Source organism: Hippocampus guttulatus, chromosome 3 (assembly GCF_054856545.1).
Source record: "Hippocampus guttulatus isolate MCC_2025c chromosome 3, RoL_Hgut_1.0, whole genome shotgun sequence".
Taxonomy (NCBI): Eukaryota; Metazoa; Chordata; class Actinopteri; order Syngnathiformes; family Syngnathidae; genus Hippocampus; species Hippocampus guttulatus.
The window spans coordinates 19733822-19965692 of record NC_141263.1 but is presented as its reverse complement, the minus strand read 5'-3'; the positions used below and the strand labels follow the sequence as shown (position 1 = coordinate 19965692).

The 231871-nt window shown below is 42.0% G+C and overlaps 11 protein-coding genes and 1 long non-coding RNA gene across 17 annotated transcripts; 4 read left to right on the top strand and 8 right to left on the bottom strand.

The window, feature by feature from the left end:
- Nucleotides 1-2030: 2030 nt before the first annotated feature.
- trpm7 (transient receptor potential cation channel, subfamily M, member 7) lies at nucleotides 2031-30427 on the bottom strand. The gene is given in 41 exon segments (XM_086107335.1): nucleotides 2031-2689; nucleotides 2692-2724; nucleotides 2987-3093; nucleotides 3990-4041; nucleotides 4143-4348; nucleotides 6196-6278; nucleotides 6367-6650; nucleotides 8718-8783; nucleotides 8921-8965; nucleotides 9122-9175; nucleotides 9612-9640; nucleotides 11538-11575; nucleotides 11871-11947; nucleotides 12038-12134; nucleotides 12217-12290; nucleotides 13148-13896; nucleotides 14124-14256; nucleotides 14473-14651; nucleotides 15033-15165; nucleotides 15869-16079; nucleotides 16200-16451; nucleotides 16529-16657; nucleotides 18279-18422; nucleotides 18506-18661; nucleotides 18910-19138; nucleotides 19475-19752; nucleotides 20205-20339; nucleotides 20433-20573; nucleotides 20659-20712; nucleotides 20788-20922; nucleotides 21305-21405; nucleotides 23148-23220; nucleotides 23667-23790; nucleotides 24428-24602; nucleotides 25200-25371; nucleotides 25444-25568; nucleotides 26137-26350; nucleotides 27064-27271; nucleotides 27955-27993; nucleotides 29150-29229; nucleotides 30201-30427. Coding segments are annotated over 41 exon segments (5727 nt in total). The 5' UTR covers nucleotides 30255-30427; the 3' UTR covers nucleotides 2031-2630.
- A 7693-nt stretch (nucleotides 30428-38120) lies between these two features.
- Nucleotides 38121-49503, bottom strand: sppl2a (signal peptide peptidase like 2A). Of its 2 annotated transcripts, none has more exons than XM_086107333.1 (17): nucleotides 49347-49503; nucleotides 47453-47563; nucleotides 46818-47000; nucleotides 46184-46273; nucleotides 45932-46065; nucleotides 45547-45698; nucleotides 45374-45470; nucleotides 45174-45275; nucleotides 44468-44549; nucleotides 44088-44162; nucleotides 43952-44008; nucleotides 42981-43034; nucleotides 41692-41791; nucleotides 41534-41614; nucleotides 41171-41382; nucleotides 40281-40314; nucleotides 38121-39484 (listed from the first exon to the last, which is right to left on the bottom strand). In XM_086107333.1, exons 1-17 carry the CDS (start codon nucleotides 49398-49400, stop codon nucleotides 39444-39446), a joined length of 1659 nt encoding a protein of 552 aa, XP_085963459.1. In that variant the 5' UTR covers nucleotides 49401-49503; the 3' UTR covers nucleotides 38121-39443. The 2 variants fall into 2 exon arrangements, with proteins under 2 accessions (XP_085963459.1, XP_085963460.1); XM_086107334.1 differs by having other exon boundaries at nucleotides 41222-41382.
- A 1399-nt stretch (nucleotides 49504-50902) lies between these two features.
- ddias (DNA damage-induced apoptosis suppressor) lies at nucleotides 50903-54828 on the bottom strand. 2 transcript variants are annotated; one of them, XM_086107983.1, is made up of 5 exons: nucleotides 54464-54828; nucleotides 53645-53806; nucleotides 53375-53483; nucleotides 52986-53290; nucleotides 50903-52401 (listed from the first exon to the last, which is right to left on the bottom strand). In XM_086107983.1, exons 1-5 carry the CDS (start codon nucleotides 54631-54633, stop codon nucleotides 51300-51302), a joined length of 1848 nt encoding a protein of 615 aa, XP_085964109.1. In that variant the 5' UTR covers nucleotides 54634-54828; the 3' UTR covers nucleotides 50903-51299. The 2 variants fall into 2 exon arrangements, with proteins under 2 accessions (XP_085964109.1, XP_085964110.1); XM_086107984.1 differs by lacking the exon at nucleotides 54464-54828 and adding an exon at nucleotides 53901-54444.
- Nucleotides 54829-59534: 4706 nt separating this feature from the next.
- Nucleotides 59535-64384, top strand: LOC147207803 (putative gonadotropin-releasing hormone II receptor). Its single transcript, XM_086107332.1, has 3 exons — nucleotides 59535-61139; nucleotides 62931-63135; nucleotides 63579-64384. The coding sequence occupies exons 1-3, from the start codon at nucleotides 60636-60638 to the stop codon at nucleotides 64079-64081; spliced, it is 1212 nt and encodes a 403-aa protein (XP_085963458.1). The 5' UTR covers nucleotides 59535-60635; the 3' UTR covers nucleotides 64082-64384.
- Nucleotides 64385-65730: 1346 nt separating this feature from the next.
- wdr93 (WD repeat domain 93) lies at nucleotides 65731-73895 on the bottom strand. Of its 2 annotated transcripts, XM_086107330.1 has the most exons (17): nucleotides 73756-73895; nucleotides 73638-73664; nucleotides 73446-73558; nucleotides 72258-72459; nucleotides 72058-72122; nucleotides 71896-71974; nucleotides 71730-71794; nucleotides 71170-71239; nucleotides 71020-71092; nucleotides 70890-70954; nucleotides 70074-70160; nucleotides 69846-69977; nucleotides 67935-68139; nucleotides 67221-67281; nucleotides 66976-67132; nucleotides 66502-66688; nucleotides 65731-66365 (listed from the first exon to the last, which is right to left on the bottom strand). In XM_086107330.1, exons 3-17 carry the CDS (start codon nucleotides 73548-73550, stop codon nucleotides 66290-66292), a joined length of 1629 nt encoding a protein of 542 aa, XP_085963456.1. In that variant the 5' UTR covers nucleotides 73551-73558; nucleotides 73638-73664; nucleotides 73756-73895; the 3' UTR covers nucleotides 65731-66289. The 2 variants fall into 2 exon arrangements, with proteins under 2 accessions (XP_085963456.1, XP_085963457.1); XM_086107331.1 differs by having other exon boundaries at nucleotides 71020-71089; nucleotides 73446-73876.
- Nucleotides 73896-74433: 538 nt separating this feature from the next.
- On the bottom strand, nucleotides 74434-99279 carry LOC147207801 (RNA polymerase II elongation factor ELL2). Its single transcript, XM_086107327.1, has 12 exons — nucleotides 99045-99279; nucleotides 98768-98815; nucleotides 85909-86036; nucleotides 83895-84058; nucleotides 82231-82475; nucleotides 81016-81140; nucleotides 80781-80898; nucleotides 80268-80712; nucleotides 79132-79183; nucleotides 78251-78422; nucleotides 78108-78152; nucleotides 74434-77049 (listed from the first exon to the last, which is right to left on the bottom strand). The coding sequence occupies exons 1-12, from the start codon at nucleotides 99201-99203 to the stop codon at nucleotides 76939-76941; spliced, it is 1812 nt and encodes a 603-aa protein (XP_085963453.1). The 5' UTR covers nucleotides 99204-99279; the 3' UTR covers nucleotides 74434-76938.
- Nucleotides 99280-102535: 3256 nt separating this feature from the next.
- On the bottom strand, nucleotides 102536-113280 carry LOC147207799 (uncharacterized). Of its 2 annotated transcripts, XR_015100470.1 has the most exons (4): nucleotides 112942-113280; nucleotides 104494-104881; nucleotides 102857-103712; nucleotides 102536-102696 (listed from the first exon to the last, which is right to left on the bottom strand). It is a non-coding gene; the product is annotated as an uncharacterized LOC147207799 (long non-coding RNA). The 2 variants fall into 2 exon arrangements; XR_015100469.1 differs by having other exon boundaries at nucleotides 102857-104881.
- serf2b (small EDRK-rich factor 2b) lies at nucleotides 109997-112045 on the top strand. Its single transcript, XM_086107329.1, has 3 exons — nucleotides 109997-110130; nucleotides 111453-111561; nucleotides 111651-112045. The coding sequence occupies exons 1-3, from the start codon at nucleotides 110124-110126 to the stop codon at nucleotides 111721-111723; spliced, it is 189 nt and encodes a 62-aa protein (XP_085963455.1). The 5' UTR covers nucleotides 109997-110123; the 3' UTR covers nucleotides 111724-112045.
- A 1419-nt stretch (nucleotides 113281-114699) lies between the features above and the next one.
- On the bottom strand, nucleotides 114700-165226 carry LOC147207798 (semaphorin-4B-like). Its single transcript, XM_086107326.1, has 15 exons — nucleotides 165078-165226; nucleotides 150032-150458; nucleotides 136141-136301; nucleotides 135722-135784; nucleotides 134405-134503; nucleotides 132536-132647; nucleotides 132100-132216; nucleotides 130921-131078; nucleotides 126354-126535; nucleotides 125344-125494; nucleotides 125062-125272; nucleotides 124493-124608; nucleotides 122906-123063; nucleotides 122473-122564; nucleotides 114700-121433 (listed from the first exon to the last, which is right to left on the bottom strand). Exons 2-15 carry the CDS (start codon nucleotides 150150-150152, stop codon nucleotides 120661-120663), a joined length of 2514 nt encoding a protein of 837 aa, XP_085963452.1. The 5' UTR covers nucleotides 150153-150458; nucleotides 165078-165226; the 3' UTR covers nucleotides 114700-120660.
- A 33123-nt stretch (nucleotides 165227-198349) lies between these two features.
- znf710b (zinc finger protein 710b) lies at nucleotides 198350-211818 on the top strand. 2 transcript variants are annotated; one of them, XM_086107325.1, is made up of 5 exons: nucleotides 198350-198464; nucleotides 206835-208394; nucleotides 209051-209242; nucleotides 209341-209512; nucleotides 209975-211818. In XM_086107325.1, exons 2-5 carry the CDS (start codon nucleotides 206877-206879, stop codon nucleotides 210154-210156), a joined length of 2064 nt encoding a protein of 687 aa, XP_085963451.1. In that variant the 5' UTR covers nucleotides 198350-198464; nucleotides 206835-206876; the 3' UTR covers nucleotides 210157-211818. The 2 variants fall into 2 exon arrangements, with proteins under 2 accessions (XP_085963451.1, XP_085963450.1); XM_086107324.1 differs by lacking the exon at nucleotides 198350-198464 and adding an exon at nucleotides 203123-205047.
- Nucleotides 211819-214834: 3016 nt separating this feature from the next.
- On the bottom strand, nucleotides 214835-218601 carry tmed3 (transmembrane p24 trafficking protein 3). The gene is made up of 3 exons (XM_086107323.1): nucleotides 218395-218601; nucleotides 217024-217269; nucleotides 214835-216531 (listed from the first exon to the last, which is right to left on the bottom strand). Exons 1-3 carry the CDS (start codon nucleotides 218539-218541, stop codon nucleotides 216298-216300), a joined length of 627 nt encoding a protein of 208 aa, XP_085963449.1. The 5' UTR covers nucleotides 218542-218601; the 3' UTR covers nucleotides 214835-216297.
- Nucleotides 218602-218815: 214 nt separating this feature from the next.
- Nucleotides 218816-223276, top strand: LOC147207795 (retinol dehydrogenase 13). The gene is made up of 7 exons (XM_086107322.1): nucleotides 218816-219245; nucleotides 219873-220013; nucleotides 220089-220280; nucleotides 220447-220608; nucleotides 221149-221265; nucleotides 221352-221553; nucleotides 221818-223276. Exons 1-7 carry the CDS (start codon nucleotides 219170-219172, stop codon nucleotides 221912-221914), a joined length of 987 nt encoding a protein of 328 aa, XP_085963448.1. The 5' UTR covers nucleotides 218816-219169; the 3' UTR covers nucleotides 221915-223276.
- Nucleotides 223277-231871: the final 8595 nt, after the last annotated feature.

The following is a 231871-nucleotide window of genomic DNA, read 5'->3' as shown; positions in this document are numbered from 1 at the left end:
AATATATGAAGCATTTGATTGACTTCCCAACACACTACATTTTCAATAAAAAGAACAATACAGAAATTACAACTATGTATTTAAAAAAATGGTAACAAGTAGTGGTGCGTTGTAATAAAAGTTTAATTTGTTCTGTGACCATGCTCACAACACAAAACTTTAAATAACCCTTCCCTGCTGAAATGAATGGAAATGGCATTAATCTGTTCTAGCACTCTATAATTTAGCATTTTTTTTAAAAAACATTTTTGATCAAAAAGTGTCTGAGTATTGTTATATTGTTTCTCTATTGTTGTGTTGTTGCTGCACCTTTTGTATTCAAATATGGATTGCTCAGATCTGTTGCGTGCCACGTATATACTATCTGGGCTAACGAATGTGAAAACTGCTGCTTCATGTCAAACGAGGTAAATTCACTGCCACTCTACTGTTCATGTCTCAGATTTAGCTTGCAAGTCAAAGCAAAAAAAATTTAAAAATCTGAATGACAGCTTGTATCTCTAAAAATTGAGTCCAATCACTCTCAAAGCACCACTGTGAGTTCTTTTTAAAGCCAGCAAAGTCAAAAATAAACAAATGAATAGATAAAAATGAAATACACAGAGGATAAGAAAATGGATGGATGGATGAAATATACTAAATGATTGGCTTGCTTGCAAGTAAAAATCTTCAATTTTGAATGAAAAAAAACATAAAAACAAACAAGTAACTCCCCAAAAAGAATTATAGATTGAGAAAAATCACAATACATGAGAGGTTTGATTGACGTGCAGCTGCACTTTTCAATAAAACATACATTAAAAATAAAAACAAGAATGAATAAAAAGCGGTGAAAATATCAAATCAATATTCTTGATTTACTTGCCCTAAAACTAAAAAAGGTATAAAATACAAGAATGATGAAAAAAAACCCAAGCAAAAAAAATTAATAAAGAAAACACAAATAAAAACAAAAAAGCAATAAAACTATCATTGGGAAAAAAAAGAAGCATCAATACAAACAAAATACTTGAAGAATGCGCTCAACTTGCCACGGCAACTTTGAATATTGTTTAATGAGACAAGTAGAACATCAGCTTTCTTCAATTGGAAAAAACAAAAAAGACTAGAAGCGAAAGAAAAATTATGCTGTGACCTGAATGAGGTGGCTCATCTTGAAAGTGAAACAAAGCCAAAGGCCCTTTCATCACTTTCACTGTCGTCATCCAGCACAAGACATTGGCCACAACATTAGGTACACCTCAGTTTGGGAAGAAAATTGCATCTTTTGTTCAGCAATTTATGCCAGCGACATATATTGACAGGAAGAACAATCAAGTGCTCTTCGGAAAGTACGATTTAACTGTGCATCCATTTTGGGGGCGATTTTTTGGGGTGGTATGCCATGAGATTTTTCTAATGTCAAATATATGAAAAGTGGTGAAGATTGCACGACTGTGTCCTATGTGTTGTGTTGTGTTATTTTGACTTCAAAATGCCGCCGCGAGAGTGGCTGCCTTTCCAGCAGCTCCTATATTTTGTTGTTCTACTTCTTCCTTTCATCACTTTGCTGCTGTGAATCGGGAATTTCTCCATTGCGAGACTAATAAAGGTTTTCTGTTCTTATATATGTACCTTGTTTGGGGAAAGTGTACATTGAACATCTTTTGTCGTCCCCCCCTCCCTCACACACACACACATCAATAAACGACTCAAGTGTAGTTCCTCGTACAAGCGAGAAAGTACTTTCATCAACAGACAGAAATATCCCAGTCACAAACAGAGGCAAAATTATTGAGCCGCCTCTTAATGATAGAAAAAACCACAGTGGTCACAGCAATAACTTCAATCTGACAAAATTAATAAATATGTAATTAAATGAAGCAATGAAATTCACATTGCTTTTGAGGTGTGGTTTAACTGAATTATATAATTAAAAAAGTAACAAGTCTGGGGTAAAAAAACAAATGATGGGAACCCTTGAAAGGACACACACAGAATACGAATTAAAATACAAAACACATCGTACTCTCTTAAAACCACGTGACACGTTAAACTTATTTGTGATTTTATTGGTTAAAAATGATGTCCAGTACAAAATGTACACTGTAATACCCCTTCAAGTGTACCCTGAATAAAAGATGACAAAGCTCATGCTCATGCAGAGAACAGTATCTATAAGATACACTAGATTTAATTCAGCTGCGCGTATTGATAGGTGATGACAAAGATATTGCAATTGTACCTTAGTAAAAAAAAAAAAAAAATATCAAGGGCGGACACACTTTTTTTTGTGATTAAAATGACCAACAATGTCGTGGAAAAGTTGCATTGCAATCTGCCCTTTAAAAAAAAACATGTTGTTTTCATAGATAAAAAGTTGGGATAAAAGATGTTTGGACATATAGAATAATAATGCGGTGTTGTAACAGATATACAATGCACTTTGATTTCTCTTTTTTTTGTAAATATATATATATATATATATATGTATATGTGAAAAGAAGGCAACATCAAGAAACATCAATAAATAATTCTTGTACCATGTATGCTCATGTATGCACATGCAAAACATTTCATTTTTTTGACACAGCGTATGGCCATTTCCATGGAAACACAAGCGGGATTCTTCCAGTTGATTGATTGATTCATCACAGCGTCATGACCCTCATTGATTGGTGCGGCTCCTTGGCTCCGTCCCCCGGGTAGACACCTGCTCAGGCGTGTACTCGTTCCTCTTCAGATCTAAACCACAACACCACGATTTAACTTCACGCTAGCACGAACACGCCATGCAGGGCGGACCTACAGAATACGACATGCTCCCTCTAATGCTACAGGAAAGAATCAATGAGTTAAACGTTCAGTGGATTAATATTATGAAAAAAATAAACAAAACAGTAGAAAACTCAAAAACATGCTAATCAAAATCTTCTCATAATAGACAATAATAAATGTTTTACGATGTGTGGTTCTCTGAGGACTGTCTAAAACGGGCCCAGCTCACCGGGAAGTTTTAACTTCCTGCAGCAGGAGTTACAGCGATGTTTCGCTCGAAAGTTCCTAATGGCTTCGTCACCCAGGTTGGCCGGTCCAAAGATCATGTCGTATGACCTGTGGGGGGGGGGAGCCATTAAAAAAAAAAAAAAAAAAAAAGTGATGCAAATGAAAAATGAATGAGAAACATGACTTATCAAAGATCAAAAGGCCTGCTCACAAAGCACCTAAATGCGCGGACGGCTAACCCATTCATTGCGTATGTGCTGCTGTGACGCAACAACGAAACCCATGGTGGTGTTTGCGACGGAAATATGCAACCTTTGCCCCATGGACCGGTTTAATGTCAGACAATATTTTCAGGGACCGGCCTTTCAGGTGTGGCGGATAAATACAATAAAATAATATATGACATGACCTGCATGAAAACTGTGGTAGTTTCTAAAGATAATAAACAAGAATTATAAAACGAGGAACGTCCAATTTGGCCGCAACGGTCTATGGTAACGTTTAAACGTGCCTTCCAAATAAGATACACCATAAATACAAAGTGCATGAAAAATACGGCTCACCATTGCCGCATATTATGGAGAGTGGGCTTGGTGAGTGCGAATCTCCCATTGGGACAAACCCGTATTTTAAGTAGGACTCCTGATACTGTCTATTAAATGTAGACTTCTTTTTCTTGAAAGTCATAGGCTCCTTTCCTGTCTCCTGGCAGGGCCTTTTCCCCGTCCCAAAGAGGTTTGTTTTTTACTCATTTTGCTAGCTCCAGGATTTCATTTTAGCCTGTAACCTATCATGTGACCGAGAAGCGCGACTTGACGCAGACGGATGTAGCTGAAAGTTTTAAAATAAAACATTCCAGATTCTGTGCGGCCCGGTACCAAATGAGTCATGGTCCGCGGCCCGGGGTTTGGGGACCACTGACATAGAAGACATTTATGGATGTTTAGGTCAACTTAATAGGACATATTGAAGTGGTGCTGATCATGTGACAGATGCGGGCATACCCCTTCTCGCCACTCTTTATTACAGACGGATCAGTCAGAATGTCTCCAACCCCTGAAGAGAAAGAGACAAACTGAAATGAGAGACCGCCACAGCAAAAAGAAAAAAACCCAAACAAAAACAAAACTGTCACGCGAGTAGAGCGTTGACGTTACCCTGCAGGTCGAGCACCAGCAGCTCGCCGCGCGTGTACTCGTAGGTCCAGTGGCTAAAAGCCAGCATGGTCTCCTCCAGGAGGTTGGTGGGAGCGATCTCATCGCCGTTGTTGTTGTTGAACTTGCGGAACTCGCCCGTGATGCACTCTTCGATGGCGAACCATTGGCCCGCAGAGTGACAGTAGAGAAGGAACACCTCGAGGAACCTGCATCGGCACAAAATGGTGGCAGGTCTAAAAACATGCATTCGGTTTTGTTTTTGTTTTGGTCAAAGAGGACTCATGTCTTGAACTTTTAGTCATTTAGGACTTTATGGATTGGGGTGTGTGGTCACATAGTGGTTAGCACGTCTACCTTCCACTTTTGAGGGTCATGGTTCAAATCTCGGGTCATGGCCTTGCCCGTTGTCACGGTGCTCGCGGATGATCTCCAGGTGCTCAGGAAACCAGAGTACCCGGAGAAAACCCACACAGGCCCGAGGAGAACATGAAAACTCCACACAGGAAAGTCGGAGCGGGGATCGAACCCACAACCTCTGCACTGTGAGGTTGACGCGCGAATCACTGGACTGCCTTTACATCACCATTTAAAGTATATTAAAACTGAGTGTTTGATTAAATTTATACACTAGTAGTAATAGTTGACGGCATACAGTGGTTAGCTTACTTGTTAGAATGCTAAAAAGTTACTGAAAAAATTACCTGTACAGTTAATAGATATTTTTTCATAGTAGTGACAGTTTCAGCTTGGAATGCATCCCATTTCCATGGCGACTGATTTGGAAAACTGTTTGCAAAATGGAAATAAATGATGTCAAATGATTATTCAATGCAAATCCGGGCTACTATTTTGTAATGTAGTCCTTTCAGAAATCAGATTTGGGGCAGTCTGTTAAATGATACTTATGTAGTGGCGCGTGACACACCTAATCGGCATGCTGGCAAAACAGGAATAAAGACGGTTGAAAGGGACGTTGGCTTTTGTTTCTGAAACCGGCAGGAGCAGCTCGGCAACAATGTGACATAAGCAAATGCATCGGCCGTGGCGACTTTTTTTGATTTGCATGCTGAGCAAACGCCTAGGGTGGAGCAGGCTCAAGAGGATGTTTAGTCCTCGCTTAAGAAAAACCTGCTACCATTAATGAGGGCGTCATAATTTTGAATGACAAAGCTCGCACAACAGGAGACATCGGCTTTTGTTATGGAAGCACAAATGGCACCGTCACTCATAAATACGAAGAAATGGTCATGTTCTGCGCAAAAGTCTATTGTGATACTCGTTTTAATTGTTTTGATAAGTGACTGCATCACATTGAGCATCTTGGGCAAAAGATGCATGCTTTTTTTTTTTTTTTTTTTAAAGCCTGATCCATCACACTGCTCAACAAATTTTGACTACATTTTTCAATCTTAGATGCAAGTTAACTTTTCTACATGGTGAAATTATTCAAAGTATGTCACTTTTTGGACATTTTACACTTTTGTCATCGTGGGGTGTGATGTGTAGAATGTTGATAAGTACAGGAATATTCTTTTTAGATAGAATATGGAGGAGAACAAAATAAAGCATGATGAATATTTTCCGAATGTACAGTAGACAGATGGACTTGCAGCGAGCAAGTTAAATATGGTCGATGCAATGACATTTGAGAAGATATTTAACGAGCCAGACAAAATAACCACAGGAACCTGTTAATCTAGTTGGTGGAGAAACTCATTTGTTGCACAGTCATCATGACACCTTGAGAACAAAAACAGTTTTTGAAATTTCCTCTGTTGTTGGCCGGGTTCTTTAAAGGAACACTGCAGGATGTGATACTTATAGCAGGAAATTATACTTACAATATCTGTCTTCAGCAAACTGGGAAAGGAGAAGAGTGTGGCTACTGTTGACATGTCTTGACATGCCGACCCGACATAACCAACTTCTGCAGGGAGCGAGCCAGGTTTGTGCGAGGGGCTAATGTTAACGTTCAACTTAGCAAACGTAACTGATCTACTTTTGTACCAAGTCCCTTCTCATTTATTTTTAAGCCCCGGGGTGCCGTGTTTACCTTGGTGAGTAAGGAATAGGCTTGGGTCGGATCTGGTTGAAGGCCACCGTCAGCTTCTGCGCAGCCCGCTGCTGTTGAATTTCCTGAAAACACAACACATCAATTCTGGAACAACAAGCGTACATTTACCTGTATGATGCAGTGCCTTTGTGTGCGATTGTGTTTCGGTACCCTGAGACAAAGGTGCAACACGGTATCATCCTTGTAGATGCTTTGCCAGGTCTCGACCACCTCGGGCAGGAAGGACTTCACTATATACAGGTGCCCAGGCTTGAGGATGTCATATTCGGACCAGGTGCAGAGGACTTTGAGGGCCCGTCGAAGGCCGCCGCCCATCTCCTCTTTGCTAAGAAACTCAATCTTGGCGCAGAGGCCACGCTGGGCCCAGGAAGACATGCTGTTGTTGATGGTGTTGGGCGAGCTCTCCTCCAGGCGGTACACCGTCACTGGCTCTCCTGATGTGTGAACACATATGTTGAAAAAGGCTCACTGTAAGTTCCCGAACATATCACACACTCCTAAATAATAGCCCCAAGCAAATCCAGCCTTAAAAAGCATTTTTCTTCTCTGCACTACTGTATAATATGGTGAATCGATTTACTGGCATCTTGTATCATTGGAGTGAGTGAGTAAAATGAATGAATAAAGATTCAAGACATACCAATTAAGAATACCTGTAATACTTTTAAATACAGGTTTAAAAACGATGCTCTTTTCCCAGACCAATGATTAAGGTTTCTCAAAGCAATAGATAGTCAACATGTTTTACGCAAATTTAAACAGTACATCGCAGCAAACTATTTTCTTCACTAGGAAAATTTTTGGGTTATCAGACGAAGTGACATCAGACGCACAGTAACAACTTGGCTGGTGAAACAGCACGTTTGAGTATCTCCAGTTGGTTACAAATTATTCCAGAGGTGGGCAAACTACGGCCCACGGGCCGAATCCGGCCCGTTGGTCTTTTTAATCCGGCCCGCCGAAGGTTGGTCCACAATTAACATTCGATGTGAATGATTGCATTCATTTCAATTGGACTTGTAATGACAGGCATTTCACCGCCAGGTGGCACATTGACTTGAAGTTGCAGAACACGGGGGGAGGGGGGGATCTTTTCGACCACCTAGGACCTCTGTATCGCTCGACTTCTACTGGTCTGATCACAACCCATCTGCAGCAATGCACAGGCTAAAATAGGTCATCAACAACACTGTTGTCATTTTAAAAAAGTATATTAATACAGTACTTTCATGCTTTTGTTCTGTTGATGTTTGATATGGACTGTCAACAAACGCAGTTTTTAAAATGTTTTAATGTACCATAGCTCGTGCTGACCTGGCCCTTCTGTCAAATTTTAAAAGTCAATGCGGCCCCCGAGCCAAAAAGTTTGCCCACCCCTGAATTATTCAGTAGGAACTGCAACTGTGTGAGACTGTCAGCATCAAAGTGTGCAGTCATTTTGGCCTATTTAATTGTCTTTAAAAAAAAAAAAGTCCAATATTCTTCCTTCGGAACCTTTTCCAGCCTATATCGGGCACTAATTTAGCATCTATCTGCTTACTACTACCCACTACTCTGAGAACAGGCAACGCATTCTATAGTACGACGTCTGCGCAGTTAAGATTTTATATATTTTTTAGCATTCTTAATTAGCAATTGAACATGATTTCAAGACTACGCCGTGTTGATGTTGGTGGCAACAGCTTGTGATGGCAATTTAAACTTAAATTGGACTTCAACTTCAAGTCAGGAAAACGAGCCGCTAACCACCATGTGCTGCCGTGAACAACTTCAAAATAAAAGCATTCTAAGGCACTGAAGTCCGTGTCTTGCTGTATTTGGAGAGATTTTATTTTGAAGTTTGTCTCACCATGTTGACTGCGTGTTCCATCATGTATAGCACGAACAATTGTTGCGGGTGGCTTGACTCGTCTTTCCGATGGTGGATTTTTTTTATTTACTTTTTTCCAAAACAAAACAAAACAAAAAATCTTCACGAAGTACGGCCAGCAGATCCAAACCCTGAACCTCAGACCTATAAGGCGGCTTGACACAGTGGACTGAGTGATGGTTATCTAGCTGAAAATGCATATTTGAAAAAATGTGTGAGCATGAAAACATTACACCAGTTAGCCTTTATGGCGCCACTTAACTCTTTTGACACACCCTGCCACTGTGGTTTCAAGTCCAAGAGTTTGTGATGCCAATGAAATGTGTGGACTGAAAAGATAGACTGAAAAGTTCACTACAATCACACACTAAACTTGATGTTGTTTTACTCACTGCTGTCCGTTTAGACATTCAGTGACTGCTGAATTTGTTTTCATTGGGACACAAATGAATACACAGTTCCTCAAATTTCCAAATTGAGCAAGCAGCGACAAGACAAAAAAAAACCCCCACACACATACTGAGGGTAAGATTGCAGAAACCAGTTGGTTTCATATTTCATCCTCATCAAGCTGTGAACAGTGCCGTGTTGTTTGTAACCTCAGATCATGTATCTGCATGCACACACTCACCTCTGGGAGGGACCGGTGTGAAGGGAATACTCTGTGACAGTCGCATCAGGTTGTTACGTTCAACAGCTGAAGAAAGAAAATTCTATGTATAAACTGCAAATTAGATCAGTTTGACATGAACATTTCTATTTTAGAGATACTTATTTTGGTTTAGGAATTTTAAAAAGGCCTTGATAATATCAGCGTTTCATTCAGAAGCCTACCTGAGTACTGGTAGTTCTCCATAGGCTTGAAAGGTGACCCAATGGCTGCAGAGGGAAGAAAAAAAAATTAGATTGATTTTTAATTGGAGAGTGTGTACAGTACTGGCATTTTAACATTTTTTAAAGTACTACCCCATTAAACAGTTTCCACAACACATAATTTCCCATGTAAACCAACTGGAAGTCTTGAAAGTTGCTCACAGTCCTTTCTGGGTCCAAGATGGGAGTGGCGAGGTGTGCAGAGAGAGACTGAAGCTACAAATAAAACAACAAATATGGAATGAAAACATGGCAAGTCCATATCTTTTTATTACCGGTATATTTTATTTATTTCCATACTGTGTATTTAAAAACAACCACAAGTAGGATTGGATGTGGTCTTACTTTTCTTCTTCAATGCATTGCAGAGGTATTGGATCAAGACTAATATCGGCAAATACCTAAAATCAAGTGACTTAAATTTGGGTGCAAAAAAAAAAAAAAAAAAAAAGGGATCGGGACATGCCTAACCACAAGGCAAGAAATGCAGTAAGACTATAGACATGTAAAATAAGTGACACTTAAATGTGCTTGGAACGCATGAGAGCACTTAAGGCAACAACGAGTCATTTGTATTGCAGCAGAACCAGCTAATCTAGACTGAACCCGATTGTCCACAACTGAAAAGACGGTTGATGAGTGAGACTCTTACCAGGTAATTTGTCCTCCCCAGGGGGTTGGCTGGAATAGAGAAACCAGTTAGGTGAGAAAGCATGAATAACTAACTAAATACACAAACAAACAAACAAACAAAGCTTGCATGTAAAGAATTGCAGTTTACATAGTTTGCCTGAATGAAATGCCTATTAACATTTCAAAGATGCTAAAACAATGGTATTTTTGCTTGGTCTGAAAATAACATACATAACTGTAGTGCCTTTGTCTTTTAAAACAGTGATCTTTGGATAATTGAAGTCCATGACATGAAAATTAAAGGAGAAAAAAAACATACATCCGTACACACACACACACACGCACACACACACACGCGCGCACAATACCAGTGCTTTTCAAATATTTTTTGTTACGCCTTACTAGGAAGAAGAACATTTTGTGCCCCCCCAACGATAAATAGTGTGATTTGCCTTTAAAATTGTTATAAAGACAACTTGTATCTTGTATCCTGAGTAACAAAAAAGAAAGAAGGAATAGATCAACTTGTAACAAATAATTGTATTAAAATGGCTTTTAATCTGTCAGAAAAGATTTGACTGACTGGGGGGGGAACGAATTAATAAACATGCGCGACACTGCCACCTAGTGGATTCGCTATTACAGTTAATTCTTGCAGACCCCCCAAAAACAAAAAAAAACAAAAACAAAAAAACTGCTTAACCTGGCATGCATCATGCCTACTACGTATTTGAGACGGACTGACATACATAAGGGGTGTTCACACGGCAAGATTTGGTCCGGTGCTACGCCGGGGCTGCCCCAGTAGAGCGTTCACACGTGCAAATTAGCTCCGGCGTAGCCCCGAAAAACAGCTTACACCGGACCAAATTTGATCCACCTCAGGGAGGTGGTTTAAAAATTTGCTCCAGAGCAAATGCTCGTTAGCGAAGCAGCACCGGTGTAAATCTGCACGTGTGAACGCAACTGGGTTAAATTTGCTCCAGAGCAAATGCTTGTGAAGAGTTTACGTACGGCGAGAATGCGTTGCTTTCGCGCTCTGTCGGACTTCCGCCATGTGTTTGTTTAATAACGACACAAGACTTGGCTGGTAACATCTTTCCTTTTGTAGAAGACTGGACTGTCTTGGAGTTGTTTGTGTAGTTTGTTCATTTGTTGTGTGTTCACAACCCCCCGCTCCCCATATAATTTATTTTGTGATTTCCTCTCTTGATTTTCTGTTTGGCGTATTACGTGTTTGCTTTTCTGAGTGTCATTGAAGTCATCGTTGATTTACGTTTTCGGGGGCGGTCACTCTCGAGCAGAAGGCATGGAGACCGAGAAGGAGAAGGACGTGCCTGTCCAGTAGTCGTTTGAGTTGTGTATACGTTTTAAAAAGAACCAACACGACAGCTCATTTGTTTTCTGTCGTTTTGCCCCGCTGCAGAAATTGCCGTGTGAACGCAAGAGGGGCTGCACCGACGCTGTGCCGGTGCAGACACGCTCAGCGGCTTTGTACGTGTGAACGCTCCATACAATTTGCTGCGGTGCAAAATATATCGCAACAAAATACATCGGTGCAGCGCTGGAGCAAATGTGTGCCGTGTGAACACCCCTATACATAGAGTAAAAAGACTATACTCGGGTTGAACATTTATGGAACTCACTCTAAATGCAATTTGAGGTTGTTTTTTTTTGTGTTTTGCAATTTCAAAACTTAATTCTGCCACACAGTTGCGGTGTAAACACAAGTACTGTATATAATGTAAAGGCATAAACTAACAAAATAAAGTGCAGATTTCAACAATAATGCAAACAAATCAGGAGCTTTACCACTTCCTACATATCACTTAATGAATGAAATATACATTGTTACCATGGACTGTGCTCCTTAAATCACACCCCCCCCCCCCTCACACACGCTTGCACACACACAGAGTATAAACATAAACAAGAGGATACATACAGGCTACTTGCTTGGGCTGATTTGACTTGGACTCTTTCCTGGGAGAGAGAATAAGAGTTAGCACGGAGAGTTGTCGGCTGTGGATGTGACATTTTTTATTCGAGCCGATTCGACATCAATGAAATAAATTATTTTGCACATCAGCATACGAATATATGGAAACAAGAAGGTACGCTCAGTTACTACTGTGCTTTCTGTATTTAATTTGACAGTTTTATATTTATGGGCAATAAATGTTTTTTTTATTTTGCAATTGAGCTGAGAGATCTTCACATGCTGATGTTTTCGTTAGTGTGTGTGTGTGTGTGGGGGGGGGGGGGGGGCACTTCATACCGGCACTGAAGCCTGGGGATCCTCGTGAATGAGGATGTCTTCAGCTGACACTCTGCTACGATCCCTCTTCCTCAAAGCTACAAACACACAGTCATCCATTATGATTTCACACTTGTTTAAAAAAAAAAAATCAAACTTATTTTGATACCTCTGCGATTTTAACCTACTTGAATCAGGATGGAGAAAAGCAGGACTCCTGTCAAACTCTGTGAAACCAGCATAGGAGTTAACTGCTCTAATTTGACCCTGACCTTCAGGCTGAACCTGGGAACAGATGACCAGACAAGGGTAAGAGGACATTCTTTTAAAAACTTTTTTTCATTGACGGGCAGACAGACAGACTGACCAGTTGTCTGCTGCGCTGGGGGCTGCAGGTCTCTTTGGGTGTTGAACGCTGGAGGTCAAAACAGTCTTTATGTCCTGAAAGCAAGACAACATTGAAAGCCATGTACAGTCAAATCTTGTTTGACTTTGTCAAACCTTGGCACCAAAATCAAACATGACATTCTTCAATTGAAAAGCTCTTCTCCATCAGGTCACGATGTTTATAGCGACACATTCAAAAATATTCTGATTTGTCAAGGGACAGAAAAAGAAGGGGAGAATCAAACCCATCACCACGCTTCATCATAACAGAGTGGCACGAGAACCCTAAACCCGCCTCCACCTGTCAAAAGGATCCTGAAAAGCTTCAGACTGGCAATCAATCGGTCATGCAAGCGGCCAAAACATGTCTGAAATCAAACGGACTCCACCGGAACCAGCGAGAGCAGACAAAGGAGCAAAAGGGAGGAAAAAGCTGCATGGCAGCCAATATGGAAGGGGATAGATTCCAGTACCCAGCAAATGCGACCCATAACTCAAACCTCTTGTTAGCACTTCCATATGTATCCTCTTGTCACAATTTTCACCCTCATAGCAGGACCCTGGTGGGAGAGAAGCATCGCAATATCCGCTCCCTCGTCTGCGGGGCCATTGGCCTGTCATGGCAGGGGCGGTGGCGGAACATCCGCTATATTCTTGGCTCCGAGTGTTTATTTGGCATCTACTTGGAGAGGCTGTCCGGCCCTCATCATCGCAAAAAGCCTCATTGATGTACCCCGATGCCCCATCCCCACCCTGTGCATTGCCAGGCTGCGCGTAGCAAGCAGGAGAGCAGGCAGGCTGAGCAGCGCCCGAAGTCTTAGATACAATGACCACAGTAGGATACACACACACACGGTTTTCATCGTCCTCGCTCCTCTTCGGAGCGACATCAGATTCTCTTTCATACTTACCGACAAACGCCCCAAACTCTACAACGGCGCTGTCAGGCGTCTGCTGGTAAAGGCCAGCCAGAGCAAGCTCTGGGTGGCTGGAGCCGCTCGGCTGGGAGGGGGTGCTGCTGATGTGGAAGTGCGCCACGCGCGAGGGCACGTTGGGCAGGCTGGATGGAGAGTCGGAATACTCCGGCTCGTGTGGACGGGTCAGTTTGCTGCGGGTGAGGGAGTGGCCCCGGTAATGCAGCTCCGGAGGGGAAATGGCACTTTGGACAAAGGCACCGGTGCCGGAGGAGCCAGCCTCAGCGGCGGAGTGCCCGAGCCCGAACACGCCCCTCCTCTCTGGACTCAGATTGGGATCCAGCCCAAGTCCTGTTAAGGGGCTCGGCCCATCTCTGCGACTACTATCAGTCCCGTAGCCCCCGGCACCAATCCCAAAAAGAGAGTCTGCGATGTTCGCTGAGCCGAGGTAGGCCCCCACACTCCGCTTCCCCATCACGGAGGATTTGGAATGGGGCCCAGTGTCTGCTGCAACAGGGACGATGCTGGGGACCACGTTCTTGGAGAGGCTGAGCTCACGGGTGATCTGATTGTGGACCTTGCTGGCCTCCGACGACCTCTGAGCCGTCAATGTCTTCAGGGTGTCCACGGTGAGAGCAGACAGGTCCTGCAGGTGACCGATCTGGGAATCTAACGTGTGCAAGGAGCGCTTGATGAAGTTGACCTTGTTGCCCACCTCCTTCAGCTGCATGCACATGGTCTCAACCCTGAAAAGTAGCACAAATAAACACCTATTTATGCCATATTTCCTCAAATGCCATCCCAGACAAACGATGCAAGCTAGCATCTGAAAATATGTCAGGTCTCGATGCTATTGTTCACAAAATGACAAATTGTTTAATGTAGTTGGAGAAATGACCGCTGCTACCTGCAGGAATACACTATTGTTAGTTAACATTATCTGCTGCTTATCTTCTGTGACTCGAGGTTGTACCTTTCAGAGGTGAGCCGTATGCGTTCCTCACTTCCTGTGTGAAACTGGTCGTCCTTTTCATGAAAGTACGTCTCCACACACTGCTCCTCAAAGTCATGAAGCTTCTTTTGATCTTCCTCTGTGAGAAACAATTCTGAAGGGAAGAGGAACAACATGATTGTTTTGTAACATGAAAAATGCCACAGAGGATAGAAGATTCTGAGCAACTTATTTCGCAAAATAGTATGGAAAAGAATCAGAAAAGGAAATAGTAGAGAACAATTTCTTTTGGTGCCCCCCCCACTGTTAATGAAACAAAAACCCCCAACAAAAATCAACTCTTGGGGGGGGGGGGGCAGGTCAGACATACTTGGCCCATAGGTGTGCTCCTTCTTTCTTTTTCTGCACATGCATAAGAGCGAGTAGATATGGCACAGGAGGATGAAGGGTGGAGGGAGGACCGGTTTCTCATGGTAGGCCATGATGAAGTGGTAGCGCTGATACTTCCACACCAGATTGGAGATGGACTTCACCTGGAGATACACGTTGCTGTAAAGAAGAACAGGGACGCCGTTACATTTAGGGCCACACACTGGTTTAGATCACTAGAAATGACTTTTTGGGAAAATTGGTCAGGTCAAGCCTCATTTTGTGGCTCGTGTCCTTTTTGTTGTTACCATTGTACACTGCATTGATTCATTGATTAGTGGAAGCCAACAGTAAAGTGTGGTAGTTAATTTGTAAAGCTGTCTTTCTCATTTGGGTGAGCTGGGGCCTCTCACCCCGCCTCAAATACAAGCGCTATAGAAAATGGACAGATGTTAGGGGATATAGTTGCTGTCTGAAAAATCAAGTTTTCCTGTGGAAAGTGCTTATTTTTTTATTCTGTCAATGTGTAAAAGGATTGTGTGAACAAATGTGTGAACCTACTTGAAAAAGGCAATGAGGAGGTTGACCATGAGGATGTACTGTACAAAGAGGTAGACTGCTTGTAGGAGAGGAGTCAGCCACACTCCTGCTGTGCACAGGCTCTTGACTGACGAGTCACTGTTGTTGGCACACACTGAAGAAAAAGCGGCTATCAGCGTATTTATACATTTTTCCACAAAACACATGCGTTAAACATGGTCAACTACATCTAACTACCCATGTTGTCCTAAACGGATGTGACTGCCTTTAAACGTTAGGGATGGTTATCATTAAGATTTTATTGATAATGCCTCTCAGTGATACTGCTTATCGATACGGTAATGATAGACTTATCGTCAATTTTTTTGTTTGGAAAACCCCTAAAACAAATATTACAATTTAAAATTGCTTTAAAAAAAACTAGCAATAAATTGTCATGCAACTGCAACAACTCCCATGTAAAATAAATAAATAAATAATGGACCGGGGAAACAAATGTTTTGAACAAATCACTACTAGTAGATGTATCAAGGGGTGATCGTCTCATTTCCCCCTACCATTTGTAGCTTCTCCCATCTCACTCCTGTCCGTCTCCTCGACCAGTACAACCAAGAATAACCGAATATTTACGTTAGCATAGCTACGAAGCTAACCTAACACAAAGGATACCATCTGGCCAGTTGAGTACTGGGGCTTGGTATCCAACCCTAATAATCAAAGTGAAAAAAACATTTGAAATGATCATGTTGGGTTTTGTGAACTGAGTCTTGACCGTTCCTGGTGTGGTTTTGATTTGTTGTGTCCTAAACTGACATTAGCCGCACTGCATGAGAAGCTTGGAGTAAAACTGTCCTTACCCTCGTAATCTCCCTTTCCATCCTCACCGTCCTTACCATCGATTTCATAAGCATACACTTCCCCATACATCATCCAGTATGGCTGGAACACCACATCTTTGGCCAGCGTCCAGCTTGGCTCTTCGTGCGGATATAAAATGGCCTTGCGGGGAACTCCGTAGCTTAGCAGGACGATGGCCATTATCACCACAATGTAAAACATGTTGGCCACCTGCAAAGGATGACGCAGAAAGGGAATGAAACGCATGCCTGTAAGGATATATTTTGTAGTTGGAAGTATGCGTAGCATCTCGGAGCGTGGTAGAAATTCTCAGTTGTGTTGGGAACTCACCATTTTGGCGATCATCATGACGTAGGGCCCAGCTTGCTGGTTGACGGCCAGGATATCGAGGAGTCGCACGTACCAGAAGATGATATTGAGACAATAAACTGTCCTGCCTGGGACAAAGGCTTTCCCTCCACCCAGCCTCAATCCAAAGCCAATGAAAAAGGACACAATGGCCAGGAAGTCTGAGACGTTGAAGTAGTCATCAAACCACACTTTTATCTTTTGACTTATTTTGCCTGCTTCTGACATAAACATCTGCAAATGGGGCAAACGTTTCGTTTTAGGCTCTTCATGAAAGGAAGGAACTAGTTTAAGTCTGTTGAATGAAATACCTCTCGAATCTTCTCAATGGCTGAGGTGAAGATGTAGAGAATGACGACCCACTCTTGAGGAGAAGGCCATTCGGGCATTTTTACTAGGACCACGTATGAGTAGAGCATCAAGAAACCCAAATAAAAGAGCTGGGGACACACAAGAAAACTAGCTGTGAAAAGCAATTGAAAGAAGGTAAGAAGGTGGGAAGGAAAGCAAGAGGATTGTGTCAGACCTCATTCACCACCAAGGCTTGCCTGTACAGCTAATAAAAGCGACATTTGGGGAAATTACAACAACTTGGCCGAGCAGCGTCACAGAACAGTTTATGCTCAAATTTGGAGGCTCTACAATACATGGTATTGCATATAAAAACAATAAGTAGTCATTTTATTTTAAAATATACCGTAATCTCAATTTTTTTAGACAGGTATACTGTTTCATTGACAGTTTCCAACAGTAGGGGGAGCCCAGTGAAGAAGCGGGGGGGGGGGGGGGGTATATTTTATGTACAATATAGAATTCAAGGTTAAATAATTGGACTGTGGGAAAGTAACACAATAGCCGAAAGAAAAAAAAATTTCAGTTGATACCAGATACAACCTGGGACAATATGATATGCAATAAGAATAGTTTGTCATTATATCTAAAATAATAAGGATAATAATATTTTTTTAAAAGAATGGTACACCGATTCATTTACATAAAAAAACATCAGCTTTTATTTCGTGTATAGAATTCAGGGTCAAATAATAGAACTGTGGGAAAGTATCATAATTAGCATACAGATTGTTTAAGGTTTCAGCTGATGTACCAGATACAACACGCACTAGGTGGACCTTTTAAAAAACACACGAAGCAAAACACTTAAGTACGTAGTTAAATGCTTGGAAAGCAAGCAATCATCTGACGTGTAAGTTTGGGCTGAGTGCTGCCATTGACGCTTGGGGGTCAGAATGCAAGAAGGCATCTGAGATATGCTAATGATCACTTTCATTGATGCTATCTGCTCATTATTATCCTTGTAAATAGAACCAAGCCGCAATTCCCGTTTATTTGAGAACCCGCCTCGGGCTAGCCTTAGTACAAAGCGGAGATGAGATAATGTCAAGCATGAGGGTGAATGTGATGATGAGGACTCAACAGCTGCAAGAATGCTGAGAAAGTCAAACATTCACACTACAGTTAATGTGCAACAACAACAAAAGAGAGCAACAGACATTTTATTTTATGCTATCTTATATGCGTTACTAACTACAAACAAATATGTATTGAAGACTAGGGCGGGCACAGTAATGGATTACACGTTTCTTAGAATATCTGCTAATTTTGTGGACTTGAATGTTGTTTAAGATAAGATAGATAAGATAAGATATCCTTTATTTGTCCCACACTGGGGGACATTTACAATTTACATTTGTCTTTAAGCATTTGGGGTCAAATGTGGTGTACTACCTAGCTTTACGGTAGTCATTAAGCGGTGAATATCCAAAGCGCAAGTGGTGTGTATCTGGTGTCCGATAAGACTGAGTGCACCTTGTCCCTTTCCCTTTTGTCATTATTGTTTACTGATGGTGTTTTATCTGCACAATAAGATTCAAATGAAGATTGATTCAACTTAAACTGCTCCTTTTCTTTCTACCGATTGTTGTAAATACTGTATGAAAATGATAAGCCTTGTGGAGACTCCGACACAGATTGAATATCATGAGAGGATCCAAGTTGTTCCAATCTTAATAGAACCTCTTAACTAAATACATGTAAGCATACCGTGTTGGCCCAGAACTTGACAATGGGAGCGTGGTAGAAAGCGTAGACTTTCCTGGTTAATGGCAGCTTTCTGGAGCGAACGTGTGTCTCCATGTCAGTCTTTGTATCCACAGGATCGTTGGATCTGGCCTCCTTGAAGACATCCTGCAAAGAAATCGAAACGAATAAGGGGAAACAAACACAAGGAACGGAGGGAATAGAGACATGAATCACTGAGTGTTTCAGACCATTTGGATGTCATCGGTAATATTTTGGAAGTTGTTTTCACTGTCCTCCATGGTAATCTGGTGGTCGTCCTGACTCTGAGGGATGTGTGCCATCTCGGCTTTGGACTTGTACTCCAAAAGCAGGATCGCAGGAGGCACTAAGATGCTCAGGATCACCTGGCGACAAACGCAGAGGCAAGTGGTGGGTTCTCATATTTTGCCCCCCTTGGCTGCAACCAAACTATTGGTTGGAAATTGGAAAATACACAACAACATACAATGTCAAGTCAAAAATTTCCCTTTCAATGTTACGACTCAGCTGCTTTCTGGGTTCGAGCCGCGATTGGCGAGACAGTTAAAAACCCACAAGGACAACTTCTCATGGCAAAATAAAACAGAATAAAAATCTAAGATGGAGCATGAACCTTGTACCAGGAGTTCTTGCGCATGTTTAGCCGCCCCATCCACATGTCGGACAGCAGCAGTTGGGTGCAGGTGTGTGCCACGAAGGGTCGCAGGTGTGAGGACACAGCCAGCTTTAGGCAGGTGGAGTTGCTCCAGTTCTTCAGCTCGTAGGTGAGAAGCTTCATGGCCATCGTCTCATCCTGCCTGAACGATTGCTCCAGCAGGTCCACCGCCAACGTGCCAAATTCACTGGAAAACACCCGCAATCTCCGTCAGGCTGGAATCCAAGCTATCGTTCCTCTATTTACAAATAGGGACCCCCCCCCCCTCTCCCAACAATGCACCACTTAATCAGAATAAAACACTCTCTATATATTACAATACTAGATTACATGATACCATCACGTAAAAAGGAGACGAGCCACAAAATGAAGCTTGACTCCCCATTTTAAAAAAAAAACTAAAAACATGCTCATTACTGTACAATTGCCGGAAGCTGAGAATGCCCGTTTTCATTAGCTTACAAAAGGCTTACAAACCACACAGTGAGATGTTGCTCACTCCGTCAAGTGACAGGAAACCTACTTTGAGTACTCCTTCAGCTCCTCCGATGTGTCGTCGACCACATCACTCTTCTTGGCCTCGTAGCCCATCGAACGGCAGAGCTTGCAGGCCACCAGGGCCTTGGCCATGTTTTCCTCGCCGTGCTGCCAGAAGAACAGCGACATTTTCTGCCGCTTCATGAGCACGGCCCACACCAGTAGCTCGTTGAAGGGGTAGGGAAAGCGCCGCGTTTCCGGATCGTCGATGTCCACAATCTCCTCCCTGTTGCGCTTCTTATTTTGCTCTTTGGTGGACTCCAACTGAGAGGAGGCCAGTTAGAGAAGCATAGTTGTCAAATTTGGATATATTTTAATGAAGCAAAACATGAGAACCCCAAAAGCAAAATTTTGAGGGGATAAAGTCACGCAAAAATTTGAGCTGCCATGCACATTGAAGTCAACAAATCTCGTGAGCTCTCAACTCAAAAAAGGATGAATTCTGTGTGCACCTTGTTTTATCTTTGTTATTTCTGTAGCTCCTATTCAAATAAGATGGACAGCTGTTATGCATGTAGGCGTGGGCCGATTATTCAATAATTGCTAGAACTGTCTGTCTGTCACCGGTAATAAGATTTTTTAATGGGCCTTTTTCAGCAGGCTGCATTATGATTGACTGCTTGCAGAGATGCGCATGATAGAACAAGGTATTCTTGACTGCCACATTGTAGTACCATTCAGCTGTAACCCCAAGAGGTTACAGATGTTTTTGTTACCTTGGGTTTGTAAGGCTGTGCAGTCTTGATGAAATGATTGTGCCTGGTCTTCTCCTTCTTATCGGCCTGCATGCTGAATGACTCGTGACTTTTCCTCAAATGAGAGCCCGGGCCCATCAGGTGGCGCCCAGACCTCTGTGCGCACATAGGGAAGAGCAACTTTCAAGTTGCATGCATTATGGAAAAGGAGAAAAAGATATCTGCTATACGGGATTGCCTGCCACTCACCCGACTGCTGCCATGGAGATTGTTGTAAATGATTCTAAAGCGTTTCCTAGTGTAGTTGCACCTGTAAGTTCCGCCCATCAGATACTCGATGACCAGGCCCACATCAATTAAGGTGATTTTATAGTTTGGAGGTAAGTTGCTCTATGAAAAGTCACAAAATCGACAAAACAATGCGTTTGAGATTGAATCGACTTGTACTCAGGAGGTGAAAATGATCTCTACTGACCTGCTTGACATCTCTAACCAGGTGGAGGAGAGTTGGATTGTTAGGTGGTTGTTTCTAAGATGGAAAAAAAAAAGTGTTACGCCATAATTTGCAAACTTCCTTGATCTCGTGTTTGTTTCATAACCATACAGTGTTGTAAAGCTCTTCGAGCCGACTGATTGTCAGGAAGCGGTGCATGCTGACACCATTTTCAATCAGCAGCTTGACAAAGTCCACTCGATCCATCACAAGTGCATCCAGCATGGCTTGTTCCAAGGAGCTCACCTGCACACAAAAATAAAAAAATAAAAAAAGACATACATGACTTTGAGTTTATGATAAAACTCATAAAAAATAAAAATAAAAAATAAAAAAATTGGGGAGAAGACAAAGTTCCATTTGACTGAAGTTCCCCAACAAAATCTAAATAAATGTGATGTAGAAGAGATTCCGGAATGCTAAAGTTTCAAAATAAACAGCGCCACTTAGGGAAGCTCACTGACCACTGTAATAAAAGTTCATATTACAAGCTGCTCATGGCCCCCAGGGCTCCTCAAACTACACCATTGCGGTCATTTGAGATTCCGGGGTCATTTTGTGCCAGTCCAAAGGTTTGGAGCCGAAGCTGAATTTAGCAAACACACGTACTGTACGTACACACACATACCAGAAGCTGCTGTCCGTACACAAACACATGATTCTTGGCAATGTCAACGCGGTCCCAGGCCAGCGTCAGGACCAACTGATCGAAGGCAGACGCATTTGTGCCTGAAACACACAGGTTCAATTTTTCATGAACACTCGCATAAGATAATTCACCGATACCCCTCACACAGTGAAATGCGCACACTACAATTATTTTTATGGGCACTACGGAAAAGCTCACACACACACACACACACACAAGCACACTTAATTTTTTATTTTTTTTTTGCTCACACAACTGAGGTGATCTAAAACACACTTTTCAAGAATGCTCTCACGCTGAAGATTTTTCCCCCACGTACCAGAGCATTTCAGTAGTGCGTGAGCATTTCAGTAATGTATGTGTGCTATAAAATTTCAGTTGAGTCTATGAAAGCGCTTCAGTGTTTGAGAGAGGTCATCCTGAATTATGTTGTGGACACATACTCTATTGTGACAGATACATTGCCAGGGAAGGTAATCCTTATGAACTAAATATGTCCTGTAAAATGGCTAACATGATTGGATTACAGATAATTAGTCCAGTCTATTACTCTGCTTTGGATAGAAGTATTGGGACAACTTGCTCTTACAACTACAGAAGGTGAAACTGGTTGAAAAAAAGAGGTGAGAAAGCATCTGATAGCACACATTCTCTAATCCAGTGCATCCAAATCATGTTAGATGGTGTTCTTCCACATCAAACTCATTCAAGCACGCCTTTATGCATCTTGCTTAGTGCACAGGGAACAGAAAAGTGTCTTCCGCAAACCGTTCCCACAAAGTTGGAAGCACACAATTGCGCAGAATGTCTTTAAAAGACTTAAAATTCTTGGGGGAATTAAAGGCTCCAGCTCAGTCCGATTGATTAATTAATTGCTTTGTTGTGTCCCAAATGTTTTGTCGTACAGTATTTCCTGGACTTTAAATGGATTGTGTGCGTAACGGCAATCTGACCCAAAATGATTTCTCGACAGCATTATTCCCACTTGCACAACATTTCTAGTTTCAGGGACAGTGATGATTTAACAACCCCCCTAAACTTCCCACGACACATCATGTCTGGTAAACACTGCCTGGCGCATCATAAATACCAAAAGTGGAAAGTGGAAAAGAGACTTTAACCCTTACTAGGGGGACTCCATTGAATTACAAATGTTTCCCCCTCAAACGTAAACCCGAATATTGTCATAGTACGTAACGTAACTTAAGCAATATTTTTTTCTAAACAATTAGTGTTACATTTTCAATAATCACAAAGGTCTACTGCTTTATAGTGAGGCAGATGGTGTCCATTTTGACGTCCTCACAACATGGCCGGTAAGCGTTACAAGCTCAGGGTCCTTTGGAGGATGAGTTACTGTTTCACCAGCAAGAACACACCTTGGGCTGACAAATATTTGTTTGTGTGGACATTTCAGTCAATACGATTGCTCACCTGCAGTCACCACAGGCATTCTTGTCTAAATATAAAGTGAGGGCAAGGAATTACTCAGTGGGTGGGTGGTAAGCTATTTGCATAACGTCTCGTAGAATTGATTTTGAGTCATTTGGATGTATTTTGGGACTCTGAATTGACTCTTTTAAGCAAGTTTCAAGAGACAGAATTGATGGAGAGACTGTGAATGCAAGGAACATGATCTCCCCAAAAGCAAACAGGACCAAACTGCTTTGAAGGCATATCAATAACAGAAGAAAAACACTGCACAGCCTTGAAATCTTAAGAGCCTTTGCCCCAGATGAACACTGAATCAACATGGCTTGCACTCTGGCAGAAAAGAATCTTTATTACTAGAAAAGTAAAGAGAGCGTATGGGAACTCCTACCTTGGAGTAAGGCTCTAAGAATGGCAACGTCAATGTCTTGGCTCTCTTCAGAACTGATGTGAAACACAGTAATCTGTTTTGAAGAAACACAATTCTCAGCATCAAGGAATCTTTACCAGGACTTGTTTAATTGTTATACTATGTGTGGACAACAATTTGACAGTTAAGGCAAATAATCTATTGGTCAACAGCCAATTTTAATCAGAGATGGCTTTATGTGTACCACAATGTTTCTTTTTTAAACCGATTTAAATAACGAGTTTTTTTCTAGCAAGTATACAGGTATATATACAGTATTTTATTTTTAAAAATTTTTTTACGGTTGACCTATAAAAGCCATAAAGTGCTAAAAGAAAAGACAGGAGCAGATTCAGAATTGGCGCACAAAATTCATGCAGAGAAGTTTGCAGGGAGTTAATTTTGGTTGCAGGGAGTTCATTTTGGGGGTTGGGGGTGGGGATCCCTCTTATGAAGTGTCCAGTGATATAAAAATAAAAAATATATTTCCCTATACTTTACCAATTCTTTCTTCTTCATACACTCCATCAGAGTCTGAAAAAGATGGATGGCGTCGCTCTGGCTGAAGTTGAAGGTTTTCTTGATGGTGGCAATGATGTCCGCCTCCACGCCATCAGGTAGGCCGCTGGCGTAAAAGAAAAAAAAAAGCAATTGACACTCCAATGCAGTGATTTCTTAACAGCGCAATAAGAAGTGAACATAAGCTGACTAAAATATGAACTGGCCGTCTGCTTTGATATTTCACTGGCTTCTATTGACAGGTTCTGATTAGACTGTATGCTGTTACTGTTTACTTGCCTTGAGTAAAGGGTTAAGTACATGAATAAAGTATGAAACATTGACAAATATCTTTAATTTAATGTATAATACATAGACACCGTTTTTTTTTGCCTGAGTTAATGAGTACTAGTTTTTTTTTATTATCCATTAATCAATCAAGGAGCTGTCTGTCAGTGTGTGTCTGTCGATCATGTTATTATACATACATCTGATGTGGTTCAGCAGCATTTGAAAATACATCAGTCAAGCATATTCATGAAAGGGGCAAAAATCAATCATTTCTAGGCAAAACGAGGTTACACTGGACATTTGTGGTCACACTGACATTAAAAACACAGAGTGTGGCTTGTGTGCAATTCTATGAGCAGATGTTTCACCTACTTTGAAATGAAAACCCTGTTTTGCGGTTGAAAATGATCCAAAATAGATCACAGACGACGTGTTAACATCTATGGCTCCGAATCTATGCACATATGCCTTACCCGCCTTCCTCAGTTTGCTTGTGAACGTAGGCCAGTATATCAGCTGCTCGGCCCGTTCCCTCACACACCACCACAGGGACGGGAGGGCTCTCTTGAAGATAATCAAGCACGGTCAAGATCACATTGGGACCACCCTCGAAGATGAGTGCCACCACAGGAACACCCTGACCAATGCCTGCGAGAAAGAGGAAGAATGCAAAGGACCAGCTCGACATACTACAGTTTTGCCTGCTATATCACAGTTCATCTACCACGGCCCTGCTACAGATTTTTTTTCCTACTTTCAATCTACATGTCCAGTGTGGAAATCCTCGCTATACTGTATAGTATTCTGTAATGCCCTGATAGGTGGTAAAGGACAGCCACATTTGCCCCTGCTCTTTTCAGCAGTTTATTGACCACCAAGAGAAAAGTCAAACACAATAAGCACACTCACGCAGAAGCTGCTGTCGGCCACAGCTCACACCCAGACACTCACACCGAGACTCGCCATTGCCTGATACAACCCACCAACCTCCCTCCTTCACTGACATCACATGCCACACCACCAGGCCCCACCTCTTAAAGGCAGGTATCTAACAAACAGAGTAAAAATATGTACAGTATTTACTACAAATCCCAATGTAATGAAACAGAACTACTGTATATATATATTTATACGGTCTCTCTTGAGCGTGGATTTTCATTTCTGCAGGTGAGTCTGGAACGCATCCACTGCAAACAAGGCAATCGGTGTATCCTCTATAGACCACCTCTGTTGCGTGGCTCTTACGTGCATGTATTCTTTGGAGGTTGATGTGCTTCTCCAGGTCCCGACGTAGTTGAACCTCCGCACCGTACTTGCCCACTGTGCCATCATCAACAAGGAGGAAATGTGAGTGGAGGTTATTGAGAACGTTGAGTTTGCTGAGAGGGTTGAGCAGTGTCTGATATGGAGCAATGATCTGTGGAGATAGCCCAAAATAAGGTGAACATTTAGTTTTGATGATGCAGTGCAATATGACGGTGCGTCTTACGTCTCTCCCGATGAGGTCGGTCCTGTTTTCGATGACTCCCCAGGATGCAATGCCAATAGTGCAAATCTTCTTTGATGATCTGGAGCAGTGCTCTTTGAGAGCGTCACCGACATGCTTTGCTACACCTTTGAGAAAGTGATGCAAATAACAGTCAGTGAAGACATGATGACTACTGACTGTAACTTTCATTTGCTCTGTAATCACTCATTTAAAAGCGAGCGCATCACTTCCCATGAAAGAAACAATATGCAAGAAGATGATCGTCAAATACCCGCTAACCATTTGGATTAAAACATCCTTGTATCCATAGAAAGAGAGAGACAAAGATAGCGAGAGGGAAATACTGTAAACAGATCGATAGAGAGATACAGGTCTGGATATGTGACCCTTGGAGTCACCACTGAACTCATTCACTCCCAAAGACGTTTTTAAACGTTTTTTCAGACTTGGTCCAGAATTGGCTGGTACTGAATGAGTTAAACACTGTGATCAGCCTGCACCAGCTTAATGCTGTCCAAACACATGACTAATGACACATTAAGAGCTTGGCATAATCGTCCGACATGGGCCCTATGTAATAGTTGTTAAGTTACAAAAGTTTGTTTTTGCTCATTATTTTAAGGCGGCCCAAGAACCTTGTGCAGTACACATCTGTCAAGAAAACATATGCCAGAAAGTGAAGTAACTCCAAACCTGTGTTGACCCCTCCGGTGAGGATCCAGGCACCCGTGGTGACAGCTGCCTTGATGAGGCCTTTGCCCACCACTTGCTTGATGCGAGGGTGGAGCTCAAAGTTTTGCACGCCCCCGTGGACAGAGATGAGGATCTTGGGCAACTCCATGTGCCACTCCTTGAGCATCAGCCGCAGGATGCTCTCCGGACGAGAGTCGTGGGACAAACGCACATACTAGACAGACATTTAATAAGCACGCACAACATACAAGCAAGACAAATAAACACGATCATCACAAATGTCAACCAAAAAGTTAGCATATATTTTTTCCTCAGGAGAAGTATGGAGATTATTATTTCCTCTTACTTTAAACAACATAATTGTATCTCTATCTACACACGTACACGAATAATACTTGTAATAAAATTGAATTTCAATAAATATTACAGAATAAAGCATTATTAGTTATTTTTGTATTAAAATAAAAACGGTTCCATTCATCTGACACTCATTATATTACCATTACTACGTAGAATGATTATCAGTAGCAGTGATTCTGTATGTTTTGTACACAAAAAACAAAACAAAACACCTTAAGATAATATGAAATAAAATTCATGTGATAAAAGCTAAACCACTGATATTGGCTCCTACAATAATTATAGCATTTAGAAATAAATATGTATAAACACCACAAAAGTGTATCCTGTAAACAGATATCTAACATACAATAAATTTGCTAATATTTACTAAGAAATTTTATTTGAATATTATAATTTCCTACTGCAGTCAGCTGTCAACTAAATTACTGTATGGTTTGTAAATTAGATTTGGTGTTTTGAGGATAGAGGTGACTTTTGGGTTTTTGTGTCACTATTTTCCCACCCACACTCTGTGCCTCATATGAATCACAAATATGACCTCCAACACAGAAGCATACTTCCTACCTTGGCTCTATAGGAGTGCGAACCTCCCTGGAAGTTAACGACACCATAGGCGTCAGTGGGGCTAGCCTCTGTGTGTTTTTCCACCGACCACTCCTCCAACTCCGGCGCGGGCCCGCCGGCGCTCTCAGCCGTCTTCACGTCCGAGTACTTGTTGGCCAGGCTGGCCGTGAAGCCAACATGCTGCCGCACCAGCCGCCCGCAGCAGCACCTGCAGCGGCAGCGCACACGCATGCGGTCACACACCAACCAAACATTTATTGTCGGGAGCAATTACTAGACAAAAAGAATACATTGACAATTTGAAAATACTTTCAAGCTTTTCCTAGCCTCTTGCCACTGTAGTAAATTGCTTCAGCATACTCAATTATCGAATTGTCAGTTGACTTTATTGTATGCTGCAAAGTGACCAGAGGGAAAAGAAATAAAAGAACAGAGCAAGTATTGTCGTGATGGGAGATTGTGTGTCATTTTTAAACCGACTTTCAACACTTAATTTGAAATATAAGCACTTTTAAGCCCTTCAAAATGCAACATGAATCAAAATTAAAGTAAGGCTAAAAATGCAGTGGAATCTTGCCAAACCTTTGCAGGAAAATTCAGACCTCAATTCAATGAGCAGTATAGGATTAAGTGTACACTTAAAAAAGTGACTACTGTATTTATCTTTTAATGAGCTCCTGGTCACGATCAAATGGGCAACATCAGGTTTTCCACTCGAATCATTAGCTTGAAGAAGAATTTGGTACATCACAAAGCCTGGAAGTTAATTACTTCCTGAGGTGGGTTTCTCCTCAATAGAATTACACTCTTTGCCTTCAGGCTGCTTCTGGGTAGCAGGCTAATCCTGCCTGACCAAAGAATGTAGGAAACAAAGACTGAGGCAGTACTCACCGAACTAGCTGTTGGCAAATCTGGCATCCTGGAAGGCATCTAAAAGGAATTTAAACACATGACATGAAGCATTCACAAGCTTGACTTCAAAACAGAGGCCACTGCGAAGCGCTCCCATGCAAGAATATCACCATGAGGGTCAACAAGATGATTTTCAACTGGGCTGTTGGAACTTTCACTCGGAGTTGTGCAACCTAATTAAGGAACTTTTATACAATGGGAGCTCTTAGAACGGCCTGGATATTTTAAGATGTTATTTTATTGATAACTTACGACGTAGGACATTAAGATATGATACACTGCTGTACTGATATTTTGTCCAATCATAAGGGCAGCCTAATATGTGGGCCATGACTCAAAGTTCACAAACCTAGCCATGAGTACTAACATGCGCCGGAGCTGGAGGAGAAAAGGCAAATTATTGATTAAAAAGAAAACACAAAGAAAAAGAATAACTGTGCCGGAAGGTAGACGAATGCATGTGAGTTGCAAAGAGTAACTAAAATCCAAGATCATTTATGACACAAAATGATTAAACAGCAAATTGCTCCAACGGTGGGAATCAACTATATCAAATAACTAGTAACTTTTTAAAGCATTTTTATACAAAATATGTATCGTAACAGTGATCTGTAACATGAATATTGTCCCAAAACATCACAATAGGATATTCCGCTTTGAAAAACCCCCCCAAACAAATTAGTTCCTTCACTAAGGACACCAAATCATAGAGTCCCGCTTCCTGGATATTCCTGAATTTTGTCAGAAACATTAAGATGCTATCAACTGAGACATTAAAGAAAGTGCTGGCAAATGCAGTTGGAAAGTGAACAAATTCCTGGCTGTTCGAGAATAAAAGTGAATCACCCCAGTTTTTTTGGGGGGGGGGGGGGATCATCTGATTAAAACAACAACAAAAAAACCCTGACATTTAACATAAGGTCCCTGGTAAAGACTAAATATGGCTGGCAAATAAAAAGAAAAAGTTGAATTCAGGGCTCACTAGAGTGAAGGACGATAAACATCGTCAACCTACAATTCCAGTCTGAGTCTTAAAAGCAAGGTTTGACACTGACTCATTTATCCACTGTGAGAGTGGTGGCTGAGGTTTGGGCCTCGTCTAACAGACAGCACACAATTACAACGTTTCCACGGCGACCACCACCAGTCTCCCTCCTGAAGTGCAAACACATACCTGTGGGGGTCTTTTGACACTGGAAGTATGTACACACATTCCCGCTTGGTGAAAGTGCTTTCTATCCAGGGTTTCTGGGACTGACAAGAGAAGAGAAGATGAATATTGTGAGTGAATGTGCCAATAAATCTGCAGCACTGAAACGGTTAAAAACGTAAATATGTTAAATATCAACAGCTGAGAAGCTGTACTGCATATGAGCTCAAAGTGTCAGCCAGTGACTGTAGATTTGAAAAGATAAATCACATTAGATGTTCCTTTTTTTTTTTTAATTTCCAAAACAAGGATTTACATTTGAGGAATGTTTAATTTATTTTTCAGCCAGTGCAGTTTGGGAGGTCCTCAAGAGGATTAATAGGTCTAATCCCTCCCAGAATACGCAAGGATTCCAATAAAGCACTTCAACTATTTCAAAGAGTTCGAAAACAGCCTAAAATGTCAAAATAGGAACTGAAGAGGCTGTTTTTTTTGTCGGAAGATTAAAATTTTGTGTGAGACCACATATGGATTCATTTTTTTATTTTGTCAAATCTGGTTCAGTAAATTGGATACGTTTTAAATAAATTCCCAATGATTGTGCAGAGTAAGAGGCTGTAAATTCAAACCAAGTCAAATACAGATTTGATCCAGTTTCCACATTTGGCTAGAAATGTGTTCAATTTTTTTTAAATAAAATAAATGGATATATACACACACACATATATATATATATATATATATATATATAAATCGATCATTGAGAGACTAAACTAATTCTAAAAATATTTGACGGTGAAAGCCTTAATCCACATCCAATCCAAATTGTGCATTCGGTTTGGCTGTGGTTTAAAATGATCATGGGGAAAATCCCATGAATGTACTGTAGCTCTTTTTTTCCCCCCACGATGACATTTGCAGAGTACTCAGCATCAGGAACTGTACGGTCAAATCAAGTTCCATTTGGATCTGACTCCAAATGCGCATTTGCAAGCTTCACTCCGAGGTCCTGCTGGTTTAGTAAACCCCGTAGCTTCTAAAGAGAATAAGATCAGTCAATCACTTGATAGCATACCTGACTGTCTTCTTCATCTTCATTTCTGTATTCAAGGGCTTGGTAGAAAAACATCCCAATGCACCTTCAAGCATCTCCTGGACCAAAGCCACAACTTCCCCAATCTGCCTTTAGCAACCGATCACCAGCATCAATATCACAACGGGGTCGTCCGCTTCACCAAGAGTATGAGCGCAATGTCCTGTGTTTAGCGCACCGATCTGGCCGAGAGTTAAATGCTGAGTGATCACCGAGATGTGGCCGCCTAACAATAACGCCACGGACAGTTAATGTGTAAGAAGCCTCTGTCGGGAGGCAGATGAATGTGTCTGAGAACAAGTAGATGTTAGACTAGAGTGAGAGAGGCCCAGATGAAGGTGGTGCAGGACAGGATTAGTGGATGGGCCGAGGCCTCAATGATAAACAACTATCTACTCACTGGAATACACCATCTACTGTGACGCACGCACAGTCTCTTAAAGAGTCATCCTTTATTTGTTGTTTTTGATTTGTGTCAGGTAGGACTGCGCTAGAGCCAAATATGCACCAATATACAAACTCTTTTATGCACCATGCAAGGCAGCACGGTGAGCAAATGGTCACCAATCTGCCTCAGACTTCTGAGGTTCGGGGATCGATAATTCGATCGATGATTCTGCCCATTCCCTCTCATCAAACATAGTTGCAGGTAATTCAGTTGGACCTGAAATCCGCCTTGCCCGGCGCAGTGTTAAAACCGGATTGAGCTGGGCTAACCTGTAACCATGGTACCTGAGAATGTCACCCAACAAAAGACTGGCGCTCTCTGGACGCCCTGCCAAAAACACACGCGTACACTTACTTATACTTTCTCACTCACTCACTCTTCCCGTCTGCATTTATTTTTAGGATCCTTTTTTTGTTGCCGCGTGAAATACAACTCAGCACCCCCAGTAAAAATTTCTTAGTAAAACTGCTTTCAGGAGGCAAATATTTCTAGTGCTCACGTACTGTCTCCATGCACACAAATAAGTCGGCGAAGCCATCATTCCTCCAGCCCTCTGTCACGTAGCAAGGTGGTGGTGGACCCCAAAAAGCAGGCAGGAGGGAGGAGCAGGGTGTATTTGAAGAATTGTATTTAAAACAAAGAAAACTAAATCCAAAACAAACAAAGTCCAAAGTATCAAACAAAACCCATGACTAAAGCCAAAACATAACAATCAACTAAACATGACAGAAGCCAAGAGCAAACAGCAACACGCATGACAGTAGCAAAAAAGCAAACAATGACCCGACACTGAATGTTCGGGTAGGAGTCCTTTTATACAACTAATTACCAAATAACCAACAGGTGTGCAGCTGCCGGGGGAGCCCTACAGTGCCACCTGTTGGTCCCTAAACCGAATCATGACACCCTCTTTGCATGACGAAAGACAATCTGATCCCCGCCCCGCCCATTAGAAAGGAGGCTATCGAGTCAGCCCCTCAACATGAACAGTGGCCAAAAATGTAGCCCTTAAAGGCAGACATGAGGCATGAGATGCATTCGCTGTTCTTGTTTCCTCACATTTTACCTCTGCAGCACAACCTGCTATTATGGCTCAGGGGAGATTCCATCCATTGTAATGCCGGATTGTTACATGTCTTGTCTGTATTGTACCAGTACAGTAATTCTTGCAGTCAATAATCAATTTGTGCTACTAATTTGTCAAACAGCACAAACGGGTGGATTTACACGACTAGTTTGGTGTCCCATCAGGCCACTGCAATTAGTTTAAAAAATATAATAAAAATAGTGGCTTCACATTAGGTAAGCAGCACAGGGGGGGAGATTATCACACATGGGAACAGTTTTAAGTTGTGTGTGTGGGTGGGGGGTTCCTTTACGGCATTCAGAATGCACTGTGTCATCTTGGTGTTGGCGTTTGTAGTCTTTTGAGCCTCACATAGTAGTTACGGTATTACAATTTTTAAAAAATCATCTTTATAAGTTCATACCTTTTCAGATAAGAAAACCTTTATTTGTCTCGATTGAGAAATTCCCAATTTACAGCAGCTGTATGGGGCTAATGGAGATAGCAAGAATGACCAGTCAACCAACCACTTGACTCGGGAGGGGTCAAATGGAAAAGCACTGACAGGATCTAAGGCATCCGACACGTGTCAGTGTGCTATGACTCTTCTCGAGACTTTTTCTTAATTTTCATTTTTTTATTGTAGCCTTTTCACCGTTGTCATAACTACAGTGGTACTGTGAAACCTTAAAAAAGGGGAGGACACATCGACTCCATATAGCAAGACCAGAGCCGAATTCTGAACCTAAAACCTCAGAACCGCTGAGGCAGATGTGATGACCCCATGTACAATGTGCTGCTGGGATTCACATTAGTGAAATACATCTTTAAACATTTCAAAAAAAAAGAGCAAAATGGATCGGGGGAATGAATCAAACAAAGCCTTTGGACGGGTTGCATGCACTGAGTCATGAGACTAAAGCGTGACAGCTCAAACACTTGTTCCCTGTGGCCATGGTTCAGCAGTGCACTGCCTGGTGAGGCACGCCATGCCTCGCTGCGATACCTTCAAGCAAGTGCGCATCCCGGCGATGCACAGCATGTGATGCCTTCTCTCTATAGCTGGAGCTCACCATTGTGTGGGCCAATGAGAGGCAGAGTTCACAAGCGCCGGCCTTCTTTAACTCATTCAGTACCAGCCAATTCTAGACCATGTCTGAAAAGATGTTTAAAAACGTCTTTGGGAGTGAATGAGTTAAAGAGCAGTGGCAAACATTTAATTAATCACAAGAGCCACTGCAAACGTCGACGATTATGCGCACGTGCCGTTGCCTTGCACTTATTGGACAAGCTCTCCGATATGAAGATTCAGTTGGCCGGGTATGCGAGAAAGCAGGAACTTCACTTCATTGCAGTGTGCTAATTGAAAAATGAACCAAGTGTGAGGCTGTGACCGAGTACGCTCTAAAGTCTGTTCAAGGCCAGTGGAAAGAACTTTATCAGGCATCTTCAAAATTGTGTGTGTGGGGTGTAAATGTATTAGCGCGTGAGATAAGACTGCTCAGAAACACACACACAGAGCAAGATTTTATCCAAGAGCGCAACAGTGTGATGCTGGATTAATTACTTGCAGATCAGAGGTTACTAAAGACGAAGCAGAGAGTAATGATGATAAAAAAAAAAAAAAAGCATCTTATGACATGCAAACGTGGGACCCGGAGATCTGTAAGTCATCTATTGGAGGCATTTATCTTCAAAGAGGAAACTTGTTTACTCAACTCCGCAAGCAGCCAATCATGTTGTGCCCTGCTTAGAAGGCCCCTCAAAACATAATTGATCATTACCAGGTCTGCCTATCCATAAATGCAGATCACTCACGGTGTGTAGGGCCTGATTGTTGGTATGGGAGGTTGGGGGGGGAGGGGGCAATTTAGCGTGAGGGCGCACGCATTGCGACATCATCAGTTAAGCGAGCCGCGCACGTCTGCATGCAACGCTCCAACGAGCACTTTACATGTCATTTGAAACTCTGTCCAGTGACCCTCATCCAGTTGCGGGGTAAGCCGTGGCATGTGACCGTCTCAGGCTTCCGCTGTGGAGAAATGATGAGTTTTCTTTTCTTGGCCATCATCATCTTTTGTCTTGACGCTCAATTTTCTGTGTGTTGTTTGTGATGTTAAACATTAGAAAAGCCCAGTGCTGTTGTGGTGTGATGTGATCAGTGGTCATGTGATTGACAGAACTTGGAAACTGGGTAATCAACTCAATACTTGATCAATGGCTCAGGGCCAAAAAAACGAGGTCACAACATCTCTCATATAACACTGACATAAGAAAGCATAGAAGAGGCTGTAATTCGAGAATAACTAGAGTTGCAGCTATCAAACATTTCCTTGGATCAAAATTGACGGTGCATTATGAAATGATAGTATTTTTGTCCACTTGGGAGTCTCCATCCTCACGATCTACTGTAGTATCTCTGACTTTGAGTGTGTGTGTGGATTTACAATGTGAAGCAAGCAGGGGACTTACAAGCGATGACAAGGTACATAAAATTTGCTAACATCAATACATTCGCGTTCGTTGGTGATCGTAGACGTGCTGTTGTGGTACACATTGCATTTTATCTTGCTCGTTACGGGTGAACCGATCCCATACTTTGGACATTTTATTTTTAAAATCTTTTATGGAGTCTTAGCTCCTGGCTCGCCGCCATGGCGCCTACTTATTTCTACACAAAATGGTGTATTAACATTCTAATGACAACCGTCAAAGCAGAGCTTTTGCCTCAAACTTTCCTCTTATGAAATGATACAATTTATTTGGTTAATTGTTGGAGCCGTACCGTTGTTAACTTCTTTCTCACCATTGAGCGACACTTAAGATGTTACAATCTCACAGCGACACTGACAGGTAAGGGTTACTTGAAACATCGCCGATACAGTTAATAAAGATTTATAGTTTGGAACCATCATTTGATGAATGATTAATCAATGAACAATTCAGCTCTTGGTGTACTTCACCACCATACGTGGTGGCTGCTCCCTTTATAACATGACATTACGAGGTCACGAATGGCCCGCAACAAACGAGTTTGCGCAGCGGTGTGAGTATACGTTATTAGAAAGCACGTTCATTTAAAACCTTTTCATATTTTTTATTTGGTTGTTTTCTAATGATGGAAATGTTTTTATGCGCATATTCATTGTAATTATAACTTGATACTGAATTTCATTTTCTTTTCTTTTTTTCTGAAAAAACACAAAAAATGTACTGAATAGATTATACATGGGTTAATAATAACGAGTTTGCATGATCCATTCAACTGCTATGTAGGCAATTTTAGAAGCGGTGACCGGCATCCTAAGGAGATTATTAAGATGGAAAAAAATGACATCAAAAAAATTACATTGCCCATTATTTTAGCAAGATGACAAAATTGAGGTTACATCCACTCCATAAGAATGAAGCTCCGATTTAAAACAAGGACCCCCAGCATAATACAATACATCCTGATTTATATAGCGCTTTCACAACAGCTGCAACTAAGCACTTAACAAAACAGTTAACATAAAGTAAAATAATAAACAACACATAACATAAAACACGGATAGTCATGCTATCCTGAACACTTTTCCACTCATACGCGTTGTTGTTAAAAGCAGTTTGAGATGAAAGAGGAGAGAATTAAAGTGTCCTTTCACCAGTGGATCAGAGACGTCATGCTCAAAATGTGCACACGCCGGCTACAATAATACAATTTTAAAGCTAATGGCTGTTGTATTACAACTGCATTAACTTGTAGGTTGCCAAGTAAAACAAGTGTCAATTTAACACACAGTAAAACCCTGCTAGAGGATGTGCAGGACATAAGACCCAAGCACTGACATGAATAGAGAAAAACGGCAAGTAATTGAAGCACCCCTAAAAATCTTAACTGCCTATATCAAGATTTGAAAATATAACTACACAGAAAACTATCATCCAAAAACACTTATCCTTTCAATGCCATCTTATAAAATTACCCTTAAAAAAGATATTTGATTTGGAAAACAAGTTTCTGGAAATGCAACTAAGAAACAGTTTACGAGCCCATTAAATGAGGCTCTTTTGTGTGCTTCAGTCAAGTGACTAGAAATGTTGGTGTTTTATTTCATGTTTCCATTATTTGTGAGTGGAAAATATGGGACCATATGTATATACACATTACATTGAGACTTAATTATGGTTCAAATGATGTGCTAAAACAAAAGCAACAAACAGGTATGACCCTAGTTTGGCAGATGTGTGCATGCCCGATGTTGCTCACCGTGGACAAGGAAGTTGGTCCAAGGCAGGGAGTTTGTATGAATGCTGAGACGCGTGGAAAATTAGTGGGAACATTGTGTTTAAGTGCATGTACTGTACGCCTGTAATTTCCTGTTAGCCAGGACTTTATTAGTGACATCTTGTGGAATCTTACGGGTTCAGAAAGAGCAGAGAAATGCAAATAGGTAAGTTTTTCTCTACCAAATAGCAAAAGATACGCTCGCATTAAAACGAACAAACATTTGTGTGAATTACGAATGTACTGTAGTTCAATTTCATATACGGACTACAAGCAAGCTAGTATACAAACTGATAGTTCTCTGACCTGGACAATCCTAACTGATTGTTCAATCTCTATAAAGGCATCATTCCCCCAAAATAAATGGAAAAGTTGAGAAAGAAAGAAGCGACTAAGTTCAGCTCAACACATGAAAACTGCCCAGAGGGAAGAGTACAAGGCGGGAGCGCATGGCTCCAACGGCGGTCTCAGCACCTCACGATCTCCGTGACTGAACAAGCTGTCCAAACGAGTCAGGTCTCTCCCGATCCCAGTGACGACGACTGCTCAGTGGTCATGACAACTTGTTTATCGACCACAAGTGAGTCGTTACGAATGTCAATATTTGTGGTCGAAATTCCGGGTTGACATCGTTATTGATACCGCCGCGAACATCGGGGTTGCTACTGTAAGCTAGTTTAGCATGTAACGTTATGAGCTAGCCACTTTGCGTGCTATGCGCACCGTGTGGGGGAGTAAGCGTGGGGCTTTTCATGCTGGAGCCTTTTCACTGCGTTAAAAGGCCACGGCGTGTTTGCCGGAGTGTCATTGCCAGCAAACACAAGCGATGTCCCTCTCGGGTCGAAGATGCAAACGTATGCACGGTTGGAAACTACAATCGCGATCCGGGTTGTTACGACGACCCACCGGCGCCAATTTGACAAGCCGACAAAAGCGCCTCAAAGGCGGGCTCTCAGATGAGGAGGGAGCGGCTACGTACCATTCTTGTCACCGTTGAGACTCAGAGGGAGCTGCGTCGTGGCTTGTAGCCATCTATCGGCGGTGCTCTGTGTTATTAGCTTCGGAGAGAAAGCCCGGTGGACGCTGGAGAGATCCGCTTCGGCTGCAGCTCCAACGGAAGGTTGCTTTTTCATAATTGTTCGACTCCAGACTGACTCGGCGTGACGGAGCGGCTGAGTCAGCCGGCCCAGCTCTCACTTGTCACATGGCCGGGGAGGAGCCTCTTACCACGTGGGCCTTTGTTTTACTCACGTCAGACTGGTCACCCACAAGCGTGTTGGCGTTTTGTGGGAGAAATTACGTTACAATGTCGGCTACTTACACGGAAAAAAGACAACTCTCTCTTTTACACTAAAATATAGAATAAGTCAAATAAAATATTTTCTTGGCAATATATTCTACGCGACCACACTCGTCTAAGCACTGTATTCTGATTAATATTGTGTTTGTGGCCTGTGAATTAAGCGTCAAAATCCACCCATTTTTAATCATCTCCGAGGGCGGCCATTATGCCGCTTGTTGTCAAATGAAAATGACATCAGAGTTGTTCATGGCTCAGTTTGCGAACGCCCTGACCAAACTCAGAAAACAGGTGAGCTGTGATTGGTCGTTACTTGCGCAACCGTGAAGTCATTTTCAGTCGACAGAAAGAGTCAAAATGGCCGCCTCCTGCGGGGTATGAAAATGGGTAGATTTTGCTGCTTAATTCATAATCCACAACCATTTTATATTAATCAGAATGACATGTTAAGACTCATGGGATCGCATATAACAGATTCTTGTAAAGTGGATGAGTATCCATTTTGAGTGGGAAATTTTTCATGAAGACTTCAAACTATTCTGAGCTAAACTTGACAATAGTTTTTTTTCCTTATTTGTGTCTTTAATCCATATTTGATTTTACTTTTATTGGACTGCAAAATTATTTTAATAATAGATTAATTTGTCAATTGTTCTGCCGATCAACTGATGAACAATAAACACGTTTTAATTTCCATCTCCATATTAAAAAACAGGACACTATTTTAAATTGACAGGACAGAAAATACAAATTCTTTTGCTTGTTTGATCTATAACAGGTCAGAAAATAGGCAAAAATGATGACCACAGTTTACACAGGTAAAAGATTATTGACATTTTTATTTTGAGTCAATATTTTACATAAATAATGGATAAGTCTGCTTTCATGAAGGTAGACAGAAATCTGAGAATTCTTACTGTTGAGAGACTGACATTCCAATTAGCAGTTTCAAATTAAACAAGGTCTAAACGATGAATAGATTATCAAAAATAAGTGATCAATTTGATAATTTATTGGTACAGTAGTTGAGTAATTAATTGTTGCACCTCTATGTTGCTCGTTTTCTTTTAAGTGTTTGTAGGGTGACTTATTTTTATACTTGTATGAAAGTTAATGTAATTTAAAAAGCTGTTTGCAGGGTTAATTCGGGTTTCTTGACAGCATCTATTTCCATGACTTCTTATGGGGCGAAAATGTTTCCCAAATACAAACACAAAGGAAAGTTGTTTAGGGTGTATGGAAGATATTTACAGCAAAACACATTACAACATACATGTTAATTTAATATGAGGCAACAAACAAATCACATCATAAAAACAACTAAAGCCTGGTTCACACTGCAAGATTTTAAAATTGTCGGCAGACTTGCGAAATCTGTGACCACCGACTCATGGCCGAAAAAAAATATCACAGATATAACAGGTTTGAATGTACAGCGTGTGGTGTGCAGCTACATGGCATAGCCAACACATCACACACAAACCACATTCGTGTCAGACGGGGGAATCTCACTAGACCTCTCACTATTAAACATAACACGAGAGTAAACAAACATGGTGGACAGAGAGGAAGCAGTGGCGATAGTTTGTGGATTGTTATTAGCAAAAAAAAAGCAACAAAAAGAAAAGGCATGGAAAAGTCCATGCAGTTTGAATACACTACACATGGCAGGAATATCTGATGTGATTATCTATGGAGTCATTATGATAATAGAAGTGTCCTCACAATTGTTGGGAGGGGATGTTCGGGGTTAAAAAGGGGCTAATTATCCTTATCATATGAACCAGGCCGAACACAGAAATCCAAAGTTATCAAAAAGGAACTTGTGGCTGTTTTTTTTCCTTGGTTCTCCCAGCCTACACTCATAATTCTTGTAAAGTGCTTTCTATTATTATGTGTTCAATCATTTCCAAGGCAGGATGTGTAGGCAAAGATGTGACCGATTTTTTTTCTTCCTGAAATCATGAGAGGCACTGAAAAAGCCTTTCCAACGCTACAAAAAACTCCCACACATAATGTGCTCTGCAAAGCAGTCAAAATTAATCCATATTGATCTAAGAATCTATTGATACATCACTGTCCCTTGCTTTGTCAATTTCATAGTAAAATATACAAATAAGAAATTCCAACAGTTGACTTGGAGGTCAGCACGGTTCTGCTTCTATTGGGTGGTCACTTCTTGCCTCTGTAAAGAGAATGGAGACATTAAAATCCATGTTGTTGTTTCCACGAAACAACGAGAGTGAGGGTGACAGACAACGCATCCATCAATCTATCAAACTCCATGCCGCAACAAGCCCACCCTGGTTAATAGCATGCGGATGACAACATGAATGCTAAACAGCATAGCGAGCGAAGGGGTGAGAGGGACAAAAGCCTGTGGGCCATAAACTAATACGCAAATGCCAGTAATATGCATTGTTCCATAGTTACCCTATCTCATTGTTTCAGAAATTTAGTTTGCTTCTCCGAGAACTTTAAAAAAAACATGTACTAGGGACACCAAAAGAGTACAGTCAACGGCGAGTTAGCATGTCTGCCTAGTCGAGAAGTCTTGAGTTCAAATGTCAAGGTTTTTTTTTTGTTTTGTTTTGTTTTCACCCTGTGCTTGTGTGGGCTTCCTCCCACATCAACCGAATGTTTGAATACGAGTGTGAATGTTTGTCTGTCTGTCTGTGCCGTACCATTAGCTGGCAACTCGTGAAAGGCGTACCCAAAATTTACTGAGACAGGCTCCAGCTCACCCCTGACCCTTATGAGGACAAGCACAATAGAAATTAGATGGATGCATAGGGACACCTAGTGGTGAATTAACGACAGAAGCGCCCATAGTTAAAATTTTCTTGATCACTACACGGAGGGGGGGACGAGTTAAAATGTTCAAAGAAACTGAAAGGGGGTTAAAAGAAGCTGAAAGGGGGTTAAAAGAAGCTGGCATGACACAAAAGAAGAGCTGTTGGGAGGGATAAGGAGGAGCACACCTGGCAACAAAGGTTCTTGTGAGGAATCCAACACCTGATGAAGACAAAGTCACATCACAATGTGATCTCCTACCAGCAAAAACACAAACCTACAACTTGACACTCTCTTGCTTTCATGCACGTATGTTACACAGGCAATTTCTCATGCCCACATTCTCTCAAAGTCACCCTCACAAACACGCAGAGTCCCTCACACAGTCTCTCAAGCTCTCATACAAACCACACATGGATTTTTCAAATCTTAAGTTCTATTTATTTATTTACGTGGCAGACTCCCCACATAAAGAAAATTAGTCATTTAACAGTTTTGGTCAATTGGTCATGTGGTTTGCTTCAATAATCTCAAAACAGAAAACATCACACAAATATTTTGTTTCACCACTAATCTTGATTCACAAACAGGAAGACGAGTCGTCACTTTTCGGATGCACACCCATGGTTGCCATGGGAGGCGGGAGCCTTGCAAGATGACAGTGTCAGCAAAACAAACCAAAAATAAAAGACTTACTTTGGAAAATAATTCCTGCCAGTTCTGTGGTTTTGTATGTTTTTTTTCACTGGGAGGGATTCATAGTCAGTCAGTCAGTACGCGTGTTGCTCAGGCCACGCTGCTCAAATGGCGGCATCGTGTCAGCAACAACCACACAGCTAAATAAAGGTTATTGTTGTTTTTAAAAAACACACACACGCACGCGGTGAAATTAAAAACAATGTGGGACAACAATATGTGTGCACACCACCTCATAGAATTCACACATTGTCCAATCTCTCGCTGACTCTCTCTCTCTCTCACACACACACACACACACACACACACACACACACACACACACACACACACACTAAACTGCTAGCAACAAATTGTCACTACAGAGAGTGAAAGCACTCACATCATTGTCAACATTGAAGAATGAAGATATGTGCACCATCACTCTGTTCACCTCATAGGAAGTCCCGTTCCAGAACTGCCTGATTTCTCCCCTGCAGGCCGCCACTGTCGCAGAGGTTATCAGGGTGAAGGGCACCAGGTAGAGCAAAGCTGGCTGGCCCATCCTTGACAGCAACATCACAGCAAACGTTGTTATCATTCCCAGCAGATAGGCTACACATCAGATGGGAGAGCAAGATAAAAACAAAGACGAAAATTAGGACGACACCTTCCAGTGAGCCGAGATACTCAATCGTGTTACATAACAGTGTAGAGAGGGTGAATGTCATGAAGGCTTGAAACACGCAGGTCATTTTGGAAGTACCTATACAGCAGCTGAAGAAATAGATCTTCTTGGTGCTGTTGATCCAAACATCAAACCTGCTGCAATAAGCCACCAAAAGGCCTGATGAATCAAAAGACATCATTAAATATCAGCATGCGCGTCTAATTATGAGTAGAGATGGAAGTGGGCACACTCACCTGGCACAATGATATCTCCGTAACCCAAAATGGAAAACTGCATCCCACACAAGTTCTGAGCCCGGGCTGAGAACCACGGGACACGCATCACGACAGGAAGCTGTAATGTAATTCTTTATATTATTTAATGTACAGAGGACATTAATTTACTCTACAAAATTGCTTCCTTAAGCTGTCCTACAGATGGATGCAGTTTTGCTAATGGATGACTTCATTATCATTCTAACATATTGAAAAGAAAAAAAACAGGACAAAGTGGCCTAAACTACATCCAGTAATTCATCTTTTGTCAAAATTGAACTTAAAGTTGCGCAACACAGTTTTTACCGTGTTGTAAGGTATAATATGAGGGTTCAGACCCCCCCCCCCACACACACACACATTTCTGAATCTAACCCATAATTCATAATATTCATTATATTATGAAAACCTCATGTGCAAGAGAAAAAACAAAGACAGATTCAGCATCAGTGAAAAAAAATCCTCTAAAAAAAGTTTACTTGCAACTCTTTTTAAAAAAATGTGTGAAATGTTGACCTGTGCTATTTTTGCTAGATTTTTAACTGTTTGAGCAATCTGACTTTTTTTTTTTAACATCTAAAACAATACGGATGTAACAAGATATTGTACTTGTCACCATGGTTATAAACCACAAATTCAACAGTCATCTAAGTAACAATGTTAGTAAGATAACATTAATTACACTGTAAATAAGCCACGGAGGACAAAGGTAAAATTAACATAGTGGGCATCGCCGGAGAGAAAGGTCCGTGTTACAATGATAACACGACATGGAGCTTGCCGCATAAATGGCTGTTGGTAGTATTGCTATTCATATATGAGGCACAAAATGCTTATTTTAACTTGCAAACAGATGCAAAACTGCTTTTCTGGAGTAGTTGCCCACCCATCAAGTCGAAAGCGTGTCTGTGAGTGAGTGCCATTCATTAGCAGTCTGATACAGAGATGTGAATGACCTGATACAAATGGTGACATGACCTCCAGATTGTCACCATTTGCATGACAATCCCGCCCCTCCCCAAAGTCACATTCTATATCATAAAATCTGATTACTGTATGGTGGGATAACTTACTAGTATTGTGAAATTTAGTGATGAGTAGTGTTTGAAATATAGGACCACTATTTGTTATTATTTATAAGGGAGGCATTTGTGTTGAGGGTCTCTAACTGAGGCATGGGATTGGAGGGAAAAGGAAACAAAAATACATCATCAACAATCAACTGCACATATGCTTCATGAAGAGATTCCAAAAATGGTTAGTCTTACTGTCTCAGTGGGAGTCTCTGGTTCAGCCGGCACCTCCACAACGTTACCTCGTCTCTGTGACAGAGCCCCGCCAAACCCCAGTGCACAGTTAAGTCGCCAACAGGCAGTGCAGATGTTAATCAAGCCACACATTGACACCAAGATTAGGTTGAAGCTTGTGAGCTAAAGAGGTTCGCTAACTATCGCATGCTGCTCTTTTGTACACGATGGCTCCGCCTAACAGCTTCATGGTCAGTCATTGTGAGGGCCACAGTGACTTGTTTTGCAAACTATATACACATCGAGAAATTTATAAATATTATTTATTTTATGTCTATTTCCATGAGAAATACCAGTTCAAGTAAACGCTCCTAACTCGCAAATTTGAGTTCTGTCTCTTCCTACCTGCGCTGTGACCGGCACACCATCGTGTTTACAGTTAGCCCCTTCCACAAACTAGCCCAGATTATGGCCTTGCTAACAGGAGACATTAGTCAGTAAACTCTTTATTGACAACAAAACACAGCTACTGTATGACCATAGCAGATGCCTGAACAAAAAATAACAATAAGTCATGAAGCGCAAACACACTTTTGTATCGCTTGCTAGTCTGTCATCTCCTTCTGGTAATAAAGAATACCAGCATTGGATGTTAAATAGTTTCTTCTAATTGTACCGTACAGTATATTTATTTGATAGATGTAGTGCTAATATGCTTGGTTCAGACTGGACACGTCCCCCCCCCCCACCCCTATTCACCAGTATTATCCAGTCAAACTATTTTCTACGGGAAAGCGTGTTTTCAAAATGGAGGTGTAGCAGTAGCCTGGAACATTCAATAATAAATGTTCTACTGTACTCAATAAATCCTGTGGGATAGTAGCAACTAATGTTAAATAATTAATGTGGCAAAAGAAAAGAAATGAGGGGAGAGCCACTTGGGTACATTTTGGCCTAAAAACGTAAGAAAAAAAAATACATGGAGGCTTTACCTTCTCCTCTGATGCACCCGGGCCCAAAGCCACCTGCACCATGATGCTAACGCCATCCTGTGAAAAGATGCCAAGCAGACATCTGATGATCATGTTTCCCTCCCAAATTTGCATAATGTACATGGACATGTGATACCTTGGTGAAGAAAGGCGTGATAAAAACAAAGAAGACGTCATAAACAAGCAGAAGGGTCAGGAGAATCACGCAGATCTGTCAGTGCAAGCAAAAAAAATACATTTTAAAAAAGGAAAGCCACACAATCATAAAATCTGGGTTCGTTTAGTCCTGCTCACGATTAACAAAGGGTCAAAGGTGATGAAAACAACATCCTTGGCAGACATAGTAGAGAATAACAGGAGTGATAATAATGTGGCTCTGAGGTACAGTGTTTCCCCATAGATTCACCTATTCAGGGATTAAAACATTTCCATTTGTTGTTTTATGCTCATACAAATACGCTGTCTAATATGAAATCTATTTGCTTTGGTTTCATCTACATGCGAAAAACATTCTACCTTGAAACTGGAGAGCGAGATGGTCCTTATGAAGTTGAGGCAGAAAGCAACGCCCAGAAGATCCTGCAAGATCCAGATCCACCTTCAGAAAACACAACATGCTCTTAACACTCATTGTTAAGGGTTTTTAAAAAAAAATAAATTGGTACAGTAGAATCTCTGAATTTGAATGGCTCTTTAATTAATATTGTACAGTGTACACAGCTCCTGTGAGACTGTCGTAAATCGTGTGTGCCTTATGCTACTTCTGCAAGGGTGTTTTGTTTTTTACTATGGCCGTGTTGTAATGCATTTACTGGAACACACTACGACAAAAAGTCAGTCTGTCGAGTACAATCTGAGCATTGCAATTTATAATTATCCATTTGAGACAAATTAAGTATACTACACTGATGCTGACGTATGGCGATGGAATTGCATTTGGAAAATGTACTTTTTAATTTAATTTATAGGGAGTGAGGGGATGGAAGTGATACTGTCAAATTAGCCAGGGGCGGTTGAACAGTCTGAAAGCAAAGGGCTCAGCATCACTTGCGATGAAAAGAGTCTTCAAAAGTCTTACGAAGTCTCCAACAACACCAAGTCACTTGTTGCAAGTCACTTTAAAAAAACTCGAGGGAGGAGTTGTAAAAGTGGTAAAATGTAACAACAAAGTCATTAAGTTGGCAACCCTGACTCGCCGTTCGCTTGGTTGCATACTAAGTACCTGTCTTCATTCCTGTAGACAGCCCAGACCACAGAGATGCTTATGCACACAGAGGCCAAAATGAGGGATCTCAATGAAAAGTTGGCATTGAAAACGGTGAAGCTGAAAAGGAAAACAAGGATTAAACAAAGGAAGCCTTCCATGACAATTTCACTTGTGCCACTCAGGGCTAGAAATGTCAGATATAAAGATGCAAATACTTTCCGTGGGCGCAGCCCAATTTCTCCAACACCGCATCGATGCAACTGAAGAGTGCGGTGGCAGACGCAATGCAGAATATGGCGATCATGACATAAACTGGGGCAAAGCAAAAAGTGTGTCAAAATAATTGCAATGTTTTGATTGAAAATTGTTCCTTTCATATCCCACCTACTTAGAATATTGTAGAAGTAATACATGAGGAAGAGCATGCCAAACATGAGGCCGACAAAGATAAACACTTTGCAAGGAGAGTAGAGGGCAATGTCTCCGCTCTCTGCTTTGTTGTCTCCGTTTTCTCCTCCTGCACCCGAATTCAAACGCTCCCTGCCACAAATACATTATTATATTTACAATAATAATAATAATAAGTGTTTTGTTACATTTAAACTACATTTTTCAATATATTGTAAACTGATAATTTATGTTACAAATTATAAACAGAATCCTGAACTTATAGAAAAAAATATTCCCATTAAATCAAGGGTCCCTAACCACTGATTTGCCGATTCGCGGAGAGGGGAAAAAAATTTTCAGCTCATCTTGCACTGAACTCTGACCTCTCACAGGCTCCGCTCCAGAAGCCGCCTAAGGCAACGGTAACAATGGAGATCAGCAGCATGATGCCGATGCTGCCGTCGATCCAAGAGGAGGGCGGCGCATAAAGCCTTGCCTGCATCTCATCACCGAAAACCTGATTGAAATGTGACATCATTTAGCAAGGGTCAAATTTTTTGCTGCTCAGTGACAACAGAAAAAATTAAAAATAAAACTTGAAGGCTGAAAAACTTCTGAGGAAAGGGGGGACTGACCCGTTGAGCTTCCATGAAGTCCCTGTACCTCATGAGGGCCAGAGGAATTTGGACCTTTGAGTACTCTGAGTCATTGGCCGATGGAGGGATCTGAAATGGTAAATTGATCAGATGACATTCAATACAGCTGCGACTTTGTTGTGTCAACTCCATTTCATGTACGCTACATTGACTAAACCTGTACATGCTGAGGCTGTGAACCTCTCTGATTTACTGCAGAATGACTTCTGCATCTTGTTGGATTTGTATGCTGACGCACATACAGAGCTATTCCAAAATGGAATTTCCCAAAAGTAGCAAGATTACGAGTTCATCAAGATGTTGGGGAAAATATGCCTGAAAGTTCACATCACATCACCTTTCTGTGGATTTTGGATTTTATTGTTTTTTTTTTTTAAGGGGGGGGGGGGCAATCCTCCTCTTTGTTTTTGCGTTTGCGCTGAGATCGAAGGCTTGTACAATACTTATATCGTGCTTTGGCACCCTCATGTGGAAGATTGGTGCCAAGGAACAATGTTGAAGTGATTGAGGAGATTCATGGAGGACTTTGCTGCTTTTTTTTTTTTTTTTTTGCGGCATTAATAGAAAGACAATTATAAACCTTCAGAGATGGGCTCTAAAACAAACAAATTACCAGGGTTATGTTGGATGCAATGAGCAATGTTGTGGCACCGAGGGACTGAGCAACCAGAGCCTTTTGACTGAAAGTACAGTCCCCCCTCATCACCACCACCGCGTTCCCCTTCACCACCTCTGGACTGACACCCGAGGGATCACACAGCATTGTGGATGTCAAGTTCACTACTGGGTATGGCACCTAAAACGACACAAGACAAAAATATGACATCATCACCTCACCTGCACAATCTAATAAGATAACATGGGAGGATTCTGAAAGAAAATATTAGCTTGGCATCACAGAATGGTACACAAACAATATTTAATGTTGCTCTTGTAGTTTTTTTTTAACCACACTGCATCATACTGGCGTGTATAATTTTGCTCTCCTAATGAAGCAGAACCAATAAGAGCATTTAACAAATGACATTCATCCATCAATCCATTTTCTATCTTGGTTGTCCTCATTGGGGCCAGGGCTAAAATGGAGCCTATTCCAGCAGACTAGTCCAAAGTGTCACAGGCCAAAATGTTCTTTTTCCGATCTCTTTTGTGTATCACTGAGATGAACATTAAATATGAGGTGTGCTCCAAATAAAACATATTTATTATTATTTGAGTAAGGATACTTTTTAAAGGCGACAAGCTTACAGTAGCATCAAGGCTTTCCGGGAGGGGGGTCCATGAGTGATTGTAAAGGATGCAAAATTCCTGTTCTGTGCTTGCGCTTGCAATGTGCAGGATAGCCTCTTGGCAATTTATCTGTGGGAGGGTGCAGAATGAGTATCCGTTTCACACAAAAATCACTATTCAAAGTACGTTATGAACAGTTCAATTGCATTTCATCCAAATGACAACTTGTTAGACATTGTTGTGGCCATGTGTAACAATATTGTGGCAAACACCAAAAGTTGTAATTCTGTGTCATTCCTTGAGAGAAAGAGCGAATTGACATAGCAAACACCACCAGCACGATAACTTTTCAGGAATAAAACCTATGACTCGTTTCTGATCAACACTTGGGCCTACTACTCTGCGATATTTTAACATTGGTCATGATGGTCGTACTTGGAGAACCAAATGTTGTTTGAGGTTGTACAATTTGTACTTGGTGTAAAGATTTGCGAACCACTGCTTTTGATCAGTCAGGTCAAGAGCTCCACATCATTTTAGGTGGACCGTGAAAGCATGAACAAAACTTCCTTGATTTTTGTTTCAAAACCTAGTTCCATTAGTCTTATCATAAAAAAAGGATCATGATAAAATGCAGCTGCAATTATGTAATGGTAGGACCAAGATCTATAGATTATATTGATGATAATTCTGTTATTGATTTGTTTTAAATATCTGTAAATTTACAGTACCTGTTTTCACAAGACATGCAGTATTCTTTCCTTGAACCAAACCCAAAACTTAGAACCAAGGTGCAGTGAGATGAAAAAGTATGTGTCCCTTCTAAATTGTTTTTTTTTCTTTTTTGCAGTTTTAAGATCACCGAACACATTTAAAGGTCAGACAAAGATAACCTATCTAAACATAAAACAGGATTTAAATGGAGATTTAATTTATTTTACGGAGGAAAAAATAACTATTCAATGCTACCTGACCTGTGTGGAAAAAATATGTCCCTCTTGTTAAAACCATAATTTTGTTGTGAATCACTTTTTCCAGTTCAGTTTCACTGGCCACACCCGAGCTTGCTAACATTCATACCTGTTCAATTAAGAAATCACCTAAATAAAACCTGTCTGACAAATAAGGTCAGTCAAAATATTTTTTTAAAAGCTGCAACAAAATACCACGAGCCAAAAGATTCAAGAACAGATGAGAAATAAAGTAATTGACAACTAATAGCCTGTAAATGTTTACAAAGTAATTAATTAAGCTTTCAGGACTCCCAACAAATCATAGCGAGGGTCTCTCTGGGGTGAAGTTGGGGGAGTGATGTATGCCACCCATAATTTGGGGCGTGCTTTCATAATTACAACCCTTGCAATTATGCATATATGTGATTCGACGACCTTTGTGCAACCATCAGTACGATGTACACCGTGAGGAAAACAAGTTTGATACTCTTGCTTTCGATTGAATGCAGACGTATGGTTCAGTTTACTGAGAAGCCTCTTTGCCAACGAGTCATGAAACAGACTAAAGTTTAATTGTCGACATGAATAAGGTGACACAATCACCCCCCCCACACACACACACACAAAAACCAGTTTCCCCCCCCCCCCCAAATATATTTTACCATTAAAAAAATCTCATTGTATTCACACATGCGCAATGAGGGTCAAGTAAAGAGAAAACAAAACTTGTCAGTAGTCTTTCTTCCCCTGCTTGACAATAAAGCATATATAACACCGTTCTAATTAATGTACAGTATGTACTTAACATAAATATCATAATGTGGGCCGTTTATCGCGTCTTCTTTAACGTTCCATGTACAACGCCTTCAATCACCGCCCGACTGTGATTTGACATAATTATGGAAGTGGTCATCAAATCCATTCGGCCCCCGCTTTTTTGTTCCCTCTCCCACACATACCTGCGAGGTCAGAAAGGTAACCGTCATGAAAACAAATATGACTGCTGTATCCATCTCTTCGACTGTAGAGTTCTCACATTGACAACTTTGTGAGGCTAGCGTCGTACCCTCGTATCGACGTTCGCTACGTTTCGCAGTCGCGAGCTATATGGCTACTTCCGCTATCGGTCGGGTGGCACGTGACTCGTCTGGCCAATTATTTGCCTGTCAGGACAACAACGACACAAGTAGCCCCCATAAGGACCATCGTGAAGAGTTGATGTTTTTCCAACGAATTCCTAATGCGAGAAGTCAACATTGACTGTCCCGTTGTGCACTTTCTAACAGTGCTTCCAGATGAATCACTTGTTCTTCTTTTTTTGGACACTAGTATTTGTGCTTGTCAGTTGCCACCTTTGACCAGGACCTGTTTTCCACATCTTCATATACGTATCCAAATGCAACCATGTGTTTTATCATCTTTGCAAACCCAATTCCAATGAAGTTGGGACGTTGTGTTGAGCATTCTTTCCCATTCTAATGTAGAGCGTCAGCTGTTCAACAGTGTGAAGTCTCTGCTGTCATATTTTTACGCTTCATAATGTGCCACACATTTTCAATGGGAGACAGGTCTGGACTGCAGGCGGATCAGTCTAGTACCCGGACTATTATACTACGAAGCTACTCTGTTGGAACACGTGTAGAATGTGGTTTGGCGATGACTTGCTTAAATAAGCAGGGGCATCCATGAAAAAGATGCTGCTTGGATGACAGCACGTTTCTCCAAATCCTCTTTGTACCGTTCACCATTAATGGTGCCTTTTGCCATGTTTTATCTTGCACTTAAGGATGCAGCGCCGAACTGTATTTACTGACATTGGTTTTCTGAAGTATTCCCGAGCCGATGTGGTGATATCCTTTACACATTTATGGTGTTTTTTTAATTTTTATACAGTTCCACCTGAAGCATCGAAGGTCATGGATATTCAATGTTGGTTTTCGGCCTTGCCGCTTACATGCAGTTATTTCTCCGGATTCTCCGATTTTTTTGATATTATGGACAGGAGATGAAATCCCTAAATTCCTAGCAATTAAACGTTGAGGATCATTGTCCTTAAACTGAGTATTTTCTCATGCAGTTGTTCACAAAGAGGTGATCCATGCCCCATCTTTGCTTGTGAATGACTCAGCAATTTAGGGAATCTCCTTTTATCGTGAATCATGGCACCGCCCTGTTCCCAGTTAGCAGGTTAACCTGTGGGTTGTTCCTAACAGGTGTATGATGAGCATTCCTCTTTTTAGCCACCTGTCCCAGCTTTTTTTGGAACGTCTTGCAGCCATAAAATTAAAATTTAATGATTTACTAAAAACAAAAAAGTGTATCGGTTTGAACATGCAATATCTTGTCATTGTCGTGTATTCGATTAAATGTAGGTAGAAAATGATTTGCAAATCATTGTATTCTGTTTTTATTTATGTTTAACACAACATCCTAAAGTCATTGGAATTGGGTTTGTACGTGAGGGTGATAATTTCAATTTAAAACACTAACAGCACCAACAAGTAAGACGCCTGTGTGGTTTCATACATTTATTTAATCTCTTCTGTTAAATTGCAATCATACAGGTTGCGAAACCCGCTGAAAAGAAACTGCTGCGGGAGAGTTTTACAAATAGAGGCAAAATGAACATCATCCTCTCTCTGGCTCTCCCTCTCTCTCTTTCACACACACACCACACACACACAGACACACTCTCTGAGTGAGCAGTTTCACTACCTTAAAAAAAACATGTCTACGCTGTATAGATCGAAAAGTGCACTGTGCATATAAATAAATACATCCATCTTCTCTAGCAGTGATTCCCAAACAGTATGCCGGGGCAAATTACTGTGCTGTGGGAAATTACCAAATTTCATTTACTTGTAATTGGTCAGCTCCATCATTTAAATAAAAGCAAGAGTGGACATAGGTTTTCAGACGGAGTCCGAGAAGAGATCTCTGGACCAATCATATGTTTGGTCTTTAAACAAGGAACCATGAGCTGCCATCTCATTGATTGTGTGATCCAACTGTGTGTTTCTATCCCATACTGCTGCATCATGGTGCTTTGGTTGCGCTGGATCTGATGGCGGATTTTCCTGAGAGCGACAATTTTCCACTTTGAGTTCAGCAGGAGTGGGCAGGACAATGACAAAGTTGTCCTCTGATTGGCTCTGAGGTGCATCACATTCACTTGCCAGCTTCCTGTTCAGAATCCCTCCCAGGATCGCAAGACTGTGCTTCCCGGATCGTCTTTTTGAAAAGTTTTTATGTCTAGTGGATGACAAAGGATATGAGGAGGAGGAGGAAGGACGCATTCTAACAATGGGAGTAGACTGAGATGATGGGATAAAGTCGAGACGTTGCGGATAATCCCGGTGGGTTGTCATGCCTCGAGAAGGTGTGTTATGAGCGGTGGCTCCTTTGACACAGTTTTGATGTCTCGGAGGCTGCACGTCTTCCTCGCGTGGATCCACTGAACTTAAACCAAACAGGTCCAGAGAACAATTGTAGATTTCTTCACCGTCTTCATTCAGAACACGAGTGTTAGCAACGTCCGCTGAAATCCGGGATTTACTTCCTGGCGGCTTTGTGTTATTGGTACATGTAGAAATGGATTCATTGGGCAAGTTTTTGTCTCTTATCATGGAGAAATATTTGTCTTCCTCATTCAAAAACGCTGTCAGACTCTCCGAAAAAGGCAAATCCTCCCACACTAATGAACACGACACCGGTGAATCATTCTGTTGTCTGGAGGCCTGACTCTCAGAGGCCAGTGGATAATTCACACGTGAAGGCTTGGGGGGCGTCACATGGTTCAAAATGGAGGAGTTGGCATTTTCGGCAGGCCAGCATAGAGAAAATGGCGGGGTGTCAAAAAAAGTGCTCCGTTCTTTTTCTTTGCCAGTTGATTGGCTGTCATCGCATGTGCAGCAGTCTTCCTCTTCTTCTTCCTGCTCGGCAGATGAAGTAACAAGTCCCAGTGATTGTTGCCATGGCGGCGTGGGAGTTAAGCTGCCATCGTGGTGCTGCGACCTGTGAGGCAGAACAAATGTGACTGGAGGTGACACTTCCATTTGCACGAGGCACCCGCGCTGGCTTTACCGCGCGCAAATCATCGTCGCTGAGGGGAAACGGAATGTCGTTCCGGGCTGAAAGTTTAGAGCGGTGTCAACTGTATGAGAGCATATGATGAAGACTCATGAGATTGTGCCGGTGGTAATATTCGGGCCAGAGAACAGATGCACTGTCGCATCAGACTTTAATCCAGCTCACTGAGAATTTACATTATCAAGAAGACTAATATTTCTTGCTTTAATACTGCATTCTTCTAATATTGGTTAATTAAAATATAATTATTCATTCATTTCTTTTAATTGATTTATGTAATTAAGTACTGAGTTATTGACTTGATGAATATAATGAAAACATTGTTCAACAATTTTACATTTAATAATTTTGTAACAGGTCATGGTCTGAATTCAATCACACTGTTTGTGCAAATAAAAGCCTGCCTCGTAATATACGACGACAACTCTCAAGACATTGCTTCCAATCTACTGTTCAATCACTATTTGCCTAAATGCTGCAGCTATATTCTTATAAAACACACACATTACCTTTGCAGGGCGTGGGAAAAAAGACGGGACAGAGTGATGTTATTGAAGCTGCCGACAGCAGAATCTTGAGGAATCTGTAGTAGCGGTGTTGTCAGGATCCCGCAGGTCTTGTTTGGATCAACAGACTCTCGCTGATGTTCTTCTGCTTTCTGAAGGAGTCGATAGTACCTAAGGACAGAGTGGCCTTCCAGGCCTGCGAATTTAGGGAAAATCAGCTGGGTGGCAGTAAACTGTGCCATGTCCTTGTGATCAAAGGCATCCGGATTATGATCTTTTGACCATGGGCAACTTTTTGAATCTGTCACCTGCAGAGCACACAGAGCGCCGGGGTCACAAACATACTGCAATTACATGACAGGCATTGTTTTAATACAAGACTTCCAACACACCTTTATTCCAAAAACAAGATTTCTGCCAACAAAACAGTCCTCGACGGCCCTTGCCAACACTTTGGATCTGGTTGATGCTTCAAATGGTCCATCCGACTTCTCCAATACCCTGTCAAAGCACAAATGAATGCCAGACTGATCAATACACTTGTATGGTAGTTGAGACTGTTAAAATGATCCTTCAAACATTGTCTGAACAGATAAATGTTCACTATATTTGCAGAAGTTGTTTAATCCTCTTCGACCGCAGCCTGAAGGATGCCCTCTCACCTTTGAAATTGAGTTGCGGGAATGCCAAAGAATGGGTTCAGGCAGCTGCCAAACACCGTAACTCCAAATATACTGGTGTCCCTGGTCACCAATAGTGAAAGACGATATCTGTACTCCAGATGATCTCTGACACAGCTGTAGGCACACTTGGAACAACTGGATCTTTGGTAGAATCACAAAAATGGGGAAACGTGAATAGAGGTACAAAATGGTCAACAAATTCATTAGCTCATTAAATTGACCGCAGGTGTCAAACCTAAGACAAGTCGCAGTACAGGACAAAATGGCAGCCTCCTGAGATGATTTTAACATGTGGAAATTTCTCCTTAATTGGGGCACATAGAACAAACCTGTATCATTGTTTTAAAAAAACGTTTTTGTCCAACCCTGCCATTAGTACAGTGCAGCTCAGTTTCTAGCTCGAGACATTTGGCAGAACATCACATGAACGAGAATATCAATATAGACTGTGTGTGTGTGTTGTGGGAGCACTGTACAAACACAACTTCTAAAAGCTTTTAACAAGCTTTTCAGTTAAAGCCAGAGCAATAACAAATAACATTGGTGTTTTGACAGAATGTAATAAATACTACGGTGACTTTAAAGCTCCTTGTTATTGTATTTGTTTAAAAATGTCAAGTGTTGATATCTCAATTTAAACGTCATTAAATGTGTTCCTATTAACTTAATTGTATGAGCCTGGTATCACTATACCGTTTTTGTTTGTTTGTTTGTTTAACAATTTAGAATGTCAATTTACGGTTAGGACTCACTCCTCTCAAGAGCAATCATGGTTAGTGTTGGTTTTGATACTTTTACCTCGTCGTGTCGTGCGACTCCACGTCCATTCTGCAAAAGCAGTTTTTACAGCATGGATAAAACACGCAGGGATCTTGTAGGGACAGCACGGTACAGTCCACCAGAGCTCGTTGAACAGACATTTTGTCCGCCAGCGGTTGAAGTTTACTGCAGAGTGGAGGAGAGAGCATCGGCTAGTAGCTAACATGCTGACGTCTTAGGGCGAACTCTCTAAACATTACGCTTTTCGGCAAGTTCACCACTGCCACGTATTATTTATATAGCCGCAGCCAAAAACGGGACGAACAATTGAAAATAAACTTGGCTAAAACTAACACAGTTTCGAAAATGTCAACCAATCATTTTCGTTTCTTTAAGTTTTCTTCTTCGCGTTCTCTGCGCATGCGGATGCCGGAGGTGTTTGCTCTCCTTTTGCCCCCTAATGGATTCTATCGGTGACGCACTAGTCCACTGTTAGATGTGCTCTGTATATTCTTCTAAATTACAATGTCTGTTGTCCTTTTTCTGTCGATTATTACAATCACCGACCACCCTTCTATCCATTTTCTAATCTGCTTATCCTCACGAGGGTCGTGGGCGTGCTGGAGCCTATTCCAGCTGTCTTCGGGTAGTAGGGAGGGTACACCCTGAACTTGTCAGGGTCACCAGGGAATGTGTGTGTGTGTGTGCGTGTGTGCGTGTGTGCATGTGCATAGGCATGCTTGTGGGGATATATATCTGTGTATGATGGGGGAGGGGTCATGTTTTTATGTTGTAATTGTGAAGTTTTAATTGCATAGCACTTTGGGTTGCATTTTTAGGTTTGAAAAGTGCTATATAAATAAAGTTTGATTGTAATAGTTACTTCTGATTAATTCATGAATAATAATAATATTAAAAATAAGGCGTAATTATTTTATTAAAATAAACAATTTGACATATCACTGCTGTTGGGTGGAATCATTGCATCTCCAAAAACATTACTTATCTGGAAACCCTAGTTGTTGAAAATTGTTGCATAAGAGGATATTAAAAATTGAATTATCTTCAAGCTATTTGGGCCTCTTATGGCTGTGGGATTTAACATGAGTCATTGTCATTATTTTAGCCCTATTCGGATACTAATGGCTACATTATTATCTTGTTTGTTTCAGATGGCAACTGCACAGACAACGCAGTGAAAAACACTGCTCCACATAATGATGATTTTTTTTTCTCCAAAACATGTCATCTTTACATTTGAAGAGCTTGTTTGTCAGGCTCCGCTCTCTTGTCAGCACTCCCTATCTCTCACTCCATTATTCATGCTGTACCTCTTGATCCTTTACTTCCGCCCGAGTGGTACTGCTAATGCAACATGAACCCAAAGATTAGGCGATGTGATGTCACACATGCCCCACCTCAATACCAATTAGCTAATGGCCTGTCCGTTGGCTCGGCCCCAGATGCTATCCGACCATCATCGATACAGCCATTTCATGTGAATTTGTCATAAAATAAGTGCTGATAAGAAGAAAAAAAGTGCCCAAGGATGAACTAATCATTAGGTACACACAGACAATTGCAACCTTCTCATAAAAACGGAGTAATAAAGTTTTCTTTCATTTAAAGAAATTATTATTGTCTTAGTCTTAATTTACACGCTGAAAAAAAACATCAAAATGCTCAATCTATCATGATCCCTTTGACTATCCCACCTCCCTTCCCCATGCAATGGACGATTTCATTTCTTATTTATGGCGTAAATAAATCCATCAATTCATCCATTTTCTAATCCACTTATCCTCACAAGGGCCTAGTTTAGGCATGCCGGAGCCTATCCCAGCTGACCTCGAGCAGTAGGTACACCGTGAACTGGTTGCCAGCCAATCGCAGGGCGAGACATACAGTACAACTATTAGTGCTCACAATCACACCTAGGGACAATTTAGTGTTCCATTAATTTGCCACGCATGCTTTTGGAATGTGGGAGGAAACCAGAGTACCTGGAGAAAACCCATGAGGATAACATGCAAATGTGCAGTTTTAAGTGAAAAAGTACAATACACATTATTATTGATAATAAATTATTTAGTTATGTATTAGATGGTCACCGCGAACCCTTGTGAGGAGAAAGCAGTTCAGAAAATGGATGGATGTATTATATCGTCATGAAAGAATTATGGAAAACGTATTATTAGAAAAAAATGTATTTGTACAAACAAAGGCAGCACCCTAATAAATACTTTATTCCTTGATTGATGCTGGTAAATCTCTTCAGTTGAGTAAATAAACACCTCTGGCCGTTTTGTCCATGTATGCGACAAATAAAAATGGAGTATAAGCAGAGTTATGCCATCAGATCATTTCTAACTATCATCTCATTTGATATTTTCAGTGATGTACTGTGCAGAATACCCTTTCTAATGAGAATGTTTAAATGTAGCATGTGAAAATGAGTGCCACCGCTTGAAAATGGCCCTTAAGGGAACAATTAAAAGAATGATAGTGTTATTGCCCTGCGGAGCTTTTTGGGTGAGTGAGAAAATGGAATCAACAGTATTCCAGCCTAATGGGCAAACGCGATGTAATGTGTATGATGACTGTGCCTGAGTCAGTGCGTACATCAGGAGAAGCAGGATGAAGATGTGATGCAAGACAAGATGTGAATGGCGGCGCTGCTCAAGTGCACTTAGAGGTTTCTTTTTTTTATATAAACACAGAATGTTTGAAGATTATTGCTGAAAGCGTGTGCAAAGACTGAGAAAACTATGTAGTAGTAATTTGTGGAAATAAAAGACCCTACACTAGGAGGCGGGTGCCCGTACGGCTTGCGTAAAAATGGGCGCATCTTCATTTTGGTGCTGGCGCGTTAGCGGCCGTGCTGCGGCTCTCTGGCCGTTTCGGCACACGGAGCCGCCTGGCCTGATAATGTGGTCACAGAAATTAGATTGCGTGTGGCGTAAACACATCTTAATTTCTGTTCAGTGACTAGTCTAGTTTAGTGATGCAGGTAATCACCCCCCACCCCCACACACTGTTACTGCCTCCTTATGCAAACATATCTATCGAACTGCGATACAAAGTAACCCTTTCCATCTGCATGAGCACATCATGTCCCTTCTTTCATGACCTTTTGCGAAACCACAATAGATGCTACAAGCGCCCTGCGTATCATGACAAGACGAACAGAACAGCTCAAACAGTATCAAATTTGGTAATTTGACACATCTTCTATTCAAAGGGAGGTGTGCTCACAAGATAATACATGTTTTGGGTCAGCGTGTTCCTTGACCATCTACCGTGAAAGCAACCAGGGAAATTAATCCAGCTAGACACATCCGGTGATAGCGCCCATTCATGCAACAAGATTATCGAATGATAGTCGCGGTGGTGTTCTTTGGTTTGATTTTTTTGACTGTTTGTGGATGCAGCTAGACTGCAACAATATAAGGGAATGCAATAGAAAACTATTGGGCGGAATGATTACCGTAATCAAATAAAATATCCAAATTATTGTAAGGGGAAAAACTCCATCATTTACCTTTCTGTGTGTATATAGACCAGGTGTCCTAATACTTTTGGTTAGTGTGTCATATGCTCTATGAATAAGCAGACAAGCAAGAAAAAGAATGTGAACCCTGCAGAATTACCTGAATTCCTGCATAAATTTGCCATAAGATGTTATCTGATCTTCGCATCACCACAAAAGAGCAGTATAATACAGTTCTCTTTTCATGTTTTTACGGAACACGACTTGTATACTGTACGTCGCAGTGTGAGTGGTGGAAAAAGTATGCTACTCCCACAGGCTAATTACCTCTAACATAATTGGAGTCCAATCATTGTGACAAAATTGGAGGTGTGGGCAAAGATGCTCTTTCCTGTAAGAAGTCTTGAGGTTTGATGACGCTTTTATCAAGAAGCAAGAAAAAAAATACACCCACTCACATCTAACGCGAAGACGTTTATGATTATATGTAATGCTAAACTTAACAGGCCCTATCCTCGTAGACTGGCACCCATGCGCTTGGTATTAAATACGGTTGCAACTTAATTTTTCGCACCGACGTGCTTGGCGCCGCTTTGCGGCTCTCTGAGCATTCTGGCGCACGGAGTTGCCTGCCCTTGACAATTTGATAACAGAAAGTGGTCTGCACTTGGCGTGAAAACAGGCACGTCGTCATTTTCGTTCCGAGGCAATGGTCTTGATCAGCGCGTTTGTGAATTTGGTCGACTACGACTCACTGTGCGTTCCCGCCGCCCCTCCCCAGCGCATCTGCAAATTTGGTTAAACTACGCTACGGCTTAACATGCAATAAGGACCGCGTAATACCCACATGACAACTAAGACATTTAAATTGCGAATGTTTAACATTTTTTTAAAAAATATTTACCGCGAGGATGGTTTACTAATCTAACAGTGGCGGTTTCTTGTATGTGGAATATGTCAGGCAATACAGGGTGTCAAACAGATTTACTTCGTCTTCATGACACGTAAATCAATGGCATTTGTATTGGGAAGCAAAAAGTACTTGTAATTTATTTATTTAAACGAGAAAAATAGTCTTCCGAATGTCTACTTTCTATTTGGAATTTAGTCTTATGTTTTGTGATATATGATGTCTGGCAGGCAGAACTGATGATGCCTGTTCACTAACAAGCAAACGTAAATCAATCATTTGCCATTCATCATTAGTAAGTTATTTTTCCATTTTACAGTAGTGCACCAAATGAAGTATATTTGGGCATGGTTAGAGGTGGGGCCACACCTTTGCTCTTCCCTCATTGGCACACAGGCTGCATGTGGAGGGGGCAGCATGTGTGTGTGCATGCATTCAAAGAGAAGCTCTTCATGCTGGACTGACTGTCTTATTTGAAGGCTGCGTATACATTGACAAAAGCTTCTTTTTCCCCCGCTCTCTCCCGGAGGGCTTTATTGCAATTATTACCAAGCATGCACGGAAGCACATTTCCACAAAGTGAGTAAGTACAATTTCTCGAAGATTTCCACTCAAGCTTAGAAATATATTTTGGATAAAATATTGGACCATCGTATCATTTGATTAATGCATGCAATTTACTTTACAGTACGTTTTGTGTGTGTGTGTGTGTATGTGTGTATTTAGTAGGACATAAGATGCCATTCATATAGTTTAAGTATATTTGTATGTGTGTGTAAAAATGTAGCATATAGTCCACATGCCCCGTTAGAAAATTAATTCCAATCTTATTTTTCTTTTGAATTGAATATTCATTATTTACAGCGGTAATAATAGAAAAACAAGATCAAGTGCAGTGTCACTGTTACAGTTTGAGACTGTGAGTGTAATAATTCATTCGTATTTGTAGTCAGTCTAAATAATTGATCACTAGATTAATTTAAAAGTTTGTCTTTTTTGTTGGGTGGCACAGTGGACGACTGGTTAGCACACCTGCCACACAGTATAAGTCAAGGATTCGAATCTGGGCTCTGGCCTCACTGTGAGGAGTTTGTATGTTCTCCCCGTGGCTGCGTGGGTTTTCTCCGGGTACTCCGATTTCCTCATGCATTCCAGAGACATGCATGGTCGGGTGAACGAGCAAACTTGTCTGTAGGCGTGACTGTGTGTGTGAATGATTGTTTGTCTATGTGTGCCCTGCGATTGGCTGGCAACCAATTCAGGGTGTACCCCCCTACTGCCCATAGATGGCTCCAGCACGCCCGCGAACCTCGTGAGGATAAGCAGCTTGGATAATGGATGGATGGATGGATGGAATGTTGAAAACAATCTTATATGACTCGCCCCTCATTCAAAATGAATCAGGTGTGATTAAACGGTGTAGTAAGGGTTTGCACGTCTGCTTCATCTCGCAGTGCATTTTTAACAGCGACATTCAAGAATAACAGTTATTTTAATTGCACTTTTAAAAATGGCGTTTCAGCTTTGTCAGCATCTGATGAATGTAACTAATAAAGTAAATTGTAATCAAACTTAAGTTACTTTTAAAATCAAGGAATAAGAAACTTAACCAAGTTACTTTTAAAGTCAAGTTATCAGTAAATTACTTTTATGGTATCCGTAGCAACACTGCACAGTGGTTGGGAATCACTCATCCATATGGCTTGAGGTGTTAGTTGTCCCCCCGTAAAAGGATTTGCATGTAGCACGCAGGCTGTGGCTCACCCATCGTTCTTTCTTCTGGTTGAGCAAAATGCATCCTCCTCAGGAAAATGGATGCTAGTATGTACCAGGTATCTGCCGAGCTCCAGCCCGCCAACGCCAGCTGCAATGTGTCGTCGCCGTGCCCGGAGTTGCCCACATTCAGCACTGCCGCCAAAGTCCGGGTGATTGTCACCTTCATCTTGTGCGGCGTGTCGGCGTTCAGCAACCTTGCCGTGCTTCGTGCGGCCTACGCGGACAGCAAGCGCAAATCCCATGTCCGCGTACTGATCATCAACCTGACGCTGGCCGACCTCCTGGTGACGTTCGTGGTGATGCCCGTGGATGCGGCGTGGAACATCACGGTGCAGTGGCTGGCTGGCGACTTCACCTGCCGGCTCCTGATGTTCCTCAAGCTCCTGGCCATGTACTCGGGCGCCTTCGTCACCGTGGTGATCAGTCTGGACCGCCAGTCGGCCATTCTCCATCCGCTGGCCATCAACGAGGCCCGGAAGAGGAACGGGTTCATGCTGGCGGTGGCGTGGACCATGAGTGTTTTGCTGTCAATCCCTCAGGTCAGCTCTCTTAAAATCAAATGAGACCGGCACTCCGTAGAAGGCCCACACGGCCCCCTGAATTGCGATCAAGGTTTCTCATACCGTGGCTTGCGTCTAAGATGCACCTATCCAGCAATCCGTCCATTTTCAACAGGGCTCGTTCACATTAGGGTTGCAGGTGAGCTGGAGACTATCCCACATTCCCAGCTGATATTGGGTGAAAGGCAGGCGATATGCCCTGGACTGGTCACCGGTCCACTGCAGGGCACACATAGACTAACAAATTTACACTCAATCACACTTATGGACAATTTAGAGTCTTCAATGAACCCCGATTTGCATGTTTTTGTGAGAAAATCAATACAAATGTGGACATCAAACCTAAGACTATTTATTGAGCCGCATGATACCAAGACAAACAAGAAGTGAAACAAGTTTACTGCACATGGACAAGTGCTTATGGATGCCTTCATCAGGGTCGCATACGGTATACTGTCCTACTTACCTATCCCAGTTGATTTTGGCTGAAGTGTGGCACACCTTGATTAATAGCCTGTCAATGACAGGACACATAGACAGAGACAATTATTCACACATAAATTTACCCCTCAATAAATCTAACATGCATGTTTTTGGAATGTAGGAGGGAGCCGCACTTCCTGGGGAAAACAAAACCCCACACACGCAACATGAAAATGCTACACAGGAAGGTCGGACCCTGGAAACGCTCCATACTTTTGTCACCAATGCATGTTGAATTAATTGAAGAGTGTCCTTAGTTGTGATTTTGAGTGTGGACGGTTGTTTGTTCAGCTGGGCCCTCTGATTGACTGGTGTAGCCTCCACTAAGATGCAACTCTTATGTGCACAAATGCTTGGAAAATTGATAAATGGATCCATCAGGCACATGATTTCATGGCAAAGGATTTTTGGATTCACGTTTGTTATGTACTATATGAAGATGGATGGGCTACATCATTCCTTAGAGATACACAACCTGGGACATAATCAGCATGTTTAAAATGTTTTCATGGAGTCACAGTGTTACGTTTTCAAAATGAATAACACCAATAGGGGGTCTTTATGTTTTAGGCCATACGACGTCTTGTGGCCTAAAACATTTAAAACATAAGCAGACCAAACATGGAATGGTACTCATTCAATCAGCAACTGCAGATCCTGCACAGTATGCCGTATAAATTATATATACTCAATTATATTAATCCGACATATAAATATAGAAGCACATGAGTTGAGATGAGGTATACACATATCCAACATACATAAACATACAAATACACTTAATATATAAAACTCGATTTAAAAGAACACAGAAATCAGGAAGGGGGGGAATACTATTTGAAAGCACGATATATTTATGTGAGCGTGTGTCTAAACTTTATAAAAGGACGTTGATGAGGAAAACGGCAGAAGATAACTAGAGATAAACAGGAGAACATAAGACATCCCAGTATCCAATACGAGAGTAAGATAAAATGCTGCACAACAAACGGCGAAGACCTAAGACTCGATCTGGTTCTCTTTTCGGAGTGGCCGCCGAGCTTAAGACGAATAATTTTCTCAGCGGTACATTTCGTATTTGCAAGTGTTTAATGTATTGTGCCAGATAGTGGCTTCAAATCACACCTCTACAAGTCTTACTAATCAGTCTTTCCGTCAGGTTTTTAGCCATGACTGTACTGTCAGGCCAAAGACGACTAATGTTGAAAGCTACATTTTAAATTGCAAAAAGGAGAGTGGCTGGCTAAGCTGAACAACAGCATGAAACTGTAAAATGTTCCGACTCAGATGTTCCTGTTCCACAACGTGACCATCAAGTATCCCAAGGACTTCACGCAGTGCACCACACGAGGAAGTTTCGGGAGACATTGGCATGAGACGGCATACAACATGTTCACCTTCTTCTGCCTGTTCCTGCTGCCCCTGGCCATCATGATCACATGCTACACCAGGATCTTCTTCGAGATCTCCAAGCGCCTGAAAAAGGACAATGGTGAGTTTTAACACATTTTCAATAGAGTAGGGCTGGTCAATACGGCCCTAAAATCAAAACTCTGTTTTCATAAAAATCTGATTTACAATTTCATCATGGATGGATGGATAAATTCTTCTTCTTTGCATTTAGAAAAAAAAAATGACGATCACAATCTGTATGTGACAAGTGTGTGTCTATCGTCGGCCACGTTGCAAAATTGCTGCAGTCAGTTTTCAATATATTTGGAAAACAAGAAAAGCCACGCGGCCCGTGGCCAATATGTTTAAAATTTTTCATTTTTCTTTGTTTCGAGAAAATATTAAAAAATGACATACGCAATTATGCTATGTGACCAATTATATATATATATATATATATATATATGTGTGTGTGTGTGTGTGTGTGTGTGTGTATACACAGTCCGTGGATCATCTTTTTTTTTTTTTTAACTCTTCTTGTAGTTTCCTCCACTGAAGTACATTTGCGCTGCTCCAAGAACAACATCCCCAGAGCTCGCATGAGGACTCTAAAAATGAGCGTCGTGATCGTGTTGTCCTTCATCATCTGCTGGACTCCCTACTACCTGTTGGGGCTCTGGTACTGGTTCTTCCCTGATGACCTGGAAGGGAAGGTCTCCCACTCGCTCACCCATCTCCTGTTCATCTTCGGCCTGGTCAACGCCTGCCTGGACCCGCTCATTTATGGCCTCTTCACCATCCGCTTCCGCAGGTTCCACCGCAGCTCGCGAGCTACCAGGGACACGGACGGCAACACGGTTATAACCGGATCTTCTTTTGCTGGCGTTGACAATCCCGTTCTGCTAAAACGGAAGGCCAGTCCCGGTAGGCACGACAGGTCCCCAATGTGCGGTGATAATGACAGCGGGCTGCCAGGAAGCCTCTTTCAGACAACATGCAACATTGCACAGAGACCTGTACAGGGAGAACCGGAGAGCATCATCTGAAGGGAATACAGATAGAACACTTTGGTTGCATGGCATTATGTATTTGTGTTTTCACACAAAAATTCACATATATGCTGTAGTGACTAATGTAACACACAAAGCAAAATTCATAAAGGCATGGTTGGTTGACTTTAGTGTAGAAGAAGCCCATCAAACACCTTTGGAGGATTCTGTATATTCTCAATGAATAGATAAAAATTGCATTTTCACTTCCTGTGTGAAAGCAAGACCTCCCAATACGTTTGCATTGTATTATATCTGTGCGTACAGCGGCGCACCATATTTAGAGACCTCAATATGAAGCTGTTTTAAATTAAAATCATACAAAAAGACATTGTGTCCGGGGGGGGGGGGGGGGGACGGTTTAAAAAAAGGACAAAAGTAATGGAACAAGTAAAGGGGACCAGTAAAATGAAATTATTAACATCTGTGTTCAAAATGTATTGTTTCAAAATTTGTCAATAGTATTTAGATTTAAAAAAATCTTTATTTGGAAAACAAACTGTCTAGGTCTAGGCAAAACAAGGTGACACATTAAGAGAAAATATCCAAAAACTCATTAAAAAAAAGTCTGAGACTATGTTTTGAATTTCCAAGTATTCAAAAGGGCTGAGTTGACCAAACCAGCCACATTGCAGAAATGAACAGACCTCACCATGCTGCTTTCAAAAGCTGGTTAAAAAGGTTTGCCCGCCAAATGTATGTTGTGGTATTCTTGATTAAAAGTATTCCATGTGACTTAGCTGTCCCTTACGGGTACAAAACAAGCACACTTTTATGAGGAAGCGCTGTACGGATCCTCTGCGTGATGTCAACGCGCTCCATACACAGTGACTAAACTCTAATGGCTCCTCAAGGGGATGGCTGCCTTTTGTCAGGGCTGAGTCAATGGCCAAAAGACAAAGGCCACGTTTTCCCCCTGAATTAGAATGTACACAGAGAAGCTATAATGGAACACAGCTTGATCCTAAATTAGAAGAGGACTACGATCACATCCGCATGAAAAAAATATTCTATCCCCGTACCCGTAGAGTGCATAAGATGCCGTCTGTTAAATACACTATATTTAAAATTGAAGTGCATTTTCCAAACGCTTTTGCGGGATGTCTTATGGAGTTGATGAGGAGGAAGACAAGGTCAGGGGGCTTTCTTGTATGGGACAAAATGATTGTCAAGTGTGAGAGAAATGAATGCGTTATTATGATCCATGCATTATGCTGACTTCTACTTTTTAACATAGAGAAAATTTGTTTTTCTTATTTAAAGCTGAGGTCGTGAATAATTAGCAATGTCAAACCTTCACCCCAAAAATAGTCATTTGACCCCAACCATTTTCATTTTTTATTTTAATAAGCATAAAAGGTCAAAATGTTGACTGGAAATGAGTCACACAACAACCGCAGTGTGTTTGCGAGCAAACTGCTGACAAAGGTGACAGAGGTACAATATGTTTGACTCAGGCACCTTTTATTACCTTCTCAACGACTTTGCAGAACTTTGGCAACGACAACTGTATACCTCTCCAAATACATACCCGGTACTTGGTTTTTGAGCACAAATGAAAAATCCATATCTGATCCCATTACCTTGCAGTCTCATACAACGAATGAACCACGTAAGAATGCGAATAATGAATGAATCTCTGAAGCTGAGGTATCAAGCGCAATGACTTGAAATGAGAATTGGATTTTCCAACAGAGACCACGTTGGAACAATGTGCCATTGAACCAGAACAGACACATTCATTGACATGCCACTGTGCTGTATCATTTAAAACTGAACTAACCTTATGTTAGATGGCCAACCCGAGATGGAATGAGAGCTTGGGACACCGCCCAATAAACTGCGCCAACTTAAAGGCACACATCAACATATGAATACTACAGCATGCGTGTGTGTGTTTATGATTTTCAGTTTAATTGTACAGTCTATTGCTCTACATACTCTTTTTTTTAAAAATGTTTTTGTATTTATGTCTTATAAAACAGAGCTATCGTAAAAGAAATATGGGCTGGAACAGATTAATGGCATGACAGTTCATTTGAAGGGGGGAAAAAAATGATTTGCGATACAGAAGAAGTAAATTGAGTTGCAAGCTTGGTCATGGAAGCAATTCAATTAGTCAGTCAAAGTTACAACGATACGTCTGCTTCCCATGAAAATGTCACATCTGAGAAAAATAGAAATGACTTGCTGTCCGTTACGCTTTTATGTGGTGGTGGCACACCGCAGTCGCTTCCAAGTCTGCGTTATAGCTTTGTGCCTCTCATCCATTGACAGCGCTCTGCAAATGAAATCAATGTCAAATGTTCAAGTGCACATCGAAATATCATTGAGTAATTATAGCTTAACAAACCGTTCCAAAGTAATAGCAAACACGTAAAAGGCGGGAAGAGGCAATGAGATGAAATGTTGCAAACCTTTGCTGGAGATACAAGTTGCAGGCATCCTCTCCGGTAACTACGCTTGTTTTTTGTTGCCACGGAGATTCTGGATATGAAACAATATACGGCTTGATGGCGTCATGCTCATCAAAACGCAGCATGAGCAGTTGACTCTGATGATGGTCGTCGAGGGAGGAAGTGCCGGGGATGGGCTGCTGGTCAGCTGGAGGGGACAATAGTGTGTATAATAAGCGCATCTCAATAAATGAGTACATTATTGAAAAAGTTCGTTAGGCACCTATGAAAATAAGAAAACATAAATGGAATGTGAGGCCGTTACAAAATCCACTTCTATTCGAACTTGGAAGCAACAATTCTCCAGTATTTGTACAAAAAGGCCTCCGCGCCTCCTCATTTCATCTTTCATATAACTGCCTAGCTCTCTACTTGGAGAGTAGAGACCTAGTAAATAAATGCACCCAGGAGTTCGCCTTTTTTTTTTTTGGGTACCTCGTATGAAGAGAATTCGCTGATTGACATTCAGAGAATAAATGGGATTGCAGGGGGGAGCCAGCTGATGATGAGCAGGAAGGCTCAAGACGCACACCGTGGCTGTGTTGACGACATCTTGCAGGAACATTTTCCCATTTCGGCGCACCGACAGTGACTTTTCCCAGAAACGCAAAAGAGAACAAAAACAGGTTTGGCAACAGCTTGATTCATCATTTACGCTTTCAATAAAGTGTTTCCCCTACCAGGCCCTGAAGGAAGGACACTGATGCAATAACGGTCGGCAAGTCGCCGCAGTCTTTTGGCCTGCGCGTGAAATAAGTGATGAGAATTTATTTGAATCAGAAATGCATGTGTACAGTAACCCCCGGCATATTTGATTCATTTAGACATAAGTAGTGCTTTACCAACACCTTGTGGAATCTATCGGCAATTACAAACTTTTGTTTGCGTGGGCATCAATGTATGACACCGGGTGGGCTGGGGGGGCGCGTAATAAAAAACAAAAACGGCCTTAGTCAGCAGGAAAGCTCAATGATATGCAACACGGTCTGTCAAATTTCCAAACAGGGTTTTGCACTGGCACGTAAACTGATGATGCACTTGTTTTTCCGCCGAGCACACGCGCACCTGTCGACAAAATATCGGGCCCCAAATGTGTGGGAGGGTTAAAACGATTAAAACAAACACATTTTGCACAATTTCCCCTTTTGAGGGTGCGTGTGGCACAGATCATCTGCGATAAACGCAGGTTCAATGTATTCGATGTATTTTGACTTCAAGCTGGCGCCGGGAGAGTGGCTGCCTTTACAGCAGCTCCTATATTTTGTTCTTCTACTTCTTCCGTTCATCACTTTGCTGCTGTGAATTGGGAATTTCTCTATTGTGGGATTAATAAAGGTGTTCTTATCTTATCTTATCTTATCTTCAATGTAGAAATAGCGAAGAGCCGTGGGAACCTTGAAGAGAGCTGCTCAGTGCGGGTTGCTGCTCCTCGGCCCGTGCTTATGACGTGAACGGCTCCGCTCTCGCAAAGCGTCACCAGGTGGATTTCACCCGCGATTAAAGCCTGGGTATTATCAGGGCACGCAGGCCAGTAATCCACAAATTGCAGCCTGTGGAAGGCACTGTCTGTTGAGACTCCGGAGATGGACAGCGGAGAGCCTGAGGGAGAGAAATATGAGAAAGTTACAATCACGCGGCCTCGTAGCTAAATTGAAGGGATTAATAAGACGATAAATGTCTGTTACCTTGGCAGTCAATCAAACGCTTTTCTTTCCACGGACTGATGTAGCCTCATTATAGTGTTTTGGCTGAGTTCCTCAGAGGGGGGGAATGCTAAATATATCTTTCATCGGGTCACGCTATCATAAAATGTGCAGCTGCGAACCAGAGCTGCGGGGGGCTTCTTTCAGATGTCACAGCAGCTGGCTCGCGTAACCACACTCTATTTTTGTTTACCTTTGCCACTAAAGTGAAATTTGGAGCTCACGCTTCTTACTCTTAATCAAAAAGTGTGCAGATGGGAGTCTGATGCGCACCCAACAGATGCTTCATTAGGTACGACGGCTTCACCTCATGGGATCAAATCGAAGAGCTTTTAACATCCATCCGTCCCTTTTCCGAAACGCTTATCCTCACATATTAAATGCTTGTTTTTGAGATTTCGATATACTGTACAGTATATATTTTATAATGGTGGTAAGAAATGTATTGACATGTCATTAAAGCCATTTGGTAACCATTTACATGTTGTAAACGTATCGACATGTTGGAAGGTTTTAATCCGAGGTACGTGCTTCCAAGCGGAATTTTTTTCCTGAGGTAAAATAATAACAGCAAATTGGGGACAATATGTGAGCACAAAGGAAAATCTGATGAATGGATTGGGCTGGTGGGGGGAGACTATTGGAGCCAAGTGTGCATTATGCTCGATAAATTACCTAAAGTAAATCCCATCAAGAAAAAATAAAAATAACAATGAAAAAAGAGGCGGCTCCCAGTGGTTAGCGGAGCTTGCGGGTTTGATCCCCCCTGCACACAGAAAGGCTCCGGCCTTCCCGTGTGGAGTTTGCATGTTCTTCCCGGGCTTGCATGGGTTTTCTCTGGGTACTCTGGTTTCCTCCCACATTCCCCAAAAAAACATGCATGACAGGCTGACGGAACACTCCAAATTGTCCCTAGGCATGAGTGTGAGCGAATTTAAGCGATTCAATGCACATCTCTACGCTATAATTTAAGACTGATGTTGTGATGCCAAGTCGCTGTAAGTAGTGTAGTGGTACGCTCGCATGACTTGTGTACGAGCACCATGGGATCAGTTCACGCTCACCGACGGTGTGGATGTGGGTGTGAATGTTTGTTCGCCTTTATATGCGCCCTGTGACTCACTGGCAACGCGTTCAAGGTGTCGTCTGCCTTCCGCCCCAAGTGAGCTGGGACGGGCTCCAGCTACATGTGACCCTTTTCTGGATAAGCGGTGTTGAAAATGGATGGATGGATGTTTTGACGCCACAGCGTGCATGGGGTGGGGTGTTTTGTAGCACGCTAACAAGCATGCAGCGAGTGGTTTGACAAAGCGAATAGCACTCCTGCTGAGCTTGTGACTCAAAGGAACAAAGGGGACCTGGCAGGAGTCACAGAATTCCTTGTACCAATCTTTTCAATCATCTCCTCTATTGACTCTTATCTTTTCTGGGACATGTCCCCTATGTAGGCAAGACAAAATGTCTTTCAGAGATGTGTCACAAACACAAGCAATCGCGTACTAGCAATGGCAAAGATAAAAATCACTTTGAATTCCTACTTGAATTTTTTTTTTCTTTTTTCAATGAAACTGTATCAATTTGATTGATGATGGACATACTCACCAGACAGCCTGTCCCAGACACACAGCAAATCATTGCTGAGGCCAAGCGCAATGAAACGAGTGCACCGACTGACGGCGGAGCAGATGATTTCAGCTGCGTTGGGCCACAGCACCAATGGGCACGGTTCAGGATCTGCTCTGCAACAGAAGAGGTCAAACACGTTCGTGATGCAGCACTTCAGCTTTTGTATGGATGCTGAATCTCCAGCTGTATTATATCTGCATTGACCTTGTTTGGCCTTTGGAGTTTTGGATAGCGTCAGGTAGAGAAGATTGTAACTTCCGTTCCACCAAAAACAAACAGCGTGCGGGGATCCTATAAGATGGGAGGGAATGTTAGTGATGATATTTCCTGGAAATAACTGAAATCAAGATTATTCTTTCTTTTTTTTGTAAGAAAACATTAAAATGTTTAAATGTAAAAAATATTGAGACAAAATAAATTCTTTGAAACACTCAAGATTTAGGTTCCTTTAAGATGAAATGAAATGTATAAAATTATAATAAGTATATATATATCCAGCACCCCCCGCGACCCTAATGAGGATCAAGCGGTTCGGAAAATGGATGGATGGATGGATATATATATATATATATTTTTTTTTAAGGTGCAAATGTATACAATGAAGTATGGCTTCCTTGTATAAACAAACAATGCATTGGATTTTAGTTGCCATACACTTGTAAATTGCCTGGCGTGACATTTAAATCAACAATTTCAATGCATCTATCAAGTGCAAATGATGAACTCAAGTATGCTCAGTGAGCATTGCTCACTATAGTATTAGACATTGCAAAATGAATACTATTCGAACAATATTACATGCGCATAATAGTCATTTTTTACCATTTTGTGAATTTGTAATCGTTGAGTGTAATAATCGCAACTGGAATTGAATTTTGCACAGACCTACATTTGGTTTAAGTTCACAGTAGTCCAGTATTGTAAATGTACAGTCTTGATGTATATAGCATAATTGCAAATGCACAAGGTAGTTTGAAAGGTAGCACGGCAGTAACGGTGTCACAATTTTCTGATACAAACCTGGCTTTGCTTTATTCTTTTCACAAGAGTGACCACAGCGCAGAAGAAAGTGTGGAGTGCATTGTCTGGAAAAGACGCAGCCCAATTAGCAACAGACTGTCTCAGCCTCCGGTGCAAGCTTTTGTTTTACCTCGGCGGCTCGCTCGTTTCATCCAAAACTAAAAAGTGAGACAAGATGGTGGGGAACTCTGTCGCGGTTGCTGCTAATCGACAAAAACATGTGATGTTATTTTCTGCATTCTCGATTGGATTGTCATGTTTTTTTTAAAGATAATAATACCTGTTGATGGATTGACTCTATTGACACGAACAGCAGGCGACCATTTCATGTTCGCTGAAATTTTGGGATCCTGTAAAAAATGCAATCTCGAGTCTAATTGGTCCGTATTTCATTTAAAAACATTAAGTATAAATGTCCAAGGCCATATAATATACAGTATAGTGCAGTGGACCCCTGCTATTCATGGGGGATAGGGACAACTGTGAAGAGTGAAAAGAATGATTGGGGGGAATTTTATTTTTTTCAACCCCAAAAATTCAGCGAAGAAAAAAAAACGGGGGGCAAATAGGGAAAATTAAAAAATATCGGTATTATGGGGAAAAAAACCCCCTTCAAATATGCAAATCCGCTGGTGCCGAACTGTGAGTATGCGGGGGTCCGCTGTACATTGAAGTGGGGAAACTTTGCAAAAATTGTATGATTTTGAGAAGAGAGCAAATATTTTTTCACACGGTATATCATGTTCTACGATACACTACATAATGTGTTGAAAGAGTTTTGATAATACATTTGGTACATAAATAGTACTGTATTTACAATAACAAACTAGACTATACTACCTTTAACTCTCTCAGCCAGTCCTGGATGGGAAAGTAATAGATTTCGAGCCAAATTTCACTGTTGCCTGAAAGCAGATATTGAATTTTATGTTCAAATATGAAGTCTGGATTACAACTACAGAAACAAAATAGCTGAAAATGGTAAAATAAAAACAACCCAACTTACACCTCATTATTATAGCGCCATGTTCGCCTCCTTTAGATATTTCAAAGGACAAGCAAACACTTCTCTTGTTTATATCATCCTGAAAAAAGGAAACAAAAGTGAATCAAATACTGTACGCATTCCGTATGAATGTAACCACAGCATTGTTTTCCCAAAACTCACCAGCAAGTTAATAACACTAAAGGGATAAATGCCTTCTAAGTTATACACAAAGACTCTGGCAACACCTGAGAAGACACCGTTTTCACAATTTAACTTTCATTGACAAGGGAAGATGTAGATTACACACAAATGATGACATGCAGAATGTGCTGTTTAAATCTCCTCAAATGACACAGGACGGCCGAGTGCATAGGACCAACCCATATCGTCAATCGTGCCAAGCAAATAGGCAGTTTCACTGGTGCGGGTCATGTGAATGGAAGTAATCTCCAGTTTGTCTTGCAGCCACTCGGACTCACTGCTCAGACTACTCGCATGCCACACAGAAAAGCCGCCAGAGTGACCCAGGCTAAGGTATGTGCCGTCATCTGAAGAGGCCAGGCAATTGGTGTTCTCTGGAAGCTGCAGGATGACACAGATAACGGTCAAAACAAGTTGGACAGAGAAATAAGTGAAAACACGAGCAGAAATGTTGTTCTGAGAACATATTTAATTTCAAAATAGATGCCCTGCCCCATACTGTCGTTCCATTTCTTTGACATGTTGCATCCTCCACTCGAAAAAATAAATGTCAGACTGAAATGGATGTCTTTTGTTCGTATGTCTACACAACATGCAGCAGGTTACTAGAATGCATTTTGTGATGCAATACATTCATTATGGAAGTTATAAGGGCATTAATCCATGTACTATGTATGTGTTGGTGTTATTAGCAGTTGAATTTGTGTAAATATTTAACTGTCACGTTTGTTGTTTACATATCACGTTGTTGCTGTTTTAAATTAAACAAACCGTGACTTCTTGACAGTAAAACAGACAGTTAACAAAAGACTCGGATCGGTCCGATACCTGTAGCAAGATTTTGTATCGGTAGTCGCCCATCATACTCAAAATGTAGTATCGGTATGTCTTAACGCGGCCCGGTAGTCCAGTGGTTAGCACGTCGACTTCACAGTGCAGAGGTACCGGGTTCAATTCCAGCTCCGGCCTCCCTGTGTGGAGTTTGCATGTTCTCCCCGGGCCTGCGTGGGTTTTCTCCGGGTACTCCGGTTTCCTCCCTCATTCCAAAAACATGCATGGCAGGCTGATTGAACGCTCTAAATTGTCCCTAGGTGTGAATGTGAGCGTGGATGGTTGTTCGTCTCTGTGTGCCCTGCGATTGGCTGGCAACCGATTCAGGGTGTCCCCCGCCTACTGCCCGAAGACAGCTGGGATAGGCTCCAGCACCCCCCGCGACCCTAGTGAGGATCAAGCGGTTCGGAAAATGGATGGATGGTATGTCTTAACCGGAGACCCTCGTACGATAAAAAATAGCTGTCGTGTACTATTTGCAGTTGACTAAATACACGCCACTGTTTAAGAAAAAGAAGGCAATTGAGAGTCCTTACCTGTGTGGCAATAGTCAAGTGGTACGTGGCTGGTTTCTTTATGAATTTCCTCGCACTGGCAGCAGCCGTCATTTCTGACTCTGCTGAACCTTTTCTGTTATACATGGACAACCCTAATAAAGAAAAGCCATACAACTCACATATGCCTTGAAGTTATTCCAGTCAAGCCAAAGGAATTTAAAACTCCCATACCTGTAAAGTTGCGTTAGCTAATGCCAACTGTTGAAAACATAAAGCTAAACATAAGTACGTAGCATCACGCCACTTATTGCTACGCTCGCTGGTTTTCATGAACCGCTTGTTTACTTACCAATTTGTGGTGTTTAAAACGGATTATTAAAGTGTAGAGTTGAAAACCGGTCGCCAGCGAATTGAGACGACGCTTGAAGAACTTCAAAATTAGAATTGAACTAAGATTTTGTGTGCCCGCGTCCTTGTCGTCATGACAACACCGTCTCCGTGGAAACGACGTACTGTAGTTACGGAAAATTGTCGCGGGGTGAGAGAGCGGAAGCAAGCAACAGGTCAGATGCACTCACCTGCCACGAGTGTTTCGTGTAACGAGTGCCAATAAAAGAGCTGTTGGCAGGGCACCATCAGAAGTATATTTATTTTTAAAATATTACCCTTGAAACCATAAACCTGGCTAGAAACACCACTTTGAATTTGCATGCTTAAACTATGTTTAATACAAAAAAAGTAGTGTCAACCTACATTTAAAATACGTTCTTATCTTATATGTCTGACATTTTCTAAACAAAGCCAACTATCATTTTACTGTGGAATAGATTAATTAGTGATTGACTTTGTGATTGACTGGAATTCAGGCCAGGACGTACCCTGCCTCTTAGACAAAGTCAAGTTAGGGTATAGGTCCCAACCCAACCGCGACCCTTATGAAGACAACTGTTCCAGAAAATGTCACAAAGTCACAAGGTTGCAGCTTAAGGCTAATTCTTTGGAGGCGATTATATGAAAGACCAACAAGTATCAGAACATGTAGCCAAGTGCTTGCTTTTTATTTTCTTTGCCAATAGAGCTTCATTGTTCCCTGAACCAAACATCTTATTTTGATCCCTTCAGTCATTGTATGTGCCCATAAGTTTGGACTTACAGTAAATATGTGACTTTATACATTTTAATTTCAACTATGGTACCATCATGCTTTGTAGCCTGCTAAAAGTTGTACTATTCTGGTTGTGGAATGTTGTTTTTTTCCCCCTATAATGTGAATAAGAGAACACCCTCAAAATGTATGGTGTGCTCCCTTGGAGAGGCCAACGCCACGTCACGAGCGCCTTTCACACTGCTTGGAAAATTACTATTTCGTTCTCCTGTCATCCCATGTATAAAACAAAGTCACGTCAAATTTCCACCTTCAGGAGTAGTATCAGAGCCATAAATCAAGCAGTACATCTGTATTTAAGAAAATGTCAGAAATGGCGAGGCAGGGGCATCAAAGTTGACCTGAGAGATGACATCATCTACAGTAGTAACAGTATTTTTGCGTGAAGCTCAAAGCACGTGTGGCCATATGCCAATGTCAGATCGCGACAATTACTTTCAACACAAAAGGACAGGAGGGCAAGTTCTAAACAGCCGCACCTGGTATAGCTTCAATATCACCTCAGAGGTCAGAAAATTAGTGGATTGACTTTGCACCATCATTTTTGTGCTGTTATACAGAACAGCAATTTTCTGGTGCTGTAGTGGTAGCCTACATGTCTTTTGAGCAGAGGACGCAGGTTCAATTCTGAGCAAATGCCCAAGTACCCAACCCTTGCCAGTCCCAAGCCTGGGCTAAAAAAGTTAGATTTAAAAAAACCCAGTTCCAAAGTCAAATTCCTACCTATAATAAAACCTCAAGAATTTGTATATAAACGTACATTCTGAGTTTTAGTTCCTGTATTAGGCTTTCTTTTTTAAATTATTGAGATAAATGACATTTTCCACAATATTCACAATGTCCTTGTCTAAGACAATTTGGTCTGATATACGGTGTGAAATACTCAGGCGATAGCTTTCCAAACAAGAGTGTGGTAACAGAATTATTCCACACGGAGGTGCTCTGAAAGCAGAATTCACCCCCCCCCCCCCACCCCCCATTCCGTTGTGATGCTGTTTGTATATAACAATGACCCCCAGGGTGAATGCTGGCTTCCATGGGCAATGTAAAAGGGACAACAGACACTTTGAGTTACATAAGGCGAAAAGGTTATTCAGCTCCCTGTCTGAGTGCTTCGATTACATCATGTGACCTGTAATCTACAAGGCACGCAATAGAGGACAGAAGAGGACCGTCTTAAAATAAATACATCAGCAGTTCCGAGAAAATTACTTTGTTCCACATCGCTGTATTAGGCGGAAGTCTAATCACGCCGCCCGATATTTTCCACCAGCACTCAATTATGAGAGGAAGTGAAAGACTGCACTCAATAAAAACTTCAATTTAGGGTTGGGGATCTGAGGGCCGGTGATAGGATTTAATCTGGCCTTCCACTCCCTTCTAAAAACTCAAGAGTGTCAGAACCAGGCTTGGACACAGGACACAGTAGCGGGGTTCAAAGTACAAAGATATATTTGAGGATCAGCGACTGACAACTCAAAACGGCAAGGCTGTGGAAACAAGGCAAGAACCGGTTAAATCTGTGGCGAGAGGCGAGAAGCTGGATTGCGCGCACAAGGACGAAACACACTGGCAAAGGACGAAGGGAGACAAGGGACCATTTAAACTCAAGGTAAGTGGCAACAGGTGGAAACCTTCAGGGCGGGGCTGACACAGGGGAAAGGGTAAGTGACCTGAAATGAGAGAAGAGTCATTCTTTCAAAATAAAAGAAGAAGTGACCAGACAAACAACCCTCACCGCGGTGCGACACAGAGGGCAGTTATAAAGAGACACTGAATCCGCAGATGCACATAACAATTAGAAGCATTTGTTTGATCATTGCATCATATATTTTCTATAAATTTAGGATGGAGGACTTTATACAAAACTGACAAGAAAACATTCCACCACCCTCGATTTACGAGAATTTCGGAGGACATCCTAAAGGAAAATGAGCTGCAATTAAACAGTAGAATTAATGAAGAAGAAGGGTTCGTAACTATACAAATATAATATTGAGCTTTAGTATGTCGTCGTCCCCCCAAAAAAAGAAAACGTCAAAATGTCAATGCTACGGCAGAAAAAAAAAAACGAAAAGAGGCACTAGCTAAGCCGCAGACCAGAAGGCTTTCTTGGAACACTTGAAAGGAGGCAACTCTCATGTGTACTGATGAGTTAAACGGGCTCTTCGGATTTCCAATGATTCTGGCGGATGCACCAAGATGATTTTGCCGAGTTTAACGTCTCTCTCCTTGGACCGTTTTTGGGGGCGGGGGGGGGGGGGGGGGGGCTCTTCTAAAAACCTTTCCATCACTTGTGGACCAGATATTGTTCGTGAAAAAAAATCTCCCAGATGAACTGAATCCAATGTGAAGGGAGAGCCGACGCTACGAGGAGGTTCGAGAGACGTCGTAGTCCTCGATGAGCTGCTTGATAAACGAGAGTTTCTGGTGCAGATATTCACAGCGCTTCTTCTCTTCCTGGTAGTCTGGAAATTTCTGTGGACAGAGTCAACCCAGGTCATAACCGTGCATCTTCCAGGACAGAAATATCTCAACATCTTACATGACAATAAGTACGGAGGACTTTTGATCAGATCTGGATTTGATTGGGTGTGACATTGAAGCATCGATGGCATTTTTTTTTTTTTACAACAGATTTATTTGTGCCAATTATAAAACAGATCAACTTATTATTGAAGTGTATTAAGAAATGTGAGACCCAGTGCCACCAGTTAGTCCCAAAGGACCACATGAGTAACCCATGGGCCTGTTCTAAAAATAGCTCACCAGTAATGGCACAATGTGAGTTTCTAGGAATGTGGCAGAAGTGACCGTTTGAAACTGTAAGTGCAAACAATGGTGGAGATTGATAGAAATAAAACATTGCATAGGTTATTTAACCATTTCCCGATTATTGTAAGCGATAAATGAATATAATTAGTCGGTGTGTAAACTGGTAGCCACACACATGGATCAGTACAGTACAGTACAGTAAAAAGAGGCTCTCAGTTTTAAAAGGGTTGGTGACCTTCATGTTTCGACCAAAAATAACCTACAATATTTCCTCAGATACTACGGTCTAAAAGATGCTGCACCCCAATTAATAATAAGCACCACACCTCAACTGGATGCCTTTTATCTCCACGCTGGTAGAATAAAATAAAAAAACAGGCGAAACCAGTATGTGACTGTAATTACTTTTACAAGGCATCTATAAAGTTAAAGTCTACAGGCAAGTAAAAAGTGCTGCTGAATAAAGTTCAAAACATTCCTGAGCAAAATATACTAAACATTCCAACAAGCTGACCAATGTCATCTAAAAACATGTATATATTTAAAATAAAACATAATACAAAAACATCTCATTTTCATTCAATATTGAGGGAAAATATATATTTTTAAAATAGGCATCATTTTAATCAATGAAGGTCTCCCTCAATAAATGCCTCTTTATACACTAAAAAGGCGCTATGCATGGAAATATGGCATCTGTTTTAATAATACGGATAATAATGACAAATAAGTAACGAAACCCTATAGATAAGGTTTCTTACCTTTCGATACTTGTTGTATTTTTCTAAAATTTGATCTTCCATTACCTATTAAAAGTAAAACATCATGTAAATATCGCAGCAAGAAACTCTTCAACACCCACTGCTGTGAAGCACTGGAAGTCCGATCTTCGAAGAGGACGCACCTTGTGTTCTTTCGTCCCGGGTGACATGCTCTTGATCTTGGATGCGAGCTGAACAAACATGTGAGTGATGGTAGCGATTCGGGTGTGCAGGTCTTTGTACTCGTCGTACTCGGCGCTGAAATCCTCCTGGTAGCGTTGACGCTGCTCCACGCTTGTGATCCTGACATACAGGCTGCAAATGGACACCCAATTTAGTGTATGCCGATAATCATAAAATTGGGAAAATTATCACAGAATGACATGACGTGCTGTTCGGATTAACACCACTGAAAGCTGTTCATTTGTAACTTTTTAAATTTCTGGGCGCTGCAATTCCATTTCCTGGCACAAGATGGCAGCAGAGGACGGATATGTCTTTCAAAGCCATCCATCCATTATTTGAAACTATCGATGGTGGTTAGGGCGTTACAGCCTATCCCAGCTGTCTTCGAGCAGTAGGCTGGGCACACCCGAACTGGTTGCCAGCCAATCGCAGGGCACACAGAGACGAGCAACCCTCCACGCACACGCTTCACACCGAGGGACAATTATGAGTGTCCCATTAACCTGCCATGCATGTTTTTGGAATGTGGGAGGAAACCGGAGTACCCGGAGAAAACCCATGCAGGCCCCGAGAGAACATGCAAACTCCACACAGGGAGGCCGGAGCTGGAATTGAACCCGGAACCTCTGCACTGTGAGGTCGACGTGCTAACCAGTTGACCACTGTGCCGCCCTAGTTTAACATAAAAAAATAATTTGTACAAAAAGGCCTCTCAGCTATAGACACCTCACCCCATTTGCAGTTGACTATCAGTAGAAATATGGATCTGGATTTTGCAGGTTCCAGTAAAATATTGTAAAATATGCAAAATCACAAGAAAAATCATGTTCACACTTACTTCACATAATCCGGTTTCTCCGCCAAATCCAAGCCATTAGTGATGTCGCAATCTAAAACACACGCACACAACGCACAAGGGATTAAGATATGAACAACATGAGACAGTAAAGTAACCCACGGTGCCTAACAGTTAAAAATGGCCATTCGAAGCCGCAGACGAGCACACAGGTGAGAGGCATCAGGGGAGGTGTGTCACTTTAGGGAGCCAAAGAACTGTTGTCGAGTGAGTCGAGTACATAACAGGCCCAACACTCCAGAGAGTGAGACAGAGAGAGTTTAGGGGTGCAAACACACCCATTCTTAAGAGATTAGGCTAAGTGCACTGGGAGATTAGAGACCACAGTGGTGTGGTGAAATTGCTATTTTGTGGTGGATGGAGAAGAATATACACTGAACAGTGCCCAAATGTCATATACTCGAAGATGCAAAATTCTATTTTATTGATGCAGTGAAAAAAAATGTCCTGCATTCAGACTGCACTGCACTCATCCACACTTTTGTCACATTTGTGCGTGCAATCGCTTCATAAAACAGAACGGCGTCATTGCAATTTTCTTGATTTGTGTCTTATTTTCAGTTGTTGTGGTAATTAGAAGAGCTTGCATAATATGACATGAGAATTTTGCACGCTAGTGCATCTTTTGCAGAATCCTCAACTGACATATGACCAAGAGTCTGTTTATTATTGTGCCTGTAATCTGCAGCAGGCTGAGATGGGTTTTGCAGCCGCGTGAACAAGAGAAACATGTATGGTGCGGTGCATTTCCAAATCATAAAGAATAAATGAAAATAAAGCTGAATTCCAATATGGATCCTCAACCTCTGGGTGTCACGTTCCACTCGTATTAAACGCTAAAAAGCTTGTCGATGTGCATACTCTGCGGAAAGGGAGCAGTGGCCCCTTTCGAAAAGTACAAATTTAAGCCTAATTATGTTGTGTCCAGCTCTTGCTTGGGATCTCATGACTAGATTATGCGGATGTAGTTAACTCATTCAGTACCAGCCAATTCTGGACCAAGTCTGAAAAGACGTTTAAAAACATCCTTGGGAGTGAATGAGTTAATGTTGTGACCAGCGAGTTTGAAATTTAGGAAAATACTTTTTTTATTAAAAAAAAAAAAAAAAGAGCCTTACTCTCGAGTTTGCCCTGCTCATGCTTGAGATCTGGACTCCCCTCTGACCACTTTTTGTCCTGGTGGTCTTTCAATCTTTCCCGCTCCTTGTCTTTATGCTTTTTGGATTTCTTCTTCCTCTGCTGTTGAGGGCATTCCAAGTCTGCCCGAGGTGGGTCGCGGCACATCGCTTTGGTTTTGTGCTGGTCGGTCTCCGATACGTCGGGGGCGCTCGACATTTTACGCTCTCCAGGAGAATCGTGCCGGTGATCGCTAACGTTGCTCCCTATGGTGTTATTCGTCCCTTGGAAGTCAGGTTTAGTGTGGAAAGTAAGAGGATCAGTGATAGGTGCTCCCTTATTGTTTAAGAGTCCGTTCATAAATGGCTGCGGTTGTGTCCTCTGATCAATTTGTCTTTGTCTCTTTGCGGCCAGAGCTTGGAGACTGTCTGTAGGCACGGGGCGTTTCTGCAAGAACGAGACAGACGCATTATTCAGGGAATCTAGCAAACGTATAATAACGTTTAATGACTCACCACTACCGGGTTCTTTGTCAGGCTGTGATGCATCAGCATTCTGTCCTCGGATGGTTTCACGATTGATTCATTGGCTTGAGGATTCCTCCAATGGCCGTGCACGAAAGGCGGCAACTTCCTGAAAATGGACGGATCCCGTGAAACGGCCCCAATTCGTTTTTCCGCACATCAAACAGAAATGTCTTTTGTTGTGGATTGCACTAACAGAGACTCCATAGCTGTCAATCAAACACACCTTGACAACAACCTGTTCACGAGCTGTCGCTCCTCCTCGCTATAGCCAGGCCAGTCCCTCCGCACGTACTTGTAGAAGTCCTCTTTCAGGAGGTAGCTGCTATCTTTTGGGTTCACTTTTGCCACCTGAAAAAACAAACAGTCACGCAAAACTTTACAGTTTTCTGGTTTTATACCATTAAAAATAACAAGTCTGTCTCCATTTCCATCTCATCCTCATATTTTTTGTATCCCACACTCGTCGACTGTTGTCTAAAGCGATACTCTTGTTGTAATGATTGTAATGAGTAAGTTCCAAACTTCTTCCTCTCTCAGATTTCAATCTTGTCCCTAATGGGGTGAGACTCTCCGTGTCTGAAGTTTACCGTAAATGAGCTTTTGCAGGCTGTAGACATCCCGTCCCCAAAACAAACACGGCTGCAGAGATAAGTACAGCACTGACCCAATTACACGCAGGGGAACATAAGTGTGTGCAAAGAAACACGGATGCATCCCATAATTTCTCTTTTGTTGCACCTCGTCTGCCTCAATTCTTAAGGCTTTTTGTATTTCTCCATCTTTGTTCTTTCTGTCTTGGTTTAACCTCCAGTTTGAATGGACATGCATTTTAATACTATTGTGAAAATTAGGGCTCCACCAATCGATTGGCCGAGATCGGTACCAGAGTCAATTTCCTTCATTTTGTGGGATCGGCGAAAATAAAACCAATCTTGTCCACTGATCTTATCTCCTTGCGCAGCGGGCTGAAAAAGTCGGTCTTTGCCCTTTTCTGCCGTGAACAATTACATGCGCTTTAAACAGCCGCCTTTATATGGTTTCACAGGTATCGTTCAATGTTCTGCAATAAAACAAGAATGGAACATTTAAGGTGTCTGATCGGCAAAAAATCAGGCAGGTTAGGATTTTTAAAGATTGGTGATCGGCTGGAAAACTGTGAGCCGTGCACCCCTGATAACATTTATTAAATTATGTCAACAAATAATAGAAATATGTATGTTGTGCATCATTACTTCAATTTTCGTTGCACGAACGTGTAATGACAATAAAAAGCAATTAAATTCAGTATAAACAACCAATTTGAATAAATGCCTCTGTGACATTGAGCCTTGTCGTTGATCTAAAAGCAGAATTGTTGATACAGTCCTGTTTGTGATCTCATTCAACTGTGCGGGTGTAGCTGATGTAGTGTCCAACGAGTATATGCGCTTCCTCATACCTCTTCCAATATGGCTCCGAGCTCCGCCTTGTCCTTGGGACCAACCCGTTCCCTCTCCAACCACAGCAGGAGCTCCGGCTTCCTGTAGGACTTGAGAGCCAGCAGATGAATGATGCGCTCCTTGAGGGGCTTCTGGTGGAGCGAGACCATGCCGCCGCTCCACCGGCTGGGCGCAGGAGGTTTGCAGAAGCTGCCGTCTGATGCGGACGCGATGGGCGGCCTCTTATGGATCTTGATGCTTTTACCTGAGCGCACGGTACACAACAGCCTGCTTAGTCACAAGCGGATATACTGCGCGATAATGAGCTTTATGAGTAACTCTATGGCTGCAATTACAATGCACAGGCTTGTTCAATTCAACAGAAATCATCATATGAACACTCGCAGTGCAAGGAATTTGGAATTAATTAACAAATTAGGAAACGATTGATGTTTTTCATCTTCATATTTACTTTGCCGTATGTTTTCACTTTTTGCTTTGGCTTTAATGGTTTTTTTTGTGATCCCCCACGGAAAACGCAATAGTGAAAACGATCACTTTAGCAGACAGCTTGTCGAGCATGTTAGGGCATGGGTAAGAGCTATCTCGCCTCGCTAATCCTATTACACATTAATCTGCACCTTGAAGGTCACACAGTATGCGCTTCGCTTCAATTACAACCGCAAAATATGCGCTGCAATTTTATCTGTAATGTCAGCCATAAATCACGTTTCGCAAAACATGACGCAAGAGTGAGACGTATGCTCGTCGACCATATGACTCTTCTAGAGGTAATGACGCGCCTTGTGATGTGTGTTTTAACAGCATGTCCGAAAGCTAAAAAGGTCAACACAGAGCGCAGCGATTGGAGGCTTTACCATGCGCATCTTCACCTTAAAAACAGTTGTTACACAATTCACAAGGGCTAAGTTTGGTCAAAAGAGTTTAAGCAAGAGTCTGGAGCTCAGCACGACACGGGGGTCCGACAGTGCTGCCAGGAAACAATCTTGCGTAACTGCAGCAAGCGCTGAAGAGGAATAAAAAAAAAGAAGAAAGAACCTGGCAAGTGCATAATGACAAGTTTGATGAATATGTTTTACGATGCTGGTGATTCGTAACATATGAACACGTGGAAGTCAATGGGAGTTAACAAGCAAGCAATCCCATTAGTTGGTTTTAAAAATGTTTCTTTTCGTACTTTAAAAAGAAAAAAACGTTTTTCATGTACGTAAAGAACATTATTGGGAGTTATGGTCCTATTGAAAAAAAAACAGGAACGAACTGTCTTTCGATAATATTTGGATCTGCAACAATAGTTTAAAGTCAGACACTGGTCAAATGTCATTGTGGGCCAATTCGTGGTTTTTCTTTATTTTTTCTTTCTAATGCTGCATGCGAGCTTCAATGGAATTTCATGGCAAGCAATTGCCAAAAAATGTTGGAAAATCTAAATCAGACTACAGGAATGTCATCACTGAAAAGTCAAAAAGAAAAGCAGCGAAGATTATGACTAAATGCGCACTAATAAAATGTTCTAAGATATTAAAAACAGTTGACTTTGAGCTTTCTTTTTGTTCATTGTAAGTTATACATGGTTAATAAGCTTTTACGGGGATGCCATGAAACCGGGGCTCAAACCCACAACTTTCAGGCTGTGAGACACTCGATCGAGGTGAATACTTACTGGGATGCGTGGCTCCGGGTTTTATCTCGATGGCGGAACGGCTCCAGCTATCCTTCTCTACCTGAGACATCCTCTCGCGTGTCATCTGATAGGAGTCCTCGGTGGCGCATACGGTGATCTTGTCCTGGATGACCCCTTGACCTTCCAGCTGCTCGCGGCCGTCACTGCAAAACCAACAACACAAAAGAGAGCCGCTGAGCCGCGGGAGCTTTAAGTTGTCAACATCGTAAAGACAAAGTCCAGTGAGCACAGCGGCATACCAACATCGACTCGGGGCAACAGAATGTGCTTTGCGGCGCGAGCTGGCCAAGACGGCAGAGGTTTACTCTATGTTATCTCACAGACTGGATATAGCCCGGCGTGCTACATGGTAAAAAGACAAAAGGTTCAAGGCAGGATACGGCCTGTGGAAAACTTCGAGCTTGGCTCGGTCAAACTTGGCTCCAAACGGCTGCCTTGCAAAAAACTCTTCTAGGACAAAAGTCATGCGTCACACACATAATCACTGTTCAGCTTCAGTTGCACGCATGACTGCACACTTTCGAGCCTTTCTCTTGGAAATATCAATTCACTTGTGGGGACAAAGCAAGCAAGAGAGATGGGGGGGGGGGGGGGGGGGGTAAAAATACTGTCTGAAAAAAATACTGTCATTTATCTTATTAGAAAATGACAAGCACGAGACTAGAAATGGAGCGCTTGCTGTGCAGCAACAGGAGGAAACAACTCAATCAAACTATTTGAGGGCGGCCCGGTAGTCCAGTGGTTAGCACGTCGGCTTCACAGTGCGGAGGTACCGGGTTCGATTCCAGCTCCAGCCTCCCTGTGTGGAGTTTGCATGTTCTCCCCGGGCCTGCGTGGGTTTTCTCCGGGTGCTCCGGTTTCCTCCCACATTCCATAAACATGCACGGCAGGCTGATTGGACACTCTAAATTGTACCTAGGTGTGAGTGTGGGCGTGGATGGTTGTTCGTCTCTGTGTGCCCTGCGATTGGCTGGCAACTGATTCAGGGTGTCCCCCGCCTACTGCCCAAAGACGGCTGGGATAGGCTCCAGCACCCCCCGCGACCCTAGTGAGGATCAAGCGGTTCGGAAAATGGATGGATGGAACTATTTGATCAGCCGTCAGGCACCAAAGAGTTGCTCCCATCTTGCACAAAGGAGCTGGAGCTGGCAGATGACGTTCACGGACAGCTGAAGGATTGTGAAGGGGAAAAAAGGTGAATCTGTCCCAAATGCAGGGAGTTTTGATTTTCAGCCATTGCTAAGTTTCCATTGCCCAAGCAGTGGATGAGGCAGGGGCTACAGTCCCTTACTTGCATGAAACAGGGCTTATTTCAGGAAGAAATGCAGTGTGAAAAATGCAGTACAATTCTCAATCATCTGTATATTTTGCAATAAGTTTGTCACAGAGGAGTGACTAAAGAAAAGTCCTTTGGTTCGCTTGTTTGGTCCGGAGCGAAAGCGGACTTATTTTTTTTTTCATTTGGTGCAGTTGGTATTCACATCGTACTTTTTTGCACGTTAACTATACCCTGCAAACACACTGATGCGTGTGATGATCGGCGCTCCCATTGGACGGAAATGACGAGGCTGGCACAGAAAGTACAAACCCACAAATGGAGGAAAACATGCAATTACTACATGCTGCATTCTTATTCTGCGTATTTTTGTTATTATTAGAGCTGCAAAACAATTATGTGTGTCAAGAGCAGCTCATTCATTTTGCCACGCTATTTTTCTACATTTTTGGAACCGCGTCAAGCGGGAGGAGCGCGTGCTCTGCATGCTTTGACCCAAACATGCTGGCAGCGGTGTGGCTAAACAAAAGCTGAAGGATCATGTACTTTGTAGGATCAACATTCACTCTGGGCTAATATTTCCAAATAGTGCAGGTGTGAATACACCCTAAGACACATGAGAAGTGCTTTAAATAGAAAAATCTTTCCCAACTCCAAACAAATCAGAGGCTGCGTTCAACACTTTGGGAGCTCCCTGCATTTGTAGTCACTTCGTACCTTGAAACATATTGATGGATGCAGTCGAAGCTGGCCTGTGGCTGGTCTTTGCAGTCGCTGGATAAATAGAAGGAGAAGACGCGAAGCGCATTGGGCGACTCTGCTGTGGGGGCGGGCAGCTTAATGTACTATGAAAGAAACAGAAGAGGAGCAAAGTAGGTGACTCGGAAAAAAAAATGACACAAACATACAATATCTGTTGACAAAGACAACAAGAACATATTCAGCGACAGTAACGGATGTTCAGGACAATATTTAACTCATTCAGCACCAGCCAATTCTGGACCAAGTCTGAAAAGACGTTTAAAAACGTCTTTGGGAGTGAATGAGTTAATAAGACGTCACAAAATAGACGTCAGCTGACTCTGTTTCTGAGACTGGAATAAGAGCTTTACTCCACTCTTAGCAGCCCGCTGCACAAGTTTTTACTTGCAGGCTTTTGCAAGTCTTTAAACAATGAGCACTGCTATTAACAGCGGTTTGATCTGGATTCTTATAAAAGTTACACATCAGCTTTCAAAGACTACGCAGGTGGCTCATCTCAGCATGTGACATAACACTTTAATTGGACTGTGTACTCTTTACCTCTGCAATGCACTCTTAAAGATTGTATACAGTAGGTTAATCCTGGATGTGGTTGTAAGAGACAGAGGACAGAAAACATTTGTTCCTGCAAGACTGTTCTGTTACGCTCACATTCTGTGAATGCAAATAATTTGTCAGGCTCTGACAGGTTCTTATTCGAGATTAAGTACTATAAGTCAAAATAAAATGACCTAAATTTACACACGCACACTACTAAATACTACTACTAAATAGTGTGTAGATGGTTTGTCACGTTTGTCAAATGTAAAACTGTTACACTGCTGATTATTTGTAAATACATTATTTTGCAATCAAAAGCAAATTTTCATTGTGGTTGTTGCTATTGTAAAGAAGAAAATGATTCTTCAGATGGTCGAGGTGTCTCTAAACAATTCTTAGCATCAAAGTCACTGTTGTGTAAAAACAAAACTTTGTTTCCTGGGATTTTTGGTCCGAAATATGCTAAACTGGCTTAGCATATATGCTTTCCAAGAGAAAAGCATGCAAAGGAAGCATCAGATTTATCTCTGGTGGTGTTGTTTATATTGGTGCAAAGTAAAAGCACAAAAGCTGAAATCATTGCAAAGCATCATGAAATCAGGCAGCGGTGCGAAGGTCGCCTTACTGGCACACCAAACATGTGTAAATAACTATTGTAATTGTACAGTTTCCTGATTACCAAACTAAAAAAATGTGTCAAATTTTCCAGTAAGTCTTGTGCACAAGAAGAGGAAATCCTCTTTTCCTCTGGTTCTTGCTTGACTCTTTTCCAGCTCATTCATTTGTTAGAAATGAGAAACTTGCTAGGTGGTACTTGGAGCAAAGTAACAGAATGACTACGTGGTGTGGAAAAATGACATGTCATCGGAGCGTATTGTAGGACAGCAGTCAGATCAGCGCACAGCTATAAAGCGGTACTGGTCTTGTTAAAAAGCCAGCCTTCCTTTCGAACAGCGAGCACGTGGCGGCACGTGATTTATTTGAAGCGGCAGTGGTGCTGTCAGTTAGAAGAGTGTGGAGAGACACATCGACGCTACAGAAGAACTGCATGGAAGTGCAAGTTTTTTTTTTGTTTTTTTTAAGGCGTCTGGGCCAACGTCAAAAAGCAACGAATTCAACCATGATGATTTTGTTCTTGAGCCCTCAAACCTCATCCACACTAACAACTCATTACTTCCACCAAGGTGGTTACATTCAGCATTTTTTTGTTGTCTGGCAGTAGGATTACACACCAAAGTGTGACTTTAGGAGAAGCTTTTTGCAACAGTGAGCATAGCCAAAGTCGTGGCCTTCAGCAGCCATTTTCATGACGGTTTTCAACTATGAAAAAGGATCAAACCAGTGGTACATGACAGTTGTATTTTGGAGCTGAACCATTTAAAACTGGCTCCATGTGGAGGCTATTAGTCAAACGGGGAAAAAAAGTGTGCCTTTAGAAGCAGTGTAAAAGTACCAAATCACATGCTGCATAGGAATACTTTCGTAATGCTAACATGCTACAAATAATCTGCAGTGACCAGCAGAAACACATTACCGGGACTTGTATCCATCCGTTCAATGTCAACACGCGCTTGATTTTTCTTGATCTTTCTTCATCGCCTGCTGCATGCATATTATATATATTACATTCAGGACGGGTATTACAATTGATTAATCGATAAACTGACCGTTGGAATTTTGCAGGTTATGTGGAATTTTGCAGTGGCGGAGTAGAATTTATGAACTGTGTTCTGGCTACAACAGCCAAAGCTGCTGTTGATTCGGTCTCAATTAATTAATAAAGTACCGGTATGTCTGAAGCTCAGGGTTCAAATCACAGGGATGGGATTAAAACCTCGGATCCGGCCTATGTATGCAGAGTTTGTGTGGTTGTTTGTTTATGTGCTCTGTGACCGAGTGGGGACCAGTCCAGGGTGTACCCTGCCTCTCGCACAAAGTCAAAGTCACCTAGGCTAAGGGTCCAGCTCACCCCCGACACTAACCAAGGTGCTAGCGAAAACGGATGGTTGGCTAATCCATAAATCCTGATGTCACAATTCAGACATATGCAGAAGATAAGATTGTGAAGGTCTGGAAAATTTTGGGGTTGATTTTATTTCGGATTGTTGGCAACCGGAGAGGTAAGTGGGCTACTTGTAACTATTGTGGTTATTTATGGGTTTTGTTAAATGAATTATGCCACATGTGGTCATCAGAGGCAACCAAATGTTACAAACACACAGTGACGTTGGAGCACTTTCCTGTATCCCCGTGAGACCTCCAATCAGCAGACATCCAGACTCCCGCAGTGCTAACTGCAATAAGCACTCTCACTCGCCTCGCCGGCTCCTCGCTGCCTCGCTTCTCCTCAGTAATTTTCCGAGGCAGTTCAACTTAGACGACCACTGCTGACAAGGATTCACTCTTTCACAATCCAATTGACCGAGGATAATTATTTATTTCAAGAAAAACATTCTAACCATATTTTGTATCTTTGAGCTTGTCGTGCATAGACAAGGATACCGAAAATCGGAGGCAGAAGTTGGCTTACAAGCAACTAACATTCTTAATGGATTAACAGTACTAGGAAAAAAAATAATACAACTTCGGAGTAACTTTGGTGTTGGATAATGCAAAATGAAAAGCAGCGCAGCCAACCTAAAATCTTAATCCAGCCTGAAGTGCATGTTGAATTGGGCTGTTCCTTCAACGACACACTTACGAATGGATTACTTTTGTAATAGCCTATTAGCATGAAACGGGATCTCAATTGCTGATAAATACTGCGATTAACTTTTATTTGCTGTGCCTTTAGAGTTGACAATGGATTATCACCATGGGTAGAATCCTACTACAAAAACGATTAATTGAAAAAGCAAATTTAAAAAAATATATTTTATCCAAATTTCCGCCCGTTAACGCAAAAATGGCACATTTAAGATTGACAGCACAGAAAATGCACAAATACAGTCGTACCTCTACTTACGAAATTAATTGGTTCCTGAAGAAATTTCTTAAATAGAAAATTTTGTAAGTAGGGACGCATTTTGCATGTAAATGCCCTAATGTGTTCTAAGCCCCCCCAAAATTCAGACAGAAATGTTTTCTAAAGCATAAAAATGCATCAAAATATGTAACAAATCCATGTTACAATTTGATTATTGCACAATAAATGAGAGTTGTGTATAATGTAAAAAACAAAGAATTGAGTAATGAATAAAAATGATGGTCATTTAATTTTTAACTGCGTCCTCATCATTTTTTGCCCTCTTTATTTCATTACTGACACATTTTAAAAATAGTGATCTGACAAAATTTGTGAGGTGATGAAAGTCAGACTTCCATAACAACAACGCCATAGTGAGTTACATGCAATTGCTGGCTTTCTCCAGCTGGACAACTGTACTGGGTTTCCCGACGCTATTCACTGTCATTTTAATGCTGGTAAAAGTTGTGGTCAGAGTCCACGCATGGGCTGACACGAGGGTTTGAATGATAATGATTAAACAAGTGACACCATCCTGGTTTTCCTATGTACTTCCCTTTTCCCATTCAGAGTAATCTATATATAAAGATGTCGAGATAAACATGGTGACCCTTTTGCAAGGACATGGAGGCGAATTGGCACTGGTATCATGTGGCTTGATGGCGCAAGCTGATGACAATGTTGAACTCCGCTAAGTGAAATGCCTTTCTCCAAATCGCTTTTAACACTTTCTCGTATTTAGTCATGTGTGACTTTCACTGCATTCAGTTTCACAGTGACATGATGCCGTCTAAAAGTCAAAGATCACAAGATTTTTTTTTTCTGGCACAACTGATTCGTGTATCAAGGTCCCTTACAAAACGTATTGCCGCTCCACTTTGCCAGGTGCTAAATAGACACGGCTAATCCATTTCCATCCTTCACTGGGTTGGCAATGTTACATGAGCAGCAACAAGCAGACTGAACTATTTATGTAAATTAGTAACTCTTGCAGGTAGTGACACTTCGAAGGACAAATGCCTTTAAAAAAGGCATTATATGGATGTGCATTTTTCTATGTTCAGAAAACGCAAAAAGTGTGTCGTGCAAAGCCAACGAGATTTTAAAAAAATCTCATATCAAGCAGGCTCCACAAACAACCTGCACTGGCTCCCATCCATGCATTTTTTTTCCAGAATAATTTTTGCAGCACAATGTAGAGCAGGGACCACCAACATGGTTCCCGAAGGCACCAAGAAGTGCCCAAGGACAACATGAGAAGCCCACGGGTCTGTTTCTAAAAAAAGAAAAATAATTCACCAGTGATGGGACATTGTCATTTCACAAGAACGGTAATATTTAGTTATTCATGAAATTACTTTGTCCTTACTGTAACATGTTAAATGCTTATTACTGTACCAAATATTCAATATTTAATTATTAAAATAGTTTGCGTTCACTGGAGAATAATACATTTTAGCACTGAAATTGCAAGACTGCAATGATATAAAGGCAGACTACACCCTGGACTGGGAGCTCGTCAATCACAAGGCATGTCAAGACAAGCACGCACACTCGCATGTTGAGTGGGAAAGCCCTAAAGGATGGCTTTCGAAACCCTTGACAAAAATGGAGTATTTGCTTATTTCCTTATTTCTAAAAGAGCGTTGGTGTTCAGTAAAAACCAAGGCAGCGTGCTCTAAATGAACGGCAGTTTTTCACTCTCAGTCATCAAAAATGTCTTGGCGTGCTGGACAGGAAAAGACTCCTTTTCCTGATGTTATCAAACTATAAAGTTGATGGAACAAAAACTGAGAGACTGCCGTTGGTGCAGAGGGCTTAAGTTTCCTGCAAGCTTTTGGCTGAATGTGGTGTCGGGGTGTAGAACTCATGCAGCCTATTGTTTCCATATCCTCTGCAGCCTGAGTAATGGCCTTCTGAAAACAGGCTCGCTTTTGTTCCGGCCTCCTGGGCTCCAGAGCCGTGGCACTGCCTCGCCTCTCTGGTTCGATGGGAGGAGGAGAAGAGGGAGGAGGAGGAGGAGGAGGAGAGGTGGGAGAGAAACCTGTCGCCGCCACCGCTGTCTGTTACCAGCAGGAGGCAAACCACCCTTGGCTGGATTCACAATACACACTTCCCCACGTGTGGCTGCGTGTGTTAATCCAGCGTGAGCAACTACACGCAGGCTGAGCTCGAGCTCCTCTCGCTAGGGTGTAATCAACATTTCTGCCAGTCGGAAGGCCGAGCAGGAGCAAGGCCAAGGATGAGATATCTGTGACACACACACACACACACACACACAAAAGCAGGGCACAAAAATGCACACATACCAGACAGCCTGGCTGCCTCCTCATCCTCGCCGCTGTCAAATAAACTCCTCATCTCATCCCAAACAAAAGAGGCGATACGTTCCCAGGACCACTAGCTGCCATTTGGGCTGAGGGGGAGCCCCTCCCTCAACAACAACAACGTCCCTAGTTGGGTCATTGCGCATTTTGCAAGCTTAGCTTGTTTATCCTGAACTATACAAAAAAGGTGGCACACTAAGTGTGTTTATGAGTGTGTGAAAGCTTACCAGCAATTTAAAAAGTGGAACCGTGCCACAGTGATGAAAACACATCGCAACTGGAATGGCCCTGAAGTTACAACTTTTGGAATGGGACCCAATGTTTCTGGAAAAATATGCCTCAAATGTCAAACTGTCAAAACTGCACAAGTGTGTTTTTCATTTTTATTTGGCTTTTGCTGTTTAGCTTGGTGATGTCACAGCATGTATGGCAAACAAGTGCTCATGAATATAGAAATGGAAAGTATTGTGACATAGCAAAGTGGGATACACATCTCTGCCCTGGCTGCTCAGTACAATGTGACTAACTTCACAGAAAGTCAAGAATGGTAATAAAAGAATACAAGCGCCATCACAGAGTGGGCCGTGTTTAGTCTTGATATTAGATGACTCACCTGAAGTAATCCTCCTTCCACCCATGTAAGTCAACTGATAAAAAGGTTAACTTTTTTTTTACACTTGCATAAGAGTTGACATTAAAAAGTGAGGGGGGGGGGGGCGAAAGCAACAATCCTCCTCCAATTACAGTTGCTGTAGAAGCCTCGCACACTGCACGGCAGTTTAGTTGTAATCAGTCATGTTGCTAGGTGTGAGGCAGAGTGGGTGACACATAAGTGCATTTTAATTCCTGTCCCATCCCACAGCCACAGAACCCCCCCCCCCCCCCCCCCCCCCCCAAAAACTGTCGTGTCCCATCACAGTGAGAATGATTCTAAATCATAAACAAAAAAGAAAAACTACTTAAGTTGCAATTTACTCATTTAATGAAGTGTTTTGCCCCATGGGTGTTGCTAGGCTCTACTGGAGCACAGGCCACATACTACAGAGGTCTGCAATCAGTGGTCCCTGGCCCACTACCGGTCTGCGGTCCACTCGATACTGCGATGCACTGACATTAAAAAAATAAAATAAAAATTGTAGTGGAGAACATCGGCCCTCAATGTACGTTATCACCACGGTAGGGATGTATCTGATTGTTGCCGATCAGTCGTACCATGAATCAATACGTGGTGGAAAACCCACCCCACTGCCCGACTACAGTACATCCCCTTCCTCCTTCATTTCGTACAACTAATTTTCCTTACTGAGTAATGTCTGCTCTCGTGAACCTATTAAGCTGAACTGTCCCAGTCTTGTGAAGTTGACTCCCATCCTATGGGAATGCCCCAAGATTGCCATTCACAATAAATAAATACATAAATACAAATGTTAGCCTCTAGTGAGGCGGGCCTTTGAGTTTTTAAGCGTTTTACTTCTTTTTACACTCGTATTACAGTGACAAGTGACAATGACTGCTGAGTTGATGAAGTTAAAGAAATGTTATTGCTTTTGTGCTTCAGACAGACCAACGAAAAATTCCGTAATATTGTGACGCAAATCTGATTAGGTACGGCTTTTAAAACAGCATTGCGACTGTGCTATTTTTCATTACGACATTTACGCACTTTATAGTACCTTGAACTACAAAAGTATAATCACTTATCTCGATTTCATGATCAACTCTTTTTTTTTTTTTTATTAAATAATGTATCAGTCGGTTGGGTCTGAGTTGGGGTCCTTCGCTGAGCTTCACATGCTGGGTGATGAATGCGACTGCCTCCAGTAGGAGACAGTGCATGTAATCAAGACTGAGCTTGTAATCACCTTCCATTTACAATTTTACAGAGACAAAGCCACTAGCTCCAATGCTGGAGGGGAGAGGGACGTTTAAGTGCATCCTTGAGATTTTCTCAAATCCGATGCCAAGAAGAATTTGTCTCTGGCAGGTGCTCGAGGCCAGACTGTCAACTTCAACAAATTGTTGGGTCAGCGCGATCCCTCCCTGTGCGGCCCTCAAGCGAGGCCGGCTGTACACATACTTTGACACGTGTGTGGCAGGGAAACAAGCGGCCTTTCATGCCTCGTAAGCTTGTGCCTTGGACTTTTACATGGGGGAATTACACGGGATGTAGTTCTTGTAAACCAAGATGACCCGCTTGATCAGACATAGAAGTTATTTTTTCCACCATCTCAGTGGCCACTTGTCTCAAACTGTCACGGTTTGACTGAATATGTAATATGACCTCGGCATAAGATTTCGAATCTCTATTTGTTTGTAAAATGTAGTACATGGTTGTAACTAAAACACCGCTTGTCGACCGCCCGTTTATTTGGAAATCCTTTTTACTCCTCAACAAGAAATAAAAATAATTTGCTCCAAGTTCAGCCGTGATCGGTCGTTAGCTGAGCCCTGAGCAATTGTGATGTCATTTTCAGTCAACAACAAGGGGCAAAATGGCCGCTCCCGCCCGAGATGGATAAAAAAAAGTGGATTTTGCTACTTAATTCTTAATCTATCCATCCATCCATTTTCTAATCCGTTTATCCTCATGAGGGTCGCGGGTGTGCTGGAGCCTATTCCAGCTGTCTTCAGGCAGTAGGCGGGGAACACCCTGAATTGGTTGCCAGCCAATCGCAGGGCACACAGAGTCAAACAACCATTCAGTCACAATCACAGCTAGAGAGAATTTAGAATGTTCCATTAACCTGCCATGCATGGTTTAGGAACGTGAGAGGAAACTAGAGCACCTGGAGAAAACCCACGCAGGCACGGGAAAAATATGCAAATTCCACACAGGAAGACCGGAGTTGGAATTGAATCATGCACCTCTGCACTGTGAGGCGGACGTGCTAACCAGTCGATGGCTCGGTGATAGGAAAGTACCATGTTAAAGACACACTAAAAAGGTCGAAAAACTGTTGTCGTCCAAAGAATGGATATTGTGATCGGCTCCTGGAGGGATGCCAGTTCGATATTAGAGCACAGGTGTCCTTAAAGAGAACACTTAAATTCACCATGCCCTCCAATCACAGACGCATGCCCACAGGGTTCGTTACGCATGTGACGGGTTCAAATACTGTACAAAGAAACTAAGTGTAACGCTGAAGTTCCCCTCGGGGGAACAATAGTGCATGTTGTTGTTTTCCTTTCTGCTGGCTTCCAGCTAACTTTGATTATTCAGCACTTCCTGAACCCATCGGCTATCTTCAGTTTTAGAATAAGCCATGAACTTGTCATTCGCCTGTTAGCCTCCGTTCCATTAGATGCACAACGGGGATTTTTTTTCTTCTTTTAAACATGTTGCTCAGGCCTACAAAAAAAAAAACAACCTCCAAGGCAAACTACATCACATCTGGACTGACTGTACTGTATTAAGATGAGGAAGTCAAGTCATTGTGGGTGACAAAACACAGGCCACATTCTCCCTTTCCTTGTTATCCAAATGAGGCGAGGACCTACAAACACGCACATGCACACACACACACACACACACACACACACACACACACACACACACACACACACACACACACACACACACACACACACACACACACACACACACACACACACACACACACACACACACACACACACACACACACACACACACACAGCCGCTAGCTCAAACCCACAAGCGGTCATAGGAAAGCAATTGGTTCGCGCTCCCTCATCCTGTCTTACTCATTTGCACATACACACCAGAGAAACAAACACACACACTCATGCACACACACGGATGGTCCCTCAGGAGATTTCAGCTGGTCTTGCCAGGCTAAAATCGCTGCACAATGGCCCGGAGGGGGGTGCGGGACATGAATAAGTCATGCCTCAAAAACATTGAGCACAAGAACAAGATGCAAACACTTCATAACCTGGCAAAATGAAACGGCTACTTGAGGATTTGCGACTGAACCCCGACAGAAAAATGCACCACAACAGGTTGCGTTTATCTCACAAAAGTATTGCTAAACAAACGCAGCAGATTTTATGATCTACTCTGCCAATAGACTCCTCTATAGCTTGCCACCACGCAAGCACGTTTGAGTTAGACGAGACAGAGAAAGCTGCCACTGTCATCCAGAATATTATGGCTCCTGTAATTACCTCTAAACATTCATTTGGTTAATGACTGTGTGTGGAAATTCCTGCCATCCAGCAGCCATCACAATAACAACGGAGGATGGAAACCTCAGATAAAAAGCACCACAAGCATCCACATCAAATAAGTCTCCAATTGTGGTCCATCCAGGTTAGACCAATGCCAGGCTGAGCAGCCATAAATACGGGACAGTCTCCTACAGAGAGGGGAAAAAAAATACACAAGGCTCAAAATAAGCAGTTTCACATCGTAGTTCGCAAATTATAATTAGCATTCTGGGCGTTATTAAAACACATTGACTAGAAAAAGTGAGAATCAATGAATCAAATTCTTGCAATTTTATCTTCTCATCTTATCGTGTTGTCAGGTTACAGGGTGCATGAAGAGGTTAAAATGAATGAAAATGCCGTTCCGTTCTAGCTCCAATCCACAAAAACAACCAAAATGTTGTAATAGTTTTGAATAAGGGAAATACAGTAAGAAAATGCGTAATTGTTTTATTTGCAAGTCAAAGTATAACAATGGATGAACGATTGCTCATTTTGTGAAAAACTCGAGTTGGGTCACTTGCACTTCAAGGCACCATTATATTAAGAGCACTTCTTAGTTCAGTTGTACTCCGCTGCAAATGACAATTCCATGAATGAACGTATTGTGAAGAAAACTCGGAATATTCACAACGGGGCATGCAGACAGGAACCCCTGCTCCACCGTCTTTCACACTGTTACAGTCACCATACAAAACCAGTTACTAGTCTTCTCCGGACAGGATGGTTGCAAGCTGCAGTTATTTCTCACCAGCCTGTGCAATTAGCTGGAGTGAAAAGTAAAATATTCTTGAAGGTCAAAGCTGTGGCTTTTCCTGGCGGCACACAGTCTACACGGAAACACACACACAGATATAATCTGGTGGTGCTTGCTAAAGATTCTGGATTAGCTCGAAGGCCCCCCCCCCCCCCCCACCACCACCACCACCACAACTACCACTACCAAAAGTTTCTAACCAAGCATAAACAAGCCATACACAACATTAACTTCCCACGAGGCAACGGGACTAACGTGCGTCACTGAGGGCTCTTCGTTTGACACATGAATGCGCCTCACTACACTGTTGACTGAATATGAAAGTGTGTGTGTGTGTATCCCTCACTCTCCACTCACTGTCGCTCCAGAGTCCCCAGCCTGACCCAGTGACCTGTGAGCCTCCGATGTGCTGTAAGCACAACCCCCCATTATAGATCATTACAGGACTTATGTGCCAAAGTCTACTTTGCAGTTGCACAATAGCGGAGACAAATGACACAGATCATATTTCAAATTGAAGCTGCAGGCATTTATTTTCTGCTTGATAGGTGGGGTGGCATCTATCATTCGCATGTTTGGTACATTATCAAACACTATTACAAGTTAAACTTTTGCCGATTAAAACGAAACAAAAAGTAGACTCAAGGACAAATGCGGAGAAATGTCAAGAACCGAGGCAGACAAAACATAAGCAAAGCAACGACGTCCAAGTCAATGCTTTACTGATCATATCCAAATAATATCAAGATAGACTTTAAACAGGAAAAACAAACTCGTTTACAATATGCAGTAAGAATCCAACACAACAATTAATCTGAGGGACTGTTAATAGGCAGATGCTGCTGCTTTGGTGAACAACAGAGTTCACTTAATAATGTGAATTCCTCTAGGGGAAATTCTGCTCAAACTCTGATGCATATTTGTGTTGTGCACCACACAGAGAACCAGATCTCACACGCGCAGACACACACACACACACACACACACACACACACACACACACACACACACACACACACACACACACGGTGGGAGGGGGATTAGGGTTAGGGGAATGGGCACCTCTCTAATAACGACTTGCCTTTTCACATTTGTCCACAGTGGGATTCAAATCGTGGCGCTACTGCCTTGTTTCTTTTTTTGGGGGGTTAATGATTTTAATGTTAATGTTTGGTGGTGAGACAAATATACTGTTTTTTAAAAAAATCTATAATTGGAAAAAGAGATGGGTGTCTTTAGCGGATGATGCACCCAGCAATTTATCTATCCATTCTACAAATTGTGTAGAATTTGATATAGACTGTCTTTTTTTTTTTAAAATATCATATGTCAACAGCTGACTGTCGCTTTCCTATCATGTGAAAATTGCGTCTTTATACTCCTTCCTTGAATTTATGTTAAATATATCTGATTAGTTGGCAACCAGCCTGAAAGTCAGCTGGGATGGGCTGGGCTCACCCGACAGCAATGAGGACAAAATAAACAAATAAATAGATAAATAAATAGTGGCACAGTGATCGAATGGTTAGCATGTCCGCCTCACAGTGTAGAGGTGCTGGGTTCGATTCCAGCTCCGACTTCCTTATGTGGAGTTTGCATGTTCTCCCCGTGCCTGCGCGGCTTTTCACCGGGTATACAGCAAATGGATGGATGGACAGTTTTTAAATCAGAAGTCAAGAATACTTGTTTGTTCAACTCCTGCTCAAGTTATTGTACATAAGAAAATTTGAAATTTTGGAATAGATTTGAGCAAACATGAAAGTTGACATGCTTGATTTGCTTTGGCGGGCCACTTAAAATGATGTCGCAGGCTAGATCAGGCCCTCGGGCCTTGGGTTTGATACCTGTGTTTTAGAGAATGTCCAATTGAGACAAATGACAACTAAACAAATGAATTAAACTAACTGTTGTACAGTTGAAGTGATGAGCTGCCTGTTTGACAGCAAATTCGGGTTTTTTTCCCAGGTAGTAAACGAAGTAGTCAGTAAATATCACTTAATGTGGAAAAGAACTTTAAGTAGAAATTAATGTCCTTACCCCTTGACTCCCCTCGAAACAGATAGACGGCTCACTTGGTAAATTAGCCTGAGATGAAAGAGAGAAAGAGAGAGAGAGGAAAAAACGCCATTTAAATGAGTGCGTGTGTATGGGGATGGTCTCTCATTCGGCGTCTTGCTCGTTAAGTGAACAGCATACTGCTGACGGATGACACCAACATACTTTGGTACAATGAGATCGCAATTTGATGGAAAATTAAGCGGAGAGAACAACTTCTGACAAGTGCGTGTGTTCGGTAAGCACGGGCCACAGGTACCTTGAGGTTCTGGTAAGCCTCCAGAGCTCGAAAGGCAGTGTCGGTAAGCTTGACGTGGTAAAGTGTCCGGTTGGGTCCGTGTTTGTTGCTGCTGCTGTTGTTGTTGTTGTTTTTCCCGCACGACAGCCCGTATGAGCGCTCCTGCCCGAGCGAAGGCATCGCTGGCTCTCCCTTTCGGAGTCTGCTCGCCAAATTAATGCTACTTGGTCTCCAGCACTGCTCAAACCAGGGTACGTCAGTTAACGTCACAAAGTGGGCGGGGCTATGATGACGACATTGGGGTTTTGCACGCGCCAGGCTGCTTTGGCTTCTTTTATTTGCTTTTCTTACAAGGGCCAGTATTCATTTCATTCTTAGGCATTAGCAGGAATTCAATTTTAAATGTTTAAGGTAAGTAAAATTATTAGAATTATTTTCCCAGTTTGAGTATCGAGAAGGAAGCCTTCCCGTTTGTGTCACAATTCATAATAGAAACAGCCTCAAATTGATGGCTTTTCCCAAAAGTGATCCGAAATGCAACATTAAGACATTTTTAAGATGATTATTATTAAAAGTATCATAATAATACGTTTAAAATGTCTTTATTTTTGTAGGCTACAGATGCTACAAATTTAGGGTAGACTGAAGCTGTTTTACTTAAAAATTTCACTCCAGCCTATTCAAATGCAGGGTTTAGTTACAGTCGTTTAAAACTGTCGCAGTTTACCACACTCATTGGTTGAGACACAATAATGAACATGAACAACTAACTAACTAACTAACTTTAAACTGTGCTAGGGTCGATGTCTTAGCTGCTAAACATGCCACATTTTATACGTGCAACTAATTCTACACTTTTTTTTAATGGGGCTGTTTTTAATTTGTTTTAATATTAGTAATACAATACGCCTCTTTCCTTGCCCTTGCAAACGTGATCTAACTGAAACCCGAGTGTTTACAAAGCAGAGAGAAAGCGCACGACAGCGGCGGAAGCAAAAAAAAAAGGCAGGTGAGTCTGACAAGTATAAGCCTACTTAGTTAATTTCTTAAGCTACCGCTTGAATCAAAGTACGTAACAAGAGGAGGAGGAGGAGGTTACTGTGGGTCAAAGGAGAGAGAGCTGGTGGTAGAAAAACATCACATACGTACAAAACATTCAACGAAGCTTTGTTCATGGGAAAACAGTTGCTACTTTCGGGGAATGCACTGCAACATCTATATTGTCAGACATAAATATCTTCAAGTCAATAAAAGATAATGAGGGATTTAATTTTGATCAAAATCTAAACTACATATTTGCATTTTAAAAGTCCTTCCAAAATGAAATATTGTGGTGGAGTAAGTCAGATTTACAGATTTGAAGTTCTGGGTTTGGATCTCGGCATACCTGTTGCAAATATTATTTAAATGTACATTCTGAATCTATTATTGTGTTGTTGTTGGGGTTTTTTTTTACTGTCACGTTTGCCTGGAGGTCACAAGTTGCTAGGCAGAATTTGTATGGCAGCTATTTGTACTCTGATAAAAATGATCCATCTCCCCCGTCCCTAATCTCCCTTTGTTTTTACTTTGACAATCATGATTTATGATTATAATTTTTTTGCAAGGTCATCTGTTGCTTGGCAGTTTGAAAGGCAAAAACGTCGCATGCATAACAGGCGGGAAGGAGTGCTAGACATCCAAATAGAAATAAAAGATACAAAGTGTTGAGATGTAATTTATAAAGCGCAAACTCGCAATATTTTACCAGTATTCCTCTTGACAAACTGTTGCAGTTCAGCAATATTCCAGGGATGTCTGATGTGAATAGCTCTTAGAATTCCATATCTGATTATAAAAATATAATAATGTACTACTACGACACCTGCAGAGGATCAGCACAAAGGAAAGGAAAAAAAGCCTGAAAAGGAAAAAAGTTTGCGGAGAATTTTAGTCTTTCTGTCTCGGTTGCACACACATAAAAACACAGGCGTCTAAAAGGCAGTGCATCAGAGAGCCCAGGTGTGTCGCGTTTTACTGAGATGACTTTCCAGATGCCATGTTGACTGCTGTGATGCATCTTCCCATGCATGAGCACGCAGACAATCAAACAAGACCTCCTCTGTCCCCGCGCAACTCCAGAAAACTACACGTTATTTTCACTTGCTCTGTAATGTAATCACTTTAGTTCCATTCCGCTTGCAGCACGTTCTGTCTGGGAACATCATGCAGTAGACAACAATGAATGGAGTGTGGCGTCAGGAGAGGATCTGGTAATTGGGAGCAGGAGTCCGTGTCCTTTTTAAACCACAGGGGCACCATGTGACAGAGTGATCCAATAAAAGTCAGACGCCAGACTACTGAAGCGTTTATATCGAGGGACCAGGAAGTAGTGTGACATGTTTCGACTGACTTTTACTTCTCAAAGAATCCGCGCAGTCGAAAAAAAACAATTTGAATCCTATTTTCCACGTGTTTTTTTTTTTTGGCTTGCTCTTTGTACTCATTTTTGTTTTACATGTGCGGTAAATCTGTGGGGCAGCAAGGAGGTGCAGTGGTGAGCGCATCTGCCACACGGTTCGAAAGTTCAGGGTTCGAATCCCTGCTCCAGCCTTCCTCTAAGGCAGGGGTGGGCAATTATTTTTTGCATAGGGCCACATGAGAACCAGAAAATATTATGGAGGGCCGGCTCAAAAGGGTGAACTAAATTCAACATAATATTAATTGGATTTCTTTATTTTAAAAGCAGTATTTTGCATTTCTTGGCACGTTTTTCAGACTTTAAGAGTACATTATTCTGTCGTATCGAACGGGATTTGCGTGACTTGCCGCTACTGCGGGCTTCCGTATCGTCTCCCCCTTCCTCCCTATGCTCTACAACTTCAAGTAACTGTGCCACCTGGCGTTGAAATGCCTGTCATTACAAGTCCAAATGAAATGAATGCAGTCATTGACATCGAACCTTAATTGTGTACCAACCTTCGGCGGGCCGGATTAAAAAGACCAACGGGCCGGATTTGGCCCGCGGGCCGTAGTTTGCCCAACTCTGCTCTAAGGCATTTGATTGTTCTCCCTGTGCTCCAGGTACTGCGACTTCTTCCCATATTCCAAAAACACGCGTCAGTAATTGATAGTATACTATGCATTGCTGATGAGCATCGCTGATGAAGTCGCACTGCTTCCACAAAGCCGCCGCATGACGCATTTGCTTTTGAGGCCTGATTAGAGTTGTCTTGTCACAACCAGGTAATCACGTGTGAAAGCCGCTGACGGAGGAAGGACTCTTATCTCTGAATTTATTACCGCTCACTGGATGCCTATTTTCCAGAGGCATGACTGGAGCCATCATATCCACGATCGAGTGGGCTTCCAGTGGCTCTGATGACTCATTTGGCCCACAGACGTCATCCGATTCGAGGGAGGTGACTTGAAAGTCTGCGCATCATTATCGTGTCTCCATTGAAAGACACTCAGTGGTCACAATATTAGATGCACTATCCAGTGAGCTCCAAAAGATCAATCAAACATTTTGCCGTGACAAAGATAATAATGCAGAGTTTTAATTTACAGTGTGAAAAACATTGACAAAATAAGTTTCATAGAGTGGTTGTACATGACTGTGGTGCATCATATTCTCAAGGGTCTCATACTCAATCTGAAAGGACTCAACAATTATGACTGACCGGTGCTTTTCCTGGAAGGGATAACAAAAATAACAATTATAAAACAAAATGGCAAATCATCTTTTTTAAATGATTTTTGTGGAATTTATTTGTAAAACCTTTTTAATTTTGTTCTCAAATCTAACACAATTTTATGTATTTGTGAAATATTAGGCATACAATTATAAATACCTGTCATATTTTGAGTACACCTCACAATGCAGGGTTCGATTCCGGCTCCGGCCTTCATGTGTTGAGTTTGCATTTTCTCTCCGTGCTTGCGTGGGTTTTCTCCGGGTACTCCGGTTTCCTCCAACTTTCCAAAAACATGCATGGCAGAATAATAGAACACTGTAAATTGTCCCTAGGTGTGAGTGTGAGCGCGGATGGTTGTTCGTCTATGTGTGGCCTGCGATGGGCTGGCAACCTGTTCAGGGTGTCCCCGCCTATTGGACGAAGACAGCTGGGATAGGCGCCAGCACCCTCCGCGACCCTTCTGAGGATAAAGGGATTAGAAAATGGATGGATGGATTGATATTTTGAGGAGATGTATTTATTATTCTGGCTCAAAAAGCGACGGAAATTTTGGATTAAATATATACCGGTAATATATCATTGTTCATATTTGCATGAAGGTTCACATTTTTTTTAACATTTTGAAATGGCCAATACTTCTCATCCAATTCTCTTTGTGAAGGAAGATTTATTCAGACCACAATTAAGCATCAACTATAATTTTTACCCTCATCGCATTGACTTTTATGGCCATGGGAGCAAGCAGACTCGCTGCTTCTAATTTCATCCTTCATAATATTTGTCTGCACCGTGTCCTCCCAGGGAAAAAAGTCACTGTGCAGAGTTTTCACTCCTCAAATCAAGCGGAGCGGGAATTGTATGTGCCGATCCAGTCCGCTGTGCTCATCTTCATCATCTCCAGATGGGTGAGTGCTTCCCCTGTGTCCTGCCACGCAGCTCACTGAGACTTGTTGCCATGGAGGAAACTCCCAATTGTGAGATACTACTTATAGTGTCAGTCAGCTGGGAGTGTCTGATGGTTTATTGACTTAAGTACTGTACATTGGAGAATGAGATTGTTCAATTGGCTCTGTATTAAATGCTATGCAATTATATGCTTGTTTTCCAACAATTTTTTTTTTTTTTTTTAGCAGTCGGCACTAACTCTTGCAACACAGGGATACCAAAAGCAGAACAAATTACGCGGAGGGTGACTTGTTTGACATAAACCATATATAGGCCATTCCTTGCTATCAGTGTCTTTTACTTCCCCATCAAAAGACTTAATATTTTACTTGAAGTAAACAAAATGCCCTTCATGAAAACATTTCCTCACGCAAAATACTTGTTTTCAGCCACAATTAACTTGTTTATTCCTTTGTTGCTTTTTTGGCCCAGATGGCCCATTAAATGACATCCCCAAATGAAATGATCAGTTCAGTCTGCCGAGGTTTTGCTTTCTCAAGAAAAGAAAAAAGGTCCCATGAATTTACTTTCTGGATGTGACAGTACACTTTTTGGGGAGAATTTAAAGGTGCAAAGTGAATGTTTTTTTTTTTAAACCTCAATGTCCTACTCTTAACCTTCTACTCTGTTAAACTAAATTGTGATTTCTGTTAAACTAAATTGTGATTAAAGTAAACTATATACAAAAAGAACGCACTCATTCAATCTAAGTACCGGTACTATACTGTATAGACTAACCTTTGCTACTCAATAAAATATGGGCTTTACGAAACACAATAGGACAAGGAGCTTGTTTATCCCTATTGTGAGAAGTCAGAAGAGGTGGCTCAGGCATCAGATCAGGATACTCCCGAGACGCCTCCCTGATGAGGAGTTTCAAGCATGTCCCACTGAGAGGAGGCCCCAGGGACGACCAAGGATATGCTGGAGAGACTTACAGTATGTCTCCTCGTTGGTCTGGGGACAGAGGAGCAGGACAAAGTGGCTAGGCAGAGGGAAGCCTGGGCTTCCCTCCTAAAGCTGCTGCCCCTGCGACCCAACCCCCGGAGAAGTGGAACAAGATGACTAGAGGACATGTTAGTTTAAGGCAAATTATAAGCAGTCATCAAGAGTGTTGTACTGTTGGTAGCTACTGTGACGGCTGTTAACATACCTACATTAAACAAATCTCGCCCAGCCCGATGTGGTCTTTCTTGTTGCCGGCGACTTCAACCGTGGATGTTGAAAGGCTGCTTCCTACATTAATCCCGTATGTGAACGGTGCCACCAGAGGGGAGAAAACACTGAGTCATTTTTATTCCAGTCTTAAACATGCATGCAGACCCATTAGAAACCAATTATAAATGAAGCTGTCACATTAAGATGGAATCATAACATGATGTGGCTTTTAAGCGCCCAATGTGACGCAGTTGACTGTATGTACTTAGAAGGCCAAAAAGATTTACACAATGAACTTCTGCCGTGGTAGAGCAAAGCAAACATGATGAGTCAGCCAGGACACAGTGAGTTCATTCAACTCACCGAGGTAGCCTGGCAAATGGGGGGGGGGGGGGGGGGAAACCAGTGGAAAATATTAGGTTTCTTGCTAACACTCTTATTTTTATTGATTTATTTTTTAATCAATTTAATATTGGATCAAATTTGACCCAGAAATACATACGCTTCCCTCCACCACACGCAAGAACTCGCACACGAACACCAACCCCCACCGTCCCCATACTCTGGACATATGGCTGTTAACCTGGCAACCATTTGAACACACATGGTCCTCACAATGTCAAGAGTGAATTTTAATCTTATAATAACGTCTCAGTATACTCGTGTCTATTTTCTACTACCGTTTGGGTTTCATTTGCGGGTGTTGTTTGCACTTGGTGATGTGGTACACACATCTAGGAGTTTTTAACAAGAGCCTGTTGCATTTAGAGAAGACGTGATACGCTCATTCATTTTGGTCCTGTCAGAAAGCACATGCGGAGGACGTTGTCTGGTGAAAAAGGCCATCATTTTCTCCTCTGATGACCACTCTTGTCACGAAAAGAACATTCGATTAGTGTCTGAAATGTTTCACGGTGCACAAGAATTTAAAAAAAAATACAAAGTTGCATGATTAGAACACGTTTCTGCTGAGATGATATAATAAAAAGTGACTCAGTAGAGGCATTGGGTCTAAAACTGTGACGTCATTTCCTGTGCAATCACATAAATAATTTTGACATAACAAGGACAAATCCTTCTCCTGATAGTGACCAGACAAGTTTCGATACCTTCTTAAAAGATACATTTTTCAAAAAACACAATCCATGAGGTTGAAGGGGCGTCACCCAATGGCGGTCCTAGCTTGAATGCCACCCTGCACTCAACACCCACTTTTTTTTCCTGCAATGAGTGGTCGGTTTCTCAGAAATGTTCCTAAACAACCTCCAGCATTTTCGACATTTAAGTACAGCTCGTTTCATATTTGTTATTCTGTACGGCCGTGCTTATTCTAACACGTGTTTGAGGATTAAAATCGTTCAAGTTTGACTTAAAACTCGCTCTAAAGGTGTTTTTTTAATGGTTTTTCAGTTCTTGCATGATGAATCAGATTGCGTTCCACCATACAGTTTCCATTGTTTTGTGTATTTTTCATGTGGCTCTTATCTGGTTCATTTTTTCATTCCGAAGCGTTAAGATCTAACAGTTGCGTATGTGAAATTGAATCCAGCCTCGTGCTGGATTGCTCTTTTGCTTCCAAGACAAAAGGTCGCCCAGTGCAACATCTGCACAACAGGAGATCTTATGTTCGCGTGTCTTCTTTTGTCCCAAAATAACTTTTGATGAAGGGGTACGAGCGCCCTCTGGCAGTGCGACCGCAGTCAAAAAGATGGAACAATACCCCTGCGATTTGGGGAATGCCATTTTTGTCTGAATCGATTATTTCCTCACTCATTTTCCAAGTGTTAACATTCCTGTTTTTAATCCAGTAACATCCACTTGAGTCACGCCTATCCACGGGAAAAGATAGATGATGTTCATAGGAAAGTAGAACAGATGATCACATTTCATGGTATGCTGAATCAGAAACACACACACAAAAAAAAAATTACCGACTGGCTAACACGACCTGTTTCCTGTTAACACATTGACCCACTTTTAATGCTCCTTCGCACAATAACAACAACGTCCAGGATATGCTGTTCACAAGTGAGGAGGAGAACAAAGGCCCGGTGATGCGAATACATAATGCAGGTGATGATGTTGTCCCTTATGGACACTGAGAGGAAGTGAAGCTCTAAACAGGGAATCAGGAAAGTCTAAAATCAATACTATAGTGTGAAAGAGACATTTTTTTGCATTTTTTTTCTCTTCACAATTCCAAACTGTTTCCAGGAATCTTTGCCTGCAACACGCTTTTATAATAAATAACCCAACGATCGAGACAGATGGCACAGTTTACACTCGTGTTTCGCAGCCTTTATTGAGCCAATGCACATTATATTTTCTATAACGAAAACACACAGCACCCCATCAAACAAAAATGTTATCAAAAAGTGGTGAACCCGTGCCTACTCACGGTTCGCTATGAACAAATTACCCTTATTTGCAATTGTCCTCAAAACTCAAGTCACAATTTCTACATTCATACAATTCCCAAGATGCCACAAGATGTCTTCAAAGGTCTTGTAGTAACCATTGGTGTATAATTAGTACAGGCAAACGCCTCATCACAGATCCCTCCCCCCACAAAATTTTTCAATATTTTTAAATATTGTGGTCCAGTGGTTAGCGTGCAGAGGTCGTGGGTTCGATTCCAGCTCTGACCTTCCTGTGTGGAGTTTGCATGTTCTCCTCGTGCCAGTGTGAGTTTTATCTGGGTATGAGGGTTTCCTCCCACATGTGTTTTCACAAAAAATGATGGGGGTTTGAGAGGAACTATTCTCTAAACCTGCCCCAAACCCCCCAAAATATTGAGAAAAAATTTGTGAATTTTCAAATCTGCAGATGTCAAACTGTTTTTTTTTAAATGTGAAAATGTAAGAAATTAAAATTCAAAAACAAATTCATTCTTAAAAATTCGACTTCAAACTAGGCTGGCAAGGATACTTTATACCGTTGCTTCAATAACTCTTCATAATGCTAGCCATATTGATGCAATGTCACCCCTCCAAAAATAAAATCATAAACATTCTGACAAAAGCAGAATTTCTCTGGCTTGTGTCAAAGGCAGTTCGTACAACAACAATGCTGGTGGAATGAGAGCAAGGTGCTGGCTGGCGTCAGCTCATCCCATCAATCACAGAGGATAGCCGGCAGGACTGTGGCAGCGTGATGGATGACAGCGATGGACTGAGACAGAAGAAGTGCATGCTGCTACCTATCACTGCACACGCCGCTTCATAATCAGCATAAGGAGAACACTGCATTTAGTAAAATGTGGGTGGCGGTTTGTGTACTATCCATCCATCCATTTTCTAATCCACTTGTCCTCACGAGGGTCGCGGGCATGCTGGAGCCTATCTCAGCTGTCTTCGGGCAGAACTGGTTGCCAACCAATTGCACGGCACAGATAGACAAACAACCATTCACAGTCACAATAACACCGAGGGTTATTGTCCCATGAACCTGCTATGCATGTTTTTTGGAATGTGGGAGGAAACTGGATTACCCGGAGAAAATCCACACAGGCACGGGGAGAACATACAAACTCCACACAAGAAGGCTGGAGCCGTAATCGAACCCCGCACCGCTGTACTGTGAGGCAGACGTGCTAACCAGTTGCCCACCGTGCCGTCCCAGTTTGTGTACTATTAGGAGGAAATTAGTTGGGCCAACTATTGGAGATGCTAATGAATTGCAAGCAAGCGATTTCACACAGATTATGCAATGTTTTATCAGGAAAATATAGTATACTGTACACATGACTGTAATAAGTATGCTCATGACACTGCAGCATTTCCATCGAAACATTGTCCCCTGGTTGCGGTAGAATAGATTCGACACCAATCCAGATTTAAAATCCTAATTTGAAGTCATATCCCAGGTTTGAAAATGATAGCAACCCGAACTGTGGCCTGAAATTCTGACACTGGTTTGAAAAGCTATTTTGAAACCGTAAGCATCCCGTACAGTAAATCGCGGTAGCTCAACACTGCCTCACTGAGCCTTATTCTCCCACAATGCACAATTTTAGCAATTGACTTGTTAAATACGTTCTTTCCTCGTTAAACGTTCGCATGAATATAAAAGAGTTTACTATTGCGCTACTTAAAAAGTCGATTTATTGTTCGGTAGTAGCAAGAAAGGCCCAGTGATGCTTTTTATTTGCATTGTGCTGGTAAAGACTTCCCCCTGTTGGCCAGACACTGTCAATGCCACTGGCCTTTGAAAGTACAGTCCAACATTGTAGGTCATTCTTGTACTTACAACTGTTCTCAATTATAATACAACTAAAGTGGCAAATATTTCTACACGTGTGCAAATATCACACAGAAACACAGACAGACAGAGCCATTACACTGCATAAAAAACAAGCAAACACCACGTTACACAAGGAACATCACAAACAATCCTGTTTCCTTCTTTCATTTGGTTGAGGTGTATTATGTTTTAAACGATATTCTTTGTTTCTTCTTCTCACCTATGCAGGAGTGTGATTATTGTGACACAAGAAAGTACAAACCAAACTCCAATAATGTTAGGACATTGTGTCAAACATAAATAAAAACGGAATACAATGATTTGCAAAGCATGTTCAATCTATACTTAATTGGCTGCAATGCAAAAACAAGATATCTGATGTTCAAATGGATAAACGTTATTGTTGCCAGCAAGTCATTTTCAGCTTAATTTTTTTATGGCTGCAAAACGTTCCAAAAAAAAAAAAAAAAAGCTGGCACGGGTGGCAAAAAAACCCTGTTTGAAACAACTCTGGTCAACAGGCTAACTACAGGTAGGTGCCATGACTGAGTATGAACAAGAGCTTCCCTGAACTGCTCAGTCATTCGCAAACAATGAGGCGAGGTTCGGCTCTTTGAGAAAAAGTGCCTGAAAAAATTACAAATATTCTCTTTGTAGTGTATTAAATACAGTATAGATTGAACATGATTCGGGAATAGTTGTAGTCTGTTTTGATTTTTGTGACATAACGTCCAAACTTAATTGGGAGACATAGTCATGCATTTTTTTAAAACATATTTGTGACCCTGGGTTCGTATTATGATTCTTGTTTCGTATTTTTGACTCTTGTTCCATATTTGTCAATCTGGTAGTTCTGCATTTGCAAATTGCTTTGCTCCAATAATAGCCTCAGAAACATCTGGCCACGTTGCGCATGCGCACCCTGGTGCAGGAATGTTCTCGTTTCTGTCTGATGCGCAGACGCAGTTGAGGCGCAAGCAGAAGCAGGCGGAGAGTGACTGGCGCAACGCAAAAGGATACTTTGGCCCTTAGGCTGAGCTTTTTGTGGATTTGGGTCGACGGAACATCGGTTGTTAAAATGACCAGTGGGTATCGACATATATAAATTTACCGTAAGGCATTACATACTTCACAGTAACTGCATGCTGTGTTGTTTCTGTCACTCGCGCAACCGAATCTTGACGCCGTCTATTTGCTGAAACAGACCTCACGTCTTCTCGCGGGGCTTGGACGTTTCCAAATTTGCTCTTAATAAGACCTAATAACTTCATTTTTTCAGTCTTGGAGGGATTTAACACGATCAAAAACTGTTGTAATTTCGTTTGTCTGTTTTACTAGTGTCTGGTGTAGCGAGTTTTTTGGCCTACTGAAATTGACTGATGCGAATGGTCTTCACAAGCGCCGCTTTATGGTGTCTGGTGTCGAATCGATCGTTTAGAACATTTCAAAATTAATTTTCGCTAAGTAAAGTACATTAGCTGCATATCGGGTGTGTCCAATTTGGTAATTGTACCGTTGCTCAACCTGTTTCTGTGTTGTTGTGGTTTGAGCTGTGACGCTTCTCCATAGCGCCCATCTGCCACGTCTTCTGCGTTTTTACAATGCACCATTCCTCGGTTTTACGACATAACACAAATGGAGGTGACGAACGGCGAACGCTACAGGAAGACACGCTTACTTAGAAGCCGTACTTGCTGCCCAGATCTCCCGTTGGAGTGTTATACAGTATATGTATGACCTACAAATATTGAACAAATATTGACTGTAATTGTGACTTTACGTTGTGAAGCTAAGATGAGCTTTAGTGTTTCGACACTACGGCTTAGTCAGTCTTAAGCAGGGTACATTCAGACAGAATTGTATCATATCAACCGAATATTCAAATGTGACTGACCCTACAAATGACAAAGGAAAAAATCATCATGTGTTTGTTTTTGTAGTGCGTTGTTTTATCGAGATAACCCAACACGCCGAACACATCACCATTGGTATCGAATTACTAACAGCAGCGGTGTATTGCCTTGTGTTGAATCGTTAGGCCCTGTGGCGATATGCATCATTCAAAAAAACGTATTGCTACAACCCTACTGAACAGCTTTAACATTTTTAAGTGTTGTTTTCTGGGCAGATCGTGAGGGACAATCCCCCTTAGCACACACCACTCCACAGAAAAGTCACTCAGAAGAATATTTCCGAGACATCTGACAATCAGGTCTTTGCTTACTTAAATTGCGATGGAGAGAAAAATGCAATACGTGTTTATGTTGTTGTGTAACCAGTTTTAAAATTATGTTGCAGAATTTTGAGGTCATAGTTTGGAGTACATTGGTGGTTTACGATAACAACATTGGAAAAATGGTTCACTGTATACGACATTTCCAACAAACATTGCGGGGTTCTTTTTCAGGGGGAAATCAGCGTGAGCTTGCACGCCAAAAGGCTGCCAAGAAGGCCAACGAGAGTGGCAAAGGGAAGAGAGGTGATGATGGGCTCTCAGCTGCTGCTCGCAAGCAAAGGTACAAGAAAATATGCATCAAGAAACACCTTCCTGGGTAACATTTTCGATTAGTTTCATCCGAATGACACCTTGTCTTTTCCTCTCAAGGGATGCTGTAATAATGCAGCAAAAGCAGAAAAAAGCAGATGGTGGAGAGAAAGACAATCCTAAATCCAAGTGAACAGCTGACTTCATCCCATAGTTGGCTTCCTTCCTGATAAATATAAAAGCCAGTAATGTCATTTAAAAAAAATAACAGACTCGACATGTAATTGAGCCTACATTCTCTCCTTATGGCAATGGATTTTTTTTTTCTGGGGTGAAATTGTTCACCATTACGCCACACTGATGCCACGTGCATGCAGAGGAGCGTCAGTGCTTTCAGCAGCAGGAGAAATATGAACAATTGTCCACACAAAGCGTTGTTGTAGCTGTTGTGTGTTTTCTTCTTGTACGAAACATGTCTCCTGATGGTTTCAAATAAAGAGTATCTTTGTAGTTCACGCTCGCTTGTCTCATTATGATCTGTTCAAGAGTATCTTTGTAGTTCACGCTCGCTTGCCTCATTATGATCTGTTCCATGAGAGGTGAATTTTTTTGACCTCATGAAAATAAAAAGCACATTTTTTACTACATGAAAATTGCATTTCTTAACGTTTACAACCAAATGGGGTTTTTTCAACTTTTATTTTCATCATCCGGTGGCAGCACCTACTTTAGAGCCATGACCAAAGTTTGCATACAAAACGAGGTGCATATTTGATGTGCAATTTTCTACCGACATACAGTCCTGCGTCTCAAAAGCCAAGAAAACTTAAGGTCAACGTCATTTGTGACGTCAGGAATTTGAGACTTCTCAAGTCAAGTCAACTTTATTGTCAAATGTGCTACATGTGCAACATACAGCACAGATGAAATTACATTCCTCAGGAGAGAGAGAGAAGCCGCTGCGGGTGCCCGCGCCACCATAAAAAAAACAGTTAACATAAAATGACAAAATAATACAACACAACACATAAGACACAGACGGTCGTCCAATCTTAACCACTTTTTCTGCATACACTTTGTTGTTTGAAGCAGTTATAGATAAAAGAGGAGCGTGAGCACCAAACACAAAAAACCGGCAACTCCGGTCCTCGACAGTACCCAGGATGTTTTATGTCTCCTTGCTCCACTTCACATGTTTAAAATGATCAGCATCGTTATCCAGCTTCTTCAGAACTTGCTGCCGAGCTGATCATTTGAATCAGGTGTATTGGAGCAGGCGGACATATAAAGCATCCAGGATACCGGCCCAAAACGACTGGAATTTCCCACCACTGCTTTAAACAGTTCAAAGCATGGCCAGGGAGAGCAGAATCAGATAACATGACACACTTGCTGAGCAAGCAATACTCACGGTACTTTCACAGCATCGGGAACTGGTACACATCAAGAGATTTTGGTCTCTTTCTAAATACACTAGCTAAACCCCGTGGAACGAAAAAAGACGTCATGGACAGGACAGCTATTGTTTGTAGAAAAATATATATTTGGACAGAAAAGAGAAAAAAATATATATAGATGACAGAAAAACGTGTCGAGCGTCGGGTCTACTGTACTAACTTAGCTGTTGTCTCGGCTAGGCTATCTTAGCTGTTCTCGTAGATGAAAGCTCTTTGATGTGTTAACGTCCGTTGCGTCAGCGCTGATTGGTTGAAGCCAAAAGACGCGCGCGTGCGTACATGTTCGCGTTGACGCACGCACAGCAGAGAGCAGCGGACTATTGACTGCTGAGTCGCGCTTCGCTCGAGTGGCGTCGCTACACACACACACACGCACACACACACACACACACGCACACACACACACACACGCGCGCACACACACGCACACACACACAATGGATGACTCTTAATCGTCCCAAAGCGATTGTGAGCATGAATGTGTTTGTGTTTGTGTGCCCTGCGATCGGCTGGCAACCAGTTCAGGGTGTACCCCACCGTCTGCGGAGGTTCGGCTCCAGCATGTGCGCGGCCCTCGTTCGGATAAGCAGCTCGGATAATGGATGGAAAAACACAAATATGACTTTGACAGCTCTATTGGGATTTTTACTTTCAGATGTATTTGGTATCTACTCTGTAAGTGTGTTTACACAGTAAGTTTTGAGGGGAACTAATGTACATTAGTCCCTCTCTCTGGAATGACCTCCCACTAAACATTCGGCAAGCCTCCTCGCTGCCCATCTTCAAAACCCTCGTCAAAACTCACTTGTATTCTTTGGCATTCGACTCAGCATGACTTAGATTTGTTCTTGGTTTTACTGTTTGGTGCTTTCTACCGCCTTTATTACCGATTTGTCTTACTGTTTATTGTGCATGTTAAATTGCTCCATGTACAGCACTTTGTATGCAGCGATGGCTGTTTGAAAGTGCTCTATAAATACTGTTGACTTGACTTGACTTGACTTGACATTGCAACTTTTTTTGTGGACTTAAAATACAAAACAACACAACCGGAAGTCAGACTGAATTTTGCAGTCTTTCACTCTGGTCAACTCAGCACTGTCCGCAACTTCGAGAAGTGTCTGCCTGGGTAGATGTCATTTTCTATCCTGGTGAGCTCCTGGGTGGTCTTTTTCATTTCTCTGATTGATTTAAGGCTCCCATCCCCATGTTTTCCTATTACCACAGTTAGCGCACTTGACCGCCAGGTGGCAGGAAAGACCAGTGTATTCAAGTCAAATCTATACTCCAAATTATGAAGAACTCGGATTCATCCAGAAATCGCTGATGGTGTAGTGGTACGCTCGCCTGATTTGTGTGCGGCCAGTTTGGGATTGGCATGCACTCAGTCAGAGCACCGTGCACGTGGAAAAGCGCTTTTCCTGTTCTGCTGATTGGATGATGGGCTGTGTGAGTTTCCATTCTGGTCACATGCCTGAAAAGTAAATACTGTACAACCATTCTCCGTCCCAGTCGGACAAGCAGTCGGAAATGCATGTAAACAAACTGCTAAATAGCATGCGCATTTGTCCTCTAGTTAGCAAATGATGATTAAAAAAATGTCCTAAAATAAACAAAATAATTATAATGCTTTTCACAATGTGCAGAAAAGTCGGTTGTAATTAAAAAAAAAAAATTACAGAATATGTCCAACAAAAAACGACACACACAAATGTCTGTCAAAAACATTGATTTTATTCATTTATCTTAAAAACTTAAAATAAAGTGCTTTTTATGTACATTATAACAAAAACAACAGTTACAATTCATCTCCATAATACAAAAAATACAGTTCACAAGTATTTACACAACAAATAATTATAATAACAATAATAATAACTGAAAAAAGAGAAGGGCATCATGCAGGCAAGACCACATTTGTCTACTTTTTTTCAGTCAACTAAGTGGATGACGTTTATTTGGATGAGGCCAAGAAGGAATATTGAATGTTAGTGGCATTGTGCTGGTCTGTATCGTGGGACTGTTTGAACAAAACAAAAATCCTAAAAAAAACTAAATTTAAAAAAAAAAGCTGTAAGGTGGCCATTACATTCATGTCCAGTACAGTATTAGTTGCATCACTGACGAGCCACTCAAAATGAAGCAAGCTGTAATTGCTCTGGAACAAAAAGCTCGTCATTAATAAATATGCACGACAATTAAGGCCAAATGGTAATTGTACATGTCAGTTTGTGTCTTCAGAAAGGCATGTGTGTGCAAAAACAAAACAAAAGCATTCTGAACAGCCCCTAATGTTATCATTTGCTTCTAACGTTAACAATGGCAGCATGACTCATGTCCTTGTGAATTGTAAATGCTGGACAGTACGACATGGCACGTTCTTTAAAAAAAAAAAAAAAAAAAAAAAAAAGGCATTTTAGACTTTTATGAGGTTATCAAGCATATAAAAGCAGGATAGTCATTTGATCATGTAGTTAGATTCCCTGGGGCCTTCATGATTTTTTTTACAAGGTCCTAAGGGGGGAAAATGTAAATTCAAACAATTTCTTAAATGAAAAATGCACACAAAAACTTAAACGTGAATTCAGCGGCGATTTGCTTCAAAATACATATGTTTGAAGATAATTGCTGAAAACGTGTGACGACTGAGAGCAATGTAGTATTGAATTGTTGAGATAGAGCATTGAAATATTTTTTTCACTATTTCAGTTGTCCCTATTTTTTGGGTGCGGTTAAAACAAAGTCCAGTAAAGCACTTGAGCACATTGCGGACGAACGCACTGACGTCAGCAGCTGGAGTTTAGCGAGACTCTTTCAGCCCAATTTAATAGACATTCCGACAGCGTCTGATCGCTTTTGAAGCGGTGATTTTCTTTAATTCATTCAAAGGGTAGGCTTGTTAATAGTATTCTCATTTCCACTTTACACGTTACTTTATTTGCCCGTGAAGGTGTTTTTAGGGTTTCTCAGTTTTACCTACACACACATAGCCCAAATAAATAACTCATGTGTAAATTTGCACCGTAAAACATGCTCAGCTGTTAGCTTCACACAAATAGTGCTCGCTTGGCTCACTCTAGAAGTAACAATATTTAACTTTGAGCGAGTTCAGGCACATTTTACATATGTCTAACTTAACGTTTTAAACTATAGTGTCACCTATATGAGAGGCAGTGTCAGGGGCATTACTAAGTTAAATTAACTAGTGGCTCGTGTGAGCATATACTGTAGCTTGAAAATGGCAGCTATAAACAGTTATGTTAGCTCAAGTATAAGATCCCTTAGGGTTAGAGTACGGTAGTCAAATCTAACAAGCAGCAGGTTTAAGCCCAATTCACCCATACTCATCTTTACGACATTAAAGTAATTTACGTTGAGGCCAAATTGACACAGGTGATGCTTTAAGTCATGTTTATAAACTGTAGTATCGTGGTTTCTGCAAGCTAAGCTAACTAGCTAGCAGCTAGTATTACCGTAAGGCCTCAGTATCAGGATTGTAGACTTTTCACAGGTCAGTAAATTAATATCTAAGGGTATATTTAATAGAGTTTCTCAGTTAGCTTACAGCCGTTCATTTTTGTGCTTGGCCAGCTCTAGAAATAATAAAATCTTAATTAGCAGCATGTTTAGTTCCAATTTACACATTTTTGGCACATTTAAAGTTATAGGGACTGCACCGTTTCCAGCACTGCTCGCGGCTAAGTAGCCTATTTCTCACTAGTGGCGGGCAGAAACCTTGTAAATCCAAAATCATCGCTTCTCAGCAGACCCCCCCAAAACAGCACGTTTGTTCAACCATTAACATTGCATCATCAAAGAGAGTAAGCCATTTCAATACTTTAGATAGATAGGCAAATAATTGGTAAAAATAACACCCACTGACTGTTAATATACATTTTTGGGAAATAATATAACATTTGCCAAATTGTGCCCAATGCGAGTGATATGTAATTGCCATTGCTTTGTCCTCTTTTACTAAAAACAAACATGAAAACTAGATACCATTCCTGCTTTAATATGCTTGATCCACAAACATGAGTGTACTCATTAGTAGTAACCTATTGTGGCAGCAAAATATTTCTGGGGAGCAAACAGTTCAGTTTTATCTCTACAACACTGATTACACAAGATCCCTTAGAAACTCACACACGCACACAATACTAAGAACAGTCAGTGGATATAATCAAATCCAAAAAATAAACAGACCACTTTTTGCGCTTTACGCTGTGCATTAATTTTGTAGAAACTAGATGTGACGGAATCGAGCCAGTTGTCGGTCACTCTGTGTTTGAAAGGTTTTCTGCTGAAACAGATATGGTGAGTTTAGATTTCAGTGGTGTGGTGCTTCTATAACATATATTCCAAGACATTGTATGGAGTTAGTGATGTTATTATCTATGAGTTTCTTACATCTTTGGGAAAAGTCTTAAGTCTCAATAGTGTACACAGAATGTTCACGATGGTCCCTGTTTTTTTTTTCTCAGTAGTTGCATTTTAATATGGAAATTGTCATTCTGTACAAACACCTTTGATTATTTGTGCTTTCACATGGACTCCAATGATGATGGGGGATGTGCATACAGAAACCTGGGGTGGGGGGGGGGGCTCATATTGAGATCATCTTTACATCCACCCCTCAAACTATTACATTTGTCAAAGTAGGTTTTGGCAAAATAATCGACCTATTAATCGATAAGAAAGTTGATCAATTTTTAAAATTTGCCTTCTAAAAAGGATGTGCTAGTGGAACATGATGTCAACTATGGGGAGGTTGAGCTCCATCTGCGCTAGAGTCCAATCACGGGGTTATTCTGCTCAAGACGGCGATGGCAGAAAGCAGGAGTTCAGAACATTCAGATGGTCTCCCATCAAAAAAAATAAATAAGAACGACTTGATCTTTAATATTTCCCATCTGACTGATCTCATGTTCTCTGCTTTATGCGGGGCAGCTGAGTCTTTCCAAAATTCCAAGTGAATATAAATGATCCAAAACATGAACATGCAAGAAAAAAAAAATATTAGGATTGCAACAAAGAAACAAATCGGTGTCAAAAGACTAGTTTCATCATCTCATCTATTTAAGACTAACCTTCCGTATTCTGCCAACTTTCCCTGTCCTTTCTTTGCGGTAGGTCAGTATCCGAAACATGAACATGGAAATAAAATATTACCGAGAGTAAAGCTAATCAAAACTTTGAAGATACAGGTTTTTCTTTGACCTGTGACAGTGCCAAACTGAATCCAGCAGAAGGCTAATTTAATATTTTATACTCAGAAGTGACTAAATTGTGAATAAACTCAAGATTCTGGAAACAGGTCCTCAGTATGCGTCTGATGACTTCCTGTTTTCTGCCATATCTCCCCATCCTTTTCTGTGAATGGCTGCTGCAAGTCATTTGTTGTCAGTCTGATAAACAGAATTTTTAAAATTCAAAAACTTATGAAATATAACATTTTAATTGGATCAAAATTTGGATATATAGGACCAATATGGCAGTCACATTCAATGGTGACCTAATGTGGAGTAAAGGACATGAAGAAGCGTCAGGAACCGGAATTCAGGCTTTTTCACTGGGCTCATTTTTAGGTCCTGGCTATAGCAACAAGTGACCATAAAAAACATGTGACGTGACCAGGAAAAACAATCCTGATTTTTTAAAATGACTGTACCTGCTAGCTAACAAAGATTCTATTTTAGTTTTGACTTTTTTTTTGTGGTCTACACAGTTGAATACATTGTTGTAGTAAGAGAAGCAGAGAGTAAGGGAGAGCCGTGTAGATTTGCTGGTTTGTGTCTACCTAAGTGGTCTGCAACCAACTGTTTTTTTTTTAAAATTCGTATAAAAACTCCACTGAACACAATGTACTTGAGTGCCTTTAACAAAAGCCTCTGTGTGCTCTTTGTGATCCTAAAATGAAGAAGGTGGGAGAGGTCATCACAACACAATGGCACTACTGCAAGTTAATTGCTTTTTTTTTTTTGGCACAGAACATAGGATGGTTCAGTGCGACCCTGAAGATTTTTTTTAAAATGTATTTATTTTTTTAAACTCCTTGGCTTTCTGTTAAGTAAAGCGGGGTATACACGAACCGACTTTTACACATGACAAGAAAATCCAAAAGTGTGTTCTTCCTCATCTTCATGTAGAGTGTTACTCAAGATGATCCTCACAGCACACTCTCCACACGTTAACAATGTCTGTCACAGTGCCAAGGCTGAACTGTGAAAGGCATCATGGTGCCACGGGGCACCCAACAAGACCAGAAAAAAACACAACGAAAAAATAGAGGACTGGTTGAGGCTGTGTTCGGAATCAGGCTAGCCACAATAGAGATGGTTGTTTTATTGTGCTGTTCAAACATATCGTGAGGGATTTCCACCGATGAAAAAAATAAACGCATACAATACAAAACGATAAATGGACATACAGTGCTTTGTTTGTATTCATTTTGTAAAATACACTCAGCTCAAAACAATAACATTTAATAAATGAGTTCAATATTTGTTACTGAAGGTCCAATGGCTGGCTAACTGGCTAATTATGCGACAGCAATTGACGTAAAAAGCCCCAGTGGTGTTCCAAAAATTATTTTCAGTTCTGGGCCTTCCGGTGTGGAGTTTATACTATAGGAATATGGTTCATATTCACTGTAGTCCATCATATAGAAATTCCTTTACTTTTATTTGGGAGTAGGGAAATTTGCGAATGATTCCGAACACAGCCCAAGGGTCTAGTCACTATAGAGTATATTGTGGTTGATAACTCTTCTACTTGTTTCCTTGTCATGTTAATAGTGTTGGATGATGTCTCAGACAAGTTCTCCAAAGACTCAACATGACCATTTGCTCCTCTATTTGTGTCAGGCACCAGCTCCAGCATTAGCATTAGCATCAGCGAGCTTTCTCATTGGCTCTTGTTGTTTCGCGTCACAATCACGGAGCCAGTGGATTGACCCATCTCAGTGTTCACCACAAGATAAACAATTGCATAAACGCGTAAAGAATTGAAAAGGTGAAACATTTACGGTTGTTGTTTCCTGAAAAGACACCGCAGGCTAATCGCTCAGGCTAATCGTTCAGTGGCATCCCAAAAAAGGAGGTCTTTCCTGGCTTGGATCAAGGGAGGAAAAATGAGATCAGTGTGCATGTACCCCCGCTTCATTCTCCCATATTTCATACTCATCGTAGTACCTGTACGATTCCGCGTTGACGCTCGCCATCCGACGTTCCGTGGCATGAATGGAATTCTCTGTTCTGGCCATACATTCAGGAAGGTACACGTCAGCTTGTTTGCTGCCCATGTCACCACGCCTTTGATTTGATACGATGTCTTACAGTCTCATCGTCGGTCATCATCCACACACTGTTCGTGAGAATGCTTTTTTGTTGTTGTCATTCTTGAACCTGAATTTGGTGGCTTTTGTGCGGCCGGGGGCAGTAGACGTCTAAGGACAATTGACTTGAAGACATAAATGCTGAGCGAGCGTCTTCTGTCTTGCTTTGCCGCTCTGCGCACGCATATTGGATGCAATTAGTGGACATGAGGAAATGACTAAAACTAGTGGAGAGCAGCTGCCAAGTCCTCAACCCTTGCTGGAGCTGCTCTTCCCATCCCACGTGCAGCTTGAAAGCAAAGACAATGAGCAAAATAAAAAGCCGCCAGTGATGGTCTCACACGATGGAGTCTTTAATCTCCGAGCCTAACCGCACTCTGGGCCGGGGACAAGTGGGCGAGTACTCCACGTGGCTCTCCTTGACGTTGAGCGGCCGGCCGTCGGAAGCGTCGGAGAAGCTCTTGCTCTCCGGCGAGGACTCCCTGGTGGGCGTGCTGCAGATGTAGTTGTCGTTGAGCGTCTGGTAGCCCTTGTGGTCCGATGTGGACACGGGGATGGTGTTGCCGTTGAGCGGTAGGCTCTCTGTGGGCTTGCTGGCTATCCTGGGCTTCTTCTGCTGCATACTGGCGCGCTCGCCCTGCTTGAGCATGGACTTCATGTGGTCGCGGTTGCGGTAGATGACGAACAAGGAGAAGACAACGAGGGAGAAGGCGAGCAGCGCGCACACCACAATGAGCTCGTTCCAGTAGGTCTTTGTGTGGATCTGCTCCGAGCGAGACTCGCCAGGAAGGATCATGACCTCCTCGAGCCTCACGTGCGGCGTGCGCGAGTGGCCCACCGCCGTCGTGGTGCTCTCCTGCCGGGGTTCCGCTCTCACGCAGTAGTTGGCCAGCAGCTGGCGGAAGCTCTCCTCCTCCGACCAGCACTCGTAGGTCTCCGTCTTGTCGGCCTGCGCCACCACCACCAGGCTGCCCTCGGGCGTGGCGTACAGGGACTGACTGGCGCCGTCGCTGTAACGCCACTTCCTCCGGGCCAGGTTGGAGCGCAGCTTGCAGGGCAACACCCGGAATGTGTTGGGAGGAATTGTGATAAGCTGGCAACGGGACCCACCTGTCCCAAGAGTGCACACAAACGACAAGAAATTTGTGTGTCGTGATGTAAATAAATGTGGGGAAATTTACCAAATTCGGCCCTCAGGCACATTTAATCCTGCCCTCGGTGCAAATCTTGACTAATAAAACTTTAATAATTGATTTCTTTGATCGATGCTATATTAATCCCTGAGTAAAGCGTTTAAAAAAAACATGTGTTTCTTTTCATCAGAACATTTTGTGTTTAAAATAAAATCTTTAAAAAAAAATCTTTATATTTATACAGTGGTGCCTTGAGATACGAGTTTAATTCATTCTGTAACCATGCCGTAACTCAAAACACATGCATCTCAAATCCTCTTTCCCGAATGAAATAAATGGAAATTACTAGTAAATATTAGCGATTACATAATTCTACAACAAAGGTGTCAAACCTAAGGCCCCGAGGCCAGATCTGGCTTGCCATGTCATTTTACGTGGCCCGCGAAAGCAGATCATGTGTCTCAACTTCCACGGGCCTTGCTAAAATCTGTACCGAAATGTCAAATTGTCCTGTGCAAGAAATATCATTGAGATTTCAATGCAATCATTTTGTATTTTACACTCACTTGAACAATAATTCAAGAAACAAGAAACAAAGAGTTGAGTTGACTGATTTCAAAACTAGAAATCCATCAATTTGTTGTGTACAAGTAATATTAGTTTGAGTGTAACTCCAAAATGAGTTTGACACCTCTGTTCTACAGCATAATAAAGGAAAAAAAGGGACCACTTGAATATTAGGAATGCTCAGCCAAAAACACTTATTAGAGAGATTTTCATCGTTATTTTTTTACTTTTAAAAAACAAATAAAACACTTTAGTAAACATTCGTAACTTAAATATGATGCTTTGCTCAATGAAGGATTTTATATGAAATTAAAGCAAGCATACATTTAAAAGTGTTAACAATCCACTTGTTTGCTTCAGGGTACAAGCCACAACATCAATATGTCGTTTTTGCAGTATGTGTGTTTTTGTTGCAAAATGTCACTTGCTAAAAAAAAAAAAACACTCACGGGCAGTTGCTGGTCGGGCAGATCTCGGGACTGAGAGCGTCCTATTACAAATGGCCGATGTGTCAGCCTCCTCCACATCTTGCTGCCAGTGGCTGAGACAGGACATGACACACAAAAACACCCACAGCTGCAGATTAAGTGACATATTGTGTGCAGATGCACTTCCATCTAGCGCAAGTCTTTCATTAATGGCATGATCACAGTGATCCCTGATTTCTAATGGAGAGAAAAAAAAAGGTTTCAAAATCTGAACAAATTGGAGGTTGATTGAACAATACCTTGGAATGGGTTGCATTCATCCTGAGTGGTACACTGTGTTATGGTGCTGTATTTTATTCATGCTCTATCTTATTCAGAGTATTGCACAGCACATTGTGTTATAACAATTTGGAGCACGTAGAGAATGTTTGCGGTTCCGACATTGCCAACCTACCTGTCAGGCGGTGCCATCCTAACGTCCCGACAAAGGCGTCCGGTCCAGGCGCAGTAAGGGTCTCTGGACAGGACACACTCGCCGCAGCTCGGGTAGTTGGAGCAATTGGCCACGGGTACCTCCACCAGGCCAGAGTATGACGACACAAACAGAAGGCCCTGCACAAGGGAGGAACCAAACGCGTATGTTGGTATTCATCAGAACTATCCATTTTCTGTAAAATCACAAACACACATCAACTCCTTCCATTTTGTATAGGCTTTCCCAGTCGACTCTGGACTGGTTCTCAAACAATTACATGACCCATCTAGACTGACAACTTTTCTTATTCGCACCTAGGGATAATTTAGAGCAGGAATGGGCAAACTTAAAAGCTGGGAGGGGTTCCCAATTTTTCATCAGTGCAGTCCACATAGGACCATGAATTTCCTAACAAGATACATGACAAAAATGCGATTTCAACTATGGACAAAAGACGTGCAAAACACATGCTCTTAATGTATTTCAGTTTTCAATTCATGTGTAAAAGATCCATTGTCCTAACCCAATAACAAAGGGATTGAAGAAAACAACAAAATAACCACATGCTGTATCCACCCCCACCACCGAGGCGCAAAGGGCTCTCTTGCATAGAAATTACCCTTCAAAGACGGCACAAAACTGCTGAACAAGAAACCAGCATTAAGTTTAGGAACTCATTTTGTGCATGTTTTCATAACAATCAACTTACTCAAAATTTTAATGTGATGAGTTTTGTTCTTTTCCTACTTTTCAAAGTGCTTAACTGAAATATTGCTGTATGTTTTGTGTGCATAAACACCCCATTGAGAAGTTTGAAACGGAACTCATAGCCTAGTTTCATACTTCTATTTTATTTTATTGATTAATTTGTTTTTTGTTTTTTTTTGGAAAGTGCACAAAAGCACATGCAAAACATGCAAACTCCACTAATGGAATGCCCAAACTGATATTAGAACCCAGAGTTTCAGAACCGCAGGGCAGTCATGCTTAAACGCTATACCTCCACGCGGCCTCACGCCCAAACAATTACATAGTTAAAAACAATTTAAGTAAATAGAGCACAAAATCTGTCCAGATGTTCTCCTGCTTGGCGCCAGTAGGGTAGTTAAATTGGGGGTGACCACGCATACACGCAATATTGTCCTCAACTCATTTTATCAGCTATGACGCACACTCTATGGAGTCTATATTCAGGCTGTCCTTCCCAGTGGTATATTAAACAAACATGACCGAATCTTGTTTGTCTTTCATCGGCCAGAAAACATGGGAAAGTAGCTCTGGCTTTATTAGAATGACATAATCTTGTGATAAGAGTCCATTTTGGCCTGCGGGAGAGGCCATTATGTCATAAAGAAAGGAAGGTAATGAAATTGAGCTGCGGCTAAAACGCCAGCGAGGATCATAAACTCTGCTCCAGATGGCCAAATAACTCTTAAGAAAACGCGGCAGGATGGCCCCAGAGGGGAGGGGATGTCTTCGGGCAGCATGGTAAATTTAGCTCTCCTGCTGTTTTTCTTTCTGACTTTCACAAATTATCATCGAAAAAGTTCTGTAAGATGTAGTTACTCTCTGAGGGTCCAGTTCGATGTGTTGCACGGGCTGCGGGTCGGCAAACAGAACCATCTCTTCGATGATGTGCATCTTGTCGTTGGTGTTGATGGCCTTGTGCAGCTTTCCGTCATCTGGGCACAACAGAAAAAACAAAAGGTTGCAGGTTTGAAACCCACCGCATGGTAAACTATGGACTTTTCGGAAAATATATCTGTGAGTGAGCCCTCCCGCTATCATCGCCCACACCAAATTTCTCTCCCCGATGCATGATTAACTTTGTTGGACGGAGAACACCGCATTTAACACTCCTGCTGTCATGTCACGGTCAAAAAAGAATGCAGATGCATTCAGTTTTGTTGAATGAGACAGGGCTAATTTTTAGCAAGACCAAAATATACGGTGTGAGAATTCTTGATCCTTAGGTTAGTTTGACAAAAGCATCCCACTGATATGTTCTTAAATTAAGGCAGCTGGCAACTACTTTGAATTGTAAAAATAACACTGTTCAAAATGGATCAACATTTTGCCACAGTTTGGAATAGTCCTCACAAATTCCGATGTGGTTTGTGTTATTTTTGTTCAACCTGTTCCGATGAAGAGCACGTCGTAGGCCCTCTCCATGCCCTGGATCTTGTGAACGGCAATCTGCGTGTAGCGCACGCTGCGTTTCAGCAGCAAGGGGGCGCTGCGGATCACGCTGTCCATCAGGAAATGATCCTTGACAAAGTTGAGCACCTTGTCAGGCATGTGCAAGGACGACTGGATTCCCATTTGCCTGGCGTGGTTGGTCACACACTGTGGGGGACGGGAAACAAGAGGTGGATAATTAAATACACATTCATCCAAAAAGAGAGGATGCAACTCACCGCTCCGGGTCGTGGTTCTGGTGCAGGGTGGTTGTATGTGTACCACTGCTGGGTCTCCCTGTTGACCTGCCTGTAGCGCCCACTGAAGGCCCGCTCCACCTGTGCCATGGTGAAGGCACAAACTGCTGAGCTGCCCGACGCGCCTTTGTACCTGCCAACAGTTACAAGTTTAAATAGTGTTGCCACATGAGTAGTGTCTTGACGAAGTAGTGTTGTACATGATATGGGGGAAGAAAAAAAAGTGGTCAGTTGTTCGTGCTTTTGTTCTGGATAATGATACAAAGACCTCTGTGGCATGTTCAAGTTTGTCCCTTAATTCTGAAATGTGCAATATGATGAATAAACGACACTTGTGCAGTTTATAGTTGTGCAGAGGATCTCCACTATTCGTGGAGGATAGGGATTGCGCCGGCCCGCATATAACAAAAATGTGTAAATAACTGAAGCCTATTAAAAGTGCATTGAAAAAAAATGAACACACACACAAAAAAATTGATTAAGTGGGTATACAGGGCCAATAAATATTTTTTACAAAAAATGTGGACTGGCCCTCCCACGCCACACCCCCACAACCCTCTCTCCAAGCCAAAAAAATAAATAAATTCTTGAAAACATTTTTATAGTTTTTTCACTTTTTACTTTATTTAATATTCATCCCATTCAATTCCAGTTTCATTTTACTCATGCTGTAATTTGTAACTAAATTTTCAATTGAATTTGCAATTAAAAAATAATGTAACTACCACTTTTAACAAATTCAGCGATGCAAAGAGTGAGTTTTAACTCTGAATACATTGCAACAAACGCATTCAATTTTTTTACTAAACTGGATAAGGATTTAAAATGTGAATTAAATTAGGAGATCTTTTCTTTGACGTTTTAGATGTTGAGAGTATTCTGTGTGCTTTTTTTAGAGAACGTTTTGTAACACCCATGTAGAGTATACAGTATTTTTTATTTTTTTTAAACAGCCAAGCTCATAATACTTTATCCTGTCTTAAGTCTCTTACCACTGTGATGTGAAAACGCCGTAGAAGACGGTGCTCTCCCAGCTGTCTCCCATGGGCTTCAAGACAAACATGTCCTGGATGATGTTGAAAGGGAAACCGTCATCGGGCAGGGAACACAGGAGCTGGGCCTTCAGGAAGGTGGTCCACTTCTTCTGCAGCACACGCTCACCACCTCTGTCTCCCTGGAAACAAGCGTCAACACATAATTAACAACCGCCGGCCATTTTGGACAATTTTATGTTTCCATGGGAACTGTTTGGGGGATGCCCTTTACTGTCGTCAGTGCACAAAGCAGCGTCTTCTATTCTCGACGTGCGCGAGTTTGGTGTGGTAGAACCGGACGAATTCCTCGCAGAGGTGTTTGATGCTCACTGGGGGGCAGTCATTCTGTTACGTGCTCGACGACAGATGCAGTTGCTTCTTTGTTCTTTTAAGGCTGCTGCCGGGTTTCGAATATGAAAGTTGCAGAAGATAAGACATATGGCGGTACGACACAAGACAGAGGATCCAAATCACATCATTTGGACGCAAAAACGAGCCGATGAACCAATAGAGAGTCCTATCAAGGCAATGGAAGTGGCAACCATTAAATATCATCAGCAATGCTTAAAAACATCCGGGGCCATGTCACACTTATAGTTATGCTCAGGGTGCAGATGATGACGACAAAGCACATGAATGCCATTCAATGGGAAACATCAAGAGCTTCTATCTTTTCTTTTGCAACATCAATGTTTGTCTTATTTTTGGGAAATGTTGTTTTTTTTTGAAACACATGACCCCCTGCTAGCTAGAAGATGAGCGGTACTGTGTTTGTTTGCAAACAGGTGTGTGACCCGTGAACGAGGCGGCTACACTTCCTGTGGAAAGAATAAAAAGTAAGAAGTATGTCTCCTTTATATGAATCAAAGTACAAACACTTCAGCTTTCTTGCCGTTGCCTCTTGAAGGAGAGGACGCAGCACAAATGTAAACAAAAGCCAAGATATTAATGAACGCTTTTAAGGTCGTGCCTCACTGCTTTCCCCTGAGATTTAACGGAGACGGGAAGAATCCTCACACGAACGCTCGTCAGACGACCTCGGAGCCTGGTAATGATCAGCCAAACTGTCAACATGCGGCGAAGAGAGAAAGAACCAACAACCAGGTGGCTCGAGCGGAGGAGGAACCAAAAACAGCCAAATCTCACGACAGGTTGCAGCAGCGTCAGGGCCTCAATAACCCTGAACTCCCTTACAAGAGCGCAGGGGAGGTAAGAACATGTGAGAAGTGGAACATTCCCTCCCGCCGCAAGCTCTTAAACATGAACAATCATCTCGCCGCGTGTGGAGGTGAAGCCTGGTGGGACTGCTGCGGGCCTGGGAGCCAATTAAGCTGCACTACAGTAGCCTTTGCTCATATTGTAATGAGGCGCGTGCATTCCAGCTCTCTCAGCTGTCCACTGCTCTTGTTAAGTATGCTTGTATTGTACTTTTGCATGGAGGCAACTCCCCACAGATAGCTGGACTGGGAAAATATGCCTCTAGGACATCAATAGTTCACATTATACGTCAAAATCTTGGCAGAGACTACAGATAAGAATGCCGTATTTTCCACAGAAAAAGGCGCACTGGATTATGAGGCGCGTCTTCAATGAATGGCCTATTTTGTAATTTTTTTTCATACATTGGGCGCACCGCATTATAAGACGCAATCTACAATGCATCCACTAGACGGAGTTACGCACAAGGAAATGCCAACAGAACAATTAGATGTCAGTAAAACGTATTTAATAAAGCAGAGACACAGTTCACTTACCCAACAGCAAGTTATAACATTGACTCGTTCACGGTGACCTCTCTTGCAGCTGCTCTATTTCCGTGTTCAACTGCGTAACCCGATCGCCATTAGTTTGAACTCGAAGGTAGTTGGCACTCGCTTTCCAGTCTCGACTGCATTCTGACTCTTTGTCAGAACAAAACGAACGAAGCAACCAAATGTTGAAATGTTGTAACTCATCTTTTGCACTGCACATTTTTAGATCGCCAGCATTGACTGTTGACAGCTTTCCATGTTCTCCCATGCTTGTGTGCCCTCGGGGCATGCTGGCTTCCTCCCACATTCCAAAAACACGCATGCTAGGTTTACAAAAGACTCTAAATTGTCCCATAGGTGTAAATGTGACAGTGAATAAGTTGTTTGTCTATGTTTCCGTTGCAATTGGCTGGCCACTCCAAGGCTTCGATATCTGATGCTGTTGCATCGATAACGATATCATTTAATATCGCCATTCTCTCCCATCACTGATAAAGCGCAGCAGTTCTATGCTCCAGTGAGTAATCCACCACCTTTTCCACATCCCCGCATCCAGGGTACACACCTGAATAAACACAGGGCAGCCCGAGTGGGAGAAAGGGAGGAGGACACGTCGGAAAAGAAAAACACCAACTCGCGAGCGGAATGACTTGGCGAGGCAGAGCGAAGCGGTAGTAGAAACACGGCGGGAAACTTTCAAAGATGTCCAAAGATGGCCCCGCCTTATCTGACAACGCACACACTGAGCTCGGTGGGAGTCTGCCAAGATTAAATAAACACTCTTAAAAAAACATTGACAACAGCCTGGTGCATAACACGGCGAAGGGAACGCGTGCATCCAATAAACTATGTCGCCCCAGGAAAGCCAAAAACGTTGTTTTGCTTGAATTACCAAATGCTGCATTGTTTAAGTTGATCTTATACTGTGGTCATATACTTCTGCGCACCAACAACAACAAAATCATGTCGCAATCGCGAATTAAATTTGCCTCCAAAAATGCAAATTTATTACGCTGTCATTGATCAGAAATCAGAATGTTGCAGATGACGTTTCCGCCGGCAGCCACGCCCGTCGAGCACTGAGCAGAAGAAAAGGCTTTAATACCTAACAAAAGCTAAATGGCTGAAAACATTACATTTATAAGATAATTTGTCTCTTTTCAACTGTTGTGTATCAGCACAGGCTTATATCATCGACTAAAAAAAACCTAAACCTCATGAAAATTGGTTGTGAAATGAGCAAAGTATGACTTATTTTCAGTTTACATGCCTAGCCGTTGCTGGGAACGCTGCCCCCACCAACATGGCCACCACATAGGCACGTCATTAACTACTTTCTAGCCAAATAAGTGAATCCGATGAATATCCCCCCCTGTTCGTTGAAACTGAATCGGCCGCAACGTGCTTGCTTTTAAGATGGCCGTGGATCACGGTCATGCTGCCATGTAAGGAAAGTTCTGTCTCACAGGTTTTGCCTTTTGCGTTTTTTGTTGTTGTTGTATTTTTTTTATTTTTTATCATTGACTCAATTGTGACTTGTCAGCATGTTTTTGGATTTGAAAAGTAACACACCAAAGTGGTCGTGGTACTGTCAACCTCAATGGATAAAATCTACCTGCATTTGGCGGGTTGGCAGGTGTTAACCCTTTCAGGGACAACAGTTACTTATCTTGTTATCAGGTTATCATTATTGGTGCATGAAGGGGTTAATGTTACGCCCTGCCTGCGACCCTCGCAAGAGTAAGTGCAATAGAAAATGGATGGATGGATACATTTTGATGGTAACCAACGCTGGGCATGACACACACACACACACACACACACACACACACACACACACACACACACACACACACACACACACACACACACATTCCTGATAAGCTTCGGATCGCAACAAACAGCAATGCATGCAGGAAATACTAAAACAGCATAACAATGCAGTGCATTGATGGTTCAAGGTATCATAAAGCAGCAAATCGATACGCTGCCTCCAGTGCAATAAAAGATGACTGGAGAGAGACACAGTTTGGGGTTACTTTCACAGTCACTTTCCATACGCAAAATGCAGACTAATTGGCACAACCTCCAGGAGCCAGCCGAGTGTCAAAGCCAAGCAGGAGTGAGTCATTAAGCTGTCGCTTAGATTTCATGCTATCCCCCCCCACCCCCCCCCCCCCACCACCACCACCCACACCCCCTTCCTCCCCCCCTGAATGTTTGTCAAATTCCAAGTGGAGTTCTTGGACGCTGCAAATGTTTTACGTAAATAAGAGTCTTTAAAAGCATGTGCCTGTGCCCCCCCCCCCCCTCCCCCGGCTCTGTTCGATTGGTCAAATGGAACCAAACATCAATAATAGTTACTTTGGATCATGTGACACAAGTTCCTCCATGAGCCAAAATAAATCACGTAAGTCATCGTGAATCCCTGAAGATAAAAATACAAGCTGCGAGTGGAATGTAACTCAAAGTTATTAAAAATAGTATTTTTTCTCTAAATATTCAAAATGTACTGTATATTCTAAATATTTTTCTAAATTTAATCAAACAACAAAAAAAGGATGTTGCATTACTGTGACTAAAAAAATAATAATAAAAAAAAGTGGAGTGATGCACTATTTCCATCACGTTTCATACATGTTCCAACGTGGGAGAGTCCCACCTCTCTCTGAGTGGCAATTCTACCCACGTTTAAAGACAAAGGCAGCTGGAGGCCCGCTGCGTCTGTTTTTTTTTTTTTTTGTGCGTGTGCAGCCGACCAGGTATCGTCTTACCTTGCACACGCGAGCGATCCTCGACACAATGGTGTTGTCGAAGAAGTCAAATTCCTTCCCCGCCTCGCTGAAGAAGAAGTAAATCTTGTCGTCATCGCCCACGGGGTTCCCTATTGGCTGACTCTCTTCTATGTAAGCCGAGCCCACGAAGATGGGATCTGTTGGAAAAAATGGAGCAAAACAAACCAAAAAAAAAATGGATCATTGTGTTTTGCCTTTATACACGGGGAGTCGCCTTGACATTGCTTTAGTTGCAACATGTAACAATACAGTAAGTCACTCCCGGGGGAGAGAAGATGAAGCTTAAACCCTGGCTGTAATTGCACTCAGATGTCTCATCAGCATGAATTACAGACAGATCCAAATACAAAAGAGGCCTTAATTGCGCACAGCGCGCGGCATCCTTTGGCAAAGCATTTACCAAGAGCATGTGTGCCCACTGACAGAAGTCAGCCATCTAAAGAGGAGCTTGTCCTCTCTGCACGCGCCCTGCTAATGAGCACTACTTCTGAACGCTCACCTGCTCAGTTGGACAGATACATCATGGATAATACAAGCCTTGTTTCACCCAAGTCTAAATCGATGCCTTTGTTAATTAACCCATTCAGTACTAGCCAATTCTAGACCAAGTCTGAAAAGACGTTTAAAAACGTCTTTGGGAGTGAATGAGTTAAAAAAAAAAATGCTGCTATTCGGTCAAAATCGAACCGAAATAAAGTGATACAAATGTACAAGTGGACCGGATTTTATCCAAAACAAAATCATTGTATTTTATTGAAAGATAATCAATCCATGCATCCATTAGCAGAACAGCTGAGCCTCACAGTAGTTGTGGGCATGGTGGAGCCTATCCCGGTACGGTCAGTACGCACTGAAGTGGTTGCAAGCCAATCGCAGGGCACACAAACAAACAACCATTCAAACTCACAGTCACACAATTTGGAGTGTTCAAATAACCTACCACACATTTTTTTGGGGCGGAATGTGGGAGGAAACCGGAGTACCTTGAGAAAACGTAAGCAGGCGCGAGTTGAACATGCAAACTCCACACAGGAAAGCTGAAGCCCGGATTTGAAACCACGACGTCTGCACTTTGGGGCTGATACGCTATTAAGATATAATATACTCGACAATCAAGTTATGTATGTGGCGTGATTTGAGGGTGACTGGAGACTTTACCTTGCAGCCATTTTAAAGAGTTTTCCGTCTTTAGTGCCGTTCCTTGGCCTAAACTCTTATAAATGACAGGCTCGTTGCCTTGGAAGTTGCTGACTGTGCCTGTGTACAACTCAGCATCTAAAAAAAAAAAAGAAGAAATAAAATGTAATATGTTGAAAATGGATGATCTAATAAGGCAGCCATAATCCATTAGAAAGAAATAATGCGCCTGCGTTAAGGATGAAGACAAAGTCTGAATGGTGGATTAGGCAAAGTGCTAATAACCAGACCATTATTTACAGAAAGCTGAACCACAAACAGAAGATACTCATTTGCAATGATAAGAGGTTCAGGGCAGTGGTGAGTAGGTTAGGGGTAGGGGGGCTGGGGGATGAGGGTTTTAAATAACCCAATGCAAAGTCCACCACTGCTCATTCGTAATTTTCGTAATGCGCACCGACAATGATGGCAGTGGATTTATATTCAGGATTAAAAGGGCAGCGGCTGCGTCCGTCCTCCATCGCCACCTCACCGACATCATCCCTCGCCAGGGTGAACGTGGACGTGTTCTGCAGACAGACGGGCACAGTGTGATGATGTCATCCTAATAACAATGACCTCAGTAGCCTCGAGTGCTAATATACACAAGCGAGCGCGACTTACTGGCGGTGTGGACGGTGACTAAACAGGTTGTCCTTTACTACACGTATGGTTTAAATTGTGAGCAAAATGCTCTTCGATCTGCCACATGAGCCTTAATGCTTTGCTTTGTAAGCATGCGGTGATAAAACATCTGTTTTCCTTCAGGTTTCCCCCCCCCACACAAAACGCAAAGGCATTTGTAATTGAATTAATGAGAATGAAAACGGAGTATTGGTGCATGTCTCCACTCAGGCCTACTGAAAACAATGGTGTGTTGAGTTTACTCAATGGTTGCATTAAATAAAATCATCTGGAGCCAGATACATTTTTTTAAGTAGATGTATAGTATCCTTACTGGATTTCAGTGACGTCAAGCTGACACACACACACACATACACACACACATACACATATATATATATATATATATATATATATATATACAGTATATATATACAGTATATATGATTTTTTTCCCACATTTGGAAGAGTCTTGGTTCCGATATCTGTTTCCATGGGATTTTTTTTCTCTCTTCAAGTTGACATGACACAAATCCCAATAGTACCAGTTGAGAGCAAACTGAGCCCCTGGAACCATGGAGCATAAATCCTTTGTATGAGTTCAACGTCCTGACTATCTGTCCAAATCATGTCTGCCTGTTAAAAGAAGAGCTATAAAAATAAACACGCGATCCATGTGACAGACCGTCCTGCACTATGTCAACATGAAGAGCGTTCACCCCGTCCTCCTCAGTATAAGAGGTCTTGTGTTATGGTTTCACTTTTTTGACGTCAAAAGCGGGTAAAGTTTACGGAGCTGACGTTAATGTCACCCCACTGTTGCTCTCCCGTCCACTCTTGACGTGCTCCTCTGTTAGAAAAACATGTCTGCCAATGGAAGCCGCACGCACGCATGCATGCGTGCACAAACACACACACACACGCACAGACACACACACACACACGCACACCCACACACACACACAATCTAGTTCCCCCCCTGTTGGCTTGTCTGGATAAGTTGCCTCAGCAGGGTCCTGTCACGCTTAGATGGCAATGGAGGGGAGGGGAAAAAAAAGCATCAAAAACCAAAATAGATAATACTGTACAGTGGAACTTGTCTGATTTTCTGGAAAACATGCCCCAAAAGGCGAACAAAACCTCTTCATGCGTAATCTCAGACTTCATGGCAGTAGCGTTGTTCTTTGAGATGCCTGCTCAGCGTGCATAACTTTTTCTTTGGCTTTTTGTTGTTTTTTGGGGGGGAGATGTCACCATTTATCATGCAGATGCTAACAAAAATAGCAGGTAGATACCATTTAACCCCACCCCGCCCACCCCACAACTTTTTTAAGTGAACTATGTTCACTTAGTTGTAAGGTGTAAGTGGTGTTAATTTATTTTAGTTTCACTAAGTTTTTAATTATATAGTGGTTAACTTATTTTTCCACTTACATGACAGTTAGGGTGTTAAAATGTCACTTCGAACATCACCTATATGGTTGAGAAAGCTTTTATGTTGGCATTCGTTTTCCTCTTTTACCAGTTCACTCACTTGAGATTATTTCCGGTGCGAAATTTGACTTTGACACATGAACAACTTGAAAGTCAACAGTATCATGTTCTACTTGGGGAAATTCTGTAATTCTACGGTTGGTTGTGAAACACATGCTTGAAGACTTACAATGTAGCTGCAAACTGGACTGAAGGCGTAGGTGCCGCACACGTACAGGTGCGTGCTGTTGAGACGCAGCAGAATCTTGATGTAATTGAAGCAATCAGTCTAGTTGAGAAAGGGTGGGAGGGAAAAAAAAACATGAAGGGTGTTTTTCTAGCCTGAAAGCTCTTCTGCACATACACACAAAAACATCTGAAATGACACACTAAAGCTCACAATAAAATGTACCGAGGATTAAAATAATAATAATAATGATAATAAAGTATTCTAATGGGAGAAAAGCTGCTGCAGGCTGGCTGTCGTTAGAACGACAGCAGACTTGCGCAGTGCACGTACAGTAGCAGGCCATGTCGCCTGAGGATGCAACAGCTGGTATGACAACAAGGGAGCACATACACACATGGGGGGGGGGGGGATTTCCAAATGCACACCTGATGATTGTGGAAGATTTTGAAAACAGAATAGTTGAAGGTGACACCAAAAGGCTGTATTAAAAGTATCGAAGTAAGCATGTGGCAACACGCTCAAAATGCATGTACAGTAATGCATTTTACCTTCAATGTGAACGGTGGACGAGAAGAAAGTTGACACCCTGGACTTACTGCCAAACTGCACAGCAGTCAACTTTGCGAATTAGGGCCCAACTGATATGTATTTTTTCGGCCAATGCCAATTTGATGATTTCTGGAAGAGTAAAACTCCACTAATCGATTGAGGGCCTGATCAATTTAGAAAAAAAAAGACAATTTGGGTGCTCCGTTAACACTTGCAACAACAAATATATTAATAACAGGCAGAAAGTTTGAATGTTTTACAATACTTTGGGGGGGGGGGAATGGGGTGAGTGTGGTTGTTTGAATGTCATTATTATATTTGTTTTATGTTGAAATGTATTCATGTGTTTAAAAAATAAAGGGAAAAAAGAATCAGAAATGAATTGCCCAATTTTTTTTTTTTGGGCAATATCGATCCAATATCGTCGGCCCCAATTTGAACCACCACGCTACCTCTGATCCAACTACTGGGCGATTACGAACTCAACCAGTTTGATACTGCTTATCATGTTCAGGGTTAAACGAGCTGATTGAGGGCATCAGGTGGTCAGAACCCGAGACTGACTGACATTCTGCATTCAGCTATGAGAACTACTACACTACCAGTGGTCCATTTGTTGCCAATCTTAACAAGTCACATGTGAATCACTATACTTGCCGAGGGTCAAATTCCTACACATCCACCTACATACTATCTCCAATAATTATCCGGTTCAGGGTTACGGCAGCTGATTTCGAGCTGAAATATGGTAGAACCGGCGCATCTCACCTTGAGGTTCTTCCCTTTGAAGCTGCACTCTTCTCTCTTTCCAAGCGGCGTAGCCCAAGTTAGCTGAAGGCCAAAAAACGTCAGAATAAATCATTTAAAAAAAGAAAAAAAAACCAGGAACATGTGCTTTGAAAAATTCATACGGTGAACTTTTGTATGTTGCTGTTCAAGAGAATAGCATCTCGGTCAAACTGCCACACCCACCCGATGTTGAGAATTCTGCGACAGTACGGAATAAAAATACATTGAAAACTATCCATACAAAAGTATATGCCAAAAATATCATTCATATTCTATACAAAATGTAGATTTCTAAAAATTGAATTCTATTTGCATGATTTTCTGTGGGGGGGGGACTATTTGACTTCAACAGCAATATGTTGCATGTGCGCGAGTGCCTGGCACAGTGACACACTCACATTTTTCTGCAGCTTAATCCTGCTGATGTCGGAGAGGCTGAGGGCAAACAGCGCCTCCCGGGCCCCCACGTACAGCATGTCGTCCTCCTGGCTAAGCAGCAGCGATGTGTAATTGAAGACGCCCTCGGCAGAGAACCTCTTGGCCGATCTCTCCTTCGCATCTGCGGGAGACGAATGCGAACGGCGTTGTTATTAAAAATACTGTATTACGAAGAAGCTCAGGTTCAGCTCGATAATGTGAAAATCACTCAGGCGGTCAGTTAAACGACGGATCATTTATTCAAGGGCACATATTGTGAAAAATTGGCTAGTATGTACAACTATTATGGTCTTTAGAATATATGCCCGACCTTACCAGGAACTGTGATATTAAAAAATAAAAACTTCAAATTATAGTGCTGTTTCTGAAAGTGTGTCTGTCAATGAGCAGTTTTGCACTTCTACGCCACTGTTACATAACAGAAGTTGTCTTCACCCATTACGTGATCAGCTCGGGTGGAAGGAATATCCAGAGTCTCTTCAAGTGATGGGCAGCTGGCTTATACTGTCTGAAACACGATCGCGCAGCCATACTGTCATGCAGAAACGAATGCATTCCCCAAGGGTTTGGGCCCCTGCTATTATGTGAATGCCAAAAGGTAACCAAAGATTTGTCAGTTAGACCGGTCCTTCTGAAATACTTGGGCGCGGGTGACCCCCATGTTTTTTTTCCCTTCACGCGAATAAAGCGTCATTTCGCATCCACTACAGTAGGTGGCAGCGGTGCTCTGAAAAAAAAATTGTCCTGATGCATGCTGTGTTTTTTTGGTTGTTTTTTTTAATTCTTGAATTTGGTTGCACGCGTAGAAACAAGCAAGGAGCAGAAGTACGCACTTGCTTGCAATACGAAAGGAAGCCCAGACACAGAAGAGGAGAGGGGCCAAAAAGACACGGCGAGATTAATTCCTTCATGAGGAACACACAAGATCCAGCCCACTGTCATGCATACACTTGATGGGGAGATGACAAAGAGGCAGCCTGCGAAGCCTCGGTGGTCTTAAAGCTCAGGATCTGCCTTCAGTCGTTATGGTAGCGAAAGTTGGACTAAATATTACACTGGCGATGGGGCGAGATATGGTTTGGCTAACTTGCAATAGACAGCCCCAAAAAGACTGATGATTTCAGCAAGCCAAGAAATTGGCAGTGTTCTATAATTATTGATCCGTGGGATACTTTGACAAGATATTAACCCTTTATGTGCCAAAATAGCAACATTTATAATATCTTTACCATTGTCAAGCTACATCCTTTTGAAATAGTGATATCAAAGCTGACTATTTTTTAAAAATGGTGCCTAAATGGTTAGTTTATCTTGGAACATTTTTAATTCAGAAGAAGAAAAATGTCCTTTAACATTCATAATCCTGACAACATTGTTCGGGGCCTGTGGCTGTGTTTGCTGCCTTGCAAAAATAATTGTTGGACTGCATGTCATTGCTACAGTCAGACAGCCCAATGAGGCTAACGCTCAAAAACTCCTCCGGCGGAAAAATGTTTGCCAAGCTTTGTTTCGAACCATCTGAAGCCAACTCATGACAGCTAATGCAACCTACATCAGCCAGCAATGTGGAATTTGAGCTTGGAATTGTAGCATTAATATGCCGTTTGCTCACACCTTCCTCTGTGATAAGCATGCTGATACACTCCACCACATACTTGGCAGGCAGAAAAGAAAAAAATATGGACTAATAAAGACTTTTGATGCCAGCTACTTTCATCGCTTTGGATTGATGACATTCATTGGGTCTGTTGCTTTGGCGAAAAGAAAATTTTGGTTGACAAACTACCAATTGTCAGCGGTTCAGAGGTGAAATCGGGCGAACATGGAGAATTTGAGATCTGATGCCATTCAAAGTCAATGAGGTCCTTGCCCCAACAAAGACAATACCTGACAGTTTGAAAAAGATAGACTCGGGTGGGGGGAGGAGGGGGTGATGGGGGAACAAAAACAGAAATGTGAGCGGGAGTGAGCGAGAAGCAACATGCTGATTCCCTGCTGACCCAACATACTTTAACATCTACGGCAAAGACCTTGAATGAGCCTATAAAACTTATAAGTTGTTTATAACGGTTACAGAGAACTGTCGTAAAACAATCATAAAAAAACCCACTAAATGACACAAACTACATCAAGCGTCATGGATATGGCGCCAAGATTAATCGACTTCTTTCCACAACTAAATTACTACTCTGTACAAAAGGGGCACACAGACCAATTTAAGTACTTAACTTGGAGCCCTCGCTGAGATGTTTCAATCGTACTTGATTCTATCTTTGAGAAAGCTTTTTCCTCCGTAGGACAAGCGGAGGGATGGATTTTTTTTTTTTTTTTTTTTGGTCAAGGTTTCCCTATTGCTTCTCGTTGTAAACATAGTTGAAACTGACCGTGAGGCCGAAAGCCCCAAATGCTGCTTGTCCAAATAAGATAAACAGCTTCGTAAACACGAATATTTGCTGCACTTCAACTAACACTCAAAGCACTTTGGCATGAAAATCAGGTCTTCCTGCATAGGAGAGAGAGAGAGAGCCAGCTGCACAGGACTCATCTTGTCTAAAACATCACATTTCAAGGACTTTTCCATAGGAAAAGCCCTCACTTTGTTGAATATCCTGCAACATCTGGAGTCAATGTAGAGAAAAAGTCTGTCGTTAAAGTCAATAGGCGTGGATGCAATGTATATTATTAAAAAAAGAAAAGATTTTATGTTTTCCTGTTGTCATGAGCGGGTCATTGAGAACACTAAGTAGTTTGTTTCAAACTTTCGTTTGAAGACGAATATTTAATGAGTGAAGAAAATAATTGAGAGTAAAAAAAGAAAAAAAGAAAAATACAATAAAAAATATTAAGCACTGTCCAAATGAGATAAAGAATCTATGATAAGAAACTTAAAGGACTTAAAATCGGAATTATTTTTTTTGCCTAATCTGGAAAGAAGGTATAAATCCCAATGCAAGAAAAATAAATACAATTTATCACAGTAAAATATTAGCACTAAATCACTTTAATCACCACCTTTCCTCATAGCAAGCCTGTGTCCCCTGGGTTCTTCTGGTCATTCACTGAAAAAAACCCTCCCAAAAAAACCCAGCTTCCCTATCACACATTAACACCCTGACACACATCACCGCGAGAGACAATCGCATAAAACCAGAGGAGGGCAAACTCCTGAAAGTAGCAGTTTGTGAGGAATGGCCATCGTTTCAGACGGTAGTCGGGGTAACATTAAGAGGTCATGCAAAAAAAAAAAACATGTCACTTGTGCTGCGCAAACCTAAACTATGTCTTGAAGAGGTTATTTGTGGTTGGAGGGGGAGAGAGAGAGAGAGAGAGAGAGAGGGCCAACCTCCCCACCAAGGCTGCACATACTGTATCCATGATCCATCCATCTGCCTCTTGTTTCATCAGCTGCCTGCCAAACTCAGCTCTTCACCTCTGCTCATTGCCACACTCATCATCAATACTGCCGGTTCTAATGTGTACAATTAGCCACACGTTGCCAAGCGACAACGCTGACTGTGGACCCAGTCTCGGTCGGCCATCACAGCTGCACAAAGTGAGATGCAGGGGGGGAAAAAAAACATTGACCCGTCCTTTGCTCTTCCAAGAAGCTCTTGTAGGGTGTCCGTGGGAAGTTTTGTCCATTCAGCCAGATGATTATTTGTAAGAAAATCTGACAGTATTTTAATCTGACAGTATTTTTAGAGCGGCATCCGAGTTTGGTTTTTGCTTGCTTTGTATACTGTCCCAAGACTTTTGTCCATAGTGTGGAAGTTCGCAGTCAATCCAGTGAAATTCAATTCCGGCGGGCTCTTCATTCAGGAAAACCCGCCATCAATAAATAAAGAACGCCAGGAGCAAGTCGTCTAACTCGGCATGTAGAAAGCGCAGCTGCTCCACAGTGAGCATGTGCAAAATGGCCGCAAGACAATGAGATAGACAGTCTCATTTCAACTCCCGTAATGGAATGGCGACCCTCCAAATGTGACTGCAGTAAATATGTAAATGATATCATCTTGAATAGCAACAGGCAAAACTATTCATAACAGGCATCTATCATCTTGCGTCAAATAGTGTTCAATTTTGCTCCCGGGATAAGTCCTGCGTTACCCATCAACTTTGCACGCATGACAATCCAAACAATGCATTTTTAATGCAAGCCTTACTAATGACGCCATCCGCGGAACCCCCCCCCCCCCCCCAAAAGCATGGAAAACCATAAAGTGAAGCAGATGTTAGACGTAAAGCCGAAAACAAAATCGGTACGAACGCCACATTTTTGCGGAATTAAATGCGTTTTTCAGTAGGTGCGGGCCTCTTGGATCGAATCGTAGCTGAGCTCCGATGAACAGAAATCATCCGCCGCCGCCAGTTTGCATACAAAGAACAGTCGCGCAGGCACGCACATGAATCTGCGCATTGCATTCCAGATGTTCTGTATCGGTGAGTAGCGCCAAGGGTGGGGACTGCTAATCGTTCCGACGAGGGCTGATTGTAAACATGGCTCACATTGGCGAAAGCAGCACGAGGCAGTGAGCTGCAGCTATGGACACTTGATTAGGTACACCTGCACGGTCTCATAGCGTCCTGTGTATTCACATTTTTTTTCCCTTATAAATATGATGTCGCTTAGTTTTGATGGACGATCGAGGCTTCGAAAAAAAAGCAAAGAAAACATATCGATCTGAATTTTTATCATTCGGTCATTCAACCGATAGAAGATTGCTTCTGACCTTCGAGAGGAGCGCGAAATGTCAATATTCATTTTCAACAAATCACATCAAGTCGTGCGTCATAATAAAGGGCTCGATGACAGCTTTTTAGATTTAGTAGATTGTCACTAAAGCCGAACATGATGACGACATTATCAAAGAAATATGTTTCGTATTACGTCATAAAGGGGGGCTCGGTCATCCGGTGATATCGTGTCGACCTCACAGTGCAGAGGCCGCGGGTTCGATCCCGGCTCCGGCCTTCCTGTGCGGAGTTTGCATGTTCTCCCCGTGCCTGTGTGGGTTTTCTCCGGGTACTGCGGTTTCCTCCCACATTCCAAAAACATTCATGGCAGGCTGATTGAACACTCCAAATTGTCCCTAGTTGTGAGTGTGAGCGCGGATGGTTGTTGGTCTCTGTGTGCCCTGCGATTGGCTGGCAACAGGTTCAGGGTGTCCCCCGTCGACTGCCCGAAGACAGCTGGGATAGGCTCCAGCACCCCCCGCGATGGATGGATGGATATATTAAAAAGTCATCATTAGGTCACAAATTATTTTGCAACAAACCACATCAAGTCTTTCTTTGTAGAAAAGCCGTTGCTGAGGAAGCTCTTTCCAGATGTGCTATTTAAATAGTCAAGAAATGACAAATTTATCAAAAAGCACGTTTTATTGGCTTTTAAAAGTCACCATTAGGGACACTAATAAAGTCTCAAATCAATCTGCGGTAAACCACACCAAGTCATACCGCATATTCAAGACCTCGATGACAGCTTTCAAACAATATTTGCTTGCAGATATACCCTAATACAGTGACAAAATGACCAAAATGCACGTTTTGTTACTTGCATCAAGTCATACCTCATAGTAACGGGCTTGGTGAATGCTTTACCGATCTATAAAGACATTGTCAGCAAACCCTAATAAGGTGACAAAGTTACCCCAAAACATGCTTTATTACCTAAAGTCTAACAAACGTGTCCAGTCTGTCTCTAATTATAATCCATGCATCCACAATGAAGTAAATCTATATGCGTGTACTTTATGTCGATATCCCCAGTGCCTTATCCCTACCTGGGATTGATGCACAGTCCCAATGTGTTGTTTAGTGTGGCTTTTGCGGAATTGTGTTCATTATACGTTGTGTGTGCACATCACAGTGAGGGACAGCTGCACCACATAGATAACAAGCACGGCCTGGCGGGGCCTAATGCTCGCCGCACGTTGATGAAGCAACATAGGTGTCGCGCCGTGACAAGTAAATAGAATGGCGGGCAATTGATGCGGCTAAAACGGAGGAACTTAACCCTTCTACAGAATCAATGCACAAGGATGACAGCATAGCAAGACTCACATCATGCTCAGCAGCTCTGTCATTGGTATCGCTCAGGTGTCAATTTGCTGCCACGCTGCTCGTGGGTTTACCCGAGGTGGAATCTGTTCACCATTGTGGCATGCGAGCGACTTATCCCGACATGTAACATGTAACCCCCTCAGTTGCAACACAAGAAAAAAAAAAAAAAAAAAAGAGAGACGTGTCGGCGCTGGCCTGACATCGAGGCGTCGGAGGTGAAGCCCCAAAACTTGTGTATATGCAAGGAAAGCCACCGGATGCCATGTTGTGTGAAAGAATGTCAGAGAAAAGGAGGTGCTGATTGGCGCGAAGGACGCTGTTGACGGACAGATGAGAAATAGGAGGCATATACAAGGGGGTTGTCATGGTAACCAAAGACCAGCAACTCAATGAGGTGATGATTGAATTACTTAAACTGGCAGCAAAGAATGCAGTTGACTTTTAAAGCGCCCAGTCGTAAAAAGAAAAAGATAAAAAAAAGCTAATAACTAAGCAGACGTTTACCGGGCACCTTAATTCTGAAGCGTAATCGTAATTTCTTTCGGAACAAAAGCCAATGTTTTCCTGTTGAGACGTTTCGTAACTTGAAAATTTCGTATGAAGAGACGTTCGTAAGTAGAGGTACCACTGTATGTTGAAGTGATACTTCTAGCCTGAGCGAAAAGCTGTGATAGCTAGGGAGGAGCTGACATCAGTCTGGGTTGTTAGTGGACATTACAAAGGGTCTCCACGGTACGGTTCATTGTAAAATGCAATGCCCCAATTTGGTTATATGGCTCAGTTCGAGAGGGCATGATAGAATGCGACACCTTTTGTCGTTTTTTTTTTATGTTCATTGAATGGAAAAGACACATTGAGAATGTCTGCTCGGAAGAGTGGATGTTGTCATCGCTGCACAGGGAAGAACTTCCATCGTCACTGCCTGAAAATACACTTGCACGTCCCAATACTTTTGACCATACATCTGTCGCTATGTATATATTTTAGCATTCGCCATCTAAGTGAGTTGCACATTCCTGCAGATGGCTTGCTAAGTGCACTCCCTGGAAGCAGCCATGTGATTACGGCCTAAGTGCCAACGCAGCATACAGACCCACTATGTGTGTGTGTGTGTGTATATTGTAATGATGAGTTGTGCAGTCGTCTGCCGCTCTGGTTGCACACGTACCGCAAAGTGAGCCGAGCAAGCGGGCGGGCGGTCAGGGCTGTTCTGAGCATCGCATGCTGATGGTTTTGCGCACGCGCTCCTAAAACAGCTGGAAGCTTTTAACGCTGACCGAGCCGCACCGCCGCCACCACTCACTTCCTGTCGCCATACTACACGCACACACACACACGCACATGCACACACACACACACACACACACACCGCCATGTCGATAGGGCCAATGCAACTGCGGGATGAGTTCTTTCTGATGACGACCAGGATGGCAGAATGCTAATTTCGCTCAGGTGGTTTAAAAACCCCCAAAACAAAACAAAAAAAAAAATCTATACAAAAGACATTTTTGTTGTGCGACTCGTTTTAATGGAATTATGAAATGTTCAAGTACAGGTAAGGTTTTGAATAGCATTTTAGCGTCTGTAATCACCATGTATGTATGGGCATTTGTTGAGCATGCATCTATTCACTATGCTAGACATCCATCTTTAGGTTCATGTACCAATAAGTCGTTTGTCCTCACAAGTACGACAATTCAGTGCACAATCAAACGACTGTCTTACTTCTACCTTGACTTTGCACAGATCTGATCGAGTGGGTCAAAATCGATCAATATTTTGTATTTTATGCAAAAGTGCTGATCGACTGTAATCTCAAAATTACTAGTACATGGACCTTAAGATGGATATCAAGGATATAGGGTGAAAAAAATCCAAACAGCTTTCCATCGGCAAGCACAAGACGTTAAAAACAAACATTACATTTTTTTTGGGGAGGGGGGTGAATACGATATCTGGTGATGAATTCTTTTTCTTTTTTTTTTTTTTAGATGAATTCAAATATGATTATCATTTAGCACTTAGCAATTTGGCTTATCACTCTTGTGAATGGGTGGAGGAACACCTAAAAAACAAAGAAAAAGAAAAAATGAGTGTGATACTTTAATAGAAATAACTTTTTCTATTAATTCTTGTCATTTAAGTCCAGTGATCCCTCGCTATTTCGCGGTTCGTTTATCGCGGCTTCAGTGCATCTCGGATTTTTTCAAACATATTCATAAAAAAAGTTCCATATACACGGAGTACAGTACTGTATATGTTGCTCTATGTGACTCACTGTGTTTTTGCAGCTTCTCTCGGACCGTTTGTGGACTTTTTGCGGACTTAAAAAAAAAAAGTACAGTATTATTTTATTTTTTTACCTGTACATGTTTATTGGTCGCTACTTCGCGGATTTTCGTTTATCGCGGGTGGTTTTGGTCCCCATTAACCACGATAAACGAGGGATTACTGTAATACCTTTTAATTCTTCAAAAATGACATGCAAAAAAGACCACATTTTAGAAATTATCTTTTAATTCATTGACTTTAAGAAACACTACCATAATTTATGAGCCAAAGAAAAAGCATACAACAGTATGACATTCTGCAATAACTTTTCGTTTTTTTGTTATTCAAGAAATATCATATATTTCTATTTTTCACTCGTGAAATGGGTAAATGATTTAAAAAGACACAAAATAAAAGTCATTTTCACTCTTGTAAAAGGATCCATACGCACAATGGGCCAAAGAAAAAGCAAAAGTCTGTAGTAGTAGTGGTGGTGGTCGTAGTATTAGTTGTATTTTTGAGAAGCATTACTGCCCATAATTCATTTCAAGGGATTGAAAAGCCAAGCCAACTGCAATTACTTCGATGGAAAAAATGAATAGTTCCAAACCGTCGTGTCACGTAGGACCCTTGAAATGCCTTCGCCCGTCCAAACGTTAATGTTAACAGCATGTGAAGTCGCGTAATATACTTTGATGAAGCAAATTCTGGGGGAAGTTGTCATTTTTGATTCATGCTAATGTGGAAATTCTTGACTATATATATATACACATACACATGTGCATGCTGAATGCTAATTGCGCTAAGTGCAGCATCCCTGTGCACAAACAGAAACACCGTATCTGTTTAGTCGTCGTAAAATAAAATGGCTTGTTGAGAGATGTTCCCCAGACTTCATAAATCACACATATGCGTCAGTTCTGTAACAAAGTCCCCCCCCCCCCCCTCAAAAAAACCCGAATGCAGCCATCACCAAAAATGAGTGTCATGACCCTCGCATTCCTGTCTGTCCACCTTAATTAAGAGCTACAAGGTCACTTCTCACCGCCCGCTATTCTGCGCCAATCAAGCTGCTGAAATGTGTCAGGACGGAACTTTTCTCCACATCCTCTGGAGCGTGTAAAACGGGAGGGGGGTCGGGAGGGGGGGATGAGGCCATTAAAACCATGCCACTATTACGTCGCTATTGTCACGGGCATTGTTGGGTCGGACGCGAGCGTTTGAGAGTGTCACCATGGCTAGTGGGAGGTCTGAAAATTGTGGTTCCCTCAGGATCAGTGGGCGGATGCTCGGTTCTAAAGTTGACATGTTTAGAGTGAGTGTTTGGAAAAGATCAAAAATGTATTGTTTAAGAAATATATGTATCTATATTATATATGATACACATTGTTCCTTTATATTCATGATTCGCAAATCACAAATTCAACTATTCTGGTTTCGTTTTTTTCTTCTTTTTTTTTGTGCACAGGCCAAAGCACTGCAGCTAACGTGCCACGATTACATCACTACTGTTGCGGCCATTGGTGGCGTCGGACACGAGCGCTTGCTGATCATGATCAGTTGGCCTGTCATCGCCAGGTTTTAGGAGGTCATTGTAGCATGTGTAAAAAGGACGCCAGAATTTGGGCCGGGTGTCTCAAAACACGGGCAACCCGTCTTCGCCGTCTGCATGCTGCCAAGGTTGCTGGAGTAGCATGCGCGAGAGCTGATCTATGGCCGATGTATAGCACACATGTGGGGAAAAGACAATGAGTACACAGAGTTGAAATGCTGAAAAGAGGCAAATGTGAATAGTAGTCCTGTGAGAATGCCAGTGCAAATATGTGCCTCATATGTGTAAATAAAGCATGGCAAACTGTCTCATGTCCTGTCTCCTCTTGGAGGAGAATATAACAACTAGAAATGCATAGTTGTGGACAACCACAAGAGTTCATAAGCAGTGATATCAAAACGTCTACACATTCTTTTTCAGCTTCCAGGTTTTAGTGATATAAAAAACGAGACAAAGACGTTGTTTCAGAAACAATGGTCCTCAGTCGGAAAAGGGTGGAGAGCCCTCTCCGGGTAGAAGAAGAGATCTTGGCCCAAGTGGAGGAGTTTAAGTACATTGGGGTCTTGTTGACGAGTGAGGGCAGGAGGGAGCGAGAGATCGACAGGCGGATCGGTGCAGCGCCTGTTGCGATGCGGACTTTGTATCGGTCTGTCGTGGTGAAGAAGGAGCTGTGCCAAAAGGTGAAGCTCTCAGTTTACCGGTCGATCTACGTTCCAAACCTCATCCTATGGTCACGAGCTATGGGTCGTGACTGAAAGAATAAGATTCCGGATACACGCGGCCGAAATGAGTTTTCTCCGCAGGGTGTCCGGGCTCTCGAGATAAGGTGAGAAGCTCGGCCATCCGGGAGGGGCTCAGACTCAACCCGCTTCTCCTCCACATCGAGAAGAGCCAGATGAGGTGGCTCGGGCATCTGATTAGGATGCCTCCTGGGTGTTCCGGGCATGTCCCACCGGTAGGAGGCCCCACCGACGACCCAGGACATGCTGGCGAGACTATGTCACCCAGCTGGCCTGGGAACACCTTGGGATCCGCCGGGAAGAGCTAGAAGTGGCTGGGGAGAGGGAAGTCTGGGCTTCCCTGCTAAAACTGCTGCCTCCGCAACCCGACCCCGGATATGTGGTAGAAAATGGATGGGTGGAGACCAAGACATTTAACGTGAGATAAGCTAGACAACTCACTTGAATGTTTTTTGGTTTTTTTTGCTAGTGTTGCCAAATTAATGACTTTTTTTCTACTATATTTTGTGACTTTAATAACCTGTGTTACTTGACAAAGGTGGATCGAGGAGCCTAGCTGCCCAATCACGGGCTGAGAGACTCGGCATGGGGTTGGTGATTATGTAAAATATCAAAAAATTTGAAATCTAAATTCTGACTGGCTTGCTCACAGTCACATTTTCAGAAATAGATAACAAAAGACTCGCTTGGGGGCTATGTGGGCAGGCACTCCAGAGATCCAGCTATTTGTACACAAGCAATTCAAAGGTCCATTCTCCATATGTCACCTTTATTACATAAATACCCAGACACTCAAATAGACTTAGTTCCGTAGGTCAGTAACGTTAGCGTATTTGTTTTCCATGATAACAAATGGACGTTAACCTTTCCCTTTTCGGTCTATGTCAACTGGCACTTTGTGGAGAAGCAGGGAAAAGACAATGTGAAAAGTCCACATGAAATAGTATCCCGGCGCTAAAAGATGCAAACATAAGCGAGGTTTTTCACATCACGTTGATGAAAAACTTCGACATCAAATGTTCTCAGGTTCAAAACTCTGAACGACTCCTTGTTGATGCAAGCAAAGAAATGAATAAACGTCTTCTGGCTCGGGAGACGTTTGCGATAATGAAAAACACGCCGCGTGCCCAACTTTACTCCCATGATTCTTTGCGCGGTCCTAATGAATAACAGACGAGCTCTCCCGCCACACAAAAACCCTCCACTGTGCACACATGAGAGATTAGCCTGCTCATTCGGAGAGATGCATAGAGAATGGCAGTGAATGGAAGAAGGACAAAAAATATTTATACACGTTTAGAAGAAAAACTTCACTTTAAGGAAGAGAAATCGCCCCCCCCCCTTCTTTTTCCATGCATACGGTTGTGACCATCGCGAAGGTTTTATGGAGACGACATATTTTACATTGTGTGATAGAGGCCACTTATTCACGGTTTTAAATTGTCTCTACAAAATGACTTAGTGTAATCTTTTTAGGTGTATCACAAAGACGTTACAAGGCTTAAGTGAGAGAAAGGATGCGCTTCCGAATGAAGCCTGACATGTGACTTCCAGCCGAAGCACTTGCTTTCTAAAGAGGACTTAAGACACCTTAATCCATGTCATGATCGGAGAAAATCCAAAGAGACAAGTGACCATTTCTATTGGCTGCACTGTTAAATCTTTTACTCCATCTACCTGAGTTGCCATGAGGCAAAAAGGATGAGCAGCACAACCAATAATTAAAAAACAAACAAACAAAACCATACAAGACACAATCTTGCATGAATGTTGGTGATAATTCCTATTTTCCAGGCAATTGTTTGAAATACTACACATGTCCAGGTACAAAAGTAAGATACCACCCCACAACGGAAACTTTATGTCACAGCTGCCCTCAATGTACAGTATCGGTTGGACAAAAATGACATGACTGCAATGGTTGACAAACTAGAATGTCGCGCTTTAGCCCAAATTAGTTTTAAAATACTTACGTATGCTGCATTCCGCGTGATGACACTTGGGTCAAATAAATGTGTTTAGCACTGGACAAGTATAGACATAGTTTATTAACTGATTTTGGGGAATGATATAGACATTGGTTAATCGCGTCTTCCGAAAGCAAGCACGTTACCTCCAGCAAAGACACTACATTGTCCATAGGTGTGAATGTGAGTGACAACGCTCCTCTAAGAATGCACACTCTGAGTGGTGAGTGAATGATGAGTAAAAAAGAAGGAAAAAAAAGTCCAAAATGCATAACCTGGTTTGCGATAAAGTCGCATCACAGGGCTGAATGTTTCCATGAGTATCCAAGCGGCTCCATCAAAGCATAATGACTGAGGACTGTGTGGGCACAATTATGATTGCACACATTTTAAATGGGCATGTGTGCACGTAGGCCTGCAAGCACTTATGCCGAGACCCCTCATCACGGCAATTCGCTCATGCAAATGAAGGCTTGAGTCCACATTCAGTGCAGATGGCCGAGCCTTGATGAGGACTGCTCGCTCGCACGCTCATCAGAGCATTCTCATAAAGCTACGATATCATTTATAGTCTTGATTCTCCAGTTTAGAGATGTTGAGTGCGATAGGCTGGCAACCAGTTCAGGGTGTACCCCGCCTACTGCCCGAAGACAGCTGGGATAGGCTCCAGCACGTCCGCGACCCTTGTGAGGAGAAGCCGATTAGAAAATGGATGGATGGATGGAATTCTGTCAAATTCATGGAACTGTCTCAAGAAGCCCAACATGACGTTCAGCCATGGGAACCTGAGCTACACCCGCAACTCCTAACTGAACAGTTGATTGTTGATGAATTGCGTCTTGCAGAAACCTGCACAAACACTAAACTAATTGCATGTATAAAATGTCGAGAGGTTACTGTACGTATTGTTGTGTCTGTATAGATGCACATGCCTTGAAATAGCCGCTCTGCTCGAGTGTCTGGGTGTGAACTGTGTCCGGCAGGAGATCCTGCATGTGTTTTATTGTTCTCCCGGAGTTCAATAAACGGTTTCAAAGTGCATTCCCACAAGCGGGAGAGCATTACAGTAAGTAAGCATACCTCAAAAACTGACAATAATAAATGTTTTTAAAATCATGAACCTCGAAAGAGAAAGGGAAGACTATAGTTTGCTGCCTTAAGAAGCCCAACATGTCTGCATTGGGAAGATACATTTTGGACCAAGTTGAACTGTGAGATGTGACACGTGATTTTAAAAAAAACATTTTTTTGTACTCACTGTATGGGAAAGTGATTCGCGGCATCACGTCGTCGTCCATGGTTGTTGCTGATTGGACGCAGAGGGCCAACAGGAGGGCGGCAACCGCAAGGCTGCCCGTGCCTGCCGCTAATGTCCACATGGTTATCCTACCCTTGCAGCAACAAACACGAAGCAACAGTGTTTGTTTTAACTTTCCTCGGAATTCATGAAGCTCGACCAGACTCCGAAGCTCAGCTTTCTATCCTCGCCGACATCTTTGGAAGAGGGAAGGGGATGCGGCGAGGTAGTGAACGTGCCCTTGACTTGATCCTTGTATTCCCACAGGTCCTCCTCGCACACAGTGAGCAGACGCTACGCACAAAAACGAAGAATCCTTTCTGGATTAGAAGCCCGCCTGATTTTTGCTGGTGGATTTGATCCGCACTAAACTCTGAGCAGTGGTCATCTGTGGAGAGAACAGAGGGAAATACTCAGTTGAAGTGCCATCCAAGAATGTGGAGAATTAAAGCTCAGCTAGTACAACACATTCCGCTTCTGACAACAAACAAAAAAAATATTTGGCTGAAGGATTTCACTGCAAAGCCGAGATTTAAAGAGATTGGTCCGTTTTTCGACTTTGCCAATAAAACGGCCTGCGCCGTGAGCTCTCTGTCCGAGAGCACAACATGTATTTGTCACACCGATGCCAAAAACAAAAGCGAGGCGACTCTTTCAGCACGCTGCCAAAGAGCAAGTCCATCAAAAACGTAAGCAGCTGGCACATTAAGTGATAGCGTCTCAAACATTTGGGATTTTTAATCCCCCCCGTATAAAGTAACACTGTCATTAGCAACAGCAGCATTTTTTTTACTGTGATGAAGATTAATGTGATGAAAGAACAAGAAAGTCCAAAGACAACTCTGTAATTTGTATGAACGAGCACAACGAAACCATCTGCTTTGCGACTTTTATTGGTTGAAAGTGTCCATATCCTTCCAGAAGACTGTCCATTTCTATTTGTTGTTTCAATAAAAATAAAATAAAATAAATACCAAACTATCCAGGAAATATCAGAGATGATTGATGAATATCAATTGTACCTAACCTTTAAACATGAATCATGAAATATGTCCAAGTGGTGTTGCCATACCACATTCCGGTAGAATAGCGAGAGCAAAGATGAACGAAATGAGTACCATTGCAATCAGTCAGCGCTACGACGACTTTATTCTTTAGTCTCTGCAAATCATGACTAATACAGTGCCCCCCCCCCCCCAATAATTATCGGCACCTCCGGTTAAGATGTGTTAAAAGCCTTCAAATGAATTTTTTATTGCAGAAGCATACTCTCATACTGAAAATTGTCGCAATGGTTCACCAGACACAGAATCAAGCTCCTCCAGACTTCAACCCCATTAAAAACACTGTGGAGTGAGCTAAAGAGGACAGTGCAAAGGAGAGGACCCAGGTTACTGGATTATTTAGAGAGATTGTGCAAAGAAGAATAGTCGAAGATCCTTCTTTCTCTTTTCTCTATTTGCCCATCTGGTGAAACATTTTAGGAGAAGATGATGTGCTATTTTGTTAGCAAGAGGCGGTACCGCACATAGCACATCATCTTCTCCTACACACACACACGGGTCCTATATCATTTGGAAAACACCAGAATTTTATTAGAAGCTGCCCTCTCAATCTGTTGTGCTTCCAAGCGTTAAGATGAGACAGTCACCAAACTCCTTTTCAAAAGCATCTTTGCTCCTTTATGAACTTCGAGCCATTGACAACAATGCATTGGAGTGGAACTATAACAGAAAAATGGATAAAAGAACAAAAAGAAAAGGCACCGTGGCGATACGTCACACGCGAAAACAATCGAAATTTAGCGCTAAACTCCAACAGGACTATCCTCACTATGGGCCAGAAAACGTTGCCAAATGTAGTTAAATCTCACAGATATATAAGATCAACATACAAAAGTTATGCAATACTCAGTTGTTGTGCTCTGAAGGGAGCACATCAACAGATGACGAGTACACAGTAAAACAAGCACAGATAGCTACCCTGCAGTCAGTGATTTACATTCCGTGGGATAGGCTCTGGCACGCCCGCGACCCTCATGAGGAAAAGCGGTTTGGATAATAGCTTGACACTGCTCAGCCTTATGTGCTTGCTATTTTCAAAGAAGCAATAAAATAAAGGTCCTTTCAATACTTAACACTAAGCAGTGTACACCCAATGACATCAGTCACTTTAACCGTGCATCAACACTCATGGGCATTACTAAGTCATTTTTACAATATTTCAGTGGCTGGCAACCATTTCGGGGTGTACCCTGTACACCACCCAATGGCAGCTGGCATTGGGTCCACCACACCCGCAGCCCTTGTGAGGAAAATGGATGGATCGAGGATAACTCTTCTGCATGACAATATTATACTGCTGCTCAGTGGCTAAATTCTGCTTCCCAAAAGGAGGCGTAGTGAATTAATACTCATGGTGCACAACTCAATAATATATATTCTTTTTAAGTACGTTTTCTAACATAAAATATTACAGAGTGCTATTTTCCTTTTAGAAAAATGACAAAAATGTGTTATTTTAGGAAGGCTGGAACGGATTGTTGGTATTACTATACATCTTAATGGGGAAAGATGATTTGGGTGTGCATGTTTTGAGTCACTACATAGCAATTCTATTTTACTATCACTCAATCATAGTGCATATATGCAGAACTAGACAATCATGTTGACATTTTGTAGCATAGCATTTACTATGTACATAGTATATGCTATTTAAATACTGCTTATGAAGTTCTTGTCTGATGCAAGCTCCACTTTTGCAATCGGCACTTTTGTTTTCAACTTGTGACATGTGTAATGACAAAATTGAATCTAATCTAATCTAAACCAGTTCCATGGAAAACCATGACTGTGGTGAACTTTGCAACCCGAGGAGTGTTACAAGAAACACGCACTTCTGATCCCAGTGAATTTCATGTAGAATCGCAAAAATAAATCGTCAGTGAAAGTTTACAGTACAATCCTTGGACAGACATATTTATAAAATCTTTATGATTCTTGTATTGACATGAACCTTAACCCCCAATACAGTAGTAGGAAAACAGTCGCTGACAACTGATGGCACTATGTGTGTAGACATACACAGTGCAGTCAAATCCGCTAGCTGTTTCAGTGAGGAACTGTACGGTGTATGGACCAATAGGAGTGGCGATATGTTATGCTTAAAACAACAACAGCAAAAAACATGAAATGACAGTAAGTCAAATATTTGTCTCCAGATGACAAATGTTGCTGTGATGCTACATTTACAGGTATGTCCCCAACGTCCCCCAAAGTCCCACAGAGACACCAACTGTTTGATAGTAAATAGCACAGAGCTGTGGTTTACTCAATCTAATGTTCCCTCAAGAGCTCATTCAAAGGGTTTTAGAGCAGGTAATAAATCCATTGGCAGGGCAGGATGGCTGGAGCTGGGGTTAGAGGGGCGGGCGGCTGCGGCGGTCTGTGAGTGGCCCCTGGTTGTCTGGCGACCACTGATGGCAGACTTCCTGGTGATCACAGCCCGAGCTGGCAGGCACCAGGCACATTTGCAGATTGTTGAGTGGCTGACTGGAAGCAGATGAGATAACTCGAGTGATAGAGTACTATATTCAGGTGGCAGTTGAGTTTACCAACCACAGTGGTACGGTCGGAGGAGCCTCTGCATTCGCGTCTGTGGCAAGTATGCTGTTATTTATTTACAGTGTTTAGATGTTTTAATTAGTTTGCAGATTCCGGTAATATTTTTGGGGCGGCTTGGTCAAGGAAGAACCCATTAAATTTTCACGCATATCTTGATTAAGATTTGACTATTTCTCAGGAGCAGTCTTCAATGGGCTCAAACAAATGATGACCATTACTGCCGCCAACGGGACTGGAGGGGAACAGTTGTACTCTGCTCGACTAAGGTAGTTTACCATTGTTTTGTTGCATTCATGGTTTGGTTCCATTGCTAGGGACTAATCAGAATGACATTGTGATTTGCCATTCAACCTCAAACTGGCATCCCCAGTACGCTCCCTGACTGGAGTTCCCCCTGTTCCGTGAGCATCTAATTTCTCAACATGAGAGGTCTTTGAATATTTAATGAAAAGCGAAGGCTTTCAGAGAGGATTCCCGGCACCTCAATGAATTTTAATAGAGCTTAATCCATACAGAAAATGTGTCAAACCATTTCTGCCGACCTTTTGTTATCCGTGCCATTAGCTTAAACCCAACAAACATTTCACCCGGAATGAACATCCAGTTGGTGGCCTGATTGAGCTTTGTGAGAAAGCATCCACGCCAGCTTGCTCGAAATGCGAGAATCAGATGCTTCAGGAGAATTTAAAAATTAGAGGATTTGGGGAATCCGGTTAATACCCGTGACCAATGAATAAGATCCTAGTAACATGGATGCAACTGACAGCAAAAACATAAAAGACAAGACAAATGACAATGACGAGACTTTCGTTTTCAAAAAACCCTGAATCAGTTAAACTGTGCCCTTCAATCAAACATATTTGAAAGTGGCAAAAGTAAAAGCACTTTTCTTGTATTGTGGTGCCTGATTTTGTGAACGGAATTTGGCATCCTGTAGACAAATGAGTACTACGCAGTTGAAAATGTTCAGATGGCTTCTTTACAGCATAAGTGACCACCATACTTAGTGCCATGAAGCCCAGGTGGCTCATCAAGCAGAGCCTCTTCTGCTTCGTGTACTGTATGGCTAAATGGAGGAATCTGGTGCCATATTGCTCACAATTACACATTCATTAACCCCGTGAACCCCTCCTGGAGGCTCCACATTAACACCTACATCTGTTGGGACGACGGAAGGAACGTGACGGTCTCATTGGTTTACAGATCGGACAACCTCATGACAAGTTCCCTGTGTCACGAATGGCGTGACTGGTAAGTACCTCATCTATTGAACCATTTTCTATCGCATTTGTCCTCATAGGGTCGTAAGAAATGTGGGCGAGAGGCAGGTGACACCGAAGACAAATAATAGAGAAACAGGCATTCACACTGAAGGTCAACAGTCCTCAATGAAGCTAGGTATGTTTTTGGAATGTGGGAAGAAGAGAAAGCGCTCACAAAGCAAGGAGGAAAAAAACAAAACATGCTAACTCCACACAACAGGGCCCAAGCCAAATCTTAAACCCAGAAGTAATTCGATAATACAATGAATCATCCTTCAGGAAGCGAGACTTTTTTAGGCATCTGCTCCCAAAACACTTTTTTTTTTAAAGTTGTCACATGGTCACACATTAGTTGAAAATGTCTTACAGGTGTGGTCGTATTATCACTACTGGGGTTTATTAGTGTCATTCCAAAGTACGTGCCTAAAAACCACACCGGTTGGGGTTTGGGAATCCAGCAACGATCCAGCAGAGTTACCGGAGCCATTAACAGAAAGAACTCGGTGGGTGACTGACAAGACAGAGGCATCATGCTGGGTCTGTCTTTAGAACTCACACTCAGCACAGCCTGTTAAAATGTATCAGGGGAAAACACAGATTTAAATAGATGTATGCAGTACATTAACTTTCCAATTCCAAAGCTATGTTTTGGATTGAATGAATGACAAAAACACGGTGTGTATTATTTACTTATTTGCATATGATAGACATAATGAAAAGTGTGACAAAATGGAAATTAGCTATGGGATGAATTCCTCACAGCGTGAAGTCCATTGACTTGCACTATTAGGGAAAGAGCTGAGTCAACACGAGGCTCCATTGTCAATTGTTCACTTTGCATAACAAACGGCGCATCTTCATCACATCAGAACCACAAAGGTATTATGAAGCTGCCATAGTGACCAATTTGATGAACCGGAGGAGTTCGTAAAGGTTTATTGACTTGGGCTCACACTTGCTTGTCTTTGTTTACAGTATATAAAATTTGAAGAAGTACAAACTCTTTCCCCAGAGGAAAGAAATGAATTTGAATGAATCTGTCACCAACATAAAACTTTAATTAATTGTGCTGACAATGATTAAAGGAAGTAACAATTTCCCATTTTGTCAAATAAATGTAAATAAGGTATAAATGTTAAAAAAAAAAAGTGGTTGAGGAAGTGAAACATGTTTTTGGAATGTGGGAGGAAGCCACAGTATATCAGCATGGGACAACATGCACAATCCACACAGGAAGTTGAGATTCGAACCCAAAACCTCATAAACATGCTCAATAGCTCATGTTATCCACTTGGGAATGAGACAGGTGGTAATAAGGCAGGTGGGGACTATGGAGACAGAGTTCCTGCAGACGTCTCCCAGACTAAATAAATCACTACTGGGTTAAAAATAAACTGCAGCCCCTTCTTGTCGCAGTCAGGCCAGCTGGCATTTGACTGCAACTAAATGCATGGACGCTGCCGACTTTCCGTGTCAAAGCGTGACTCAGCACGTCTGGCAAATAAAAAACAACAACAACAACAACAAAAAACTACGTCAGATGAAAAAAGATGAAGATGAGCGGGCAGGAGAGTGCGATGACATCATTGGGAAGAAAACGTGGCATACCTTTTCCAATATGCAAGAGGTCACACGGCACCAAGGGGGGCGGGGGGTGGATGTGCTCAACTTCTAACATGACAGTCTTGCATGACTACAATCATTTATCTTTCATACCCAAAACGTGATCACAGTTAGCTTGGGATGAAACGTTAGCGGGTATGGTAAGGTTTTAAAAACATGTCTACATGGCCATCACAGTTATACATAACCGTGGTTTTATACTTCCGAAATGTTCCCATGGAAACTGCTAAAACAACGTTGTATTGAACGCATCAGTCAAACAACAACTCGGGAAAACGAGGCTCTCTTCAATGTACTTCTCCAATGAGACACGTTTTATCGTAAGTGGAGAAAAGGTGCTTTTTTGCAAGGAGAAGAAAATGGGCCGCTGCAGCAAAGTGGAGACTGCGGAGTGATACAGTCAAAAAGAAAACGAATTGAACTATTCCTGTGATGCATTTAAATAATGTATATATTTCATGCAGTTTGCGAGGAAAGTGGCACAATTACGTTTTAAGCTAATGCGAGTGGTGGCGAGCACCTTGGCTCAAGTTGGTGAATTTGGACCGGAAGAAACACATAACATTGCGACACACAGCAATTGGATTCTCTATGTTAGCATTTATATTTGTCACTTATACCATCCATCCGTCCCTTTTCTTTACTGTTCACCCTGTTCAGTGTCAAGTCTAGATGGAGCATATCCCAACTGACTTTGCGCAATTGGCAAGCTACACCCTGGACTGGTCGCCAGTCAATCACAGTTGCAGACACCAATGGACTCTCAGATTCAGCGTTACCGTGACCAATCCTGCTGAATCCACGAGCGACCAGCGGTGGTTTATCCACGCTTTCAGCTCAGCTATGCTTGTAGCAATGGTTCAGACGGTACTTACAGGGACACTGGCGATATGAATATCTGTGCAAATTGAAACCAAAAGCATGTGGTGTGAAACATCCCACAGGCGGCTTCCCCCAACGTATCATTAATTATTCAGTCTGAATCATCTCTCAATTGATTTGCGGCTGCCTTGAGTCGTGCTGCCTCTCGCGTATCGTGTGTAGTGCGATGGCCCCAGATAAGACTCTCAAAGCAAATGGCTACACGATGAGTCACACAGAAGATAATCGGTACAAAATTATTTGCAAATAATATGAAGTCATTGTACAGTTCGTACCTGAAGAGTCGACAGTAACAGCGGTGTCAAGCAAAGCAAAGACATCCATAAATACAGGCCAGAAAAGGCCACTTAGATGTACACATACTGTATATATCACTTTAAGTACACAACGCACCGCAACGTAACATTACAGACGACGGCACGCACACTTGCCGCAGCTGTATGCACGCACATGTGGCCAAACAAGACACAACGTGCGTCTTTCGAGAGGACCGCGACTAAAATAATGCAACTATATTTTAATTTCGCTAACGTGTTCCTCCTCATAAAAATGACCGCAAAACTGCATTTTCCAGTGAGTGTTTAAGGATACTCAGAGGGAACATTTATCCATCCATCCTTTTTTTTTTTTTTCTTCATAGTGCTTGTCTTCACTCGTGTCGCGGTTGGGCTGGAGTCTATCCCAGCTGACTTTAGGCTAGTGGCAGGATTCTCCTTGGACTCGTCGTCAGCAAATCACAGGGCGCAAGTACACAAGCATTCACACACTCATTGTGGGGAGACACACTTGTGTACGGCTGCATCTATTGAGTTTTTTTTAGAATTGATTGTTCTAATGCAGGGGTGTCAAACTCATTTTAGTCGCGGGCCAATTTGGAGTTAAGTCTTCCCTCGGAGGGCCGTTATGACAGTGAAACCACAAACTGATTACTTGTACACAACAAATGAATAGATGACTAGTTTTGAAATCAATGAAGTCAATGATAATAGTTTGTTCAATTATGGTTCAAGCGAGTGTAAACTGGGTAAAAGGCGCACCTTCCATTTTCTTAAAAGCTCACAGCGCACCTTAAAATCCGACGCTCCTTGTGTATGGTTATTACGGTAATATATCGACCCCCCCCAAATGGCTCCTTACTAGAGACATGCTTAGAACGCAGAGTTCAAACTTAAGGTGATCGGGTTACGCAGTTGAACACGGAAATAGAGCAGCGGCAAGAGAGTTCAACGTTAACGAGTCAATGTTATAACTTGCTGTTGGTTAAGTGAACTGTGTCGCTGATTCAATAAGTTTTACTGACATCTGATCGTTCTGTTGGTATTTCCTTGAGCGTAGCTCCATCTAGTGGATGCATTGTACATTGCATCTTATAATGCGGTGCGTCCAATATATGAAAAGAATTACAAAATAGGCCATTCATTGAAGGTGCAACTCATAATCCAGTGCTCCTTTTTCTGTGGAAAATACGGTATATGACTCGTACCTATGAAATCGCCTGGAACAGGTTAATTCTAATTACAGAGTGGATTATTTCTGTGGGGAAAATGGATTATAAATTCAAAATCATATTCAAAATACCCAGCATCTTGAAATATATTGGATTCAATCACAGTAGGTTTGACATTCCAACTAGCGAGTAGGCTGGGTTCATTGTGAATACTCTCATTTCGATTCATTTAAATACAGCTCAGTGTTGTTCAGCAGTCAAGGGTCATTTTCAACGAGTGTCAGAGGAGATAAGTGCTGAAAGGAGAGTTTTGGGGGTCATATGGGTTTCCCACTAATATGCGGTTGATTTTAAACTGTTGGAGATCATTTTCAGTCAAAGTGCAAAATATAATGAATGGGCTGCGTTTGGTAATTGCCCACAGTCGCCACTTGACCACGGCATCTCTTACATAAACTACTGCACGCTCGCCAGTAAATCCCTTGACGGCTTTTAAAAATGGCCGCTATTAGTCTCAGAATTAGGAGGAAAGTAGATTAAACTAATCTCCTTTGTTTACTTGTCGTGAAAAACTCTCTGCGCGTTTAACATAGTGACCCATTTGAAATCGCGGGATACGACAAACTGTTGAGAAAAGGCCGAGCACGTGCATCGATCGCGTCTCGCCTTTCGTGTTATGACAATCATGCAGACGTGCGGCCCACTTGTACAACTGCTATTGTAAACTCTACAGGGTGGCCCAACGTAACTGCATTGCATTCTATTTTCCTCAGTGTTTAGGTCAAGATGCCATTGGAGTGAATTGGGAAGAAAGAAAAATCAGTAATTAGGGTACTGTCATGCACTCGCATGTGGGCATTGAGACGCATAGTTGTCAATGCACTATTCGCCATTTATTGAATGGACGGACATACAGTACAGTGAAACGCACAAATATAAGAGTTACTCGAGGCCACAACTCACACCCAGATGCTCACACCAAACTCACCGGCCAGCCAGACTCAAGCTCCTAACGTTGCGCACGTTGAAATTTTTAGATCCCCATACCATCACAGATCCTGACTTACAGTATGAATTTTGCATGATAGCGTGAGTGGCGGACTGTGCCAAAAAGGACAAATTTGAATGGTCATCACTTTCATGACTTCCAATAACAATTTTACATATGGACTCGTCAGACAACAAGACACATTTCCACTTTACTTCAGTACATCCCTGATGAGCTTGAGCCCAGAGAAGCTGGCAGCATTTCTGGGTGTTTGCACATCTTTGTGTTCTTTTTTTTAACCTTTTACACAACCCAACTTTATTGGAATTGGGGTTTGTAACATGTATTGTAATGAGCTTTTTAGCTTTTTGTCTTCTGTGTGGACTGCAAAATAAGAATTTCATGACACTGAAGAAACGGGTTGCCCCCAAAGGTGCACAAGATCAACACTTTGAATCTTGAATCTTGTTGTTTACAGCTAGCTTGTACATTGTGCAATGGATCGTGATCACCTGCGTGACGATGCGAGTCGTGCATGCGATCAAACACGCACGCAATTACACAACGAGGGCTTCCGTGAGGTCACTGTGCTGATTACGCCACATGGGAAGCAAGAGTAAATACCTAGCTAGCCACAGCGGAGCGGCAATCTCGTGACTTCAGGTCATTGTTGGAAGGAAGCCATGAAATCGCTGCAGTTTCATCAACGTGGAAACTCATTTCATTACAGGTTTTGACAAGCCAGACAAAAGGTTTCAAAAGGGGGCATCGTGTACTTTGTCGGGACATTACATCTGCGCAATCCAGTGAGACCCAATGCAAGAACTGGAGCAAACTTCAAGACATGAATGCTCAGTGTAGCGTGTGTGTGTGTGTGCCTCACAGTTGGGAGGTTTCGGGTTCAAATCTCGGCCCAGGGCCTTCCTGTGTGGAGTGACCATGTGAGGTTCATTTGAGCATCTATGTTGTCCAATGGTGTGAATGTAAGTGGAAATAATTGTTTTTTTTTTCAAGATGGATTAGCAAATGGCTGGCGACCATTCCAAGGTGTTTATTTTGACAGCTTCAACAGAGTGGCATTGAACAGCTTGAAGCCTCTTTTTTGGCTACTTGTTGTGAAATAAGATCACTTTCATTTGTTGTGGCAAACATTTGCTCGCAAGTTGAAGCAAAAATAAATAAATAAAATTGTCGGACTTCTATTTTGAAAAACTCATAATTCGGGTCACTCAATTTCCAAGGCATAACTGTACAGGTTAGCATGTGTGCCTCATAGCCGAGAGGTCCCGGATTTGAACCCTCACTCGGGAATTTGCATGTTCCCCTTGAATTAACAATTTAGTTGGGATGCCTGAATCTCTTTCTGAGGAATCCTTTTACCAGGTGGCTTATATTGAGCTGAATAAGTTTGAAGCATTTATGAATCTCAACTTGTCATAGTTCCCATTAGGTTGGACTTCTTTAAAACAGCAAACCAACCAAGCTGTGCACTCCATTTTGCCGAAATGGCCTCAGGACACGATTAATCCACATGATTATCAAGCTTAACCACAGCGACATCAAATCAGCCTGAGCACCTACCAAGATTGCCGCTATTCTGTTCATGCTATGCTATCTGTCAGGTTCCAAACAGACCAGTCGAGGCACCTCTGCTTTGTTTGCTCTCAGGTGGCGGTCTTGCTTTTGTGTTTGCTGCCAATAAAAGAAGTCATAAGTCAACATGAGCTGGCCCCTCTTGGCACCAGTGTCTCATGGAGGCCACAGAAAATAACCAGTTGCAATGAAGCCGCTTGTCTTGAACTGTGAAATCGAGAATAATAAACTTATTCAATGTTCTCTTTTCTAATAAGCATCTGCTCCTCTGCATTGTTCTGAATGACTGCGGCTGCGGCACAAAACTATGGCTGCGCTTTGCGACAGAAACGTGTAGTAAATTAGCTAGTTTTGTGAGGGGGGAAAAAGCAGTGGATTTTCATACAAACACATTCCGGACCAGCTGTTTTTCATCGCAAAGGGAGAGTTTTATCTTTTTCCCTGCACTTGATTCAAAACAGAGAAGCAAAAAAAAAAAAAAAAAAAAAAAAAGGAGAAGGAGACAGGAATTTGTCTCAGGAGAGAGGGGAGCTTGTTGCATAATAGATTTCCATCACAGCCTTATTCAAACAGATACCGGCACGAAATTCTGACAATCTCACACCTCGCCTTAAATGCCACCCCCCACACAGTACATAGTGTGTGTATAAATATATGTATGTATGTATGTATATATATACATATATAAAATCATTCACAATTATCTGCCCTTGCGTTGATTGGAATTTGTGTATCAAAAGCACCAGTGGCATCAGTACTCAGTATCGGTGAGTACTTAAGAGTGAATACTGACACTGGTATCGGCCTGAAAAAAAAGTAGTATTGAACATCTCTTCATGATAATGAAAGTTGGTCTTTCTATTGGCCCAGCAGTACACAGGGGGCGGCATGAAGGCTGATTTTAGCAAGATGAGGAAAAACAACTCACAGTGCTGTCAGCCACAGGTAACACCCAGACACTCACACGCAACCTTATGGACTTCACATGCTACCTTATAAGGCCCCGGGCTCTTAAAGGCACATTCGTCTAATAGAGACACACTACAATTCACACAGTATTTTCAACGCATTTTATGCTCGCAATTATTTATTTATTTTTGCTGTTTTTTGATTGTTTGTGTTTAAAAAGTGTTGGGATACGTTTAAATGTGTTTGAAGGGTGTAAGAGAAAAACATCACAGATAGCGGGCGGGATTGGAAAATATGCCCTAGGATGAATGTGGGTTCACTTTATCTTTGTTTCACAGACCAAAGGGCCCTCATGACCCTTTGTTAAAAGCAACGAGCGTCTCCCCACTCTGGTCTACACATGCGGACCATTCCTCTTGTAGAGCAGTGGGTGGAGCATGCATGTTTGTTTTGAGTGTTTGAATGTGTATGTGATTGTGTGGGAGGGTGGGCGTGGAACCAGTGTGTGCGTGTGTGTGTGAGTGAGTGGTGGCTCAATAAAAGGAGGAGGATGCGGAAGAGAAGGGGGGTGTAAGTGTTTCAAGGAATACTGCTTCCCAGAGCTTTTGGTTTACAGTAAAATGAGGGAGGATGAGTGTTGTTCAGTCTCACTGATAGGCTATCACACCGCACACATAAGGTCAGCTGAAGGTCTGATCCCATCATCATCCTCCTCTGTGCGATGGCACAATCGGGGACTCATCAACTTATTAAAGCGACAAATCATTTCCTTGTTTTTTTTTCCCCACAGAGAAAAGGGGAAGCATAAAGTCACAAGCTGATCTTCAATCTTTAACAAACTTAATTTGAAATCCTAACTTGTGGAAATGCGTGTCATGCAAGTATTAAAGTACTATATACGGCTGTTAAATTTATGTTTAGAAAGGATTTGGTGGTAATTGCTGTTAAAAGTAAGGATGAGAGTATTTAGCAAGAAAAATGAAGTAGAAGTGCTTTCTTTGTTTTAGTTTTAGTGGGCCATTTAAGTGATACTGCAGGCTGGATGTGGCCCCTGGGCCTTAAGTTTGACACCTTTGATTTAGAGTCCTTCCAAGAGCAGGCATGCTTTTGGAATGTGGGAGGAAGTCAGAATACACATGGAAAACTCAGACTTTCACACCAATAATGAGTTTGGATTGGAAATTTTAGAGACTTCAGTTCAAAACCAGCACAAGCAAAGGGAGAACACGCAAACCTCACAAAGAAAGCCCTGAGTTGATATTCTGACCCAGATCTTCAGATCTGTGATGCAGATGTGCTAACCACTAAGTGTCCGCGTCGCCGACATCCCTACCTGCTTTTTGTCAATCTTTGGCAAGGATGAAAGGCTGCTGCAATAGTTTTTGTTGATGTTTTGACAAAACAAACCCACACTTTGCAAGCCAAGAGTTGCCAAGCCTGTAAAATGTTTCGTAATCATCTCAATGTCGGAATATGACGCATCTAGGGATCTTCCCATTTCTTTCCTGGTGACACACAGACATTTGGAATCTCTGCCAACCAATGAACAATGAACCAATTACTCTTTAGCAACCAATTATTGTCATTTATTTGGTCATGTTTAGTGATGAGGAAAAAAACAAGTCAACAACATTCAAGCGATATCAAATGAGTGGAATTGTTGTTATGCTCATCAACCTTTCTGAAATTGATTCAATAACTGGTTTGGTCATTGTTTTAAAAAAAAGCAGATGTTTACAAATGCCTGATTTTGATTAATCATAGAAGATAATCAGAACAGAAAACAGAATAATTACTATTGAGACGCTGAAACTGGAGAGATTTGGACAATTCAAAGTTAAGCAGTGGCTCTCAACAATGACTCGATTACTAAAATAGTTGTCGATTAATCAATTTGTTGTTGATTAATCAATTCATTTTTACCCCTCTAGTTTAATCTGGATTTTATCCACATTTTGGTGTGAACCAACACATTGATAGGGTTATGAGAATTACGAGTTGCAAAAATGTTCTTTTAAACTACAAAAGCAATTATAGCTAAACCAAACAATTTACGTTGACTCAAATTTTGGTGTGTCCCCATACATAGGTGATACATGTTAGATTTTTTAAATCCCTTGCTTTTAAACTGTGAAAAACAAACAAACAAACAAACAAAAAACAACAGAAAAACAGTTTGCACTCAATTTACTGTGTATTCAAGGTCAGAGGCTGCGATAAAAAAAAAAAAGTTTGAACACTGCCGGAGCATGATTTTTATGCACCTTGATGACTTCATGCATATAACAAAAAATGTTTTTCCCGTTCAGAACAAATTAATCTACATTAAATATCAAATAAAAATACATTAATTGTACATTTGTGCGTGCTGTGACATTAAACCAAGTTTTTTTTGGTTTCGTAAACAAATTCAAGATGTCTCCAAAATTACTTATATTTTAGAAGAAGGCTTTAAGATTGCCTCCCCCCGCCCCCTTTTTTTTCGAAAGTGTATTTTTAAATATTGATTTGGTCAACACCAACAACGTTTGCACAGCTCTCGTCTCGTCAGACTGACGTTCACATAAAATACATGAATTCCGACTGAATTGCTTTATTTCAAACGAATTGCTGACAAAAAAAAGAAAGAACTCAATTAAAACAGCTACGCGCACAATAGAAAAACAAGATTGCCACTCACCGTTCTAAATGCAATTTAAAAAACGCATCCACGCCAAAGATCCAATGGTGGCTGCAGTCTTCGGGGTGCTGAAAAGAAGGGTAAAGGTAAAAAGAGATCGGGTTTAAATCCACCGAACACCAAAACGCCGCTCCTCAAACTGACGTGTCAGACACACGAAGTCCACTCTGCAAGTGTGTGCTTGTGCGGTGTCTATGTTTCCACAGAGGCTGCAAAACTTGAAGCTCCGCCCACAACCACACGTCCTGTCCGCTGGCCGTGACGTCACGCAAACAAGGGAGTCCTCTAAATAAAGTCAAAACGCTCGAGTAACTTTTGTGAATTTTCTTTTAAATGTTCGATTTGGATCATATTCATATCTAACTCTATTTTTAGTGTGAGTATAAAATATTTAGGGAGAGGGGGGGGGGGGGGGAACACTTTGCATGACATTATGACTTCATATCAACATCTGGACCAGATCTAGATGTAACTGGATTTTCTTTTACAATTTCTGTCCCTGCATATATTTATCCACAAATGTTAAAATTAAACATTTGACATTGCTATTTTTATTGTATTAAATGTGTGGATTCATTCCAGAATGTGATTCAGAAAGTAAATTGTGTTCAAATTAGATAAGCAAAAACTAAATTCCCAATTTAAAAGAATTTTTGAGGGGTTTGTAGATTCACAATATTTGGATCAGATCTAATTTGACATGCATCTGATCGCGCATAATCAAATTTTGCTCAAATTAAATGATTGAGTTTGGTATTTTTGCACAATATGAAAGATGCAGATTTATTTTTCCAGTGCTAATTTTTCATTATCTCACGTGTGTCATGCCCAAGTGTGGATTCAATTCATACCAGAAGCAGATCCAGATTAAACTTTCTTTAATGTGATAGCTTCTGAAACTGAATTTACAGAAGACATATCCAACTTGGATAAAAATATACAGATACTGATTTCTTAAATTTTATCCAGATTAGAAAAGAGGATCGTGTGGATGTGTGTGTGTGTGTGTGTGTGTGTGCGCGCGCGTGTGAGACACCAAAATGTTGATCAGCTTCAGGTTAATAATTACAGCTTTGGACCCTGACACATGGGAGTCAAAAATCACATTTACATTGACTCTGACAGATTTTTTTCCCCACATGACTTGAGGATTCACACCAAAACCATACAAAGCAGATGCATGTATTTAGCCGATTTATTTTTAATTTTGAATATAAAATTTAAAAAGAATCTTTTTAAATTGCATTTATTTTTTTCAATATGGCAAGATGTGGACCAGTCTTAGTTTGACATTCCAGATTCTATAGATTTCTCTTAGGCAAAGTTGTTTTTGCTGTGTGTATGTTTTGGCTATGAGTAAGTTGCTGCTTCTTGTTCTTCTGCTATGCTCTGCAGCCAAGAAGAACAATGAAAGAAAGCAGCGAGCGTCCGGCACAAAGAGCATTACAGAGGATTACGGGCAAAGGCAAAGACTTGAACACAAGCGGACGCAGCCATTCATGTAATCTCTTTTCACTGCTGCAAAAAAGACTAAAATGTCACGTTGCGCTTGTCACACTCCAGTCATCTCCAGTCTGCTTTGACACCAGTAACGCGCCTCTGCTTAATACAATGCTATTTGTTTCTGTGCTTTGTAGGAAATGCGATGACGAATGTTTCTCAAAAGTAGGATGAAAGTGGTACGTTCTGTGGTTTAAAAATACAAAACCCAATTGCTTTGTGAATAGGACACGGCAACCACAGGTCACCTGAGAGGTCTATAAAATTGGTGAATCAGCCAGAACAATTCTCAGTATTAGCGCTAGCATCTGCGCTAACATTAGTCTTACTTTTGTGACTTACTGACTTTTTTCACATCGAAATTGTTGCTCTCAGCAAACTTGCTATGTATGTTTGTTTGTTAGCAGGACAACGCAGAAATCTTTGATCGGTGGCTTTGCCATTGACTGCCTATGATTTTATCTTTTATTTTCATTGACTGCCATTGACGGGTATAGAAGCCAAAAATGCATTGCACCTGGGAAGTTTAACATCAGCAAAATGTATGCATATGCAGGACGTGTGGACCTATGAAAGTGTAGAGCTGAGTGCATCAGTAATCCTTGACCTTGGCCAGTTTATTGTGTTAAAATGAAATAGATTTACAATGAAAAAAATGTTTCTTCACATCTCCACAATATTTTCATGCATTTTTATGATAATGTTCAGGCACATGTGGGAGGTGTGTATCAATTTTCAGTGAGTATCAGAATGGCTGGTTTCAACGGAGGTCTGTGCTCCACTCAGAGTTATTCCAAGTGGTGCTTGTTTTCAATGCTGTTTTGTTTAATGGTTTGCAAGAAGATACAAAGAATTGGCTGAACAACATCTTCGTCATGGGAATGGTATGCACTTGTTACTAACACAATGATATAACCACCTTTGCTATTCGTGCTTTCTTTTCTGATTACGTATTACACTTTTTTTTTTACATTATCAGGATGAATTATACATTATGTTTGCATTGTTTTGTTTTCTAAGACTTGTTGAGGCGTTGTGTTAAGTTGCGTTTTACAACCCTTTAAATTGTCAGCGTGTCAGTGGGTTCTGCTGTCTTTGTGGCTTTTGTGTTAAAAAGTAAAAAACGTTAAATAAATCAGATTGAAATAAGAAAGTGAAAGATCTCATACGCTAGCCGAGTTGCTCTGCGTCCTTATCACAATCCTGTGATAAGAAACAAATCGCCTCCACTTTGCCCAAGGTACTCTTTGACAGTGGCGCCATTGTTAAACACATCACTCTCAATCTGCCGCCATGCTTAAGTAACATGCCCCCCCCCCCCCCCCCCCCACCAAGCGAGCGCGCCGCCGACTACACTGTAGCCATTCACATCAGGTCAGATTTGAGTGGGGTTAAATACATGACAAGCTCTCTTTGTCACACTGGATTTGGTGATGTGTTGTGCATCAATGTCATCATCGAAGCATTCAGAGGGGGACCAAAGATGCTGACAAACTACAAAGTCATGAGTGCATGACAGGACTCAGTGGGGTTGAAGGTCATCAGACACTGGCTAAGTCAGGAGACAGACAGCAAAAAAGGAGAACTTTCACCTCTAAGAATGTTTTTCCCTGGGTCCTCTAGATTACAAAAACATTCATGCTGGTTTCACTGAAGACTCTAAATCGTCCATAGGGGTGAATATGAATGGCTGCTCGTTGATATTTGCGATTAGTCGATCAGTGCTTGCTAATACAGTGGTACCTCTACTTACGAACGTCTCTTCATACGAAATTTTCAAGTTACGAAACGTCTCGACAGGAGAATATTGCCTCTTGTTACGACAGAATCTTTATCATCAAAATGTCCAATATGTTATGTATTCATCACATTATAGTAAACTGCAAATAAATCTTCACTCTATTAATCTCTAATGAGGGCAAGCGTCAAGCACTATTAAAAAAAGAGGAACAAATGGATGGCTTGAAATGTCTTAAAAAGTTCTGCGTAAAAATCACCTTTAGAGATGTCACGTCTGCTCGATGTCAACTATGACACACGTTGGTATCAATCATCGTTAAAAGCAATGACATTCATCAAGTTGCATAATTCTCAAGGGTAATAAGGAAACATTTATTTGAAATGTGGATGACATATTCCTGAAATAATTGGGGAACGGTGTCAATTAGAGTGGACTTACTTTATCATAAGAGAAGATAAAATGAGAATACCTTTATTTGTCTCACAATGGAGAAATTCCCAATTTATTATTTTTAAAAATTATTTAATCATTATTTTAATATTTCTAAATAAAATATATTTTATACCACCTTAATTTTTTTTTTTTTTTAGGAAACCCACAAAATCACACAGGAACAACATGAAAACTCCACTGGAGTGGACTTGAACCAAGAACCTCAGAACTGTGAGGGATACATGCCAACCACTTCTGTACCATGATGGGCTTTGATCCCCTCGATTTATAAACACTCATCTTGGAGCAGTTTGGTTTTGTTGGGATGTGCCAGCCGGCTCACACTTAAATGATGTTTACTGCTGTGCAGATGTCATGTGGTCAGTGAACAAAGAGAGTAAAAAAAAAAAGAAAAAACACACACCAAAGTGAAATGATGACCAAAAGCCATCTGGCAATGGCTCGCCTGCTAATACCAAACAAGCAGCCCTTCCTCTCTTTCTCGCCCATCAGCAATAAAAGACAATATCTGCCCCGGTGGGACATGTGGCATTAATATGAATTATCTCCATCTTAATATGCTTATGCCCCTGAGACTGGCGTGTGATGACATCAACCACGTGCAGGCTCTAATGAGTCTGCGATGAATACATTACGCACATTTAGACGTTTATTCCCACTTTCTTTGTGCCTTTGCAGGCTGTGAAAGGGGTCAGAGGTCAAGGTCCCGCACAGCTGCACACTGAGAAGATTGCGGAGGTGGGCTGCGGCGGGGGCGTTTGGTGCGTAGGAAAGATAGCCGATGGGCACTGACGAAGGTTGAATGACTTTGTAAATATGTAGTCAAATACGGTCGGATGAATGATGTTTGAGGAAAGAAAAAAAAACATTAGCAAGAATTCCATTGATTTTGGATAGAATCCAATGTAAATGGGCTGACGGAGCGGATATCAAAGCAACATCTTGAAGTGTTTCTTTTCAGCGTCGTCCTAATCACAGATGATCTTCAGTCTTGACAAGAAGCCTATCGATGTTGACTGAAGCAAGGTGTCCGAGGCATACCTGTGACATCAAAGTTTCTTAATCTGTCCTTTGTACTTTTTAGGACTCTTCCACAATTTTAAAACTGATCTTTGTCATGGGTTTCACTTTTATCCTGAAACTAGTAGCCTATAGATTTTAAAGGGCATCAGACGTCAGGTCGCTGAGGTCAAATATTTCAAAAATATAGTACCGGTACATGCTCCTTTTCAGAGGTCTGCTGGTGAGCGTTCACAGATCTTCCTCATACTTTCACTGCTCTGTCAAAACAAGAAGCAGAGTCATATCGAATGATTTCCGTCACAAGACGGTTCAGGTAGCCGAGGTCAAACGTCTCATTTTATGTTTCTTTCCAACGCTCGTTCTGTTAGTTTTCACAGGGCTTCCTCAAAAATTCATGCTTTTACAGGAATCGAGAATTTTAATATACTTTACTGCCCCTTTATTTCACATGAGGTGGTTTTAAGGGGGCGGTCCTGTCTCATGAAAATTGCCCATTCGTCACTTAACCCCTCTACCATGCCGCTAATGTCGAGTATGGCTTTTACTACTAGGGCAACTATGGGTGGCACGAGGAGGATGGTAGTCACCAAGCTGCAGAATCAGTTATGTGGTGCATGCAGTCGACATGCATCGATGTATAACTTATTAGCTAATGCTAATCTACTTTGTACCATAAAAAGTGATCAGATGTTGCTTGAAAGTGGTTCTGGCTCTTCCACCAAACTAAGTAGCAAGTCAGGGTGTGGAAATTGATTTATATAGTGACAGCAAAACAGCTCGCTCAAATATATATTTGCAGAAATTGGCAGCTGACAAAATTTTTACTTGGTTGTTTGATTTCCCCCTTAATCCAGAGACACAGCTGTTTGCCTACAAGCAATTCAAAGGTAGTAGTAGTAGTAGTAGTAGATTTTATTTATAAGCGCCTTTCAAGACACCCAAGGACACTTTACAATAACAAAAAACACAAAACAATACGGGTTGAGCAGCGGGTGAACGTTCAATAATTTTGCCCTTTTAAGGAATAGCTGAGTCAGGATGCTGAGTCTTCATTTCTCAATGGGGAGACAGTTTGAAACTATCTTCAAATGTACATTCCTATGTCAAAGCAAGAGCCTTATTGATTTTGCATTTGTCCAACAAAAGCACGCAGAGGAAGCTGAAGTCGTCCACTTATCCACTTATGGAACAAAGATTCCAGGATGGACTTTTCCGTTTGATTTTTCCAGAAATGGGCCCCGCAATGCCGCGCACTGAGAATAGTGTAGATTGGGTTTCTTTGTTTAAAGCCAAAAAGTCATGAAGATAAAAACCTTGGTAAAATTCAAAAGCAGGTTTAGACTCTTGCAGAGTTAAAACAATTAAACAGGCTGAACGACTCATCAAGGTGAATGGAACGTCTATGTTAGGGTCAAGATTCAAACGGGTTCAACAGCTGCTTGGCCGTTTCTCCATAAGTGAGCTCAGACAGTCATCTTTTCCACACTAGAAGGCAGCACATTGGCTTGTGATGAATACATCTGCCTCACAGTTCTGAGCTTTTGGGTTTGAATATCAGTTCTAACCTCCTCGTGCTTGCATGGGTTTCTGGCTCCCTCCCGCATTCCAAAAAAATGCACGTTTGGTTTATTGACGTCTCTAAATTGTCCATAAGTGTGGATGTGAGTGTGAATGTTTTTATATATAAACTGCAATTGATTGGCAACTAATCCAGGGTGTTCCCAAAATCAGCTGGAATAGGCCCCAGCTAATGAAGCCAAGCACTGCAGAAAATGGATAGATGGATGGATGATTGCAGCTTTTCCAGTGTGAGTCCAGTGAAGTGCAGCGGCAATATCAAGGGTTGGTGCTACTTTTAAAAGGTCACCATGGAGACAGTGTGTCTCTTATGAACTGTAACGAGACTGGAATCGGTCAGAAATCAATGAAGCATCTCAGCAACAGCACACGTTAACCTTCGGAGGAGCCGACAGCCCCCATTCCCTGTTTGCTTTATTAGTTTGTAGTAGCAGCCTAATTGCTGTACGCCCTGTACAACAGCTGTCCTAAACCACCGGCCCATGGGCCATTTGGTGCTTACTGAAAAAAAAATATATCCAGTATATATTACTCATCAGAATCATCAGGTGCATCCACTTGTGCCTCTGCACGCACAGCAAACTGCTCGTCTTGGTCATGTGACACGATACTAACAAAGTAAAGTCACGGGTCAGCAGAAATGAGTGAAAAACAAATGCCTTTGGAGAGCTTCTTCAGAAAGGGGAAAATGACAGAGACAGGGGAGCCTACAATATCAGCAAAATGACTAAAAATAGAGTTGTACCTTGACTTTCAGTAACCTAACATATATTTTTTCAAGTTATGCTTTTTGCTTTGTGTTGCAAGCCAAAAAAATGTCACATCCTATCAAACTTCGGGAAATGCTGACACTGAAATGAAGTGAAAATATCAGTTTTCAGTAGTTGTAGTTGCATTTTAGTTATCGACTTTACACTATTGGAGCCCACTGCGATGAATTTAGTGACTCAGCGCTATTCATGGTAGTGCTGTAGCTCGCAATTCCGTGCGAGTATTTACACTCAAGGGCTTGCAGCACCAAATGAGTCAAGTGTTGAAACAGATGTAGGCTTTAGCAAGGGTCCACAGGGAGTTTGGTTGTTTGGTGTAAGCCAACGCTGGCTTGTTGTTTTCAACAGTGTCGTGCTGCTAGCTTGGAGCTGTGGCAGCTAGCCCCTTCAGCCGATAGTAGCTCAAGAGCTAGCAGAGATTCCATAACAATCATGTTTAGTGATTCAAGATGTCGTGAATTCTTGACTGATATGCTTTAACAATGGTCAACTGGGAATCGTGTTACATCGAAGAGTGTTAAAATGACCAGGAATAGTGTAACATGCAAGCTGTTGTTACCGTGACTGTCGACATGTCCCAGGGTACAGTAATTACACTCACCCAGTTTCTTTATATTCTCTTGGATTATATTTCATGATTAAAAAAAAAAGATATAGTCCCAATCTTTATGATAAATGCGTAACAGTGCAGTATTTTAAAATTTTTTTTAGGGGGGTGGCTGGAACTTAATGGATTCACTGCCATACAAGTACGTCCTTGCAGCAAGCACGGGTTCGTGTGCTAATCAGCAATCTATAACTACTGCAACATCCAAAAAAGAAATGCTTCAATATGTGTGGCATTTTTTGGGGATGCTGATGATGATGATGATGAAGATGGTGATGGTTGCAATCACTAGCAATAATGAGTGAGTTGAAAGGCAGAGCGAAGCTAATTTGCTTGCTGGTTAATTGAAGAGCAGCACGCTGATTATCCGGCATGGAGAATAGTGTTGTTGGTGCGGCAGCTGGATTAAATTTCTCTACAGATTGACTTGATAGCTCTTTGAAATGATGGATCGACTCACTGAGGAAAATCAATGACAACCACATGAAGTGGAGAGACAATCTTAAAAGGGACTTGTTATTGCAGAAAATAGCTATTTCATTGCTTGTATACAAATAGTTGGGTCTCTAAATTTGAAAATGTGTCAGTGAGTGATCCTGCACTTTCACTTTACTGCTAGGTAACAGTGGGACTTATTTACAGAGTTAGCCCCCCCCCCCCCCCACCACCCACCAAACACATACACACACAAGCACACACATTTTTTTTTTCATTTTCACCTGTTTCATTTTGTCAAGTGGTTAGACAAAATAAAATCATCTGGATCAAGATATTTTTTCGCTATTTGATCCAGATGATTTTATTTTGTACAGCCACTTGACAAAATATGCATCCATCCATCCATTTTCAAATCCGCTTATCCTGACAAGGGTCGCGGGCGTGCTGGACTCTATCCCAGCTGTCTTTGGGCAGCAGGCGGGGGACAACCTGAATTGGTTGCCAGCCAATCGTAAGGCACACAGAGACAAACAACCATTCGCGCTCACACTGAGACTTAGGGACAATTTAGAGTGCTCAATCAGCCTGCCATGCATGTTTTTGGAATGTGGGAGGAAACCAGAGTACCCGGAGAAAACCCACACAGGCACAGTAGTGCATTAAGTACTGCTTACATGAGTAAAAATGCTTTGATTGTCTTCATGGGCACTTATGCCCCCCCCACCTCACTCTTGGCTCAAATAGAAGTCCCTGCAGTCAGGGCTCCTCCCCGAGTTGTCATGGTAATGACAGCTGAACACGCCATTGACATGGCAGTATACAGGGCGGGGTATAAAGTCACTTACCTGCAGGAGAAAAGTCTTCAAAAACATTTCAGCAGGACAAAAAAGGGTGTGTAAAGTAGTGTGCTGTAATGCTTGGTCGTTGGGGTATTTTTTGTTAGACTAAATTGTGAAAAAAAAGCACAATCCTTTCAAGAAGCAATATGGAATCGTTTCACTTTGAGATAATAGCGACAAAATGACTTAACGGTTCATTTGCCAATAACTGTCTGTGTCATTTCCATGACAACCCTCAACCATCACTTACTTTGGAGGTGCAGCATCAAGGAGGACAGTGGTGGAGCTGGCAGAACACTTCATTTGATAGGGTTAGCATAATGGTTCAGAGTTTAGCTGATTTTTTTTGTCAAACAGCCTTTCCAGGAGGCTCAAGAAAATTTTCTGCATAAGAAAAAATGAAAAGTAATCCACTGTCACCATTCTAAAGCAACAAGAGTTTTGTGGAGAGTATATCAAAAATGATATCAGCCACTACAGGAAATCATTTTGCTCCAAAAAGTATAGTAACCATAAAGATTAATTACTTGAAATAAAACAAAAAAAAAGTTTTTAAATGCTCAAATAAATTACTCTTAAATAAAAATAAAATACATTCAAATTAATAAATTGCATGTTTGAAATCATGATAAAATACATGACTAATTAGGAAAAAAATTACACACATTATCTTAAAAATCAGTAAAATGAAGCAAATCCCACAGTTTTAAATTTAAAAATATTTACCAAATTCTGCTCTTTTGGAATTCAAAGTCATGAAGTCACAAAGGAGCAAATGTATTTTAAATGTAAAATAAAAGAGATTAAAAAAATTATGCTCTTGAAGAGTTCAAAGGTAGAGATCAGGTTAAAATAACTCATTTTCTCTTGCCAAATCCCACAGACCCTTCCAGTGAATGAGCGCAGTGGATTTCCGGGACAAGGAGGAGCAATGCATATGTCACCCCCCCAACACCCCCCACACACACACACGCACACGCACACACGTCTTCCATATAATGACACTGTCAGGGCTTTATTTGTAGCCAGTGCATCTTCATTGTGCAGCTGGCCAGGACTTACAGCAAACTACATCACTGCACTCCTCACGGGGAACTTAAAGCAGCCTCATCATCAGCATCCTCAGTGTGCGTTATCTCCCGACAAGGTGACCGACATCCCTCCTAGATAGCAGCCTCTTGAGTGCATGCCAGCTTTGAAAACGACTTTAACACACACGCACGAGCCAAGAAGCTGACTCAGTGTGATGCAAGACCACGGCACCGGTGCTCTATTGCACTCCACTTCATTAACCTCCTGAATGACAAGGTAAAAGCATCCTTTTGTCTTATTGTGTGAAGCATGCTGCTGTCATTTATCAAAAAAAAAAAAAAGGGACTCACCGCGGACAGGTGGATGGATCGGAAGCTGCAGTGGCCGTGGAATCCCCCCTCCTCGTCCTCCTCTTACCGGTGTGTAAAGTGAGCGCATATGTGTGTGTGCTGATCCAGCAGATGCAGACTGGAGCCACCAATAGCAAGAGGCGAAGGGGATGGAGAGGGTGTGTGAGAGATGGCAGAGGAGGGGTCTGGTAGCATTACATCATGGGCGAGGGAAACGGTTGTGTTCTGCAGGAGGTGGGGGAAGGTGTGTGTGTGTGTGTGTGTGTGTGTGTGTGTGTGTGTGTGTGTGTCCTTGTATATTTTCTGCAGGATGATTAAACATGCTCATGATGCACCTGCACAGAGCTGTGATTAACAACCATTCAGAGGGAGACAGTAAATAATCAGAGCTTTCAACATATAATAGAGGCAAAAAGTGGACATTTGCAAAAACACCCTTTTCCAAGCCCCTAATGGCTCTCTTGTCAGCCTGAACGAGCATTGATGGACATCTTAGGAAAGAAGGCGCTGACATTTTGGGTGTGGAAGAAGCTTTGTGCAGGAGCATACAGCCATCACCTGTTAGCGGAGTCTAAAAAGGAACAGTGAGGGGAGAGAATTTTTTTGGGGGGGGAAATGGTGTCAAGCGAAAAAACAATGACAGCTCAGGGTCATCCCAGCACCTCGGCTCATGAGAATGAGACACCAGCCGCACAGGAAACATACTGATAAGGAAGTCTCTCACGTGCTTAAGTGTTGAATAAGAGTTGATGCGCAAGGCGTATGGGCAGGCCTCGCATCAAGGTCGGCATGTAGAAGGCAGACACATCAAGTTGGGAGACAGTGTGGCGACACTTCAGAAGATAACTGGAGCAGACCTCTGCCAAGACTTTTCTAGATGCATGCAATCCATCCATCTATTTTCTCAACTGGTAATACTGCTCAGGATTTCTTTCTTTTGGCAAAGGCAGGAAGGGGCATTTGCGTCGTTGTGGGAGGGAATGCAGCCAACTTGTTTGCCATCCAATGGAAATGGCTCCTCTCGCAGAGAGAGGCCCGCTGTCTACATGGTACAATGACTTGAGGGTGTCCATGCAAGAGATTGGCGCACACAAAATACATTTAAAAGGAATTGTAAGAAGATCTCCACTTATTTGCGCCTCGATGTAATTCACCAAAATGGTGTTACACCACCCACGCCACTACTTAGACCTGCTTTTAACTGGTCTGTCGTGAATTTTCTGTCACCAAATTGACATATTGCGCCCGCGGCATGTCATAAAAAATATTCACAGTCTGCCTCAAGAACTTACTTTATAAAGGGATGTGAGTCACAGTCCAAAACGCCGTCATTGATGATACAGCAGTATGTGGTAGCAATGATTTTAATGAAAAGTTAGTGAAACCTAAAACTCCTTAACATTTTTTTTTCATACATGCAAATTGAAATGGAAAAACTGCACATTCTCTTCCACAACAAAATATGAAGAACAAAGTATCAAATTCCTTCAAAGACAGCGTAGGAAAGGAAATATTATGCTCGGCCAAGAAACTCGACAAAGTCCCAAATAAGACGTTAAAACACCTCACAGTTGATAAACATTTTATGATGGGTACAGGTAATTTTCCTTTGAGAAGTGCCACCATGAGGTACTCTGAAATATTGAGCCATGAAGAAATCAATACTGCTGAAGCAGAACTGCCTGCATGTTAGCATAGTGTATTGACATTTTGATACTTGTGTTTCAATACTTTATCATGTTCTGATCCATTGTTTTATTGATATTTTGCCCCACCTCTACTTCCTGGGTCATCCTTCAAAGTCAGAATTCAAAATGTGTGTTGAAATCACAATAATGCACTGCCAAACTAATTTCTTGATTAATAATGTTTTTAAATACATTAAATGTCAATTTATGTCTAAAAGAGTGGCTTTTTAAACGTACATCTTAACTAATTAATCCACATTTTTCAAGTGGAAGATGACTTTCCGTGTACGAGATTAAAGGCGTTTTTTTTTTCCCTCTCATATCGCTCATGAGAAATGCTGACTCTGCAAGCTCCATCCATCATGAAGACTGTGTTATATACAATGTATGCTTGGATTGGTTCCCTGGTTTGTGTGTCTGGAAAGGTAAATCATGTCTCATTTTTTGTCACATCAGTTCAGGTGAGTTCATGTGAAAGGGGACATAGTATAAAAGATGTAATTTTTATTTGCTTGTAGACAAATATGATATCTGGAGGGTCTGCTCACCCATATAGGGTGAAATGCAACAACCAAGTTCCTGTTTTTTAACTGCCTATTTCTGTCTGTGAACAAGCTGTTCAACACTTCTGCCTCACTGTTACATAACAGTGGAGCTAATTTACATAATAACTGCCCACACCCACCTGGAAGTTTCTTCACCCATGACTTGGTAGCGATGGGCTAAAGATGCAGAGCCTCTTTCAAGTGGATTCTGGCAGCTGGACTGTCAACTCAACTTTATAAGGCAAAGGTATTCTGGTTTTTTTTTTTTTTTTTTTTTGATGCATTGGTTTTCACCTGATGGCACTTTGGACATCTAGGTAGTACATCTTGGCACCGCCGTCCCCACTCTCGAGGACTTGCGCGCCGCAAAAACCAAGACAAGGGTATGGAAAATTATATTCCAGCTACTCCCTTCAGGTACGCGCTATCGAACCATGCGCACCAAAACCAGCAGACATTCAAACAGACTCTTCCCTTTCGCCATGAACTCCGTAAACAGTAACTCAAATCTGAAGTGGTTCTTTGCATTTTTCCACACCCCTGTGGAACAGTATTTTATATATATTCACTGATCATTACAGCTCCAGCTTGCTACATACTTGAACAACTGTCATTGATCAATATTCCACAGCACCAGACACTTTAAACCCTTCAAGGACTTTCTGTATAGTTGCACACCTAAAGTCCTATTACAACTACTGCTATTGGTCATTTAAAAATGGTGCAATGATTATCTGTATTGTGTCTATCGGTTTAAATAGGCCTATTATTCTGGAGCTTTTAGACAAAAGCATGTCACACACAGCACATGTTATTAAGACATCCGGAAACTGTTTTAAGTTGTGAAAAAAAAAGACGAGATGTCCTCTTTAATGGTAAATAAAGCATGTTTAGAACAGAGGCCTCATTGGTCATGCATTCTTCATTTCGTGTTTAGGATTGATTGCTTGAAGACATTTTGCGGCCTAAACAAATTGAATGTGTAATGGGGGCCTTTGTTAATGGAAGTGAATAATTTAGGTGGTTCCATTGTAGCGTTCTTGACAGGTGCCTATTTATTATGATGTCGACAGACGCAGCAGGAAATAGAGGCACGTGATGCAGCATCACAGCGCATCTACACAAGTACACATGTTGGCATTCAAGCACTTAAACATAAACAGCGCAGCCACAGCGTTTATCTTCCTGGTTCCAGTGAAGTTGCTTTAAAACAAAACAAAGCTGTTTTGGGAAGGCCCCGTTCGTAAAGTCAACAAGGGTTTCTGGATAATTGATTAGCAGCCATGACGAAAGCGCATTTGTCACAAATGCTTTGGGACATTTTAAGGGAGACATTTCCAAGAATGTTGTGCCTTTTCTCAACTGTTTGCTACATCCGGGAAGACGAATTAATGTGGGGGGTTTTCAAGGCGTGGAGGCAAGCACAACCACATGCAGACAGAGAACAGCTGGAGACAAATGACGAGTGAGGCCACTGTGTCAAAACACAAAAATCAAAACCAGGTACATGAGCTTAGTAGACAAATAGAATAACAGTAAAAGAGACCTCGTCTGAGATTTAACCGTTAACAAAATCATGAGATGGCGCACTGGTGCATTCACCTGACTTTAGTGCTGGCGGGGTGGGTTCAGTTCCCACTCAGTGACATTGTGAATGTGAGTCTGTTCTAGTTATAACATTAAGTTTTCTTGTACATTGATGTCAGGATTTTCTTTCCTGATTTTAACGTTCATTTTAGAGGAAGGAAAAATAATAAGGTATCTGAAGTGGAGATAAAGCAATCTTTAACAGCCAAAATAGAGCATAACAGTGAATCTAAGTTGAACTAAGGGTTTTTTTTCATCAATCTTGAGAGTGATTTCACACATTTTATATGCTGCAGACTTTTATTGAATATAGCGGGAATCAAAGAAACGACCTAGCCATCCGTGCTTTACTAGAAAGCATGAAATGTACTCTGTGACTGCCTGCAAGCTCCATTCCTTAGCATCGCACTCTTCGATTTGAGACGGCGCCTAAGCAGCGCTATTTATAGCTCAATTCAATTTGTTTCAAAAATATATTTCTATATTTCTCCTCCAAAAGGAGTGTCTTCGTACATAAATGTGTCCCCTAGCATCGCCGCTCATCCCTGTCAGCTCTTTCAGCACCACCACCACCATGCCTACACTGTTCCCTGTTGCCTTGGCAACCTTATGGCCAGTCAGGCCTCTCTCTCGCTCTTCTTTCTCCCTATCTCTCTCTCTGGGGACACAACGCTGACTTCTGTGCTCGCCTCTGAGCAGCTGGCGGACTTTTCATCGAAAAAGGTGCACATGCTCCTCCTTTCCTACCCATCACCAATGTGGCAATCCCACGACCGTGAGTTGCCAAAAAAGAATCAAAAGCTCGACAGGAAGTGAGTCAAGTGTTTTTCATGACATGGGAAACAATCGCTTTTACAAGAGATAGGAAGAAAGATGCTACTGATCTTGAGCATCGCTCTTTCTAGCACAGGGAACCATATTTCGTAACCTCAATTTGAGCCTAAATGGATTCCTCACGTTATTTATTCAAGTCAAAATTAAAAACTTTTCCTTCGCTAGTGTCATGTCTGTCTGTCTGTTTTGTTTTCAGCTGCAGCTGGAGTGCCGGGCAGTTCCCTCCAATTGGCGAACCAAAGTGGCTTTCCATCAGTGGTGGTTAGTTGAATCGTCTGTGTTGGACTCCTGAAACGCACGCTCTATATTTCTATTTTCTGAAGGTGTTGGTTGATGATGTCTAGATCGGGCTCCATCTTTTGGCACTTCCGATTAATATGCTGGTCGATGCTCTTTTGGTCCTCTCCAAAATCAGTTGCCTCGCCAGTATCGAGGAGGAGAAATTCATGTTCTTTCCAATTTCAGTCATTTTTAAAATGTCATTATCATGCACCTTCGTGGGTGAACTTTACCACTTTACTTTCCCTTGCAGACTTCCAAGGCATGACCAAAAGTTTAACAGACCACACAGTCACTATCACCCCACAACAAAATGAATCTGTATTATTTGTCTGCCGTTATCTATACAATATATATGGATCTATATTTTTATCGCGCTTTCACAAGAGCTGCAGCTGTAACAAAGCACTTTACAGAACATTTAACATAAAATATTAAACTTATGTGCTGCATTGTAAAAGTACACATTTGGAATTAAATCTACCTATGCCCACCCTTAAGATAAGAAAAAGAGAAGAAAACCTTTATTAGTCTCGCAATGGAGACATTCCCAATTCACAGCAGCAAAGTTATGAAAGGAAGAAGTAGAACAACAAAATATAGGAGCTGCTGGAAAGGCAGCCACTCACGCGGCGCCATTTTGAAGTCAAAATAACAAAAATAACACAACACAACACATAGGACACAGACAGTCGTGCAATCTTCACCAATTTTCTGCATACACTTTGTCTGAAGCAGTTATAGATGAAAGAGGAGAGGATCAAAGTGTCCTTTCACCAGTGGATCAGAGACGTCATACTGAAAATGTGCACACGTCTGCTACAAGCTAAGTTTTGAAAGCAAACACGAAGCTGTAGCGTCCATTGACGAAAAGAGATTAGTTCCCTTCTCCTGTCCCACGTAATCCGCTTCAAACTCCAAGCCGTGACTCCCAGTTCCAAATCCGCATCGGCGCTCCGCGCTAACGCTTCTTTCTTCTCATCGTCGGCTCCTCAAGACTTACATCCATCCAGCCGCAGACCGTTCAATAGCACCGATCTCTCGGTTGAACAAAGCGGGGCTGTGAAAAATGCTGCCCATTACAGGCGCAAGACACAAGCGCCCCGGGACTGTCCAGCAACGACTGTCAAATGGCGCAGACATTCCTCCCAGTCAAAAACAGTGCTGGTATACCCATGCTGCCGAGAAGGCGCAACCACCAAGCACAGAGTCTCTTCCTGGATGAATGTCGTGGCCAAAAAATGCTGAAAAAAGTCCACATCAGGTCCACACGACGTAACAACAAACACAAAGGGACAAAACAAACACAAAAACAACAAAAAAAGCAAGGCTCATGAGAGCACTTGCTGACGGCTGCCTACTCGGGCGCCATCTTGACTTCTTGCAGCCATGCAAAGACTGATGCCATCTTTTAGTGACCCTACTAAAATATGATACAAATGACTAATAAACTGACTCGGGATAACGACTTTGGTAAAAGAAAGTCAAGCGGACGCGTGAACATGGCCGAGCAGCTGGATGGAGTGACTCACTCACATCACTCCCAGCAGAGTTGATTTAATGTACAGATCGCAGTGCTAAGACTGGAGCAAAACTCCACAGGATCATTTCGAGCATATTTCGGAACTTTCTGGAGCCAAGAGAGGTTAATTCTCTGCTGACTGCAGTTTCATTCCGCTCACAAGTGTAGCATTAATTTAGCACCTAATTTTTACTTATTAGATATCCATCCATCCATTTTCCGAACCGCTTAATCCTCACTAGGGTCGCGGGGGGTGCTGGAGCCTATCCCAGCCGTCTTCGGGCAGTAGGCGGGGGACACCCTGAACCAGTTGCCAGCCAATCGCAGGGCACACAGAGACGAACAACCATGCACACGCACACTCACACCTAGGGACAATTTAGAGTGTTCAAACAGCCTGCCATGCATGTTTTTGGAATGTGGGAGGAAACCGGAGCACCCGGAGAAGATAAAAGTAAATAATCCGACTTGAATTTAAAGAGCCTCCTCTTTAAATTCAGACATTTGGGACATTTCCCAATTGCATCACATCATATGTTCCCTGACTCTTATTGTAATGCAAGTATGGTGTTAAGTTTAAAGAAAAACATTCCTGGAGTAGCAGCTTAGAGACAGTGTACACCCTGGACTGGTCGCCAGCCAAATCACGTTGCACATATGGAAAAACATCTACAATCAGATTCACATTCACACCAAAAAACTGTTTAGATTAGCGAAAAGACAAGTTTAAATGCACCAAACTTCCTTGTGTTTGTTGTGACACATACCAAATTTGTGCTTTTTTTTTCCTTTTAATAGTGTCTTCTCTTTCCCAGACAGTCTTATGAAACAAACTCTCGGCGTGTCTGGTGGAAAACGTAAATGCCTTCAAACATATGGTATATTTAGTCACATTTTTCTGAAAGTACTGTATGAACAAAGTAAAACAGGACATGCATTGTCATGACCGAAAGAACGAGATCCCGGATACAAGCGGCCGAAATGAGTTTTCTCCGCAGGGTGTCCGGGCTCTCCCTTAGAGATAAGGTGAGAAGCTCGGTCATCCGGGAGGGGCTCAGAGTCGAGCCGCTTCTACTCCACATCGAGAGGAGCCAGATGAGGTGGCTTGGGCATCTGATTCGGATGCCTCCTGAACGCCTCCCTGGTGAGGTGTTCTGGGCATGTCCCACCGAGAGGAGACCCCGAGAACGACCCAGGACACGCTGGAGAGACTATGTCACCCAGCTGGCCTGGGAACGCCTTGGGATCCCCCGAGGAGAGCTGCAAGAAGTAGCTAGGGAGAGGGAAGTATGGGCTTCCCTGCTAAAGCTGCTGTCCCCACGACCCGGCCCCGGATAAGCGGTAGAAGATGGATGGATGGAGGACATTATCTGGAATATTTTGAAAGGAATTGAGAAAATCATCCATTTGACCATTTTCTTTCGCGCTTGCCCTATTATGGTCGCAGGTGAGCGAGAGCCTATTCCAGGTGACTCTGTGTGGGAGGCGGGGTAAACCTTAGACTGGTCACCAGCCAGTCGCTGTGCACACAGAAAAACAACCATTCGGATTCAACGTGCAAACTTCACACGGGAGGGCTTGAATCGAGATTCAAACCAAGAACCTCAGCACTGTTAGGCAGACGTGTTAACTACTAGCACATCGTGCTGCCCACTTGAAGACATATCATGGGCTTACGTCTTTCACTTGTTAGACTCAAATCCAAATTCAGTTTTGATCCTCGAATAAGCAGTCGTTTCAAACATCTTAGCGAACATTTGGATAAGTCACGCAGAAAACCTTTTAAGAGTCAGAGCCACTTACAAAGCACATTGTTCTTGCTGAGCGGAAATGTAATTCATCAAGGTTCTGGTGCACTCTTAAGAGCAAAAGCAGATGTTAAGCTGATAACAGCGGAGCGGAAAGCACTTACTGCATAATGTTCACGCTGAATGGTAGTTTCCCACATGGTGTTAAGAGTGACTTAATTGTCACTTACCAGTATTATTCTTCAACAAAAATGTATCGACTTTGTTTGGGACAGCAAACTGTTTCATGCTTAACTTGGTGATCTTATTTTGTTATTGAATGTTGACCGTGAAGGGATAGAGCCACAATTATTTGGTCTTTGTTTGATAGTCATTTAGCTCAAAGATAGACAGGCTCAGAGTCATCAGAGCGTGGTGTGTTCAGCGAGATCGAAACAGGGACAAATAAGGACTTGTCTCACAGAAATCCTTGACGGTGACCGAGGTCACGCGCGGAACGTTTTGTTTTGTTGACGTTGGCCGTGACAGACAAATCACTGGTGTAACCTAAGGAGATAATGCTGAAGACAAAACCTATGACTGGAATATAATCATTTTTATCATCCTAACCCCTTTCATGCACTCCCATCAACTTTCAAAACAAGATTGAGTGAATGGTCCATTGAGTCCATAGATGTGACCCATACCTCATAAGGGATTGTGTCTCACATGAGCTTTCAAGACAACAACAACGCTGATCCAACTTGAACCTTGAGCTTAAGTGTGGTCCATAATGATTGAAAACATGCCGGTGAGTCTTAAATCCAAAGATTGTTAAATTTAAGAACACCATCATTTCATATGACTCTATCCACGGAAAAAAAAAAAGAAGACATGCAACATCCACATGAACTTATAACCTCAGAACAGTCAGGTGCTAACTACAAGGCACCGTGCCGCCTCCAAATATATTCTCCTCGTCCAACAACACTGCGGAACCTCGACAATCATTCCGGTGTTTTCCATTGGGTAACAGCAAACGGAAGAGCATGTCAGCCAGCCAGGGCAGCCGATAGTCGGCCACCTGGATCAGTCAGACGCTTCCGCAAATCCGCCGCGCTGTCACACAATCGCGGCGCTGTTCCCCGGCTGAAAAGTGTGTCCAGCCAGCCGAATAATCAGCTCTGCAGCCAATCATCCACAAGAGTGATTATATGCCGGGCACATGAGGGAAATGAGTAAATCGCTGATGGAAGGTATTTGCTTCTCAGAGGAAAAATATTCAAAGAAATGTAGAAAAGAGGGGAGGATTCAGCTTCACAGATGGAACACAGCTGATTTTTTTATGCCTCCACAGAAAGTGTGATGATAACCATAGAACAGGAAATGGAACTTATTGTGTCATATAAAGTGTCTGCCTATTCATTACAATGTAAGCAAGGAACACAGTAAACAACACTTTTTTTTAAACAACAAAAGCATATACTGTAATGTAATGTTGAGAACATTTATTGCACAGATCTCAAGAGTCAAAATTAAAACTCAGGACTCAAACGAACACAAATAACATTGCTGATTGTATACATATCTACTGCATATTTTTATATTATAGGATTATATATGTTGAGATATTATTGCCCTGCTAACACACACACACACACACGCGAACACACACTTACACACTACTGTATGTGTGACACTGGGGAATGTGCTTTTTTAATTGATTTGTTTTGCTGTAAAAGAATAAAGTGTAATTTCACATCCACTACAATAGATGGCAATGGTGCTCTCATTTATTATTATTATTATTATGATGATGATTTCTTAATTCCAGACACATTGATACTCTTCAAATATTTTCTTTTACAGAATAAAACAACGTATTTATAAATATTTACCATACATACCGTGTATAGCACGGACCACTCACACATACTGAACAATTCCATCACTACTACCTATGAAACTGCACTAGGTGACAGTATCGCTGTGCAAAAGCCTTCCTGTTTACCCTCCATTATGTCAAGCATCTTCAAAGGGTGTGCAATTACTTTATTTTCGTTTTATTATACAAGAGTAAACTTGTTTTAATATGTGTATGACAGTTACAAATCTTGAAGCTATAATTAGGATTTTATGATGGCGACAGCTTGCTAGAGAGAAAGCTGCTATACCCAAATTGTAGACGTTCATTGAAATGCATGTGAAAAACACATGGAGCCCCCTATGCGGTTACTTAGATTTAATCAGGGTGGGTCAAGTGCAAATGTCAGCCAGGCCTCACTGGGCCAAGTTAAATGTTAAACGCATTAAACTCCCAAGAAGCAATAAGACCTCTCAAGCACTGCCATTGACGCCATTGCAGCAGGGAAGGTCCGCATGCCCTTTCCCTTACTGTAAGCGTGATGTCAAGGAGGCGGCAGCAGCCTTACTATTTAGTCCATAGGAATGATCTGGATGACGATCAACCACTCCCATTTATCCACCTGTCACTAAATGTGAACTGAGCGTGCACTGCTTTTACCAAAATCAGGCGGGTGAACAACCACACTGTTCATGACTCATATAATAAAACCAATATAAACCTGCTCACCTTTTGAATATGCTTGACAGAGGAGGAAGATATTTGAACAGTGGTACTGTCACCCGCTAAAATTTAGATTGTCTACTGTAGTGTTTGTACCAAGTGCCAGTACAAATACCAAATTGATTTTTTTAGCTGGCAAAAAAATGACTCAGTAGCATCATTTTTCCGGTTTCTTTCTTTCTTTGCCATAACAACAAATCTTTCGCAGCCCAAGACTTTTGCACAGTACTAGAAACCTGTATATTTAAAATATTCAGACGAGTTAAAATGTTTTTATACGTTTTGTGATCAATTGTTGTAAGGTGTTTAAAAGTGTTCAAAATAAATGTCAAATATACATTTTATATTCTCAAAAGTACTCTAATTTGCATCTTTGTAAATTCTGAATGAATAAAAATAAAAGGACTTTGATATTTGATCTCCATTATATTGTTCATGTTGCAAGAAGTTCAATTTCTGGACCTATGGTTATGACTTATTTCATGCTATCGGTGTGACTGTTTTATGGTGGTGTCACAACAACAAAACCATAACTAAGCATATCACGATATTTGCACGTACATGATTGAGCATCGAGACGAGCCAGATGAGGTGGCTTGGGCATCTGGTTAGAATGCCACCAGGAAACCTCCCTGGTGTGGTGTTCTGGGCACATCTCATCGGAAGGAGGACCATGGAACTTATGTCTACCCTATAATGTCTTGAGATTCCCCCAGAAAAGACGAAGTAAATGGGGAGAAGGAAGTCTGTGTGTCCTTACTCAAGCTATTTGATGAACTGACCTAAGCGGAAGAAAATGGATGGATGAATGGATCCAACATGATGATGGTTTGAGCTCAACGTTGTACTTGAACTTTGTACTGTTTCACTTGGGAGGTCTGTTGTATGCATTTACTGCCCGTGTCCTACCAACAGCAGGGGCTAGCGTGGAGAAAATTTATTCATATTAATTCAGTGGATCAATTGTCCATGATGTCAGCCTTCTTTAGTAGTCTCATGTTGATGAGGTCAATGTGCTCCAGGCTAAATGGGGAGTAGATTCTGGCTCATGGCTGCATGGTGTGTGAATAATCATTTGACTCCATACCAAGAGGGTGGGGAGACATTTACCCTGATTCCCTGGCTACAACATCGGGCAGAACTGCACAATCCAGATTCAATACATTAGATGTAGCAAAAAAAAAAAAAAAAAAAAGGTCTGTCTTTATCTCAATGTGATTCACTGAAACCTACAACAATAATAAGTGAACAAACTTTGGGGACCGTGTGACTAAAATTGTTGAGTTGCTGGGCTGGTGTAAGGACCCACAGAGCTTGAATAAGATGAACACAGGGATTCTCTGCTCATCATTGAATTAACACCTCTCTTGCACTGTCACTCAAAGTGAGCATTATTTTTCTTTGGAAAGACACATCTCTTGTATTCGATGTATAGCATAGGCCATACTGGGGTGCACAAAGGAGCACATGGCATCATTAGTGACACTTTACATTCGGACCACGCACGGCTTGTCTTCCCTTTCGGGAGGTTGAGGCTGCATCTATGGCGGAGGAGCAAGGAAGACTTGGGTGGGGCGGGGCGTATTTTTATCCAGCTGCTCATCTTCCCAACAAGCAACACATTATTTTCTCTCTCTCTCTATTTTCTTTTTATAAAAAATAAAAACAAAAACAAAAAAATAGCTACAGCATGTTTCTCTCTCCTCTAATTTCCCTAAAGACAGTTAGAAGCATAAGGGTGACCATTTCATCGAATGTCAGCTGTATCTACAAAGTAATTTACAATGAGCAGTGATGATCAGTGATGATGAATCTCAGATAGCTAGCTCGCTATGATGCTAGCTAGCAAGCTAGCTCTAGCTAGCGAGCTAGCTAGAAGGGGGCCAACTGAATGAGTTTGGTATTTGTTTTTAAACTGTTATTTAGGCGCAATCTTTATTAGACTTTGCAAATATATTTTCATTGAAACATTGTTTATGTACAAAAAAAAAATCCTATACAGCAGGGGTGTCCAACTCATTTTTGTCGCGGGCCACTTTGGAGTTACCTCTGCCCTCGGAGGCAGAGCACAAAATTATTGTAAAATCTCAACATTATTTATGACACATGACAATTTGACAGATCAGAACAGATTTAAGCAAGGATCATGCAAGTTGACACATATGATTTGCTTTGGCGGGCCACATAAAATGATGTGGTGGGCCGTGTCGTGGGTTTGACACCTGTGCTATACAGAATTAAGTGCAGTGTTCAAATGTGCTTAAGATAAGAGGATTTTTTTTTTTCCGGAATTAATCCTCTGTCTCGTTTTTTATTTATTTTATTTTTTTTTTCATGAAAACAGGCCACACCACTGGATTTTAAAGTTTGTCATCATGGTGACACTTGGAAAAATACTGGACGTATTTCTTACAGTGGCACTTGGCATAAAAACTGGTCGATAATCATATACTGTCTGCAGAAATTCCCGGAGTCCCTTCACACTGCCTGGTGCTTGGGCAGTATGCCGTAATTATTACAAATAATTATGTTGGAATAAAATGTGCCATACAGAATGCGCATCGGTCATAAAACTGATTCAAGTGGGTACAACCCACAACTAGCTCAGAAACAAACCACAACTAAGAGAAAAGCTATTGGCCATAAATGTATTTTTGATTGCAGACTGCTCGTTATTTGTATGACGCCGACTACAATGTGAGGCTATGAGCATGTGACATTTGAGATAAACATTATAATGTGAGCAATATTTTTCAACATGAAATGTATTGTCGCTGATAATACTCAACATAATAGAGCCTCTAGAGCCGTCCTTGCGTTGAACACACAACACGAGAAGAGAATAGACGTGGCCTCGGCTTCAGCACAATAGGGTGTGACAACATGGAATTACTGCCTCCGCATTAGCCTTTTTATTTCCCCGCAGCTCGGAATGGTGGTCAGACAGAGGCAGGGCTATACAGTTGGAATAATCACCAGCTCTTATACAAGGACGCCATGGCAACTTGTGGACAAACGTGTCCCTCTGCTATAAAAAAGAAAATACGAGAGCACTCATTGGAACGCGGACCTCTGCCAAAGCTGTGAATAAGGCAAAAAAAATTCCTCCCTTGTGGCGAGTGACAAATCCATGAGTCCACACCCTGGACTGATTGCCAGAAAACCGGCCACTTATACTGAGATTCACAACCATGGACAATCAAGAGTCACCAATTAACATTTTGGAACCAAAATCCTTTCCAACTTATGTTAATACAGTGGTCCCTTGAGATACATGTTACAGCAATTACATAATTAAATAGAATGTAAAGAATTCAACTGTTTTCGCTACAGGAGGCATCACAATTCCTTAGCAGTAAGTAATATTAGTCCAGTTTCACAGAAGAGAAAGAATATATGACTATGAGTATTGTCATATCTGTCTACATGTGTTGCTCCATCGTTAGTGTTGTTGCTTCAGGTGTTGTAACACCGCAGCACTGATGTCATTCGTTAGCCCATCTATGTTGTTCTCCATTATTTGTTAGCTTTTGTGAGGAAAATGCATGTGGTTTTATTTATTTATTTTTTTAAATACAAAATATGTACTCTTTATGTAATTCTCAATTTGACAGGAAAACCTAAACTATCTGGAGGGTGGCAAAAAAGAAGCATTGTTCTCTATCTGCCATCATACAGTGCTTATTTCTCAAATTTTTGCTCAGGAGTCAATGCGAAACAAATAATACAAAAATCAGCTGAACGATGTCTTGTATCTCAAAACATTCAAGTCGGGTCACTCTTATCTCAAGGCACCACTCTACAAAATACATACAAGCTAATATTCATCTGCACACAAGTGAGACAGGAGGTAAGAGTCAAGAATGAGGCAGTTTATAAACTTGTTAATTAAATCATTAGTTGTTTGAATAGCCCTGAGGTAAAGGGCAATAACGCTCCATTATATTATAAAGTGGTTGGCACCTGTAATATAACATTTCAGTAATCATTTTCATGAGTCTGGAGTCACGATCTACAGTATATTTTTGGTTTCTTTCAGTTAAAAAAACTGCCACGGGATGCTGCTGGTCAAGTCATATATTGATGCACCGGTGCCAAGAACCCAAGGCTGACTGAACCTCTGGGAGGTGAGCTGCAGGTGAAAGATGAGTCGAGTTGAAAGAAGGTGAGGACCATCAATCATTGATGGGCTGACACATGTGAAGAGGCAGACAGAGAGAACAAACACTTCTCTCGCAAGACGAGGGGCTGTCATAGTGGGCCAACCCCGCTGAGACCATTGAGTGAAAAGTCAGAGGACATGATGCATACGTGTGACATTGTGTCTGACTAATGAACAAAGTCAGTTTGCAGTGATAGCTCACATCCTGTCATCGTTCACCTCCTGATGTGCCACAACAAACATCTGTAACAATAGTTGGACTTTATAAATGTTTCCAAGGAGGGTGAAACAAAATGTTGTCGGTCATTATGGTGGCAAATACGTTGTATTAAAATTCTGAAATGGGGAGATTCCATGTTCATCATGTCATAAGAGGTACTTTCATAAGCACCCAAATGTTGCTAGCGGAGTGAAAAATAAACCATCAAAATGTGAACTGACAAGGCCGCCACCTGCAAAAATTCCGCTGGTTGTTGGTGATTACATGCTCATGATAAAATAAACAATTACCGGTAAGTCAGATCTTGTTGAAGAGTTTGGTTTTTTTCTGCAAAATATAACATTCTCAGTATCACTGAATCACATTTGTGGAGTTTTGCAGGTTAGTATCGCCATTTAGCTCTTAAATCAATCAAATGGGGTTGAAGTAGATTACAATCACTTTCATTATGCTGACGTGTTCATGTTCACGAATGCTTGAAATTTGAACTGTTGCATCAACACGACACACGGTAAAAATTGTTCGAAGTTAGCTATTAAAAAGTTGAAGCGCACTTTAATAAAGCCTTTCTAAGACGGTCTGCTGATCACAAAGCAAGCTTATTTACAAGTGACCACGCGGCATTCAAGCGTGATGACGTCACGCCATATTTGTCATTAAAAATCAACCCTGAAAAGCTTCACTCAAAAATGACCTCAAATATATGACATCAAACATCACAGCAAAGTGGAAGACTTAAAAAAAAAAGTCTTTGAACGCGGACCACATGAGTCCCCAACCCCATTGACAATTAAGTCTAATGAGAGCATCGAGATATCTTGCTTCTCTCATGAATACAACTCTCTGTTCTACCACCAAAACAAAGTGTGCTGACTGAATAGTCATCGTTGCTCATCTTGTCACACTACAGATATGAGGATAACCTCTGACTGTTAGATCTAATGGACACTTGAGCACACGTATCAATGACACATGCATCAGACGCCAGTGGCGCGCTCTAGTGACCTGCACTTTGCTGAAGTAGGTAGTTAGAGCTTTCTGTGGGAATGGTTCATTATTGCACCACGGATTCCATTTCCCTTGAATTCTTAAAAAAATATAATAATAAAATACAGCGACGACCAGTTTAGATAGTAAGGTGTGGATAAAGCGACTTGTGGAGGATGAAAAAATCTGATACATTTTATTGAATGTATGTTCTGTTATAGTATCTGAAAGTAAAATGCAAACAATAAAAGTCAAAGTAACTGAATAAAAGGTGAATTTATTGACACTAAAAAGTAACTCCTGGACTGGCATTGCAGCATGTGATGTACCGCCGTAACTATTTCTGCTCATTTTACAACACTCGACCTAAGCCTAATAAATCTTTGAGCCATGCACCTATTTTCTTGCTTTCGTGAGGGTCAAGGGCAAGCCATGGGTAATTTTGAATCTCCAATTGCAGGAAGTACAAAGCCATCTAACTCGCAATATATCTTTTTCTTCTTAGGGCAGCATAGTTCCCTATCATCTTGCTAATTCAGGTAAATTTTAGGGGAAAATGAATGCAAATTTTCTGAAACTGGCCGTACAGAGCAACCAGTTTTGTGAGTCAAAACTGAGGTCCACGAAAGACAATTAGTGGCGAGCTCGATTGCTTGCTTGAAAATGCAAAAACATTTCCCCTTAAAACTAGAACATATGCTCAAAACTTACAATAAAATCAAGCTACGCCTAACAGCAATAAAACCTAAAAGACAGTTGAGAATTCGGTACACAAGTGAGCTTTATCATACAGCACTGTATCATTTCAAACTGTGTGGTTTATTTGTCGTCATTCTTTTCGTTTCTATTGTGAAAGGAGGCAGTTAATAATTACTGAATGCTGTTTGTTTTGTTGTTGTTGTTTGGTTGGTGGTTGGTTACTCAGTTGGTTGGCTCAGTACTTAGTTGACAGGTTGTTTGGTTAGGTGCTTTGCAGGTGTAATTTGCAATGCAACGACAAGTCTTTTTCACCTGTATGGTCTCCGTTTGGGACCATACAGTAGGCTGGTAGACTCAAGAAAGTTCATTGTAATGTTTTCTATTCATTGGAAAAAGGGACATTTGTTCGTGTACGATGTGTTCAGAGGACAATGGATATCCATGCACCCCCTTCAAGCACCAAACATTAGTCAGATTAAGAACATAGCCAAAAGCGCTACATTTATAAACATTGTCCATTGTCATGATTGTGTCGAACGATATCACTCAGTAAATGTATTCTACATCCCACTTGTACCTGCCTTGGGTTCATATCGGTTGCATTTTATTATTTACCATTTCAAAACGGCGCTCAGAAGAAAGTCAAGCCTGAAGGCAGTGGTGGAACAACCAAGCGTTGCCATGGAAATGTGACTGGTCAATGACATTTCTATTTTCTGCAATCATTTGATGAGGGTGTCCTTTAGAGACAGTATCAGAGACAGACAGTATCACATTTGCAAAAGGAAAGCAAATTTGCTACTAAATTCACGTTTAAACCATTTCATGTACTTTTTCTTAGCTTGAAAAGTACTCAAAACAAATCCAGCAAATGTACGCTTTTGGCCGTTTCAAGAAAGTGTTAAGAGCTGCAGAAGGGAAAGGGTCACTATGACGGCCCGTCATGAAGACATCCTGCCCCTGGAGGGCCTGTCTGCACGGTCACCTTTGACACTGCGAACTCCCGACGAGACCAAATCTGAGCCTTGTAGCCTTAAATAGACACACTGCTTTGGGAAAATGAGTCGAGTCAGCGAGGGAAGTCGCTCTTGTTAATTGTTGGTCTCTTCCAAAGAAGTGCGAATAACCTCGTCTTAACCAAATCCTTAATACTCACAGTGAGACGCTGTGAACACACTGTGGTATTCACATTTCTGCCAGATTTCACACATCTCTGCTACAATCCTGGGACTGAATGCGCTAACTTCAAGCCTGTTTGCTGCGGTGTCATTTTTTTTCTTTTTTGTGGCATATGCTGCACATATACAGTACATGACATTAATGATGACTGCAATGGCACGTAGCCGAGCATAATCATTAGCCAAGGCCAAACAACCTTAATTCAAGGCAGCACCAAATGATACACCCTATTTTTAACTATCTTTTGCATATGCATGCATTTTGCTCTTGAATTTCAAGTATCACTGAGAAATTAAAGAAATAAATTTAGACTGCGTTAACCAAAGTAGGTGCTCTAGTTTCGTGCCAAGTCAAAGTATGGTGTAAATCTGCACTGGGGCAGGCTAGATACGGTTTCGGTACACAGATGCCCGCAGCTTGACACAGTTAAAAATGGGTATTTTTGCGCTGTGTTGGGCGTGAAAACAATTGACTTCACAGCCAATCTAGGGGGCTTCTCTCAACACCTTTAAAAACGGATGCACCAGAGGGGCAATTCTTCACCTGGTGTTAAAAAAAAGGACACACCATGACAAGTATATCTGACAAACCAGTTGTTTTGTTACATCATATAACGTGGAAAACACAAAGAGGCAATGCCTGAAAAAGTGCAAGCAAAGTGGAGGATAACTGGATGAAGGTGTGTCACATCCATTTGTTGCCAGTTAGCCCAACTATGGTAGCTAAAAAGTAAAGTACTGTCCAGAAAAGTCCTCATGAAGACGTGCTGTTCTGGAGCTCGTTAACCTTCCGGTTGGGAAGAAGACCCTGTGGCTCAAGACAAACTGCGCCAGTGTTTTTACTTTCTGAAGCTGAATGTGACACCTCTGTTGAAACCTCAATTTAACATTGTACTCACAACTATCTTTGGACACATGTATCGTCAACTCACATGCATGACTCTTCTATGAGGTGGCGTCTCCAATTCTATGAATCATGTTTTCCTCATCAGCAGATCGTATTCACTTTGATATAAGCAGACTGAACCAATTTTAACATATGAAATTGAATTGTGTGTGAGCTACCACGCGCAGCTGCACAGGAACGTGCATGCTGACAGACAAAAAAACAACAACAACAACAAAAAAACTTTTTTTTTCTTGGAATGAGTATTTTATGCAATTGCTTGCTGAATTCTCTGGGGATATGTTTTGAATGTGAACGTGAACTTGAGCTGCCCCAACACGCCCAGCATGTACGTCTCAGCGAAGCACTGCGAGCTGTCGAGAGTGCCATGAGCTCATGCTGTTACGCCCAATCAAAACACACTGTGGATCCAACAGGAAAACTGTGTCGTATGGACAAACGCCGTTTAAGCCTCAGTTGCATGTTCCTTCCTATATTATGTGGATACTAATTGATGTGGGTAATTAAAGAAAACCCCATTGCTGTAGTTAAACAATTTGGAGGCACCCTTCATGTTGATGAAGTATGAGGATAACGGCGTCAGTTTAAAAAAAAAAGTCAATTTATTATTTATAGCTATAGTTGCTCAATATATTTACTATTTGGAACTAATGAGACATGATAGGCACATGACAGCAAAGTCTTAGAAAAGTAGTAGTATTAGAAGTATTCCAAGCACGCATGTGCTCATAAATCAGCTATGTGTGTGATTTTTTGTTTTTTTTTTAATAGAAAAGTCAACTTGATGACCCAATACCTTTATGCGAGCCGAAAGGCCTTCTGCTAATTCTTCCCTCGTCCTCCTCTCTCATAGTCTGTTTACCATTGAGTGTTATGCAACATGGTTTTTTTCCCCACAACCAGATGTTGAAGGCACAGTGGCCGGGCTCATCTCACTTGGATGGACAACCCAATATTTACTGATATAGTCCATCGTCTCTGAAGTGGGGTACAAATTCCATTTTTAACAATCTAACCTATTTTTAAAATGTGCATGGCCCCACGTGACGAGGAAGAAATGGACATGCATCGGCTGCTCCAATAATGTGTGTCTAACTTATGATGACCAACACTGCACACCGCAGACATACCTGTGTGTCCACCGAAAACCACCAGTCTTCTCCCACAAAGAAGATGCGGTTGTAGTACCAAGACTTTCCTGTGTGAGGCAGCATGGCAAAACAGGGAAAACAAAGTGAATGAGTATTAATAGAAGAAGAAATTGAAGACACCAGGCTAACTATAAGATTGTATGGTATGTGAACCACATTGCAGTTTAAAACTCTTCTTTCTCCATATTTTTATTGTGACGAATGACTTATGAGACACATTTCCAATCAACACAACCACCAAGCTCCCTAACTTGTTTCAAAATCAAGCAACTGTAAAAACGGGTTTGGTAGCAAAAAGGGAAAAAAAGCTGCAATATCTCAATATTTTTATTTAAGACATTAAAAAGTGAAAGTTGATGCACAAAATTTGCTTTTGTGGGCCACCAAAAAATATATATATATATATATATATATATATATATATATATAAATGAAAATAATTAAGTGATGTGGCGGGCATCCGGCATTCTTACCTTGCAGACTTTGATTGGAAGAAAGGATTAAATGGTCATGTTCGGAATTATTATCTGCATGAACGCCGCTCCCCGTCAGTGAAGAAAAGTGGATTAGCTGTCAGACGAGACAAAGAAGAATCAATTTATTTGCCTACTTGTGGTTATTTGCGCATGAAAGGCATGAGAAGATGGGAAAGCAGGGTCTTGCCGCCCTGAAGAAATACTTTAAAAAACGGCAGGTAGAAAGTTTATTTTCAAAAATCATAATTTCAGACTTGGGCATCTGGTAGGACTAGTGGTTTGCACATCTGCATTACAGTTCTGAGGTTTGGGCTTTGAATGTCCGCCTCAGTGTTCGCAACATCTTCATGGTCTCTCTGGATTTGTGTGGGTTTTCTTCAGGTTCTCCAGCTTCCACCCACATTCCAAAAACATGCACGTTTGGTTCATTGAAGACTTCACAGTGAGAGTAAGCGGTGCCAAGGAATGCAACGACGGGAGAGGTTAAAAAACAAACCACCAACAAGGCCTTTGCTAAAGATTTGAACATATGGTCCAAAAATAACTACAACTGCTAACAATACAGGATAAAGCTTTTGTGCTGTGTTGTCTTTGTGTGGTTATAGACAGAGTATGTATGTTGAACGTACTGTAATTTTATTGTGTGTCGCTTTCCTATTGTTAATTATCTGTTGTATATTGTGATATGTGTGAAGGATTTTCGTCTAGTCTCTTACTGTTCATATGTACGGTATAACTTGAAATTGTATTGTTATGCTTTTAGGGAACTACAGATGAAAATTTGCCTTCTGGTTGATTGTGGCTTTTTAAAACTGTGTTTCATTGTGTGTTTTGTGAAATTGCATTGTGCCTTTTCATATCAACTAATCTCATCTAAACTAAACTTTGAATGTAATAGTTAACGGTTATATCTGTTCACATTGTAAGATTGCAAAGACTTTTTGGACACAAAATAGCAGTCGTGTGAATGTCTTAACGTGTGAGCAACAGACTAGCTCCACATTGTACTCCACCCGACTCAGGGCTATCCTCCAAGGCCTCTCTTTCTCTCATAATTGTGCACATTTTTTCTTGTTTATTCTCCTACTAGCAATCCAAAATAAATATGCCGATGACCATCTTTCCTGAAGGTGAACCCAGTGACCACGAAACATGTTGGATTCACTGCTGAGATTCTGGACAACGATTAGCCCCCAAACTCTCGTCGTATAATAGGGACACTATCGTTCATTATCAGTCGAAAAATAATGAAGGAGTGAGATGTTTATCTTAAAGAGCCTTGTGGACATGAAGTTGAGGCACCGTTGGTCAGAGTTAAACGCGGGGTGTTGATGCCCTCTAGTGTTAGATTTGGTAGCACATGATCCAAGGTAAATCCATCAATCCATCAATCAATCCATTATCCGAGCAGTTTATCCTCACGAGGGTCGCGGGCATGCTGAAGCCTATCCCACCAAGTACTGCAATAATTATTTCATCATTTGATAATGAGGTGATGTGATAAAGACAACAACGAAATAAATCTGTACAGTAATGTGTGGTGTTTGTTGCATGTTCTCCCAGTATTTGCGTGTGTTTTCTCCGGGTACTCCAGCTTTCTCCGACATTGCAAACAAATGCATGCTTGAATCATTTAAGGCTTTATATTTGTCAATAAGTGCGTGAAGAGTTGTTTTTTTAAAATAAAAGGTGGGGTGGAGAAATTTTGAGCCTCTGATGAATGTGTTTTTCATTTACAAACAGATTAACAGTCTCAGTTTTTGTGGTGAATGAAAACATTTGAGCTTGCGTGAAGTGGGAACTTCACCACAATGAGGGGTCAATAAATGAAGCTGCTTCTTCGTTCTGCTTGACACTGGCTTGGGTGCTACCAGTCACTTTTGGGCATTTGACATGAGACGTTTGTGTTGGGATCCTGGAACAGGCACAAAGAGTGACAATGTAGTCCAATATTTAGCGTGAAGTGGAACAGATGTATGATTCCTGACTAGAAAATATTTCCTGTAATATGGAGACTGGGCATCAATCCAACTCCAAAAGGAAAAATAACGCCATCTTGTGGAAGATCCCAATATGCCACAAGTGACGTCTAAACGTAAACATCATAAACGTAACACAATCGCCCATGAATCATTCAGTAGATCGCTAGAATTATACGAATCTGTCTCATATAAAAACACATTTACGCCTATGTGAGTTTTATACTACAATACAGTGTGAGAGATCATTTCAAAAAATGTTATTAGATCTGCGGATTCTGTTAGCGACTACAAAGGCGGTCGAAAAATGTCACTTAGTGGCGAGGATATTGATTTACAGGCGAGAAAGGAGGAAGCCCTCTTGTTTATTCATCACGTCAGCTCCTCTCCCCTCCCCTCCTCCTGCTTTCCTTCCCTCCCTCCCGCTTCACACAACGGCCGCCGTCCGTCGTTCCAATCGCTTCTTCTTCGTTCCGCTCAAAAACAACCTCCAGTCTCGTCGCCACCATAAACCCCTTTTGGAACCAGGTGAGCAGCCAGGCTTACGTGCTCCCTCCCCCCTCCCCCGGACATAAAAGCGTGGTGTTCGGTTGAAAAAGTGTTTGCTCGGACTGCTTCAACGGTAACTTGGTTCGATTCCCCGCTCGGGGGCTGACCAGTCATCTCTTCCGCAGTCGCTTCTTTATGTTTTGTGCCCCAAACAAGCGGCGTAGCTGAACTGCAATCGGCCAAATATCGTTTGGATTGCATTTTGTTGTACTTGTGTATGTTGTGCCGTGCCATAATCTGACGGAGACGAGTGAGAGAGTGGCGTGTACGAGCCGCATGTTGGAGCAGGAGCCGGGGCTACCAAGGCCACATTAGCCCGACTTTGCCCATCCCTGCCTCGCAACATGGGGATGCCTCACACACAGGCCCTGTCTTGTACTGCACTAACTTGGTGCTCTGCTTGCTTTTCTCTTGTATGATATTCGATGAATAATTTCATTTAAAAGTACACGATCGTGCTTTCGCGTCACTGTGGCTTGAAGACACTGGCTTGGGAGGTACCAGTGACTTTTGGACACTTGACATTAGACTTTTATGTTAGGATCCTGGAACATCCACAAACATGGACAATGTAGTCCAATATTTAGCATGAAGTGGATGTGTGTTGCATCTTAAAGGAAAGACATTGTTTCTTTTCACCTGCAAAGTGCAAGTAGGTCGGTCCTCTGTTTACTGTACATTCATCACATTTGTGGTCTGGAGGTCCCAAACTACTTTGTGCAGAAGATAGTTACTCATCACGCAAAACAAGAACACTTGCCCAGTACCACTGCACTTATCACATTAGTGTAGGCTAGTCATAAACTACAAGTTGTTTTGGCTAGCTCAGAAGTTGGGTAATGCTTTACTAACTACAAGGTGCTGTACGAGCCTTCAAACTAGTTTTGCCGGGTATCTGGAAAAAAACAAAAACAATAAAATGCTGCATTGTACAAATCAGTCTGAATGAGCTACCGTGCAAACAGCCAACCAACGGTCTCCTGTATTTCTCACTTGGTTAGGAGAAATTCAAACAGGAGACTGCTGCAGTAAAGAGACTGTGGAGTAAAATACTCCGGCATCCAGCACGTGAACAGTGTATACCAACATTAGTATAACATTAAGCAAGGTTAAATACCCATTTTTAACCTTGCTTAAGCTGTTTAGTGCTGTGCTTGTAACCAAGTGGCTACTGCTAAACACAAGTACACTGTTTCTTCCTCTTCCTGTCCATCTATGAGTCATGGATGGTGATATTAAAATGTCAGTCTGGTATCAACACAGTGCAGATATTCCTTTTTGCTGCACATTTTTTACTTGTTGCCAAAGTGACCCATTTTGGATGCCACTTGGACTTTCATCCTCTCCATCAGTGCTCAAAGCGGGTGGGGAGGGTGCAGACGTGGGGTGCAGGGCGCCAGCCACCATCGCCATCACTGGAACCAGTGGTTAGGAAGCTTGCATTTCACTGCCCCCACCAAGTGCTTTTTTTGTTTGTTTTTTAGTTTGCCAGGCAGTTTGATGTTTTTGTATTCATAGTGTTCCCCTCCAAACTCATTCAAGTGGCTGCAGCTCTGGTTTTGAGTGTCCACAATGCTGCAACACAGTCGAGGCTGATGATAACATTACACTGTTTGATGGATGCTGGCTCAAGATTAATTAACTGGCTTCGATATTAAAAGTGATGCACGGCCATGTCACAGTGTAACATCAGCACCGTTCCCACAAAGTGGCGCAAGAACAGCACATTTCCTTCACCAATTATTATTGGGGGGGGGGGGGGGGGGGAAATCTAGTTTTAATGAAACTGGAAAATGTTCTGAACTCATGCTTCTATACAGTCCAGGATTGAGTCGAATAATGCATCCAGACGGGTTCTGCCATAGCGTGGATGTAGCTGACCGCTGGTTGTGCTTGAATTAACAGTGTTTTATTGTTAAGTCTCAATGAGTCTATTGGATTGCTATCTGTTCCAATGATGGCATGATGATTGAGGTCCAGCGGTGATAAACAGTTAAAAAAATTTTGAATTTTATTTTAATATTGGTAACATACAGAAACCGACCGTGACAAAACATCCACATGAATAAATACTACTTGCAAACAACTCTTTTTTTTTTCTATCGTTAACCAGCTCGTTCTTTATCATTGTGTGGGAACGTAGCCATGCTAAGAGGTTGAGAATAGCTAGTGCTGGTGTCAGCACATTGCAGTGCTCCGCTCTGCTGCAGGCAGGGTTAAAAAAAAAAAAAGAAGACAGATACTGATGAATTTGGAAGCAGAGAAGCCTAATGTGTCAGGTGACGGTCTGTGTCTTCCAACCAAGCGAGCACCCTCTACTATTTAAAGAGTGCTAGGGAAGCCCTTACAGTGAAATAAAGGCTAAAACATACACCTTTAAACATGATTGTCTTATTATTAAAAGGAATAAATGTAGGGATATCCACTAACAATTGAGTTTCATTTCAGCTTTGCTACTCGGGATACCTCACTGAATTGTCGTGTTTTTTGTCGTTTGTTTTTTTTTACGTGACTTTTATTTGGTTGGCGTGTAACATTATGACAATTAAAATCAAAGCTTAGTAGAAGACCAATTACACAGCTAGCAAGGAGCCAACTACCAGCAATCTACTGTGGGTACTAGACAGATAAACTACTACTATCCCTTAACCAATAAACCAATCAGTGTCCTAAGCGAGTAAAATTCTAAAAAGTAAACTGGCAGTTTAAAAGCTACACAATGGTCAACAAACAGGTCAAGGACCACGGTCCTAGCAGGTTAAACAAGAAGCTTACCATACCATCAGCGGTTCAGTGGAATGGTCTTACAAGCCCAACAGCAGGCTGCTAACAAGCTAAGGAGCAACCTAATAACAAGTCAAGCAACCAGCTTAGAAGCTCACCAATAGTAAGATAACAGGATCACCAACCTGCTAAAGTTACCCAGACAGTGAATAAGTTAACCAGACTAAATTGGCAAACCAACCAGCTATGAATTTATTTGCTAAACAGTAAGTGAACAGGCTACCTACCAACAGTCTCAAAAGGCAACCAGCTAACAGGCTAAGGAGAAGCTAAGTCAAAAGTAAAAAGTCACCTTTGACAATAAAGCTGATTTTTGACTTTTTTGACAGGCTACCTACCAACAGTCTCAGAAGGCAACCGGCAGCCAGCTAACAGGCTAAGGAGAGGCCTGCTAAAAACGTAATCAGTAGCTCTGAAGCTTACCATCTTAACCAGCGATGTCCAAACTCAGTCTTCAAGAGCCGCTGTCCTGCCTGTCAGAAAACACCTCATTCAAATAATCAGCGTCGTTCTAATGCTGCTTCAGAGCTGGCTGATGAGCTGACCATGTGAATCAGGTGTGTTGCAGCCGGGAGAGCTGAAAAACAGGCAGGACAGTGGCCCGCCAGGTCTGGAGCTGGATATGCCTGATCTTAACTATCAGCAAGATAACCCATCATTTTATTGGCTTTGTCAACATTTCCCTAAATCTAAAACATACTGGGGTTGCCTGCTATAGTTCACTTGGGTAAAATGTTAATGTTAATGCCAATTCTTGGTTGTCATGTAGCATGCAGTGTCTGGATTAGACTGTCCAATGACAAAACCTTATTCAGTATTTTTAGCCTCTGCTTGCCTGGCCCACTTTGTGCCCTCTTCAATGTAATTTTAGGTTGAGTGTGTGTGTCTGTGTGTTTGCATGAGTCTGCAAGTGTGAGAACATGCATTGTACCTAACAGTTTGTTACTCTCCCGCCCCTTTCCATTCCTCTTTTCTGTCACACTGCCTTTTTTATTTATTTATTTTTTTAATCATCCATTGCATCACTGGTAACATTGACTTGGGCTGGGTCCATTTTGCTTGTTTTCATTGACGCCTGCTCAGACATTAGTGAAATTTGCTTCAGGTTGAGTTTCCAACTTGATGTAGTTGGATAGAAAGATGACCAATTGTAATTGGTGGCTCAATGTTTTTTTTTGTATTGTTTGTTTTTTGTGGGAAAGTGATGACTGATTACTTTTTGCCATCTATGCGGTGTGTGTTAGCAAGATAGCACACAAAATACATTTTGCGGCAAGAACAACACATTTCATTTTGGATCCAGAGCAAGGTAAAAAAAAAAATGGTGAGCAAAGTCTTGATCTCTTTTTTTTGCTTGGCAGTTGGCCACTTTGTAATGAGCATTACTGCCGCCACCAGGACTGGAATGTAACAGTACATTATTAAAGTTGTGAATTTTTGAAAGTCCTATAACAAGCTGTTGAAGGAAGGCAAAACATTGTTTTTGTAGCAAAATGTAGTGTTTTTAGCATAACACGTTTGCTGTTTTTACAGTGTGTGCTTCTCATACTGTAACAGAGCGGGTTTTCTTGCTGTGAGCCGCAGTGAGGATACAAAATGTTAAAATAGCGTAGCGTGTGTGTATGGTAGTAATAGTGTGTGGTAATATAAAAAAACTATGGTAATCGTGTACGTATGGTAAACTGTGACAGCTTACCATATAACCAGACAATTGTTTTGCTCTTTGTTGGACCTCTTAGATTGTGCCAGTGTAGCTAATGTGTCCATTGAAGGTGTATGAACACATGGCAACGAATGGCACTCCAGCCTGGTGGTGACAGGTGACACATGCTTAATTGTGATGTGTGTTGAAAAAAAAAAAGAACCAACACCCAAAGCAACCCCCCCCCCCCCGCCCCCTCCTTTCTCCCTTCACTGCAGCCATGTTTTTGTGAGTGAGGCTTTGCTTTGTTTTCTCTCTCTCATCTTGCTTTCTGTTGCGCACGTTTTGCACCCTCTTCCTCTTTTTTTACTCTCCCTCCCCCTCTTTTTGACTCCCTTCTTTCATTTCTCCCTTCCTCTCGCTCCATTTCCATCATGTCACCCGTCTCTCCAACACGACACTTCTTCAATCTCCCACCCTCCCTCCTTCTTGATTTTTTCCCCCTTCCTCTCCATCCTCCCTTCCCCCACTGCCGCCTCTCTCTCTCTCCCCCTCCTCCCAGCCCTGTTCTCTTTTTCTTCTCCTCCCCCCTTCAATCCCTCTTTCATTCCGTGCAGTCATCTGTTCTCTTCCCCCGCTTCCGCTATTGTGCCCCCATTTTGTCCTCTGCAGCCTTCCTCTCTTCTCTCTCTTTCCTCCGTGTTCTCCCTATCCTGTTGTTTGTTGCAAATGACACCCCCTCCCCCACCACAATGTGTGATATTCAAAATACAAACTTGGATGAATAAATAGATTCGGACACATTGTTAAACAGTTTTGTGCATATCTGTCTCCTTATTTAACCCTCTGTGGTCAAATCTGCCTGCCGTTTGCGCATGCACTCAACAAGTGTTTAGAGCAAAATCCAAATGGAACCATGATGAGAATCAGGGTTTATCCAGTGAGTAGCCCGGTTTTGAGCCAACACACATGGGCATCATGACCACGATGACCAAAGACTGGCAAGTCCGAATTTATGTTCGTCTCGCAACGTGCCATGTTGTCCTTCGATTATTTCTTCGCCGTTGACCAAAAGGAAGACGGCGGCCTCCTACTTATGACGAGAGACCGGACTTGGTGCCCATAATCACAATGCGGCGTACAGCAGGACTCGAGGCTAACTTTTGCAGCCGTAGCACTGGTGGCATCAACTGAAAAAGTAGCTTGAAGCCCAACTGAAAAAGTTGCTCGTAGCACTTCATTCTGCAGTCTGGCATAATTCAAAGGTTGACAATGACTGAAGAGACATCTGCAAAAAATATTTTAGTGGAAGGACAACTTAATTTGCAACAATGGTTTGGAAATGCCCGATTCTATTTGAATGCACCACACGTTTTAGTGAAAGCGAGAGGTGTCAATGTTTAAACGAGCGATCGCTGAATACAAGACAATAGTTTGAAACCCAAGCGGCCATAAATGTATATTGTGTTTTTCAACAGTAGTACCGAACGGTATTTATAATTCCACATGCACCACCGACAAGAGACACGTTTGAAGCCTTTTGCTGTGGTCCAGCTCCATTCACTGGCAGGATAAACACAAACCTCTCGGCCTACGCTTGGCACCATTTCGCAGTTTTAACACATTTTTCTTTCGTCTCTGCGTTATTTGGCTGACAGTTGATCATGAATTCGGTGTGACGGCAGGAGTCTTCCCTTTCGTTATTGTTTTTCGACGACATCCTGCTCCCCCTCCTCCCGGTCGCTTCCTTTGCTCTGCCTCTGTCTTTTCCCTCTCTGCTTCATCCTTCATTTGCTCTTCCACATGTCAGTCACCTGACAGCATACTCCTGCTCTCCTATTTTTCTGCAGCCTCCCAACACATTTCCACACTGATACACGATGGACGCTGGCAATACAGAAAACGCACCTCTGTGAGTTTCTTGAGGGTCCGGTCTTACTTCTGGTTTGTTTTTTGTTTTTTTAAACATGGGTGGCTCGTTTGTTTGGCCGGGATGAAGGGAGGCAGGCCGAAACAGGTCCTGCCTCCCATTTGCCTTGGCGTGTAAATAGCGAGTGAGCCTCATCTCACTCGGTACTCTCGCTCTCAAGGATGAGATCCTTAAAGCACCTGAAGTCTCACAGCAGAAGGATTGTGGTGAGTTCATAGTGGCTTCATTAATGGCTGCTTTTTTTTTTTTTAATGAGGTGCTTTCAAAGTTTGTTCCAATTGGTCCTCAAGCAGGGCTTTCTTTCAATCTGCTTGTCGTTTTTTTTTTGTCTTTATCCTCCTCCCACTTCACTTATCACTCCCTACATATCTTTCTTCCTTCTGTGGCATGAATCTCATCCTCCTCTCTTCCCTCACACTCTCTGCCCTTCCCCCTTCGCTCTCCTTATCTCTCTTCCTCTCTACCTTTCCCCTCCGTCTGCTTTCATTATTCCTCTCCATCTATTTTGTTGTCATCTTTTTGCTACATTTTTTTTCATTGTTTTTTATCTTCATCTCCCCTTCCTTCCCACATATGCCGTTTGTTGATTAGTGTAGCTCAGTGGGTCATCTAATCCCCTTCTCAACACACACACACTAAACACATTGCAAGCAGACTGGATCAGGGATGGCGTCTCAGTTGGAAGATTGGCTGGTTTAAGTAGTCGTGTCTATATATGGAGGCTCTCATCTCATGTATTGGTGCTCGAACAAATATCTACGATATGCACGTCTTCATTACTATCGTTTACCTGAATGAGCCCCAGGTTGTTTTCCTCCCTGCCGAGTGCAAAAATTGTGATCGGAAAACTAGAGCAAACCTTCTTCCTGTTTACATCCTTGCAACCAATAGAGGAGGGCGATATGGCCAAGATAATCACACTATTCGTCATACAGATTAATTATGATGCAGGGGGGGGGGGGTTATTGGTTTAAGACCAAGCTCTATTCCCGTGACACAAAGCATTAGCCATCCATCCTTCCATTTTCTAACGGATGAATGGAAGATTGAGCCGATCCCAGCTGACTTTAGGCAAGAGGTGGGGTACACCCTGTACTGATTGCCAGTCAGTCACAGGGCAAATGTGGACAGGTGGGAAGATTATTCACACTTGCATTCAAAACTTTGCAGAAAATATTTTATTTTTCCCAGAGTAACTTTTCAAGTACCTAGAAATTGCATTTTCAATTTCTGTAACTTTCACGTTTTTTTGATGACCGTACAAACCCTATGAATGAATTTAGTCAGTAACCTTAGTTGATTGAAATCGTCTTCTAATTTGGAATGTGCATCTTTAGTAGGTGAGGGAGAACCAGTAAGAGGGGTTGGGGGTGGGGGGAATCTACGCTTGAATGGGATGTTGGGCAGTTTTTCAGCTCACACTTTCAAAGTGGAAGGTGAGTGGGGATTGATGCCACAGCACATGAGGAAGTTCCTGCTCATTCTTTTTGAATCCCCAAACACTGCAAATTCATCACAAGTATCGTGCTGAAAAAATATCAATGTTGTCATTGGTAACTAGTTGATACCAACTCAACTTTCGTCACATTAGTGTCAACTTAACAAAAACATCTGAAGTCATGCCAGTTTGAATTCGTCTGTTGAGCGTGCCCGGAGCTTGACTGGCAAACAGTCTAGTTTTTAACTCATTCACTCCCAAAGACGTTTTTAAACGTCTTTTCAGACTTGGCTGGTACTGAATGAGTTAATTTGCCTTTTTTAATTAAACTGGGACAGGCAACGGCTCCCTGCAACCCTGAACAGGACCGGTGAAGTAGAAAACGGAAGGATGTGTACATCCTTGTGTGTGAAAAGCTCAATGAAAAATCGTAACACAAAAAGAACAATTCCTTAACTTGCATTGCATACTGGAAGCGGCGCAAACTAGTTCATGGCACATTGTTCGGAACCACAAGACTGTCATGACTGAGCAGCCGTGTCTGTGCGATTGCAGGAGGAGGCGAGCCGGCGCCTGGGTAGATGTGAGCCCAAGGTAATGGCCAGGCTGATGGACACAGGCACACAAACGGATCCGGTGGTTGTGCTGTCCTTGGCCCAGGCTGCCGTGCTTGGTCTCATCTCCCAGAATGAAGTCTTCGGCGCAACCATCGCACCCAACGGCTTCTACACCGGTGAGCCCAAGGAGTCACCCGCGCCACCGGTAGACGGAGTGGACTACGAGTACGCGGACCAGCTTATCGGCGCCAACGGAGATTACCTCGGGGAAAACTTGGCGGAGGACGGGCAGATGCAACCCAGCTGCAGTCAGAGAAGGTGGCAGCAGGGGCCACCTCAGCACCCTGACGTGAAAATGGCGGTCCCCGATCGCCACGCCCTCCAAGGCGGTGACGGCACCGTGTCTCACATCAAAGGGGAAGCGGTGAACTCTGTCTTGACCTCGTGCGTCCACATGCTTAACAATATGGCTCCCAGAGGGGGTTTGGTTCAAGTGGACCCGGCCACCCTGAGAGGAACGAACAAGAACTGTTCCGAGTGTGAGCGGGAGACATCCAACCAGCAGCAAGCCGGCACCCACGTGCACCCGACTCCTCCCACGCAAGTGGCCCACCGAGGGGCGGAGCACAGAGGACTGCAGGGCCAGCGCCCCCTGGGAGGCCACGGCCGAGGCGTCCGCGAGGCTGAGGAGGAGGTAGCTCACCAGGGCAACAACATGATGAAGCCCAACCCGCAAGATGAAGCCATCAGCAGCTACTTCCAAACGAGCGAAGTGGGCAGCTACGACTCGGGGGAAATGGCCATGGGGGCCGAGTATGAAGACGGCAGCCAAAGCATGATGTGGACAGACGGGAGTGGCGGTGGGCAACCTCAAGCTCCGCAGCCTCCCAGGCGACACGGTGGCCGCAGAGTGGACCGACTGGACATCAACATCCAGATCGACGAGTCGTACTGCGTGGACGTGGGCGACGGCCTGAAGCGCTGGAAGTGCCGCATGTGCGACAAGTCGTACACGTCAAAGTACAACCTGGTCACGCACATCTTGGGTCACAACGGCATCAAGCCGCACGCGTGCCCGCACTGCGGCAAGCTCTTCAAGCAGCCTAGCCACCTCCAGACTCACCTGCTGACGCACGAGGGCACGCGGCCTCACAAGTGCGCCGTGTGCAAGAAGGGCTTCACGCAGACCAGTCACCTGAAGCGCCACATGCTGCAGCACACCGACGTCAAGCCGTACAGCTGCCGCTTCTGCCGCCGCGGCTTCGCCTACCCCAGCGAGCTGCGGGCGCACGAGGTCAAGCACGAGCGTGGCCGTTGCCACGTGTGCTCGCAGTGCGGCCTGGAGTTCCCCACCTACGCCCACCTCAAACGCCACCAGACCAGCCACCAGGGGCCCCACACCTTCCAGTGCACGGAGTGCAACAAGTCCTTCGCCTACCGCAGTCAGCTCCAGAACCACCTACTGAAGCACCAGAGCCCCAGACCTTACACCTGCTCCCAGTGTGGCTTGGAGTTTGTGCAGCTGCACCACCTACGCCAGCACTCGCTCACCCATAAGGTAACGAGCAACCGAGGCTCACCTGTTTTCATAGTATGGTCATGTGACGTTCGCTAGCTGAGCCCTTATACACCGTGATGTCATTTTCAGGCGACAGCAAGTGGCAAAATGGCCGCCCGCTGAGATCGCAGACTCACAGTACAGTATATACAGTTAGACTAACAACCGTATATACTCTTTAAGTACAACATACTGTCCTCCCTTCCAATTTAGACTGGGTTTTGGCGCCACCTTGTGGCATTGTAGGCATTTCAATTTGGGCGCGCACAATGTGAATGGGTGAGGTTTTCAGGGAAATGCCGAGGCTAGATTCCTCAGGAAGAGAAAAATAGGCTGGTACTGGCTTCATACGCCCTTTCCTCTCTTCTTTGCTTCCTTCCTTATATATATCCTTATTTCCTTCAGGCCTTTCTTTCTTTCATACCACCCTGTTCTTCATTCCTTCAGTCTTCCTTGCTTCCTTTTTTTTTCTTCCGTTTAAACAGTCTTATTTCCTTTCACTCAAGCTTAAATAGTTATTTGAAAGTGTGTACCTAAAAATAGCCCACCCTGCTTTTTGAAGTTAGAATGGAGGAGTCAAACCACAATGTGACTTTGTGTTGTCTTTGTACAAGCCAGTGGATATTATACCCCTAAATTTATCGGGGCTTTTGCAGGGCATGAAAGGACACAAGTGCGAAGTGTGCTCACGTGAGTTCACGCTGTCGGCCAACCTGAAGAGACACATGCTGATCCACAACAGCGTGAGACCCTTCCAATGTCACGTGTGCTTCAAGAGCTTCATTCAGAAGCAGACGCTCAAGACCCACATGATCGTCCACCTGCCCGTCAAACCCTTCAAATGCAAGGCCAGTATCTGCCCAGTGGGGTGACAGATGTCGTAGTTCAGTAACGTACCTCATGAAGTCACATTTGTATTTTTTTTTTTTTTGTGCTTTGTTTGCAGGTGTGTGGCAAGTCTTTCAACAGAATGTACAACCTGCTGGGCCACATGCATCTGCACGCTGGCAGTAAACCCTTCAAGTGTCCCTACTGCACCAGCAAGTTCAATCTGAAGGGTAACCTAAGCAGGCACATGAAGGTCAAGCACGGCATGGATGTGTCACCTGAAGGACAAGGTGAGCGACACGTACGGGGTTCAACTGACTAGTCCTTGGCTCAAGTTCACTTTGCCGTCATATCGACGGTTTGAGATGAGCGCAATGAAGCCAGATGCTAATGCTAGCCCTCTGCCGGCGGTGACGCTCGCTCCCATGGAAGGCAAAGCCAATGCATGCGCCTAGAAAATCACCTGTAGCATGCTCATTTCTCAAATGCATTTCATGGGGTTCATACAGGCCAACATTCCGAGAAATCATGATTTCCAAATGTCCATGATGTCTAGTCGAACGCTGAAACCCGCTCTAAAAACTGGACTTAGCTTGCACATTTGGAAAATTATTGGCAACAGCAGCGGTGTGGGCGTATTTTAGGGGTATTCTAAGTGCTGATTCCTTGTTTTTCAAAATATTCCACAAAGCGGGCAACCATTTATGTTGCTAATAAAAATGTGGGCCCCCCCCCCCCTCTCTATTATGCAGAAGTACTTCCTGAAATGGAGAGCCAGGCAGAGTATGAAGGCCAGAACTTCAGCTTCACATCAGGCGACAACATGGACAATAATGGCTCGCAAAACCTCACCAAGCTGACCACAGCCAACATGGACGACATGGAGGAGTACTACAACTTTGGCAAAGACACCAGCACCTACACCACACCCTGAGTGGACAAAAGGGTGCGCTTGCGTGTGTGTGTGTTTGTGGATGGCTGGGGTGTCGTGGCCAAGGTTTAATAATGACTTTGACTTTGAGCTGCTCATTTTCGGGACGCCACTGACTCAAACCTTGTCTGTTGTGTGTGGATTTGTTACAAAAAAAAGAAACGACAACAAAAAAAGTTCCACATCCATCAGTAACATTCGATGTGATACATGTCATGCACAAGCAACCCTTATTGTCTGGACTGAAACGGTTATGTACTCACGCCATATAGTAGATGTTTAATACATAGTCAACACTTATTCTTAGGTGTGAATGCACTTACTTAACATTACGGTTCTTATGCGCACTTCTGTCGACGCAATTCCGCCTCAACCTTCAACAAGTAGTTGTAGGCACTGAAAGAATCTAATCAGGTAAATTTACCACACCCCAACGATACTTGGACCTCTGCAAAGTTAGCTAGTCATAGTCTTCTTTCTGCCCCAGAACCTTCCTTGCTCCTTTCTAAATATTTTAGTTCCTTTCCTGCAGTCCAAATTTCATGTTACCACATTTTTTCCTCTTTTGTTAGAGCTTCCACTCTCATACTTTTGAGAGGTCCAGGAATCGTTGTTGTGTCGGGACTGAAGTGAAGTACTTTCAGCACCTTGTTTTTTTCCCCATTTTCTACACCAATCAGATCTCCACCCCAAAAAGTAAATATGCAGGTTAGAGTGAAATGAATATTCTAACTAACCTTTTATTTGTTTTGTTTTCTTAACTTTTTCACTAATAGAGCAAACATCACATGAAGTTTTTGTGAAGGAAGTTTGTTTCTGTTCGAAAGAAGGTGGTGTTCATTGAGCTGGAGGAAATGAGATTGTAAAAAGCTCTGGCAATATGATTTCCTGTACTGTAAATTTCGTTCAAACTGCGGTTTGGAGCCATTCCGGGAGGGGGTCTGTTTTCAGCAGACTTTTTTTTTTTTTTTTTAACTTTTAGTTCCAGCAAAAACATATTTCATTGAAAAAGCTCCTAAAATGTGGATTGTGTACATGTTTTAAAAAAAAAGTTGTTGGTTAAAAGTGGACTGAAGAAAGTCTTGCTTATACTGTATTGACGATTCTGTTGTGGGGAGGTGGGCTCCCCCTGTCCTGCCATGCAGGTCAGTCAGCTTTGATATGCACACTAAACCACAACAGTAGACTAGGTCAGTGTTTCCCAACCTTGATTGAGCCAAGGCACACCTTTTACATTTGAGAAATCTCATGACACGGCACCAATCAAAAATTTCGTAAAACGTACTAATACTGAAATAACGATCTTGTCTCAATGTTCTTACAAATTTACTTACCCAGATCTAATTTAGTAGTCGAAAGGCCTGATGTAATCTATTGTATAAATGGGACGGATGGATACACTGTGTATTGTACCTTCCGACATCTAATAAATGCAAGAGCAGTTCCTTGTTCTGCTTGTCACGATATGTCACTGGCATAGATAGATTGATTTGTAATTAATAAATAATTTTCTGACAACTTGCTGCAGCTCCCCTGATGATGTCTCAAGGCACAGGAGTGTGCCACGCCACTGTGGTTGGGAATCACTGGACTAGTTAATGAAGAATTGAAACATCATGGGAACTGACTATGGATTATTTAATAAAATAAAATTAAAAAAAACGAGTTGAAATGTCTTTCTGTCCTTCCTATATGTTGATCTTTATTTTTGGAGGAGTTGTACAAGTAATGACTTCCACTATACAGCCCTTGATAAAATCAGATCCACTCTCAGTGTCTACTCAGAGATGCAAGTCAGGTTCATTTAAAAAGACACTTAAAAATGAGTGAAAATTTGTCGGTCTCTTTATGCTGGTATTTTCACAAAACAATTAGGGCCACTCTGGAAAGTAGTGGTGCTCCGATCAATCGGCACCTCCTGTGATCGTGGAAAGTACGTGATCAGCTTCGCCGATCACTTAAGCTCGTATATTGCAACCTGCAGCCAACTAGAGATCAGCCTGTGTGTTGTATCGCATCCCTTCCCCCTTTGCTTAACACTACATGTTACATACCAAGCCAAAAATTGAGTCACAATATGTTTGTGCATTTTCTGCACTGTCAATTTGAAATAATGTCTGGGTTTGTTGAATAAAGGGATGGAGATTTCGATAAAATGTTTTTTCAATTTGATTCATCTATTGAAAGTCACATCTTTATAAAAATAGTGAATTGACAACATGACAAATGTAATGTTTAACGTCAGAACACTAAAATGTCAAATATTAATAAAAATAAGTTGTGAAAATAAAACTGAATTAGTCAAATAAACTTGTAATAATACAAAAAGTAATGTTGCAAGAAAAGTGAAACTTGTAAAGTTATATTACAACTAATATGAGAAAAAAAAACCTGACAGTTTTCCGCAAACATCTGTAATTGTAAAACAGTATTGTTGCCTTATTATTTGCATTTTTCAAGTTTTAGAAGTGGCAACATCAATGTCATCAGTATAAACACTTGAGTGTGACACTAAACTCACCTCTTGGACCAAGGGTAGCGTAATATTGATTAAATTTAAATTGTGCTGAATTAGATTTTTGAAAGGCAACTAAATGGATTTCACATGCAAAATAATAATAATAATAATAAAAATTGGACAAAGGGGCACTTTTGGTACCAGTCGCAAAAGGGCCCATGCCAGGGTTCCAACGTACAAGACCAGGCAGTGTCAGGACAAATGGAGTGAAGCATCTGCCACTCATTTATGATCAAAGACCAAACTTGGGGTACTTTGCTCTTTCAAGCAGTATATGCCAAGCAAGCCATGAAGGTTAAACAATGCGCTGTACTAGATTTAATGCCAAGCAAGCCATGAAGGTTAAACAATGCGCTGTACTAGATTTAACAAAGGTGCTAACCACTTTCACATGCATTTTTTAACCTACCACCAGAGGGAGTACATCACTTCAGTACAGTACCGTACTTGAAAACAGCAGTCCCCAACATTTTTTGCCTCACGGACCGGTTTAATGTCAGACAATAATTTTCACGGACCGGCCTTTAATGCCGAACAAATACAACAAAATAATATGGCATGACCTGCATGAAAATTGTGATATCTTCTAAACATAACAATAAACACGAACCATGACACGAGGAACGTCCTATCTCGCCGCAAGCTCAATTGTACCGTTCAAACGTGCCTTCAAAATAAGATACACATACAAATAGAAAGTGCATGAAAAATACGACTCACCGCATATTATGCAGAGTGGGCTTGGTGTGTGGGAATTTCCCGTTGAGATCAGTCTGTTATGTTTCGCTCTGGTTACGTTTGGTTTTGATTCCTCATGTGCCCTTTTTTCGCCACCTGTTCTCGTTATCAGTGTTCCTTGTGTGTAACCACTCAGCTCCCTCAACCCTTTGTGTCTTGTCCAGGTGTTTCTCGTTGTCTCGTCACTTAGCTTGTATTTAGTTCCCTGAGTTTCTGTCAATCTTGATCGGGTCATTGTGAGCATGTGAGCATGTGTGTGCCCCTGTCACGTTTTGTTTCCTGTCTTAGTTTTGTTTGTTCCTCGTGATTTCCAGGCATTTTTTGAGTACTTCGACTTAGTGTTTATTCCATTGTACTGAACTTCTGTGTGTATTTTTTTGTTAAATACATTTTGGTCAATCCACCCTGCTCCTACCTGCCTCCCTGCTTTTTGGGGTCTACAACTACCATCATGCAAAACATGACACAATCCATATTTTAAGGACTCCTGATACTGTCTATAAAATGTAGTCTTCTTTTTCTTGAAAGTCGTAGGCTCCTCTTCTGTCTCCTGGCTGGGCTTGTTTCCCTTCCCAAAGAAACTTTCCAAAGACGTTTGTTTTTCACTCATTTTGCTGGCCCCTGGGTTTCATTTTAGCGGTAACCTACCACGTGACCAAGAAGCGCTTCTTGACCTGCGTCAAGAGTGGACATATTGTAGACTGATGTAACGGAGAATCCGGTATTTTTTCAAAATAAAACATATTCAGTGTCCGAAATTAATAAAATGTAAGTAATGTAAGATATTTATTCTTTCTGTGCGGCCCGGTACCAAATGAACCAAGTAACAGTACCGGTCCGCGGCCCGGAGACCGCTGCTTTAAAACGTTTTTTTTTCCAAAGTCATTAGTTGTTTTTTTTTTGTCCCCCCTTTTGCAGTTCTGTTTAAGATTTTTCATTTTTAGTTTTTTTTTTTGTGTGTGTGATTTTCATTTGCGGATGATCACTTTTGTGCTGAGCACTTTTAAAAGCAACCAGTTTCCGCATTCAATTAGTGGCTAAAAGATGTGCCCTGGCCTGGTCTACCTGGGTGACTTTTTGAGGAAAGTTATGTGTCCCGACCTCACGTTTCGTTTTGTCAATCACTCTGTCCGCTGTCCACTCTCAGCGCTTTTTTGGCCACATGAGATGCAGAAAAACAATGCAGCCTTTTTGTTGAACATGAATCAGATTTTTATTAATGAGGACTTTACGCAAGTTTACGATTTCTAAGATGGAGACAATTGTTCATTTGTAATATTTCTATTTAACAGATTCACTCGTGTAACATTAGTGATTAAGAATTTTTTGAAGGGGTAGGAAACCAAGACTGCTTGTATTCTCTATATGCAAAAAAAGGAAAAGGCACCAACATACCGTAAAATAAAACTTATAGAAAATGATAAAAACAATGCAAAAATGTTTATTTCAAAATTTGTAACAACTTTTCCCATATAAATTAGGACGAACAATGAAGACGAACAGTTACCGGTTTCTACTTGAGTCTCCTTTTCAAGGCCATGTGGCATAGAGGTCAGATGCCTGGAGGGCTGGCGTCTTGTGGGCCCAATGCAATGCTATTTCATAATTTTCCTCCATTTTCTACACAAAGGTTCAGCCCACAATTGAGAGGGAACAGCCCATTAATCCATTTATGATTGATATAGACAGCAAACTGAACCGCTGTACATCAGTGGCTGTGCTATGTCGTTGCCGGTGATGGTTAGGAGTCATGTCTGAATACAATTTTTCGAAGAATCGATCTTTAGACTCGAACTTTTGATTCACAGTTATTGTCAACTAAATCCATTATTTTCATATTAGAGCTAGCAAACAACGTGGATGAGAAGTCAGTTTATCATACCATCCAGTCATGAAATAAAATGCACACATACCCAGAACCTTGCTCAAAATACAAGCAGGAACGCATATCCAGAACCTTACTCAACACATCAATTACACACGCAGAAACAAACCTAAGTGTTGTTTAGAATTGGGAAGATTTTTTTTTGTGTCACTGTGCTTTTTGGATACAGTTTGAATGAATGGGTCATTAATACAAAACACAATTAGTACATGACAGATGTACAGCACAAGCATCACAAGCATTGCAATTACAAATAAAAGGGCATTATCTCATAAATTCAGGTAAACAAAATGTTGCTTTTTCCTTAGACTTGATCCTGCTGAACGTGCTTTAGTACACACGCGAGCCCGGTCTAAGCCAAAGCACTAGGGCCGATTTTTTTATGCCACTCCACCCCTGCTTATATTAGCTGACCGTTGATGACGTTACATACCATTAAGTCAGTTGGTTCGTTCCGAATTGTCATATGAATAAGTACAGTGCTGTGAAATAGTATTTCTGTCTTCCTGATTTCTGTGTTCTTTGCATAATTATCACATACAAAGGTTTCAGTTCATCGAACAAATTTTAGGGTGTTGCCTGTGAAACTCAATTCAGCTTTCCCAAAACTGTCATGAGTCACAGTTACTTTGTGACTTAACCCAAGGAGGGCGGGGGGGCAATTACTTTTTCGCAGCGGGACAGGCAGGTGTGGATTTTTTTTGTGATTAAATGAATTAAATTGGCATTTAGAAACTGCATTTTGTATTTCCTTGACATGTCTCTGTGATATTAACATTGGTTCGATGAACTGAAATCTTTGAGTGTGATAAATATGCAAAGTACACGGAAATCAGGAAAGGGGGAAATACGTTTTCACGGCACTGTAAAGGACAATAAATCATCTCTCTATCTGCAAGCATCTAATTTTAAGCAAGTCTGAGGGGTATCTCTTTCAAAATAATTTTTTATAAAACATTGAGGAAAAAATGCTGAACTCCTGGTGCAATGGAGGAAACGCGTTCTAAGTTGGGACAGCCACCGGGCCTTTTTTCTCACTGAAAAAGCTCTTGAGCAACATGACTTGACCCACAGCGATGACAAACAGCAGGGCCGTTTCGCCGAGGGACCAGAGAGTGACATTGCTGTGGATGTGGTCCGCCCTGATGCGGTCGTGCGCTTCCCTGAGCCGGTACCAGGTCTGCGACTCCGATACCACCTTCAGGATTTCATGGATGGACACGCATGTTGATTCCAACTGTGAAGACAAAAAAATCAAAATAAATTTAAAAAAAAAACATTTACATTGTTATGATGACCATTTTCACAGGGATTCTGCACAATTGATTTAACAATGACATGTTCAAGAAACATTTTATTTTTGAACTATATGTGGTTGACATAATGGAATTGTCAAGTATTATTACTCAGTATCATTACCAGTGCTTCAATTAGTCCATTCCATAAATATTGCAACAGATTAATCCCTATGTTTGTTGTTTATTTTCGACATTTGGGGTTCAGATTGAGGAAGGTGGATGAAACAAAAGTTCCGAATATGTACATCTAGATGTGTTATACAACTCAGTACAGAGCAATTTTAGTTTGAAGCCACCCCCTTTTGAAATGGGCAAAGGTATTGGAACAGACTATTGCATTGTTCATTTTTCCAGGCCTTTACTGAAGCCTTTCAGCGCATTTGTTTCTGGGGGTTTAGCCCTTCAATATCTCCTTCAGGAGACTGTCTTACCTGAGTTAGCGCTGTGGCTCTGGTCATACTGGGAAGGAGAAGATTCTCGTCACCGTGCCGGAAATCCAGATATACGTATTTGTGTGAAAAGGTGGAAAATTTGTTGCTGAAGCAGGCCCTATAGACACCCTTCATGGTGGTGGTGTGCGAGAAGCTGCCGTATTGCTTCTTCTCGTCGTTGTACAAGATGTTATCGTTAGCATCCGCCACAAAACAGTTCACGTCATAGTTGCCTCCTGATATCACCTTTTCAAAGGAAGAAAACAGAAGCCATTATGAGTGACTATTGCATAATGTGTACAAAGGCGTCAGGCTACAGTGTAACCAACAAACCAAGTTTTGATGTTAGCATGTAATAAACTATTTACTTAGGAACTGGTTTTCATTTGTTTGTTTAAAATGTGTTTTTCATTCGATGTTCACAGTCTTTATTACTGCGTTGGGTTAGTTCAGTGGTTCTTAACCTGGGTTCGATCGAACCCTAGGGGTTCCATTGAATCAGTCTCAAGGGTTCGACGGAGCCTCTGCCATGAAGATTAAGGCACAGAGCAACATGTCAACTAGTTATGACACACCCGCTTGGCCATCAGTGGCTGGTTCATTTTGTGCAGTTAAATAAAACTTACACTTACGTCTTGAGATTTTATTGAGGTTTTTTTCAGTTTTTAGCAAAGGCGTTTTTTAATGTCTTGAAAGATCAGATTTATCAGAAAAAAAAATCTGATTTTTATTTTTCACTAATGAAAGGATCGGGGAATGTGCATATGAACTGGTTGGGTTCGGTACCTCTAACAAGGTTAAGAACCATTGGGTTTGGTTAATTATTTGACGATGGCAAAGCATGCACTAAAAGCAAGACAAGCTTATTTACCACCCACAGAATATATATTTATAGCCTACAAATCCAAATATGTCCCGTAATTGTAACTTTACTGCGGTTTTAGCTTTTTCTACGGCAATGCATGTTTGGTTACCCAGCACAAGAAGGGACACTCATTTACCACCTATTTGGTTATTATTAGATGTTTATGGTATTTAATTGTTTTTCATACAAATATTGAATATAATTATGACTACTGTACTGAACGTGCTCCGATTTACATACACATTCGTTACGTAGGTCGCTCCGTCGTAAAAAACCGAGTACCACTGTATTGATCCTATCAGTTAGGTTCAACCAGCTTAACAGCTGTCCAGATAACAATCTCACAAAACTATGGAAACAAGTTTGGTCAAGTTTTTGTATTAATGTCCAACCTAAATCCATGCAGATACAGTGATGAGTGCATAAAATATAACAAAACGTGGAGCTGAAACGGAGCTTTAGCACGCTAAACAGTTCGTGGTTTAGATCCAGTTTTCAAGACTTACTTGGTAATCTAAATCAAACTTGTCACCATTCTCCATCTCTTCGAAGAAGCATAGTTCATCGTTATCGGGGAGCTCAAACGTGAACTCGGTGGCGAACACCACGAAAACGTGGAAGAGCAGACAGCCCAGCGATACCAGCTGTTGCATTGTCACAGTAACAAGCGACGCATGAACTTCGCGATTATTCACAGCAACCACTTGACGGTTAACCGTGACGTGGCACGGCGGCTCAACTCTTCCGGGTTACGATGTACAACTTTTTATAAATATTTCTCTTAAGCGAAATAGTGATTCAAAATAATATTTACACATTATATTGGATGTCTAAATGATATAAATCGTGAATGATAAAGTTAGATTTAAACCGGAAAAGGAAATAAAGCTAAATAAATAAAAGGACAGTCAAAGCATCGCAGGGAGTATTTTTCCTCTCTGTCCCATTTCAGCTTCATTAGACTGCTCTTAACATGTAAAAATTAAACCAAAAACACCGGACTAGGGTCTTTAGCTTCCAAAGGCAACTTGTTAAAAACAAAAGCCTCTCGCCTAAACAGATGTTTAAAACGTCATTTCCGCTTCGTGTGCCAATATGTATCAATGTCACGTCACGTCAAATTACAGCTCCTACAGATATATCGTGTTTGGTCTCCCAGGTAGTGATTTGATGAGTGCGTTTCAGGAGTGTGGCTAGGGAGCGTCTCTTCAACCGTAAATGCGTTACGATACATCTTCAATTGTTTAATTGTATGTTCGTTTAAAAACAACAACAATCAAAATGCAACACTACGTCGCAGCAACGAGAGATTTTGTTGAGGCGCACGCCATTGGTATCACCGTTGCAGTTGTTACAGGTAAAACGGAATTATTTTTGTTGCTTAACATTGTGTAGTAATACGTTTCCATGGTGACAGTCAACGCGAGTTTGGGGGAGCAAAACAGACTCAAGACTATAACTGGTGTCTCGCTTAGAAGCGAGCAGACGCATGATAAAGACCAAAAACAGCTTTAAAAAAATAAAATAAACTACAATACGCATTGCCTTGCTTTAGAGAACCCCCCCCCCCTGAGAGCACACTGTTAGGTGATACATCACAGCACATCAGAGCACTATCCATATGCGATGTAGAGCTGTGAGAAACATTGTGGACACCACAAAACACCACACCGTCTGCACTTTAATTTGTGATCTTATGCGGAAAATTGTGTTTTACGATAACAAAGACACAACATTGCTTTTAACAATTTCTGTTAGCCCAGATGTAGAGAAAGCGGACAGCTGAAGGTGTTTTTAAAAGGGATGACATCAGAACAGTAATCGATCTGATCTTCCGTCTGTGTTGTGACATCATTTGCACATCATTGCTTTATTTTCCTTTAACAAGAGTCACCTTTGATTATTTGGGATAAAAATGCAGTGGAACGTCCAAATGATGACAAACATTGCTGTACCCTTTAATAGCATGTTTTCCCTCTTCCAGGGGCAAGCCTGCTGGCCTTGCGCAGGTGGATGGCGGGGGGAGTGTGTCGGAGCAAGGCCAGGCTGGATGGGAAAACAGTGCTGATCACGGGTGCCAACACAGGCATCGGGAAGGAGACAGCCCTGGATCTGGCGCGACGGGGTGAGTGTTGACCATCTGTTGATTCTTCTCGACAATTTATGTGTCTTTTGATTTCACCCCTCTTTTTTCTGTAAGGGGCCAGAGTAATCCTCGCCTGTAGGGACTTGACCAAAGCCCACATGGCGGCCAACTACATCCGCCAGCAGAGTGGCAACAGCAACGTGGTGGTGAAAAGGTTGGATCTGGCCTCCTTGCAGTCAGTCAGGGACTTGGCCAAAGATGTTCTATTCAACGAGGACCGCTTGGACATCCTTATTAACAATGCAGGTGTGACTTTATTACTCCCGAATCCAAAACACATCAACTGGTTCGTGAAGCAAATTTGAAACTTCATTTCCCCATCATGGTTCCCGCTTCACTTAATGTGTGGTACCATCACCTACAGGACTGCACTCCATTGAATACTGTTCCAAGTTTCCTGTTTATTTGCCAGGTCTCATGATGTGCCCGAAGTGGAAGACTGATGACGGCTTCGAAATGCAGTTCGGTGTCAACCACCTGGGACACTTCCTGCTCACCAACCTTCTTATTGACATGCTGAAAAAGTCTGCACCCAGTCGAATCGTCATTGTCTCCAGCTTGGCGCACGAGAAGGGTACATTTGTTTTTTTCAATCCAATCATTTGAGTCTAACTGAACCACCCCCAAAATTGGTGTTCTATTAAGAAAGCAAAGCAAAACAAAAAAAACCATTTGAGATGCCTGGGGAGAAAGTTGAAATGATGTTCTTGTCTCATTTTTTAAAATATCAGACCCAAATGCTTATAGTCTACAATGAATATGAAGGAAGTGGACTCACTGTTCCACTACTTTTGGAGGGGAATGTGAAGTTCAGCACTGCAAACATCACCCCCAAGTTTCCTGGTCTTCCTAAAAGCTCAACCACGCCGAAGAATATCATTTGGCCTTGATAAATTGAGGGGTCAGGGGTAGGTGACACTGCTCCTAAAGAGCCGCTGTCCTGCCTGTTTTAGAAGCTTCCCCTCCTCTGACACACTTGATTTAAATGATCAGGATTGTTATCAGGCTTCTACAGAGCTTACCGATGAGATCGATTTTGATAATAGTTGCTACGGTTCTCCAAAAGTACAGAGTTCCTTTGCTTATAATGTGCTATAAGAGTGGCTTCTTTCAGGCCGCATCCACTTTGAAGACATCAACTTGGATTTAGACTACCAACCTGTTGTGAGCTACCGCCAAAGCAAATTGGCCAATGTGCTCTTCTGCCGGGAACTGGCCATCCGGATGAAAGGTCCGCTGAAATAAACGTCCCCTTTGATCCATTTTCTCATGTAGTGTTTTTATCTTGCTCTAACAAAGACGGATTTCCATCATCAGGCACCGGAGTGAACACTTACTGCCTCCATCCCGGCGTCGTCCGTACCGAGCTGGGCCGCCACACGTTTCCGACGTCCCTGTGGAAGAATCCGCTCCTTTGCCCCTTTCTGATGATGATCAAAAGTCCCCGGGAAGGAGCTCAGACCTCCATCTTCTGCGCCGTGGACGAGAGTCTGGCCAATGTCACTGGCCTCTACTACAGGCAAGTGATAAAAATAGCAATACATGAAAATATTAAATCAATCGAAACGCCATCTTTGAAGAGTTATTTTTCTGCTAAGGATTCCGAAATAGGCCTGCGCATTATATTTTGGGATCCAAGGTCCATGTTCACATCTGTTTTATGTAATCCTCATTCTAAACACGTGGTTGCCTAACACGGAATTACACACTATAAAGGTAACATAGCAAGCAAAAAGGAAACTTACTGTTTGCGTAAGTAGTCCTCTCCTTGTCTTCTCAACAGTGACTGTGCCCTCAAGACTCCTGCTCCAGCAGCCATGGATGATAGTGTTGCCAAGCGACTGTGGGCCCTCAGCTCCTCCATGGTCGGCCTGGTCTGAAGTCGGTGTCCTGCCGCATCTCCATTCATGATGCTCAGAGTTATTATCATGCAGTTTTTTTTTAAGAATTTGACATTTTAATGAGACCCATAAATTTTGCACTATAAATAATCTGTGATATATGTAATTATTTGGGTCACATTGAAAAGAAAAGACGAGAGAATAAACACAGAATTATTAAAGTGTACATATTATGAAAAGGAAGTCAGATTATTATGTGGAAGAAATCCTAATTTTATTGGAAGAGAAAGTAAACACAAGTAGGCCAAAAAAAGTTACTCCCCCAAAAATGTAATTTTAGGAAAATATTAACACAGTTGTTTCTTAACATACAATCACAAAATAATATGAGAAAAGGGAAGTGAAAATAAACTGAGGTCATGTGGTTGCACAAGGGTGGTAGTTGTTTGAACACATGACGACTTTCACCTTTCTTCATAGGGCTGTTATCGGTTTGTGTGGCAAGATCAAAGAAAAAATTCCATGGGGGAACTTTGATCCGATGAAACCAATCCTCAATTAGTTGGTTATAATACAAAAAGGCATGTTTGGCGCAAACACAACACTGGTCTTCACCAGAAGAACACCATCCCTACTGAAGCGTGGTGGTATCAGCCCGTTTTTCTTCAGCTGGAACCGGGCCTTGAGTCCTGGTGGAGGGAATTATGAACAGTTCCAATTAGAAGTCAGTGTTAGCAAGGAGCCTGAGGCCTTTGCTCAAATGCAAGTCAGGGAAAGCCAAGGACAATTAATGAACTTGAATGAGAGGCTCTTTAAATGGTGGAAGGTGTGTGCTGACTTGACATAATGAGCGTGAATGTGATTGGTTAATTCTGAACACAACCACATAACCAGCTCAGAGGGTGTGGACACTTTTGCAGCCACTTTGCCTTGTGCTGACTTGACATAATGAGCGTGAATGTGATTGGTTAATTCTGAACACAACCACATAACCAGCTCAGAGGGTGTGGACACTTTTGTAGCCACTTTGCCTCAGGTTACTACTACTGACACTCTTGAAAAGTTGTATTCATTGAAATTATAGTTTCAATTGACTTGTGCAGGCTATACGTCCCCAAATTTAAAAAAATAATAATTCTTGTTGGTCTCATTTTTTATATCACAAAACTATATTTGAGCAGTCGTCGAAAGACTTGTTATATCACCTCTATTACATTTTTAGTGTTTGTTTGATTATATTTCAACCATGAAAGTTACTGACATTCCTGTGCATTATTTTGCATGTATTTGCCAACATACAAAACTATATTTGAGCAGTCTATAGACTTGTTATATCACCTCTGTTACCTTTTTAGTGTTTGATTATATTCCAAACATTAAAGTTACTGACATTCCTGTGCATTATTTTGTATGCATTTGCCAACATGCAGTTCCTGTTTAAACTGTTCTAAAAGCAACATAGTTTCAACATGAATCCTGATGTACTAAAACCCAAGCACACAAACATGCAGTGGAGAACATACAAGAAGTAAGACCGAACAGTATTTTCTGTGCAGGGATGGGCAACTGGTGGCATCTGGCCCGTCACCACAATCTGAGTGGCACCTCAATTCATTGAAAAAAAAAAACGTTTTTACGGTGAAATTTTTACACACACCCATAAAAACCTACAAGAAAAATAATTTGACCCGCCCCCAAATTTCTTTTTAAAAAAACATTGATAAACATCCAATGCATGCTTTTGCCGAAATGGGGACATAGAGGATCATAAAAAATCTGAAAAAATACTGAAAAAAAATCTGCAAATATAAATCTGCGGGGGTGGACTACATTTAAGTTATAATGCCACCAATCACGAACAGATGGCAGACATATCTTTGTTACACTGACAACTGGGTCGGCACGACCCTATATTACGTGAGTTGGCCAAATCATTTTTTTGGCAGATTTGGAATGATGTGCAGGACAAACACAGTACCTCAATCATGCTTTGGTGACTTTTTGGGGGAAAAAAATGAGTCCTTGCGCTTAATGTTAGTTTCTTGTTCAGTAGTTTTGTGCTGCTGTCCTTGAATGCAAATTTTTCTGCAAGGAGCCTTGTGCAAAAAAATAATACTAATAAATAACGGGATGTGGTTATTTTGTTGAGCACTTTAAACCCTTTGTTCTTATGTTAGAATAGTGTATCGTGTAATATCATTTTATGATCAAAAATGAAATATATTTAGAGCACCTACTTTGCATGTACTGTCTGCACATATTTTGTCTATATTTGAAAGAGCATTTTTTATTTTATTTTTTTGTCAGACATCTGCTTAGGAAGTGTGTGCTCCTATGTACCCCCACTGCTCCCAAAGTAGCCCCCAGCATTTACAGTAAGCTGCCAATACCTGCACTTGAGGAGATTCCTGGCTGGTGCACGGATGTTATAAACCACTTTATATTGCTTTAAGGCTGTGATGGCTTCATGCTATGACGATTTACAGGCTCCAAGTTTGAAATAAAAACACCTGTCACCATTTCAACAACAAAAAAAACTTTATTGTGGAGTTGCCATACTTGGCGTGTGTGTACCGATGGTTCCCAAGCTTATAGGAACCCTCCATGGATCTATTTTTCGTATTAGTCCTCATTAGGTTGAACTACCAATGTTGCGGGTTTGAATCTAGGTTTGGGCCTTTCATTCTGTGTGGAATTTACATATTCTCTTCATGGTTGTGTGGGTTTTCTCCAACTTCCTCTCACTCTCATATTCCAAAAACATGCATGTGAGGATCATTGAAGACTCAAAATTGTATAGAGGTGTGAATGGGAGTGCCAACATTGCTGTTGAGCAATCCAGGGTGTACGCTACCTCTCGCCCGAAGTGAGCTGGGAACGGCTCCAGTTCACTGGTGAATCTAATTGGGACAAACGCGATGGAAAATGGATGGATGGATGATGTCATAAGAATAAGAAAAATTTACAATTCATGATATGGACCACAACAGACACTCAACAAATGTGAATCAGCCCCAAAATGTGTGGCAACAAGATTACCGGATTTGACTCTTGTCAGACTGATTTTAAGATCACTTTTGGGGTTCCGACAAACTTAAGGAACCCCTACGTTTAGATACTGGTACTTCAAGTATCCAAATCTGGGCTACAAACTTTTTCCGTTGAAGGTGACATATAGGAAAATAGAAGGAAGAGGAGAGCCATTTCATCTTGAGTTTGCAAAACATTCGAAAAGCAAACCAGTGTTTTGTCTGATTTTTAGAAATACCATCAAGTATAAAAAAATATGTCTTGTCACATATGGCTTTTTTTTCTAGCAACGTGATGCGTGCCGATGTTTTTGACCATTCTTAGACAATAAAGCCAGGAACAAATTGTCCCGCGGGATGTAAAACCCTACCAGGCTAGACTTTTGACGGAGTTGTCCGGGCCTTACTGGGAAATCTGATTCCTTTTTGAAAATCCCCCACCCCCCCAAAATCACACAAAATATGAGTTGAATCTCATGTCAGTTAACTGGTCCGGCGTGAATTTGCACCCATTTAACATGCTCGCTCTTGCACGCTAGGCAAAGTATGAGATACATGCTCGTTAAAAAAGCACAACTATGCAAAGACTGCGCTTTGGCTGTAAAAAAAAAAAGAAACTTAACACGCAAGCCGGCGTTTTGCACCTCACATTAACGTGACTCACCTAATCTTTGCACTCCACTTTCCCTGTTGCATCACCCGCCCTCAGTGCACAGTGATAGTCACATTAAGGTGTCACGGCGGTCATGTTATATCATGTCAGCATGCTCTATTTCGTGCAAGGGGGAGCCAATGTTATGTTAAACTCTAAAGAAGCACATTTGCACAATTCAACTTTAAAAAAAAAAGCACTCTAAGGACGGTTCGCTTCAGGAATTGCTTGAGTTCCGCTCGCATTTTTGGGACGAATATGAGGCAAAGCTCCAGGTGTGTCCTGAGCTGCCTGAAGGGATTTTTTCCCCCAATCATATAATATTCTCAGTGCACAAATGCAAGCAATTTCAATGACCGAGTGCAGTCACAGCATACTCGCACAATCGTTAAGATGTACTGACTGTACAAATGGATCACGTTTTGCTATTACAACAATATATACTATACATTAGGCGTAACAACTGAACATGCCCTTTGCCCAGAAAGCTTGATGATCACGTTTTTACAACATTTAACACGACCGACAACGCATTTTTGGCACCCGACCCTCACATTAGAAAATCCTTTTCTGGATTACACAACCAAAGAATTTTGTGGTACTCGTGTGGTTGTGATTCTGGTGACCAATTAGGACCTGATGTTGTCTCTCTGATGGCATTGTCATGCACATGCCCTTATCAGTTCTCCGTCCAACGGATACAGAATCAATAGCTGGGCTGGAAAAGTGATAAGGAGATGTGAGCGACTACAAAACAACAGCATCAATGTCACACACATGTTGAGAAAGTGACCAACAAGTAAAAGTGTGAAAAGGTCCTCCCAACCAGGGGCCCTTCTGGAGCCACCATCCCTGCTCTCAGTGGTCCGAGCTCAGGCTTTGGAGTCCCGTCGAGAAGCTCCTCGAGGCTGCCAAGGTGTTCCCGTTAAAAAAAAAAAAAAAAGTCTGCTGCTCTTCACAGTTTGACTGTCGACAAACCTTTTGGAGACACACCCCACTCAGGAGTTTTATTTCAGCATGGCCCCGCCTGGCTCCTATGTAAGGACGTCTACTCCATGCCATTGGTCCAGAGGGTCACCCAACCTGCCCCCATGCAGCCCCCCCCCCCCCCGCCCCCCAAAAAAGAAGAAAAAAAAAGTACCGGTACTTCACTCCTTGTCAGTCTGACGCATGCAAGTCAGCAGGATGAGAGAGGACAGGCTCGGCGGGTGTGTTTTCCTCACAGGTGTGCATGCTGACGTGCAAATTCCAATATGCGCAGACCTGTCAGCTCCTCCAGGAGTCCGACCAAATGAGACCTCTGTCGTCCTGGCCATTGGCGCCGCTCTTTTTTCTTTCCTGCTTTTCTAAGCCCACGCAAGGCCCAGTTGCACGCATATGCAATATTATAGCCATGTTGTCTGCATTATTTCTTTTGAATGCGAGCTTAAGAAAGGTGGAGCTCGGCGTCACAGGAAGAGATGTCATTGGAAATACTTGCTTTCTGCCTTCGAGGCAGCTTGCAAGTGTAAACACATGTGAGTCATTTTCAGAGATCTTTTGCCATTATGTGCAGCAGCCACACTGGACTGGACGCATACTTCTAGTACTTCCCAAGTCTTTATCATGTGTACAAGTGCTTATTATAGCTATTGTCTTTGTGACGTAATTTGTTAGTCCACAAAAATGAAGCAAGAAATTATGTCATGAAAAAAAAAATCACTGGCCAAGTACAGTTCAGTTTTAGTTAATCATTAGTATCCCTGTTCAGGTAAACTAAATTGGCTTTAAAAACATGTCAAATTTATAATTCATTCAGTACCAGCCAATTCTAGACCCCCCCCTTTTTTTTTTACCCTAAGTCTTGGAAAATTTGAAAAAAAAAAGTATCTGGGGTTGAACGTGTGGAGCGTGAAAAGACATATAAATATGTCTTTGGGAGTGAATGAGTTTTAAAATGAGGCTTCAAGATTATGAAAAATCAACCATTTGTCTCCACAAACGCTGTGGATGTGTTGAACTCCGCTCCAACGAAAAATAAATACCATTTGGTTTCACAACACTCCTATGCCTACACAGCCTTGTTTGAGCGATAAAAAATACAGCCGCTTAAAACTGCGCTGGCTGGAATTTAGCCGACCCAGTCGAGACGCTAACAACCAGCTAACTCGCAAGCTAACAGGTCGGCTGTCACCTCCTTTGCATGTGAATTCAAATGATGACGCCGAGCTGTTGTGTACATTTCTTTTAAATATCACTTTCTTATATATTGTACCTTCATTCTACAGAAAAAAAAATATATACTATATACAGTATATATAATAGTTCATACATGCCATTCAGTTCTATGCAGCGCACATAAACAGTACATATATGCTCTTCATTTTCAAATAGTATACAGGTGCAGGCAGTGGCATGCAATCTGCCCCTTCCTCTCCACCAAGAATATATGCTTGTCTCTCTCGAGATCATAATGTTTGGAGGAGAATGTGCGTGAAGGCCAGGATTGTCCTGTCTGGCCCTGTGGTATGTACTCCCTCCTCACTATGTCCATTCTTTTTCTTTTTTCTTTTTAAGGGGTCGAAGTCCCTCGTCCATCCTGCACTGTTTCCTCTCTCAATATATTCCCCCCCACCCTTTTCCCTCCTTTGAGCATAGCAATGATCGCCCGAGGCAGGTGCGGGAATGCAGGTTTCCTGCATTCACGGGCGCCTGAGTGAACGCAGAGGGCCGACGTTGTGGTTGTCTTGACTGCGGGACTAGCCTGTGCATGCGTGGAGCTCCATCAGAGCGGTTCCAGTGACTAAGCCCAAAGAGGCGAGTGGGTGACAGAACACGTTGCTCTCAGAACCTGTTTGGGCCATGGGCACAAACACACCCTCATACCATAATCCACTTGGTACTTTATTGTACTGGGCTTGTCGTATTGGTGTGGTAACTGTCTGGCACGCATCGTTTTACACACAGTCAGGTCCTATTTATTCAACATTGGATTTAAATTGCGCCTTTGTTTAACACTGTCCTTCTAGAAGCATATCCAGGAGTTTTTTTTCTTCTCCTAAATGGTCAAGATCTCCCTCTGGCAATTAGACTGACTAGCCGAGGCCTTGAGTGCCATCGCCGCATGATTTAAAACCAAACTAAAAGTGTTCTTTCCAAGAATGTGTGATGTTACCAGTAACCAATCACAGAGAAGAATGAAAATCGCATGGAAATAGTTTATTGTTCATTATTTTGTCTACATATTTTTTTTAACTGGGCTGAAATAATATTGATGGGCCACGTATCCGAATAGGTGTTATTTTCACCCTAGGAAATAAAATGCATAAATGCGGTTGCCAACATTTTTTTCTTGCAAAGAAATTTTGAACATTTTATGACGACAAGAAAAACTGTGTGACCATTAATATTGTTTGCGAATATCTGGCAACCTTTTGCATCCAAGATTGAACTCTGAGGACAAAACAACATTCGCTACACGCGCAAACACTCGCAAGACTTCACCCTTTAGTGAGATATCAACCACCTTTACTGTGTTAAAGTATGTCTTTAAGAGGTGTGGCCTAGTGTGTAAGATCAGGAACTTAGATTGCCCATGCCACTGCATCTTCTCCATCCATGCTCCTTGCGAGTGTTTTCATTTTGCATTTGTGTGTTTGACAGTTTGTCCTGCAGAAAAGAGCTGAAAGATCACCCCCCCCCCCCCCCACGTCACATCAGTGCTGGCATATCTGAAACTTGCTCATAATAACTCAAAGTAAAAAAAACAAAAATCGCCTGAGTGATGTCTCATAACGTGAAAAACACTTAAAGTCAAGACATAAGTCAAGATGTCACTGGATTTATATTCAATGTTTAAGCTGGAAAATACATCAGACATTTTTTTAAAACCTTGCCCGACCAGTCTAATGGCTCGTATTGGAGATGTGAGGATTCCACTCGACACCAGTGAATTGCTGAACTTTCTCTTACTCTTATCTCTATTTTCTCACAAATGTACTTAGACCTAGTGTGAAACGCGCTCCTGTTCAGTTGAACGCAAAGCTATTATTACACCCTCGTGGTGAATGCAACAAGTGGACACACAGGTTTAGTTTACCCTCTGCCATAAGAGCATTTCATTGTTCTGCCTGTCATGACACGTCAAGCGACAAAGATATGTTATACAAAATACACAAATTACATAATCATTTTTGAACCAATTCAGTGAAACTGCCACGGCACAAAGGTTGGGAATGCCTGTCTAATCCCCTTATTCCAAGTCTACCACCTAAATATATTTTTATCTATGAGTTAAAGGTCAAATATCACCATATTGTTTCTTAAATTTTCGAAAAGAAAAATACAACCGGTCTACTGACATCGACGGATTCTCCTATCATTCACTTTTGGTATGATGCAAATGAATGGAGGTGCGATCATCTGGATCAATGAGACAAATCCAAAATCTCAGTCTGGGCGGATTTGGGGCTGACTGCGAGGTGTGTTCGCAGGCCCGAGGCAATGTCCCGTCACCGGGGATAAAGACACTGTGGAGCGAGCACACAGACAGCAGAGGAGCTGCTGAGTCAGACGGCCTTCACATCCACTCAGCGCACGCTATGTTGAGCCTCCCCACCCGCTCCGAACGCGGAGCATACTTCCCACCGGCTCCTCAAGTTAGAGCCGGTGCACTCTCAAAGCCATATCGACGGGCAAATTCACGTTTTTAGAAGTAATAAAATAGAAGCACCTTTTTAAGAATGGAGACAAAAATGCATTTTTTTGCACATTGTATCTGAAATGTGAACAAATTGGTTACGATTTGCCAAATTGTTTGATACTATGTGGCGCTCAACTGCTGTATAAAAAGGGTTGCAAATGTCAAATAAAGAAGATTGAGAGATGAAATATCTTTGACAGCATTTTTACCAAATAGGAATATGAACTTTACTTTAACTTATAGTTTACTCTTTACTTCATTTCAATTTTTTTCGAGTCGTTGAATTACGCCTTGAATCGGGACAAGTCCCTTGAGATGACCGCATTGTATCAAAATTTATGACTGAAAGACAAAAAACTAAACAAAAGGAAAAAAATCCACTAATGATGGTTTGCAGTTTGAAAAATCTCAAGGCACCACTGTATTCTGATCCAAGCTACAGAAACGCACAATTCTAAACAATTTGCACAGTGGGAGTTAACCAAAACTGACTATTTTTGTGCTGGATTTCATTTGACTGTGCAGGTGTACCTAATTTTAGACATTTCCGAGCCAACAAAGAGTTAAACGTCCATCCCTCTTTCCACATGGCTTGCCAGTGTGCTCTTAACTTCTAGTGATGTCTTAGCATACCACGGGGACAGGAAGGGCTGTAAGCGCCTCTGCCTGCATTGTTGTCGATTATTTAGTTGACCTGCTCTCGTCAGTGTAAAAGGCTGCTGCTATGCAAACAGGCGTCGGCTTCTCTTTATCCGGTTCCGGACTTTGCAGCAGCGTCGGATGCCGGGACCACTCATGTGGACCAGAGGAGCTCTGCTAAAACATCTTGTGTCTCTTTCTGGGATTAGAGTGCGCACATTCCTGGGACCCTTTTGCTCGGTGGCTCTCACCGATCAGGCTTCGTGCTGCGTTTGTCATGTTTTGTGTATGTGGTTATCATTCATACACTGAATTTTCCCCCAGAAAAGTGAAATGTAAATCGGCATGAAAAAAACCCTCAAATAAGATTCATTCACCCCCATCAATCCACTTTTTTTTTATGTTGTAAAATGTAAATTGTGGGGGTGCAGGGAGGCGAAGCAGGATTTATATACATATACAGTATATCTATATCTCTCTATCTATAGATATATATCTATAGATAGAGAGATATAGATATATCTCTATATATATACAGGTATATACCCCCCCCCCCCCGCCAAAAACCCCCTGAAAGTTAAACAAGGCACTGAAGGAATAAAAAATACAAAATTGATAATGTTCAAACTTGTCTAATACCTTAAAACCAAGGAAGAGATTTTAAAATTGGTGTACTGTAATGTGCTCCTTCTCGCCTTCCAATCTTAGTCAGAGACGTGCTGCCGAATGTTGGAGTAAATGTAGACATGAAATACTCTTTTTAGGAAGAACAGAAAGCAACACATTAGAGAAGTCGATTGGCTTAGTGCTAGCATGCGTTAGCATCTCCGTGTTGGGCTGAACAAGAAAGGGCAGACTCTGCATGTGTGCTTGTGACAAAAACCTATTGTTGTCAAAATTTTAAGCAGGTTAAAAAGGAAAACCTAACCACCACAATATATGAAATGCAAGTACATCAGTGACAAGTCGAGTTGGCTTAGTTGGTTTGTTAGTCT

Coding starts and splice junctions, on each gene's coding strand:
- sppl2a (XM_086107333.1), bottom strand. CDS start 49,400: ATGGATACAGCAGTCATATTTGTTTTCATGACGGTTACCTTTCTGACC. Junction 47,001..47,452: donor CGGAAAGCCTTGATGCTACT/GTAAGCTTGTCG, acceptor GTGTCGTTTTAG/GTGCCATACCCAGTAGTGAA. Junction 40,315..41,170: donor TCTTCAATGTTGACAATGAT/GTGAGTGCTTTC, acceptor TGTCTTCATCAG/GTGTTGGATTCCTCACAAGA.
- ddias (XM_086107983.1), bottom strand. CDS start 54,633: ATGCTCTCTCCTCCACTCTGCAGTAAACTTCAACCGCTGGCGGACAAA. Junction 53,807..54,463: donor GAGTCGCACGACACGACGAG/GTAAAAGTATCA, acceptor ATTCTACCAAAG/ATCCAGTTGTTCCAAGTGTG. Junction 53,291..53,374: donor ATCTTGTTTTTGGAATAAAG/GTGTGTTGGAAG, acceptor TGTGCTCTGCAG/GTGACAGATTCAAAAAGTTG.
- LOC147207803 (XM_086107332.1), top strand. CDS start 60,636: ATGGATGCTAGTATGTACCAGGTATCTGCCGAGCTCCAGCCCGCCAAC. Junction 61,140..62,930: donor TTTTGCTGTCAATCCCTCAG/GTCAGCTCTCTT, acceptor GTTCCGACTCAG/ATGTTCCTGTTCCACAACGT. Junction 63,136..63,578: donor GCGCCTGAAAAAGGACAATG/GTGAGTTTTAAC, acceptor CTCTTCTTGTAG/TTTCCTCCACTGAAGTACAT.
- wdr93 (XM_086107330.1), bottom strand. CDS start 73,550: ATGTATAACAGAAAAGGTTCAGCAGAGTCAGAAATGACGGCTGCTGCC. Junction 72,460..73,445: donor ACTTGACTATTGCCACACAG/GTAAGGACTCTC, acceptor GTCATCCTGCAG/CTTCCAGAGAACACCAATTG. Junction 71,795..71,895: donor TGGCGCTATAATAATGAGGT/GTAAGTTGGGTT, acceptor ATCTGCTTTCAG/GCAACAGTGAAATTTGGCTC.
- LOC147207801 (XM_086107327.1), bottom strand. CDS start 99,203: ATGCCTTCGCTCGGGCAGGAGCGCTCATACGGGCTGTCGTGCGGGAAA. Junction 84,059..85,908: donor ATCCATCAATATGTTTCAAG/GTACGAAGTGAC, acceptor TTGGTTTTGCAG/TGACGGCCGCGAGCAGCTGG. Junction 80,713..80,780: donor TGACAAAGAACCCGGTAGTG/GTGAGTCATTAA, acceptor TCGTTCTTGCAG/AAACGCCCCGTGCCTACAGA.
- serf2b (XM_086107329.1), top strand. Junction 111,562..111,650: donor GCTGCTGCTCGCAAGCAAAG/GTACAAGAAAAT, acceptor TTTCCTCTCAAG/GGATGCTGTAATAATGCAGC.
- LOC147207798 (XM_086107326.1), bottom strand. CDS start 150,152: ATGTGGACATTAGCGGCAGGCACGGGCAGCCTTGCGGTTGCCGCCCTC. Junction 132,217..132,535: donor ATCCACTGCCATCATTGTCG/GTGCGCATTACG, acceptor TTTTTTTTTTAG/ATGCTGAGTTGTACACAGGC. Junction 125,273..125,343: donor CAGAACCACGACCCGGAGCG/GTGAGTTGCATC, acceptor CGTCCCCCACAG/TGTGTGACCAACCACGCCAG.
- znf710b (XM_086107324.1), top strand. CDS start 205,003: ATGAGATCCTTAAAGCACCTGAAGTCTCACAGCAGAAGGATTGTG. Junction 208,395..209,050: donor AGCACTCGCTCACCCATAAG/GTAACGAGCAAC, acceptor GGGCTTTTGCAG/GGCATGAAAGGACACAAGTG. Junction 209,243..209,340: donor TCAAACCCTTCAAATGCAAG/GCCAGTATCTGC, acceptor CTTTGTTTGCAG/GTGTGTGGCAAGTCTTTCAA.
- tmed3 (XM_086107323.1), bottom strand. CDS start 218,541: ATGCAACAGCTGGTATCGCTGGGCTGTCTGCTCTTCCACGTTTTCGTG. Junction 217,270..218,394: donor AGTTTGATTTAGATTACCAA/GTAAGTCTTGAA, acceptor TCCTTTGAAAAG/GTGATATCAGGAGGCAACTA. Junction 216,532..217,023: donor GAGCCACAGCGCTAACTCAG/GTAAGACAGTCT, acceptor TTGTCTTCACAG/TTGGAATCAACATGCGTGTC.
- LOC147207795 (XM_086107322.1), top strand. CDS start 219,170: ATGCAACACTACGTCGCAGCAACGAGAGATTTTGTTGAGGCGCACGCC. Junction 220,014..220,088: donor CCTGGATCTGGCGCGACGGG/GTGAGTGTTGAC, acceptor TTTTTCTGTAAG/GGGCCAGAGTAATCCTCGCC. Junction 220,281..220,446: donor CATCCTTATTAACAATGCAG/GTGTGACTTTAT, acceptor TTTATTTGCCAG/GTCTCATGATGTGCCCGAAG.